The 242,148-nt window shown below is 36.7% G+C and overlaps 6 protein-coding genes, 1 long non-coding RNA gene and 1 pseudogene across 17 annotated transcripts; all 8 read left to right on the forward strand.

Moving 5' to 3' along the window:
• Positions 1–6,482: 6,482 nt before the first annotated feature.
• Positions 6,483–10,364, forward strand: LOC113110575 (uncharacterized). Its single transcript, XM_026274702.1, has 7 exons — positions 6,483–7,086; positions 8,056–8,355; positions 8,890–8,940; positions 9,064–9,111; positions 9,214–9,290; positions 9,863–9,920; positions 10,180–10,364. The coding sequence occupies exons 1-7, from the start codon at positions 7,032–7,034 to the stop codon at positions 10,362–10,364; spliced, it is 774 nt and encodes a 257-aa protein (XP_026130487.1). The 5' UTR covers positions 6,483–7,031.
• Positions 10,365–20,140: 9,776 nt separating this feature from the next.
• LOC113110914 (uncharacterized) lies at positions 20,141–24,942 on the forward strand. The gene is made up of 3 exons (XR_003293224.1): positions 20,141–20,217; positions 20,505–20,633; positions 24,786–24,942. It is a non-coding gene; the product is annotated as an uncharacterized LOC113110914 (long non-coding RNA).
• Positions 24,943–35,755: 10,813 nt separating this feature from the next.
• On the forward strand, positions 35,756–43,364 carry LOC113110576 (uncharacterized). The gene is made up of 7 exons (XM_026274703.1): positions 35,756–35,810; positions 39,430–39,726; positions 40,243–40,293; positions 40,384–40,431; positions 40,537–40,614; positions 42,979–43,030; positions 43,226–43,364. Exons 1-7 carry the CDS (start codon positions 35,756–35,758, stop codon positions 43,362–43,364), a joined length of 720 nt encoding a protein of 239 aa, XP_026130488.1.
• Positions 43,365–48,757: 5,393 nt separating this feature from the next.
• On the forward strand, positions 48,758–58,684 carry LOC113110913 (uncharacterized). Its single transcript, XM_026275195.1, has 7 exons — positions 48,758–48,913; positions 51,404–51,700; positions 52,217–52,267; positions 52,358–52,405; positions 52,511–52,588; positions 57,767–57,856; positions 57,944–58,684. The coding sequence occupies exons 2-7, from the start codon at positions 51,532–51,534 to the stop codon at positions 58,120–58,122; spliced, it is 615 nt and encodes a 204-aa protein (XP_026130980.1). The 5' UTR covers positions 48,758–48,913; positions 51,404–51,531; the 3' UTR covers positions 58,123–58,684.
• Positions 58,685–69,795: 11,111 nt separating this feature from the next.
• On the forward strand, positions 69,796–72,857 carry LOC113110577 (histone-lysine N-methyltransferase SETMAR-like; annotated as a pseudogene).
• A 10,981-nt stretch (positions 72,858–83,838) lies between these two features.
• On the forward strand, positions 83,839–209,498 carry LOC113110915 (inositol 1,4,5-trisphosphate receptor type 1-like). 11 transcript variants are annotated; one of them, XM_026275198.1, is made up of 62 exons: positions 83,839–84,031; positions 86,610–86,724; positions 90,409–90,479; positions 105,072–105,187; positions 105,675–105,761; positions 105,969–106,127; positions 107,791–107,889; positions 108,228–108,311; positions 108,416–108,562; positions 110,971–111,141; positions 111,955–111,999; positions 112,119–112,148; positions 114,919–115,073; positions 120,638–120,737; positions 121,498–121,658; positions 121,965–122,106; positions 128,358–128,516; positions 130,451–130,623; positions 130,759–130,878; positions 131,254–131,439; positions 131,586–131,837; positions 131,932–132,073; positions 132,164–132,317; positions 132,452–132,642; positions 133,875–134,007; positions 134,088–134,139; positions 134,216–134,381; positions 134,454–134,627; positions 135,008–135,073; positions 135,317–135,454; positions 136,416–136,541; positions 137,502–137,702; positions 137,778–138,029; positions 139,780–139,905; positions 140,231–140,359; positions 143,858–143,978; positions 144,137–144,321; positions 146,545–146,693; positions 147,341–147,452; positions 148,459–148,494; positions 156,130–156,165; positions 158,276–158,323; positions 160,495–160,624; positions 161,668–161,855; positions 175,810–175,993; positions 176,120–176,367; positions 177,505–177,705; positions 178,792–178,902; positions 178,994–179,089; positions 179,210–179,344; positions 180,374–180,481; positions 181,060–181,252; positions 183,504–183,626; positions 188,700–188,875; positions 189,926–190,090; positions 190,258–190,447; positions 191,380–191,466; positions 192,315–192,460; positions 193,450–193,615; positions 194,824–194,984; positions 204,016–204,177; positions 208,250–209,498. In XM_026275198.1, the coding sequence occupies exons 2-62, from the start codon at positions 86,633–86,635 to the stop codon at positions 208,334–208,336; spliced, it is 8,343 nt and encodes a 2,780-aa protein (XP_026130983.1). In that variant the 5' UTR covers positions 83,839–84,031; positions 86,610–86,632; the 3' UTR covers positions 208,337–209,498. The 11 variants fall into 11 exon arrangements, with proteins under 11 accessions (XP_026130983.1, XP_026130988.1, XP_026130989.1 ...); XM_026275203.1 differs by having other exon boundaries at positions 110,971–111,075; XM_026275204.1 differs by having other exon boundaries at positions 110,971–111,066.
• A 3,877-nt stretch (positions 209,499–213,375) lies between these two features.
• LOC113110917 (class E basic helix-loop-helix protein 40-like) lies at positions 213,376–217,012 on the forward strand. The gene is made up of 5 exons (XM_026275207.1): positions 213,376–213,711; positions 213,820–213,883; positions 214,076–214,183; positions 214,573–214,696; positions 214,925–217,012. The coding sequence occupies exons 1-5, from the start codon at positions 213,635–213,637 to the stop codon at positions 215,761–215,763; spliced, it is 1,212 nt and encodes a 403-aa protein (XP_026130992.1). The 5' UTR covers positions 213,376–213,634; the 3' UTR covers positions 215,764–217,012.
• Positions 217,013–219,924: 2,912 nt separating this feature from the next.
• LOC113110918 (ADP-ribosylation factor-like protein 8B) lies at positions 219,925–227,343 on the forward strand. Its single transcript, XM_026275208.1, has 7 exons — positions 219,925–220,189; positions 221,136–221,216; positions 221,364–221,437; positions 222,253–222,346; positions 222,831–222,898; positions 223,014–223,084; positions 224,551–227,343. The coding sequence occupies exons 1-7, from the start codon at positions 220,067–220,069 to the stop codon at positions 224,598–224,600; spliced, it is 561 nt and encodes a 186-aa protein (XP_026130993.1). The 5' UTR covers positions 219,925–220,066; the 3' UTR covers positions 224,601–227,343.
• Positions 227,344–242,148: the final 14,805 nt, after the last annotated feature.

The raw sequence follows: 242,148 nt of genomic DNA on the forward strand, positions 1-242,148 counted from the left end.
AGGAATTGTGGGTGGGGGTAGTGCATGAACAGTTCTCTCTCCACCTTCAATACCACGACTTAGGTGCCCTTGAGCAAGGCATCGAACCCCCAACTGCTCCACGGGTGCCACAGCATAAATAGCTGCCCACTGCTCCGGGTGTGTGCTCACAATGTGTGTGTGTGTTCACTGCTCTGTGTGTGTGCATTTCGGATGGGTTAAATGCAGAGCACAAATTCTGAGTATGGGTCACCATACTTGGCTGAATGTCACTTTCACTTCACTTTCACTTTCACTAATCTGAATATTTGTAAGAACTAAAACCTTAAACTTTTTCATCATTTTTTGTGATCATTTCATGCAGAATATTAATGTTACATGAATTTAACAACAAAAATCTAATAACAATTTATCTAATTCAGTGACATGTTATTTCCCTTATTGCAATATAAACATGGATTAAATCATTATATATATATATTAAATCATTATCAATATAAACATGGATTAAATCATATAAACATGGATTAAATAATTATCAATATAAAGCGGAAGTCAACACCATTATGGCATAATAATTGTTTGTGCACTAGTAATAATCTCTTTGTTTTTAAAGCCTGGTCTGATTGTGGGATTCCCCGAAGGATATTTTCGATGATAACGGCCTCAAATCATTCCAGGACTTAAGTACAGATTTATCTTAACTGTTTTTTTTTTCTATCTTACTATATTTAAGACTCAGGTCAGCTCTAAAAGCCAATTGCGTTCCCTGTGACACTATTACTAGCACACCATCAGTGGAAGTGGCTGGACTCTAATACCCCTTTTAGTGGCATAGTTTCCAAGATCTATAACTCAGTTCATCTAATACAGTACCCTTAAATTCCAGCTAATTAAAAGTTATAATTTATAATTTACTCTTGGGAATGGGAAGGTTTAGCTAAACCTGATTGGGATGTAGTTTAGGCCAGATGTTTTATGCCACCTAAGAGCCTGGCACATTAGATGATACATGTATTAATAAGGCATATTTTACTCCTAGTGTATTGTGTATGAAGGTTAGATCCGATCCATTCTGTCATCTCTGTAGTAAATCTGCAGTAGGCTCTTATTTGCATGTTCTGGAAATGTTTTTTTTTTTTTTTTGGACTTATGTAAGTCCTGCTATTCAAATATTTTACACCTGGATATACCTCAAGACCCTCTGCTTTTTCTACTGTTAGATAACTCTCTCAAGTTGAACTCTCTTCAAAATAGGATTTCATTAGCAGTGAGCACTGCTGCCAAAAACACTATTTTAGAACCATCCAACCCTGCAACCTTCATTTGGTTATCCTACTTTAGATGCATTGTTTTGCTGGAAGGTACAACTACAAAGCTCAACGGCGCTAGTGACAAGACTATTCAGAACTGGGCTATAATTGCAAATATATTATTAGATAAGCTAAAATGTTGGCACTGTGTAGACCTGATTAATTGTTCCCCCTTTATATATGTGAACAATTATCATGGCATCTACAAACCCGATTCCAAAAAGTTGGGACACTGTACTGTACAAATTGTGAATAAAAAAGGAATGGAATAATTTACAAATCTCATAAACTTATATTTATTCACAATAGAATATAGATAACATATCAATTGTTGAAAGTGAGACATTTTGAAATGTAATGCCAAATATTGGCTCATTTTGGATTTCATGAGAGCTGCACATTCCAAAAAAGTTGGGACAGGTAGCAATAAGAGGCCGGAAAAGTTAAATGTACATATAAGGAACAGCTGGAGGACCAATTTGCAACTTTTTAGGTCAATTGGCAGCATGATTGGGTATAAAAGAGCCTCTCAGAGTGGCAGTGTCTCTCAGAAGTCAAGATGGGCAGACGATCACCAATTCAACCAATGCTGCATCGAAAAAAAAATTGTGGAGCAATATCAGAAAGGAGTTTCTCAGAAAAAAATTGCAAAGAGTTTGACATTATCATCATCTACAGTGCATAAAATTGTCCAAAGATTCAGAGAATCTGGAACAATCTCTGTGCGTAAGGGCCAAGGCCGGAAAACCATACTGGATGCACGTGATCTCAGGGCCCTTAGACGGCACTGCATCACATACAGGAATGCTACTGTAATGGAAATCACAACATGGGCTCAGGAATACTTCCAGAAAACATTGTCGGTGAACACAATGTGCCATTCGTCATTGCCAGCTAAAACTCTATATGTAAAAAAAGAAGCCATATCTAAACATGATCCAGGAGCGCAGACCGTTATAAAAAGAAGGGGGGATGCCACACAGTGGTAAACATGGCCTTGTCCCAACTTTTTTGAGATGTGTTGATGCCATGAAATTTAAAATCAACTTATTTTCCCCTTAAAATTATACATTTTCTCAGTTTGGTATGTCATCTATTCGGACAGGACTAGTTTTCCAAACTACGTTTGAGTTTCGATTCTTACCACCTGACGTCTGTGATTTTCATGTACCAATTCGGACGGGACTAGTATCTCCGTGTTTATTACAGAGGTGGGAGGGTCTGATTTGTGCATCTGGGCTTCACAGAGATCACGCGCTCTGTATGCGTGCATTTGATTCATTCAGAATGATTGCCTTAGTATTATTACACAATAAATACTAAATGGCTAGTATAACAAAACCATATTAATGTGTGGTTCCATTAGTTTAACTTGTTTTCCTTTTTTTTTTATTAAATGTAATTAAAACATTATGTAACTGAGTACATAAATGAACGTGAGTAATCTTACCTGATGCTGATATTACAATAGCCAGTATTAACAGTTTACGCGATCTTGCTCTTGATTTTATTATTATTTTTATTTTTTTTATTATTATTTATTTGCCGCTAAGCAAATATATCAAACATCCGCGCGGTAAGAGCATCTACGGTAATTCACGTTGGCCAAAACACTGAAAGGAAACGCGTTGTGAAATAAAATATCACCGGCAATCACAGACATTCGCATTCGGACGGGATTCGTTTTCTCAGAGGATCACTGAGTTTGCTGAAAAACGGTAGGTAATTTGCTCTGGAATTATCACAGAGGTTGTGTGATAAAAACACAGACGTGGCAGATTCGGACGGGATTAAAATCACCAAGTACGTCTGTGAAACGCAGATTTCTCTAACGACCCCCTGTAAAACTAGTCCCGTCCGAAAAGGGCTTATATGTCACAGTTTGGTATGTCATTTTTAGCCCTATTCGGACGGGACTAGTTTTACAGGGGGTCGTTAGAGAAATCTGCGTTTCACAGACGTACTTGGTGATTTTAATCCCGGTACATGAAAATCACAGACGTCAGGTGGTAAGAATCGAAACTCAAACGTAGTTTGGAAAACTAGTCCCGTCCGAATAGTGCTTTTTGTCACTTTATATGAAGCCTGTATTTATAATAGATTATGAGGGTATTTTTAAGGCATTATAATGATATATATAATAAAAAAACCTTATAATATGTTGTATCATCCCATAAAAATTCACAAGAACAGTTTTAATATATTATAATATTTACTTATTTGAGGTTATAGCTTTTAAGAGTATGATGATTTATAACACAATCAACAGTGTTATAACACTTTTCATAGTTATAATGTATTATAAGTCTCATGCCTTGACATTTTTCTGATGCTACTTAAATCGGTAAAAGTCCACTTATAAGTGGTAATAATAATATTAATAATTTTTTTTTTCTCTCAAACAGCCATTAGATTTGCTTTGCGCTATTTTAATTGTAATATCAGTTTATGTTGATGGTACCCTTTATACAGCTGTTGATAAGTAGCTCTGTAACTACATATCAACTAGCGGACATTAGAGTATTAGTATATCTGCTACTGTAAATATATTCTAAAACTTTATTTTGATGCTCAACCAACAGATAAACTGAATATAAGTGTCTTTGCAAGTATGTCTTACGTATTCCACCATATTAGATTCTACCATTCTAGAGAAAACTAATACTCTAATGAGAGTTAATTGACATGCAGTTGAAAAGTTGTTTATAGTCGATTGGTTAAGGGGACAATCAAAATAAAATGTAACCATATAAAACATTGTTTATATTTTTTGCATTAATGAATTAACATTAGCTGCACAGAAACACTCAATAACACTCAACATCTAACCACTCACAAGCTGAAGTAAGATACTGTGCAGATCTTAAACAATGTCAAGATATGATACACTCCATTATACTGTAAATGAAGTAGATGTAATATGGTGTTCATTGTGTGTTATAAATAATCATACTCTTAAACATGAAACTGGAAATACATAAGTATTATTATGATGTATTATAATTGTTGTTATGATTATTTGTGAGTTGATATAATATATTATAAGGTGTTTTATAATGCATTATGCATTCATTATAATGCCTTAAGAATACCCTTATAATTTATTATAAATACGGGCTTCATATAAATTGTTACCAAATATTGACATTTGAAACATCCACATCATTGCATTCTGTTTTTATTTACAATTTGTACAGTGTCCCAACTTTTTTGGAATCGGGTTTGTATTTGTATACATAATTCAGCAGAGTTTTGATTTAAATTCTTGTTATAGGAAATTAAATTCAAATAAAAATGTTAATAAAAAAAAAACATAAATTCACATATATTTTCATGTAATGTTTTGTAGTCATGTGCAACCACTTTACGTTAAATCATGAAAAACCAAAAGAAAAAAAATATTAAATCAAATAATTAAATCATTTTTGCTTTTGACAGGCTCATGGCTTTCAGTAGTGCTGGTTTTCACTGGTATTGGTTTATTTCTGTCTGGACTCATAGGATTCGTCTGTCTGTGCCGCTTTAGCAGTAAGTACAATGTACAAGTTTATTTGTGCATAAACTGAACTCCACGATACAGTAACATATGATAATAAAGTCTGTATCTCTGCAGGTTCTGCTGATGTTCTCACAGAGGTGAACTACGTCTCCTGCCAGATGGAAACAACATCTCTTTTAACTTGATCTGTGTGCTCCGCAAAACATGGATAACCTTTTTACTTTCTTCACTTATTGCCTCTGAAGAACAAAAATGTGTACAGAAAGATAATACAGCATAAATAAACTGAATTCATATTCTGATCAGCAGGTCAGACAGAATCTGTGAATTAAGATTTTGGGAGAAAATACATTTTATATGGGTGACATATGTTAAATGTAACTGAAAGCATCTTAGAGTCATCTGTGGAGTTCAGTGATGCTGAATCTCTTTTTAAGAAAATTTAAATCTAATTAATGTCGTTTTTAAAATACTTTTTAAATCATATTGAACGTTTCAAGCAACCAGATTGAAACACATACATAATAAACATGAATATGAATACTTATGCAATTCAATAATTATTAAAAGACATACACAATATTTTAATTAGAAACATGATAGTCAAATGTGTGGGTTACATAAATTAATATGGACTTAAGCAATGGAGTGATATTCTTTTATAAGACTTTTTGAGTTCATTTTGGTGCATCTAAATCTATAAAAGGTTTCTGTCCCATTCTCTGACATAAGGATGTTCTGTGGAGACCAGAGGTTAAAAGGTCCAAGGCTGGTTCACACGGCAGGATAGTTAGGCCGATTTTAGCCCCGATTCACCCCTTCCGACAATCTTAGGATGCTCCGATTATCGTAAAATAATCTGATCAAATATTCCTGCCGTGTGTGTTGTGTTAAGACCGCTCTCCTCTGCTCGGAAGAATGTCGGGACCGCTTCGATCTCAAATCGGGGATATCCAACATGTTGGATTTATTTGGCCCGATTTCTTCTCGTGTGTGGTGTCCCCCGAGGACAAACAATCACGCAGCATTGTGGCGTGTAGCCAATCAGAAAGCGAGGTGACGAGGCAGTGATAGTACCGGGAAACAAAATCAAAACAGCCGGCGTACATAATATAACAAATACAAATAAAGTCGATGGGCATAACTACATCCACAACCGCAGTCCACCAGAGTACATGGAAACGAATATATGAACGTTTATTTCAACGGTTATTAATCTGTGTAGTACGTAACAACATTTCTATAAGATAAAACAACAACTTTCCTCCATATCATGATGTAGCAAGTATAGTCCATGCTCGCGTTGTCTCCACCTCTTTGACCATCGCCTTTTCTTGTTTTTCTTATGTTTTTTTTCTGTTAAAAACAAAGCACAAACTATGGCCACTGCATCCTCTTCGTCCGCCATGATTGTTTACTCTGAAGTCACGTTTGATCTCGAGGGATTTTGCGAGATTTCCCGTCTGACCTGGGAATGCTCGGGAGTCAGTCAAATTGGTTCGTGTGTGATGTGTTGATATTGCCGTGTGGCTGCACACCACACACGGAACGACCAAAACTGTTAGACCCGTGATTTTTTATCGCCGTGTGTGGGGTCTCTCATATTTAGAAAATCGGCCGACAATTTTAAATCGTCCCGTGTGAACCAGGCCTTAGGAATTTCAGTCTGGTTCTTCGAGGTGGGGGGAAGTCAATCCAACGATCTTGTGATCATGATTTCATGGGTTTACATGTGATGGTCAGGCTGTGCATCTCTTTGACCATCAATCATTTTCCGAATTGCAATTGTCAATAATTGTTCTAATGGTGTTAATGTTGAAAGCTGTTTTGTGAAAGAGTTTGTTAGTGGACTTGCTTCAAACTGTGATGCCAGGAGTTGATTTACAATATCCTGTTTCCTTTCTGTGGAATTCATCTCATTTCAACCATGCTTCTGATCAAATCTTTAATTTGTCTGGTTCGGGTCTGATATGCTAGAAAGATCTAGTTTTTTTCAACTGTATATATTGCACAGGTGTTTTGGCACATTTATGTTACTTTTACAAAACTACCTTCCTTCTTTTAGTTTTTGCTCCAGATCTGTCATCTGTTAAAGTGATTATAGCTGTACATGTCTCACGATCTGTGTTTACCTTCATGATTGACCACACAATGCATTAATAGTTTGTGGTATGATATACCATTTCCTAATTCACTCTTTGTGAGAGTCTCATTCAGTCTCTTTTCTCACACTCGCTGTAATGGAGTTGTTCATCTTCATAGTTTTTCAGCTCCTGATGGAGGTTCAGTCTTACAGTAAGTGATGTCTATTGTTTAATTTTGGTTAAATACTGTATGTCCACATTTGTGTTCAGTATGTTTTAGTAATACTGCACACACTTGAACCTACAACTTCTCTGCTTTTTATAGGTGTATTAGTTTACATTAGCCATGTCATGAAAATTCATTCCCTTTACTGCAATAACCGGATTAAACATTTGAGCTCCTAGAAATAAGAAGCTTTTATTATATATTTTTTTATTATTATAGACAATGGATCATGTCACATATGTATTTATGTACGCACCAGGAGCACCTCGTGTATCTGCGCACATCCGATGAATAAAGCTTTTTTTGTCTCAAACTAAAATGTCCCATTCATTTACATGCATCATGATCCCCGTCTATGATTCTTGAGTCTCTGTTCATGGACATTGCTCCTGCTCTTGTTCAGTGTTCCTTTGTTATTTACCTGTGTTTGTTTTCTCGTTTTGCCAAAAAAAAAAAAAACACAATCATTTGGATCCACCTCACTTTGTCTGTGTCCCAGCATGACAGAATGAAACAAACAAGGGTAAATAACAAAGGAACACTGAGCAGGAGCAAGACCAGAAATCTAAGACAGGAACATCAACAACGAAACATGAGGGGAACAAGGTCACAAACAAGACAGAGCTACAAACTAATAGTCCATGAACAGAGATATAAGAAACACAGACAGGGATCATGAAAACATGGTGGGTAGGTTTTATAACCAAGTACAGTAGTTCTCAAGCAGATGTCTAGAGCCTCAAACACTGCACATTTTACATGTCTTCTGACACAATCATTTTATAAAATGTAGGATATGTAAGTAATGAAACATGATGTTTTACAAAGACTTCCTATATGCAAAAGGATCAAGGCAAAATTGATTTATCATGTAATGACGCCTTTAAAGTAATAAATAAATAAATAAATAAATAAATAAATATGAGAATGACTGATTGATCTGTTTTGTTGCAGAATTTCCTAGAGTAAAAGTATCTCCAGATGTCATAAGAGAGTCCAGCTCAGTGAAGATCAGCTGTGAGACAGATCCACGTGTTTCAGTGATTGAATGTCACTTCTTCATAAACAGAGAAGAGAAGAAAATGAAAAGCAGTTCATCATGTGAGCTGGATCTCACTGGTGCAGAAGTGTTCAGATGGGCAGCTGTAAAATCACCTGAATCACTCAACATTATCTGTTTCTATACAATGATAGCTGGTCCCAGCTCATTCACATCATCTCCTGAATCTGATCCTGTCATAGTGACGGTTCGAGGTGAGATATTTCACTGCTGTTCTTCTGTATTAGAAACTTTTATTCCAGTGTTTTTACTGATCATGGATTATTTTACATTATACAGATTCACTTCTAAAACTCATTATTAGTTAGTGATGATGATGTTACACCTGCAGGGCACTTCTGGATAGATTGGATAATATTTGTAAAGACCCTTTTAATAGACTGTAATAGTACATATTACTACTTATGGTTACACATTACTACTCTAAGGTACTAATATGCATATAATATACTTTAGGAGTGAAGACGGGACAAAGTTGCGCCTTTAAGATACTGTCCCAGTGACACGCCGTTGTACCCTTAAAGCCATCTCACTAAATTCATCAAATCAATTGTTAATAATAATGTTTGTGTTGTTGTGTACCCTCCAAAACCACACATTACTAAAGGACAGCAAATATTTGTATTATTATTATTTGAGGATCTGTATCTCCAGCAAGCAAGTTTTGCTTTAAAGTTTGATAATAATGTAAAATGACTCTCTATAATGCTGATAAATTGTCTCTGCAGTTTCAACATTAACCACCACTGAACAAACTACTACAACAGCCATGAAAACCTGTGAGTGATTGAGTTTATAAATCAGCTATTCAAAATGAGAATCATTCTCTCCAGCTCATGATTTGTTGAGCATTTACTATATATATGGTACATCATCACACATTTCACAATGTCTTTCAACAGTTTTAAGTGTAATGCCCACTTCTGAAACCACAACATACAGTAAAACTAGTAAGTTGCTAATAATAGCTTTTTCTGGTTATTTTAGATTAAAGCTGATAAATAATTTTCTTCTTAAAACTGATTGCCCTTGCAATGTTATTTTTATATTAGCAGATCTCCAAACCAAGATAAGCCTGCCAACCAGTACAGGAAAGGAAATGAGTAAGTTCATCCTCTCTTTCTTGATGGTAAAAGTTGCCTGTTGCCTCAGAAAATAGTGAAGGCCAGAAAGCACTACATGATTTTTGCCCAGATTTACAGTCTGGATACATTGATGCTAGTTGGCTAAAGCCAGAGCACATTTGTTTCGACAGATTTCATAGGAAATCAATGGTCACTTAATTTTTTTAGTTTCAGTCTGAGGATATCAAATATGTATCCCAGTTCAGAGGCTGCGTCCTTCGAAGGACACTGAATTTAAAATCATTGCGTTGTTAAATGTGACCCTGGAGCACAAAACCAGTCTTAAATCACTAGGGTATATTTTTAGCAATAGCCAAAAAAACATTTTATATGAAATTATTGATTTTTCTTTTAATGCCAAAAATAAATATGAAATTAAGTAAAGATCATGTTCCTTGAACATATTTTGTTAATGTCCTACTGCAAATATTTAAAACTTAATTTTTGATTAGTAATATGCATGGTTCCTCGAAGGGAACGAGACGCTGCGTCCGAAAACTCTATGGGAAAGCCCTTCAGCGTGACCAGCTCTGAATAATATGTGTAATCAGTCTCATTAATGGGTGTGATGTCACAGGCGGGTGATGTAGTGACCAAGAAGCAAATAGCGTTCAGGCTGTATGTTTTCCCTGCCCGTGAGAGAAAAATATATTGGGGTAGGGACACACGCAGTGTGTTGTCTGCTTGAGAGCGAAGCACGCAGAATCAGCTCTCGAGGGAGTTGATGGCCAACGATGTGACCGTTTGTTAGATGGGTCTGTTTGCGATTCATGACATTGGACTGAGCCCTTTGGTTCTCTCTGACTCATCCGGCTCCACTGGGGCTGGATGCCATGGTGCAAACTTGGCAGAGGCTTTGTCTGTACTCTTTTTCCACGATCACTTTGCTCCCAGGAATTCTGCTGAAAGTGCACCGGGACGGGGTCTATCTTCTCTTAGTAGCCCTGTTCTGGTCGGGCCGAGTATGTTTCTCGGATCTGATTTCTCCCCTCGACGGTGCTCCATGGGAGATTCCCATCAGGAGGCATCTCCTCTCACAGGAGAGTTTAAATATAGCTGGGAATTATTTTCAAAGATAATTGGTACATCAGAATCTGTAAGTAAGCAGTTCCTGAATAAAAGCAGTTAACACTGGTAATTCAACAAAGACAAGTCTTATGATTATGCTGCTTAACAGAAGAATGTCAGAAAATAGTGAAGGCCAGAAAGCACTACATGAACCAGATTTACAGTTACTGGAGTTGGTGTCACAAGGATGAAGCTGCCAATCCTTGACTCGCCATCTCTATGATGCTGATAAATTGTCTCTGCAGTTTCAACATTAACCACCACTGAACAAACAACTACAACAGCCATGAAAACCTGTGAGTGATTGAGTTTATAAATCAGTTATTCTTACTTTATTCTGAATGTCCTCAAAATGAGAATCATTCTCTTTCATGATTTGTCGAGCATTTACTATCTATATGGTTCATCATCACACATTTCACAATGTCTTTTCATCAGCGTTAACTTTAATGTCCACTTCTGAAACCACAACATACAGTAAAACTGGTAAGTTGCTAATAATAGCTTTTTCTGGATTAATTTATATCAAAATGATAAATAATCTCCTTATTAAAACTGATTGCCCTTGCAATGTTATTTTTATATTAGCAGATCTCCAAACCAAGACAAACCTGCCAACCAGTACAGGAAAGGAAAAAATAAAAGTTCAGCCACTCTTTCTTGATGGTAAAAGACAAAGTCACTGTGTAGAATTAATATGTTTGATACAAAAGTACATTACATGACTTTAGCCCAGATTTACAGTCTGGATACATTGATTCTAGTTGGCTAAAGTCAGAGCACATTTGTTTTGACAGATTTAATAGGAAATCATATAGCGATGATGGTCACTTTATTTTTTGTTTCAGTCTGAGGATATTAAACATTTTTGATATTTCTGAGCTGATTTTAGAGCACAAAAGTTGTGTCCCAATTCAGAGGCTTTGTCCTTGAAGAAAAAAGTAATTAACACGTATTTGACCAGATTGCTTTTATAGTGTAAACTCTCATGTAGTCGAATGCAAACCACCACTAAAGACCACCTTCTCTCTTCAAACTGATCTGAGTCTTAAACTTTAGAGGATGTATTAATGAAGCATGAAAGCAGATGGGATTTTAACTTTGCAAACTGAATTTATACAGTACGTCTCGTCTGAAGGTGAAAAAATTACAAAAGCACAATGTTCTCTTATCAGTCCTGATTCAAACACAAACTAACACTGAATAAATTATTTGATCATTACACACAATAAAATTTTAAAAAAATTATCAGGTGGACTGATGTATCTACAGTGTCAATATTAAACATGATAATACACATAAACGTATCAAAGTGTTTGTTTTGTTTTGACACAGATATATTGCTGATAGTGCTGGTTTCTATTGGTGTTACTGTAATTTTGTCTGGACTCATCTGTCTGTGCCGGTTTGCATGTAAGTATTTTTATGTTAGTTTATTTGTAACACACAACAGAAATGTTGGAAGTCGTGGCCTAATGGTTAGAGTCGGACTTGAAATCTAAAGGTAGGAATTGTGGGTGGGGGGAGTGCATGTACAGTGCTCTCTCCACCTTCAATACCACGACTTAGGTGCCCTTGAGCAAGGCATCGAACCCCCAACTGCTCCCCGGGCGCCGCAACATAAATGGCTGCCCACTGCTCAGGGTGTGTGTTCACAGTGTGTGTGTGTGCACTTTGGATGGGTTAAATGCAGAGCACGAATTCTGAGCATGGGTCACCATACTTGGCTGAATGTCACGTCACTTAAAATGTGACCAAAGTGACACACAGCAATATAATGCAGTTCAATGATTTCTAGGTAAAAAAAGAAGAAAACCAGATGCGCCCATTCAAGAAACTGGAATAGTGAGTATTCCTGCATTTAAAATCTATAAAATCATGAATTAACAAATATATTTCCAATATATCGTAGCGAATAATAATGGCTGAAAGGAGCTTGACCTTTGTTACTGGTTGTTATTTAGAGTTGTTCTGGACCTCCAGAGACATATTCTCTTATCACTTCTGTACCAGAAACATCTCAGCCCATATCTGCAGGTAACAGAACAAGATTCTCAGACAATTATCTCAGATCATTTAAAAACATAGTAGCTCACCAGTAACAGATACTTATAGTTAGGAACATTGTTCAGAGACCACAGCTTCTCACAGCCATTTCTACAGCAGATCAGTATTATTAACCACATCTTATCTTAAAGGAACAGTTCATACCAAAATTTAAAATCATTTACCATAGACGTCTCATAAAAGTACTGCAGACTACTTAAATTTTATATTCCAAGTCTTCAGTCATTCAAATCATATGAAAATATGTTGCCTTTATCGTGTAGATTGCTGCAGTGTTGATGTATTTTTGCAGGCCAATCCAGGAGTCAGCTTTTTTTTTATTATGAAGCCTATAATCCCCAGAAGTTTAAAGCTATAATCATTTAAACTATAAACTATATATAATATATAAGCTATAAACAAGATATACCATGATTGGATGAATTCAAAGTCACCACTTAGCTTCTGACAGCTCTTTTAGTTTTTTATTTAAAAACATTTTCCCTTTTAAAATGAGTTAATAAAATAAGGCAGTTAAAGATAATGTTTGAGTAGATGAGTTTGTTCAGTGTTTTTTTTCTCAACCATCTTTTTCGAATACCCAGAGTCACATCAGGACAGCACAGCAGATCCCACAAAACACATTACTTCTGTAAATGTTCTTTACCAGAACTATTTTATGACAAATATTTATTTGTCTTATCATGATGAGGATTTGAATCTCTCTCTTTCTTTTCACTTAAGAATTTTATTTATATATTTATATTTATATATATGTATAGGACTACTATAAAAACCACTGTGGTTGCGCAAATCGAAACTTCCTCACTAGCACAAAAGCTACAAGCCCACATTTAGATTCTAAAAAACCTAGCTGCCCAAACACTATTTCCTATGGAGGAAGTGTTGCACAGAATGAGTCTGAGAAGAGATGATTCTGCTGTGCAATGTGTCAAAGTTTAAAATATATGTGATAAAGTAAATGACAGAGACCTTGTTCATCCAGGCCAACACATATTTATTAAATTGATATGACTGGTTTAAAGGGCTCTGCATTGCATTACAGATGTTTTGATCAACAAACAACAGAAACAGGGAAATCCAGAAGAAAAGAAGGTATGTTTGTGTGAACACTTTCACACACCAAACACACATAAAAACATATCTGTTCATCTTAAATAACACATTTACTTACTTTCTTTTATTCTGTCTTTCTTCCCTCATAAGAATGTTTATCACCTGTACAGCACGATCCCTGAAAACCAGTTCACTCAAATGCAGACGATCAATCCGACAGTTTGCTGAAGATGTCTTGTTTCATTATGTACATGCAATTAAGTATCTTTACTTGCAGACAAACAGATTTTAATTTTCATCATTTATGTAATCTTTATTGAGAGGATCCTCTATGGCAAGGCCCACTGGACTAATACTTATTATTTTTTATTTTTTATTTTTTTTGCATAAACACAATTTCAGTATGTATATTCATGTGTGCTGAATGTTTTATAGAAATTTCATGCTCCCTTGCAAAAGGCTTTTTTTTTTTTTTTTTTTTGGTATTTTCAAAATACAAAAATACAGTAGTTTATTTTGATACATGGTGTGGCTGGTGTATTTTGTAGTTTATTTTTACACTTAATATTAAGGTATTTGGTATTTTATATTAAAATACACTCTGATGTATCTTTGCCCAACCCTGTGTACAGAAACATAGCATAGTATAGAAAATTAATTTTATATTAGTAAAATGTATTACATGTAGCTAAAGTGCCTTCAGATTACACAAAATATTAGATAAATATGCAAGTTATCAAACAAATTATCATAATGTCCAACTCATTTAATCTGTATTATTTTCTTTGTCAAACTACAGTCCACTTAATGAACAGTGACTGATCAATACTGCACAAATATATGATTTGCTGATATGATTTTTGCACGCAGTCCTTGTATCTTAGAAATTGACCAGTGACTGCAGAGCTGCTAATTATTTGCATATTAATAAACAATCAAGGGAATTTTGATTTCTCATGTCATGACCACTTTAACATCGTTTTCGAAAACAATGAATTATGATGCATCATAAATACATATTTATGGGCAAAATGGTAAAAGGGCATTCCATTAAGTCCCAGGGTGATTTCACTTGTGATTATATTTAATTTAAATATATATTTTTTTCTTTTTATTTGCTAATCAAAACTATCCTAATCGTTTCCCTCGGGGAGATCGTTGTAATCTGCAAACTTCAAAGCAACCTGCTGCAAATGTGTAAAAGTTGCTTCCTTTATGATAGATTTAAAAAGTAGATTTAGAAGTATTTGTTACCAAATAATGTGCATTCTCTTACACACACACCCACACCAAAAACAATATTTTTCACTGGTAATTTCTGGCAACCACAGCAGCAGGTTTGTTGTTTTTTTTTTTTTTTTACCATAAATTTAACAGGATATTTTTTTTTTTTTTTTTACGGTGAAGTGTCATTTGCATTGAAAAAGCAATTGTAAGTCGCTTTGGATAAAAGCGTCTGCTAAATGAATAAATGTAAAAAAATTTAACGTAAGAAGCTACATTTATGATACAAATGTTGTCAAATTTTATGACAATGTATGCTATTCTCACAAACAGCTCTGTGAAATTTTCCTATTTTGTCATGCATCTTTAGACTCCAAATTAAAAGCTGAATCAGTCTGAAAGGCAGGCAAATAATAATGACAAAAGACATTTATGATCAGCATTGTCTGCGCTTCACACAGTACAGCTTAAGACTAAAGTTGAGGTTTCTGAATCTTGAAGAACAGCTACATGGACTGTGTTTAGCTGTGACGGCTCATGGCAGCCATTGATATCCAGCACTGTTCCACATGTAAGAAGATAACACTCAGCACATTCTAACACAGTCTTTGACAGTAATAAATATCATCTATCTTCAGTAATCCAGACATCACAAAGATGATTTTGTCTCTGTGAACTCATGTTTGGCGGAAGCAAGGCTCTCTGATTTGAGTGTATATTAAGCCTAATGGATCAAGGCAGGGGTCAGAGGTCACCTGCTGATCAGGAACGACAACACTGGGAATAAAATGGATACCAGTGGAAAAAGCATTTGCTGAGCCTCATTCCACAGCGTTCTCATGTTAAAAAGATATATAAATAGGGTTAACAAGAGCATAGAGCAAAACTGGTTCACATAAACATTTTGAGTGTACTTTCTTTCAGCTGTGATGGGATGAGCATTTTACAGACAGAATGAACGGGGTACTTTAAAATAAATCACTGTATAATAACGGAGTACATGAATGGCAGTTTCAAAATACTGGAAAACTTTACAGTAGTTTAAAGTCTGGTAAGTTTTAATAATACAACATCATGCATTATGTACCTCTGGATGGAAAGGATGACAGGACTTTGGCCGTCTGTGATCCTTTTGAAACTTCAGTCTGCCACACTTCAGAGACTCATTATGTGCTCAGAGGTCAAGGCTAAGAATTATACACATACTCATGCTATAACTTCACATCCTACAATGGGCTCCATGGTAACCGATGGGGCGGAGCTACAGTCACATTTATTCTCAACAACCACCATAAACAGGTTACTGCTGGGAATCTGCTGAATTACAAAGGTCCTGAGTGAAAAAATAAAGATGTGTGATTCTTGTTTACAAAACCTATAGAAGTGGTCGTCACTCACCACACATTTTGAGTGAACTATCCCTTCAAATATCTTTATCTAATCTATACATTTTAAAATCTGCAGTTAAAACAGAATTTAAATATCTTATTATTACTAATATATATATATAAATGGAACAATTATTATTGTCTACGTGACATTTAGCAACATAGCACTTGTCAGAAATAAAGATGTAAGAGACAGAGAAGCATATATAGATCATGCTATGTTTGCTCTCTCAGATGCACACATGCATTAAGAGCCAAATAACCACATGGGTTAAAACAGCTTCCCTCAGAAGAGTGTCAGTTAAATGCGACATGGGTTTGGCTTTAATATAGTTTTCTTTTGATTATTTTCAATTAGAAGTGTGAGAATGGTCGTATGTCTGAATCAGAATCAGAAAGAGCTTTATTGGCAAGTATGCTTGTGCATACAAGGAATTTGTTTTAGTGACATAAGCTTCCATTACACAGAGAGAACAACACACAGACAAAAAATATATATTTGCAAATAAATAAGTGGATAAACAATTGTGCTAAAGATGATAATGGAATAGGATTGAGTAAGATGCTAGGATGGAGGGGTAACAAATAAATATAAGGATATTGCACATTTTTATTGCCTAAGTGGGCAAGATCTGAAGCGCCGGCCAAATGGCAAAAGTTCAAAGAGGGGTGAACTTGGATCTGAGGGATCCAGAGTGATCTTCTGAGCCCTTTTTCCTTACTCTGGATGTATACAGTTCTTGACGGGGTGAGCAGGGGAGCACCAATAATCCTTTCAGCAGTCTGAACAGTTCTCTGTAGTCTTCTGATGTCCCAAAGCAGGCCAGCTGGGGCTAGAGGAGTGGTTATGAACAAAGGCGGGGTTTCTCAGTGTCTGGAGAGCGTCAGCCACTGATCATTTCAGAAAGCTTACAGCTATAACACCATCATAAAAATTTGAGCTCAAAACTCACTTTCAGTCAGCAGCGTGTGTTTAAAATAACTTGATCCGATTATAATCACCATAAAAGGCAGAAATATTTACGCAAAAGACTGTGCACGCGAGGCATTTACATTACCACAGTAAACATGGTAAATATGACCACTTGAAGAAATCAGACGTCAGCTTCTTATTCTCTATCACAATCATGTATTTATTTAGTAAATTATATTATCTGTCATAAGTATTGTCTTGAGAGTTTAGCGCCACATAGCCTATAATAAAAATATAATAATGTTTTTTGTTCGGGAGCTTTTATAAAAATAGAGAAATTATCATTCATTCTAAATGTGACGTATAGGCGACTGTGGCTACTGTTATGGGTATGGGTATGTTTCTTTTTTGGTATTTGGTTTTGTTTTCCTTGTGTTGCAGGCGGCCGCAGAGATACAGGACACCTGACTCCCATTAGGAGGTGGAGATAAATATCGTGGTTTCATGCAATGAGGGGGGCACGGAGAGTTGACATCATCTCCGGTTGGCCTCGGGTTGCCTCGCTTTGGGATCGATCGTTGTCTGCCTTTTGTATTGTGAAAACCCCTAGATTTTGTAATAAATATTAATTATATCAATTCAGTGGTGTGGCTGTCCCATCTTTGTTGCGGTTACGAGCTGGCCGTAACAGATTGGAGGCTCGTCCGAGATACGAGTTTGGTAATTATAAGCACCTGTTGGTATTTTCAGCAGTTCAGCTGTTTGCAGGAGAGTGTGCGGACAGATCGGTGTGTAAGTTGGTTAGTCACTGCTTCAGGCACGTGGGGGGGGGGGGCGTTGGGTGCTTGAGCATCTGCCCCTTTGCCCCTTTGCCCCTTGGTGCCCAAAGTGCCCTTTTGTCAAAGCAAAATGTTCTCACATTTTTGACTTTTTTTTGTCATAACGTACCCTTTTTTGAATGCCTGCCCATGCCCAATCTAAATTGTAGTAAAATTTCTGAATAATAATTTAGCCGTCAATAAGATGACCCACATGATGACCTTTCACCTGACGACGACTGGGAAGATTCGTCACGCCGCGCACGCATTTTTTAATTGCTAGAGGATGTTTTCAACACCGCGGAAGCTGGTAAGTGGTGTTTCATTCTCAGCGAAGTGATTTTTATTTTTATTTACTTATTATTTTACAAGAACGACGTGATGTGAGAACATGCAGATATGTTGCAGTGTGTAGCTTTAGTGTAGAAGTAACGTTAGCGTGCTGTGTGAGGGAGAATCGTTTCACAGGCATCGAGGGCAGAGGCGTCATGCCCATTCAAAGAGTTCTGGGCAAAGTGGATTTTAAATGCAGCTTCCAAATTCAATGCTAAATTCAAATCTGTGTTCGCTGGCTGGCGCTGAGCCAGAGACAGACGAGTTTGTATAATGCTTCATGATAACCAATCAGAAACGATTCTGTTGCGCTTATAAATGCAATGGCCAATCAGAGACGTGCAGAAGAGTCGTCACTGAAACGCGGTGTTTTGTTCACTTGCTCGCTGACTGAATTATTTAGCAAATTCTCTCATCAGAAACAACAAAGGTGCAGATGTGCATAATGTATTGTAAAGTGCTTCAGTGATTTTAATGGGAGTTTTTGAGAGTGCCTGAACTCTGGCTAGACTGAATGAAAATGTTCTTTGATAATGTAAATTTTCTTTACTCTCTGTAAAATGAAAGTGTTAAAATAAGTAACTTACAATATTGTTATTAAAATTTACATTAAATGCAAATTCAGTCATATTGAAAATATTTTATGGCACTTAAGTAAAAAGTCGCGGTATTATGTGTAGTTAATAGATTACACTACTTTTCCATATATTGATCAAATAACAATAAAGGTGCAAAACGTGTTTACTTTCACGTTTGAGAATCGAGATATTTCCTGATATATTAAGCATGTTTAGAATTGTTTTGAATTAAAGGAAAAATAAATAAAACATAATCCTATATCAGTTATACAGTGCTTTCGTAGCATGACTTATACCCCCAATGTGCCCCCTCAAAAATCATGAATGCCTAACGCCCCTGATCGAGGGGTCTGGTCTTTTTATGTTATTTGACTAAAAAATAGTGTGCCTTACAAATAATTATCACAACACTGGTTAGGCTGATTCAGATTTTCTCATTGTCTGATTTATCATTATGAAAATAAAAACAATTCAGAAAGGAATTAAAATATAATTATGTTTTAAATGTGACACAAATATATATTTTTTCTACAATAGCAACAGTGTTTACGACAGCAAGACCACTTTAGCCTGTAAACTCAATAATATCTCTCTGGAAATAAATTTACAAATATCAATGTCAATATAACATTGACCTGCCATCAAAGTGCAGTGTCAAGGAGATGAATAACACATGTAGCCTGTCATTTGTTAACATTGCAAAGGTGTTCAATTTTAGACAACAAGAACTACTACAGTAATAATAATATTAATCACTATATTCCAGTGTATCAGTTGTTTCATGTTTTGTATCAACATTTAAGATGAACTTATTGATTAGGTGCAAGAGTAGTAGTGATGGTTAAAATAATAGATTAATGATTAATGCTGAAATAGTAAATTGAGCCTTGTTCCTAGATGGACAGAGAGTGGAAAGTAATAGATCAGATGAGGAGATGGAAATGGAGAGGAATAAAAGAGGAAAATGTAAGTGACAGAAAGAGAGCAGGGAACACCAAGCCAGAGGACAGAGGTTGGTGAGAAAGAGGAAAATGTAGAGGCACAAGTGTTTTCTATAGGTTTTACTATAACAGCTGTTCTTAATTATTCTGTGGAACAGAGAAGAAAAAGGCATTAGGTTGGGACAATTTAAGACATTTCAGTTTCTAATCCCAGAGCTATTATTAGGTGGAAAGAATTATTATTTTTTTTTTTTACTTTTAAACCTAAAATTGTCTCTTCTAATCTGTTTCTGTTTCAAAAGTACATCACAGCATTTGCTGCCGTATCAATACATAATCATCCATATTGACACGTGAATCAACAAGGAATGCATCACAATATATTGCTGTATTGATATTTTGAACCGCGCTATTTAAACCTTGTTCCATGTGCCCCTTTTATTCTTTGAGCACCTGCCCCTCCAAAGGTCTCTGCACGGCCCTGCTGCTCTTTGTTGATTGTTCATCGTAATTGTTTGCCACCCATTTACATGAGAGGAAGGTGAGGTAGGTAGAGGGGAAAGACATTAAATGTGAGAAGTTTGAAAACCGCTGTCGTTTAAAATTTATGTTCTAGAGGTTGATTGTGCTTTTTAAGATGACATTATTAGATGAGTTTTTTGAGCATCCCACTGAGGAGAACTTTTATAAGCTTTCTAAGAAGCAGTTATTGGAAGTAGCAGAAAAGTATGAAATCAGCCTTCCCACTAAAGAAAAGAGTTTAAAAGAGGGAGTGTTATTTGTTGTTAAAACTGCCCTTATTGATTTGGGCATTCTTGTTGTATCTGAATCAGGAGTGACCGGAGATCAAGGAGAAGAGAATGTTCCTGTATGTACACGTTCATCTCTGTCGTTTGAAGAACAGAAGGCATTGTTGCTCTTGGAAATGGAGAAGAATAGAATAAGTCAAGAAGTTGAGCTGCGTAAGTTGGATATTGAATCTCAAAGGTTTGCTCTGATTAGAGAAGGTAAGTTGGGATATCATTCAGGGAATTTGCAGGCCTCAATAGTTAGTCCAGCTCCAAAAGGTTTTGATGCTTCTCGTTCTCTTAACCTCATGCCGAAATTTGATGAGGATGACTTGGATACTTTCTTTACTCTTTTTGAACGTTTGGCTGATCTAATGGGATTGGAAGATTGTGAGCGAACGCTACTTTTACAGTGTGTGTTTCGTGGTAAAGCTCAAAAAGCCTACTCGACACTTAGTGTTCGTGACAGTCAAGTTTATAGTAGGGTCAAAGACGTGGTGCTGAAGGCATATGAGTTAGTTCCGGAAGCTTACAGGCAACTGTTTCGGACTTTACGAAAAGGTATGCAGCAGTCTTTCACAGAGTTTGCAAGAGAGTTAAGGATTCAGTTTGATCGTTGGTGCTCTGTTTCACAGGCAGAACATTTTGATTCACTCTATGAATTGTTATTGTTGGAACATTTTAAAAACACTTTACCTGAAAATGTGGCTATTTTCATAACAGAGCGTAGTACTCAGAATGTAGAGGCAGCAGCTGCCCTTGCTGATGAATATGTGTTGACTCATAGAGATGTTAAAAAAAATCATTGGGGTCGGTTAAATGGCCCTGTGGAAAGTGCTCCTATGGAGACTCATTCTTTTTTGCCTGTTAATGTGAAACTTGAGACAAAGCAGAGAAGTTTGGTTGATAGAAGTGATCAGTGTGCTTATTGTTTGAATAAGGGACACTGGAAAAAAGATTGCCCAGCTCTTACAGCAAAAGTGAACCGTTCTAAATCTGACCCAAAATCTGCTCTTGTTGTGTCTTCAGTTATTGAATTGGCTGTTCCTGATGTTGATGTAGCCTGTATTCGAGAAAGTTTGGTGTCAGGTAATGAATAAAAGTTGAGCTATGCTCCTTTCATTACTGACTGCTTTGTGTCTCTGGTTGGAAGTGATGAAAAAGTTCCCGTTAAAATTCTTAGAGACACTTGAGCTTCTGAGACTTTTATTTTAGAGTCTATTTTGTCTTTTTCTGAGAGTTCCAGTACTGGAAATGAGGTGTTAATAAAAGGAATTGGGTTACAAGTTCTGCCTGTTCCATTGCACTCAATTGTACTTGAGTCAGACTTGGTCAATGGTCAGGTTATGGTAGGCGTGAGACCTTCTCTGCCATTGGAGGGCATCTCAGTTATTCTGGGTAATAATTTGGCTGGGGGGCGTGTCTGGAGGGATGTACCACCTCCTCCTATTGTAACAGATTCTCCTTCCTTACCAGCACAAGCTGATGTTGATCAAAAGTTTTCTGAAGTGTTTGTGGCTTGTGCGGTTACGCGGGCAATGAGTAAGAAGGTGTCTGAAAATCAGGATTTAGAGTTCAAATCTGATGGCGAAAAGAGAATGATTCCTGGTTTTTCGTATCTTTTACCTTCTGTTTCTCAGCAGGATTTGGTGGTGGCGCAACAGGAGGATGCCACCTTGAAGGAAATGTTTTCTGCCACATTGTCTGCTGAAGAGGTAGCGAGTGAAGCAAGTGTTTTTTTCATTGAGGATGAGGTCCTGCTAAGGAAATGGCTATCTTGTAGTGAAGTACCCTTGGGTGAGGCCTGTATTCAGGTGGTTGTGCCAATATCTCTTCAAGACACCGTTTTACGTACTGCACATGGCGATGCTGCAGGTCATTTTGGAGTTGACAAAACTTATAATCATCTGTTGCGCTACTTTTATTGGCCTCGTATGAAAAGAGATGTGCGGAAGTATATTAAAACTTGTGAAACCTGTCATCTTACAGGGAAGCCGAACCAGGGTCTAAAACCAGCACCGCTGTATCCAATACCAGCAATTGAACCACCATTTCAGCATTTGATTGTTGATTGTGTGGGTCCATTACCCCCTTCTAAATCAGGTAATGCTTATTTGCTTACAGTCATGTGCCAGAGTACTAGATAGCCTGCTGCCTATCCTCTTCGCTCAATCACTACTCGTTCAATTGTTAAGGCATTGACACAGTTTATTTCTGGGTTTGGGATTCCTAGGGTTGTTAAAAGCGACCAAGGATCAAATTTTACTTCTCATATGTTCCAGGAAGTTTTGCGGCAGCTTGGTGTGAAGTGCAATCATTCTAGTGCTTACCATCCACAGAGCCAGGGGGCTCTGGAACGCTTCCACCAGACGTTGAAGTCTTTGCTTCGGGCCTATTGTGTGGAATTGAAGTGCGATTGGGTGGATGGTTTGCCCTGGTTGTTGTTGGCAGCTCGGCAGGTGGTTCAGGATAGTATAGGTTTTAGTCCAAATGCGTTGGTCTTTGGTCATAAAGTGCGTGGACCATTGGCTGTTCTTCATGACGGACTGAAAAAAGGGCCTGACCCACCTCAGAGTTTGTTATAATATGTTGACGGCTTTAGACGACGTTTACTCTTAGCTGGTCAAATGGCAAAAGACAACTTGTTTAACAAACAAAAGAAGATGAAGCGGTTGTTTGATGGACATACAGAGACTCGTGTGTTTTTGTCCAGGGGATCAGGTGTTGGCTTTGTTGCCTCTTCCTTCTCCTTTCTGTGCCAAGTTCTCAGGTCCATATACCGTTGTACGTCAAGTTAGTGACCAAAATTACTGCCATGTTAACTTGTTGAAATCCTTTTATTCCCGTTCATTGGTGTCCGAGAAGGCTCATGTAGCGGTTGCTGTAGCTTCGTCTGTGGAAGTGGCTGAGGATGTTAAAATACCTGAGGATTGTATGCTGCAGCACCAGCTTAACAATTCTGAGACTCTTAATAACTTGGAGGGTTTTGTGCAGCATTTGTCCCTACACCAGAGAGCGGAGTTGTTGTCTTTGATTTCCGAGTTTCCCAAATTGTTTTCAGATTCACCTTCACGCACTCATTTGAGCACGATATAGATGTTGGTGATGCAAAACCAATACGCCAGCGTTTTTATCGTGTCTCTTTGGATAAGCAACGGCATCTTGAGTCTGAAATTAGGTATATGGTTGAAAATAACATCACCAAACCTTCATATTCAAGCTGGGCATCACCTTGTTTAATGGTGGAGAATGTACTGGCAGATGCTTTATCTGGAAAATCTGAGATTTCATTGCAGCTAATTCAGATGTTTTGTTTCTTTCTGTCTCCTCTCATTTTGTCCATGGCTTTTCCTAGGCGCCGGGAGTTGCTGGTTCAATTTGTAGTGGGGGATCAGATTAAAGGACCACTGGGTTTGCTGTGGATTATAATTTTGGGTTTAGTGGTTATGTTTAGACCTTTTGTAACTTAATGAATACCTAATTTTCACGTTTTAGAGGTCCTCTTGTAAGGATCCTCTCTCTTAACGGGAGACACTGCAGGCAAAAACAGTGTTTTTTCATGCACCTGTCAATATTTAGATTTTTGGTTTTTTGGCTTTTCATAAAGTGTTTTTTCAGGCTTATGGAAAGAAAACATCCAAAAGACAATGTTAAGCGTTTCTTTTATAGCACTATATCTATTTGTGTCAATAGATTTCAATTACAATACATATTTTTAAAGGCCGTTTTCTCAAAATGAGTTTTTTCTCTAACTCTGAGCCATATATCTCCACTTCAGTAGCACTTACACACACTTAACTTTACATTTGTATTCCTCTCTATATTCTGAAGGTTTTTACAGAGGGATTTTTTTCATATATAATTTTCTTGATTATATACAACATTTTATTCCCCCCAAAATTGTGAAAATATATTGTTTTCTAGCTGCTCCAAGTATTTTCTGAATTATGGAGTGACAAAAAGAGATACCCAGAATTCCTTCTGTAAAAACATTTGACTCTAATATGTCAAAAAAATTAAACAAGAATTTTGAAACTGACTTCATCCTGTTTTCAGATTTTTGTACTAGGAAATTTATACAAATTAACGCATATTTCATTAAATAATGCCTAATTTGCACATTTAAAAATAACATTTTAGAAAACTTGTAATACAAAAAATGTTTGCAATTATCAATGTAATCAATCAACTTGGTAAGTAAGGTTATAACTATTAGTTAATTTGTTTCCCCTATTCACCTGCAGTGTCTTGCCTTAAGGGGGGAGGTGTTATGGGTATGGGTGTGTTTCTTTTTTGGTATTTGGTTTTCTTTTCCTTGTGTTGCAGGCGGCCGCAGAGATACAGGACACCTGACTCCCATTAGGAGGTGGAGATAAATATTGTGGTTTCATGCAATGAGGGGGGCACGGAGAGTTGACATCATCTCCGGTTGGCCTCGGGTTGCCTCGCTTTGGGATCGATCGTTGTCTGCCTTTTGTATTGTGAAAACTCCTAGATTTTGTAATAAATATTAATTATATCAATTCAGTGGTGTGGTTGTCCCATCTTTGTTGCGGTTACGAGCTGGCCGTAACACTACAAATAACATGACAAGTTCTGTCAAGAGCCATTTCACAGTGGTGAAGGGCTGAAAGGAAGAGCAGAGCGAGTCAGTGAAAGAAAATCCCGAGGCACTGAAGTCAAACACTACAGCACTGATGACAGCGTACTCGCATCCAGTATAGAGCGTGCGCTGTCACTGCTATCTGCGTACTCTTTACAGAGGGCCTGATAGTCATACAAATTAATCCTAGCAGAAACAGATTCAGTAATAAACACAACCCGGGTTAATGTCTTATTGTTCTGTTGTGATCTTCTTAAATCATTACAAACTTCAAGTAAGACAAATAATATAATAATACAAGTAAAATAATAATATGCATTTTATAGCTTTTTACACCAAAGCCATAAATAAAAGACACAGAACTTAAAATGAGAAACGCTATATAGCATATGTCATATATCATAAAAAAGTGCAGACTGAGTAAGCCTGTCATTTCCTAGAAATATCCATTGTATAATGAGCATGTGGTGAATACAAGCTCCATCACTGAAAATATGGCCAAAGGGAGAGAAAGAGAGACACATTTACCTCATTATCACAGCTGATGGTACATTTCCCATCCAGAGCATTGCACTGTGTGAACACATGCAGAGGGAAAACATGAAACAAATGTGTACATTGTGTGACGCTTGGTAAATGAGACAGGAGGCAAAAGCGAGTAAACAGAGTTTATTGTACAAGATATGATGATGGAAGGTTGGAGAGTGACGCAGGAACATCGATGGCAGCACAGACTGGTGAGTAGATGGGTTGAGTGCGCTGATGACGATGACAGTGGTGGTAAATCCAAGTGCGGTGAATATAATCCGTGGGTGAAGGCAAAGGTCCAACAGAAACCAGACAAATCAAGGCAGGAACACACGAACAAGACATCAGCCTCGGATCTACAAACAACGATCTGACAAACAGGAGACGAAAGACAGGGCGTTAAATGGGCTGTTGGAATGAGTTGCACCTGCCGCTGATCAGACGATCAGCAGCAACACCCACATGAAACAATCAACATGACGTAACATGAATACAGCTGGAGATGGTGCATTCATGAACCGTGACAGTACCCCTCCTCCTAAGGACGCCTCCTGGCGTCCCCAGAATCTCTTACCTGTCGATTGTAATCATCGATAAGGGTGTGATCCAGGATGTCCCTAGCAGGTACCCAACTTCTCTCCTCCGGACCGTAACCTTCCCAGTCCACCAAGTACTGAAATCCGCATCCCCTCCGTCTAGAGTCCAGAATGCGATTGACCGAATAGGTGGTCTCCCCATCTACGAGTCGCGGCGGGGGAGGAACATTGGAGAGTGAAGTAGGCGGATTAATGGGAGAGTGAAATACGGGCTTGATTTTGGATACGTGAAAGGCGGGAGTTTAAGGCGGACTGCCACCGGACTAATGATCTTGGTGACAGTAAACGGGCCAATAAATTTGGGAGCCAATTTATTAGATACGGAACGGAGAGGAATATTCCTGGTAGAAAGCCACACTTTTTGACCCACAACGTATACGGGAGGCCTAGACCGGTGCCGATCGGCTTTGGCCTTGGTGCGTGCCCCCACTTGGAGTAGAGACTCGCAGGCTCTAGTCCAAGTGCGGTGACACCTCTGGATGAAGGCGTGAACGGAGGGGACCGCAACTTCGGATTCCATACTGGGAAAAATAGGTGGCTGGTAACCTACACTACACTCAAAAGGAGATAGGCCCGTAGCTGATACTGGTAAGGTATTGTGGGCGTACTCCACCATAGATAATTGTTGGCTCCAGGAGGAAGGATTCTTGGAGACCAAACATCGCAAAACCCTTTCTAAATCTTGGTTGGCTCTCTCGGTTTGACCATTGCTCTGGGGGTGAAACCCTGAGGACAGACTTACAGTCGACTTACAGTTTACAGAATTCTCGCCAAAATTTTGACACAAATTGGGGTCCCTTGTCGGAAACCACGTCTATCGGGAGGCCATGTAAATGAAAGACGTGGTCTACGATGGTCAACGCTGTCTCCTTGGCTGAGGGTAATTTGGGCAAGGGAATAAAGTGGGCTGCCTTTGAGAACCGGTCCACCAAGTTTAAAACTACCGTGTTGCCCTGGGAGGGCGGGAGGGCAGTAATAAAATCTAGTGCGATGTGGGACCAGGGTCTCGAAGGGACCGGCAGCGGTTGGAGTAACCCATCAGGGGGCCGATTGGAAGCCTTACCAGTGGCACAAACTGAGCAAGCCAAAACAAAACTGTGAATGTCGCGAGCCATAAGTGGCCACCAGAATCGTTGCTTGACTAAAAATCTAGTAACCCCTGGATGGCAAGCTACATTAGAGCAATGTCCCCACTGGATAACGTTGCACCTTAATCTCTCCGGCACAAATAAGCGGTTCGGTGGGCACCCGGGCGGAGGCGTTCTGACCTTCGATTCAATCTCCCATGTGAGAGTGGAGACCACTAATGTCTCAGGAAAAAATACACTCGGGAGTAGACGGGCGTTCGGAATGGTCAAAAATACATGATAAAGAATCGGGTTTGATATTTTTGGAACCCGGGCAGTACGAAATAGTAAAGTCAAAACGTCGGAAAAAAAAGTGCCCATCGAGCCTGTCTGGAGTTCAACATTTTGGCGGTGCTAATGTACACTAAATTCTTGTGGTCAGTCCATACTATAAAAGGAACCCCCGATCCTTCTAACCAGTGTCGCCATTCCTCCAATGCCATCTTAACTGCCAACAATTCTCGGTTACCAATATCGTAATTTCATTCTGCAGGAGATAAATGATATGAAAAATACGCCCAAGGGTGGACCTTGTCGTATAAGGGAGAATGTTGAGGTAACACCGCTCCTACCCCCACCTCTGACGCATCAACCTCCACCACGAACTGACGTGTAGGGTGAGGGGAAATCAGAATAGGGGCTGAAATGAAACGGCTCTTCAGTTTGGCAAACACAGCCTCAGCTGTGTCTGACCACCTGAACGCAGTCTTGGCGGAGGTCAAGGCGGTCAGAGGCGCGGCTAGTTGGCTGAAGTTGCGAATGAAACGCCGGTAGAAGTTAGCGAACCCCAGAAACCTCTGTAGGGCCTTACGGGAATCTGGGCTTGGCCATTCTAACACAGCCTTAACTTTCTCGGGATCCATGCGTATTCCCTCAGTCGACACGATATACCCCAAAAATGGAATTGATGAAACTCGCATTTCTCCGCCTTGACAAAAAGCCCATTCTCTAGCAACCTCTGAAGCACTCGTCGGACGTGCTGCACATGTTCCTGGAGAGAGGAAGAAAAAATCAATATGTCGTCCAGGTAGACATAAATGAACTGATCAATCATATCTCGCAGCACGTTGTTGACGAGTGCCTGGAAGACCGCTGGGGAGTTGGATAGGCCGAAGGGCATAACCAAATATTCAAAGAGCCCTCTGGGGGTGTTAAAAGCGGTCTTCCATTCATCCCCCTCCCTGATCCGAACCAAATGATACGCATTGCGTAAGTCCAGTTTTGTGAAAATTGATGCTCCCTGCAACCTCTCGAAGGCTGAAGACATCAACGGTAAAGGATAAGTATTCTTAACCGTTATGTTGTTCAGTCCCCGGTAATCATTGCAAGGTCGCAGTGATCCTTCCTTCTTTCCCACAAAAAAGAACCCCGCCCCCACAGGAGAGGAGGAAGGGCGGATGAATTTAGAAGCTAGAGAATCAGAAATATATTTCTCCATAGCCTCCCTCTCTGGAACAGAAAGTGAATAAAGTTTGCCCTTAGGCGGAGACTTACCTGACAGTAATTCTATGGCACAGTCATGGAATTAGAGGATCAGTCTATTTTGGGGTTATGGAGGAGGAGCCAAGGGTGTCCGAGGACAATGGGTGCCAGGGGAGAGTCAAGGATGTGAAAGGAGATGGTCTCGGAGTGATTGCCAGATGTGATGAGTGTAATGTCTGCAGTGATATATGAGATGGTAGGGAGATGCTGTCCAGAGAGGGCGTGAACCGTGTTGTGGTGCGGAAGACGTCTGAGGGGAATGTGGAGCTTGTGTGCCAATGTGCTGTCCATGAAATTACCCTCTGCCCCTGAGTCCAGTAGTGCTTGACAGTGGTGTGTCTGTGCTGCCCACCTCAGTCTTACCGGGAGGAGCGTAGAGGATGATGATGATGGTGATGAGGTCTTCTCGGCGGAGATCCCAACCGATAGTGCCCTTTTACCGTGCAGGTGTGAGCTTGATGTCCGGCTCCTCCGCAGTAGAGGCACAGGCCAAGGGACCTGCGCCTCTCCTTCTCCTCCCGGGAAAGCCGAGCTCGCCCTACCTGCATGGTTTCGTGATCGTAGACGGGGCTGACCGCGTCCCCGCCGCTGAATCGCACGTCTGCCGTTCCCCTGGATGGGGTGCTGAGTAGACCCCTCCTCTCCATCCATGTGAGACGTTCATCGACCCGTAACGCCAGCTCAATAAGTCCATTGAGAGAGGGGGGAAGATCCAGGGTGTAGATCTCCCTCTGGACGCGGTCAGCATGCCCATGCAGGAACATGTCCCACTGCGCCTCCTCGTTCCAATTGCACTCCACCGCTAGGGTCCGGAACTCGATCGAAAACTCTGAGACGGATCTCTCGTGCTGGCGTAACTCTGCCAGCCTCCTGGCCGCCTCCCGTCCTGTGACGGCCCGATCAAAGACCCGCCTCATCTCGGCGGAGAGTGCCTGAAACGAGGCGCAGCATGGGTGACGATCAGCGGCAACACCCACAAGAAACAATCAACATGACGTAACATGAATACAGCTGGAGACAGTGCATTCATGAACCGTGACACATTGATGCCATTTCTATACTGATCCTTGCTTATAAAGAGTTAGATTAGTTTCAAACAATATCTATGAGATATATATAGCATGGTCTCTTACACATTTGTCCTCATATACACATCAAACAGAGCAGTTATGCAGCATAAAATACTACACAATTCAACACATCAGTCGTGAATGATCTGGTTTGATAAATACATATATTTATATTTCCATGAGCATATATATTTCTGTTCTTACCTGTCGACTGGCCGTCCAAAATTTTCTCGGAAAGAATTCCATCTTCATTTGAATTCCCACAGCTTAAAAACACATTTAATAAAATTATCTTTCATTCATTTTACTTTCAAATGAGAAGACAAGTACCTGCCACTATAGGAGACTTCCTGTCATCGAGTAGTTGGATAGCAGTGCTCGCTAAAACCACACTCTTATTATCACCCCCTTTAATTACATATCACAAATGAACACGAATGCCCTCTTAGAGTACTTACAACAACATCATAAATGAACCTAAGAACTGAAATATTCAAAACCTTCTAAAACTGCTGGTTTACGATACAAAAATGGCTTACAGTTGCAGATCTGCTCTAAGGGGAAAAACAATGCTAAATACAAATTATCAAATGTAACTAAGCATATAATTGTGCATAATTAGTAAACTAAAAAAAACAGACCATTTATAAAGAGATGCAAAAATAGTTTGCATATCTATTATTGTTGACGTCAAAGGTTGCATGTCAAATAAAAATCTACTAAATAAAAATTTATCTGTCAGATGGTACAAAGTGCTTAAATTAGACAGATGACCTCCTTATAATTTGAAAAATCATGAATAAAACTACAGAATATAACGGAAAATACAACCCAGACTAAATAGAATTATTATTTTCCCTTAGAAAAAAAAATTCTTCTTAGGACATTTTTTTTTATGTTCATACAATAAAATACAATTCTTGTTCATACATTAAAATAAAATGTGTTGGATGTCTGCAAAGCCATTGCTCTAAATAGCATTTCATAACCACCAGGGGGCGAAATTTATATATATATATATATATATATATATATATATATATATATATATATATATATATATATATATATATATATATATATATATATATATAAGCATAAACCTATTGTAGTAATGTTGATAATTATTAATATGAACAATCTAAAAACCCCAAGCAGTACACTTCAATGCATGGTAATTGCTAGGGGCTAAAAATAATATATATAATTTAATGTTTATACATATGCATACAGTATATATTTACTATTAATAATAATAAAAAAGAAAATATTATATATATTATTTAGATATTGTATAATTGTTTAATTCGATTTTATTCCCAATATATTTAGGATTTAATCAAAATTGTATGTAATTTTAATTCATTAGTTAAAAAAAAAAAAGTAAATTAAATGAGAAATTCATTAAAAGTGAATTTTAATGTGCATTAACAGTTTTTTCTACATGACATCATTGTTAAATGTTGAAGTATTTTGCATGACATGGGTGTGTGTTTATCATACCTGAACTGCACATACAACAACATTGGCTTATGACTGGTTTTGTGCTCCAGGGTCACATATGTCACAGTTCACTTAATTTTGGTATCCTCACTTGTATAAATGAACTATAGTGTCCAGCACCTATTAGTAAACATATCTAAAAAATAATTTCTGGTATCTGAATAATTTTGTGTTTGTCTGTATTTTAAGACTATTTTTTTTTTAGAACTACTTAGCGATAAGAACGTTTTGGGGAACCGGGCCCAGATCAATTTAGTGTTTTTAGGCATTTTGTATTTGTTCCAAAATAATAACTCAAGGCAGAAACAATTTATACAATATATTTTATTGTGAATTTATGTTCAGCTGATGTTTTTAATAATTAACTATGTTTTAATTATTTTGGATCATCATCAGTCATCAACGCTTGGTCTCATACTCATTAAATTCAAATTTAACCAAGCTGATTATTAACTAAAAACTCCAACAGATCAAGTTTTAAGCCCATTTAAGTCTTATTTTAATGTTATAACATGGTTATATCTAAATGTGTGAGTTGTTTACATTAGTCGACTTTTCACAGTAACACTATATTGTTCATTCGGCCTGATTTGCCAAAGCAAAACGCCCACGGGGATTTATCGCATGAACCAATCACAGCCGAGCATAAGTCATATCCAATTATATCGCAATGGTGATCTCACGACCTCTCACATAACCCTCTGTTTTAAGCATAGACAGTATATCTAGTAGTATTCGCATTATCTTATTTCTGTAGTATCGACCAAAATATCTTCTTTTGTGTTCCTCAGAAGAAAGGATGTCATACAAGTTTGCAATCACTTGAGGATGAGGAAACGATGCGCCAGAATCCATTAGAAGTAGGCCTATATTTTTTTTCTTTGGCATCCTAGCTCAAAATCATTGCTTTAGTGTCAAGTGCATTTCTGTCTGTCAAAAATGCATTTGCTCTGAATTTCAGTAATGTCTTTCATTGTTTGTTTCCGATGAAATGAATTTATTTATTCATTTATTTACTCCAATTGAATGACTATAACCCAGCAGAACATTAATGTGGGGATTTGTGCTGGATAAGTCCAGGGCCGAATGTGAACCCCATTCCAGCCCTGCCTACATGCTGAAAAATCCCCTTGCAGGAAGTACGATTACCTTTCTTAAATAATACAATCAGTGAATAAAAGCATAAATTAAAACATCAAATTAAGATGAACATAAAAAAAAAAAAAAAAAAAAAAACTGAAAAACTGAAATTCAGATGTATCTCCAAAGCACTTTTCACAATGAATATAATTCCAGAGAAACATGTTGAAATTATAAAGAGCTGTAACAATGCATCGACAGATGGGCTGGAGCCACCTGTAAGTCACGCTGTAGACTAGTTGAAAAATAATCTGTTGATCAAATTTAGAGTGCACTGTATTGATATTACTAAATTACTATCTAAATTACTAGTAAACCAATTTTATTTTTATTTAATTATTTTTTTTTTTTTTTGTGGTGGTGGTGGTGGGACAAGGGGGTTGGGGGCGACTGTGGAATAGTAAACCACCATGCTAAATCCATTTGACACCCATCAAGATGGTATTGTGTGTCTTAGCTCTGGGACAGTCGCAGCTGAAGAAATCATGAGGGATTTGCTCTCAGCGCTCGAAAAAGGAGAAAATGCTGTCAAAGAGTTTATGGACCAAAGACTGTTATCACAATCAGTTGATATATTTGCTCCCATCAAAACACAAAAACTAAAAACCTTCAGTGACCAAGCAAAGACAAAAATGAAATCTGCAGCAGGCAAGGAAGTGATTCTGTGTACCGACAAGAAGCTATTCTCCAGACTACTCATCATAGGTCAAAGTAGAAAGATAGACCTGCGGGAAATTTCTCTCCTACTCCTTGGGAATGGTGTCATATCCTTTAGCCAGTGCTGATGGTTCGCTTGCTAAAACAAACAAATCAGCTCTTTTGGATTTATTGGAAACCAAAGGTGGAGAATGTTTAGTTGACAAAGTTCCGGCAGATGGAGCTATTCTCTTCGATGGCATGGCAGTCATTCAAGCCATTTGGTCCGTACCAAGTACCTTTGGAGAGCTTGCTGAGACCATACTGCAGTACATAGTGAAGCTTGCTCTGAAGCACAACTGTTCTCGGTTAGACTTTGTGATTGATCAGTATCCAGAAATAAGTATTCAAAATCTAGAACGGTCACGTAGAGCTGGTGGTGGAACACAACTGGTGAAAATTTATGGCCAGGATCAGAAGACACCAACACAATGGAAAAAGTTTCTATCAGATGGAACAAACAAAGAGGCACTGGCAGAATTCCTCTATGTTGTGTGGCAAGATGCTGACCTTACCACTGTGGGCAAGGACTTAAGCTTGTACATAGCACATGGAGACCTGTGTCACAGCGTGACCGTAATACAGGGTTTACAGACTCTCAGTTCTGTTGAAGATCTGACATTTGATCATGAGGAATGTGAGACCAGGTTGTTTTTACATGCACAACATTCTGCACATGAACATCAAACTGTAGTCATAAAGAGCCCTGATACTGATGTGGCAGTAATTGATTTAAGTCTGCAGCCAGATTTACCATGTAGGTTGTATTTTTTCACGGGGGTTGGCAACAAAACAAGGATCATTGTTTTAGCTAAGGTGTCATCAGCTCTTGGTACCACTGTGTTTCTGGCACTTATTGGGATTCATACCTTCTCAGGTTGTGACTCTACAAGTGCTTTTTATGGCAAAGGCAAAAGAAAGGCATTTTCTATTGCTTGTGAGAAAGAGGAATACCTGAATGCTTTTAGAAATCTGGGTAGTAGTTTAAGCTGGATCAGTCTACCTTTGCAAATATGTGTGCCACCTGTATGCCACCGAAAATGTGAAAGATGCAAGATACAAAGCATTCTGCATGGCATCGTCTGCTTTGCCAGAACGCCCTGCACCAACACTGCAAAAGGGCAAACTACCAAGCAGCCATAATGAGACATTCTCTGAAAGGTATAATGTGTGCCCCTTTACCTGTTGGCAAAGGATGGCACCTCGAGGATGGGGAGTTAACAGTGATCTGGATGACTAAAAATCCTGCCCCTGAAAGTGTGTTGCAGGTAGTCCACTGCAAGCAAGGCAAATGTGAGTCTGGAAGATGTTCCTGTATGTCTGCAAGACTGTCTTGTACTGATTTTTGTCGGTGCCAAAACTGTGCAAATGTTTCCCAGGAAACAGAAGAAAGAGCTACATGGGATGATGGCTCTGATGATAGTGATAGGGATGATACTGATGAGTAAAAATGTGCTGTGCATTATTTTAAGCTGATTTTAAGCTGCAATGAATCTGTTGTAGAATTGTTCATTTTTGGCATTATTCATAATTAAGGGGGGTGTGGTCGCATTTTGAATAATTTTAGCCAGCCTGGGCCAAAGTGTACTGGTTCTTTATGTTTGTTTGTTTACACAGTACCTACTGAACATTTTGAGGTATAATACATCACAGCTTTGCTAAATTCACAATGTTTATGTTTCATTTTGCTTGGTGCCTATCCGTGAATTTGAAGCTTATTTTGTAAAAATTTGTCGTATTTTATGGTCTACATTCACACTTAAGAATATAATGCACAAATATCTTTTCCAAATGTAAAGGTACATGCATTATGGTCAGTTTAAGATATATTTTGTGTTGCTAAAATGATTATAAATAAAGTTATAAGCAAAACCAGCAGCATAAGATTTTCGTTTTTTTTTTTTTTTTTTTTTTTACAATTATACACATTTATGGATCGTGACAAAAAACTGCAGGATATTTTGCGGAGAACTTTTAACATAAAGTCCAATATGGTGTTGTCTATGCAAAAATGCATTTAAAAAGTAGTGCCCAGGTGTGGGAACGAAAATCACTTTCTGGCCACTTTTTTCTCGTTTACCTTATGGCCTATTAGGACTACACCACTGATGTACATATACAAGAGTTCTAGCAAATTTGCAGCATATACAATTTCATAAAATTAGTGCCTTGTTTGATTTGATGTAATTTCACATTCAATTGTCTAATTAAAGAGCAACTGATGAACAAATGTGTATCTAATGAAGAGACTATGAAGAGAATAATGTATTCCAATTTTTTTTATTTTGTTATGATCTTGTGTTTTTCAAGTGTATTAATGGTACAGGTGTTTTTGGCATAATTAAATGTTACTTTTACAAAACTACTTTCCTTCTTTTAGTCTTTTCTCCAGATCTGTCACCTGTTATAGTGAAAACAGCTATGGTCTCACGATCTGTGTTCACCTTCATAACTGATTGTACAATGCATTAATAGTTTGTGGTCTTATGACCATTTCCTAATTCACTCTTTGTGAGAGTCTCATTCAGTCTCTTTTCTCACACTCGCTGTTATGGAGTTGTTCATCTTCATAGTTTTTCAGCTCCTGATGGAGGTTCAGTCTTACAGTAAGTGATGTCTATTGTTTAATTTTGATTAAATACTTTATTTCCAAACTCAGCATTTGTGTTCCGTATGTTTTAGTAATACTGCACACACTGGATCCTAAAACTTCTCTGCTTATTATAGGTGTATTAGTTTACATTAGGCATGTCATGAAAATTCATTCCCTGACTGCAATCACCTGATTAAACATTTGAGTTCCTAGAAATAAGAAGCTTATATTAATTGGACTTGGTTTTATAAACATCCTTGGAATATCCACTGTAATATTCATCTACATCTGCACATGTTCATATGAAAGTAATTACGGGTGATACTTGAATGAGAAATTGAGAAAAAAGCAGTTTTTAATTGTTGAGATACTGGATTTTTACAATTATTGTATTGTTCCTCGAGGCTCACTTATAATGTTAATAATGTTTATTAGAAAACTTATTAGAAAAATCACTTCAACACACACAAATGTGATAAGAGCTATCTAAATGACAGAAACCAGGAAAAATGTACTTTTAATTTATACGTGTAAGTAGATTTTTTTTTTGGCTCAAACCAAAATGTCCCATTCATTTACATGCATCATGATCCCTGTCTATGATTCTTGAGTCTATGTTCATGGACATTGCTCCTGCTCTTGCTCAGTGTCCCTTTGTTATTTACCTGTGTTTTTTTTTTTTTTTTTTTTTTTTTCATTTCATCAATAAACTATGTGCATTTGGATCCACCTCACTTTGTCTGTGTATCAGCATGACAGAATGAAACAAACAAGGGTAAATAACAAAGGAACACTGAGCAGGAGCAAGACCAGAAATCTAAGACAGGAACATCAACAACGAAACATGAGGGGAACAATGTCACAAACAAGACAGAGCTATAAACTAAGAGTCCATGAACAGAGACATAAGAAACACAGACAGGGATCATGAAAACATGGTGAGGGCAGGGTTTATAATCTATACTAGTAGTACTCAAGCAGATGTCTAGAGCCTCAAACTATGCACATTTTACATGTCTTCTGACACAATCATTTTATAAAACGTAGGACATGTATGCAATAAAACATTATGTTTTACAAAGACTTTGTATATGTAAACAGATCAAGGCAAATTTGATTTCACACACTGTAAAACCTGGTAAGTTAAGAATACTCAAAACATTTGTGGTAAAATTATTGTCTAAAAATATTTGAGCAAATAAACTATTTTTTAAGTTAATAAAGCTTAACATTTGTATGACGAGGGGCGGGGCTGAGAGCCATAGGAGCCAAGCCAAGCCTCTCTTCCATGATCGCACCAAACTCATCACGATGATAATCATACAACTTACTTCCATTAACAGTATATTCATTCAGATCTTCATAGCTCCGTGCTATTAGCAACAGCACACTGGTATGTACTAATGTAGTTCTCAAAAAGACATTTAAATACTCAAATATCATGCAGTATATAAAGCCTTTAAGTTTTGCGTTCCATCCTCCTAACCTCAGGCTCTACTCTTCACCATAACAGTAACACTGCAACACCAACATAACAGAAACATGTAAATCCTAACGTGACACAACATTAAAGGGTAACACTTTAGAATACTGTTTCTTACCTACTGGATAACTAATAATTAATTATTGAAGATCTAACCGGTGATTATTCATAACGACTTAACTCACTACTATTAACTAGTAAGGAAGATGTGTTAACTGATCAGTATGTAATATAACGTTATGATTGTGTTAAGTAACAGTTAGCTAATCAATAACTAATGAATTCTGTCATACCTACTGAAGAACTACTATTAATTATCTACTAGTTAAGGTTCAAGAAAAATAACTATGAAGTAACTACTAATGAACAGTTATACGCAGATAATCCCTATAATAATCAGGCTGTGTCCCACAAGTACTTGAGTAAAAGTACAGATACCCCAATAAAATATTACTCCAGTAAAATTATAAGTAGGCCTGTTCATTTTCAAAATAACTTGAGTAAAAGGACAAGTATAAAGTACTACTACAGTAGCAACTTTCTAAAGTTTGCTTCTAAATGTTTAAGTTTTGTTTATAAAATGTTTGTTAAATTAGTTTAAATGTGGGCAGTATGCATGTTAAAATTGAATAAAATATGAATTATCTGAATTCTTTATTAATTACTTCACTATAATTTTTTTTTAATAAGGGTTCACTATAATTTCACTTTAGAATAGGCCTAATGTTTCAGGTTCCAAATAAAATAACTATTTATTAATTACTAAAGGGTTCCCTATGTTTTCACTTTAGAATACTGTTTCAGGTTCTAAGTAATTCTTGAGGAATTCTCTAATAATTATTTATTAATTACAAATGGGTTCCAAATATTTTCACTTTAGAATAGGCTTAATGTTTCAGGTTCGAAATAAGTCATGCAAAATTATTTGATAATTCTTTATAAATTACTAATTGGTTACCTGTATTTTTACTTTTCCTCGGGCTTTGCCGTACATAAATAAATTTAATTAATGGTAATGTGTTATATGCTGATGAGGCACACATACAGTACTGTATATAAAATATAAAAACTAAGGTAAGTTATCGCAAGGCACTGGAGTCATGGTGGGGTTCCTACTGAAAGCTGATTTCTTACAAAACACACTAACAAAACAATTCACTACACAGGCAAATCCTCTGTAAAAATGTATTGCATTTATTAATATTGCATTTTCATACTACTACTACTGCTAATAAATTTTATATGAAAGGGTCACAATTCAATGCAATTTTTTATTGTTTATTTGGATCCCCATTAGCCACTACCAAAGTGGACATGGATCTCTCGATACTGAAATGTTTCTTATAAAACATATCAGAGACCCTTGTCCTTCACCAGTAGCCAACCTAAAATTTTGTGCATTCTCATAATATTAACCTTTCTCTTACAATTCAGAATTAGTCTTGCAGCTCTATTCTGGACTACCGTAACTGTAATTTTTCTACATTTTTACTTGATGCACTTGACCATACCACTGGGCAGCAGTATACTGAAACAGTATTCTAAAGTGAAAACATTTGGAAATTGCGTATAACTGTTCATTAGTAGTTACTTCATAGTTATTTTTCTTGAACCATAACTAGTAGATAATTAATATATAAGATATTTCTCTAACTGTTGCTTAACACAATCATAAAATTGTATTACATACTGATTAATTAACATATCTTCCTTAGTAGTTAACAGTAGTGAGTTAAGTGTTAATGAAAAATTACCTGTTAGTTCTTCAATAATTCCTTATTAGTTATAGTGTGTCAGAAACAGTATTCTAAAGTGTTACCAAGTACTAACTTATGTCTCTCTATGTTAATCCTGTGTAAAATCACACAAAATAACACTTAATTTCTACATTTATTTTCCTTTTTGGCTGATGCAAAGCATGTTTGGAACTAGAAAACACAATCATTTTTAAGTTCACCTTATTACAACAGCATTTTGAGTTTACAGAACTTCAGTCCAGTGAACTTACATAATTATTTGAGTGAAATTAACTTACATTTTTTAATACATTTTCACTGTTCAGTTTTACAGTGCATGTCATGATGCCTTTAAAGTAATAAATAAATAAAAAATAAATATGAGAATGACTGATTGATCTGTTTTGTTGCAGAATTTCCTAGAGTAAAAGTATCTCCAGATGTCATAAGAGAGTCCAGCTCAGTGAAGATCAGCTGTGAGACAGATCCACGTGTTTCAGTGATTGAATGTCACTTCTTCATAAACAGAGAAGAGAAGAAAATGAAAAGCAGTTCATCATGTGAGCTGGATCTCACTGGTGCTGAAGTGTTCAGATGGGCATCTGTAAAATCACCTGAATCACTCAACATTATCTGCTACACAACATTACATGCGCTAGGCTCAATCATATCATCTCCTGAATCTGATCCTGTCACAGTGACGGTTCGAGGTGAGATATTTCACTGCTTTTCTTCTGTATTAGAAACTTTTATTCCAGTGTTTTTACTGATCACGTATCATTTAACGTTATACAGATTCACTTCTAAAACTCATTATTAGTTAGTGATGATGATGTTACACATGTAGGGCACTTCTATATCTATTGGATAATAATTGTAAAGATCCTTTCAAAAGACTGTAAAAGTACATATTACTACCTTAAGGTTAAACAATATGCATTTAATATACTTTAGGAGTGAAGAAGGAACAAAGGTGTCCTTTTAAGAGACTTTCCCAGTGACACGCCGTTGTACCCTTAAAGCCACATCACTAAATTCATCAAATCAATTGTTAATAATAATGTTTGTATTGTTGTGTACCCTCCAAAACCACACATTACTAAAGGACCGATAATATTTGTATTATTATTATTTGAGGATCTGTATCTCCAACAAGCTAGCTTTGCTTTAAAGTTTGATAATAATGTAAAATGACTCTGTATAATGCTGATAAATTGTCTCCACAGTTTCAACATCAACAACCACTGAACAAACAACTACAACAGCCATGGAAACCTGTGAGTGATTGAGTTTATAAATAAGCTATTTTTAATCCATTTTTTTCTATACTGTATATCGCCATGCATTTCACAATGTCTTTTCATCAGCATTAACTGTGATGTCCACTTCTGAAGCCACAACATACAGTAAAACTGGTAAATTGCTAATCTGTTATAGCTTTTCTGGTTAGTCTACATTAAATTTGAGAAATCATTTATTTTTAAAAACTGATTGGCCTTGCAATGTTATTTTTATATTAGCAGATCTCCAAACCAAGATAAACCTGCCCACCATTACAGGAAAGGAAAACAGAAAAGTTCATTCACTCTCTCTCAATGGTAAAAGTCACTGTATATAATTAATATGTTGGATTCAAAAAGTTCAAATATAGAATTATTATCAAAGTTTATAGTGGTAGATCCTGAACAATTCTAAAGCTTGTTAATTCACTCACAACACAAAATTGCAATTCTGCAATTTGTAAAAATTAAACCTTAAACTTTTTCATCCTTTTTTGTGATAATTTCATGCGGCAAAAAAATCTACTAACTATTTATCTAATTCAGTGGCATGTTATTTCCCTTATTGCAATATAGACATGGATTAAATCATGCTATTTCTAGATTTATCTGAAGAAAAAAAAACTGAATTTGACTTACAACCCCAGTCACTGAAAAGTTGAGATGTTTTGTAAAATGCAATAAGATTTGTTAATTCTCTTTAACTTTTATTTAGTTGACAAAAGTAAAAAAAGAAAAAAAAAAAAAGATTTGCAAATTTTCACTGACCAGCGTAAATTTATTTTGTAAATATTAACATATTTTTATTTTGATGGCTACAACACTAAAAATAAAATAAAAGTAAAAAGATTACAACATCTAGATGTTAAACTGTTTTGAATCAGCTCACAGTAAGCAGGTGAATTGTTAATAGATGAGCGCATCATATTTGGGTATTAAAGGAGCATCTCAGACTTTGCAAGAAAAGCTGTAGCAAGGCTCATCACTTTGTGCCAAATTTCATAAGCGAGTGTCAAACAAATAAAAATCACATCTCGCAATGCAAAAATTGCAAAGAATTTAGGTCTTCCAGAAGCTCCCATATGTAGTCATGTTAAAAGATTCAGGGAATATAGAGGAGTCTCAGTCTGTCCAGGGCAAAGCCTTTGCATGACCTTTGAGCCCTCAGATGACATTGAATCCATCATGGTGTGGTGTTAAATATAGCCAGATGTGCTCAGGAGTACTTCTGAAAACTGCTGTCACTTAACACAGTCTGCCACTGCATTAATTCTATGCAGTGAAGCTGCCAGGTTCTCCGAGCCAGAGCTCATCTCAGATAGCCAAAAAGACAGTAGAAATGTGTTTCTGAGAAAAAATATCTTAAGTTCTTAGTCCTGATGACCAAATGGACCAAGCAGACTTTCATCAGCGACATAATCAAAAGCAAACATCTGTCATGGTATGGGGCTGCACTGGAGCAAAAGTCATGGGTGACTGCCATGTGTGCGAAGATACCATTGACATTTATTTAAATTGTAAATATACTGCCATCAAGACGATGTCTTTCATGGGAAGTCCATGATTATTAGATCAAGACAATGCTAGATCCCCTTCTGCATGTGCTACAACAGCATGGTTTTGTAGACTCAGAGTGAATGTGCTAGATCAGTCCAGATCTGTCTCCTATTGAAAATGTATGACCACTCATGAAGAGGAGAATCAGAAAACGACAGTCACACACTGCTGACCATCTGAAGTCTTGTATCAAATGAGACTGGACAATTTTTTTCTCTCTCAAAACCTTAACAATTAGTATCCTCAATTCCCAAACAATGAAACCTTGTAATTTAGAGAAAAGTTGATGTGACAGTGTTAAACGTGCTTCTGTCCCAACTTTTTTAGAGTGTGTTGCAGCCATCAAAATAAAAACATTTCTATATTTACTTTGTACTTTATATCAATTAAGTGGAAGATAATGAACAGATAACATTTTTGATTTTAAGGCATTTCACAAAACCTTTTCCTGAATAGTGGTTGTAAGACGATGCATCTTAAGAAACTTGATGGGGGGGGGGGGGGGGGGGTTGTCTGTTCCCAATGTTAAATGATATAATCCAGCTAAAATAAATAAAACTGCTGAAAACCTGGGTCAATCCTGATTCTTCAGTTCCATGGTGAGATTTAGAATCAAATATTCATCCCGTTTGCTTACAAGATCTCCCCTTTTCAGAGGTTTCTAAATATTTTAAGAAAAATTATTATTATAATATACCAATTATTGAATACTCCCTTGATGTATGGAAAAAGGTTGAGCAAATGGGATGCCCCTTTTTACACCAAGACAACAATCTCTTTGTTTTTAGAGCTTGGTCTGATTGTGGCATTCCCTGAAGGATATTTTTTTATGTTAAGGGCCTCAAATCATTTCAAGACTTAAAATCGCTGGAGAGAGGTAAGTATTGAGCTCATTAGTCTTTAGAGTAAGCATGCAGGTAAGACCTTTTTGTAAACAAGACCGAACGCTGGCTGGGTGCATGTGTGAAGTATATATGTGAACTGGTGATTGCAGGTGGATGAGGAGCAGGTGGGAGTGATTAATACTCAGGTGAGGGAATGCACTGTGATTGGTTGGTGATGGAACCTGGCGTGTCTGTTACACTAAAGCAGTACTCCATATTTTCTTATATACTTATATTCCAGCTATTTATTCTTGGGAATGGGAAGGTTTAGCTAAACCTGATTGGGATGTAGTGTGAGCCGTGTCCTGGGCACCTATCAGCGTCGCCCTGGCAACGAGGGAGATTCACCTGCACGCAATCACAGCGGGCTGATCGGTCCCAGCTGAAGCGGATGAGGAGAGGACTATAAATGCTGTGGCTGAAGGTGACACAGGCAAGAGAGGATCTTCAGATGACTGAAACTAACGTTGTGTCTCTTGTCCCTCTAGACAGCTGCGGATCGACAAGCCCGCCACCCGAGCACCGGACACCAAGTTCCCTTGCACTCAGCCGGCCGACAAACAGGATCACGTGGCACCGAGGACGAGCACCGGACACTCCAGGATTCAGCACTACACCATTCAATAAATACACCCTCCGGGGCTTCACTTTTCACTAAACCCTGTCGTGTGATTCCTCAGCCCGTGACACTGGTGGAGAATGCGGGCAACTTACTGAAGAATTACCGACTCACCAAGTTGTTCCCCCCCCCGCTTCTTCGTCAGGTGCTTGAGAAGCTCCTCCATAGCTGGGGAGGGAGTAACCGCCTGACGAAGAAGCGGGGGGCGGGGGGGGGTGGACAACTTGGTGAGTTGGAAGTAAGCCTTCGACAGCAGCAGATCGTCGAGCACATGGCCGCTCGCCAAGGAGAAACGGAGCGTGAAGTCGCCGCTCTGCCGGACCCGCGCACTCAAGCCACCCAGCTCCTGCCGAAGATGACCGTCCACGACGACATAGAGCATTACCTGGGCATGTTTGAATCCATCGCCGCACGAGAGGACTGGCACCGTGAGGAATGGGCGCGGATACTGGCACCATTCCTGACCGGGGAACCCCAACAGGCCTACTTTTCTATGCCAGCCCACCAAAAGGAAACCTATGATGAACTACGGAAGGAAATTCTGGCGCGTGTGGGTTTGTCCCCCATCGCCGCGGCCCAATTGTTCCGAGCTTGGGAGTATAATAGTCGGTTGCCAGCCCGCACCCAAGCTGCCGAACTCAACCGCCTCGCCCATCACTGGTTGCTCGCCGGGAGCCACAGCGCCGCCCAAGTGGCCGAACGTGTTGTCGTGGACCGGTATTTGTGCGCCCTGCCACGGCCCCTTCGGCAGGCGGCCGGGATGAGGAATCCACGCACCGTGGGACAGCTCGTCGAGGCTGTGGAGCTGGCGGAGATGACGATGCGACGAGAGGCTGGGGAGCGAGCACCGCCATTTCCCCGTAGGGTGTACCAGGAACGACGCACGCCAGAGGGCACCCAGCGCACAGTCAGCAGGTCGGCGGTTCCCGGGTGTAGTCAGGGACCTGCCCGTGCCCGTGCTGTTGGGAAGAGACTGGACAGGCTTCGACCAACTGCTCACCCAAGTCACCCGGCCTGCCAGCCCTGCCGGGAACCGCCAGAAGAGGAAGAACCACAGCCGGGGTCCCCGACAGCGCCCTGTCCTCCTCGCTTCGGACAGCGCCCGAGATGGTGAGTCCCCCCCCCCCCAAAGTGCTAACCTTTTCTATGATGTGTTCCAGCAGGTACGGGGTGGGGGAAGTTTTATGAAGGAGCAGCTCGGGGATGACCGGCTGAAGCACTGCTGGAAGCAGGTGAGAGTGGTTGAGGGAAAAGAGGTCCAACCACCACCACACCCAACCCCACACTTTGTGGTTCAGAACGGCCTGCTGTACTGTGTCGCACAGCGGAGAGGGGAGGAGGTCAAGCTATTGGTAGTCCCACGCACGAAGACGCAGACGATCATCGAGCTAGCCCATTCCCATCCTATGGCGGGCCACCTGGGGGCGCAAAACACCACTCACCGAGTCCGGGACCGGTTCCATTGGCCCGGCATGGAGGCGGAGATCAAGCGGTTTTGTCAGGCGTGTCCGGACTGTCAACGGACGTCCCCCCAAGCTCCTCCCCCAGCTCCGCTAATCCCGCTGCCCATCATTGAGGTGCCCTTTGAGCGGATAGGAATGGACCTCGTAGGGCCGCTGCCGAAGTCCGCCCGGGGACACGAACACATCCTCGTCATCGTGGATTATGCGACCCGGTACCCCGAAGCCATTCCACTGCGCAAAGCCACGTCCAAGGCCATCGCCCAGGAGCTCTTCCTGCTGTGCAGCCGGGTCGGCGTACCCCGGGAGATACTGACCGACCAGGGCACCCCCTTCATGTCCCGGACGATGGCTGACCTCTGCCACCTCCTAAAGGTCAAGCAGCTTCGGACCACCGTCTACCACCCACAGACCGATGGGCTGGTCGAGAGGTTCAACAAAACCCTGAAGCAGATGCTCCGCCGCGTGGCTGCGGACGACCGACGGGATTGGGATCAAATGCTGCCGTACGTCCTCTTCGGCATCCGGGAAGTCCCCCAGGCCTCCACTGGATTCACACCATTCGAGCTCCTGTTTGGGCGGCAGCCCCGTGGCCTGCTCGATGTCGCCCGAGAGGCCTGCCCATCGAACCACGATCGAGCACGTGAGGGAGATGAGGGAAAGGATCGACCGCGTCATGCCCCGCGTCCGGGAGCACCTGGCGGCCGCCCAAGAAGCTCAATGTCGACGATACGACCGGGCGGCCCAACCACGGGAATTCCAGCCAGGGGATTACGTTCTAGTCCTCGTCCCCACAGCGGCATGTAAATTCCTCGCCAAGTGGCAAGGCCCATACATCGTCGCGGAGAAGGCGGGGCCCGTGACTTACAGAGTACGCCAGCCGGGGCGTCGGAAGGAAAGCCAACTGTACCACATCAATCTCCTGAAGCGCTGGGAGGGGACGGGGACTCAGCTTGCGGCCCTAGCCGCCTCCTCACCCGTGGTTGTTGACGTCAGCCCCCACCTGTCGGCCGCCCAGAAGACAGAGCTTCAACATTTGGTCGGTCAGTTCTCCGATGTGTTCTCCCCACGGCCCGGGCGGACCAACCTACTGCAGCATGATGTCCGCACACCACAAGGGACCGTTGTGCGGCAGCGGCTCTATCGAATTCCGGAGGCCCGGCGACACGCGGTTGAAGAGGGGGTGCAAGAGATGCTGAAGCTAGGGGTCATCGAGCCCTCCCGCAGTCCCTGGTCCAGTCCCATAGTCATGGTCCCAAAACCGGACGGCACCCTCCGGTTCTGTAACGACTTCCGCCGCCTAAACGAGGTCTCCGAGTTCAACGGATACCCGATGCCCCGTGTGGATGAGCTGCTGGAGCGGCTGGGGAGAGCCCGGTTCATATCCACGCTCGATCTCACCAAGGGCTATTGGCAGGTACCGTTAACAGAGACCGCCAAACCAAAGACCGCCTTCTCCACCCCTACTGGCCACTGGCAGTACCGGGTTCTCCCCTTCGGGCTGCACGGGGCTCCGGCTACCTTCCAGAGGATGATGGACATTGTGCTGAGACCCCATCAAGCCTACGCCGCGGCCTACATAGACGATGTGGTAATCCACTCAGAGACCTGGGAGGACCATCTGGAGCGGCTCCGGAGGGTGCTTCTTGAGCTGCGGCGGGCAGGGCTCACCGCCAACCCCAAGAAATGCCACCTCGCCCTACCTGAAGCACAGTACCTCGGTTTCCAGGTGGGCCGGGGCCTAATCCGTCCGCAACAGGGAAAAGTGACAGCCATTCTCTCGGCCCCGAGGCCCTCCACCAAGAAACAGGTACGTGCCTTCTTGGGGTTGGCTGGGTATTATCGATGTTTTATACCCAACTTCTCCTCCCTAGCGACGGCCCTGACAGACCTCACTAAGAAGGGACAGCCGGAGAAGGTAAAGTGGGGACCCCCGGAAGAGGAGGCATTCAGAAGGATAAAGGCGGCGCTCACGTCTGAGCCACTGTTGCGCGCTCCCGACTTTAACTGTCCCTTCTTATTGCAGACGGACGCATCCGACACCGGGTTGGGAGCCGTCCTGTCCCAGGTGCAAGACGGTGAGGAGCACACGGTGGTCTACATCAGCCGAAAGCTGTCCACCACCGAGCAACGATACGCGGCAGTGGAGAAGGAGGCGCTGGCCGTCAAGTGGGCAGTCCTGGAGCTGAAATATTACCTACTGGGACGGAAATTCACCCTCTTCACCGATCATGCCCCGTTGCAGTGGATGGCCCGGGCTAAGGACACCAATGCCCGGGTAACGCGGTGGTTCCTAGCGCTCCAGGACTTCCACTTTGACGTGCGACATCGAGCTGGAACCGCCAACGCCAATGCGGATGGACTCTCCCGCCTGTGGACAGCTTTCGCAGGTCTGTCAGGTACTCTTCCTCCACCAGCCCCCGCCTCCCCCCTCGCCCGAGGAACCAGAGCGACGCTTAGGGGGGGGGCAGTGTGAGCCGTGTCCTGGGCACCTATCAGCGTCGCCCTGGCAACGAGGGAGATTCACCTGCACGCAATCACAGCGGGCTGATCGGTCCCAGCTGAAGCGGATGAGGAGAGGACTATAAACGCTGAGGTGACACAGGCAAGAGAGGATCTTCAGATGACTGAAACTAACGTTGTGTCTCTTGTCCCTCTAGACAGCTGCGGATCGACCAGCCCGCCACCCGAGCACCGGACACCAAGTTCCCTTGCACTCAGCCGGCCGGCAAACAGGATCACGTGGCACCGAGGACGAGCACCGGACACTCCAGGATTCAGCACTACACCATTCAATAAATACACCCTCCGGGGCTTCACTTTTCACTAAACCCTGTCGTGTGATTCTTCAGCCCGTGACAGTAGTTTATGTCAGATGTTTCACGGCATTTAAGAGCCTGGCATATTAGATGATGTAACGGATATGCAGATCATCAATTCATGTGTTTAATTCAGATTTTCCAAATGAAACTCTTTTTGCACCAAGTGCCTGGCCTGGCGCCAGCCTGGCTGGACTTAAATTATTTACGATGCCCATGCGAGCTTCAAAGAAGAAATGAAAACCCCCAACCACATTCCAACATACACAAAAGGAAAACTTTCGTAAAGTTCCTTACTTTTAGAGCCACGTTTCTGCAACCCCCATCTTTGCAGGTTGTAAAACTTTACGACCACCCTGGACACTGGAGAGGAGAGAAGCCAAATCTTCTCCCCCAATGCATTCTATGGAATGAATTCGTTACCTGTTAGTTTTTATGTTTTATAAATGTATTACGTATTCCTTTTTGGTACATTTAGATGTTTCCCAACATCTGCAGTGTTATCATGTGTTAAGCAAATCTTTAAATATGTGTAATTCTACATTTGAATGTAACTTCATGTTTTGATCATATATATATTATGCTTAGTATCTTTGTGATCGTCATGCTCTGACAGACCCATTTATCTAGAGCAAAGTAATGAAAAATGTATGTAATCTGAATTACAAACTTGCTAGAATAATCCCTGGAATTTGGACAAGCCCTAGATCTCCAGAGGGGTTGTCTCCACAGAGACAAAGGAACTTTTCCCTCCGCTTCAGATCACGGACTTTCATTGGCTGTTTACGCGAAAAAGGGGCGTGAACCATTTCAAGCCATAAGAACGACCGAACAAGATCCGCCCTCTCTCTTCTTCCTCTTCTTCTCGTTCTTGGTTCTCGGACATGCTGCTCTCCTGTACGACCCTCCGCGCGGCCTCGCGCCGCGCTCATAGCGCAAGCCCCCCCCCCCCCCCTCAGCACAGGGGCTGAGAGAAAAAGCCATTTTAATGGCTCCTTTAGAAGCTTTCGTTTTCGTTCTTTTCTTTTCTTTTCTTTACTTTACTAAGTTTATTCAACTATTCGCCTCTCCACGCAAGGAAGACGAATTCTGGAACATTGTTTGTTGAACCTTTCAAATACCGCGCGAGGACAGAACAAAGGACCACGTGCTCCACGCTCACGCCAAGATCAAGCGCAGCGTGCACGCGCGTCACATAGCCTCCGGCACACGCCCGCGGTTTCAAAAGCAGAGCGCCCCGATGTCCAGCTCACGCCAGGCACATTGGACACTTTGCAAGTATCAGTTTCTCTATGGAGATTTAAATGCTGCTTTAAATTGTTGCTATGATCTGATTTGTTGTTGGCTTCCAAAAGTTACTGACTATGATTTTCATACCTGAGCTCCTTATGTGATCTCATTCTATTTTCTCTCTCTCTCTCTCTCTCTCTCTCTCTCTCTCTCTCTCTCTTTTATTTGGATTCCGTTATGTATTGTATAAAGCTTACTGTTTGTATTGTCGTACGCATATTTACTCTGTGTGATTCGTAGTTTGATGTATTACTAGTTTAATTATTAAAAACCCATATACTGACGATTGGCTTGGACTCCACCCCACTCACATTACGAGTCACTGAGATGTCTGATCTTTAGCTACAAGCTTTAAATTTAGAAACTAAATTTATCATAAGGATAGGATAATGTTTCATGGCCAGAGAATATTTTTCCTTGAATTATAAGGCGTGATAACTTTATTGAAAATTGATAGGTCAACAGTGGTCTGCTGGACAAACCGCTGTTTGATTGGCAGTAATTTACAGTAAGAGCTATCACAACAATTGATATGAAGAATGGAATATTGACATATTAATGAGTAAATTACAATGCCCTGTAATTATTTATTGATATAGGCAAATTGAGCTATTTTTCATAATCAATCAAATTTAATGTAACTGTCATCTGAGATCTAAATTAATCATATTCCTGATTAATTATTCAAATTCCCTATATATCATTTGAGTTAATTATTCTGTAAAACTCATTGTTGCTACAATGATATATGTATTAATAGGGCATATTTTACTCCTAGTGTATTGTGTATGAAGGTTAGATCCGATAAATTCTGGCATCTGTGTATTAAATCTGCAGTAGGCTCTTATTTGCACGTTCTGAAATTTTTGTTGTTTTCTCTTTGGACTTTTGTAAGTCCTGCTATTTCATAGATTTTGCTCCTGGATATACCTCAAGACCCTCTACTTTTTTTTTTCAGCTCATCTCAGAAAGTCAAAAAGACAGTGGAAATGCGTTTCTGAGAAAAATTATCTTAACTAACTACTTTTTCTACTGTTAGATGACTCTGCTCTCAAGTTGAACTCTCATCAAAATAGGATTTTATTAAACACTATTTTAGAACCATCCACCCCTGCAGCCTGCATGCTACTTTAGATGTATTGTTTTCCTGGAAGGTACAACTACAAAGATCAACGGCGCAAGTGACAAGACTATTCAGAGCTGGACGATAATTGCAGAGATATTATTAGATAAGCTATTATTGATTTTTCGCTCTTTATATATGTGAACAATTTTCATGGTATCTATTTGTATATATAGTTAAGAGTTGTTTTGAAGTTCTTGATATAGGAAATTAAATTCAAATAAAAATGTTGATAAAAAAAACAAATTTACATATAACTTGTGGAATCATGTTGAACCGATTTACATTAAATGATGAAAAAAAATTAAAAAAAAATTATTTCATAACAATAAAAACCAATACAATAAAACATACAAACCCAAAATTAATTCAAAACATCAAAATAAGCAATATTAAAAATAAGCAATTTACTGTGTACTGTACCATTAAATATTTCTTTAAATGCTTGGCATTCGCTTTTGAAGTGAAGCAAAAATATCCCTTTAAAGCATTCCTGGTGTTAAAATTATGACTAGAATTACTATACAAAAGTTTAGAGTACAATACACATGGATCTCTAGATACTGAAATGTGTCTTATAAAACATATCAGAGACCCTGTCCTTCACCAGTAGCCAACCTAAAATTTTGTGCATTCTCATAATATTAACCTTTCTCTTACAATTCAGAATTAGTCTTGCAGCTCTATTCTGGACTACCGTAACTGTAATTTTTCTACATTTTTACTTGATGCACTTGACCATACCACTGGGCAGCAGTATACTGAAAAATTGCGTATAACTGTTCATTAGTAGTTACTTCATAGTTATTTTTCTTGAACCATAACTAGTAGATAATTAAGATATAAGATAGTTATCTAACTGTTGCTTAACACAATCATAAAATTGTATTACATACTGATTAATTAACATATCTTCCTCAGTAGTTAACAGTAGTGAGTTAAGTGTTAATGAAAAATTACCTGTTAGTTCTTCAATAATTCCTTATTAGTTATAGTGTGTAAGAAACCGTATTCTAAAGTGTTACCAAGTACTAACTTATGTCTCTCTATGTTAATCCTGTGTAAAATCACACAAAATAACACTTAATTTCTACATTTATTTTCCTTTTTGGCTGATGCAAAGCATGTTTGGAACTAGAAAACACAATCATTTTTAAGTTCACCTTATTACAACAGCATTTTGAGTTTACAGAACTTCAGTCCAGTGAACTTACATAATTATTTGAGTGAAATTAACTTACATTTTTTAATACATTTTCACTGTTCAGTTTTACAGTGCATGTCATGATGCCTTTAAAGTAATAAATAAATAAAAAATAAATATGAGAATGACTGATTGATCTGTTTTGTTGCAGGATTTCCTAGAGTAAAAGTATCTCCAGATGTCATAAGAGAGTCCAGCTCAGTGAAGATCAGCTGTGAGACAGAACCACGTGTTTCAGTGATTGAATGTCACTTCTTCATAAACAGAGAAGAGAAGAAAATGAAAAGCAGTTCATCATGTGAGCTGGATCTCACTGGTGCTGAAGTGTTCAGATGGGCATCTGTAAAATCACCTGAATCACTCAACATTATCTGCTACACAACATTACATGCGCTAGGCTCAATCATATCATCTCCTGAATCTGATCCTGTCACAGTGACGGTTCGAGGTGAGATATTTCACTGCTTTTCTTCTGTATTAGAAACTTTTATTCCAGTGTTTTTACTGATCACGTATCATTTAACGTTATACAGATTCACTTCTAAAACTCATTATTAGTTAGTGATGATGATGTTACACATGTAGGGCACTTCTATATCTATTGGATAATAATTGTAAAGACCCTTTCAAAAGACTGTAAAAGTACATATTACTACCTTAAGGTTAAACAATATGCATTTAATATACTTTAGGAGTGAAGAAGGAACATAGGTGTCCTTTTAAGAGACTTTCCCAGTGACACGCCGTTGTACCCTTAAAGCCACATCACTAAATTCATCAAATCAATTGTTAATAATAATGTTTGTATTGTTGTGTACCCTCCAAAACCACACATTACTAAAGGACCGATAATATTTGTATTATTATTATTTGAGGATCTGTATCTCCAACAAGCTAGCTTTGCTTTAAAGTTTGATAATAATGTAAAATGACTCTGTATAATGCTGATAAATTGTCTCCACAGTTTCAACATCAACAACCACTGAACAAACAACTACAACAGCCATGGAAACCTGTGAGTGATTGAGTTTATAAATAAGCTATTTTTAATCCATTTTTTTCTATACTGTATATCGCCATGCATTTCACAATGTCTTTTCATCAGCATTAACTGTGATGTCCACTTCTGAAGCCACAACATACAGTAAAACTGGTAAATTGCTAATCTGTTATAGCTTTTCTGGTTAGTCTACATTAAATTTGAGAAATCATTTATTTTTAAAAACTGATTGCCCTTGCAATGTTATTTTTATATTAGCAGATCTCCAAACCAAGATAAACCTGCCAACCATTACAGGAAAGGAAAACAGAAAAGTTCATTCACTCTCTCTCAATGGTAAAAGTCACTGTATATAATTAATATGTTGGATTCAAAAAGTTCAAATATAGAATTATTATCAAAGTTTATAGTGGTAGATCCTGAACAATTCTAAAGCTTGTTAATTCACTCACAACACAAAATTGCAATTCTGCAATTTGTAAAAACTTAAACCTTAAACTTTTTCATCCTTTTTTGTGATCATTTCATGCGGCAAAAAAATCTACTAACTATTTATCTAATTCAGTGGCATGTTATTTCCCTTATTGCAATATAGACATGGATTAAATCATGCTATTTGATGACATTGAAACCATCATGCTGTGGTGTTAAATATAGCCAGATGTGCTCAGGAGTACTTCTGAAAACTGCTGTCACTTAACACAGTCTGCCACTGCATTAATTCTATGCAGTGAAGCTGCCAGGTTCTCCGAGCCAGAGCTCATCTCAGATAGTCAAAAAGACAGTAGAAATGTGTTTCTGAGAAAAAAATATCTTAAGTTCTTAGTCCCGATGACCAAAGGGACCAAGCAGACTTTCATCAGCGACATAATCAAAAGCAAACATCTGTCATGGTATGGGGCTGCACTGGAGCAAAAGTCATGGGTGACTGCCATGTGTGCGAAGATACCATTGACATTTATTTAAATTGTAAATATACTGCCATCAAGACGATGTCTTTCATGGGAAGTCCATGATTATTAGATCAAGACAATGCTAGATCCCCTTCTGCATGTGCTACAACAGCATGGTTTTGTATGACCACTCATGAAGAGGAGAATCAGAAAACGACAGTCACACACTGCTGACCATGTCATGATTCTGCCCTCGTGTCCTTGATTTTTCCTAGTCTTGAGGCAGGATCATGACAGACCCATATTTTGTGTACAAGCACATGGCCTTGTCTTTGGGCCATGTGCTTGTGTTGTCTCGTTCCCTTGCCCCGCCCCCCTTGTTAACCTAGTCGTGTCGTGATTGCTATCTGTGCCACCTGTCGTGTCTTAATTGTTCCCCTATTTAGATCTCCTAGTGTGCTCTGTCTTGGGTCGGTTCATTGTGATTGTTCCTCACCTGTGATTATACCCTGGTAACCCCTTTGAGATATTGTGTCCTGTATAACCGTGAGTGTTTATTTGTAGTTAGTGTTCTCTAGTTTTGAGTCTTTGTTTATCTTGCCTAATCAGTCCTGTTTAGTTATTTTTGTATCTGCCCTAGTCCTTGTTTTCCCCCTCGTGGGTTTTTGTTTTCCCTTTTTGTATTAATAAATCCTGTGTGTAACCCGATTCCTGTCTGCACCTGAGTTCCTCCCTTACCAATCCCTGACAGAAAAATAACTAAACAGGACTGATTAGGCAAGATAAACAAAGACTCAAAACTAGAGAACACTAACTACAAATAAACACTCACGGTTATACAGGACACAATATCTCAAAGGGGTTACCAGGGTATAATCACAGGTGAGGAACAATCACAAATCACAATGAACCGACCCAAGACAGAGCACACTAGGAGATCTAAATAGGGGAACAATTAAGACACGACAGGTGGCACAGATGGCAATCACGACACGACTTAACAAGGGGGGCGGGGCAAGGGAACGAGACAACACAAGCACATGGCCCAAAGACAAGGCCATGTGCTTGTACACAAAACATGGGTCTGTCATGATCCTGCCTCAAGACTAGGGAAAAACCAAGGACACGAGGGCAGAATCATGACAGACCATCTGAAGTCTTGTATCAAACTAGTATGGACAATTTTTTGTTTTTCGGGGGGGGTGAAATGATATAATCCAGCTTTCCAAAGAAAACTGCTGAAAACCTGGGTCAGTCCTGATTCTTCAGTTCCATGGTGAGATTTAGAATCAAATATTCATCCCGTTTGCTTACAAGATCTCCCCTTTTCAGAGGTTTCTAAATATTTTAAGAAAAATTATTATTATAATATACCAATTATTGAATACTCCCTTGATGTATGGAAAAAGGTTGAGCAAATGGGATGCCCCTTTTTACACCAAGACAACAATTTCTTTGTTTTTAGAGCTTGGTCTGATTGTGGCATTCCCTGAAGGATATTTTTTTATGTTAAGGGCCTCAAATCATTTCAAGACTTAAAATCGCTGGAGAGAGGTAAGTATTGAGCTCATTAGTCTTTAGAGTAAGCATGCAGGTAAGACCTTTTTGTAAACAAGACCGAACGCTGGCTGGGTGCATGTGTGAAGTATATATGTGAACTGGTGATTGCAGGTGGATGAGGAGCAGGTGGGAGTGATTATTACTCAGTGAGGGAGTGCACTGTGATTGGTTGGTGATGGAACCTGGCGTGTCTGTTACACTAAAGCAGTACTCCATATTTTCTTATATACTTATATTCCAGCTATTTATTCTTGGGAATGGGAAGGTTTAGCTAAACCTGATTGGGATGTAGTTTATGTCAGATGTTTCAATGCATCTAAGAGCCTGGCATATTAGATGATATATGTATTAATAGGGCATATTTTACTCCTAGTGTATTGTGTATGAAGGTTAGATCCGATAAATTCTGGCATCTGTGTATTAAATCTGCAGTAGGCTCTTATTTGCACGTTCTGAAATTTTTGTTGTTTTCTCTTTGGACTTTTGTAAGTCCTGCTATTTCATAGATTTTGCTCCTGGATATACCTCAAGACCCTCTACTCAGTGTTGAGTACTCGAGACTCGGACTCGGTCTTGGACTCGGTCTCGAGACCGTATTTTAATGGTCTCGGTCTTGTCATGGACTCGTGTGCATTTTGACTCGGTATTGACTCGGACTCGAACATATTAGGAATCGGACTCATGCCCGAGTCCACTCGAGTCCCAATCAAAATATTTCATGATTATTACTGTATGTTAATGTTTATTTAAATTGATGTATGATTGACACATCCAATGACTGGTGATTTTCTTTTGACGTGAGACGTTAGGCCAGCAACACACTGGATGCGTGGCGCAAGCGCCTCAGCTGCGTGGCGTGTCTGTTTTTAATTCGGCTCCCATGTTAACAGGTTAGATCTTGCAGACTGCCTGCGTGAGACGCGCGGAAAACCCGTGCATGCTAGAAATAGAACCGACGCCTATTTTTCACGCGACACGCGTGCATGTTGGAAGCGTTTCCAGGCAAAATATACTAGGAAAATATGTTTATGTCATTTTGTACACAAATACATATTAATTCATGACATTTTGATATTTGAAAGTCTATAGGTTGACATAAATTCAGATATAAATGTAATTTTCAAAATAAATTAATAATGATCGATTTTCAAATATTGCACCTGTCAAACATACTCTATTTTGCCGTCAATACTGTTGATGGTGTCTTATCAGTAGGTGTGTAAAAAAAAAAAAATTGATATTGTTGTCATGAAGACAAGAGCCTGGTTTTTTGGCGGCCTCCCTCTATGTCACCTACAGCCGCAGCGTGCAGGCACGCTTCTGGTGTGTAAAGACACAGAAAACGCGAAGCAGCCACCACGTTTCTGGCACGCAGCAGAGACGCCACGCAGCCAGTGTGTCACCGGCCTTAAATTACCCTCCTGCCATCCGCCTGTAGTGATCCCGCTTTCCAGAAAGCCACATTGCTACATTATTTCTCTCAACTGTGTTATTTTTACAAAGTAGGACAAAATGGTCACAGAAAAAAAACAAATAATAATTAAATTATATTATGAATACAGACACAGACTGTCTCAACACTAAACATCTCCCCCTCAAAAACAATGTCTGACAGAATGCATTGAACTTATATGGCATTTGATCCAGCTTTCTTCCCCTGGCACATACACACTTTTGGATTAAATTTTCCTGGACAGTCACTCGGCTCTTGTGTGTATGCCCTCCGTAACTAAAAAAAAATAGTGTGTATTTTACCCTGCATTAAAACGCACCATCCAGGGAAATTAGCATTAGATTATCCGTTGCTGTTACAGAAAGTGATAAAATGGTAACTGTTGTCAGTCCCCGCTTCCTCTGCGCCAGTAGAGAGTGTTTTTAGTCGGGGTGGATTGATCATGAGACCACATCGTGCTTGGTTGGGTAGCTGGATGGTCTCCTCACTTATTTTTTTGAAAAGTAATTATGCCCATCTCTAATCTTCACAACATCTAAAGTGCACATAATCCAATACATTGTAAGGATATTAGCAGTCATTAGTTAAGCTTCAATGTTAAAAGTTATGTAAAAGCTGTTACAGTTGAACATTTACAGGTATAGTGGTACAGTAATGTTACTTGTACTAGAAGTGTTATGTAGAATTACAATATAGAGTCGTACAGTAATATTATGTGTACTAGAAAGGTTATATGGATGTATATAGTGGTACAACGATGTTATGTGAAAATGAGCACTTAATATTGACAAGTAACACTTCATAATACTAATAAAATAACCTTTACACCACATACTATGTGGCCCTTTTAACCTTTATTGTTTCCACCAAACATTTTACATACTCTTGAAGATTTCTTTAGGTCTTGTCTCAGACCCAATCTCTCTGGTCTCGGTCTTGACTTGGACTCAACCCTTTCTGAACTCGGTCTTGACTCGGACTCGACCCTCTCTGGACTCGATCTGGACTCGGACTCGAATGAGCTGGTCTCGACTACAACACTGCCTCTACTTTTTTTTTTTCAGTGATGCTGCCAGGTTCTCAGAGCCAGAGCTCATTTCAGAAAGTCAAAAAGACAGTGCAAATGTGTTTCTGAGAAAAATTATCTTAAGTAACTACTTTTTCTACTGTTAGATGACTCTGCTCTCAAGTTGAACTCTCATCAAAATAGGATTTTATTAAACACTATTTTAGAACCATCCACCCCTGCAGCCTGCATGCTACTTTAGATGTATTGTTTTCCTCGAAGGTACAACTACAAAGATCAACGGCGCAAGGGACAAGACTATTCAGAGCTGGACGATAATTGCAGAGATATTATTAGATACGCTATTATTGATTTTTCGCTCTTTATATATGTGAACAATTTTCATGGTATCTATTTGTATATATAGTTAAGAGTTGTTTTGAAGTTCTTGATATAGGAAATTAAATTCAAATAAAAATGTTGATTAAAAAAAACAAATTTACATATAACTTGTGGAATCATGTGGAACCGATTTACATTAAATGATGAAAAAAAATACAAAAAATATTATTTCAATCATTAAATCATTTTACTTTTGACAGGCTCATGGTTTCCAGTAGTGCTGGTTTTCACTGGTATTGGTTTATTTCTGCCTGGACTCATAGGATTCATCTGTCTGTGCCGCTTTACCAGTAAGCATACAATGTCCAGGTTTAACATACAGTATACTGAACTCCATGATATAGTAACATATGATAATAAAGTCTGTATCTCTGCAGGTTCTGCTGATGTTCTCACAGAGGTGAACTACGTCTCCTGCCAGATGGAAACAACATCTCTTTTAACTTCCTCTGTGTGCTCCTCAAAAATGTTAAATGTAAATGAAAGCAACTGTGAGTCATCTGTGGAGTTCAGTAATGCTGAATCAGTAATATTAAGAAATTTTACATCTAATTAATGCAGTTTTTAAAATACCTTTTAAATCAAATATGGGAATATAGACTGTACATGTAAACAAAGTTTCAGAAAGTTGAAAAATTTTACAAAATTAGCATAGTGACTTCTTTATGTTGTACTATTTTCTCTGTCAGTTGTCTGATCAATGAGCAACTAAACTGCTTAAATTTTGTAAGCATGTTTTATGCATTATTGAGCAAACATGTAAACAATAAAGTCACTAAAGTGAATAATGACACAGTCTTAATTTGATACTATGATCTAGTCTTTTTCAACTGTATATATTGCATATCTGTCATCTGTAAGAGTGTAGCTGTACATATGGTCTCACGATCTGTGTTCACCTTCATGAGGTGACCACACAATGCAGTTTGTGGTCTGATGTACCATTTCCTAATTCACTCTTTGTGAGACTCTCATTCAGTCTCTTTTCTCACACTCGCTGTTATGGAGTTGTTCATCTTCATAGTTTTTCAGCTCCTGATGGAGGTTCAGTCTTACAGTAAGTGATGTCTATTGTTTAATTTTGATTAAATACTGTATGTCCACATTTGTCTAACATATTTCAGCATTTGTGTTCAGTATGTTTTAGTAATACTGCACACACTTGAACCTACAACTTCTCTGCTTATTATAGGTGTATTAGTTTACATTAGCCATGTCATGAAAATTCATTCCCTGACTGCAATAACCTGATTAAACATTTGAGGTCCCAGAAATAAGAAGCTTTTATCATATATATATATATATATATATATATATATATATATATATATATATATATATATATATATATAATTTTTTTTTTTATTATTATTATTATAGACACTGGATTTTTACAATTATTTTATTGTTCCTCGAGGCTCACTTTTAATGTTAATAATGTTTTGTGGGTGCTGTTTTTATACCATCAAATAACTAAAACCAAACTTCTTATAAAAATCACTTGAACATACACAAATGTTAAAAGAACCTAAATGACAGAAACTTTTATTTTTTAAGAAAATTTTACTTTTAATTTACTTTACTTTTAATTTGTACATGTAAGTACATTTTCATACACTGTAATGTTCAGTCTTACTATTTAATATATATATTTTTTCTGTTCTCATGTCAGATTTGTATATATGTACCAGGAGCACCATGTGTATTTGCGCACATCTGACAAATAAAACTAATTCTGATTCAGAATTGTATTTTTTTTTTTTTTTTACCTCAAACTAAAATTCATTTACATGCATCATGATCCCCATCTATGATTCTTGAGTCTCTGTTCATGGACATTGCTCCTGTTCTTGCTCAGTGTTCCTTTGTTATTTACCTGTGTTTTTTTTGTTTTTTTTTTCATTTCATCAATAAACTATGTGCATTTGGATCCACCTCACTTTGTCTGTGTATCAGCATGACAGAATGAAGCAAACAAGGGTAAATAACAAAGGAACACTGAGCAGGAGCAAGACCAGAAATCTAAGACAGGAACATCAACAACGAAACATGAGGGGAACAAGGTCACAAACAAGACAGAGCTACAAACTAAGAGTCCATGAACAGAGACATAAGAAACACAGACAGGGATCATGACAACATGGTGAGGGCAGGGTTTATAATCTATACTAGTTCAGACAGGACCACTTTGACAAGTTACTTGAGTTTATTGAACACAATTTAACTTTGGCGGTATGGTTCCTCATGGGGGTCCTTGCTCCCAGAATAACTGAACATACAAGAGCTTAAAAAGTAACTCCCCCGGAACCATCAGCTTGGAAACACATGACAATTAAGACACTTAATAATGTCTTTAAAAGCAAACAGTGGTAATCGTGTAGACGTAGCAGTGGGATGTCTATCCTGTAGCTTGGTTATGAGGATGAGTGTCTCTTAGCAGTGAAGTCAGTGCCAACTGGGACTTGAAAGCCTTAGTGATCTGAAACAAAGAGACGACAACCAGAAGGTGCACGGTAATATGTTTATGCTTATAAAGGGAGGGAGGGAGGTTTGCGAGCCATTTGAGCATACTTCCCGAGCAGTGGTGCCACATATATATGTCCCGTGTCTAATTGGAGAATGGTAGTGCTAGGAGCTACTAGACAGCTGACCGCATCAGCTGGTCACAGTCTATGCCTCCGTGGCCTGACTGAACTAACGCTGCCCTAGATTAGTTCTCAAACTGATGTCTGCCTCAAACACTGCGCTTTTTTGCATGTCTTTTGACACAATAAAATGTAGGACATGTAAGTAATGAAACATGATGTTTTACAAAGACTTTACAGAGGCAAATTTGATTTCTCATGTCATCACGCCTTTAAAATAATAAATAAATATGAGAATAACTGAGAATATATATGAGAATGACTGATTGATCTGTTTTGTTGCAGGATTTCCTAGAGTAAAAGTATCTCCAGATGTCATAAGAGAGTCCAGCTCAGTGAAGATCAGCTGTGAGACAGATCCACGTGTTTCAGTGACTGAATGTCACTTCTTCATAAACAGAGAAGAGAAGAAAATGAAAAGCAGTTCATCATGTGAGCTGGATCTCACTGGTGCTGAAGTGTTCAGATGGGCAGCTGTAAAATCACCTGAATCACTCAACATTATCTGCTACTACACAACATTACATGCGCTAGGCTCAATCATATCATCTCCTGAATCTGATCCTGTCATAGTGACGGTTCGAGGTGAGATATTTCACTGCTTTTCTTCTGTATTAGAAACTTTCATTCCAGTGTTTTTGATGATCATGGATTATTTTACATTACACATTACTACTTTAAGGTGATAATAATCATATAATATACTTTAGGAGTGGAGAAGTACAAATGTGTCCTTTTAAGAGACTGTCCCAGTGACACGCTGTTGTTCCCTTAAAGCCACATCACTAAATTCATCAAATCAATTGTTGATAATAATGTTTGTGTTGTTGTTTTCCCTCTAAAACAAAACCACACATTACTAACAAGCAAGGTTTGCTTTAAATTTTGATAATAATGTAAAATGACTCTCTATAATGCTGATAAATTGTCTCTCTTCAGATTCAACATCAACCACCACTGAACAAACAACTACAACAGCCATAAAAACCTGTGAGTGATTGAGTTTATAAATCAGCTATTCAAAATGAGAATCATTCTCTCCAGCTCATGATTTGTCGAGCATTTACTATATATATGGTACATCATCACACATTTCACAATGTCTTATAATATCCACCTCTGAAACTACAACACACAATAAAACTAGTAAGTTGCTTATAATAGTTTTTTTTCTGGTTATTTTAGATCATTTTTTTCATTAAAACTGATTGCACTTTTTGGGGAACAATGTTATTTTTATATTAGCAGATCTCCAAACCAAGATAAACCTGCCAACCAGTACAGGAAAGGAAAAAAGAAAAGTCCATCCACTCTTTCTTGATGGTAAAAGTCACTGTCTAGAATTAATATGCTGGATTCAAAAGTTTAAATATAGCTGGGAAAGTTAATTGGTTAACTTCTGTGAGTAAGTAGCAGTTCCTGAATAAAAGCAGTAAACACAGATAATTCAACAACAGTCTCATGATTATGCTGCTTAACAGTAGAATGTCAGAAAATAGTGAAAGCACTACATGATTTTTGCCCAGATTTACAGTCTGGATACATTGATGCTAGTTGGCTAAAGCCAGAGCAAATTTGTTTTGACAGATTTCATGGGAAATCACTTAATTTTTTGTTTCAGTCTGCGGATATCAGACATGCTTGATATTTTTTATCTGATTTTAGAGCACATAAGCTGTGTCCCAATTCAGAGGCTGTGTCCTTCGAAGAAAACAGAATTTAAAGTCATGTCTTCAAAGGATGTGAAGTTCGGGCTGAGCATTTATAAATGGAACTGTCTAGTCTACAAAGTAAATACAGTTCTGGTAAAACGTATTTGAGCAGATTGCTTTTATAGTGTAAACTCTCATGTAGTCGAATACTAGCCACCACCAAAGACCACCTTCTCTCTTCAAACTGATCTGAGTCTTAAACTTTAGAGGACGTCTTATTGAATCATGAAAGCAGATGGGATTTTAACTTTGCAAACTGAATTTATACAGTACGTCTCGTCTGAAGATGAAAAAATGTCAAAAGCACAATGTTCTCTTATCAGTCCTGATTCAAACACAAACTAACACTGAATAAATTATTTGATCATTACACACAAGAAAAATAAAACAAAATCACTTCAATTATCAGGTGGACTGATGTATCTACAGTGTCAATATTAAACATGTTTGTTTTGTTTTGACAGATATATTGCTGATAGTGCTCGTCTCTATTGGTGTTACTGTAATTTTGTCTGGACTCATGGGACTCATCTGCCTGTGCCGGTTTGCATGTAAATATTTTAATGTCAGTTTATTTATAACGCACAACAGAAATGTGATCAAAGTGATACACAGCAGTATAATGCAGTTCAATGATTTCTAGGTAAAAAAAGAAGAAAACCAGATGCGCCCATTCAAGAAACTGGAATAGTGAGTATCCATATATTTAAAATCTTAAAATTCATGAATTAACAAATATATTCATATCAAATATATTAAAATATATTATATCATAGCAAGTAATAATGGCTGAAAGGAGCTTGACCTTTGTTACTGGTTGTTATTTAGAGTTGTTCTGGACCTCCAGAGACACATTCTCTGATCACTTCTGTACCAGAAACATCTCAGCCCATATCTGCAGGTAAGAGAACATAATTCTCAGGAAATTATCTCAGATCAATTAAAAACATAGTAGCTCACCAGTAACAGATACTTATAGTTAGGAACATTGTTCAGAGACCACAGCTTCTCACAGCCATTTCTTCAGCAGATCAGTATTATTAACCACATCTTTAACAAATTTAACATTTGTCCTCTTGTTTTGTATAGTTTTTATTGACTCTGTTTGATCCTCTTCATCATGCTGTTCTTTCAAAGGCCTCGAACACCCAGAGTCACATCAGGACAGCACAGCAGATCCCACAAAACACATTAAATATGTAAATGTTCTTTACCAGCCCTCGGGTAAGGAAATATTTCTTTGTCATATCATGATGAGGATTTGAATCTCTCTCTTTCTTTCACTTAAGAGTTTTTTTTATATATACTACTATAAAAACTACTGTGGTTGCGCAAATCGAAACTTCTTCACTAGCACAAAAGCTACAAGCCCACATTTAGGTTCTAAAAAACCAAACATTTGCTCTGGAGGAAGTGGTGCAAATATTAAATTAATCACAACAATGTTGCACAGAATGAGTCTGAGAAGAGATGATTCTGCTGTGCAATGTGTCAAAGTTTAAAATATATGTGATAAAGTAAATGACAGAGACCTTGTTCATCCAGGTCAACACATATTTATTAAATTGATATGACTGGTTAAAAGGCCTCTGCATTGCATTACAGATGTTTTGATCAACAAACAACAGAAACAGGGAAATCCAGAAGAAAATGAAGTATGTATGTGTGAACCATGGGCGTAGATTTGGGGGGGGGGGGGGGGGGGGACGCTAGATACTAGTCCCTATCAATATTTTGAGATGACAAATTTGTCCCCACCAATATTTAGCAAGCTCCTTTGAACTGCTATTTGTATCTTTGCACTGCTATTTGGATCAATTCTAACGGCCACGACGACAGTACAAGAAACGCTGTAATTTGACTGGCACCGGGGTATCTGACAGGCTACACGCGCGGACCGGGACTACTTTTGTGCTTGCACTAGCAGCGAGCGGATGTTGACGACTGCCGACGGTAAGTTACCAGGTCTCTGTGCCACATACAAAGGCCAGTAAAAAAAAATAAAAAAATTCAGTTTTGTTCTAATGTGGAAAATAGTATTAACTGGTGATAGTCTGTGTTACCCAGGATGATAGAATGCTACGTTAGCAAGTAACTGAATGTCAATAAGCCTGTACCTTAACTTGGAATCTTACAGTCAACATAAACGTGAGTGTACTGGAGGGTAAATAGTGTTTATAATAGAAAAAGGTTATTATATTTATTTATTTAGATTTGTTTCCTTGTGGCAGAGTATTTTTTGTTAGTGTAAATACTAATGTACATAATAATTTATGTTAATAAAACGTTTGGTTGTTCAGCATTACACCGGCTCAGGTTTTTATTTTTATTTTTTGAGAGTGCATTTTTGAGATTATACAGTTATACTAGCTCTTTAGGGACAGTATACAGGATGGTATATCAGGGTCAGGATACAATATAATGAGATGAAGTAGATTCACTTCTGTATTGTGATATTCTGGGGGGGGGGGGGGTGTGGGGGGGGGGGGGGTTCATGTTTCCCGGGGTGTCCCCACCAAAGCTGAGACCAAACCTACGCCCATGGTGTGAACACTTTCACACACCAAACACACATAAACACATATCTGTTCCTCTTAAATAACACATTTACTTACTTTCTTTTATTCTGTCTTTCTTCCCTCATAAGAGTGTTTATCACCTGTACAGCACGATCCCTGAAAACCAGTTCACTCAAATGCAGACGGTCAATCCTACAGTTTGGTGAAGATGTCTTGTTTCATTATGTACATGCAATGAAGTATCTTTACTTGCAGACAAACAGATCTTCTGTGGGAAGCCCCACTGGTCTAATACTGCCTTGTAAGAAAAACTTAATATAGAGTAAAGGCTGAACGAAAAAATTAATGATCCTTTAGTTTATTTTTTTGTTTGTTTTTTGCATAAACACAATTTCAATATGTTTATTCATGTTTGCTGAGTGTTTTATAGAAATGTCATGTTTTGGGGGGGGGGGGTATTTTCAAAATACAAAAATACAGTAGTTTATTTTGATACATGGTGTGGCTGGTGTATTTTTTAGTTTATTTTTTACACACTCTATATTATGGTATTTGGTATTTGGTATTGTATATTAAAATACATTCTGATGTATCTTTGCCCAACCCTGTGTACAGAAACAAAACATATTCACATTATAGAAAATGAAGAAATTTTACATTAGTAAAATGTATTACATGTAGCTAAAAGTGCCTTCAGATTACCCAAAATATCAGATAAATATGCAAGTTATCAAACACATTGTCATAATGTCCAACTCATTGAATCTGTATTATTTTCTTTGTCAAACCACTTAATGAACAGTGACTGATCAATACTGCACAAGTATATGATTAGAGCTGCTAATGAAAATGAAGATTAAAAGTAGATTTGTGCCTTACTGTCATTCTGTTGTTACTCTTTCCATATTCTATCTTTATATGGCAGAGATAGCATGTGTAATATGCTAATATGCCATTTCAAATTCAACCTGTGAGTACAAAAGATGTTACATCTGCCCTATGACACAGTGCACATGGCTATATGTACACTTTCTTCTACATTAACTAACTGCACCATTTATTAAAAGATTTCCCATGGTCTAATGAACTAATTCTCTCATTGTGTGAGTTTTGTGTTTTCTCTTTTCTCACACTCGCTGTAATGAAGTTGTTCATCTTTATTGATTTTCAGCTGGAGGTTCAGTCCCACAATAGTGATAAATGCTGTTTAATATTTCTTGAAATACTGTATGTCCACGTTGTAGTGAAAAAAAATATCACTGTAAAATATACATCGCTGCAGATACCGAGCCAGTGTTTACAAAGTGAACATGCAAATAAGATCAAATGTCCTTTAAAAAAAAAAAAGTAAAACAGCAATGTAGGAAGATTTTAAAGAGAAAATTAGATTTAAGTTTTTAGACGATCTAACTGTAATGAACTAAAAAAAAAAAAAAACCCAGCTAGACAAGATGAGAATTTGATGTTAAAAAGTATATAAATTGCAAAAATGTTTTAGAAAATAACAATCGTTTTGCCAGATATGACCTGTATTCCTTGGCTGGGATCATTTAGAGCCCTATGAAGATGCATTTAAACTGCATTTTGGAAGTTCAAACATGGGGGCACCATAGAAGTCCATTATATGAAGAAAAATCCTAAAATGTTTTGCTCAAAAAACAAAATTTCACATTGTGTAAATTTTCTGTAAATTTTTGTTCTGCAAGTGAATTACTCCTTTAAGTGAACATCTAGCTACAGGTTCAAATGCTCCTAAGAAGCATATAATCTTCAAATGCCCCAAACAAACGTGAACCATTCACTTGTTTCTGACGTTGAGGTGCTTCTTCTGAAATGAAGATATTTTTGATGAAATTTAAGAGATTTCTGACACTGCATAGACAGCAACACAACTACCACGTTCAAGGCCCAAGAAAGGTAGTGAGGACATCTTTAAAATATTGCAGAGGAAGATGCGCACTGTACATAAAAGTCTTCCTAAACATGTTTGAAGATTTCGACAGAGAAGATGACTTGCAGATGTTTTGTCCATCCTTACTTATTTAAACAAGAATATACAGATGATAAAATAAGAGAACTGGATGTTTTACGATGAAACACCGGTCCCTGCGTCAGTGCACCATACACATGGGCTGTGCTATTCTCTTGAACACCCCAATAGATGTGCATCTTTAACAGCGTTTGGAATCAGGAATCAATATTAAATATTAAATATTATTAATATTAATTATCAATATTAAAAGAGCCATTTTAGCAAAGACTATAGAATACCCAAGACGTGTCACTCGTATAGTTTTGAATAGGGAAAAATGAAATGCTTAATATGGCAACTCTATCGGAATAAGCCCCGCCTTCTGAATAAAAGAGCTAATCGCTAATCTGTAAAGTCAGCGAATCACTGCAACTGCCGTAGAAGCGTCCTGGTTGCTAAAAAAACACTGTCTGGTCTAGCCTGACAAATAAGCTTTTTTAATGTGATTTTTTTACATTTTCAAGTTTATTTGTATAGCGCTTTTCAAAATACAAATAATTACAAAGCAACTCTACAGAAAATTACGTTTCTACAATATTTAGTAGATTTGCCCAAAAAGAAACAAATTTAATTGGTAATTTCAAATATGAAATTGAATTGTAAGCTTGGTGAAGAATTTGATGTTTCTCCATTTAAAGAGATAGGGGGTGCCTATACAAAAACATCAAGTTACACGCCAAGAGATATTAGAGATCTTAAACCAAAGATTATAAATAGCATACTCAGTGAATTGAATGTTCAAAAAATGATGATGAAAATATGTTTTTTATTTTATTTTACATAACTTGGCTTTCCTTTGATGTAAAGGGATTAGGCAATTAGGTAATTTTCCAAGTACTTTTTTTAAGCAGGCAAAACTTAAAAAGTTTGGGAAGAATCCACATCACATCTTTTGATGACAATGTATGCTATTCTCAGAAACAGCTCTGTGAAATATTCCTATTTTGTCACGTCATGCATCTTTAGACTCCAAATTAAAAGCTGAATCAGTCTGAAAGGCAGGCAAATAATACTGACAAAAGACATTTCTGCTCAGCATTGTCTGCGCTTCACACAGTACAGATTAAAACTAAAGTTGAGGTTTCTGAACCTTGAAGAACAGCTACATGGACTGTGTTTAGCTGTGACGGCTCATGGCAGCCATTGATATCCAGCACTGGTCCACATGTAAGAAGATAACACTCAGCTCATTCTAACACAGTCTTTGATAGTAATATATATCATCTATCTGCAGTAATCCAGACATCACAAAGATGATTTTGTCTCTGTGAACTCATGTTTGGCAGAAGCAAGGCTCTCTGATTTGAGTGTATATTAAGCCTAATGGACCAAGGCAGGGGTCAGAGGTACACAGGAAGGACAACACTGGGAATAAAATGGCTACCAGTGGAAAATTCAAAGCATTTGCTGAGCCGCATTCCATAGCGTTCTCCTGTTAAAAAGATATACATGTATAAACAGGGTTAGCAAGAGCATAGAGCAAAACTGGTTCACATAAACATTTTGAGTGTACTTTCTTTCAGCTGTGATAGGATGAGCATTTTACAGACAGAATGAACAGGGTACTTTAAAATAGTGAAAAATATGAATAATTGGCATAAGACTTAATACAAGACTGGAACTAACAAATCTATAACTAATATAGTAACTTATGTTTCAAATGTAATAAATGAAGGTAGTATAAATTTATTCTAGTATAAATTATTTGAAATCATATATTACCAAGACACTTCAAATGCATTTTCATGCTAGTATGGCAACTCACAAGTACATTGATTCAATTCGATTCAATTCAAGTTTATTTGTATAGCGCTTTTTACAAGACGAATCGTTACAAAGCAACTTTACAGAAAATAATGTTTCTACAATATTTAGTAGTAGCTTATGGTGGTGACTGTCAGTTTATGCACGTTTGACAGGATTTTTAGAAAAAATTAATACAAGACGTAGTCAGCTAGACGATGAACATTATTAATATTATTAATTAATAGTTATTATATGATGCAGTCACACATGAATAAAAATGCACATTTGATCAGATGCAACTACACTCACATATTAAGAGATACATTATTCAAATGCTTGGCGAAAGAGATGCGTTTTTAATCTAGATTTAAACAGAGAGAGTGTGTCTGAACCCCGAACATTATCAGGAAGGCTATTCCAGAGTTTGGGAGCCAATTGTGAAAAAGCTTTACCTCCTTTAGTGGACTTTGCTATCCTAGGAACTACCAAAAGTCCAGCGTTTTGTGACCTTAGGGTGTGTGATGGGTTGTAGCGTGGTAGAAGGCTAGTTAGGTACGCAGGAGCTAAACCATTTAGGGCCTTATAGGTAAGTAATGATTATTTGTAACTGATACGGAACTTAATAGGTAGCCAGTGCAGAGACTGTAAAATTGGGGTAATATGATCATATTTTCTTTACCTGGTAAGGACTCTAGCTGCTGCATTTTGGACTACCACCTAGAAGTGCATTACAATAGTCCAGTCTAGAGGTCATAAATGCATGAACTAGCTTTTCTGCATCAGAAACAGATAACATGTTTCGTAGCTTGGCAATGTTTCTAAGATGGAAGAATGCAGTTTTTGTAACATTGGAAATATGATTTTCAAAAGACAAATTGCTGTCTAATATGACACCCAGATTTCTGACTGTAGAGGAAGTAACAGTACATCCGTCTAGTTGCAAATTGTAATCTACAAGATTCTGTGTAGTCTTTTTTGTTCCAATAATTAATATCTCCGTCTTATCCGAATGGAGAAAATTATTTGTCATCCAATCTTTTACATTTTTAACACACTCTGTTAGCTTAGATAATTGGGAAGTTTCATCTGGTCTCATTGAGATATATAGCTGAGTATCATCAGCATAACAGTGGAAGCTAATTCCGTATTTTCTAATAATATTACCAAGGGGCAACATGTATCCATTGTTATCATTTTAAAGTAATTTTTGTTTTAAAACGCAAATTATCATCAATTTCTACTTCTTTCTGCTGTGTCTTATAAACAAGCATGCAGTGGCATCGGACTGGGGGTAAAACCAGTACTGATTACCAGGGCCACAAAGGAAGGGAGGGCCCTTGAAAAGTCTAGAATATATATTTTTAGGGGGAGGGGGGGGGCGTGGGGCATTAGGACTGCCTATGCATAGGGCCCGGGATCTTGTGCAGCGCCCCTGCAAGCATGCACGCATATAGACACAAACATGTTCTCACCGTATACAGCCACCACAGTCAATGTTCCCTGTGGTCTCTTTGATGGTGCGCTCAGAGACGAAAGCTGGGTATTCAGTGTCACACGGCACCATTTTTATCTCACATGACAAGTTCTGTCAAGAGCCATTTCACAGTGGTGAGCAGAGCGAGTCAGTGAAAGAGAATCCGGAGGCACTGAAGTCAAACACTACAGCACTGATGACAGCGTACTCACATCCAGCAGAGAGCGTGCACTGTCACTGCTACCTGCGTACTCTTTACAGAGGGCCTGATAGTCATACAAATTAATCCTAGCAGAAACAAAAGCAGAAACAGATTCACTAATAAACACAACCCGGGTTGATGTCTTATTTAACCCCAGGGAAATGCCACTTTGAACCCTGGGTCAAGAATTGTTTCATACCTTTTAAAATTTTATTTAGCACGGCTTTCAAGACAGGAAATGTTCAGTGCAATTCAGTGCAAAACTTCAGTATTCCAAAACCATATTTAATATTAATATTTTTATTAAAACATATCCAGTCAGTTTTGGTAACATCATAAATATGCAAAATAGAGCATATACATTGGATTTACAGATGTGTATTTACATTTATGCATTTAGCAGACGCTTTTATCTATCAAGATAGAGCCCCAAATTTTTCACTGCTGGTTTCACACAGAATAACAAATGGCCAAGATTTAAGCCAGGGGAGCTAGCAAATTCTGATTATTCAAAAACTATAATCTTTGTTTTTTGCTTTCATTAAGGTTAAGATCAGCTAGACATGCCAGCAGAGCATCCAAACCCTTGTTATTAAATTCCATGTGCAGATAGATTTGGGTATCATCTGCGTAAAAATGGAAGAAGACACCATGTTTCCTAAAAACTGACGCCAGGGGAAGCACATACAAAGAGAACAAAATTGTAGCGAGAATAGAGCCTTGAATGACACAACACATTAAGAGGAGCTACATCTGAAGTAAATTAACCAAACAGAGAACTTTCTCTTGATAAATAGGGCTTAAACCATTTGAGAGCATTACCCTGAATGTCCACCCAGTGCTCCAAATGAGAAATCAAAACAAAGTGGTCAATTGTATCAAATGCTGCCTTCAGATCTAACAGCACTAATACAGCAGATCTGGCACCATCATGAGTCAGTCAAATATATTGCCATTTTCATCATTTAGCGGGTTAACAGTGTTAACAGTGTACCCACAGCCCCACTAGATGGCAGCACTTTCATATACAGTCAAACCAAAACTTTATCAGATACCTTTAAAATTTCATCTTAGTTTATCATAGTTTAGAATATGGTAATACAATATGACAATAACTCAATGTAAAACTGTGTTTAAACAAATTCATCTTGATGATATAAGATAACTTTGATTGAAAGGTATGTAATGAATTAGGGTTGTAAAGCTGTCAGTTGTTAAATATGTTCAAAATTAGATAATACCAATGTAGGTCAACCAATTGGGAAGCAATGCTTAATTCTGTTCAGTCTGTGGTGTAAAAAGGTAGCATTAGCAATTAAAGAAAAACACCTCAGCAAAACAATGGTCAGGTCAAAGTGAATAAATTTTGGTAGCAAGTTTTTTATCAGTTTATTGGTATTCCACTGTATGAAGAATTTTTGGTATAATATGTGACCATAGACCACAAAACCAGTCATTAGTAAGTAACACAGGTATATTTGTAGCAATAGTCAACAATTGAGTGGATGGGTCAAAATTATAGATTTTTCTGTTATGCCAAAGATCATTAGGATATCAAGTCATTTTTTTGTAAATTTCCTACTGTAAATATATAAAAACGTATTTTTTTATAAGTGATATGCATTGCTAAGAACTTCATTTGGACAACTTTAAATGCGACTGATTTTTTTTTTTTGTTTGTTTTTCTCAAACCGAATCTACACCGGACAGTTGATATGTCGCGCCGCGCCACGCCTGAAGTCATTTGAAAATTATGTCAATATGTCATAAATAGAATGCGGAAGCACTTTACTGATGGGGATTTGTCTTGTTGCGTGTAGACAGCGTCACTGATTGTAATGAGTTCTATAGTTATTTTGTCACACTGCTTACTTCCGATGTAGATGCAGTGTCAGATGGCAGATTTTCTGACAGTTGTATCTCGGCCAAATATTGTCCTGACAAAACACGCATCAATGGAAAACTTATATTCAGCTTTCAGATGATGTATAAAATTTATTTAAAAATAAATTAATAAATACATTCACCCTTATTACTGGTTTTGTGGTACAGGGTCACATATGTCACAGTTCACTTTTAGTTTGTTATCCTCACTTGCATAAATGAACTATAGTGTCCAGCACCTATTAGTAAAAATATATGTCTGGTATTTGAATTTTTTTTTTTTATTCCAATTTAAGCCTTAATTAAAATAACTCCTTTAGTATGTGCCAGATAATGCACAAGAACCAGGCACCTTAAATCTAGTGCGGTGACCCTCCCGGGCTGCTCATGTCATGCCCAGTCCTGCCTGCTCAACAGCTGCCCCTGCCTAAAGTTCGCCAGACGTTTGACAGCATGGGACGTCTGAACTAACTGCGAGAGGATGGTGGCTACAGCTGGCCTGTATTCGAGTGCAATGCCTAATGTGCCTGCAGTGAGTCCTGCCAGAACCGTGTGGTTCAAAATGGGGTGGAGGTTCATCAGGGTGTTTTCAGCACCAAGGACAGGGGTTTGGGGATGGAGGCTCTGGAGCACCTTCCTTGTGCCCGATTGGTATAAGAGTATGCCGGGAATGTAATCAGGTCTTACGAGGCCCATCAACACCAGCTCTCCCAGACTTCCATAGATATAAACTACATCATTGCTGTGCAGGAGCACAGCTGAGGGGACAGGGTCACCCAGACTTTTGTGGACCCCATGACCATAAGCAATGTGGGGAGGTTCATCAACCACTCCTGCCAGCCCAACCTGCTCATGCTGCCTGACCGAGTGCACTCACTGCATGTACGAAGAACTGACCATTGACTATGAAGGTGGACAAAATGGGAACACAAACACACTGAAAAGGGATAAAGCACTAACCGGGACACAAACAGGGCCTGATGCTGATCAGATACAACTGAGAAAAGCCTGTCAATGTGGGGCTTCAAACTGCACAGAATTTTTTTTTTTTCATTAGATATGTAAATTTTACACTGAATAAAGTAATTAATGTGTCCTAATGAGTTGTGATTACAAATGTTTTAGATTAATGTTATGATTAGTAATATGCATTGCTAAGAGTTCAGTTGGACAACTTCAAGGTATTTTGTTTTTTTGCACCCTCAGACTCCAGATTTTTAAATAGTTGTATCTCGGCCAAATATTGTTCATTCCTAATAAACCATACATCATGGAAAGCTTATATATTCATATAACCTATATTCGTAAAGGCTGTAAAAACTGCTGTTCATTGTAAGTGTTTTTAATGTTATCTAAAAAAAAAAATAAAAAATAAAAAAACACAAATTGAAATAATGCTGAAATGTAATAAAATACGAGATGAAAAAAATAATAAAATGTTTTAATGAAACAATTGCAACTTATCGAAATAGATCAAATTAAGTTCTAAAATGACTAAAACTGATATCAAAAATAAATTAAATAACAATTAAAAAATATGAATAACAATCAAAACAAAACTACCACTTAAAAAAAAAAAAAGAAACTAAAAAAAAATGAATAAGCCTAACGAACTAATTATATAACTAATAAACTAATTATGTAAAGTATTAATAAATAATAGTTTGATACTAAAATAACACTGTTCATGATAATGCATTGACTATACATAGGTTTTTCTTCATGTGAAGGTATTTTTACTGTTTCTCAGGTTTATCTTGTGATTGATTGGTTGATTGGTTGATTGATTGATTGATTGATTGGTTTTGATGAAGAAAGCAAAATAAAAAAAAATCTAAAAATCTATTCTTTTCACATGTTCAAACATGGTTCACATAGTAATATTTGAGAATCCATTGTAGGGTTGACAATAAAATGATGAACCTTATTTATGATCAGACTGAATTCTGTGCTTTGCACCTCAAAACTAAAGTCAGATTGCTGCAGTGTTAACAAAGTGTAGGTTATTATAAAGTGTTAAACAAACTATTGGTTCTTCCAAAACGTGCAACAACGGCAGCATCTTGTCTTTTGAGTGTAAATGTCTCCTTTAAGAGCAGTCTGGGTTTCTCACTTTATCCTAGTGGGTAATGAGCAATTAAAAAGGGCCCATGGGTGTTTTAATATAGTAACGACTTTTAGTCTCCTGTCACACACGGGTGGGAGTGACCCATTTCACTCTGACGCCACCCTGAAATCTGCCCCCTCGCCTCTAAATCTGCCCCATTTCAACTCCAGCCCCACTTTCATCTCCATCGCAATATTAATATCCACATCTGGGTTAATTAGCACCGAGACCAGAAACCAGAGCAAAGCACAAGGCATGCTGGGTAGGAGCAGATTTTTCTTTTATCAGTGGCACTTTGAACTTCAGGTTTGGTTACATGCATTGGACTGAACTTCCTGTTGGAAATCTCAGTCAATAGACATTTTTGAGTGCTTTTTTTTTCTTCATTAATATGTTGTTATTTATCATACTGAATAATTGTGTTGATATTATAAATTGATGTATTTAAATATCGTATTTTAGAGGCAGGGACCTAAAAATAAAATGTATTTCTAATTTATTATACAACATGTTTAGGATTTTATACACTGGGACACACACACACACACACACACACACACACACACACATTTATAACATTTAGTATTTAAGTCCCTGTTTCTGGTGTATGCTGATCTAAATGTGCAAACTGTTTTCTCAAGGATTTAAGCCATTTTCAAGATTATAGGGACTGAAATATTAAGCTCATATTGCTCAGCTACTTTTCTGAAAATGTTGAAGTGCACATGCCCATGGTGCTTCTGCTGGTTGTGTTGTGTTGTGATTGTTTTTCCTTGCACTTGGATGGGCTGAGAATGTGAGGATTGTGGCAAACTCTCCGAATCCTGTTTTTGTCTCATGAGTCACTAGGTTTGGTGAGTGAGCACATTCCCGGGTCTCTATGGTAACGGGATGTGTGATATCGACTGGACGGCGCGTGTAGGCTGGAGTGTTTAGCAACGATTGCTGAAGAGTGAAATCAGTAATTCTCTGCTCAGTTAGCAAGTGTAAGCTCTGCCTCTTGAGCCTCTTGAACACTTAGGGTTTGACTAACAAAGAAAGACATGTCAAGGTCTTACTAGTGTCTTTTCATGGTGAGGTCACATTTTCTCCTCAGATAGAGAGAAATTGAGTGATACTGATGGCAACCTCTGCACCGTCGAGAGGGACACTACCTCTGACACTGTGTCCTGTGCTTGTCTCTCCTGTTTTTCAGAAGACAGTTGAGTTATTAATATCTTTATATTAATAAAAAAGAAAGAAATAAACTAAAAAAGAAAAGTTTATTCAACTTTATTCATATTTATTATTATTTGTTCATTAATATTTTGTTTTATGTTTACATTTTTTATATTTTAATAATTTCAAAACTATTATTATTATTTTATTACATAACATTTTAACATATGCAGATTTATAATTTATAAATAAAGATTCAGATTTGAAATAATTTATTAACATTAATAATCATTAGTTGTTATTTTTTATTAATCCATTAACGTGACACAGTACACCTAAAATGCAATAATTAGTATAAAATAATTATATAATAATTTATAAAAATATTTATCATTATTAAAGTTTATTTTATTTTATATTTAAATAAGAAATGTACTAAGAAAATAACAAAAAACAATATTTTTAATATTGTCATTAATATTTGCTTAATATTATCTTGTATTATATACATGTATTATTATTATTACCATATTAAAATAGTGTTCATTTTAAAGAGTGGGTGATTTTAAATAGTTATTTTAAATATTTTAATATCCTCAACAACAATCATTATTTGTCATTTCAGTCATAATAATAAATGAGCAATACTTATCATTTGTAAAATGCAATATTTTTTGTATAGAAATAATATATTAAATAAAATATATAAAATGTACATAAAATAATATATGTTAAGTTTGATCATTAAAAAAATGCTTACATATGCGTACATTTATAAAATGTGGTATGGAATGGGTAAAAAAGAAAAGAAAACAGGTAGTAAACTTGTGATCCCAGATGCATTTGTATTTGTTGACTGGCCTTTTTTTCTCTAGCTTGAGATTCTGAACAAGTGTGTTCTTCAAGACACTGGCTTAATGTCCACGCTGCTGGAGTTCAGTGCAGCCGAGTTTAAAACCATGTTGCCTTATATATTTATATAGAACATTATCAGGAGAATTTCACTGCAACATGAAAAAAAAATAATTCCAGTGGCCCAGATAATGATTTTTATGCCGTGAGTATGAGCTATATACAGTACATATTATAGACACCATAGATATGACCTGCTAGAAATTCCTTAAAGTCATCCCTTCATTGTACACAATTTAATTATTGCATGCATTATGTTCTTGTAATGGGTTTGATATCCAGAGGTAAGATCATGAACTCAATCCAATCATCAAGTGCCCATATTTTTGTGTTAAAAGTAACCTCTCTTCTAATCTCTCTTCTATCTAATCTCTTCTGTCTTTGCTTGTCCTCCGCTGTTTAACATTCTCTAATTCTTCCTTTGCAGAAACACACTGAGCCTAGTTTCCTCTCATCAGTCATGCGTGTCCTCCACGCTGCCATTAGTGACAGTCAAATTACACAGTGCTTAATAGTGAGTTAATGAAGCTTTGGAAGCTCAAACCTGCTAATCGGCTCTTATTCTTCCAGCACAGACCACTGGAGCTCCTGTCATCTGGAATTGAGAAAGAATTTGACGTTAAACTCAGCTGTTTGTATTGTGCAACATCTCACAGCGAGATCACAGGCCTGATTTGATGAGGGGAAATTGAGTGAATATATTAACAGTGATGCCTTTTTAATTTCAAAAGCCTTCCACTGGATCTCTCTGAAGAGTCTGTCTGCGCTGCATCCTAAGATATCATATCTCAGATGAGTACAAATGATTCATTTCCATAGTTACCTCATCTAGAGCGTGCAGATTTTAGATGATGATAAGGTGATGCACATCTCTCGAAGCATGTGTTTATGCTTCTTTTAACATGTGAACTGATAAACTGTGGAATATGCATGATTCTTAACTAAATAATGGCTTAATAATGACAATTCTGACTCGCAGAGCAATAAGCTACAAGACCCAGTTAGAGTAATGCTGAAGCTCGCTTAATAAGAGCATTTCCTCTGGGAAGACCAGAGCCATTATCACAGTATAATTGTCTTTTATTTTTAGTGAGGAAGAACTTTGTCCTGTAGGGTGGAACAGGACACATAACTCTGGTTCATTTGCATCTTTCATGTCATTATATGTTGTGATACAGCAGTGGGTGGAGGCTGTCTCAAATTATTATCAGTTTAGAGGTGGTTCACATCACATCACAGAACACAAAATAGAGATTTTTGGTTTCAGATGTAACCATGTCACAATCAGCATGTTGTTACACTTATGGGGTTTAATAAGATTTTTAATATGTATATATATATATACTTATGCTCACCCAGGATGCATTTATTTAATCACAAATACAGAAACAAATGCAGTAATGTTATGAAATATTATTACAATTTAAAATAACATTTCTATTTGAATGTACCCTACGGAAGTTCTAAGCGGCCACGCATTATAATTTTTTTCCTTTTTGTTTTCTCGTTATAACGACTTAATTTTCTCGTTATCTCGACATAACGAAAGTCGTTTTATCATTATAACGACTTAATTTTCTCGTTATCTCGACATAACGAAAGTCGTTTTCTCGTTATAATGACTTATTTTTCTTGTTATCTCGACATAACGAAAGTCGTTTTCTCGTTATAATGACTTATTTTTCTCGTTATCTCGACATAACGAAAGTTTTTTTTCTCGTTATAACGACATGACAGTTTTACTGTTGCTTTAGTAACAAACTCAACTTTGACAGGCATCTGATGGACAACCATGCAGCGCTCTTACTGTAGCCTATATTTCAGCAAATTTTGCTTCGCCAAGGTAATAACGTCTACACAATATATAAATAAAGGCTGATGAATCACTGTTGGTTTTTCCAGAGACAGTACAACAAACGTTTTATTTTTGTAATTAACATGTTTAAATGGCAACACCACGCCATTAGAGCTGCTTGGATTAAACTCACTTTTAATTTTCCCCTTTATTTTAAATAAAATTATATATAATTTGTAATTTGTAGTAGTCATTATATGATGTGGCAAATATGTGTATTACAAGCTTCCGTTTGAAAAGAGCGTCCATGTGTACGTGTAGTGTATGTGTGTGTGTGTGTGTAGAAAAAAACGATTACAACATTATAGAACAAAACTGAATTAAATTAATCTATGAATTTTACATATACATCACATTTCTCATCAATATGGTTAACAATAAAGATTAGTAATAAGGAAAAGAAGCACATCAGCCTACGTCGTTAAATCCTGTCCTACTGTAGATAAACAGAACATCTCCGCTTATTAACTACCTAATCATGTGCACAAATAAAGATATAGGTGCAAACAGAATACAGTGACGTCAACCTTGGTTTTGATAAGCAGTTATTTTATGACACAGAACGCGTTGGTGAAACTCATGCATTTAGCAGGAACTTAATACACAAAATAACCATATTGATATCAAGCATTTAACAATTATGAATTAATTAAATGTCAGTAATGAGCAAGACTGCACAAATTATAGTGATCACGAGGAAGGAAGTGGATAGTATACAACACCCCATCAGTTATGTTCAGGTCTACATTGCCACCTGCTGGCGCAGTTTTGTAACTTCTTAGAGAAAATTAAGTCGTTATAACGAGAAAATGAACTTCGTTATGTCGAGATAACGAGAAAATTAAGTCGTTATAACGAGAAAACGAACTTCGTTATGTCGAGATAACGAGAAAATGAAGTCGTTATAACGAGAAAACAAAAAGGAAAAAAATTATAATGCATGGCCTTTTAGAACTTCCGTAATATACCCCTTTCAGAATCTGCAAAAAAAAAATATTTTTTTTTTCCTTTAGTACTTCCCTTCAGGGGCTACAGAAGTTTCCCAGAAGACAAATAAAAGAAATTCAAAAAGTTTTCGCCATCATTACTCTAGTCTTCAGTGTTGCATGATCTTTTTGACATCATTCTAATATGCTGGTTTGACGCTCAAGAAGCGTTTCTTTTTATTATTAAAGCTGTAGTCGGTAACTTTTGACGCTCTAGCACAGGGATCCTCAAATCTGGACCTCGAGATCCACTTTCCTGCAGAGTTTAGCGCTAACCCTAATCAAACACATTTTACAAAAGTTACCTACTGCAGCTTTAATGTTGAAAATAGTTTTTCATTATGACTTTATTTAACTTTTTAGTTTTTTAAGTTTATAAAGATATTTACTGTCCTTGCTGAATAAATCATGAAGACGAAAACTGTAAGACCTTTTTTCATATTTAGAACACAAATAAAGATAATTTTGCTGAAATCCAAAATATTTCGGACGCTCCATAGACAGTAATGCAACTACCAAGTTCAAGGCCGAGAAGGACAGTAAGGACATAATTAAAATAGTCCATGTGAAATTAATAATAATAATAATAATAATGCATTTTATTTCATGGCGCCTTTCAGGACACCCAAGGTCACCTTACAAGCAATATACAGGTCACTGCATGAGAAAAAACATACATCAAACATACAGCAGTACATATAAAGTGCATTTAAGTCTCAATAAAACATGTTATAAAAAAGCTTGTATAAAAATATAAAAGTCAACAAACACTCGCTATTGCGAACATATAGAGAAGAGAGTTCCATAGGCGGGGGGCAACATAACTAAAAGATCTGGCACCCATAGAAGTAAGTCGAATCCGAGGTACCACAAGAGAAATTGAAGATGAAGATCTAAGTGCACGTGAGGAGTGTAAACCTGGAGAAGTTGAGTAAGGTATTGTGGTGCAAGATTATGAAGTGCCTTATAAGTGAGTAGCAATATTTTGAATTCAACTCTATATTTTACTGGAAGCCAGTGAGGTTGCTGGAGAACTGGAGAAATGTGATCAGTATAAGGTGTTCTAGAGAGAACATGAGCTGCAGAATTCTGAACCAATTGAAGCTTATGCAGCAATTTGGAGGGAATACCTGTGAGAAGAGCATTGCAGTAGTCTATACGTGAGGTGACTAATGCGTGAACGAGACTGCAGCATTATTATTTGAAAGAAAGGGACGGAGACGATTTATATTGTGCAAATGGAAGTATGCAATCCGTGTGATATTATTAATTTGAACCACTGCAGAGGATCCGATGGTGAAAAAGTGATGAATTATTCCAAACCTCCAAAGTCAATTTGGATGGCTAGTGGGTAAGTAAATATTCAGCAATTTTTTATTTTTATTTTGGGGCAAACTATTAATTTAAACACATCATTTATAATTTATCCAATTCTATTTGTGGTCCAAACACTAACAACTGTTCTATAATGACATTTGTCCCATCTTACAGTTGTCTGCAGTGTTTTTCCACAGAAGATTATTGTTTTTCCGTGGGTTAACTGTTGCATCCATCAGTAGATCAAAGGGATGGCTGTATGGCCATTTTTGGTTGGAGCAGCTGTAGCTGCAGATATTTCCATCTCAAAGGCTTACTCGATGTTCTCTTCCACTCCACACAAATGCACACAGGTGGAGAATAAGGTAAGAGCCCAGTTTAAGACGCACACCTTTGTTTGATAATAGTCACCCGAGTCCACCCACACTCATGGCCCCTCTTACTCATCCTGCTGTTCAGAATACAGCACACGATGAATGACAAGCATAAAGAGCCTCTATTGTGTCTGTGTTGGGCATAGACATCATTCTCAGGGTGTGAGCGCACATTAGGTTGCTAGGTGATCTACCTTTATGTGAGTGATAGCTGTGCTGGGGAAGCAGGAATGCAAATTTTTGGGATGTTGCTCTGAAAAAGAGTGTAACTGGCCATAGCTTTTAGAAATCAGACCTTAAATTACCAATTCAAAGGTTTGGGGTTGGTAAGATTTAAAAAAAATAATTATTTTGTGCACCAAGGCTGCATTTATTTCAACAAAAGTACGGTAAAAGCAGTAATTTTGTGAAATATTATTGTAAATTAAAATGTCTATTTTCTTTTTAATATATTTTAAAATGAAATGTATTCCTGTGATTTCAAAGTTGAATTTTCAGCAGGAATTACTCACGTGATCCTTCAGAAATCATTTTAATATGCTGATAATACATTGAATATATATAAAAATATTACATACACTGCCGTTCAAAAGTCTAGGATCAGATTTTTATATATAAAAAAAGACTTCTTCGTTGCCTTTTTCTCTATCACATTTTAGAAATCAAAAGAAATTATAAATCAACTGAAAACTTAAATACTCAAAATTATTTACATTTTAAAGAATATTAAAATAGGAAACCAATACTAAAAACTGCAATAATATTTACAATATTAATGTTTTTCCGCCTGTATTTTTGAACAAATAAAATGCAGCCCTTGATGAGCATAAGAGATTTCTTTAAAAACATAAAAAATCTTACTGATCACGAACTTTTGAATGGCAGTGTATATGAAAGTAAATAAATAAATAAATTATATATGTGTGTGTGTGTGTATATATATATATATATATATATATATATATATATATATATATATATATATATATATATATATATATATATATTAGGGGTGTAACGATACGCGTATTCGTATTGAACCGTTTGGTACGACGCTTTCGGTTCGGTACGCGGTACGCATTATGTATACCGAACGGTTCGTTGGAGTAATTAATTATATTTGAAAAAAAAAAAAAAAGAGAGAGAAAGAAATATAATGATATGCGTTCAACAAGGTAGCCCAATAACCCAAACAACGTAACAGGCAACGCCCCTGACACTCCCGAAGAAGAAAAAAACACCATCTTATATGTTTATGTTAGGCTACTCAGCAGGCGCTCGCTCACTCAGTACACGCTGAAGGCTCGTTGCAAAATAGCCAATGCGTTTAACAGACTAGAAATGAGAAGATCCTCCAATAACCAACAGGTCTGGTGTTTGGGTGCACTTTGGATTCCCTTTAAGCTATAATGGTGATGGCAAGAGAGTGGTGGATAAAAAAACAACGGTATGTCGCATCTGCAACATGACAGGGTACACCAGCGGGATTACAAAAAAAAACAAAAAAAAAAACAGCGGGAATATCTGGGATATATGCGTCAGTACTATCTGGGAAAAGACGAAAAAAAGGAGAAACATGCACGCAGCAAACTATCCCTGCAGCATTTAGACACTATAGCTTACAGGGAATCCAACCCAAACACCAGACCTGTTGGTTATTTTAGGATCTTATATTTCTGGTCTGTTAAATGCATTAGACATTTTGCAACGAGCCTTCAGCGCGTGCTGAGTGAGCGAGCGCCTTAGGGGCCGTTCACATATCGTGCCTAAAAACGCATGGAAAACGCTAAGCGCGTCTTTCTCCTGAGGCGTCTGTCTTTGCTAAGCAACAATGACGTGCTCTCTCCATGAGACGCGGAAATTTCAGCGAAGGATAAATGGATTTGCAGCTCTAAAAATCGCTTGCAGTAGCTCTGCTACTGAATTTATTTCAAAATTGCAATCCATATACAACTATGATCAGCTGTTCCTTCATCTTGGCTGAGCTCTCAACGTTGTTACGGGAAAGGATGAAGCTGATTGGTTGGTTCTTGTCACATGACCCGCGGTGCGCTTGCGGCATTCTGAAAAGTTGAGATGTTTTTACATTTTGCTGTATCTAAAACGTATCGAACCGAACCGAACCGAACCGTGACATCAGTGTATCGTATCGAACCGAACCGTGAATTTTGTGAACCGTTACACCCCTAATATATATATATATATATATATACACACATCACTTATAATTTATCCAATTCTATTTTTATCCAATTCTATATATATACATATATATACAAATAGTCCTCAGCATTGTCTGACCAATACTGATACCTATAACAGCCCAATTGCTTTAATGCACACTTGACCCATCAGTATTAATACACCCCATTAAAAAATCATCCAATTCAATTAAAACCCACTGCATTGATCCTTTCACTTAGCAACCTGTTCCGAAATGCATTCGCATGTGAGTTTGGCGTATTTCATAAACAGCCCAGAGCACATTTAAAGCCTCTATCAAGGGAACACCGTTAAAAGCCAGTGCCAAAGCACATCAGAAATGTGTTCCAGTTCAACTGATGAACATGAAAAATGTTTTTACTAGGCCAAATGCAAAAAAAGAAAAAAAGTAGATCACCAACTTGATTTGTGGGTCAGATTTTAAAAAGTCAAAACCAGACTTGAAGGAACAGAAGTAGAACCATATGGAAGTAGTCCATCACGTCAATAGTAAACCTGTTTAGCTGGATTTTTAAGGGTTACTATCAGATCTACATCAGTAAGTATCATTTTTCTGAAACACCATTTAAAAACCAGGTGCATTTTTTTTTTCTGGACTTTCTAAATTCAATGAGACCAAAGCATGAAATTACATATAATATTGAATACAAAGCAAATGCAATAATTAAGAATGGTACACTTCTATTAACATTATTAAATAAAGTACACTCTTCACTTGACCCCAAGAAACATGACGTCATGACCTCATAAGCTCCTCCCCCATTCACTGTCAATCTATAGAAAAAGAAATAACATGTGCCTGCCTTTTTTGACATAAAGTAGAGATAATCTATGACTGTAAGAGTAATTAAACACTTGATGTGCAAGATTTTCACCAAATCATCTATCTATCTATCTATCTATCTATCTATCTATCTATCTATCTATCTATCTATCTATCTATCTATCTATCTATCTATCTATCTATCTATCTATCTGTCTATCTGTCTATCTGTCTGTCTATCTGTCTGTCTATCTGTCTGTCTCTCTGTCTGTCTGTCTGTCTGTCTGTCTGTCTGTTTAGAGCTTCAGAACTTCATTACCCATCATCTCTCATTCCTGATGCGCGTTCAGTCAGGGGGCGGAGCTTCAGGGCTCATGTGGAGGTGGTGAGAAAGCGGACAAGTGTGGACAGAATCCAACTGGCAACTAGACGCCGCGATTTTCAATTGGGGACTTTCGCATATCATGGAATTATCCGAGAAATTCCGGCCGGAGCAGTTGTGCCGCTGACCGCACCGCCAGTGTTTTATTCCCGACACGGTCTTCTTCTGAAGAAGGTAAAGTTGGACTGAACTCTTGCTGTGACTGTACTGCGAGAAGAGACATAAGCGTCAGGCACTGGATGTATGACTGATGCATCCATCAGTGAGAGCAGAACGGAAGTTTGACAGCGTGTTACAGTGTACACAGTGTATCAATAAAGGCGTTCGATGCGTGGTTTGAGGTTGTCGCGGTAATATTGCAACATTTGTTTTGTAATGTTTCCATATGTAACAGTGTCAAGTGCTGCTGGAGGAGGCAGGTGCACCGCACAGAGCATACAGTCATTATTCTGCCGTCTAGTTTAGAGTATCAGTGTTCAAAGTGTGTTTCTAGATTGGAGTTTATGCAATAAAGCGGTTGATGTGGTAAAACAAAATAAATAAATAAATAAATAAATAATAACAATGCGCTGCTCAGTCCGAGGCTGGTGAATTCTGATTGGCTGTTTATTATCACCTGTCGAATTAATCTTTTAGGTTTGATCTCAGCGTCATGGTTGATGTCTCTGTATATGTATAGCTGTATATGTTTGTTTAGAAACTATACTTTGATAAATTCGGCCTCCACACATTTAAAACCCCACACGGTAAAAGCAAGCGATTCAGTGTACAGCCCACATACATGTGTCATTCCAGCTAAACGTTCGCTATTCACTTTTTAATGTGGAGCTTGTGTAACGTTTTAAAAGGTTTTCAAGATTCCCAAAATACAGTTGACAGGAATGTCAATATAACAATATGACAATATAAACTGACTTATAGTGAATATAGGCTTATACACTTTTAGGTGTTTGTTAGTTTGGAAAATATGGAGAATTGTTTTGGGTTTTTCAGTTCATTTAGGCAGTTGTTGTTATAGTGGGCCTGTGATGCATTATTATTGTTCCTGTAGAGATGTCATTGCAGACCATCAACTTTATTTCAGTCACTATGTAAGGGATACTGTAAATTTAGGCAGTCATTATCAAAAATACACTCCAACAGGGTTTTTATATCTTATTTTATATTATCAAGTAAATAAACAAATGGATATTAAATATTGATCAGAGTATTATTTTATTCCTTAGAGAAGCAGAACTGATTATAAACAGTAATTGTACAGTCATTTTGACGACTTAATGTAATGAATGACCAGGCAGAATTCCAGAAAGATGTGCAATAGAAATAAAGTAAATATCTGCATTATTGACTTATATTTATATTTGAATAATATTTGGATTTCAAAGAGAGCATGAGGGCATGATGTGGTTTATCAATAGAGATTTCACAGGTAGAGCATCTTTACTGATCAAATAATAATTAGATTTAGTCTTTATAATCAGACAATGGAATCAAAGTTAAAAAACATTTTCAATAGTGCATAAACTGTCAGTTAAGATACAGGCAGGTATTATTTCAGCACCGTCAACACTCTATTTGTTTGTATCACATTGATATATATTAAGCATGTGTGCAACCTGTTTCTTATTGGTGTTCTCTGGTATTGTCTGTCATTGATTGAACTGTAAGCTTCATCTCCAGCCGACTGTAGCATTGATTCGATCACAGAAGAGCTGTTCAGTGGATTAGCTGCAAATGAATACATATGAAAGTGCAAAAGTGCATATTGCTCATTATTAGTGCATTTGTTCTTTAAATATATTTTTTATAATTTAATGCACGTGTATCTTTACTGTTACTATTTCTAAGTTATATTACACTTTTATTATCTTTATTTGATAAATACCTTTTTTTGTATAAAAATTGTAATGTACTAAAATATATATTCTTTAATTATATGAATGTAAAAATATTAAATATAAATTATAATCATAAATAAGCATAAAAAGCATTTCTGCCAGAAAAAAAACACAAACAATTGTGTTTCTCCCTGTCATTTTCAATCAATTCTATTGGATGCTTGGTTATAGATGATGCTTTATATAGCATAGCTTAGTATTTTAATCAGTGCATCATTAAAATGTATAATATTTTATTTAGCAATGAATGAATCACTATGCAATGCATGCAACAATAACAATACATAGCAAACCACATTTTAAAGTTGCAATTCACAAAACATATGTTCAAGAAACAAAAAAGGTTGTGGTAACAGTACAGGTCATATAGGACCTTTGTCATTTGACCTGAAATCTCATGCTGGCCCTGGACCCTCCTTGTTGATACCCTCTACAGGTTAGATGTCACGTCTACTTGTCCTTGATCAATACTGTGATTTTACAGCTATTTTAGTTTAACCAAGGTGTTGCAGCCCTTTAGAAAGGCATAAATGATACATTTAAAAAAATCTACAAAATGAGTATATAGCTAAGTGTCTTTTTAGCATGTAGCACAGCTGTATTTTCTAGAGCATTTCTCATTATCCACCCATACAGCAGAAGGACCTTGAATTCCTGTCAAGAACTAGGCCAATCTCAAAATGGCAAAGTCTCATTTTCTCGAATCCATCCCCATGGTCCTCCCGCTATTATTGTCTCGCTATCTCCACATCTGATGGTAACCTACATATAATGTCTAAATAAGATGAATAAAGGACACATAGGTTTTATTCTGATTTTATTGCTCCTTAATCTATGTGTTATCTTGTTTGCAGGCACACAGCAAAAGTGGAGCAAAATGTCAGACAAAATGTCCAGTTTCCTCCACATCGGGGACATCTGCTCCTTGTATGCGGAGGGATCCACCAATGGATTTATTAGCACTTTAGGGTAAGATAACCATCCACATGTCATCACCCGGTGTGTGGACATCAGTTTTGTACATAAGAGGAACTTGATGAAAATGCAGGAGCACAAGAGGAAGAAGAAAAGGAGTGTACAACGCTCAGAAATGAGAAGTAACTGAGAAATGTTTTGTGCAGTATGTATTACAGTGTGGATTTCTGATGCGTGTTCAGTGGGATATGATGACATTTATCGGTTACTAGAGCATTGCAAGGTGGTTACTCTCTAGTCCAAGTCAAAAGTCTCTGTTCTGGTTCTTAAAAATCAGAAGCGTTTTCTCCTTCTTAACAGCTGAGATGATGGACAATCCAGTCATGCTATTTTAATTAAATGATAGATAGATAGATAGATAGATAGATAGATAGATAGATAAATGCACATTAGAAAATAGATTATACAAAAATGTATGATCAGCTTGAACAAGAGTGAAATTTGTATGGGGAAAGTTTTAGGTTTTACGCGAAACTCCCAATAACAGAGGTTTTTAATGAAATTATTAAGTTTCGCTCTCAAAATGCAAAAAACTTTTGGTAAATGTGACTGCAGCTTTATGTATTCAAATTTTATGTTTACTTTGAAAGTTAAAGGATTAGTTCAATTCCAGAATAAAGAATTCCTGATATTTTATTCACATCATTAAAGATGTTCATGTCTATCTTTCTTCAGTCGAAAATAAATGAAGGTTTTTGAGGATTTTTCTCCATATAGTAGACTTGGCGAAGTTGGAGATGTGCACGCCCTGTGTTGACCAATTGAAAGCCGCTTGTCAAAGTTTGCAGACCAAAAAAGTCCATATATCAGTAGTTTGGTGATGTACTGTACAATATGAAGCACAGCTCACACAGAAGTCCCTTTCACACCATGCAGTTTTCTAATGGTCAACAAAGTGAGTGCACATAACAAACTTCTCCATCTGCATGGAGAACTTTTTTCGTCCTTGCTCAAAACACAGTTTATACAGACTACTATTAAAATGATGTGATTTTACCTGCTAAACTTTGGTAAATGTAATGCCATTTTAATATTTCTATACAGCATTATATCTCCCCCAATGGAAAAATGATTTGTATGCAACCCAACAGTTACATAGATTTGAGATAGTAATATTAATAAGGGACAAAATGTTGTTTAGAATGACAGTAGGTGTGGTCTGCTCCGTCGACATTTCTGTATTCTGATTCTGCACTTGAAGGAAAGAGAGCCAAGTCTCAACGCTGCCCTCCTCACGTCCTTCCCCTGGAAATGAGATTGTTCTGTCTTCGCTTAATCATACCCTGCCACCTCCTGGCAATCAGCCCCCTTTGCCAGTCTGTGTGATGTGAACCCACACACACACACACACGGCTACCCCACGTCACCCATCCATGGCAACAAAAGCAAGCGATTGGCTTTGAAGAACAGAACGTTGACAGATCTCATTTGTCAAGATGCTGTTGTTCAGTTGTTGTGCATTCTTGCAATCACTTTCTCTGCCCTGCTACTGTGTGCACATCCTCATGAGCCACAGATATATTTAGCTGCACTGGTGTATGTAGTGCTTGTAGTGCTTGTCTCAGTGCCACAGAGCGACCTTAGCACGGATGGGATAATGAGCCACCTGGCCTACAGCTGGGCACAGGGAACCAGAAAGGACACAACACCAGTGTGATGAGAACTGGCAGTCCTGCTGCAAATGCACTAAAGACCAAAGCCACTTGCACATTATCCACTGGAATTTGTAAAATTCGCTTGCCAAGTTACATTTGTGGTGAATATATGAAAACTGGATACAAATTACATTCAGACTGGTTCATTTGTATAACTGTGCTTAAAACCCTACTGAGTTGCCTACATAGACAGCATTTGTAGGCCAGTTGTAAACAGACAAATAATTTGAGTAGGTTAAAGTTGGACGTTCAGACACACCTGTGGTAAACAATAAATACAGTGTAACTTCCTGCACATGCGCTGTCGATCACGTCTGAGCGCGGACAGTTTCTATCGGGATTTCTAACGGCAGCTGCAGTGACACGCTGAGTTTACCGATTAGCGATGGGCTCTTTCAATCAGAAGGCGTGGCTTCCTGTGATTGAGCGGCCATATTTAGTGTTGCATTTTTCCCCATTCAAAACTATACAAATGACATTTCTTGGGTATTCTATAGTCTACGTCATGATGACTAGAAATGCAGTGCACTGTAGGCTGGATTTTTACTCTGAAGTCTTACCCTTTAAAAAAATACTACATTTTACTACAACAGATTAAATTGTGTATAATTGAATGCTTTTTTTTTTTATGCCCAGGAAAACTGTTAAAGTTTATTTTGTACACTCTTATGTATGTATGATTCCCAAAAATTGGAGTTCAGGCTTGCAGCTTGGTAGGTTTTGAAATGCAGCCAATCATTTACAGTACAAGGGCATGACCAGACGCTTAGAATTGCTGTCAGAGATTTATCAGATTTTAACTTTAAAATATTGAGATGGATGTTACTACAGACAGTTATTACTCCATATGACTACTGATAAATTAATGACAGTCTTGCTTGACATTTTTGGACATTCATCCACTCACATATGTGGCCCAAAGATATCTGGTTCCTTATTTTCATGTTCCCTTCTCCGTTCAAACCCAAACAAGAGTTGTATTGCTTTCTGACAATATTATATCCCTATTCTCTGTCATTTTATTTTTTTACTTGAGACTTGAGAGAACATTATTGAATGGCAGCAAGAAAATACCTTGAACTTATATGTCAGCTGTGGATTTGTTCGTATAGCCATAACTGTCTCACTTTGGTTATAGAATGTGTCTGTCACAGTTTTTCAGAACCATACAGAAGTGTGTTTAACTGCTTTATGAAATAAGTGTTAGACTGCCCTTGACTCACTCTGGATTTTAGAGATATAGAGCAAGTATAATGAAATGCAAATTCTGGTGCCATGACATTATCACTGAATGATTTGATCAGTATAAATTGACATTTGCGCATAATGAGCGGACAAGATAAAACCGTGGCTCATACATTCAAGCAGATAAACCTTTCAGGAAACACAAAGGCCTCTTGATTTGCTTATCGCTTCTCTTTCTGTACGCTAATACTGTAAGACTTCACATGTATGAAAAACCTAATTCAAGGATAAAAATAAAATAAAATAAATAATAATAATAATAATATTCCTGACTCATTTACCTTGAGCAAAGAATGTGCATTTAATTATTTGAGTATTTTTTGAGCAGGTGTCTGCTCACAAATTAATTCTAAAGTAGGATTAAAATGTGCATGGTAATTTCTTTTTTTAATTCATTATTTTATTTAAATGTATTTATTTCACCAGATAATATTCAGAATATTTATTTATTATTTAAAGGCCCTTAAGATTTTGTCCTGTTTCCAGTTAAGAAAAGTTGTAAATTATAAATGTGTGTATGGTTTAAAATTTAATTTGTTCAATGTGTGAATGCATGCAATAGATGACCTCTACAAAAATTTCATTTTCAGTTGCATATAATATTGTATCTGTTTTTATCATGCTGGCAGCTACGAAATGCATTATAGTACTTTGAACTCTGAAGTTTCTTTTCTTCACAATCGGTGCAGAAAAAGTGAAAAATAGCTGTATAAAAATAGAAGTACTCAGTATGCTGCCTCCAGAGAAGTTCTGTGACTCATGTCTCTCATGTTTGCAGGCTGGTGGACGACCGATGCGTGGTGCAACCAGAATCTGGGGACCTAAACAACCCTCCTAAGAAATTTCGAGGTAAGGCTACATTTATGTCTCTCTGGAGGTGTTATCCGGAAATGTTTTCGAGATTTCCGTTGAAGATGTGCTAAACTTACCCTTATTGCCATAAGGATTTTTTGTGTGGTATTTTCCTGTTGTATGACTATAGAGAGATATCTGTTTTTTCACTTTTCTTTTCTTAACACTATCGGGTTAGGTTTTAGTGTAGGTGCTACAATCACTGGACATTTTGTGATATGTACAACATCCAACACAATAAAAAACTTCAAGATTCGTATTCATCTGTTTCAGTTAAATCTGATTGTGCTTTTAGTGCAACTCCATAGACATTTCATTTTGAAAGTGTCACAACATGCAACATAATATGATTTTACAGAAATGTCACCACTGGCATGTTTTTTCAATAAGCATGGGTTGTGTTTTATCTTTGAAACTAAGCAAGGTAGTTGTCAAATCGGAGGCCGCATGGGAATCCCAGGTGCTATAAGCATACATTGCCTGTGTAACACTTTTAAATGGCGCTATATAAAGGTGCTGTTGTATATTTGGGTTTTCACTCGAATGGAAGATGTCTCGCCTAATTTTGCCAAATAGAAAATCCAAAGATAGTGTAGCTGATGCAATAAAATGAGATGCATTTGCCTGTTGGGAGAAAGCTCATGAAGTTTACTTCCAGGTATAATACACCTGTGTGTAATTTTTTGGTGAAATTGAATACCTTGATTAGCTGGGTCAGATGTGGTTGATGGATCTGGAGCTAAAATTGATCGTTAGGTGCAAGACTGAGCTGTGACTTTACCCTTTACCCTTTGTATAGTGGAAAGAAGACGGATTCTCTCCTTAAAGGTAGAACCTGTCAGATGTTGATTAACCTTGTCCTTTGAGCTGCTGTGTGGAAACTGAGCTTTAGGCACGCTGAGAGGAATCGCACGCTCTGGGTCCCTTTTGCTCGTATTTTGTGACAGGCTGTCATGTTGTAGCATGACATGTTGTCTGACTCTTTTTGGTGTGTATATTTAGCACATTATCTTCTCACCTAAGGTCTCAGTCAAGATGCAAAAGCTAGAGATGCTCAGATCAGGATTTTAGAGCTGATTACTGATTTCTGAAGTCCATATTATAGGCCTGCATCTTTTGTCTTTAAAATGTGATGTTGTTGTGAGTGTTGCTGAGAGAGCCTGTCATAATAATATTAAATTATATATATATATATATATATATATATATATATATATATATATATATATAGCAATTATAACATATAATCAATATCAACAATATCATATACAATATCATATCATATAATCACCACAGATGTCTCATAATATATGATTCAGAGGCCTTCGGCTACAGCGGATGCTTGTTGTATTTAAAAGGGAAAGTCTGAAGAAACTATAGAATTGTAGCTTGTTTTCTCTTAACGATTGCAGAGTCCCAAAATGCCCTTTTCCTGAAGTCTGCAGTTTCTGAAGTATGAAATCGTATTAGCTAAAACACAAGCATGCAAATAGGATTTGAAACGTGTGTCAACTGTCATTGCCAGCTGTTTGAGGCTTTGCCTGTGAAATCCTTTGCCTGTAAGGCTGTGTAATCGCTGCTCAGTTCTGGCGGTTTAATATCTGCAGTATTTGCCCATTCTGAGGGATTTGTTTCTGTGACGTTGTTGATGTTTTAACACGCTTCACACTGCTGTATTAACATTTAAGTCCAACTGAGATGCTTGAAGGCGCGTACTGTAGAAACTTTTTTTTTTATTTGCAATCCTTGCATTTTTGAGGGCCATTTATATTCCTCATGATTGCAATAGCCTAAACCTGGCATTTGGCTTCAAGTCGGTGATTCTTTCTGTCCAAGTCTGTCTCACTAGTAGCCATGATGTCCTCCTCCTCAGAGAACTGAGGCTTTTTCATATTTGTCTTTTGAGGAATTGGAGAGAGTGATCAAATATTCTGTACTTCAGTGTTATTTTTTTCCCTCCTGAAGTCCATTCTGAACATTAGTCATTGCTTCTTGTATAAAATTTTTTGTTTTTGCTCCGTGCCTAAAAACTACTTCATCCAAGAACGAAAATGTATCATTTACTTCCCTTCATGTTGTATGTTCTAGCTGTTCTTTTTCTATGAAAGTGAATAGGGTTATTAAGCTTGCAGAATGACAAAAAAAAAAAAAAAAAAAAAGCAACATAACGATTCATGATTGTGGTCCATATGATGGTCAATTTATGTAGCCTGTTGTTTTAAAATATGTTTTCATTAAGGCTGCTTTTTTTTCATCACAAATACAGTAAACATTTTTAAATATCATTACAATTTAAAAATAACATTCCTGTGATGCAAAACTGAATTGAAAATCGACCTTCTTCTATCTTTACCCCTCCTGTTCAGAGCTGGTAGCACACCATGTGTCAACGTATGATGGCGAGTGTGACAGCCAACTGGTGGTTATTTATATAGCTGGTGCTTTGTTTTTGTCTATTCATTAACTATGGCACATAACCAAATGTTTTTGCTGAAGACTTAGTGTTATTTTGATTTATAGAAGCAGCTCTGTGTTACTCCAAGCAGCGGATCAGTCACTCTGACTCTCTGGCTGGTCATGAGGATAAGTGAATGTGGCTGATGGATGGGTCTTTGTCAGCTTGTTTGGTATGGCTGTGTGTGTTGGCATTTGTTCTGGAGTTCATTGTGTGATCTTAGCATATCCATGTGTTAAACCCAGATGGATGGGAAGCAGAATTGTCCATTACTGTGGCTTCAGCGTGACTGACTTTGATGGACAGGTGTTGTGTGACTGATGGATAAAGCTAAGAGTCAGACACCTTTGGTAGCTGCATAATTGGTTGCATGTGCATTTTATCCTCCATAATGTAATGGAAGAGTCGAGAATATGTAGCTTTTAATGTTTAATGTACCTTTGATTGAATGGTTTTTTGTGGAACCAAAAATGGTTCTTCTATGGCATTGCTGTGAAGAATCTTTTTAAGCACCATTTTTAAGAATGTAGGTTTTTAAGGTCAAAGTTTTCTTGTTATATTGAATGCTCCTTTTATTTTATTTTTTTATTTTTTATTTTATTTGTTTTGAGATTTTATGAGGTTTTATAAGGTTTGTTTAACATTTTAGAATATTTGGAATTATTATTTTTTTTAGCAGGAGAATTGACTGCTAGATATGACCAAGAAAGCGTAAGTCTGTAAGTCAGTAAGTCTGTAAGTCTGACTTTATCCGGAAATTTTTTGTTGCCACACTGAGAATTTCCTTAACCAGTTTCTTTACTGTTCTTCATTGATGACACTGTGGTAGCTAACCATTAATGTTTCTTCATACACTAATAAAAAGAGGGCCTTCTCCTTTAACTGTACTCCACCCAGCTACTGTTTCAGGCTTTTGTCATCTATCAGCTAGACATCTCTCGTCTGCCCTCTTCTGCTACTTGACACCCTGAGTTAATCCGAAAGGACTTCAGACTGCAAAATTAAATGGCAATGGCAAAAATGTTTTTATGAAGATCATTTGATATTTATATAGTCTTAGTTATAGTTTATTAACCTTATTATCATCTCATCTTCTTCACGTCTTAACGAAAACGAAATTTGAAATTTATATAATCCCGTAATATATATTTTAATCTTATACATCTTATAAATGTTTTACAAATATTTAATCTTATATATATATATATATATATATATATATATATATATATATATATATATATATATATATATATATATATATACATATACATATACATATACATACACACACACACACACACACACATACACACACACACACACACACACACACACACACACACACACACACACACACACACACGAGATTAAATAAAATTAAATATTTATAAAATATTTATGTACTGTGTTTGTGCATATGTACAGTCATGGCCAAAAGTTTTGAGAATTACATAAATATTAGTTTTCAAAAAGTTTGCTGCTAAACTGCTTTTAGATCTTTGTTTCAGTTGTTTCTGTGATGTACTGAAATATAATTACAAGCACATACGTTTCAAAGGCTTTTATTGACAATGACATGATATTTATGCAAAGAGTCAGTATTTGCAGTGTTGGCCCATCTTTTTCAGGACCTCTGCAATTCAACTGGGCATGCTCTCAATCAACTTCTGGGCCAAATACTGACTGATAGCAACCCATTCTTTCATAATCACTTCTTGGAGTTTGTCAGAATTTGTGGGTTTTTGTTTGTCCACCTGCCTCTTGAGGATTGACCACAAGTTCTCAATGGGATTAAGATCTGGGGGGTTTCCAGGCCATGGACCCAAAATTTCAACATTCTGGTCCCCGAGCCACTTAGTTATCACTTTTGCCTCATGGCACGGTGCTCCATCGTGCTGGAAAATGCATTGTTCTTCACCAAACTGTTGTTGGATTGTTGGAAGAAGTTGCTGTTGGAGGGTGTTTTGGTACCATTCTTTACTCATGGCTGTGTTTTTGGGCAGAATTGTGAGTGAGCCCACTGCCTTGGATGAGAAGCAACCCTACACATGAATGGTGTCAGGATGCTTTACTGTTGGCATGACACAGGACTGATAGTAGCGCTCACCTTTTCTTCTCCGGACAAGCCTTCTTCCAGATGCCCCAAACCATCGGAAAGGGGCTTCATCTGAGAATATGACTTTGCCCCAGTCCTCAGCAGTCCATTCACTATACTTTCTGCAGAAGATCAATCTGTCCCTGATGTTTTTTTTTTGGAGAGAAATGGCTTCTTTGCTGCCCTTCTTGACACTTTTAATCACTGTTTTTGCATCTCTTACTGTAGTAAACATGGGAGGGGAAATTAAAGATTCAATGAATTAAGAATTGCATCTCTTATCGACAATTAATTAATCTTATCGATCATTGATTAATTGTTGTCATCCCTAATCATTCTACAGCACACATTGTATCAGCAGCAGTTCCGGCGCCTTCGTCATATACTGTAGAACGCCACATGAATTCACAGCAGTGTTAACTCAGCAGTAAAGTTACTCTCTCATTATTTGCATGTGCTTTTAAAGGTGTCATTTTATTTTTTTTTTTTTGCACGCTTAAACCTGTCAAACGGCACCTGGTTATTGAAGTTATATGTTGCGCTAATATGGTAAAAACACACAATGTTTATGTGTAGACTCAAGTTGGTTATCTCTAAAATGAAAGTAAACAGTTGAGAGAAAAACATATAAGTGCCCATATATTGGATGTGTGCAGGTCTTAAAGGGACAGTAGGCAATTTAAACATGCAGCCTACTGTCATTACACCCTACAATTTTATTCTGTCATTATTTAGTCACTGTCATGTTGTCCCAAACCTGTATTAATTTCTTTCTTGTGATGAACACAAAAGAAGATATTTTGAAGAATGTGTGTAACCAAACCAAAAAATACTATAAAAGTCACTGTGGACCAGCAACTGTTTGGTTTTCCTCAAAATATAATTTATGTTCAGAAGAAAAAAAGAAAAAACTCATTCAGGTTTAAAACCACTTTTGAAGTGAGTAAATGGTGGTATAAAAATGAAACACTATGAAAAAAATTGACAGACAGCTGACATAATTTTTATTTTTGGGTGAACTATTTAATGTTAATAAAACAAAACACAAAGAGAAAAATCACTCACTGCCCTTGACTGAAGAAATTTAATACAGTTGCTTTAGTAATTCATTTATATAGTGTTTTATTTTTATATTTGTATATTCAATTTCTTGAAAATACTCCTGCTAAATACATCTACCTGAAAATAAAGCACTGTTTGTTTTATTTGTATATTACGTGTAGTTGTAATGTGTATCTTTGTCATTTTTTTTTCAATCTAAGAAAAAAGTTTTTTATCTTCGCCCTCTTTGGCCTAAATATCTGCCATTCTTTTTTTTTTTTGTTACCTTGAAAGGCTTTGTCTTCATAATAGGGAAATTAGTTTGCCTGTAATGCTCAGATAGATTGCAAAATAGCAAAACTAACATGACAAAGAATTGTGATTAAAATCATGAATTGTGATATTTCTAAAGAAAAAAAAATGTTGATATGATATTTTTTCCGTATCTCCCACCCCTACTTCCTACTAATTTTTCACTATTGTAACCTTCAGAAATTTAAGTTGTAGTCTTTTTTGTGCTGCAATAATTGCTTTTCTCTAATTTTGATCACAGTGTGTTTTCTACAAAATAAAGGGTTTTTGTTGAAGTGCCTCTGTTATTTTGTAAAACACTGTTCTACTAGCATGGTTTAGCCAAAACTGATTTTTTTAAATATTATATCAAGGTTTAATAAATAGTTCTCTAATTTCTATATACACTGTATATAATAAAATAAATAAATATAATTCTAAAAGTCACAATCCAGCACATCAACACTGAACCTTTCAGGATATGAGCCAAGCCAAGGCTGGAGAGGCTAAACATTCCACTGATGGAAATTACACTTAATTGGATGAATCTAAGCAAATACAAAGTGCCTTGATGAGCTTGTGATATAGCAAGGTCATGTTTGCTCTGATCATGACTAGTGCTCTTCTGTTCTGTCAGCTGTGGACGCAGCAGATGGCTGTCACATTATAACTGAGACCATATGCAAATGTTAGGAAAAGTACTCATTTAATATCTAGCTTTGAATAACACTAGCTGCACCGAACACAGTCAGATATGCACACAAGTTTTCACTGTAACTATCTGCGGGTGTTACAGTTATGAGCTTGTGGTGAAGCATTGAATATAATTTTCATTGAACTAAAGTGAACTGAAAGTGCAGCTGGTGGCTAAAGGTTCACAAACGCTGTTCACAGGGAAGCACTGTTTCCTTCTTTTCAGTAGTGTAACTGTAGCTCAGCTTTTTTCACAGTGTAGTGCATGGAGTAGTGTAGTGCTACCAAACTACATGATTCTTTAGGTTCATTTGAAAAACTGATTACAATTATTATTAGAATATTTAGTCATATCATATACATTTCTTTTTTTATATGTAATAATTTTAAGTCAGTATCTTCAGTAGTGGCAGGGCTTTGCTCATTGTACTTCTGTTTGCCACCACTAAATCTTTTGATCCCTCATGGTATTAATAGCCTGCTTAAGCTGTTTTAAAGGCCTGGTTTCCAGAGAGCCTTACAATGTCATTCAAAGGTTTGCGCTTCTTTCTGATCCTGGGTCACAGCCACAAACATTGTCCCAGGGACTGTGATGAGCAGCATACTGTCAAGAAGCACCCATTCAGTTTATATTCTGTGAATTAAGCAATAGTCTCAATAAACTGATCACTTTGGTATATGTATGTTTAATATATTTTGTGTGAATGGGCCTTCAGGATACACGGATAACTATTAAAAATAACTATGTTAGCATTCACATGTACACACTATGGGTCTCATTTATTAAACATTCGTAAATATACGAGTAAATATGTGAGTGATTTACGCGTAAAGAGAACTTCCCGAAAACTCTTCTCCTGATTCACAAATACTTCGTAAACGTCAGATGTGATAGTGAAATGTGTGTGTGTGTGTTAATGAATTCCAATCAGTCGTAAATGGGACACGCGTGCACGCTCATTCTCAATTACCATAAATACCGCCCATTAAATCCAAATGACGACTATATATGGGCATCATATAATGACACCAAACGAAGGATTTCAACATGTCTTCTCAAAAGCGAGTGAAAAATAAAAATTTCTCAGCTGCAGAAATTGGAGTTTTATTATCAAAGTTCATTCAAAATGCCACGTTTTATTTTCAAGCTAGTGGCGTATCAGGTCCTAAAAGAAAGGAAGCTTATTATTACAGATGCTGTTAATTGAGTTCCATCTGTTAATCGAACAGTCCCAGAAGTGAAAAGAAAAGCCGTATTTAATTACTATATATAATATATTTTTCAAAATGCTGTGTAAATATGTACCCGATTAAGGTGAATTAAAATGCAGCCGTATTAATGAGCAAAACGTTCAGACGTTAAACGCACTATTTACACGTGGCTGGGAGCAGGTGCAGATTTATTTCGTACTAACTAACATTTGGAAAATACGAACATTTTAATGAATCCGAAAATTTACGCCTGAGCCACTTTACACACGATTTACACAAAAAAAAATTCTGCTCGTGTTTCATGAATGAGACCCTATATTTTAAGTGTGCACTGCTGTTACCGTCTGCTTTAAATGCTCAAGTCAGATGCATTCTGATTGACTGTCAAAGTTTTTATCTTTATAATGAGATTCTAGATATGTTTTTTCTCTGTTATTATCAGAACAGTTGTGGAGTGGACGTTCTTTTAGAATTAGAAAAATTATTAAAACTTTGTAGTTATCATTCTTAGTGTTAACAGACCTTAATGGATAGTTCACCCAAAAATGAAAGTTCTGTCATTAATTACTCACTGTCATGCTGTTTCAAACCTGTATGACCTTCGTTCATCTTTCATCTTCAGAACACAAATTTAGATATCAGTAGTGATGTTAGTGGTTAAAATGTAATTTTATGAAGCTACGAGAATACTTTTTTTGTGCGCAAAGAAAACAGAAAAGCACTGTATTCAACAATTCTTCTCTTCTGTGTCATTCTTTGATGCGCGTTCATGACCGTAACATGACCCATGCGTTATTTTTGTTTTCTTTGTAAACTATTTTTTTCTTATTATATTTTTACTCGCCAAACACTCTGATTGATAGTTTCAGAGTTTCACTCTCCATTAGTGATATGTGATATTTTTCAGTTCAGCTGAATGGATGTGCAGCACACTTGTGTTTGTGTATTTGCTGTATTATAAGCGCTAGTGTGAAGGCATCTAGACTTCGCCGTCACTTTGTCTCACAGACACACAGGGAGAGAGACAGCGAGAGAGAAAGAGAGAGAGAATTGATGCACCACATGTAAATTATGTTCTTTGTTGTATTTTCCTGTCAAAATAATGGTGTTCCTTTGAAATTCTTCAGCTTTTAAGAACTGTCTGATTTTCCGGTAGTGGGCGGGGCTAATACACAAAAGACAATCTCATTGGCTGGCGCTCATCTATTATCATCCCTGTATGGATTTCAGCAAATCAGTTTGAGCGAATGCACACAACTGAATTAATATTCATGAATCCAGCAGCTCATTAATCCTTAGTGCGTTTTATATTGTTTTTATTAGTAGAAGTCATATATAATGCTTGACAGACTGATGTAAAGAGTGTACTTTCAGTTATTTAAAAAACTGTGCCATTTTACGAACAATGCCAGCAAATCGACACTAATGCCAGCAAAAAACACTGATATTGTTTTTTAAAGATTTATTATAATTATTATTATTAATTTCTTTTTTAAAAAAAAGCTTTTTTTTTTTTTTTTTTTTTTTTTTGCTTAAAATGCAATACACAACATAGTGAGTTGATCCACATATGACAGCTCAATTCTAATCTTACGTACAGGCACTGGACTAAAAATACACTCATCAGTCATTGCTCCCAAAATTAATTCAATGGGTCATCGTGTTAATGCTATAAATTAATTACAGCAATAAAAAAATAATTTCATCATGAACAAGAACATAAAATACTTCACATTAGACCACCGAAATTCCAAAATGACATTTCCCTTACATTCAACTTCCAAAAGTGCATTCATCTTTGCCATGTTACATTCATTTAGTTGACTAGTGCTATGTGCTGTATTAACAAAAATATGAATGGCATTAATAAAAACACATTAACACTGACAAGCTATTTAATATCGCATTCATAATCGAATACAATTCACCTAAAGAAATCTGATATAGCGTAGCTTTTCAGTGTTCTGTGCTTGGTGTATTACAGTTTTTCTCAGTCACTTTGGTACATTTCTCAGATCAGAATTGAAATTCTCAAAACTACCTGTTCAATTCTCACATCATCGTGTCACTTGTGCACATCAAAAAAGCAGTTTCTCATTTCTTTGAACAAGTTGCAAATGTTTTGGTACATCTATGCAAATGATAATAGTCTTACCCTTCAAAACATCTAGTCGTTAGTTCATCGTATAAGTCATTAAATGCAAAATGGTTAATCTAGTCGTCATAAACTGCCAAGCACACTTTTACACATTATTATCAGACTTTTTGTCAATTTGGCATGAATTGTGCAAGTGAATATTTATTAATGAAGAAAATGTAGATGATAAACCAATGATAAACCATTTCTCTGAAATAGCTCAAAGGTTCATCTCATGAATCTTCAGTTGGAAAGTTTATACTGTATAGACAGAAGACAACACAAGAGTTACACATTCTGACAATTGACTTATTTTCATCTTTGTGCCCATATTTATTTTTCCTTCTCTATATCACAATGACATTGTAAAGGTTTTTTTTTTTTTGGCCAGACCACTAGTATAAGTGTAACTGGGAATTCAATCCAGTCTCTTTCAGTCAATATCCCACATACAGTAATGTGTAAATGTGTACTTTTGAAATGATTATAAGGCATACATAAACATATGGCATATTGAACAGTAACTGTCATCCAAAATGTTGCCATAGTTTACATCAGAACATCCCTCCAGAGTAAACTGTTATATTGACAACATGACTAAGCGATTTGACTGTCTTATCCGTACACAATGACACAAGGACTTGTCATTCTGATGGCACTGACATGTTCATTGACACGGATATTTACTTTTGAGAGATGAACTAAGGATTTTGAGTAAGAGATTGGCTTTTGCAGGTAATCCATGATGTTTTGCTATTTATACAAATTGTTTTGAGAAATGCACTTACTGTTTTGCAAATTGTGAGTTTGATTTGAGAAATGTACCAAAGCGACTGAGAAAAACTGTAAAAGCGTCTGAATAATTTCCATCTGAAAGCACGTGATGAGAGATTTACGATACTAGTAATCACAGAACCGGCTTTACTGACGAGATGCGCTTTATGCGATTTATCGTGCAGTCCTTGTTTGTTGATCAAAAAGTACAAAGTAGATGTGGAATGCTGGATGTATTCAGGGCACTGCCATTACTGTCTAGAATGTGTTGAATGGTGTGCTGTGATTGGTTGTTACTGTTTACAGTGTGTGAAATGATGCTATGTGATTGGTTGAGAGACTGGTGTTTTTTCACAGTTTGGAAAAAAAGGGAGAAAACATGACCTAATAACTCTGCGAATATTGCAATTTGCGTAAAAATAAAAATGGACTATTCAGTACCGATCAGATTCAACACTGATTTTGGCGGAAAGTAATTTCGGAACCTCTCTTCAAATATATATACACACACATATAGTTTACAACATATACACCTCCATAAATATACACGCCTCATAATGTGTATCTATACAAAAACACATACAGACATCTCTACATATACATAATCATTAAATTTTTTTTTAAAATAATTATTACCAATACCAATAAATACTCAATTATGGAAAACTAAAAAAAACTATATTTTATCAAATTAACCAGGACAAGAAGGTCACCTTCCAAATATTCAAAGAAGGACTTCCAAATCTATATGAATCTCTTTGGTTTATCTAATATTTTCCATATGTACAGTAACACATAACTGAACTCTTAAACCACATTTCAAATTTAGTTGTAAACTTTTTGTTTCACATCATCAAAATTGACTTTTTTGTTATGGTCATTCCTAAAGAGATTTCTTTTAAAATTGTGCATTTCTTCTTTAAATTTGTGTCAATAACTGTTTGACAGCCTGTAGTGTTTGTGTTGGTATGGTGTGACTGTCTCTCTGTGGTTTAGCATGCTAACTGCCTTTCATCCCTGAGTTTGACCAAGTGTTGCCCCTCAGTACCATCAGCCTATCTATCATTCCTTTCAGTCCTCTTTCCACTGCCATCCTCTGTCCCACTTTCCCCTCACAATCTCCTCTCCTCTCCTCCTTCCGCGTTTCTTCTTCGGTTTCCTCCTCCACCCCTAGTTCCCTGGCTGCTAATCCCTGAGTGCTAGCGTTAGTGTTGGCCGCGTTTCCCAGTACGCTCTGCTGACATAGTGCTATTTTTACCTGTCACACTTAATCATGTCCTCTTGCGTGTCTTCCCTCTCTTCCTGTTCCTCTTTCCTTCCTTCTACTCACTGTACCTGGCTCTCAGTGCAGTCCTGTCCTATCAGGATAAGAGTGTAACTGGTTCTCAAGGACAATAACCTGCAGGTTAACATTATGATAGTATCTGATCCTCAAAGTTTATATGTGTAATGAGGTGCGTTCCCAAAGCAAGGGATGTTTGTAGTTCACTTCACCTGACACATTTTAAAAAATAAATATTAAATACAGATATATTTATTCATTTGTAATAATAATTATTTTATATGTATTGTGGCATTGCAAACACTGTATTGTATTAGATTGTGAAAACATTCATAGCTTGCTGGCTTAGTCTTGCTGTAGCTTACAAATATACCACGGTAACCACACCTTCTGCCAGAATACCATAGTTACAACGGCTTTTGTTACTACTGTGATGTAATGTGAGAAAGTGTGTTCTGGGTAGTTTCTAAGTTTTTTTTCTAAATGGTTTTGGCTTGATGCTTCATTAATTCAGTCATTAAATAATCTAAAGTGATGATTTGAGAGATCTTTCATGACTGTAGCACAAACAGTGACATGTTCAGTGAAATGACTAAAAATTCTGATTCAGTTTTTCAAAGAAAGTGTTTAAATGTAAATATTTAGTAAAAAAATTTTGTTTGATATTTTAATGTTAAAGGGATAGTTCACCTAAAAATGAAAATGTGATGTTTATCTGCTTACCTCCAGGGCATCCAAGATGTAGGTGACTTTGTTTCTTCAGTAGAACACAAACTGAATTTTAACTGAAACCGTCTGTCACTTTATAATGTAAGTGGATGGAAATCATGGCTAAATCATATAATAAAACAACAACAACAACAAAAACATACACAAACAAAACCAAATTAATCCCTGAAGCTCGTAGAAATACATTGATGTGTAAAGACACAAAATAATCGGTCTGTGCAAGAAACTGAACAGTATTTGTATAGTTGTTGTTTTTTGTACCTCTGATTCATGCAATGTGCAAACTCTCCTGAGCATGTTCTCAAGCAGCAGGTGCGTGAGGTGTCTTCTTCTAGCTTTACAGTTGATGAAGAGTTATAAGTGCATTACCGCCACCTATCTCTCAAATGGACCATTGACACTCTGTCTACAATCTCTGTTAGTGTCAATGGTTCATTTGAGAGATAGGTGGCGGTAATGCTCTGATAAGTATCCATCAGCTGTAAAGCAAGAACAAGAAGAAGCCTCCTCACGCGCCTGCTGATGGGGAACGTGCTCAGGAGGACACGCTCAGGACAGTTTGCACATTGCGTGAATCAGAGGTAAAATAAACGATATAAATACTGTTCAGTTTCTTGTACAGACCAATCGTTTTGTGTCTCTACACATCAGTGTGCACATCGTCACGAGCCGCAGGGTTTAATTTGGTTTTGTTTGTGAATATTTTTTCTTTATTTTTTTTATGTTTTACCTGTGATTCCCATCCATTTACATTATAAGCCTGAAAAACTGCAACAATTTCTGTTAAAAATCTCAGTTTGTGTTCAACTGAAGAAACAAAGTCAACTACATCTTGGATGCCCTGGGGGTAAGCAGATAAACATCATGTTTTCATTTTTGGGTGAACTATCCCTTTAATGAATAAAAATGGTTAAAACAATCTTACCATTTAGTTCATTTAACCTGGGACAGATTCATCTGAATTAAATTGTATTGTACAAATTAGATTTATCTTACAATTTTAACATATTTTAGTTTTTTCAATACATATTTAGAATTTTGAACAGTTTGAAATGATTAATTATTTATTGGGACTTGGCTGAAAAATATAGATTTATTATTATTATTATTATTATTATTATTATTATTATTATTATTATTATTATTATTATTATTATTGTTTATGAATTAACTATTTAAATAAATGTAAAAATCTATGTGTTTTACTGGACAGATTCACATGGCTCACTTTGTAATGTTAACCTGGCAAAGTGACCCGGTCATTAACTAATAAGTCAAACTTGAATCCTCTTGTGTTCTTCTTTGAAAACTAAATGAATCGTTTTAGTCAGTTGAGCCTGCAGTCACAGATGCCCTCATGATTTTAGAATATGAAAGAGTACTGGGAATTAAATGGGTCACAATGTCTCTGAGATTAACCTGCTTATAGTCTTTTTAAAAATGGCTAAATATGCCTCTGTGATCAGTATCTGATGGATGTGTGTTAGGTTTTGTTTGGTGTTTGGAAGGTCAGTTAGTCCAATGAAGCAGTTTCCAGGGCGAACATCTAGAAGAGGATTAATAATATAATAAAATAATACATTTTCATCAGATAATTTTTAAGAAAAAAAAAGAAAACACAAATAAAACAAATACATATTTTAAAATAAAATAGTTAGTGATCATGATAAATGATTTATAGTAATGCATTAAAAGAGCACATTTATGGTTTGGTGTTGATGAAGTGATACTTGAGCTTTTCTGATGGGACTGTGGGTGTACATACCTACAATTGAAGAAAAAAAACAACACCTCTTATTCATATATGCACAGTGTAAAGGCTCCGACAGGAACTTCTCTTAAGGTGTTTTTTGTGCATTTTCTGTTTTTCCTTTCAGACTGTCTGTTCAAGTTGTGTCCGATGAACAGGTACTCAGCCCAGAAACAGTTCTGGAAAGCAGCAAAACCTGGTGGAAACAGCACCACAGACACTGTACTACTCAACAAATTACATGTGAGTTCAACACGTAACATTTCAGGCTTCTGTCTCCTCTATGGAAGCTTGTTTCTGCCATGAGATGAAGAATAAAGTAATAATTTGTGACTTTTTGTCAAGCAATTTTTTTTCTAGCAATTCTGAATTTGTATCTCAAAATTATGTTTTCTTTCTTGCATAATCTCAGAATTATGAGATATAAATTTGCAGTTTTTTTACCCTGGTGGAAACAAGTTTCCATAACCCTTATTATGCTGCATGAATAAGATGGTATAGAATGTTTAGTTAAATTTGTATTTAAGTATAATTTGGTATTAAATGACAGTAAACGTGGTTCAAGTTCATTACATACTGTATATATCAAATAATTGTTGTCTAGACTTTTCTTTCTTGTAAATTATTTATATACACTTTTTGTAAGCATATATATCAAATAATTGTTGTCTAGACTTTTCTTTATTTATTTGTAAGCATTTTGATCTGCATTTTCACCTCTGTTTTTCAGCACGCTGCTGATCTAGAGAAGAAACAGAATGAATCAGAAAACCGGAAGCTGCTGGGAACGGTGATACAGTATGGAAATGTTATTCAGGTAGGTCAGCCAGGGATCTCATTGTGCCATTGAGGTCTTGGCAGAACAGAAATCCATTTTACAGTGTTATTTTAGTGTCTTGTATTATAGCTTGCATTTATAATTGTTTGACAAAATGTATTATAATATATAAGACTGTGCCATGTGACCCTGAGCATATTCATGTGTGTAGCTAAAGGGGTTGTAAAGGACTTTTTTTTTTCGCAGCTGTTGCATTTAAAAAGCAATAAATACCTTACTGTGAATAAACGGCTGCCTGCTTTGCTGGAGAAGAACGCCATGCGTGTGACGCTGGACTCTGCTGGAAACGAAGGCTCCTGGTTTTACATCCAGCCCTTTTACAAACTCCGCTCTATAGGAGACAGTGTGAGTGAAATCGTCCAGTTTAAACAGATTTGATTTGAAGTTGCACTCTCCTTCCAAACATAATGCCATATTTACCATTATATTGTGATTACAATTATAGTTGGCAAGTTTGCAAAGCCTTGTCTGTTTGTCTATATTAATGCTTTCTTACTTAGATTTGACTCAAACCTAGCATACTTGTAAAATATGTAGATAAAAGGGTCAGTGAATCTTTTAAAATATTATTGAAAGGCTCTTTCAGGCCAGCAAAGCTGCATTTATTTGAATAAAAATAGGGTAAAAAACTGTAATTTAGTGAGATAGTGTTACAATTTAAAATAACTGTTCTATTTTAATTAGTGCTTTCAAATGATTAATCTCGTCCAAAATAAAAGGTTATCTTTACATTATATATTTATTTGTACTATGTATATTTATGTATATATAAATACACACACATACAGTATATATTATTAGTACATACAAACACTTATTTTGGATAGGATTAATCACTCGACAGCACTAATTTTAATATATTTTAAAATGTAATTTGTTCCTGTGATTAAAAGCTATACATCAGTCTGCAGTGTCACATAATATATATATGTGTGTGGGTGTGAGTGTGTGTGTGTGTTTACATGTGTACGTGTGTGCGTGCGTGTGCGTGTGTATATATCAAATAAGTTTGTAAAGTTTATATATTGTGATAGTAGGCAGTTTCTGCGAGCAGCAATGAAAAATGCTGTCTTACTAACTGGGCCAAATTATATAAACTCTGTACCCTACATTTGTTTTCAAGCTGACTCAGGTGCTTTAAATGGCTAAATAAATCGAATTTGGATGACAGGTGTACTCTGTGATGCACCAGGGGCTCTAAATGGCCTGAGCTGTAGATACAAATTTTACGCATCTGGAAAACAGAACCAGACATTTGGTCGATTAGATGTTGATGTGTGGGGTCCATGGGGTCTCATCCGCTGCTGATCTCTGGGGTGAAGAGTTTTTGTAACACCGTTACATGATGTCAAAGCTCACAGCATTGAATTCCCCTGCTAATGTCATTAAGAACGGCCTTTGTGAGAGAGCGTCGCAGTCACTGAGCCTTCGTCGCGGAAAGCCACGCCAATTCTTTGAAACGGAGCTGAACCTGGTCTTGTGTGATATAAATAATTGCAAAACTAAGGCACTAGAAGAGATCAATTTAAATTTGTTTTCCTTTAGCTGTACAATTTAAAAGCAGTTAGTGACACATAAACATAGATATCTGTAATTATATATATATATATATATATATATATATATATATATATATATATATATATATATATATATATACATTACATATATATACAACTAAACAACACTGATCATCACGTTTAAGCAAGTTTCCACAAATAATGATCAATAAATGTGTAGAGGCTTCATCTTTTCAAAATATGTGATCATAGGTTGCCACGTTTCATAATTTTTGAACAGATCCCTTCATTAAATATTTAATTTTCTCTAATTGCTTGCTTATTTATTTATTTTTCTGGCTATACTTCTGATAATTTTAACCATGGAAGTAAAAGATGTTGACATGAAAATGGTGAGGCCTGCCATTCTTGGTTTTGCTTGTGCACCAACCCCAAACAAATTCTTTACAAAATATGTTTTTATTGACTTTTTTAATTTTATTTTTTAGGTTGTGATTGGAGATAAAGTGGTTTTGAATCCCGTAAATGCCGGACAGCCTCTACATGCCAGCACCCATCAGCTAGTGGACAATCCTGGCTGCAATGAGGTTAAACTGCTTTTTCTTTCAGTTTTGCATTACACCATGTACTGTGAATGTATGTAAATAACACTATTAATACACTTCTACTCTTAACATTTAAGTGCTTTAAATGGAAACGTACTGTCCGTAAATTAACTTTTGCTGCATAAAACTGGACCCAGTGTTAGTGTGAAGGCTATTATGCAATGGTAACACTAATTTAAGAGCCACGTCTTCTGCCAGAATGTCTCTGGATTGTGAATCATTGTTTTAAGTAAGTGCTAATGCTCAAAAAAACAAAACAAAAAACAACATATTTTATCTTATGACACACCTCCTCCCTTTTTCCTCTCCATTCTCCTCAGGTGAACTCTGTAAACTGCAACACTAGCTGGAAGATTGTTTTATTTATGAAATGGAGTGACAACAAGGAAGTCATTCTTAAAGGGGTAGGTGCTTCACACACATGGAATATGGTCTGAGTTCCTGGAGTTATTGTTGTTGATTGTTCTAGAATGTGATGTTGCTAATTCCTTCTTTTTTGGATGCTAAGGGTGATGTGGTTCGGATGTTTCATGCCGAGCAGGAGAAGTTTCTCACTTGCGATGAACACAGGAAGAAAATACATGTGTTCCTGCGAACCACCGGCCGCCAGTCCGCCACCTCTGCCACCAGCAGCAAAGCACTGTGGGAAGTGGAGGTGAGTCCATTAAGATCATCTTTTCACTTTTTAAATGAACACAACTTTTATGAATTTGGCCTAAATACAGTTACCAGATGTAAAAAGCTAACATGAAGGCATAAACTACACCACGGTCACATGACTTAAAGGGGTCATATGGTGCAATTTTCAAATTTTCCTTTCTCATTGGAGTGTGACAACCTGTTGGTGCATAGATAAGATCCCTAAAGTTGCAAAGACTTAAGTCTCAAAACCAAAGAGATATTCTTTATATAAGTTAAGACTTGTCCACGCCCTACTAAAACGCCTGATTTAAACACGCCCCCAAATGTCTACATTCTCCTGGTTAAATAAAGGATAAATAAAATAAATAAATAAATAAATAAATAAATACAGGTCAGTATAATCAGTAATTATGTCCCCACTGGATGCAACAAATGCCTAATTTGAAATGAGTCATTGGTTTTGTCTTGTTGCGTCGGGACACAGCATCACAGTACAATTACAACGCACTGGATAGCTGACCAGTCAGAGCACATCTCGCTTTTCAGAACGATGAGCTTTGTAAAAATCAACGCATTTTAGAAAGCCAGGGCATAGAGGAGCATATGTGTGTGCGTGTGTGTGTGTGTGTGTGTGTGTGTGTGTGAGAGAGAGAGAGAGAGAGAGAGAGACAGAGACAGAGAGAGAAGGTCACACAGTGGAGTCAGCTGTCTTAACTGTACGTGGCTTGTGTACTGCAAACACATATGAGCTTCATCGTGTGTCTTTCACACCACTCTGTTCCCCTTTCAGGTTTAACTGATGGTAAAACTAAGGACATTATTAACTGTCTTTGTTTATTTTGATAGAGGAAGCTTTCGACTATGGAAAGGGGCATTACATTTCTAACGAGTACTTGCAGTGTTCATCCAATCACAATGCACTGGGTCAGTTGGCCAATCAGAGCCGACTGCGCTTGTCAGAAGGAGGGACTTTGTAGAAAACTATGTTTGAGAGAGGCGGGGCATAGAGGAGCTACAATAATGTACAGTATTTGAAAAATAATGTTTTTTGAACATTAAAGCATGTCAACATATTCTGTTACACCAAATACACAAAATAATGATCTTTAAAAATGCATCATATGACCCCTTTAAAATCTACAAGGAAAGTTTGTGAGGCTGTCAAAGTAGACTGGTGAGTAGAGTTTTTCTCTTCAGCATTATGATATTCAATCAGTCCCATCAGTTTTCATGATTCAGTGATCGTGAAAGTGCAAAATCAACAAAATGATGTGTTTTTTTGCAAACCATCATAATTTGCCATTTAACTGCAAAATAATCACAAGAAAGCAGAAATCCATTTGGAACTGTGCGTTAGGTCTTAAAGTGACAGCAGCCTAATAACCCTGCTGCTGTCTGTGTATGTGACAAATGCAAATGTGCAGAGGAAAGAGGAAAAATTACAATTTGAATTACAAAATGAGAATTGGTAAAGAAAAATGTCAGAGGATTTCCATATAAGACAAGAGGAGACTGGTTGTCCTATGCTAAACAAAAGCAAGTTGGTTTCTTTTGCTCCTGTAAACAAAGCCTGGTTCTCGCAAGACTAGTATATTATCACTGGATCTTATGTTACGCCTATGTCCTACATCATCCACTGGAACGTCACTCTCTTACGAACGCACAAACCAGTTAAGCTGGAAGCTATAGATTATGGTTCATAACGTTTTAAAAATGGATATTAATTATACACAAACACATGGTTTTAATTCAGAATGTTGTTATTCAACTACCCACCCCAGAGCAATGTGAAGCACTTTATTGGACTTCTATTGGATTATAGAATATCAAAAGCCATTCACAGCCATTATAAAACCTGGAAGAACCAAGACGTTTTTTTTTTTATATTGTATTCGTTTGAAATAAGAAAGTCATATACTGTACACCTAGGATGGCTTGAGGGTGAGTAAATCATATTCCTTTAATAATGACCAGTGTATTTTTATTTCATAAACTAAAGACTGTGCAGTGTTTTATTTTATTAATTTGATTATTCCGTATCTGTAATAGAAAAAGTCCTAGAAACAATCACCTTAAAATGAGTCATTTTGATCATAATGAAGCCCTGGTAGGACTGTTTAATGTCCCCGGCAGCCTCTGTAGTCCCATTTAGCTGCTTGTTAGCGACTGCTATTTTCAAGATTCATAAAAGCTTAAAGTCATGAGTGGGGTGTAACTGGTGTATTTTGTTGTTGATGAGTAATATGTGCAAATATCTTGGCTTAGCATTGGCTCTGGGACTACGAAAGTAGAAGTTCAAATAAACTTGTTTGAGGGTTTTAGGACTAATTCACGAATCAGTCTTATTGTAATTTTGTGTGAAGGGTCCCTTTAAGTACAGTATATGCTCATTGTGACATTCCTCCCAATCTCTTATTTCAGGTGGTTCAGCATGACCCGTGTCGTGGTGGCGCTGGTTACTGGAATAGTCTTTTCAGGTTTAAGCACTTGGCCACAGGACACTACCTGGCAGCAGAGGTGAGTGAGGTGTGTTCTACTAGCTCGGGATCCTCCCTCAGCTGTTCCCAGATCAGCACTAACCTCTCTCACTGGGTAGGGAACCTTACTAACTTCCTCTAGATTTTCTCTGGCTTTAAAACTGCAGTCTGTAAGATTTTCAGCATCCCTCTGGATGTTTCCATCAGACCTCCAACCTGACTCGAGCTCATTTTTGTCTAGCTAGAAGCCAAATTGATTAAATCTTACATAGTGCAGCTTTAATCACGTCTATGGTGCTGTTCTTTGAACATGGCTAGCTTGGATAGCAAGATATGTTTAAGGATATTTTAGATAGATTTAATACATTTTCTATTTCACTTTTAGTTTTTATTTATTTCCAGTTATAATGTTAGCTTGTTAATGCTATAGTTTTCTTTTAGTGTTACTTTTCTTTTAACTTTTTCATTTGTTATTTCGACAGCTTAATTTTGATTAACAGAATCGTCTTAATTTTTTTAGTTAACGATTATATATATATATATATATATATATATATATATATATATATATATATATATATATATATATATATATATATATATATTAGTTATAGTTATATATGTATACAATTATGTACACCAGTTATTTACAGTGGGACAAGGAATTTAAATTACAGTAAAAGGGGTTAAATTTGAAATCATGTGCATGAGCTTTAAATAAAGGAAAATCTCGAGTTTATGTCAAATCTTGAAACATATCTCTCTAACCAAGTAGAACATGTTCAAAGAGCAGGACCCTGTCGTTCTTTTTTTGGTTTTATTAGGTTGTGCCTAATCAATTAATTTCCTGTTCAGTTGCCTGTCAAATAGAATGATCTGACTTCTTTTAGCATTTTGAGGACATGTTGGGTGATTTATCTGTTCACAGGTTAATCCTGACTATGAGGAAGAGTCACAGGATTCACGTTCATCTGTAAGTGCTTTCATTTCTGTTAAATAGTTGTCATTCTTGTGTACTGTACTGTGTCTTGTATACTGTACTGTGTAGATATACAGTATGCGTACAGGCATATTTTTTGTCTCTGGTTTCAGGTGGCAGATTTTTCACCCTTTAACTTCCAGGTACTGTCAGACCTACTATCATTCAAAGCTTATCTTCATCTTCATGGTCAAAGATCAAAATCAAAGCACCGCCCCTTTAGAAATGTTATATTTGCATAGCTCTACGTATTCTACACAGAATATATATATTCTATATATATTATTTTTATTTTTAGTCATTTTTAAGTAAGTGTGTTTTTCTGTCCTTTTAAATATTTCTAAACAGCTGTAATTAATATTATTATTATTTGTTTTAAGTTATTAATACAACTTTATTTCAGTTACTTGCCAATGCCTCCTTTCCAATTTATTATTTTTTTATATATAATATTTATATTTCATTTTAGCTTAGTTTTAGCTTTTCAATTTAGTTAACAATATCAAAACTGTTTAGAATGAATGTAATGGGGGAAACAAGTTGTTTCATAAAGTGTAGCTACGAGACAAGAAATGTAACTGTAAAAACCCTACTAACCTCGTCTGTGCAAAACTACATGAAATATTAAAACTGTAAGTAAACCCTGTAACTTTTAAATCAAACATGCATGGATACAGGTAGGAGACTGTTTGCAGAAAGAAAAATACTGCAAACATTGATGCTTTTATGACTAAAACTACATGTTGATTTGCCTATAACTTTAGTTTTTTATATTCTTGCAGCTCAAATAATACACATTTTAAGGAACAAATAATGCAAGTGTTTTTACAAAAATACAACCTTCACATTTCTGTATTTAAACCCTTAAAATGCATTACATATTTTTTTGGTAAATTATTTTATGCCATAAATGCTGTTGAAATTTACCTGACTAGAACCACAGAATATTTTAAGAAATATTTAGTTTAATTTCACTCACAAGTTAAACACTATTTAAACTTAAAAAAAAAATAATAACCACAAGGTGGCACTCTACCTGTGAGGAAGGTCGTTTGAGCAGTGCAGCTCATCGCCTGTAGGTGGCGGTATAACACCATCATTTATTTAAAGCAGCTGTTCCGCCTGTTGCCAGGGCCAGATTAACACTTTGTTGTACCCTGGGCAACAATATTCAAGGGCCCCATCATCACGACCCCAGGATCACCATAATATGGTCATATACAGAATGTATTACTGTAATAAACAGTAAATATACTCAATACTTCAAATTCTAACTGTCATCAGGTGTATTTTGATTTACAAATATTTAAATGCTCATAGAACTACAAATGCACTACTATGTCCCCTATCAAAGACATTCACTCACATATGATGCTATGAAAACAAAACTCATCAGCATCTGTATAATCTGGTAAAATTGACCCACTACATTGAGAGGGAGGGAAATATCCTCCATTTTCACAAAAATGAATAAATAAGCAACCACTTTCAAACCATTGTTTATTAAACAACATTTATTCCCAATAGAAATGTTTTGAATTGATAGAGCTATAACAGAAGACCACAGACAACACATCAAGAAACAATTTGGTTCTCAGCTCATTTTAAGCAGAAATCACACTGACAGGGTGACCCTGTTTCCCCAGAATTCAACAAGGCAATCAAGTTATTAGTCCAACAATCAATTTGAAATCTGCCAGTTATCCCTCCACAACAATTTACAGCATTTTAATGAAGCTGGCACCTCAAGGAAAAAATCAATAAATAAAATGCAGTATCACGATTATCTGCTTATAAACATTTTTATCCTAAGCTCATTTTAACTTGTTTTAAAATGGAACAATAACCTATCACAGCGCAATTAACCAGTTAAACATTTTTGCTACATTAACATTTAAAAATCTGTCAATTTCTCTGAAGACAAGACAGAAATAAATGCTACATAATCTGGCAAAACACACATTTTTAGTCCTAAATAATGACGAAGTGCATGTTTGAATTTGAAATGCTCTTCGCTCTCGGGGCTGTAAACATAAACTGGCGGTGTAGAAAAGTCCTGGCTACCTGAGTTGTCCTCGTCGTTGACGGAAGCTGACTTAACAGATCTGTTGGCAACATTAACAGGAGTGAAGAAATTACCTATTTTAGGTATATACTTTAAATTTTCTATGTTTCTGATGTCCTTTCCTTTTTTAATTTACGCCTCGCACTCCCACTTGGCTTCTCCATGACGTAACCCACTCCGGCGTAACATTTGACCCACCTCATGCGGACTGACCAATGAGTAGAGGGTCTTAACTTGAAGCCCTCTCTTCATTGGTCAGTCCGCATGAGACTGACTCTCAACCGCTCTCAACTCACGTTCAAAGTCATAGGCAGCGCAGTGTCTCTCTGTGCAGCGCAAAAGCCCATGTTGACAGTTCGTTTAATATAAAGCAGGAGATTACAAGATACAGTATTTTGCTCGTGCCCTTGCTGCCCTGGGCCCTTTAGAGGTCTTGGGCCCCTGGGCAATTGCCCAGTTGCCCGTATGGTTAATCCGGCCCTGCCTGTTGCTAATGTGCATGTCTCAATTTAATCATTATGTTTGTTGATAACAGACTCTTAGGTCAGGTTTATAATATCTAAGAGAAATTTTCTCCGAAATGAACCAAGAAGCAGTTAACTTTATTGTTGACTAAAAACCGCTAAACCTGTTTTGCTAGAACCCTCATAAACCGCACCATGAGACTGATCGAGAGATTCTTTATTTGTGATGTTCTCAAAAGCTTTGTGGAATTGCATGTCACATGCAAACTTGTAAACATGTCATGAATTGATTGTTTCTGCAGATAAGACTTGTTTTATCTGAGTCACGTAATCAATAGTGGGGTGTTGTGTCTCCATGGTTATGTGGTCCTCTCTGTCCTCTAGCTGGACTCGGAGCATGAAGCTCTGCGAGCACGTCTGCGAACACCCAACGAGAAGGTCATGTACACCCTCGTGTCCGTCCCTGATGGCAATGACATCTCCTCCATATTTGAGCTGGATCCCACCACCCTCAGAGGAGGAGACTCCCTCGTCCCCAGGTACACACCGGACCATAACCATCTCAAAAACCAGTGCAGGATTAAATGTTACAGTTCAAAACTGCATCCTGTACAAACTCACCTGAACAGTGTGAATCTGCTTTCTAGAAGGCCACATGATGAATTCATTTTGCAGGAGCTCTGCTCACAAGTGATATTTAAATTACTAATATAGAAGTCTGAATGTGCTTGTGTTTGTTATTATATATAGGATATATATATATATATATATATATATATATATATATATATATATATATATGTGTATATATATATATATATATATATATATATATATATATATATATATATATATATATATATATATGTATGTATATGTGTGTGTGTATGTATGTATGTATGTGTGTGTGTGTATGTATGTATGTATATATCTTCACTTCTTCACTTCTTATCATCAAATGTGAAGGGGATTTAGGAATATACTTTTTGTTTTTCTGTCTAAATTGTTTACCTTTTTATATACACAAAAATGTATGTACTGTATACTGTATAAATACTTTTTTTATTTTTATAAATATGAGCTTTTTAAATATACAAAGTTTGATTTGTATTCAGCTCCAAAAGTATGTCTGTTACATTGTAAAAATATAATATAGTACTTTGTATTCTACAGTAAAATTTCTATTTATCCAATCTTTTAACCATATTTGATCATGTTTATAGATAAGCAACAAACCATCCAACAGATTAATTATAATTGGCTTGGATAAAATGTTACAGCGTTAAGTATTTACTATATTATTTAACATGGCAAATAAGCATGTTTCATATCTAACTACTCATTACCATTAGGCAACATAGTGTTGTCAACATAGAGTTATTAATAATGTAAAATATATTGTCATATTTTGACTCACTAACTGATTGATTCAAATAAAATAAAAATAAAATAAAATAGATACATTTAAATACATTTTTAAATAAACAAAGAAAGAAATACATTTTAATAAAAATGTTTGATTAATGAAAGATTAATTAAAATAATAATAAAAAAAAAAAAAGTATTTTTAGGAGGAAGTTTGACCTGTAGTGTAAATATTTCTGCTTTTTACAACATGAAATGACCCAATAGAAATGTATGTGATGAACTGGTGTGGATTGTATAATGTACACTGTGTTGGCAGCTCAGGGTTAATCAGACTTTGAGTTGCAGTGGTAGGTTCACTGCTGTCAGCTTGAGCTCCGAGTAATGTGAGATTCCTGTTTATGATACGAGATTTATGCCTCAATCTCTGATTCCATCTCTTTCTGTTGCCTGAAAAAGTTGTGAAGAGTGAAATATGATTTTGTCCCTGTCTATGGATAGCCCAACCCATCCAAAACCCACAGAGGGGTTGATTGTTACAGTAAGTTGTATTCAGGCATGTGGGATATTTGAAGTTAGTAGTAAACGACCCTTAATGAACCTAACGAGAAAACAGTGTATCTGATTTATACGGCTATGGATATGAGTGACAGGAAAGAAGTCGTTCTGCACTCATGCATTTTCCTGGTATTTCTGGAAGTCGCCTGAGGTCGGGTGACTCGTTTTGTTTGTTTTTAACTGTAAGCTCTGTCGTCTCAATCGGTCATGCGTGACAGAACACAAGAAGGATGGCAGATTTGGAAAGATGTTCACATGCGGTCACATGTCTGCTCTCCTACCCGTCGGACTCTTTGTCCACACACCACAAAACCCAAGCGCTTCCAGGGTGGAGTGCACATGTCACATTGTGTGTGTGTGTGTGTGTGTGTGTGTGCTTGCCTCATCCAGATACCTGCAAATTCTTACTTTTCTTTCTGAAAATAGGCAGGAAAGTCCCGACAGGGTGTGGAGGCAGGAAATCAGGGTGACCGTGCACTTTGCCAGCGTGATATCTTTCCATGTTGTCAAGACATGTTGTTAAAACAGAAGCCACCCCCAGATTCCCTTATTTTTATAAGCAGTCACTTGGAAAGTGGTTTTATGAAGTCATCTTCCATGCTGCTCAGAATCAGAAGATAGTAGGGGAAATTCAGGTTTGCTATTAAATGGGTGAATCAGATGAAGATGTCCAGATTATGTTTATGACTAATGTACATAGAATTTACATGTATTATAAACAAATGTTTATACAAGGCATATTAAATCCCAGTAAAGTGTCTATATATATATATATATATATATATATATATATATATATATATATATATATATATATATATATATATATATATATATATATATATATATATATATATATATATATATATATATATATATATATATTTATATATATATATATATATATATATATATTTATATATATATATATATATTTATATATATATATATTTCCTGTGATGCTTGATTAGTTCATGAGTTTCCATCTGTGTTGATTAATCATCTTATTAGTCCGTCGTTTAGTATTTATAGACCCCTTTTCCTCAGTTTCTTTGTCCTGTGTCTGTGTTCGTGCAAAGAGGTTGTTTTCTCCTACTTTTCCATGAGGATTTATTAAAGAATCTGTTTGTTTGACTATCTGTCTCCTTCGTACTCCTTCAAGCTCCTTTCCCCCCGCAACCCCTGACAAAACACAGTAGTTGAACCTTTTGATATATTTATATATTGTTTTTGGCACTGTGGTCATGGGTGCTAAAATAAGCTTTTAAATAACATTTTCAAAATGTGACTCATTTCTTGCGATTTTTGTGGTGATACAGGCTGAGCGAATAGAAATTATTAACAGCATATGCAGAGTTTCTATTTGGGGTGTAACGTGTTTGCAGCGTTGAGCAAAGCAGTGCTGAAACTTGCATGCACATGAATTATAACACATGAATTGTAGACATTATGAAAGATCCATTATGCATATGTTTATTGTGCTATAATAGAGATTTGTGAGATGTCTTTAGAGATTATAAATGAAGCACTCTTTACTGATATTCTGCCAAACCATGTACGCAGCAGTTGCTTGCTTTAGTTAAAAATAACAGTGTTCTGTGAATGGGGATGTTTTAATAACAAATACTTATCGGGAGCATGTATGCTAGGATTTCATACATTTCATGGAGAAAAAAGTTGTGCAACTAATTACTAATTACTTTTGAAACAAAGTAATCAGAACAGTAACGTGATTTCTTTTAAAAGGAGTAATCAGTAATTTGATTAAATCTTCAGAGTAACATGAGCAACACTGGTCTTGAATCAATAACCGCTTCTTTGTATGTTGAGCCTATGGGACTCGAACACATCTATAGGCTCTATCAAGCCCCTCAATCACATGCTTTGAATGGGTTTCATGCGACACTAAGCCGCAGACAGTCATATGTGTAACAAGCTGAACTGTGGCCTTATCTTGTGTGTGAGAGAGATCATCTTTCAAGTTTGATCCTGGTAAAAGGATTTTCAAAGTCATGGCTTTAATGTGACCTGAAAACCCCCCAGTCTCACAAACCAGCGCCCTTTCACAGCACCAGAGGGCTGTAGATGTGACTAATTAGTCTAAGGGGGCAGACACACACACACACACACACACACACACACACACACACACACACACACACAAAGGTAAGCCTGTTAGTCACATAGGCGAGTACACAACTGTGCCAGGAATACAGACGTGTCTGATGTTCACTTGTGGTCCGTCTAAAGCCTGGTTACGTGTGTGACAGAGTATGTTTTTGTATGACATTTTTGGCCCAATTTTGCTTACTTGTGTGTGTGTGTGTGTGTGTGTGTGTGTGTGTGTGTGATTAAATTAGATTCTCATGAAATGACAGTGACACAGAGCTGGGTGACAGATGGCAAAAATCATATTTTCAGTTTTATATGTCAATCGAATGTGTATTTGATGCATGCCATTTTAATGTCAAGTCTAACTGAAAAAAGAAATACTCAGTCTGATATGAATTTGACTCAGTTGAACTTTAAAGTGTAAAAATCTCTGGAATAAAAAAAAGTAAGTCAGTAGGATATTTATGATCACCTAGGCTGCATTTATTTATACAAAAATGCCATACAAGCTTTAATATTGTAATATTATTCCAATTTAAAATGGCTGCTTTTTGTTTTAATATATGTTACAATGCAATTTATTCCTGTAATGTAAAGCTGAATTCTCAGCATCATTCCTCTAGTATTCAGTGTCATATGATCCTTCAGCTGATTTGGTGCTCAATAAAAAAATTGGGCTGCTTAATATTTTTTGGGGAAAAGGTGATGCATTTTTATGATTCTTTGATTACTTGAATGTTTAAAAGAACAGTGTTTATTTAAAAAAAAATGTTTTTGCCACTTTTGATCAATCCCTTGATGATTACATAATTCCATTAAAAAAAATAATAATAATCTTATTGACCCAAAGTTGACCTAGAGTTGGGGTGAAATTCTCTCGTACACACACACATAGACAATATACAGAAGAGTATGCCAAATTATGTTCTAGGTGGATTATTTCTTTACTTCAGTAATGTTCTTTGTACCATTATTAATATTTTTCCTTCCTCTCCATTACAATTATTCATGCAATTTGACACCAACCTCCACTGCATAATATCTTTCTCATTGTCTCTCTCTTTCCCCTTTTTTAATGTTTCTGATGATGCAGCTCAGTTTAGAAGTATTGCTTGTTTAGACCAGTACCACATTTATAAAACAGATTGGATTACAGTGTGGACGTCGCCTTAGTGTGCAAGACTAATGTGAACAGGTGCATTGTGCTTGCGGCAATTTAGTTAAATGAGCATGAATTATCTGACCCGACAGGTATTGAACTTCCTTGTAGGGGTGTGTTTAAGCACCACACAAACTAAGAACAATAGTGGCTTTGAAAGGTCTGTGTGTGTGTGTGTGTCTGTGTCTGTGTGCGTGTGTGTGTCTGTGTTTGTGTGTGTAACTGCTCTGTAGCTCCCCGCAGGCACTGTTGAAGTCAGTGGCATGAACTGAAGTTCATGTTTGGATTCCACAAAACGACTACAACAGCTTAAGTCTGCGAATGCATGAGTCTTAAAGCTAATTACTTAAACTTCTGATCACAGACGTTTTAGCATTAGACAGTCATATCCTCTTAAACGATGGATTCAGCACCACATGAGTTTACAGGGGTCACAATGACCTGAAGGCTTCCCACCTCACAATATTTGCCCTGAACCTAGTGACTTTTAAAATTGTTCACATGACTCCTTCATACAAAAGTACTTTGTCCCCTAAGGGAACATTTGCCCCCTAAATGTGACCCTAGACGACCCTCGCCACAGCAGGAATGTAAACTCTTGATGCTCATAAGATTAAAGGTTAAGGAAGGTTATCAATTACCTGTCCAGTTACCTTTATTCATCTATAAATATTTACTATAAAGAATGTACAAATGATTAAATAAATAAATAAATATGTACATTCAAGCATTTATTATTAATATTAAAAAAGTAGTTATTGTTCCAAAATGCTCATGGGTGCCATGTCAGCATCAATGTGTCAGCAATTTATAAACAAAAGAGCTTTATTTATTTATTTATTAAGCAAATCATATATTTTGGTACCTTTGACATTCGTGTTCTATCGAGTCTTTTTGTTTCGTCCTCAGGAGCTCGTATGTGAGGCTGAGGCACTTGTGCACCAATACATGGGTCCACAGCACCAACAACCCCATAGACAAAGAGGAGGAGAAGCCTGTTATGTTACGGGTGGGTGTTAAGTCATTCATAAAAAAAAAAAAAAAAAAACTGATATCAAATGGTTTATCAGTTAGCTATTTCATCTCATTTGTTGTCTGAATTTTTAGCAGCTGTTGAAATAATAATAACAATAATACTAATAATTATTATAGTTTTTTTAGTTGTATTAATTTTAATTATTCTATTATATTAATAATGAATCTTCAAATGGTTTATCTAATATAATTTAATAATTAAAATAAAAAAACTAAAAATCTATAATAATAATAATAATAATAATTATTATTATTATTATTATTTCAACAGCTGAAAAAAATTCAGACATATAATATAATAATTAAAATTACTAAAACAAAAAATCTCTTATAATTATTAGTATTATTGTTATTATTATTATTATTATTATTTCAACAGCTTCAAAAAAATTCAGACAACAAATGAGATGAAATAGCTAAGTGATAAACCATATATATATATATATATATATATATATATATATATATATATATATATATATATATATATATATATATATATATATATATATATTTATATATATATATATTTTTTTTTTACACATTCTGTAATTAATGTAATTAACTTGACTTTATTTTAATTTGCCATGGTGAAATATTTTGTATGAAATGTAAAAGCTATAGAATAGAATGTATTATCATAGACATTATTTTCGATATAATATCATTCTTATCATCATGTTATCTTCATATTATTATTATTATACTAAATTGCAATTGGTTTTCTCTTTCAGATTGGCACATCACATATCAAAGAAGATAAAGAGGCCTTTGCCATTGTGCCAGTCCCTCCTGCGGAGGTGAGGGACCTAGACTTTGCCAACGATGCCAGTAAAGTGTTGGCATCCATTGCTGGCAAGCTAGAGAAAGGCACAATCACCCAGAATGAAAGAAGGTATGATCCCTGAGAGTATCTGGAATAGGAATGTGCTTGAGTCCTTAAGCGACCCCTGACTAAATGTTTTTGCTGCATCCTCATTTAACACTTCACGTTGTTTTACTGTATCAATTGATTAAAGTGTACAAACTCTATGTGGGAACTATTCCCAGAGGAGTTTCAACTGGAATTTCAGATGCATTGCTTTGATGAATGTGCAACATTTTCCACCACTTCTGATGGAAAATTAAGTATTATGCCCTTGATTAGGGACTGTTAGGAGCTTAAACTGACTTGACCTTCTTTACTTTGCACATTCTGTAGGTTTGTCACTAAGCTTCTCGAGGACCTTGTGTTTTTCGTGGTGGACATTCCCAACAATGGCCAGGATGTTTTGGAGATCATGGTCAATAAACCCAGCCGTGAACGGCAAAAACTCATGAGAGAGCAGAATATCTTAAAACAGGTAGGATGTTCTTCAATACCTCACACTTCACCTCTTGTAGTGCCTAAAAGACATGCCCTTCACCTTAAAATTAGCATTTTCAGGTGTAAAATAGGGATGTGCGCTACAACCAATCATCTTGTCTAAAAGCCTCAGAAAACATTGTGTGGATATGCAATCCATTTGAAATGATAAATCAAAGAGTCAAATAATTCTTGATATCTTATTATCCAAATTGTTCTTATTTTCCATCAAACGGTTCAAATTTACACACAGAAGCCAACAAAAGCAGCAGAAGAGCTAAATGAAAATGCAAATTCAATCTTTGACAGCAGATGGCGCTTTTGGACAAGCAGAAATACAGTGAATACCATGGTTACCCTTGTAAACGCTGCACTAATAAACACTATTTATTAATGTTGAGATAACATGAAAAAATGACAAAGAAAATCAGTTCCCTTTCATTCATAATGTATCCTGCTTTAAACCTTTATTGTAAGTAAGAGGCACAAAGAAAATGCAAAAATCTGAGGTGAAATTAATTAGTTTGTGGCTTCAGATATCCATTTTTCATAATAATGTATTATTTTTTTTAAACAACGTTAAAATGACTAAATTTCCACTAGTCAGCTAATATTTCCAATTTTGACTAGACTCACACATCCCTGGTTTAGAATAACATTTAAAAGATTAAATGAGGATTTATTTTTTTATTTGTAGCCATCTTGATATAATACTACGGAGCCCCTAGAGAGACCTTTGCAAAAATAAAATAAATTACACAGACTTTCGCGTTTTCACAAGAAACTTTTGCGTGTGACGAGAAACTATTGCACATCAAATGCACATCAAAGGGACATCAACGGCACATTAAAGGTCCTTTTAGGGGCTTCGTAATATAAACATCAGGGCTCATAAAAAAGTCTTTCATTATGTAACTGCAAACTGAAAACTACTAACTTTTTGGTCAGGATGGTTGGTTCCAGAGACCATATTTGGATGGTATACAGTTTTAAAAATTATTGTTCCAGAAAGATTTTTTTACGCAATGATGCCATAGCACAACAATTTTTGGATGTCCAAAGAACCTTTCAGTGAACAGTTATTAAGTTGGCTTGAGAGAGCCAACTTACTGATATTGTATTTAAACTTCTTATTATTATTCTTCTGAGACTAAAACTTTTGACTGCTACTCCTCCTAGAGCTTTAACTCTACAAACTCCAAACTCAGCCCAGCTCTTCAGACTGATCTGAAGTTAGTTGCTATATCTTTTTAGACTGATCGGACTTAGACTTTTCATAAAACTGAAGATTAAAAATCATAAAAACTCCCATAGACTTACATTGAAAAGCCTCTGCTCAACTGAACATTCCGTCAAACTCCAACTGTCAAAAATTCAAATCTAAACACACTGAAGCCCATTAAACTCATAGTCTATGTACTATGTACATATTGTACAGTATTGTTCAAAATAATAGCAGTACAATGTGACTAACCAGGATAATCAAGGTTTTTCGTATATTTTTTATTGTTACGTGGCAAACAAGTTACCAGTAGGTTCAGTAGATTCTCAGAAAACAAATGAGACCCAGCATTCATGATATGCACGCTCTTAAGGCTGTGCAATTGGGCAATTAGTTGAATTAGTTGAAAGGGGTGTGTTCAAAAAAATAGCAGTGTGGCATTCAGTCACTGAGGTCATCAATTTTGTGAAGAAACAGGTGTGAATCAGGTGGCCCCTATTTAAGGATGAAGCCAACACTTGTTGAACATGCATTTGAAAGCTGAGGAAAATGGGTCGTTCAAGACATTGTTCAGAAGAACAGCGTACTTTGATTAAAAAGTTGATTAGAGAGGGGAAAACCTATAAAGAGGTGCAAAAAATGATAGGCTGTTCAGCTAAAATGATCTCCAATGCCTTAAAATGGAGAGCAAAACCAGAGAGACGTGGAAGAAAACGGAAGACAACCATCAAAATGGATAGAAGAATAACCAGAATGGCAAAGGCTCAGCCAATGATCACCTACAGGATGATCAAAGACAGTCTGGAGTTACCTGTAAGTACTGTGACAGTTAGAAGACGTCTGTGTGAAGCTAATCTATTTTCAAGAATCCCCCGCAAAGTCCCTCTGTTAAAAAAAAAGGCATGTGCAGAAGAAGTTACAATTTGCCAAAGAACACATCAACTGGCCTAAAGAGAAATCGAGGAACATTTTGTGGACTGATGAGAGTAAAATTGTTCTTTTTGGGTCCAAGGGCCACAGGCAGTTTGTGAGACGACCCCCAAACTCTGAATTCAAGCCACAGTACACAGTGAAGACAGTGAAGCATGGAGGTGCAAGCATCATGATATGGGCATGTTTCTCCTACTATGGTGTTGGGCCTATTTATCGCATACCAGGGATCATGGATCAGTTTGCATATGTTAAAATACTTGAAGAGGTCATGTTGCCCTATGCTGAAGAGGACATGCCCTTGAAATTATTGTTTCAACAAGACAATGACCCAAAACACACTAGTAAACGGGCAAAGTCTTGGTTCCAAACCAACAAAATTAATGTTATGGAGTGGCCAGCCCAATCTCCAGACCTTAATCCAATTGAGAACTTGTGGGGTGATATCAAAAATGCTGTTTCTGAAGCAAAACCAAGAAATGTGAATGAATTGTGGAATGTTGTTAAAGAATCATGGAGTGGAATAACAGCTGAGAGGTGCCACAAGTTGGTTGACTCCATGCCACACAGATGTCAAGCAGTTTTAAAAAAGCTGTGGTCATACAACTAAATATTAGTTTAGTGATTCACAGGATTGCTAAATCACAGAAAAAAAAAATGTTTGTACAAAATATTTTTGAGTTTGTACAGTCAAAGGTAGACACTGCTATTTTTTTGAACACACCCCTTTCAACTAATTGCCCAATTGCACAGCCTTAAGAGCGTGCATATCATGAATGCTGGGTCTTGTTTGTTTTCTGACAATCTACTGAACCTACTGGTAACTTGTTTGCCACGTAGCAATAAAAAATATACTAAAAACCTTGATTATTCTGGTTAGTCACATTGTACTGCTATTATTTTGAACAATACTGTATGTACTATTACTAACCCATTCAAACTCATCTATCATATCATATATATTCATCTATCTATCTATCTATCTATCTATCTATCTATCTATCTATCTATCTATCTATCTATCTATCTATCTATCTATCTATCTATCTATCTATCTATCTATCTATCTATCTATCTATCTACAATCAAACTATCTATCTATCTATCTATCTAACTGTTTCTATCTATCTATAATCAAACTCATCTATCTATCTATAATCAAACTCATCTATCTATCTATCTATCTATCTATCTATCTATCTATCTATCTATCTATCTATCTATCTATCTATCTATCTATCTATCTATCTATCTATCTATAATCAAACTCATCTATCTATAATCAAACTCATCTATCTATCTATCTATATTCAAACTCATCTATCTATTTATATTAAAACTAATCTATCTATCTATCTATCTATCTATCTATCTATCTATCTATCTATCTATCTATCTATCTATCTATCTATCTATCTATCTATCTATCTATCTATCTATCAAACTTCTCTATCTATATTAAAACTAATCTATCTATCTATCTATCTATCTATCTATCTATCTATCTATCTATCTATCTATCTATCTATCTATCTATCTATCTATCTATCTATCTATCTATCATCAAACTCATCTATCTATCTATCTATCTATCTATCTATCTATCTATCTATCTATCTATCTATCTATCTATCTATCTATCTATCTATCTATCTATCTATCTATCTATCTATCTATCTATCTATCAAACTCATCTATCTATCTATCTATCTATCTATCTATCTATCTATCTATCTATCTATCTATCTATCTATCTATCTATCTATCTATCTATCTATCTATCTATATTCAAACTCATCTATCTATCTATCTATCTATCTATCTATCTATCTATCTATCTATCTATCTATCTATCTATCTATCTATCTATCTATCTATCTATCTATCTATCTATCTATATTCAAACTCATCTATCTATCTATATTCAAACTCATCTATCTATCTATCTATCTATCTATCTATCTATCTATCTATCTATCTATCTATCTATCTATCTATCTATCTATCTATCTATCTATCTATCTATCTATCTATCTATCTATTCAAACTTATCTATCTATCTATCCTAACAACATGCTAGTCATGCTAAAAATCATGCTAGCAACATGCTAGTCGCATGCTAATCATGCTAAAATCATGCTAGCAACATGCTAATCATGCTAAAATCATGCTAGCAACATGCTAGTCATGCTAAAAATCATGCTAGCAACATGCTAGTCGCATGCTAATCATGCTAAAATCATGCTAGCAACATGCTAATCATGCTAAAATCATGCTAACAACATGCTAGTCGCCTGCTAATCATGCTAAAATCATGCTAGCAACATGCTAATCATGCTAAAATCATGCTAGCAACATGCTAATCATGCTAAAATCATGCTAGCAACATGCTAGTCATGCTAAAAATCATGCTAGCAACATGCTAGTCGCATGCTAATCATGCTAAAATCATGCTAGCAACATGCTAATCATGCTAAAATCATGCTAACAACATGCTAGTCGCCTGCTAATCATGCTAAAATCATGCTAGCAACATGCTAATCATGCTAAAATCATGCTAGCAACATGCTAATCATGCTAAAATCATGCTAGCAACATGCTTATCATGCTAAAATCATGCTAGCAATATGCTAGTCGCATGCTAATCATGCTAAAATCATGCTAGCAACATGCTAGTCGCATGCTAATCATGCTAAAATCATGCTAGCAACATGCTAATCATGCTAAAATCATGCTAGCAACATGCTAATCATGCTAAAATCATGCTAGCAACATGTTAGTCGCATGCTAATCATGCTAAAATCATGCTAGCAACATGCTAATCATGCTAAAATCATGCTAGCAAAATGCTAGTCGCCTGCTAATCATGCTAAAATCATGCTAGCAACATGCTAATCATGCTAAAATCATGCTAGCAACATGCTAGTCGCATGCTAATCATGCTAAAATCATGCTAGCAACATGCTAATCATGCTAAAATCATGCTAGCAACATGCTAATCATGCTAAAATCATGCTAGCAACATGCTAATCATGCTAAAATCATGCTAGCAACATGCTTATCATGCTAAATCATGCTAAAATCATGCTAGCAACATGCTAATCATGCTAAAATCATGCTAGCAACATGCTAATCATGCTAAAATCATGCTAGCAACATGCTAGTCGCATGCTAATCATGCTAAAATCATGCTAGCAACATGCTAATCATGCTAAAATAATGCTAGCAACATGCTAGTCGCATGCTAATCATGTTAAAATCATGTTAGCAACATGCTAGTCGCATGCTAGAAACATGCTAGTCATGTTAACATCATGCTAGCGACATGCTAGTAACTTGCTAATCATGCTAGCGACATGCTAGTAACTTGCTAATCATGCTAACGACATGGCTAGTCATTTGCTAATTATGCTAGCGACATGCTAGATACCTTGCTAATCATGCTAAGTACATGCTTGTCACATGATAGTCACTTGCTTGTAATGCTAACAATATGTTAATCACTGTCATTTTTATACTTCTTAAACTTAAATCTTTTTAAACTTTTTAAACTTTTCACATTTTCAAACTATCTATCTACCTATATATCTATCTAACTATCTATCTATCTTCTGACTGTCTATCTATCTATCTATCTATCTATCTATCTATCTATCTATCTATCTATCTATCTATCTATCTATCTATCTATCTCTCTATCTATCTATATATCTATCTAGCTATCTATCTATCTTCTGACTGTGTCTATCTATCTATTTATCTATCTGTCTATCTGTCTATCTATCTATATATCTCAGACTGAAAACCATCAAACTTAAAACTTTTTAAACTTAAACTTTTCAATCTTTTCAAACTTTTCAAACTTTTCAAACTTTTTCAGACTTTCTGGTCAGGCTTTCTCAAGCCAACTTAAAGTTTGTCTTGACGAACTTTTTTATCTAGTTTAAAGAGTTATTATCTGAATAACATTTTAGAGATAGAGACCCTTTTTGTGAAGTGGAAAACCTCTATACTTTATCAATCAAGCAAATAAGGAGCCTTTATGTGTTAGAGTATAGACGCATCATTCCAGTTTTCATTCTTCCTCTATCAAATAGATCTTTAAGCTGCTTCAGGCCCCATTCACAGACAGTGGTGATGGTCCCATGTTGCGTCTGGAGGAGCTGAGTGACCAGAGACATGCGCCCTTCAGGCACATCTGCAGACTGTGCTACCGTGTGCTGCGACATTCACAGCATGACTACAGGAAGAACCAGGTGGGTCTGCAGGAGCACCAACAGACATGAGAGCGTTTCTGGTTCAACCTTCAGCCTCACAGCCCTCATACAGTGATTCATATGAAATTTAAAGGGACACTAAGTAGGAATTACTCCCATCTAGTGGTGAAATTGTATTTTGCATTCAAACTAATTTTGCTCTCCAGCGCCTCGCTTTTTCAAATGCGTGTTTCATCTACGGTAGGCGATATGTACCAAAAAGCTTTGACGGGATGTCTTCTAATAGCACTTCATCGAGTTTTCCTTCAGGTGAACAGGTGTGTTATTTCAAACAAACTGCAACATGACCATAAACAAACTAATGTTACAGTATGAATTACTGACTGTGGAAAACATGAAATATTGTAATTAGTAGTTATGTCTTCTTTATTCGTTATATTTTCTGAATAATGTGCATTGTTAGATATAAAAAAATATTGTAATATAGATTGTAACACTGACTTACCTGTCGAGAAGAAAACTGGCCACTTCAGCGTCTCTTTTGAAATCTTTATCCAGCATTAGCTCTTTCCACCTAGAAAAAGCTTCCCCGACATTAACTCTTGTTTTCTGTAATCTACGGTCACATTTCCTTTTACGTTCTATTTTTGACTGTTTTGGCGACGATGTTTTCTTCTCCTGTGGCGCGGCATATGTATGGTCTATAATAAGAATGCAATCCAGACTTTTAAACTTGCCGGTGCAGTTTCAAGCACCTCTCACTGCTCTGCACCTGCGTTTCTGGCTCTGACCGAAAACGCGTTGTGGAAACGCGTTGGCTTAGTACTTTTTGTCCCTCTCTGCTATTATAGTTTTGCAAGATGGCGGAACTACATGGAAGCCTCCGTCGACCTACCCGTCCCATGTATATAAAGATAATAAATTCTTCATTTACGAGGATTAGTTTAAACATTGGCATAGGTATTTGTACACCATTGAGGGCATTTTTTCTCATAAAATCATATTGTGGACCCAAAATGCAGGACCCAAAGTCCCATTTGTTCATTCTCTAAAGCCATGCTGATATGATTCAATTCCACTTGCCTTCATTTTGATTCTCTCTGAAATATTCATAAACTTCATGATGTTATCAGAGTCTGAAGGCATGAGTGTTATTTCCTGTGGTTTCCAACATTACACGTTTAATGAATACTTTTTAAAGTCTTAAACCATTCTAAAAAGTTATATATAATGCCATCTAACCTCAAACTTTGAACTTTCAAAATTCAGTATCATATCTGTAGATGTTGATATATGAATCAGGGTAATTAATTAAATATATTTAATGCATTTGATTGTATTTAACAGGGTCTATTAATTTATTCTGTGTTTGACAAAGGAAGTGGTCATGTTTATACACACACACACACAAACACATACACACAAGTCCTTATTAGAGCAAATACTTCTCATTAAATGCAGATAGAAATTCTTTATACTGTAGATACTCACTTTACTGTATGAATCAAACCATATGGGATGTTTAACAAAAGTTATTTGTATTATTCATAAGGCAAAATTTATTTAGAATCGAAGCTCAAGTGTCATACTATTCATAAACAATGTCATCCATAGAAATAAAACATCTTCAGAGGATATGAGCTGAAAATATAGCCATATATATATATATATATATATATAGTGCTTGTTTTATTGAATCATTTACAAAGTTTTATTTATTTGTTTATTTATTTACTTACAATAATTACGGATTGGATAGAAATGAATTGGGATTTAAATATTTTAATTAGTTACCAGCAATGTTTTTTCCATACCAGTGATATAAAATATTTTAAATATTTTGAGTTTGATTTTAAGTTTTATGTTTGCATTTTATTTCTAGTGATTTTATGTTTTTGCCTTTTTTTTTAAATATACAGACATACTTAATATATGAATAATATTCACTTAGTCTCTTTGTGCCCTGTGTCCAGGAATACATCGCCAAGCAGTTCCGCTTCATGCAGAAACAGATCGGCTATGACGTGTTGGCCGAAGATACAATAACGGCCCTCCTCCACAACAACCGCAAACTCTTGGAGAAGCACATCACAGCGGCAGAAATTGACACGTTTGTTAGCCTTGTGAGGAAAAACCGCGAACCAAGGTGGGAGAGAGTGTACCGCAAAGACAAAAGAGATTTTCTGTCCAAAATTTGAAAGCAATGCTTAAACTTGTTTGCCAATGTAAGTGCCAAGAAAGAAAGAAGTCTGACAAGTTTCCATCTGCTGTTTATGTTTAGGTTTCTGGACTACCTGTCCGATCTGTGTGTGTCAATGAACAAGTCCATCCCAGTGACTCAGGAGCTGATCTGTAACGCGGTGCTGAATCCTGCCAATGCTGACATCCTTATAGAGACCAAGTGAGACAAGTCTGAAAACCTTGAACAAAACAAAAGAGATTAAAGAGAATGTGACTCACATTATGTTAAACATAGGTTCATTTGCATTTAAGATTACTTTCGGAATGTTTCATTTGTTTTTAAGGTATTTTAGTATTAACAACCATTCAATCATAAGTAACTTTAAGTCAAAGATGGGTATTATCTGTTTCTTTCTATAAGGCTAAAATCATCTAATAGGTTTCATGGGATACTTTTTTGTTTTTCAAAGAAAACATGATGAAAATCAACACTGCCACATTGTAGATGTACAAAATGTTTGCCATCCTAGGTTATAATAATGAGTCGTTTGTTGGCAGTTCCATTTAAATTCTGTATCTTTCTTTCTCGATCCAGGCTGGTGCTGTCTCGGTTTGAGGTGGAGTCTGGAGAGGGTCCAGTGGAGTCGGAGGAGGATGAGGAGGAGGTGTGGTTGTTTTGGAAGAACAGTAGTAAGGAGATCAAGAGTAAGAGTATCAGAGAGCTGGCACAGGATGCTAAAGAAGGCCAGAAAGATGACCAGGATGTCATTAGCTACTACAGGTCAGCCAACAGGAAATAAACCAAGGCTCAAAGTTTATATATATATATAAACAAATGCTTTCAAGTTCAAAATGGTAAAAATCTAAACAAATCAAAACATCAGTTCTCTCTCAGTAACATCCACTCCTGGTTAATTTCTTTGTTAGATACCAGCTGAACCTGTTTGCACGGATGTGTTTGGATCGCCAGTACTTGGCCATTGAGAAGATATCAGGCCAGTTAGATGTAGACCTGATCCTGCGCTGCATGTCGGATGAAGACCTACCCTACGACCTCCGTGCCTCGTTCTGCCGGCTGATGCTTCACATGCATGTAGACCGTGACCCGCAGGAACAAGTGATGCCTGTGAAGTACGCCAGGCTGTGGTCTGAGATCCCATCCCAAATCGCCATCGATGAGTACGTTGAAGCGTTTTTTTTTAAACAGCTTTCCATTATTAGTGTTCTGTAGTTGTCTCAACCAAGTGCACTTAATGCTGTATTTTGGTTTTAGTTATGATAATGATGGAACCAGTAGAGATGAGATAAAGGAGCGCTTTGCACTCACTATGGACTTTGTGGAGAACTACCTCAGAGATGTGGTTTGTCAGAATATTCCTTTCTCTGATAAGGAGAAAAACAAACTGACTTTTGAGGTAAGTCGCCCACCCAGCATGTGCAAGAGTGACGAGCTTGGGTTGTTACTGGATGTGACTAACTCTTGTGTTGCTTTTTGTGCTTTTAAGGTTGTGAACTTAGCAAGAAACCTTATTTACTTTGGCTTTTACAACTTCAGTGACTTGTTGCGTTTGACTAAGATCTTGTTGGCCATTTTGGACTGTGTTCATGTCAGCACCATCTATCCCGTCAACAAAATGGAAAAAGGAGACGAGTCCAGAAGTAAAGAATCTTTTTCTCACATTAGTCAACAGTTTCAGTCAACCTCAACAGCCTTGTTGGTCCTGTAAATTATATTCTAACAGTAAATTAACAATTTATAATTTTGAACTATTTCTTGGTTATGTTTCTCACAGGTAGCAACGTAATGAGATCCATCCATGGTGTTGGGGAACTGATGACCCAAGTGGTCCTAAGAGGAGGCGGACTCTTACCCACAACCCCCACAACCCCCCCTGATGGGGATGTGGTGAAGACCCAGACAGAACCAGAGAAGGAAGACATCCTGGTGATGGACACCAAACTGAAGATCATAGAAATCTTACAGGTGATTAAAAACCCATAATTTAATAAGAACACATAAGTTGGAAAAAATATTTTTTTAATTGTGTTTAATTTTAGATGACCTATATGAGGAACCTTAAAGGGGGGGTGAAATGCTATTTCATGCATACTGAGTTTTTTACACTGTTAAAGAGTTGGATTCCCATGCTAAACATGGACAAAGTTTCAAAAATTAATTTGTACGTTTGAAGGAGTATTTTTCCGGTTTGTCACAAGTTTCGTAAAGTTTTTTTCGAGTATGGCTCTGTGTGACGTTAGATGGAGCGGAATTTCCTTATATGGGTCTTAAGGGCACTTCTCCCGGAAGAGCGCGCGCTCCCGTATAGCAGAGCAATGAGAGGCTGAGCACTGACTCACCGATCAGAGCGAGAGCGTCGCGAAATGTCACAGAAGTGTGTTTTTGGTTGCCAGGGCAAGACAACCCTGCACAGATTACCAAAAAAAAAAAAAAACAGCATTAAGGGACCAGTGTATGGAGTTTATTTTTTACAGAGCATCAACGGAGTTGTGCAAGTGTTTTTGTTTGTTCCCTGCATTTCGAAGATGCTTGTTTTACAAACAAGGCCCAGTTTGATGCCGGATTTGCACATCGTTTATTTCTTAGGGATGATGCAATCCCAACGAAAAAGGGTCACGATCGTGTGTTGGAACCGCATGCGGTGAGTAAAACTGCTTCAAATATCTCTGTGTTGTTAACTTAGCTATCGGCGCGTAACCACATCAAGTAAACAACATGCGATGTTGTCATCAAACTGCACTTTCCACATGTACAGCTTAAAAAAAAAAAAAAAAAAAAGACGACATAAAGTGGAACTTAGTCATTTTCCAAAACCGCTAAGCAAATATATACAGTTTCAGTACATACTCTGTGTCACAGCTTCCAGCTCTCAACGCAAAAGCTTACTCGCGCTCGTGATTCTTTAGCTCCGCCCACACGTCACGCCTCCAGCCGGTCGTGTTTTTCCGGGAAAAATCGGTACAGATTATCTTTCTCTTATGAATATAATACAACTAAAGACTTTTTGGAGTTATGAAGGATGCAGTACTACTCTATAGGTACTCAAGATTAACAGGATATTGAGTGAAAACGAGCATTTCACCCCCCCCCCCCTTTAATTTCAACCAAACACTCAGTTAGCTTCATAAATGTTGAATGCAGGTAAAAATAGAGTTCAAATCTGGTACAAAACTGAACCTTTTGTTTTTGTTGGTCAGTTTATACTGAATGTACGACTGGACTACAGGATCTCCTGCTTGCTCTGCATCTTCAAACGCGAGTTTGACGAGAGCAACACGCAGACGGATGCAGTGCCAGCTGCGAATGCAGACGGGCCCAACTCTATCCCAGGTATACAGTATATCCCGATCACTATCTATCCCCCACAAGTTACTCTACAGATTCTGTGAGTTTTTCTTTGTGTTTTACAGCTCTGGACTTTGAGAACATTGAAGAACAAGCAGAAGGAATTTTTGGTGGAAGGTAAGGATTCGTTTATTGAATAAGGAGCTGCTTTGTAAGATTGTAAGCGAGTAACTATAGTTTTTTCTGAACTTAGTGAGGAGAACACACCTCTCGATCTCGATGACCATGGTGGGAGAACATTTTTGAGGGTTCTGCTGCACCTCACTATGCACGATTACCCACCGCTTGTGTCTGGAGCCCTACATTTGCTCTTCAGACACTTCAGCCAGAGACAAGAAGTGCTCATGGCTTTCAAACAGGTATGTATGTTTAATGTCTAATGTGGATGTTTAATTTGTTTGTATTTTAATTCTTCATGTATTTCCCTATAGGTTCAGCTTCTAGTGACCAGTCAGGATGTTGAGAACTACAAGCAGATCAAATCAGACCTTGACCAGTTGCGATCTAACGTGGAAAAATCGGAGCTGTGGGTGTACAAGCGTCAGGGTGATGAAGGCATGGATGCAGCAGACGGACCCTCAGCCGAGTCTGACCACAAAAAGAAGGTGGCAGGATTTATAATTTAAGCCAGAGACCCCCAAGGACATATTTATGAGTGTTGGCTGGCCTACAATATTACGTATCATATTAATGCACTGCCATTCTTTATGATGCTTACAATGCATCATTGCGTTTGTTGTATAATTTAGAAGATTTTTTTAACAAAAAGCTCTGTTGGCCCAATATATCAAAGTAAAAAAAAGCTGTAAGTGGTCATTTGTGCCTTTTTCTTGTAATTGAAACCATATAGCTCACTTTTTCTATTATTTCACAGTTACCTTTTTTTTCTGGGGCAGTCTTTTGTACATGATAGCCATTATTATTTGAATTCAATACAAAATTAACAGTTGCTTTATGTAGCCTTTTTCTGCTCTTTATGTTTAAGGACTCTGGTTCGGGCAAAAAAAAGACAGATGGAAATAGCTGTGACAATTACAGAGATGTGAAGGAGGTAAAGTGTCATTCACACATGAACATTCAGCATTAGAAGGTAGGGTCTTGTGTATATAGTAGTTAATGCATCTAAGCACTATAAAAGAAGTTAATTATGTAGCCACTTTAACTAAAGAAGTGTACATCTGGAGGAGAAATAGCACGAGCACCACATGTAACAGCGATCTGCTTTAATAAATAGTGTTCATTTACTTCATTTACTCCTCTTTAGCTCATCATCTGTCTTTCTTTTTATCTCTAGATCCTGCTGCGTCTCAGCAACCTTTGTGTACATGAAGGACCATCGGGGAAGAAGTGTAAGAAACAGCAGCAGAGGTTGTTGAGGAACATGGGAGCTCATTCAGTGGTGCTTGAGCTGCTGCAGATCCCTTATGAGAAGGTGCAGTATATGAATGAGCAGTAGTTTAGAGGTCTTCTCGACCCCAGTCGCTTCTTACCCAAACGAGAGGGCATTTTCCTGATGGATCTCATGTCTGTTAGATGGATTACTGTGTACAAGGTTACAGATGTCCATTTGGAAAAAGCACATTCATTTTAAATTACCCAAGACCAAGGTCACTAATACCAAACTTTTGTACATGAACCTGCTTTGGGTTTTGGGGTCCAAGTGGACCCATGAAGACCTTTAGTCTAGTGTACTCGAGTTTAATAAGTGTGGTATTAGCAGAATGATTTTTATGATGTGTGGTTCTTTTAAAGCTTCTCGAATGTTCATTCTTCAGCTGATGCGGAAGATTCGATTCTTTTTAGTGAATCAAAAACATACAGCACGCCCAGTGTAGTCTGATTCCTGAATGAATCACTCCTAAGATCCGGTTCATTTTAGTGAATCTTCTTGAATAATCTTGAATGAAACCTGTATGCTTCTTGAATGAACAACTCTTCATAATTTTGTAAATCAAAACATGCAATGTGACTTATTTATTTAAATAATAATAATAATAAAAAAATAAAAATAAAAAACATGCAGCTTTTCCAGTGTAGTCCAGTACTTAAATAAAAGACTTCTATTAGCCAGTTATTTTTTCGGTAATCCAATAAACATGCAACATGACCGTAGTCTATTTCTTGAGTATATAATTGTTGTGATCTCGATGGCTCGTATGATCTAATTCTTCTTAGTGAATCAAAAACACGCAACACATCCATTTTTGAATGAATGATTCCTATGAATTAGTTTTTTCAATGAATAAAAACACTAAAGAATCATTCAGAGCAGTTTCACAAGTTATTACTAATCTTAAAAATGATTTACCATTTTGTTAAAATATTAACAGGCGTAAATGTTCTCTAACTTCAAAGAAAAGTGTGTTAATGCTTAGTGATGCACTTTTTGACAGGGCGAGGACGTCCAAATGCAAGAGATTATGAAACTGGCTCACGAGTTTCTTCAGAACTTCTGTGCAGGCAACCAGCAGAACCAGGCTCTGCTCCACAAACACATCAACCTGTTCCTCAACCCTGGGGTGAGTTCTCCATCTCACACACACACACACGCACACACACACACACACACACACACAGACACACACACAAGGGAAAGACAAGTGTTGGGTCGGGGTGCAGTGAGACAGACTGAGGTTTTCAGTTTCCAAATTGCTACATCTTAAACAAATCCATAAACATCATGGTGATGATGATTCATAGTTCATCACCATGACATCATGACGAGACTAATTGTGGTCTAAATTTTGTTGGATTTTAATGTAACCATCTATTTGGGTAGTGTTAGTCATCCTATAATAGTTTTTTGAATACACATATTTATTTATATAATATTTATATCAAAATATGATTTCTGAATTTTTTAATTTAAAATGCACATATTTGATAATACCAAAAAAAGTTTTAAGTTAGGGGCAAAAATAACATATCCATGATGAACATAGATATAAAAAGAAGCTTATTGGTGTAATAATATTAATACAATTTATGATTATTATAATAACAACAGTAATACAATTTTTAGGATAATAATTTTTATATTTTGATAATAATAATTGTATTAATCTATAACTATTGCTCTTGCATCTTTTCACAAACAGTCCGCTATGCATCACTTTTGCAGGACAGAGTCCCGTTAGAATATCTGTAGTGCTCTTATTCATGGAGGATCATTGTTAGATCACATTCTGGATTTTGTTTGTTTTAATGGTTGTGCTTTGTTAATGACAAGCAATCATTTATGTAAAATGTTTCAGCATCACACACACAACTTTTTGCTCAATTTGAATGAATGTCTAGTTTAAATCGACTCTTTTCTGGGTTGCTAGTACTATCAGGACATCACCTCAAAGTGTTGGTTTGTAAACAGTGATTTCATCTACATATATCTGATCTTAAAAAACAAACAAACATTTATTTAATTTCTTTCGCTTTTTCACAGAACAGACGGAACATATCTGATCTTTTTTTGTCGTGTGTAGATCCTGGAGGCCATCACCATGCAGCACATCTTCATGAACAACTTCCAGCTGTGCAGCGAGATGAACGAGCGCGTCGTGCAGCACTTCGTCCACTGCATCGAGAGCCACGGCCGACACGTGCAGTACCTGAAGTTCCTGCAGACCATCGTCAAGGCCGAGAACAAATTTATCAAAAAATGCCAGGATATTGTAATGGCTGAGGTGGGTGGCTGATGTGCTGATGTTGCTTTTGGTTTTGGTAGTTATGTCTAACACGAATCAATATTGTTCCTGCAGTTGGTGAACTCTGGAGAGGATGTGCTGGTCTTTTATAATGACCGGGCCTCCTTCCAGACTCTGGTCCAGATGATGCGTTCAGAGCGAGACCGGATGGATGAAAACAGCCCCCTCATGTACCACATCCACCTGGTGGAGCTGCTGGCCGTCTGCACGGAGGGCAAAAACGTCTACACCGAGATCAAGTGCAACTCCTTGCTGCCGTTGGACGATATCGTCCGTGTGGTTACACACAAAGACTGCATCCCTGAGGTCAGTGACCTAGAGGTTCATGCTGACTTTTTGTTTTTTGAGGTATTGTCTGTTTTCCCTCCCCTAAACAGCACACAACAACAAAACAGCCTGTGATTGGGCATTTTATATTGGTCAGATGGTCTGTTCCTGTCTAAGTGTGTGAATTTTGGCTAGATTAAGCTGCAGTGAGTAACAGACAAGTCCAAAGTCTTGATACATGAGACTAGATTGGCTCTGGCCGAATGTTTAAACTCCCATTGTCTAACACAAGAATGAAAATCTAAATTCTAATATTTATTCTCTAGTTATGATAAAGCTTCTTCTTTTCAAAATGAAGTACCACAAAGTGGGACATATATTTAATAAGGTTGCAATTCCCTACGCTGCAAAAACCTTGTTCTTCAGTAAAAGTTGCTGAGGGGAAATATTTAAAAGGTTATTATAATTGTTTTTATTATGTTTTAAGTTTTAATTCAATTAGATGATTTTGTTTCACATTATTTTAAGGTGTCCTTGTTTCAGTGTAATTATATTTTTAAGTACTTAGTAGTATTAATGTACTACATGTACTTACTTTTAGATTTTTTTTTAATTTCTTAATAAATCCTGAGTGATGAAATGTATAGGGGAAAATATTATTTTATTTAACTGAAAAACACAAAATGCTAAAAAAATATAGGTGCATTTTGAAATCAGATTGTACTTTATGAAATTAAATGTCTATTTTAATACATTTTATGCATGTATAAACAACATGTAAACACTGCAAAAGGTTTTATCACAAACTCAATTGACAGGCAAGTAATTGCACAAAATTATATAGTATACATAAAAATAAATAATAAACAACACAAATAATATCCTTTTAAAGTAGCAGTCAATTAAGTTTATTATTCTGTATACTGGTTTCCACTTCCACAAGTTTTTTCCCATTTATTTTTTCTCATCTCCTTTTTAAACCAAATTCTGTGTTTTAGCATATCTAACTATTTGAATGCATGACACAACTTAACTTATTCATTTTATTTTTTCTTAAAGTAGCCTTATCATTTTTTCCTCTCAGAAACTGTGTTTTTCTTGTTCTCAAGTGAAGGCATAAAACATTAATTTAATCATTTATCATTTAATAATGGAAAATTAAGCTTTTTTATACTTTTTTTTTTTTTTTGGCAAAGAAAGAGGATTTACTATTAAAATTAAAACATGGAAGAAATGTTGTTTGATTATTCCTTTAAAATAATGTTTGTTTCAGTGTAGTATTAGTAGTAGCAAAGACTATAGAATACATATAGAATATGTCTTAAAGAGGCTTTGGTAGTAGTAGTAGGCTGTGTACATTCTATTGTCGTTATTTCAAACCGGAATTTTATTTTGACGGTTGCCGTGAATACCTTTACAATTCTGTGTATGAGATATGACGCTAGTTTTACTGAAATCAAACGGTCAAATACTCATGAAGTGACTCAGAGCAGCGCTTCAGTGTATCTGCTCAATTCATTAACAGAGATAGGCAGAACATGCATGATTCATATTTAAATAGACTTTTGCAGCTTTATATTTACAGATACTATTCCATATCGTGTAATGATATATATGTCATTATATATATATATATATGTGTGTGTGTGTGTGTGTGTGTGTGTGTGTGTGTGTGTGTGTGTTTTTGTTTTTGAACCACTGGCCTAATTGCTGTCATCTCCCTAAATAAGAAATGGATTACAGATATCTTTGTTGTGAATATTAATGTGTATACTGTGTCCTTTCTTAGGTCAAAATTGCGTATATCAACTTCCTGAACCATTGTTATGTGGACACAGAGGTCGAAATGAAGGAGATCTACACCAGCAACCACATGTGGAAGCTCTTTGAGAACTTTCTGGTCGACATATGCAGGGTAATGGAAGCCCGTTTTGGGGATTTTTCTCAACCCCAATGAATCGTTTAGGTGTAAAGTACCAAAAAGTACCAATTTGTTGCTTGCTAGCGTGCAACTAACATTGTCTATTTGCTGATTGCATGTGGTTGAGTAGGAGTGATTCATTATTTGTGGGACGATATGGGTTTTTAATTATATGACGTCTGAACGTCTGCATTTGATCCAAGTGTTTTTTTGGGACAGCAAAGGGGTGATTCAGTGTATGATCTGACTGTGCTTACTGAAGCAGATGACTCAAGGCCACAATAATCCTGTCTATTCTTTATGCTTGCTTTGCATTCAGGTCTGCAACAATACAAGCGACCGCAAACATGCTGACACGACGTTAGAAAGCTACGTTACAGAAACCGTGATGAGTATTGTGACGACATTTTTCAGCTCCCCTTTCTCCGACCAAAGCACTAGTTTACAGGTAAGGACCCCGATACTGAAATATTCTTGATATATTTGCACAAGTTAAGTATGTGTTGCTTTCAGCTGTCAGTTTCAGTTCAATTTTGGTTCACCACCTTCTTCAGTTTCTACAGCGGTTTGATTTCTTTAAAGGAAATACATGGTTATCTTTAAACGTGGGAAAATAAACCCTCTAGATAATATCTTAACCATTTTTTTTTTTTACCTCTTCCTCGCTTAGGTGGCACATCACATGTACGTAAGTATCTAGTAAAGCCCCTCCCCCTTCTCTAGCTCTAACCTGCTGGTGTCCTTTGTGAGACCCGTAGGATCTGTGAAAGTTCAGGCCGTTTTATCACACTCGGGGGTTTAAAAGAATCAGTCTGACCACTGTGACGGACAGAGCTTTTCCATACAGAGCTTTCCAAGAGCTCTCCTCTCTCATCAGCATGATCAGACTCTCCACTTCTCCATTTCGCAATGAGAGAAACCAGGGCGGCTCTTGCTCCACGCAGTGTGTGTATATTCATAGAGCATTGGTGGCTGACAGTATAGCTTTTCTAGGAAAAGCTGGTATTTATAAGTGACATGACATTCAGCCTAGTATGGTGACCCATACTCAGAAATCGTTCTCTGCATTTAACCCATCCAAAGGGCACACACACAGAGAAGTGAACACACACCCGGAGCAATGGGCAGCCATTTTTATGCTGTGGCACCGGGGAGGGCACCTAAGTCGTGGTATTGCCGGCCCGAGATTCGAACCCACAACCCTAGGGTTAGGAGTCAAACTCTCTAACCACTAGGCCACGACTCCCCACTTTCTATTTCACTATTGACCGTTTTTCCATGTAGCCTGTCTTAATTTGCTGTCGGGAGATAAAAGAAATCACATGAATGGTACTAGATCTGTACCGTGCCATTATTTTCACTTATAGGCGACATGATGCCTACTTCATTAGTTAGGTTTTAAAGAGCTCATAACTTTAAAAGTAGACTTCACCGTTTGTTTTTACAGATATTTTATGTCATTTTCTCCATTATTCTCAAATTTTCAGTGATAAAATTCTACTATTATGTGATGAAAGACCATTCATTTGACAGTATATAACATTTATTTTGACATTACAACACACGGTTCGGCACGAGGACCGTCGCTCAAGTTATATCTGACAGCATCTGTAATATGGTTTGTTATAAATAACACATAAAACAAACAAATACGAGCAGTCATTTATTCCGTCATCGTGCACACAGCTGGGACCTGAACAGATCACGTTGATATCTAAACTGAACTCATGTAAGGCTTCCTGCTGCAAGGTTATACATTTAAGAACCAGAAGAGGCGAGCTTGCACGAGAAGATTTGTGCGTGCCCTCATCTGACCATAGAGCTCAGAACATGCGCAAATATTAAGCTCTCTCTAGAGTATTGTGTTTGAATGGACATTGGTAAGTATCAAAACTAGAAAAAGCCGGCTGAACATACTGTATCAGTCGCCGGATCAGTGCATCCTCTTAAAGTGACAGCACTTTCTTAATATGATCATACAGCAAAAACAAGGAAATCACTTACTGTGACTGCTGGATTGAATAGCGTTTCTAACTTTAATAAAGATTACTCTTTAATTTATACAGTAACATATTCAGTGCTATTTTACTTTTGATTACTTTAATCAATTTCTGTATCTAAAAAATAAAATTAATTGACCTACCTAAAAAAAAAAAAACCCACTGAAAATCACTATTTATTTATTTTTTGTTTATCTTTAGTCTATTGTAATTGTATTGTATTCTTATTGCCTTCATTTTTTATTTGACAGTATAGTTTTTGAAAGTTTAAGTTGAACCATTTCACCCCTACTATCTGTCTATCTATATAATAATAATAATAATAATAATAATAATAATAATAATATTAATAATATCACACATTATATATATATATTATGACCTATTATATCTATATATTATTATGCATTATATCAATGTCATTATTATAATTATATATTATAAATGCTTATATATTTACACTACCATTTTTATGTTTTTGAAAGAATTCACTTATGCACACTGAGGTTATAATTGTAACGTTAGGTAAAATTCTTCTGAAATGCTGCTGAAACTTCAGAATTTTCTGCTTCAGTCTTCATTATCGACCCTAAACCCCCTTCATTCTTTCCTAGAAGTGTTGCTTCATCACAGCTTCCTTCTCTGATCTCTCACATATCTCTTTTGTTGTGACAGGCCTCCATTTTAGGCAAAATAACTGAGGTACCTCTTTGTAATGACTTCACAGTGGTTGCACATGGAATGTGGTGAAGTAGTTTGGGTTAGACTCTTCGCTAGTAATCCTGTTTGAGTGGGAAACTAGATCACACTTTTTTCTTTCTTTTTTTCTTCTTCTCACAATTAAGCCCTTGAGCGCATTAGAGTAGTCGTCCAGAGAGCGTTTGAACAAGTCTTGCAGTCGTAGTGTGGTAAACATGCCATCCTTCCTCTTCCATGTGAGTGTTGTTGCGTTCTCACCCATTGTGTTGGTGGTAAGATGTGGTGTTAGTTTCTGTCACTGGAGGTGTCAATACATCATCATTTGTTTACTTTTTAACCTATATACGTGTAAGAAAATGAGAGAAATGTCCACAAACTTGGGTGTATGAATTATTTTTGAAGAAACTATCTTTAATGCGATGTGTCAGGTTCAGTGGAAGCTCGTCTCGATTGATAGCATCTTCCGCTGTGGAATACCACAGAAACCAGTCCCTTAGTTTGTGCAATCAACCAAAAATGGCATGTGTAGTAATTCTGTTAGCTTTACTAAAATGTTTGGGGCCAGCAAGATTTCTTTTTACCTTTTTGGAAAGAAGCCTCTTATGAGAACCAAGGCTGCGTTTATTTAATTAAAAATTGTAATATTGTGGATTTTATTACCATTTTCTGTTTGAATATATTTCGAATTTTCTTTCTTTTATCGACAAAGCTGGATTTTCAGTATCATTACTTCAGTCCTCAGTGTCACATGATCCAACAGAAATCATTCTAATATGCTGATTTCTATATATATTTATTTGATTCTTTGATTAATAGGAAGTTCAAAAGGTCAGCATTTATTTAAAATATAAATATATTGTATCATCAAACATCTCTTTACTTTTGATCATCCTTGCTTAATAAAAGCTTTTTTTTTTTAATGTAGGAATTATGTTGGGAACATATAACAGAAGTGCTTTAACAAACATACTTTATGAGCTGCTTTAAAACTCTCTGGAATGCCTTGACCCACAAACTTTTGAGTCTTATGCTGTCGATAGAATTTAACTTCTATTCAACCCTTCTATTGAAGATGCACAGATGTTTCATCCACTTGAAAGTCTTTTGAAAGTGTCCATCCCCTCAGCTTTTCTATTATTAATGTTTAGTCATTTGTTTTCCCTCCTTGTGTCTCTCTGTGTCTAATATAATCTCTCTCCATCTGTCTCTCTGTCCTCTCTCGTTGTTTCTGCTTTCTTGTTCTCCAGACCCGGCAGCCTGTGTTTGTGCAGCTCCTGCAGGGGGTTTTCAGAGTCTACCACTGTAACTGGCTCGTTCCTGCCCAGAAAGCCTCAGTGGAGAGCTGTATTAAGGTTTTGTCTGATGTGGGTAAGTATTAGACCGTAAAAATTCAAACTTGACCTAAATGAACCTTATGCAGCTCATGCAACTGTCCATTAAATAAAACCTGTGGCGTAAAGAGATGATTTCACAATTCGCTATATTAATTGTAATCATACTTTCAATTGTCTTTGTTTTTTTTTTAGCCAAGAGCAGAGCGATCGCCATCCCTGTGGATTTGGACAGCCAGGTGAACAACCTTTTTGTGAAGTCCAACAATGTGGTACAGAAAACCATCCTCAGTTGGAGGATGTCCGCTCGCAACGCATCCAGAAGAGACTCAACGCTCACCACTTCCAAAGATTACAGGAACATCATTGAGAGGCTGCAGGTGAGAGCACGCAGCCAATGACGCAACTTTTTTTGTATGAAATGCTTTCATCAAGACACACTTAAAAATAGCATTATTGTTGAAAATCTTTGTTTGGTCATACGGTCGGTCATGCATATAAAAACCTCATCTACGTATATAGTGCCAGACGCATTGCAAAATTTGAAGATGTGGGGAAACAGGAAATTCATTCCAGGAATTCACGTGCATTGTTATAGGGAAGTTGAGTCAGGGTGAGATGTAGGTCCTGGGAAATTAAGTCTGATGGAATGTTCTGATAATGAATGTCTTTTGGCACTAATTGAAGATTCCAACACACACAGACACATTCTATACAGATACATTTTATGAAACTGGATCCTTGTCCACTTTGATAAGATGTTTTTTCCTGTAAAACTGTAGATGTTCTATCAAGATTAAAAATGCATTAATAATGATTTGCATTCATTGCACCTCGAGCTAAATGAATACATTTTAACTTTATGTTTGTATCAAATACAGCCTTCAGAAAGGCTGCGATGTTGATGGTAACAACAAATAATTATACAGCAAGAAGTTGGAAGACTTGGATTGAGGAAAGTTCAAAAGCAACATCCACATGATGACAGGATTTTTTTTTTTTTTAAGTATTAAAGTTGTTTTTTAAATGCAGAGCATGTTTGGTTAAATGACCCATATGACGCCATTAAAAACGGATACAGCAGCTTCTACTGATATGTCCCCTGTGGTATCAAGAAGCCCCTGCTCTTTTGTTTAACAGAGGAACAGCAGTTATTTTCTTTGAAAAGTGCAATGGTGAAATACTGAAAAAAAGACGTCTGGTTAATAGAAGCTGGTGTTGTGAACATGCATTTCCTCTCGATTGCTGCTTTCATACTCCACTTAGAAGATGGTGAAGGGGGATAGAGGTCAGTTGAGGGGTGTCATCTAGCTTGGGGGAGGGGAAGGGTGAGTTAGCGACTTGCGGTAAACCATGTCTTCATCACGTCTGTCTCCACCCCCGCGCAGCTGTGGAGTGAGTTGGCGAGTGTTCAGACACGTTTGCACAGCTCACGTCTGTGCTGTGAGCCTTAGGGCTGCTGGATTCAGCCCTCGCGACGAAATCAAATCGTGCCCTTGGTGCTGAGAATATTTGTGGCCTGGGTCCAAAAATGGCTTTTTACCACACCGGCCAATGAGACCGATGAATGAAATTCATTGCCAATGAAAATATACAGGATGGTTTTATATACATATATGATGCAAGTGACATGATCACCTGTTTGTTACACTTATAAAAGGGAAAAGCATTCAATATTTAATAATATAAACAATATAAAATATATTAACAAAATAAATATGTAACTTAATGTTGTTAATATTATTGTATTCAATAAAATATGTACAGTAGTGTCTGAAAGATTAATTAAATGAAAAAAAATGGATGTATTATATTGACAAAAAATGACAGTAAAGGCATTTACAAGGAAAAAAAAACCTAAATAAAATAAACAAATAGCTACTGTTTTTTTATTGCATTTTATTTTATTAATCTATGGAAGTCAATGGCATCCATCAACTGTTTGATTACCAGCAATCTTCAAAATATCTTCTAACTCCTACAGGTTTGGAATGACGCAACGGTGAGTAAATGATGACAGAATTATCATTTTTAGGGGAACTACCCCTTTCAGTAAAGATTGTGTTCCATGAAGATATTTTGTACATTTCCTATGGTAAATATGTAAAAACTTAAATTTTTTATTAGTAATATGCATTGCTAGGGACTTCATCTGGACAACTGATTTTCTCAGTATTTAGATTTTTTTGGCCCCCTCAGATTCCAGATTTCCAAATAGTTGTATCTCGGCTAAATATTATTTCATCCTAACAAACCATACATCAATGGAACGCTTATTTATTCAGCTTTAATATGTAAAAAAATTGACCCTCATGACTGTGGTCCAGGGTCACATATATAAAATAAGCCAGTGTTTATCTCTTTGTGAAGTATGATATGTGCCACACAAATAGTTTGTGAGGTTTTGCTTTCTAAAATAACGTAATCAACCACATTTATGCACTCGTCAGTGTCAGGTTTCAGTCCCATTTGGTGCTTGACGAGTGTCTCTTCTACATCCTGTGGTCAAACGTGTTATATTGTCACTGTGCACAGCTTTAGCTGCACATGATCAAACTAATTGAATTGTTGTCTTTGTTTGTGGCCTAATGTGTGTTTGTCAGGACATCGTGTCTGCTCTGGAGGATCGTCTTCGGCCGCTGGTTCAAGCTGAGCTCTCGGTGTTGGTAGATGTACTGCATCGCCCAGAGCTGCTCTTCCCCGAAAACACAGATGCTCGACGGAAATGCGAGAGCGGAGGCTTCATCTCTAAGTTAGTTTCCTTTTCCTATAAACCTTAGACCATAAAACTTCCTGAACTGAGAGGACAAAACTGTCATAACAGTCTTCCTCTTTTTGTTATGAACCAATAGCATCTGTGAATACGTTTCATTGGGTGACCTAAAACACATATAGGATCAAAACCTATGAAGCATATGAAAAATAAATCACTGAGCCACATTATGCAGTGTTGCAGTAGTGCTTACTGTCCTTCACCTGTCCTCAGTGTGTTTCCTTGTGTTGTGAGAGACTCCTCTCCGTCTGCCAGAGCTACACAAGAGGTTGTGTGTGTTTGGTGAGGCCTTCTGTGTCTGTTTGCATGTGGGAGTAATGCTGAGATGCAGGATTAGCTGATTCAGGAATGGAGTTTCATTACAATGTACTGTCAGTGGGAGCACAATGAAAGTCTATTAACAGCTCAGATTGTGGTTTCAATCTGGTTTCTTTTCTTTCTTTTTTCAGTTTAAGTCAGAGTTTTTTTTAGTTCACAGAATATTTATAAGGACAGCCTCACTGCATTAATGTGGGGTCATTATTTATATATATATATATATATATATATATATATATATATATATATATATCTGCAAAAGATTGTATTAACAAACTTGTGAGACGTACTGTGTTTTTCTCTTTCAGATTAATAAAACACACTAAACAGCTTTTAGAGGAGAACGAGGAGCGTTTGTGTATAAAGGTTTTGCAGACGCTTCGAGAAATGATGACGAAGGACCGTGGCTATGGGGAAAAGGTAACATACATGCTGTAGTTGCATAAAACAAATGAAAAATATCCTTCCACGTACACAAACCTGTCATCTACAGCACTATTACGCATCTTGATGAGATTACAGGCATCCTTTGGTGTGTGTTACTCTATATTTGTCCATATTACCCTTAAAAATAGCAAAACAGGCCTCACAGTACACACTTCACTCCGTCTTTCCACATAACCGCCCAAAACCAAGTTCAGAGGACTGTGTTAAACATCCGACATGCTGTTTTTATTAGCGTATGTACTTTTATATGCATAACTGCGCACAAACACACACACACGTGCAACTGTTCATGACTCGTGTCCTTATAAAACATGCTGATTTTCCTAATCTGGTTTTGCATCCTAAATTTAATTTTTTACCAGCTCTAAATGAATGAACACCCTATTAACATCACTAACATATCTGAATGCCTAAGATTTTATTATAATTCTGGCTATATCCAATTTCTGATTTAAAGATTCCATGAAAACAAAATGATAGTTTAAGGTTTTAATTATTTGTCTTGTTAGATTTGAGACCATCCATGTGCTAGTGTATTTATATTGTTTTATTTGATTTGATTTGATTCTTTATTTAATCTCATTTTATTTTTGATTGTTTTATTTCATGTGTTTATATACATTTTTTATATTTATTAATTTTTTTAAATTAAATTTTTATTAAATTAAATTAAATTAAATTAAATTAAATTAAATTAAATTAAATTAAATTAAATTAAATTAAATTAAATTAAATTAAATTTTATTTTATTTTGAAAACTGCACTCATGAATTCATGGGGTCTTTAACTAAGACTGACAAGATTTGGTCACACCTTTTTGTAGTTGGCAACTAATGCTTTTAGAGCTAATGCTGATAAATAACAATCACAATAATCTTGTGTTATGTCACTAACGACCGTTGTTTGGCATTTATTTTATTTGAGCGTTCTCTGACCTTCCTTCACAATACTAACTTTGCTGTATGCTCTTCTCTTCCAGCTAATTGCCTTTGATGATGAGCTGGATGTGGCTGAGGTTGTTTTTTTTTTATTTTTGGTTTTATTATTTGCAATGTTAAGTTGGGCTTCCCGCTCTCGCACCAATGCAGTCGTCCTACTTAGTGCTTGTTCTTGTTCAACGTGACTTCACCACAAACTGGCCGTTTTTGTTGTCTGTCTGTGTGTGTTGAGGTTGCGTGCAGTTAACCTCAGCTGATAGTTTCAGTGTGTGTTTGTATGCATGTGTTTTTTACCGCTGGCCTTATTTTAGATGGCGTGTGCTGGTGAAAATGCGTGTAAGTGTATCAGCCCACCACACTTCGTTCGCACTTCCTCTCTGTAGCGTTAATTCAAGTTTACGTTCCTGTTACGTTCATTGCTGAGAAACAACAACAGAGGAGGTTTAACAGGGACGTCACAACATATCACTGGCTGTGTGTTTAAGCTCTGAAGAAGAAGGAATTACAGAGTTTCTTTTTACGATAATAACACAGTATTAAGCAAGCCAAAAACACATTTCGCTGATGATCTAGCAAAACTCTATAAGGCCAAACCCAGTTCAGGTAAATTGTGAAATTGTGGCTCATTCAGCTGCATTTGCAAGGAACTGAAAACTGAAAACTGTTTTCAGGCTTAGTTTGTGATTTCTTGATCTGACAAACCAAAAAACGGCAACTTCAACAGTTTATTAACAATATAAATCTTTTGTGTGTGTGTGATTTGAAGTTGTAATGTGAGATAAGTGAATACATACGTAGTTGAATAAAGTGTAAATTAATTTATAATTCGATTTGTCTTTCCGGAAGTGCTTGCGTTAAAAAAAAAAAAAGTCTGGTTCTGAATAAATAAAAAGCTTTGCTGCCAGTTTTCCGTTGACTGTTCACATAAATAAAGGCGTAAATAATAAACAGCATGGCACCCACACACCATATTGTAAAAAGCTCTGATGGATCTCTGACGCAGATAAATGCGTAAACGCTTAGAAGTTTTGGAAAAAGCAGGATCAGTTAGAAATTAAGTTGGAATACCACTAATTCGATTTCTGAATCGATTCCCGTCATCTGTAATTCTTTCTAATGAACACAGATGCTGTAAACAAGTCTTAATAGCATTTTGCTTCACTTATTGATCCCAATCCATATTGGTTTGCAAATCATAATTCATAGTGCAAATGTAATCTGAATTGGATTTTTAGTAGTAAATATTCTAACAATATATTAGTCAGTGGGAAGTTTTAAAAAAAAAAGTCTGCCGTTTATTTTAAATATGTAGTGTAGGTCTGTCATGCAAGTGCTATAATAATGAGTAAACCTGATCTTTTTGGTTGCTTTCCATTGACTCCTTTCTATGTGAGAGGTGGCAATTCATCTGTAAACTGGAAGTTTAAAGTGAGCGCCTGTGCGTGTTTGAGTTGAAGTCAGAAAGGCGGGTGGGAGTTGTCATTTATAGTCACTGCTCTCCTATCACTTCCAGGGATGAAATGGGACCTGGTCTCCCAATAACAGGAGGACATGTGTGAATGTTCTTGAAGATACATGCAGCTGTGCCGCATGGCAAGCAAAATGGCATTATTATTTGTGTACATGTGTGTCTGTTTGAGTGTCATCATGACTTGTTTTTGTATAGGAGAAGTGTAAAAGGTCACTAAAGGGTGTGTTCATCAGTGTTTTTTTTGGGTGTTTTGGTGTTAAATTAAGGTCAGCAGAAACCATATCGCACAAGTTTAAGTAATACACTCCTTCTGAGGAAAAAAACAGTACGTCAAATGGTCGGCTTGAGCCATTTAAAAATGCAATGTGTGCTTTTTTCCTATACATTCTTTCTAGTGAAAGATAAGGCTGAATTGCTGAAGGGGGCATTTCGATAAATGAGGTGACGTGAGTAAATTGCTTTCTAGGCGAAAAAGCTGGGTTTGATGCAGGTTATTGACAGCATTTGTCTTTTTTACCACACACACACACACACACACGTTTACTTATGATTTTTATACTGTACAGACCGTATATTCTATCGCCGTACACCAACCTTACAGAAAACTTTCTGCATTATTACAAAAAAAAACCAAAAAACGTTGTTTACTTATTTCTATAACAGTTTTACAAATGAGGATGTCTTTTGGAGATTTTGTCAGGTTTAGCTCACTTTGGGTATAAATTTGTCCCCAAAATATGGTTAAGTAGGTACACAAACACACACACACACACACACACACATATATGTATGTGTATATATACCATTTAAAATGTTTGGGGTCAGTAAGCAAGGACACAGTAATCAAATGTGACCGTAGATACATTACAGTTTTTTTTTTTATTCGCTTTGGTACTATTTTCACAAATAAGGTGTACATTTTCAAAACTCTCAGTACAAAAATCCAAACTGATCACACTTGTGACACAGCTAGTCATTCTTTCAAAACCTGATCTTATGCTTTCATTCAGTTGCAAATGTTTTCATTCCATATAATCATTGTTTCAAACACAAGATTATTGTAATATGTAATGAGAACATTTGGTTTAATCACCGAAACACAACAGTATAATCTTCTTTCAGTTTAGTACTTTTAACATTCAGTTCATCCAATGGCAAACGATGCAAGATACTGGTTTCAAATCAGCCTTAGAAGTGCTGAAATGAATATGCTACAGTACTATAAAATACAGATTACACAGTTTTCACATTAGCCAATACACTTATATACCAATATATTTAATACATTACCCAACATTTACATAATCTATAATTTCCAAAATATCCATCCTATGTGTAATCAAGTGAAGGATCAATGAAGACATCCTCTACAATAATTTGGGCGAATTAGTTTTTATTTTTCAGATATAATTGTAACATAGGGATATTTTCTATAATGAAATTTAACTAAATGAGAAGAAAACATAACATTTAGTGCACACATTACAATAATTTGGATCAAGCCTGTCTTGAGCATTTGGCCATAGATTCTCATTCACATCACAATGAATGTTATCATTGTTCAAGCACCTTGGAAAAAACCTTTTGGCGTGGCGAATCAAGACTTGCCATTGGTCTACACTAATGTCATCACATGCATCATCCATGGCCTGAAGGAGGGTATCACGCTCAAGGGGTTGGCGATCAGACCTTCCACCCCCATGCTGAAAACAATTCCTCAGGGTTGAGGAAGGTAGAGTATGGAGGAAGGTAGAGGATCATGAATCGGGGATGTGCTTAAAACCATGCTTGAACTACCTCTGCGTGGTGAAACCTGACATTGTCCCATACAGTTACATAGGTGACCCATTTATACCATGACAGGCAGGCTCAATTTCATTGAGGAACTCAATAAGATGTCCAGCATTATAGGAGCCAAGTAATGGCCTACGTCCTACAACACCATCTTCAGAGATAGCTGCGTACATAGAGATGTTTCCACCACGTTGTCCAGGCACTTGGACATAATTTATATGTTCGTACAAACACGCATTTTTATTTCTGTAGTTCTCAAAATCCATATACTGTATATTCCTGACAAACCAATTTAAAATCTATAGGTTTACCCAACGGTTCAGTGATTAACCATTAAGATCAGTTGGATTAAATAATAGACAAATGTATTAAACTGAACGAGAAGAGATGAAAATCAAAAGTTTGATAGTGAGAGATTTATGAAAGGTGGTTACTGTGAATGAAACATTTATTAAGATGAAACACTTATTTTGTGTAGTGAAAAGGATACTTTGTGGTTTTGTGCATTGTACTAACATAATCGAAAATATGCTGAAATGTTTGAAAAAAGTGCACTTTTGATGATCTGATGTGATATTAGTACTATGAGTTGTGAAAATGTACACTTTGCTTGTGAAAATAGTACCAAAGCGAATAAATAAAACCGTAATAATGTTATGAAATATTTTCATTTGAAATAAATTGTGTTCTTATGAACTTTCTATTCATCAGGGAATCCTGAAAACAACAGTACAGTACAGTTTCCTCCAAAATAGTAAGCAGTAAAGCTGATTTAAACATTGATATTAATAAGAAATGTTTCTTGAGCAGCAAATCAGCATATTAGAATGATCTCTGAAAGATCATATGACACCTGAGGCTATGTTCACACTTGTTGGCTTTTTTTAAGCTGTCAGCATCTGTTTTACATTATAATACTATGGAGAAAATTGTGTTTTCAAAAAAGTCCTGAGCGCTTTATAAAACACCACGACCAGCATTATTTTTTACGTCAAGTGCCTTTTTGACAACTGACCAATGACAATCAAGTGGTGAGTTGTTTTCATAAAAAATAAAAAATAAAATAAAATAAAAACCGGAGAAGGTAGCTTTGAGGTCAGATCGTACTAGTTTCGGAGCACAAGGAGTTGCATGATGAGTACAAAAGTATATCTAGTCTAAAAAAATATGCCGCGAACCGTGCATCATCCAACCAGAGCTAGTGGAATAAATTGTTGGAAAAACCCTAGTTTCCTTCCCTGTATAACTTTGCGCTTTCCACAAACGTCGTCATGAACTGACGATACCCTCCCCTTCTAAAGCCGACATCTCTGCAGCACACAGCGATAAGCCACCTTTGCAGCTGTTGTTTTAGCAACAGAAGACTATTTGAAAGCAAAACGCTGCCAGCATTTTATTTTACTACATGTTTTTTTTTTTCAAAGAAAACGCCAAGTGTGAACACGCCCCAAGACTGGAGTTATGATGCTTAAATTTCAGCTTTGCATCACAGGAATAAATTGCATTCAATTTACAGATCCCAAATTTTTGAATGGTTGCATATATACAGTATATTAATACAGTACAGTATATTAAAGTTATATGATGCAATGGCCCTATACACGCACACACACTCACACACATATACTGTATATATATGATGGATGTTTTGCATGATCACAGTTTTTTGATGATGATTGTGAGGTCATGTCCTAAGAGCGCATCATGAGTCTGAGCCCTCATACACACTTACACACGTGTTCACATCACATGTTTTCACTGGCCATCCCTGCTCATCACATACGACACCTCTCCCTCTGTGTCTCTCTCTTCATCTTTATATAAGAGAATGTGTCTGTGTGTGTGTGTGATGTAAGAGGGATGAAGAAGATAATATGGATTTAGGTTGACAATACGGCCGTGCTGCTGAGCAGAGAAGCTTATGTAATGTGGATGGAGAGAGCGGTGTGTGTGCACGTGATGAGGTGTGTTTGTCTCCTTCATCTGGGCTGTGCAAGACCCTCTCTCAACCATGAGTAGTCTTCTTTCTTTCTTACTTTCTTGTTTTTAATATTTCTGCCTGTCTCTGTCCCACATTTTCAATGACTTTCTATCATTCTGTTTTCATGTTGTTTTATTTGGTAACACTTTAATACAGGGACCAATTCTCACTATTTACTAGTTGCTTATTAGCATGAATATTAATAGCATATTGCCTGTTTATCAGTACTTATTAAGCATATTTTACATCCCTAATCCTACGCAATACCTAAACTCAACAAATACCTTACTGACTATTAAAAAGCAGCAAACTAGGCGCTTACTGAATCAAAGGACGTAGCTAATGGTTTGTTTATAGCAAGAATGGGACCTTTAAATAAATAAAGTGTAATTTTTACATTTTTTTTTATTTATAAGACTTTCTGTCTGCCTCTGTTATAGTCTTACTCTCCGTTCTGCTTTTTTCTGTCTGTCATAATCTTTCTTTCTGTCTTTCTCTCTCACTTTATTTTCTGTCTGTCTGCCTGTTTCTCTTTCTCATTGTTTATGTATATTTTTCATTGTCTTTATCTTTTGCTCTGTCCCTCTCTTTCTCTGTCTCTCTCTCTCTCTCTCTCTCTCTCTCTCTCTCTGTCAGTAGATTGAGTCAGTTGCAGTAGTCAGTGTGTGTCAGTTGGGGTCTGTTGTCCTCATGTGTCCTCTGTTATCTCTGGCTCCTCCTCTGCACGTCTGGTGTCGTCCATCAGGGGGAGCTGTGGACACATCCCCGTTGTCCCAGTTTCCTCGCCTTTGTGCAGCACGATTCCTGGACACCCGCCAGCTCGCAAGCAGAGGTTACATAAGACCTGCCCTTCTTTTTTTTTCCCTCGTTTTTTTCCTGGAATCAAGGCTCTTTACTGATGTGTGACCTTCTGCAATAATTGGCAATAAAAGTGCGACGGGCTGTTTACTAAAAGACACTGGCAGTGAAGAAGACCCTCCGGTGGGCATACAACGTCCTAAACCTTTTTGTGAACGCAACAGCTCAGTTTCCGTCTTGTGAGGCTGAAATGCGTAAATGAGGTCACCAAGTGTGTTTCCTTCAGTCTTTAGGCCAGAGCTGTAAGACAGAGACACATTATGTTATTGAGCTTATCAGGTTAAGAAGTGTGTTTGCAAACCCAACTGTGCTTTTTTCGACAATGACAGTGACTGAAATCGACCCTTGAAGCTTCTCGCCATTGACATGCACTGCAAAGAATAAAGCCGTGATATCAGTGCATGCTCGAGGTGTTTCGTCCCAACACCCGACAAACTTGTGACACACAAACTTGTGACTTGCACTGGAAGTAAAAAGTAGCCAAGAGCTGTTTGAGAAGTCAGTGTTAAATCGAATTCGGATGAATGGATGCGCTTTATCGATTTCTTGTGGGGAAATTCACAAGAAAGTGTTTTTATAGCATGTGATGAAAGCATGCATTTATGGTGGCTAGAGAGGGACATTTCGTATTCACACCTTGTGTTTTGCAGCAGCATTATTTTCCAGCTGAAAAATGATGTCGCAGAAAGGGAGATTCCTTACTGGTTGCAGTATTACTCAGACAAACATGCGCGTGCGTCACGGCTGTTGCTAATTTAGAACCCCCCTTTTCTTTGTGCTAGAATGGTTCCAGACAACATGCTCAAATTTTCCTCTTTGCATCCTTTTGAATCAAACAAATGTTAATGATTTCAAATGGCACTGAGTGTTTATGTTATCTGAATTATTATTATTTATTTATTTTTGGTTGATAGTACTATACTCACACTAGTCGTCGTTTTCATTGTCTCTGACGTGTCAAACAAGGAACTGTTTTCATGCCGTGCATGTCGCCTGCTTTGCTCGTTCCTTTTTGTTCTTGCACGACTTTAACTTTTGATTTTATGTGTCTTTTCTTGTCTTACTAATGCACCAATAATTGTGGAAATACTTATCCGCTCACATCCAGATGGATTCAATGTTGTGACAGGACCAAACACGTTGTACATACCTTTTTGAAAACCAACCACACACACACACACAAAGTTTTTATCCCACACCCAACTTGGTAACAATTAATAGTAATGTTTTTTTTTTCTGCCAAGTCATGACTTGAGAATGCATTACATTACTCCTTGAGATTCGCCATTGAAGCCTTTTATCAATTATAATATGTTTGTGTGCACATTTTTGCCTGTTTTCCCACTGCAATGATCCTTTTTGATGAGAACCCGACATGTAGGCTGTCGTGAGGTCAATCATTCTTACGCTGGCATAGATGAATGTGCAGCCTCCCCAATCTGCAGACGCTTAAGTGTAGGAAAGTCCATTCTTTCAGGCTGGTTATTTCTGATGGGTCTGATGCACGCTGCATTAATGAGTTTCTAGTTTGTCAAGGGCATTAACACGTTCTAGCAATGCCAGAGACTAATCTGCATTAACTAACTCATGACTTTTTATCTCCATTAGCTTGCACCCCCACCAGAACCAGAGGTCCCAGCAGAGGTGTGTCCAACACATATTCACCCTCCCTGCCAACCTTGGGCTGGAAAGTGGGAATATGGGTTGTTGCAGTCAGTAGTTGATCGTCTCATACCATGTCCTTGCCTCATTTCATTGCAATAGCCTCTTTATCTCCGCTTTGAGTCATCTCTGCCCATGCAAATGGGAAAACAAAGCCCCACGCTGGCACGCACCACACTTAGATCTTTTCTCTTAGATCTGTTTTCCCCCTCAGTGTGGAAATATATCTAAAAGCTGACCTCTTTTTGGTCTTGCTGATTATTGATTGGGATCTGGGTGTCAAAACCCATTCATTTTCTCCATTGAGACGTTACCTGATAACAAATGACCTTTCAAAAGAAGCATACCATGTGCTTCTGTAGAAGCTTTTTTCGTTCTAGATTTCAACAGTTTTAATTTTAAACTGTGTTTACTAACCAAATTATAGATTAACTTCTGAAGAAGGATGTTCCAATTAAAGTTGCTTTATTATGGCAACAAAACACATGCTCAAAGAATTCAACACATTCACCTTCCACTCCCATGAAACACTTTTGTTTTTGAATGTTTTGCTGTAATTATTGGTATGTTGAATTTAATCATTATAATTATTATAATTATTGTTAGCATTATTATGTTCTTGTTTATGTTATATAACATAAGGTCTAATCATGAATGACTTTAAGTCGATAGTTTTACATTTTATTGTCATGCATGTCATTGACTGTGCTTCATGGGATGTGTGGTTAAAGGTAGAGTTCAACCGAAAAGTAAGATTTTGTCATCATTTACTGTTGTTCCAAACATAATTGAGTTTCTTTCTTATGCTGAACACAAAGGAAGATATTTTGAAGAATTTAACTTTGTTGGTCCCCATTGACTTACATAGTAGGGAAATAAATTCAATTTAAGTCAGTGGGGACCATCACATTTTTGATTACCAGTATTCTTCAATTTATCCTCTTTTATGTTCAACATAACAAAGAAACTCAGAAAGTTATGGAGCGATATGAAGGTGAATAAATTAAACTGTTTGGATGGACTATCACTTTAATTCCTTTATAATTTTCTTTATAATCTTCCTTTATTTTCTCTGATTTTCTTAAATAGTTTGATCCAAATCAAAGTTAACTAACCAAATTTCAGGATGAAGTAAAAGTTGCTGTTGCAACAAGAACAACGATTTTGGTTCGATTTTGGACTTTTCTCTGACCTTCCAAAGTCTCTGAAGTGTTTCATTCATTCTGCAAACTAGTTGAATTGCTTTATGAGTTCAAATCCTTTCTTCAATGTAATTATTTATTTATGGAGTTTTTGAAATGCCTGTGGAGAAACTGAATGAGGAAGAAACCTTCTGAAACCAAGGCTGCAGAAAAGTAGCCTGTGGCTGTTGTACATTTTGCATGTACTGTATATCCGTGTGTATGACAGACAGGAAGAAAAAAGGAAGAAAAGCAAACCTACTGCTTTTCCAAGGCATCTGAGGGCATGGGCCGCAGTGTGTGTCAATATTACACAGGATCCATTACATAATCTGGATAAAAGTTTTCTCTCTCCTCTCTCTCTCATTCCTCTCACTCATGGCTTACGTTTCTAGTTTTGGCGCCCTGTGCGGTGCTTATGTAATTAACATGGTTTCATTCCCGCTCTTGCCGCTGTAGAAACACAACTACGGTCCAACGTAAAACAGACGGCCGGTAGAATAGGTTAGCAGAGTTTGATGCTGCCAAACAACAGAGTGTGTATTCGTTAAAGGGCAGGGGAGTCAAAAACAAATTATGAAATGTATTATGTATTAGTTTTCCTTTTTTACCCCCTTTCCTGCTTCCTTTTAGGGATTATTTTAGGGCTTTATGGATAAACTGAAGCTCATGCTCCTCTGCTCTGCTCTGCTTGATGTCCCTCAGCGTCTGTCTGCTCACAAACACACACATGTTCTCACACACACACACACCAAGCCTCTAATTTAACTGCATGATGTAATCTGCCCCACTTTTTTTGTGCATGCCTAAATAGTGACTAATGTTCTCAGTCTTGACCGCTTTCTTTTTTTTTTTTAAGCTTCTCATTTTTCTTCCCTCCTTTTTGCTTTCTGCTAACTCACGTCACTCAGGAGTTTGATCCGAACCAGCCCCAGAAGCAACTGGAGGATCAGAGAAGGGTAGGTAAAGAAACGGGGCACGGGACGCACCCCCTGGTCAGCGTTTGATTTGCCCGTTCACAAACTCGCCCTGTTCACGCCCTCCTGTCTGATCTAAAGGGGTGGAGGTTTCACCGGATGATTATTTGCTCTTTATGTTTATAGAAGGCGACTGATCCGTTTATAAGTGATTAACATCTTGATGTTGTGTGAGTGTGGTTCCACGGCCTCGGGTTCGAGGGTGTTTCAGTTGGGTTTGTTTTTAACTGTGTAATCACTGAATTAGGATCAGTTTTAATTGGTGCGGTGTCTTGTATCGGAGGCCTCTGGTATTATGGGGTCAGATGCGACTAAGAAAATGGATCTAGCGTTATCAGATTCTGTCTTCCTTTCTGACCTGTTTCTGACTGAACTAATCAAATGTAATAGGACGAGGTAGGACTTGGTCTTGAGAAGGAGCTGAGTATCATCCAACTAAGGAAATTAATTCAGTAACACTTTCCTTGAAGCCTGTTTATGTAACACGCTATTGAGAATTTCAGTATAATATATTACATAATACACCTTTAGACAGTTATAACATACTTCATAACATATACATAGTTACACCTTTGCTAAGTGAGCACTCAAAGTTTATTATGAGTTATGCTCTTTAAAGGTGTAGCAGGTATCATTATGATGTATTATAAACCATTCCAATGTATATAAAGCAAATTGGCATTTTAAATACACTATCTTTCAAAAGTTTGGTTAAGATTTGTCTGCACACTAAAAACTGTAATATTGTGAATTATAACAATTTAAAATAACTGTTTTGTTTCTTTTATGCTGTATTCGTGTTCAAGAAACATTGAAAAAAAATGTTTCTACTATTTTGTTTTTTTTTATGGGAAAATATTTATTAGGACTCAGTAGAAAGTTCTAAAGAAATGCCTTTATTTAGAGGCTTGTTTTAATTTATTTCTATTTCATTAAAATATAAATACTTTATGTATTTACTCTCACTTTTGATCAATTTAATCCATTCTACCTGAATTAAACTATTAATATTAACTATTAAATCAAATTTTACTGACCACAAACCCAAATGATATACAGGCTTCAAGTTAAAGGGGTCATGACATGGATTTTTTCATTTGAATATGTTCCCTGGGGTTTGCTTATAACGTTAATCAAGTTTTTGCGCGCGCACACACACACACACACAACAAAAAACCTCATTCCCTCATTATAACCCTCATTCTGAACTTGTTTTTAAGGGGCGTATCCTTTAAGGCTTCTCATTAATCAATCACTGTTAAGATAGGCTAACTTCATTGTATAGGAAGCTGTATTAATGCCTCCTCCTATTGCATGCGAGTGTTTTAACAACATAATCAAAATAAAGCGCTAATTTTCAGACAAAAATTCTGAAATCATTTACTCATGGTTTGTGAAGCAGCTTCAGTCAGATCTAGTACTGCTTCATCTTTCAACAAACGTTTCTTTGTGAGCGCTCCGTGACACTGTGCCTCGTTTACAAAACAAAATGCTCCGACCAATCCTCTGACACGATCTGGGGTGCCAGTAAAAATAAATGATCCACTTGTTACTAACCCTGGGATCCTTCTGAAATCTGTACAAAGATGCGAAAAAGCTTTTTAAACGTTCTTTCACTCCATTTGTCCTGACGACAGACTCAAGGATCTGTATACTGTATTCAATGAAGACAAGATAGAGGCAGTGATTGTAATTTCTGTTTGCTTTTGACGTGACACTCGTATTCAGCGTGATCAAGAACGCCAGTGGGCGGGGCCTATGGTGAGAAGAAGACTATTCGTCAATGTCTCGCCCTGGAGGCAGTATTTATGTAAATGACTGCGCCAGATGATGGAGCTTGATTAAATAAATGTTTTGTTTATAACAAGGAGGGTGTTGTAAGCTACGAAACTTGCAGGATCTTTAATGGAACAAAGACCTCTTTTATGCCAAAAACATCAAAGCAGATTTGATTTCTCATGTTATGACCCCTTTAAATGTTGGAAAACTCTTTGATTCTTGTTGACCACCTGTGGAAGGATACATATGTGTGTTTTTCCATAAAAAAAAATAAAAAAAAACGATTGTATGTCACGGTGGCACACTGATGTTCGGTATTGATGATGTTTGTTATAATGCCCCTCCTGTGACTCCGCCCTCTTCCCTGTTGTCAGAGTGAAGCTTTGAGGCAAGTCCTGGTGAACCGTTACTATGGCAACTTCAAGCCGGGAGGCAGGCGAGACAGTTTGAACAATTTCAGCAACGGGCCGCTTGCCCCCAGCGGGCAGACCAAGACTCCGACAGGTTTGTGCAGCTCCTTAAGTTTCTTTATAATAGATGTGATGCGAGCTGACCTTTTCAAACATAGACACCAACTTCAGTTTGTAATACCCCGCTGCTATAGCTGACTCCCTTCCCAAACACTTTCTTCTCTATGCTATGTGTTCTATATGTTCAGAGCCTTCGCTTGTTGCCAGGCGACAAGAATGTGGCACTCGGACTTCCTCACGACACACCTGCTTAAGAAAGTCTAGCGAGTGTGTTAAAGCAGATATCTGACTGGAAGCTGACTGCAGATGATAGGAAAACTAGGTTTTGGTCAAATTTTGATCCAAACTTACCAAAAAGGTCATTTGTTTGGTCATTTATTGACTACCAGTCCTTAGATTTCATGTAAACCTGGTGCAGCATCTCATCAAAAAGGCCTGTTCAAGTTCTTAACACTGAATACAGTGGAGATTTGGTCATAATTTGGTTTGATTTTATGAGATTTTTGTTGTGCCATTAAAATGAACTGAAAAAGGCCAGCAGTTATATAAGAAATGGACTTGTATTTGGACAATATTTTTATAATTGTTATTGATTATTTAGTTCTGTAATTACTGAAATATTAAGTGAACTAATATCAAAACATTGTCATATGATGTGTCATGTAAATGCGTTGAATTGATTACGCCAATATTCTAGTAAGATGCTCACAATGCTGAATTTATTTGATCTAAAATACAGTAAAAACATATATATTCGTTATTATTAAATAAATGTTTAATTTAAATGTTAAATATTACATGTTCAAATGTTAAAATGCATGTTTTTTTTAAATCACTGTTTAAAAATGATTTTTCATATTACAAAGTAATTTGATAGCAAAGCTAATTTTTGGACATCAATTATAATAAACATTTAAGTTGTTACAATCAATGTCGAAAACAGTTGTGCTACTTGATATGTCTGTGGAACCGCAATATGTTGTTTTTGCAGGATTTTTTTGATGAAGAATACTGAACAATAATGAACTGTGGTGTGGATATATATATATAATATATATTTAATAAATGTATTCCCAGGAGGTGGTGGAGGTTCAGTGGGCAGTCGAGGGGAGATTAGCCTGGCAGAAGTGCAGTGTCATCTGGACAGAGAAGGTGCGTCTGATCTGGTCATTGACCTCATCATGAACGCCACGAGTGACCGAATCTTCCAGGAAAGCATCCTGCTGGCCATCGCTCTGCTGGAGGGAGGGAATCCTGTCATACAGGTGAGATCAGCTGTCACTTCTCACTTTCATTTTTGTGTTTTTGAGGGGTTGTTTTTATGACTTACATGAGATCAGCCTCTGTTCTGCTTTAAACCTCTCATGTCATGTGCAAACCTGCAGGGAATTCAGATACTGTAGTAAACAATGAGTGTGTGTGGCACAGTGTGTCAGCTGATCCAGGGCAGATGGGGTCAAATCAACAGTATACGTGCCAGAGCTAATTACCACATGAGCTAAAGCATATCCAGACCATTTATCTGAATTGCTGTTTTGATGCAAGGTGGGGTTTTTGCATATCTCATCTGTGTGTAGGAAAGCCGTGTCCGTTCCTTTAAAATGCAGGGCACCTCCTCTGGTGCAAAACAGGAAGAGGGAAGGAGAGCATGCATTGCATTGAGATAAGAAAACACTAATATGTCTGCTGCAGGCGCGACAGATAGTTTGGGTCACTGATGAGTCAGAGGGTAAATAAAAAAAAAAACACAACAAAAAAAAACACACAGAAATTGCAGAAAGAGAAGACCTAAAGGAATGCATGGAGTGTAAGACTGTTTTCAAGAATAGCAGCTTTCTACTTTATGAATATATTTATGTTAGGTTAAACTTATTAAAAATAGGCACTATTAGAAAGTACAGTATTGTACTATAGTATCACTTGACCTCATTATGTTTGTCACATGACTTCATGAAGCTACAAGTTTTATGAAGGGGTGTCTTTTCAACTACATCTTGGCAACAAAAATGGATATTTAAAATTTTTTATATGTTTATTTATTTAGTTTTGTCTCGTGTAAAACCGTATTCATATTTGGCAGTTTAGTTTAGTTTCGTATCGTATAGTTTTGTTTTGATTGGGGAAAATATATTTGGCAGTTTGATCAAATAATTACTAATAATAACAAATCACAATTCTGAAAACAAAATAATAAATTACAAACTCAAATCTAAAAACACAAAATAAAAAATCAGAAAAAACACAACAACAATTCCGAAAACATTATAACAAGTCAGAAAACAACAACGACAGATCCAAATTAGATTTGCATTTGCATTTGTAATTTGTTGTTTTGTTTTTGGAATTGTGATTGTTTTGCACTTCTCGGCCACCATAAATAATAATTTGGAACCAGAAAATATTTGACTTGTTTTATTTTTCAAATCAATTCAAGTCAGTTTTTTATTATTATTATTATTATTTTTTTTTTTTTTGCAATATTTTTATCATTAAAAAAATATATTTAATATAATATATAATAATATATAATATATAATATATAATAATCTAAGTTCACAATGAACACATTCCATTTGCAGAGTAATTTTATGTCATTGAGATATTAGGACAAATGTGCTTTTTATCAGACTCTTATTATTTAATTTAATTATTTAATTGCGAATTTTTTTGTTGTATTAGTAGTAGTTTGATGGTAATATGTTATTCAGTGACACTAAGGCAAAGCGAGTGCTCAGACCGTCAACTGTGGAGGAGTCCAGTTCAGAGCGAGGCCACACGTCACTGTCTGCCGTCGCACAGCCAGGGTTCTGCAGGTGCAGTGCGGTTGCTATGGCAACCTGGGAATTGGCTAGCCTCGATGCGAGGTTGCACGCGGATGTGGAGGGTGTTGCGTGGCGGCGGAGGCAGTCAATGTCACAGAAGGGATGGTTGCTCTGATTGTAGAGCAATTAGATTTCCTGCCCTGACAGGGCTGGTTTCTGTGCTCATGCATGTGTTTTGCGTGGGTGCTTTTGTAAATAGGCGCATTGCATAATCAGCTCGTTATTAGCATAGGCATTCTACTTGATGATACTCTGGCTTCCCAAAAGGCACACGCTCACATTAATGCATTACATAAGCCAAGCCCCTGGTGAATAATGTAGAAAACACTCTTGACAGTTCTGCATCCGTGCATTTGTGATTGAGAGACACAATTAGAGAGGAAAGTGACTAAGAGGGACAGATACAGAGAGAGAGTGTCCATAATGAAATGAAATGCCAGTTGTTTTCTCATTATCATGACGGTGTGGCACCTTTGTTTACCTTACAAAGGCTTATACATCGCATTTCTTATAAATTTTACAAAACTTGTCAAGAACAATGTCATTCCACCATAAAATCTGATGAAAACGAGTCAAATAATAATTCAGCAAGAACTTGAAACCTATATTAAGGAATATTTTTTTTTTTTTTTTTTTTTTTACAATTACTCAAATTCAACTTGTTCTAATTTAGTTTTTTTCTAATCTTTTTTTTCCAAACCTGTGTGAGTTTCTTAAAAAAAGGTTTAAAACCAGTAAATAGTTAAGTGAAGCAGAATTTTCGACCGCATCACATTTAACACTGCAGTTTTACAAGTTCACCTTTTTTTTTAATCACTGTCCATATAGGCAACATTGGATGGATGTCTAAAATATAAAAGTAAGGAGAAGTCTAAAAAATGTGGGAGATTCGGTCCGCGTCTGAACTATGACGTGAAAATTGGCCCGAAACCCGGCTCGATGGGCGTAAAAAAGTCAGGGCCTGTTGAACTCAGGCTGAAATGCAGGGCTCTACTGTCTGTTGTTGAACCACAGGAAGACTTTTTTTCCCTCTAACAGCGTGTCGCGCAGGTGCGACCTATGATTTTTTTTTTGTTGTTGTACCAGGTTGCACGTGCGACCGAATTTGTCACACTCTAGAGCCCTGATCTATCTATCTATCTATCAGTATAAAGATATAACAACAAATAAAGCCATAATCACTGTTGTTTTTACACGACAATGATCAGAATGATATTTTTCACATCATGATAATAAGAACTGAGGATGGAAATGTGCATAGATTCAATTGAAATAATTTTACAATGCATAAAAATGTATAATGGTTTTTAAATAGTCTCTTTCTTCTCTCTTTAATTCCCGATAGTGTGTTACAAACCTGTTGTGCTTGTCAGCATCAACCTCAATGCGTTGGGTTAGATTGGTTAAGCATTCTTGCAGCGCTAAAAGGGTTTTGTGGATAACCTGCATGACACATTTGCAGCCCGTTTGCAGAGTCATTTGGTTGTCTTTTGAAGGATGTGAAGAAACCACATGAAAGAAGGATAGAACTAGGGGGTAGTCTGCACTTTAAACGTGTGTGTCTGTGTGGGGTAACATTCTCTAGTGTTAACAGGGGAATTACTGCGTTTACTCATTGTAAAGCAGCTTCTTTTAAGAAGATTTATTCTGCTGTCCTCTGCTACAGCTTTCTCAGTAAATGCTCTGGGTTTGCAAGTTGCTAAACTCCAGATTCACTCCATTCTACAACATATTTACACCCCAAATCAAATTAAATAGATAAGAAGCCTATCACAGTACAGTTTATATATATGGCGACACTTAAGTATGTGGAACGATTTTCATTACAATTCCCACAATTCTGTGGCCATTTTTAAGTCTAAATTAAAAACCTATCTATTCTGTAAGGCTTTTAATTATGGTTGAAGCACTCTTTTTATTCTTGTTGTATATATTTTCTATATTGCTGCATGTTGTGATGTTTTTCTATTCAATTGTTTTTGGTTTTTCTTATTCTTTGTGCTATTGATGTTTTAAGCTATTCTGTTGTAAAGCTATTGGTCAACTCTGGTTATATAGTGCTATATAAATAAAATTGCCATCGCCATTATTAACTAGTTGCTTATTTGGATGTATATTATTAACATATTGGCTGTCTATTAGTACTTATAAAGCACATATTCTGCATAAGCATATTCTACATCCCTAATCCTACCCAATACCTAAATTTTACAATTACCTTACTTACTGTTAATAAATATTATATTATATTATATTATATTATATTATATTATATTATATTATATTATATTATATTATATTATATTATATTATATTATATTAGTATTATTTTGTAGTATTTAAATCATAATATCAAATATTAATTAATTATTGCAAATAATAATATCATATAATATTTAAATTGGTCATTCATTTCTACGTCATTCAAAATATTTTGTTGTATTACATTTGAATAATTCAAATGTAAAAGTTAAAAATGATATTACAGTGAAGTGGGTTATGCATTAAATGAAAATGCATACAAAATTCTAATGAATGTAATTAAAATAATGAAAATAATGTCACAGAACACAATTGGTTCCTCAAATATGGGGAATTTTATTTTTACTTCTACTTTTTATTTTGAGGTCAAATGTGACCCAGGCATGTTTTCAGAAGATTTCAGATATGAAAGTATGTTGAATTCAAACGCATTTTGGTAAGAATATGAATTTGGAGGTCCTTGGAGGTTTGCTAGATCATATCTCAAGGGTGTTTAAAGGTTATTTGAGTCAGTAAGTGCATCATTGTCAGCACGACATTGATAAAAAGAACCATGTGATTGGATGACTGTACCGAGTGACCCGGTATAGATCGAGAAGTGAAACGGGCCAAACAGCGAACCCTGGGTTTGTGGATTTGGTTTGATGTATTACGCACATTGAATGAAAATCAAAAAAGTGCAGGCAGATCAAAAAGTAATACTAAGCAAGGATGCTCTTGTTGATGTAATTTCTTTGCTCACTGTAACGTGAGTATATTTTGTCACAGGTTTTTCAATCCTTATTTATAGATGGTCACGCAGGTTGGTATTTGCCGCAAAACTATTCCAATGAACTATTCCCATGAAAAAAAGAAAGATATTAACTTTAAAGCTCCTCATTAGAGCCATACAATTGGTCTTTTGTGGCGCCAAGTGAATCTGAAACATATCAGGGGATGAATCGCATTACTTGGCCTTGCATAATATGGCCTGGTTCAAAAACAGAGAGGCATTTGTTTGATCGCTGCACAACAACACAAGCCAATTGCCCTCCACAATTAGTTTGTTTACAGAGGCATTCTGGGGTGTCGTCAGGATAACACATGCTGTTACCAGGGAAGGGGAAAAAGAGGGATGAAAAAGCTGAGGAGAGAGAGGCAATGGACTGAATAATAGGGAAGCAGATAGATTATGCAAAAGTTGAGTGCAGAGCGAGCAAAGCAGGCAGAGAGGACGGGGAAGTGTCTTGGTGAACACAAAGAGAAGTGGGACAGGGCAAACCACATGCTGTCTAGCCTCCCCAACTTCCAGATCTGTGTGGAGATGCGTTTCTGTGTGTCTGCACACTTGCTCATGGCTTTACCGCGTACCTAATATGGACCTGCTATAACAATACAGTAAGAACAAGGGACTTTCCCAAACAGGATTATTGTGCAAGGCTTCTTTTGCATGGATATGGCACTAAATTTAGTCGCTGTGCCCAAACTGACCTGTGCAACAAGGTTTGTCTCGCTCCATTAAGGCCTTGCTGTTTGTTTCAGCTGTTGAAATAAAGGCAAAGTTTTGACAAGAGGACGTGACTCAAGTGCAAATCATTTTTCCACTCATTTGTTATTGTGATATGTTATTAGATGTTGAGATGAATGAGTTGAGAGGCTGTTAAAAATATATTTCAGTTTGTTTTTGTTCAGTATGATTTATAGATTGAACATACATGCATGATTTTTACATGAATGTGCACTACTGGTCAAACGTTTGAGGTCATTAATATAATTTATTTTTTTAAAGAAATCTATACTTCTATTCAGAAAGTATGCATTAAATTGATCAAACGTGACAGTAAAGACATTGACATTGTTAACGGAAATTCCTTATTTATTCCTGAAAAATATACTGTATTTCCACAAAAATGCTGAAAATTCAGCTTTGCCATCACACAAATAAATTCAATTAAATTAAAAAGTTATTTTAAATTGCAATTATATTTTACAATGTAACTGTATTTTTGTATCAAATAAATGCAGTCCTTGTGAGTATAAGACCTATTATTCAGTCCATTGCCGAGCATCCTTGCTTAGACACTTTTTTTTTCAAAAATAATAAGTACATACATTTAAATAAATACATTGTGCCGGTAATGTAACAATAAACCAAAATACAAAAACTTTGTTAGACATGTTTGTTTACCTTTACTGTGGTCCATAAGATTAATCCAAAGTTGTTGTTTTTTTTTTGTTGTTGTTGTTTTTTTTATTATTTCTTTTAATAAAAAAAAATAAATATAAATATATATATATATATATATATATATATATATATATATATATATATATATATATATATATATATATATATATATATATATATATATATATATATATATATATATATATAATATATATATATATATATATATATATATATATATATATATATATATATATATATATATATATATATATATATATATATATATGAAAACCCGGAGGCTTGAGACTGTCCTATTTTGTTTTGTTTTATTTTATTTTATTCCTTTTTTTTGCTGTAAATTGTATTTTGGTACACTGTTGTTATATAGATACATTTTTATTTGATTAAAAAAAATATATATTTTATGAAACTATCAATTATGCCATCTGATCAGTCAAAACAATGCTGTCGTATTGCAGATATTATGATATGCATCATTAGTGTCATGATTATGACCTTGAGCATCTTAGAATCACTGTAGATAGCTTTGCACGAGCAAACAATTAAATTTATTACATTTTTACATTAAATTAACATTTTACATGTCATTTAATTTTCAGTTTTTTCTTTAAAAGATTTATTGAATCTAGTTTCATTTTAAAATGATACAATTTGCAATTGTCACGACTGGGCCTTAAGTCTGTGTTTATTATTGCTTTTCCTGAACCACCCACCAAAGTCACAGGGTGCTATTGAAAAATGATGAGGTCACAGGATACATAAGATCCCACAATGAACTGAATAGACATAATAATGAAGGGTGGAAATTACCATCCTAAATCAGAATCCATTGGCGCTCGGCTCAAATACGGGCCTATATTCTGTAAAACCTCCAGGCCAGACAGAAGTCGGAAAGGCAGACGGGACTTCATCTGTGGTGAGTAATGCTCAAGTAGGAGTGGGAGGGAATGAGAGACAGTGAGAGTACCGTGCTAAAGCAGAGTGTGTGAGAACAGCCGAGTTCTGGATGACCCCTGACGGAAGCATCGCCCACTTGCTCTACAGCAAGTGGGCAGCAAGCCTGAGATGCTTGAGCAGCTATTCACACACACACACACACACACACCTCCCGTTCTGTGACGTCAGTGTATGTGTTCCTCTGTGACTGAACTATGTAAAATACCCACATCAAACATTCTAGAAGATCAAATATATACTCACAGAGCCAAAGTCCATTTATAAATAAACGCTCATAATCAACCTGTTTTTAAGCAACATGTCAAAGGTTTCGCAAGAGAGTGGACAGTAAACAAATACAGGCCACCATAAATTATTTTTATTTTACGTCATAGTTTTGGTGAGTTTTTGGTGAATTAAATTGGTCAGATTACATTTTTGAGTGCTAAAACACAATGGCGTTAATAACTTGAAATGATTGTATTATGTAAGAAGAAAATGCTGAGACAGTTGAGATCAGATCTGAGATCTTTATATATATTAATCTTTATTATATTAATCTTTAATATAATATAATATAATATAATATAATATAATATAATATAATATAATATAATATAATATAATATAATATAATATAATATAAATATTGGAAAGCATGGGGCTGATAGCCGATATAAAACCGATTATCTTTTTTTTTTTTTTTTTTTTTTAATATTTAAGACATTTTAATTCATTTGACAATATCAGCCTTGGCGATATATCGGTCAACCACTGAACGTAATGTAATGTAATATAATAAAATAATATACAATATAGTATCATATTCAAAAAAATTATTTAAATAATTGTGTGTGTGTGTGTTTAAAAAAAAAATAAACATGCATATTTTAATATATTTAAACATTGGCGGACTAAAATATATACGTTTAGGTTGAAGTACTAACATTTCTAAAACGAATGCTGAAATAAAGATAAATGAAAATATTTAAATCCAAAATAAATTAAATAAAATGCAATTAAAATAAACCAGAAAATAAAATTCAAATATGTTATTAATAAATACTGTAACAGTATCTAAATAAGAATATACTCACCCTCATTTATTTTATTTTTATTGTTTTTTAATGTTTATTTATTTAGTTAGTTAGTTTTGGTGTTGGTGGTGGTGGGTTTTTTCTTTCATTGTATGGGGCAAAAAAAACTTTCTTCAAAATATCATCTTTAAGAATTTTCGTATTTTGGTGAACTGTCCCTTAAAGCATCCTTTTTTTTTACTTTATAGCATATACTGCATCTTAGTCTGTTTTAAAAAGAGAAAGTGACACATTCATTTGAATGCAGGAAATGAGGGGTGTTATTTCCATCTGGTCCGCACACACGTGTACACACACACACACACACACACACATGTACACGTACACACGTATGGCTCAGCGATTTCCTGAGAAAAGTATAAATAGAAATACATTCTCTGCACCAGGGAGGGGAAAAAAGGGTCTCTCTCCATCCTTGAGCCTTAAAAATTGGCCCAGAGAATGTGACCCAGAGGTCAGGGCTTTTGTTTTGCTTCTGTTATTGGATGATATTTTTTATTGCAGTTGTCATCATCTGGTTAGCTTCTGACTCATGGCCCCATTTGAACCTCATCATTGGTGTTTTAAATAGGGATGCATCAATCCGGTTGAACCAGTTCACCAAATCAGACTGGATAGTTTGAAACATTTCACGTGTCCAGTAAGCATTAATCCAACAATTACTTAAGTTATTCACTTTTTAACGTGGCATCCCTCTGAGTCTAAATAAACCAATACTTTTCTATGTGGACTTGGAGGGCTACGCAGTTGTCTAACACACAAAAGAGTGATGGTCAGGTCAACACAGAGAAGTATAGAAATTCTACACTGAATTTAAAAAATCAGATTGTATCAGTATTGGAAGATTTTTGGTATCGGATCGGTTCTGAAAAATGGTTTCATTGCATCCCTGGTTTTAAAGAGACTAGGTGCAGAAGAAAGACAATATCACTCTTTTGAACTCAAAATCTCGGCTCTTACTTTAATTAGGGCTGTTATGTAATATAAAAAAAATGGCGTCAGGTGTAGCGGGACACAAACTCAAACTGGAGAACTCCTCCTGAGGTTTCAGGTTGCAGCTTGCACCTGTCGCCTGCCACATAAGTGCACGCACCTCAGTTAAACATTAGCTTATGACCTTCATAACAAACACCCAGTGTGTGTGTGTGTGTGTGTGTGAGGAGGAAGTGCTCGTGTGCGTTTGTTAATTCCATGTCCTATAAATATTTACACTCTTTTTCAGACTTTGTCACGGTCGCAGTCGTCCTTGGAGATGTTCTGTGCTCTTGAAGCTAGCCATGTGCATAACTCTGTTTTTGCTCACGGCCCTCCTGGTTACCGTAAACTCTAAACAGCCTCACAAGACATGAGCAGACGCACACGAGTGTAATGAAGCACGACAGGTGTGAGTGCTATTACTCAACAGGCATGTGAGAGTGCGTCTAAAGCTGACCTCGGCTTTATTTACATCCAGCTTTTTTTAAACCCTTTAAGCCTAGTATTTAAAATAATAGTCAGGGTGAAAAAAAAAAAAAAAAACATTGTCTTTCCATCAGTTCTGATCAAGTTGATAATTTAGAAGCCTTAGAAATTTGCATATCAAATATGATACAGTAGGCTGTATAGGGTTAACCCCCCTTGCGTCTTATTATTATGGTCTGTCTCATGCGGCGCCTTAGCTCTCTAATGGATTTAGTAAGTGCACTTGAAATCCTTAAGTTGATGCTTGTATACGCGTGTCGTATTGCAGACTTTCCTTCAGCTGCCGTTGAAGTGTGAAGGACATCTCCTCGCATCCCCAGCCGCCGCCGCCGCCGCCGTGCGAGCCGTTCCCGTGGTTACGAGGCCGGGCGGGCACGACGACACTGATTGAGCGTGCGCTTATAAATAGATCTTACATAACATCCTCTTGTTGATGCCAAGAGCTCGGATAAACGAGAAGGGGACGGAGGGAGGGAGGGAGGATTGGGAGGCAGTTGCTGGTTGACCTTTTGCTTTATGCGTTGATGCTGCTATTAGGGAGCTGCTCATGTTCACCTGCCCATGCAGAGTCTACTTCCTGTCGGGTTCTGGCTGGTCACCTTGCCTGGATAGACTGGTTGCTGTATAATAAGCTGACAGACTTGTGGTCAAGATATGATGGGTTCAAGGCATAAGAAAGGCTTTGATGATAATAGCAGGCAATTTGGCATTGGCATGAACATTTATTTATTCCGGTGATTCAACGCTGAATTTTCAGCGTCATTACTCCAGTCTTCAGTGTCACATGATCCCATTCTAATTTGCTGCTCAAGAAACATTTCTTATTGTTAGATGTTGATAAATGACTTATTTGCAGTTGAAATCTTTCGTAACGTTCTGAATGACTAAGTTTGTGTAGGGGTTTGTCATCAAAGTCATCAGCTCATGATACAGCCACTTGTTCATTTCTCATATGCAATATGTTTATTTCTCACATGCAGTATGTTTATTTCTCACATGCATTATGAAGACCCATGTGCATTTATCATCGGCAGAAGTCAAGTCATGTGTGTCTGATTGTATGCAGCTTGTACAACACTGGAAACTCTTGCATTGATTCCAGCTGTACAAGCACACGATTCACGGCACTCCACATTACTATGGATAACAATGAGTACTCAAATACTTCATATACTTCATTTACTTCATATAATATATTTTATTTATAACTCTGAACTGGTTTTCAAAACTGTCCTGGACCCCAGCACTGTCTCCCTCATCTAACAGACCCAATTTAACTTGTCGGTTCATTAATAGAGACTTTAAGACCTGAAGTGGGTCAGAAAAAGTAAAGAGAGCTGAGAGAAAATATGTTGAGTGCCAGATCTGCGTCATTTGACTCTAGAATACTTTGGTATACAGAGGAGTTCATAGTCAACTAAATGACTGTTAAGTGCCCAGATCCTGTGGCTATAAAAACAGCCCAAAATCCTATTCATATTTATTATTTGTAACATCATTTAATTTATTTCTTACTTATTTATTTGATATGATTTATTTCAGGTTTATTATAAAATATTTGTATGTTATTATTAGTTATACATGTATTTGTGTTCATACATGTATATGTTTATAAATTATAAATAATATGATTCATTATACATTTATTTGTTTTTTTTAATATTTTATATATTTTTTTATATTAAAATTCTTATGTATTCAGAAACAGCAATATTTGATTAGTCTGTTTTAACACTTTCATATTTAATTATGTAGTTATTTTATTGGTTTATTTATTCATTCACTTTTCTTAAATGTCTATTTTCTACACTTTTTGTGTTAATTATGTTTAATTGTAAATCATTTAAATATATATATATATATATATTTATTTATATCATAATTAAGTATACACATTAGTTTTTATACATTTATTTTTATTTAATTATACATACATAAATTATTTTTTTTTTCTATATTAGTAATTAACGTTCAGCTGTAATGGCTAATAACAAGGACTTTGCAATGTAAGCATTTTAATGAACATTCATAGTTAATTATTGTTCTTATAAACCAGCAACACTCAATGTTGTACAGTATGTTAGAGGGGTCAATGCTTCGTCTTTTTATCCACTAAAGGGTTCCTTGGCCTGAAAAACTTTGACAATTCCTGTCTAAAACACCTGGAAAACACTTTCCATGCTTATGTTTCCCAGCCGTTCCACTGTTTTGCCGTTTCCCTGGATGTGCGTCATGTGGTAGTCAGGTGTTGACATGTTTACTGCGGCGTTGCATCTGATGTGGCCATCTTGTTTATAAGAGCAGTCATGAGACTTGCACATTTGAATGCCGTAATGCTATAAACTCCACTTCTCTTCTGCTCCGGGGTCTTACATAACCTGTTGATTTGCTTCGCATTGTAATCTCTCGGAACGATTGGATGCGTGTCAGGACTGCCTTCAATTAACTTGAGTGAAGAGCATTTAACAGAGAGGTCATTCACAGAAAGACCTTCATTTTTTTATACATTGTCCGATGACGTCCTGAGGTTTACGGGATGCGCTGGAGCAGATGAATCATTTTTTTAAGTACGTCTCCTTTATGCATGTGTGTGTGTGCCGCTGTGGGTGTGTTGCATTTCTCATTCGCTCGCTGTTGTCTGAAAGAGGCCTGATGACTGAGTTCACTGTTAACCTGGAAAGAAGGCTGGTTATGTAACAAGCTTTCAAAACTGCCCCAGAATTCGGCTGATAACTTGCACTCCTCGCCCTCCCTCCTTGTGTCGCGCATCACACACTCGCTCCGTGCCTGTTTGGCTCCAGAAAAGTAGGGCAGGATTTTCCTCTGCGCTCTTCTCCCCTCCTTTCTTTTCCCTGTCGTCCTGTGCGAGCGTGCATGAGCAGCCTCTCACTGCCACTCAGCTGATTACAGACTTATGTAAGGAAGAAGAAAAAAAAAAGAGAGAGAGAGAGAGAAAGTAGGACAGGATATACCAGAGAAAAACACTACATAACCAGTGGGACATTTTTATTCATAGAAGGAACTGAAAGTTTTCCTTTAGGATTTAGATTGGGTTGGTGTGTTCCTGAAACACAGTTTGATTTAGCAAGACCTCATTTTTGAACTCAGATGAAAATCAAACCATTTTGAAGGGGTTTTCTTTGGAAAGCAAGCACTCTGTGTGAATTGTGTGCTTGTTTGTGTGAATGTGTCGACTGTGCCCGTCTTGTAGCGCTTGGGACGGTGTTGACAGATGGTGTAAAATCAGGTGAGCTGAGGGAGGCACTCCAGGTTATTTCTGTGGTAATTGCTGTGAGTTTGTGTGTGTGTGTGTCGGGTTATGTAACCGCAGTGGTGTGAGTCTGGCTGGCAGTAAACAGGGTGGAGGGGAGGGAGGGACGTGAGAACTCTGCTGAGGGGCATGGCTGCGCTGCACGGCTGACTTAACTCCTTGTGCGCTGGGACTGGAGGGGCACATGCACATCTAAAGGTTTAATTGGAGTCTAATTTTCCTGGATTATTTGAGATACGAGACTATATAGACATATACATGAGAAATGTCAAATATATTAAATATACAAATGTAAATGATCAAACATAATTATATATCAATTTAGTTTTGTATTTAAATATACAACTTAAACATAAAAATAATACAATTATTTAGAATGTTTTATTATATATTTTTTTGTGTTTATGTCTGTGTATATTTTTGTGTATATGTGTGTATGAGATTTGTATGTAAAGTTTAATGTTATATTTATGAACAATAAATCTTAATTGATACAATCCTGTGTGCATAAATTTATGAATAATTTAATTAATAATTAGTCATATTTATCATTATTCTGTAAACAATAAGTATATTAAAACTATATACACATAGTAGACAAATTATTTATGTGCATATAATTATTATTATTTTTTTATTCATTTTCTTTTTCTTGATTATAATTTCAATTTTCATAAAATATATATTTAGAGTGTGCTTAGGTGTGCGTGTGTGTGTATTAAATATATTATTATTTTAATGAAATATTTAGACACAGAAAAATATATTTAAGAGTATGTTTACAAGTGTGTATTCTTTTGATATATTATTTTTATGGAATACACGTGTGTGTGTGTGTGTGTGTGTGTATATATATATATATATATATATATATATATATATATATATATATATATATATATGTATATGTGTGTGTATATACATATTATATGTATATATATATGTATGTATAATGTATGTATATTGTATATGAAATATATATATAAAATAAAAAGAACATAAAACATAAAGAAACAAATTCTCAGTCAAATTCTAAATTCTTTTATATTAATATTTTATTCAGTACTGAAAAGAATAGTATTGTGTTTCCTTGTAATTTTATGATTTTTTATTCATTTGCAGTCTGCTAACTCTATATTTGATCTTTTTTTTTTCTCACTGTTCTCCCTATCCCTCCAGCGGTCATTTTTCTGCCGTCTGACAGGCGACAGTAAGTCAGAGAAGTTCTTCAAAGTGTTTTACGAGCGGATGAAGCTGGCCCAGCAAGAGATCAAGGCAACTGTGACGGTGAACACCAGCGATCTGGGCAGCAAGCGCAAAGACGAGGACGCCAACGACAAGGACAACCAAACACACAAGAAAGGTCAGGGCTCAGCATGTCTGACCGTAAACTACACGCACCACAACATGTGATCAGAACGTGTACAGTTATACCTTGGAGCCCAGACAGGCAAAAGCATAAACAAATACAATCCTCCCCGTTTTTTAGTCAAGGAGGTTGCTGTAGTGACCGAGGAAGTGCGAGAGCAGCTTCTTGAAGCTTCTACGGCAACAAAGAAGGCCTTCACTGCATACCGAAGGGAGGCGGACACCGACGAGCATCAGAATGTGGCAGAGGGGCAGAGCAACACAGGCGAGAAGAACCAGGATGACGAGATGAGCGTCATCATAACCATCATGCAGCCAATCCTGCGCCTCCTGCAGCTGCTTTGTGAAAACCACAACCGTGAACTGCAGGTTAGCCACTGTACAAGAGAATATTTTGTGAAGATGAGCATTGGTATTGCTAAGTTTCCCAAATGTTGCGACCTTAACATGTAGCTTGTCTAGCTGCACTTTCTCTAAGGAGCTGTATGTGTGAGTGGTGTCAAAATAGATCATATTCATTCAACCCAACATGAAATTTTATTTGTTAGCCATTTTTAGTTCCTTAATGGTGCGTAATTCTCAGCGAAATGGGATATTTGGGCAAAAAATTTAGGAAAGCATTTCATCTATCGAAAACTGATTAAAAGGGTCATATGATGCGATAACATTTTTTCCTTTCTCTTTGGAGTGTAACAAGCTCTTGGTGCATAAAGAAGATCTGTAAAGTTGCAATGACTAAAGTCTCAAATCCAAAGAGATCCAAGAAACTGCCACACCCCCCTAAAATGGCTCATTCTAACACACCCCCACATGTCTACATCACGATGTAAAAAAAAAAAAAAAAAGGAATGTTACATTTCCGACGAGTGCTTGCGGTGTTCGGACAATCACAATGCAATGGGTCAGTTGGCCAATCAGAGCAGACTGTGCTTGTCAACAGGGGTGACTTTGTAGAAAACGTCAGAGTTTTTGTAGCTTTTGAAGATGTTTCTTGCTAATAAATAATCATAATTAGTTAATCGTCCAGTATTATTTTTTCGGAATTATTTCTATTACGTCACCCTCCAGCAATACAATACAAATATATATAAAAACATATTTTTTGCAAAAATCCAATTTGGATATTTTATATTAATAGTTAAATGTAAGTAAAACTGGTTATTTTTCTTTCGAAGAAGAGTTTAATGCTAGTTTTACAATTAGCTTATCATTGCTTTATAATTATTCCCTTGCTTACCTAATATTTATATTTGTAACTGTTTACATAACACCATCCTGTGGATGGTTACATCATAAACATGTTTTATAATTTTACTTCTTGGATCTGATATTCTCAAAGTCCTTGAAGACAAAAAAAAAAAAAAAAAAGAATATAATCTGAAATCCTTTTTGTTCCAAAGACTTATGGTTATATATTGATTCTGTCCGTGCTTCCTCTAGCTCTAATATTCCTTATAAAAACAAAAGCATGCTCCTCATATCCTGTTTTTCTCACTTGTTCCCTAGAACTTCCTTCGCTGTCAGAACAACAAAAACAACTACAACCTGGTGTGTGAGACGCTGCAGTTTCTGGATTGTATATGTGGCAGCACTACAGGAGGTCTGGGGCTGCTGGGGCTTTATATTAACGAGAAAAACGTCGCTCTCATAAACCAGACTGTGGAGAGCCTGACAGAGTACTGCCAGGGGCCTTGCCATGAAAACCAGGTGGAGCTAACACATCCACACACTCTTCCTCATCCATACTTTAAAGGAATAGATCACCCAAAATGAACTTCTGTTGTCATTTACTCTCATTTACCTTCACTGTCAAAGCATCTCTGTTAAAGAAATAATCATTCAGGTGGGCTTGAGTGATCCATTGATTCTTTTGGGAATTGGATCTAATATGTGAATCTCTTCTTGTCTCTTAAACCCAAAACACCAAGGAGAGTAAATGATGCCAGAATTGTGATTTTGGGGTGAGCAATCGCTCTAAGATTATGCAGCTTTATAACCACTATTATTTCCTCAAAAATAATGATGGCAAATCTTTCTTAATGTTTCGGGCTAGGCATTATGAAATTGTTCTTGCTTCATAGGACCTTCATAATTGGGCTGATTATCATCATTGTCCTACTTTTCTAAGAGGAAATGTTGTGTAATTGTATGACGGCAATGTGCTTTTGTCCCGTAATGATTCAATGATTAGTCTTTTATTGAAGCACTCTCTTTCAGGGTCATGATCATATCATTGATGGTTGATTTTTCTATTAAACATTTAGGAATGCGTTTTTTTTTTTTCTGGGGCAGCTTTTGTTTAGATCATTTAGCCTTTTAATGCTCAATTCTGTAACTTTTTCTGTAGACGTGCCTACTATACAATCCAAAGGTTTGTCTTTAAAAAAAAAAGACTACTAAAATATGCATTAAATTGTAAATACTAAGTAAATAAGTATTAAGTAAATACTTATTGCAAATAATAAATATTTCTTTTGAACTTCCTGTTAATAAAAGAATCCTGAAACAAATGTACAACGTTTTCCACTAAAATATAAGTGGCACAGCTGTTTTCATTGTTTATAGTAATAAGAAATGTTTCTTGAGCGGCAAATCGGCATATTAGAATGCTTTCTGAAGGATCATGTGACACTGTAATGATGCTCGAAATTCAGCATTGCATCACAAAACGGGTATTTTAAATAGATATCACATTTCACAATATTTTGATTAAATAAAAGTAAAAAAAAAAATAACTCCCCAACACAAAACTTTTAATGGTAGTGTACATTTAATATCTTTTCCCTTGTTCAGAACTGCATTGCCACGCATGAATGTAATGGCATTGACATCATCATCGCTCTCATCCTCAATGACATCAACCCTCTGGGAAAGAAGAGGATGGACTTGGTCCTGGAGCTCAAGGTGTGAGAACACTTCCACAGCATTATGGGATGTGTACTGTAGTTTTCAATCCAGTCCAAAATAATTGACTTGAATTGTCTTTTTGTTATAGAATAACGCCTCAAAACTGCTGCTTGCCATCATGGAAAGCCGCCACGACAGTGAGAATGCAGAGAGAATCCTGTATAACATGAGGCCTAAAGAACTGGTGAATGGCACTTTGCATTTTGCACAAACACATCTTTCTCCTGTTCCTGTGGACAGATTTTCTGATTTGCATACGGTGGCAAATCTACTGTCATTATTGAAATGTTTGGTTGGTGTACAGGTGGAGGTGATCAAAAAGGCCTACATGCAGGGAGAGATTGAAGTAGAACACAACGATGATGATGAGAACGGCGAGGAAGAGCACGCCGCTTCTCCACGAAACGTGGGCCACAACATCTACATCCTGGCCCATCAGGTGACGCACACAAATATGCACTCACACACACTTTGACTGCGTTCACTCTGTCAGATGTCTGGATTATGTCACTGTTTTCCCATCCCCGGTGTGCTTCAGTATAGATTTTCTGCCTATTCACGTAATTATCTGGGTCAATGTCGGAGGATCAGTTGTGTAACCACATTAGGAATGGTGCAGCTTTTCCACTGGCTCTTCAAATGACAATGTTTGGCATCAGTGGTTTATGAATGAAAAAAAACAGAGGACAAAAAGTACATTAGACAGGGCCCTTTGATTCAGTTTTACCCAAATAATACAGAATTGTGCTTTTGCAGGTTGAGGCTCAAAAGGTCAGTCCATAATTGCAGCTACAAGTTATCCATTTCTGTGGTGGACAGAGTTTATTTGTTCACTGCTGGGCTTTGACCCTTGGTTATAGTCGTAATTGGGCCATTGTGAGAATATTGTATGTGGCTATTTCATGGCCATTTGGCTGTTGGAGAAGGAGATCAAAATTAGGTAAATAATATCATGGACAATATAGTGACTAAACTAAACTATAGCTATCCAATGAAGAATGCACTAATGCTAGCAACTGAAGTTCGAAAGCCTCAGACTTTTGTGTTGTTGTTGTGACATAGTGTTATTTACCATCATCTAAAGGCTTTAGATTGGTAAAATGTTTCATGATACAGTATTTGCCTGGGGATTGGGTGGCATGATTGCTATGGTACATTATGGGATTAAGGATGAAACCATTTGTGAACAATACAGAACATTTGACATCACATTTGACATCATATTCTGAAACATTCATAGATTAAGTATGTCATTAATTAACAGTAACCTGCCTATTGGACAGTTATGAACTCAGGATTGTACTCTTCAGTTCGAACCAGTTCGTTTCTCAGACAGGCGTTGGCCTTTCGCTGACGGTAAAGCGTGTTATGAGCTAAACAACAAGGCCAGACGGATCATTGCAACATATATACACTGTCACAATGAAAACAAACACAGTATCATTCCTTTTTCCACATACACCCACAGCTCGCCAGACACAACAAGGAACTCCAGGCCATGCTGAAGCCAGGAGGGACGTACGGGGAGGGAGATGAAGCTTTGGAGTACTACGCCAAACACACAGCCCAAATCGAGGTCAGTGGTGTTACCCTGTGTTGGCCGTTACGGATCCACCATCCATAGACTTGAGTACACAAGCATCACTATTACGACAGACATGAAGTGATCTTTTCCAAGCGATCAGGTTTGCAGTTTCCACCTAGCAAAAACAAAAAAGAGCAAAAGAAAAACCAGACTTGTGTTTTAAGACGCATGTAGTGACCAGAATAATTTACTCACCCTCATGTCATTCACAACCCGCAATAGTCCATATGGCAAGTGGTGAACACGAAGGTATTACAGGTTTGGATCGACATGAGGGTGAATAATTAAAGACAGAATTTTCATTTTTGGGTGAACTATCGCTTAAAATAAGTAGTTTTGTCTCCTGTTCAATTTTGTCACATAAATTCATGACGTTGATCAAAAAGAAAGCTGCTTGGTTTTAAATTATTTTTTAAAGCAATTCCATCACTATTGACACTGGTAAGTGGACCTTTCTTTACCTTTCAAAAACTTACACCTTTAGAAGACAAAACCAAAACAGCAACTATGTAAGTCATAATTCTAGTGTCCACCAAATGTAGCCGAATGTGCATTTATTTCTCTTACAGATCATCCGCCTGGATCGCACAATGGAGCAGATTGTTTTTCCCGTCCCCAACATATGCGAGTTCCTAACCCAGGAGTCCAAGCTCCGCGTCTATTACACCACAGAGCGCGATGAGCAGGGCAGCAAGATCAATGACTTCTTCTTACGCTCTGAAGACCTCTTCAATGAGATGAACTGGCAGAAGAAGCTGCGAGGTACTCAAGAGGCCACTGGTAACGCAAACTCCGTGCCTTGTGCGTGCGCACTCCCTTCCTCTATAAACTAGTAAGCTACTTTACACACCCTCTCCACTCCCAGAGCATCCAGGGACCCATCAGGGCACTATTCATGTAGAATAATGGTCTTTTGGTGCTGGGATGCCTGCCTCACCCTGACCCCCTGAAGCCTGGGCAGAGGGGAGGGGGTGTAAATGTTAACTTATGTAAGAATAAACCTATAATTAAAAATTATGTTAAGTTTTCATAAGATTTTGTTTTAATTTGTGCTTGAGGGTTTGGGAAACAAGGAAGAAAGATGGGTCAGGGAGAAGTATGAATGAATCCCAAACAAACACACATGGCAGCTTACATCACAAAAGCTGATTATGGAAATAAGCTGAGCGAGGGATCAAACAAACAGATGATGGTAAAAAATTAATTATTTAACCCATTTTCCACCAACCTGGTGCTGGTGACCAAACTGGAACCATTTCCAACTAGCTCTGCACCAAACTTTAAAACCTGCTGGTTTTAAAACAAGTCAGTATGGGTCAATGGCCACACTGAACAGCAATGTCAAAGTATTAGAATATAAAAATACAAAAAAAAAAAAAAAAAGGATATTGGAGGAACCAAAATTTTCTTACATTACCCAGGACCCGCGCACTTTTGATTGTCGCATTAAAAGATCTCATGATCAAATTTCGATAAATCTGCTTCTGTGGAAAACAATTTGGAAAAGTCAGGCAAGGATGGTAGAAAATGGGTTATCTGGAAAAGGATAAGAGTTCTCAGACAGGAAGAGTGTGAGGTGAACCACAATAACAAGATAAAACCTCTAAGATAAGAATCAGAACGGTGTCAGAAAGCAATTCGACAGACGGAGAGGCTTGCGACAACTATTTTTTTGTATTGGACATTTGGCCACAGTTCTTGTTTGTATCTTTGAGTCTTTTGGTCATGAGTTAAAAAGGAGGGTGTGAATAAAAAGGAGGGTGTGAATTCCGTTAGTAATAAACTTCTATGAATGCCATGTGAAGGTTTTTATCTGGCTGAATCAAAGTAGAAGCAACGTTCCATTGCCGCAACCCTAAGTCATGAGTGTGGTGGCCTGTGTGTGAAAGTCCCCTCCTCCAGTTCCTCTTTTCAGACAAAAACCCCCTGTCAAAATAGCCATAGCTTAGAAACTAAATCCTCCAATTAGACTCCTCAGAGAGTCATGGGTCAAAACAAAGGTGGCGGTTGAGGTTTAGTGAGCTCTCGTATATGGTTTGGCTGCACTAAGAACCTCTTTGAACTCTTTGGTCTTATTTCTACGGTTTTAGACTTCAATTTTAGAAAATTGCATGTCTCTAAAACTGCACAACTGACAAACAGCCTCTATCTTCATTCAATACATGCTTTATTGGGAATAACATTGTTTAACTTAACTAAAGAAAAACAGTTTTTGAAGGAATACTAGATTTAACAAAGTTAGTGAATTGGATATTCTCCTGATTGGATGTAATTGGAAATGCACATGGTCAGCTGGATCACATTTGATCTTGAGATCATTCAGAAATAATTGGTCATTGAGGTCGCCATGGAAACTAACACACAACTGTACTCATGTTTAGTAGAAGGCAGTAGAATGACGGAATGTGATTAATTGCCTAAAAATCAACTTGGAAGAAGTAAAAGATAAGCAGTAATGCCTGGAACTTGAGTGACATCATCTGTTATTTCATCCCAGAAAGCCTTGTTGTATTACGTGAAATTAGTTTCTTTCTTCAAACCACAGTGCTTACTTTGTTTTGTATTGGGCAGTTATAAGTGGAGGAATGTGCAATTTCTGACCTACTACCAAAACCAAACAGAATTACAAACAATGACTTTCCAAACTGATTTCAAACGATGCCATCTTCTGTTGTTCAGACTACCAGGCGATCCTGCTCTAAAATTCACGCAGTTGGATTAAACCAATGTTGTTGTGTTAGTACTCAAACAGATTGCTTCCCCTAGTGGCACAGAACTTACACACTTGGCCAAAGTTGGTGCTTGTTTGAATAACAGCAAATGGTTTCAAATGAAATCTGTCAGTTTGTGCCAGAACCATGTACGTGGAGCTCTGACATAGTGTGCATCAGGGGCATAGTATTGGACCCTTTTAGTTTTGTGATAGCAACACTCAGAAAAGGTACAAATTTTGCTGTGTTGATGTTCCTTAACATTTGGAACTTAATTTTTTGACTTGCTTCCTCCTCTCCAGCTCAGCCCATCCTGTACTGGTGTTCCCGTAATATGTCCTTCTGGAGCAGCATCTCCTTTAATCTCGCCGTCCTAATGAACCTTTTGGTAGCATTCTTTTATCCACTGGAAGGAGTCCGTGGAGGTGAGTGTTTTTTTTTTTTTTTTTTTTTTTTTTTTTTACATATGAGATATAGAGAAATTTCTGAAGTCGTGTAATATAATTTTATTGTTTTATACATTTTACTGTAATAAAGGATTATTTCTAATCTCTGTTCCAAACAAGCTGGGATACTAGGGATTTTTGGCAGTGCTCTGTAATTGTAAGAATACCAACCATAACTCTAAACTTTGCATACATTGCTAGACAACAGATTGCTGTTTTTATGGAAGTAATTGAGCGCATTCAGTAACAGATGCTGGAACTTGACACTTCACTGACCTACTTTCAGCACACACAGCCCCTGAAAGACATAATTTGGCCTACATAACAGAGGTCCAACAAAAACGCTACTGGCCTTTCTTCTGTCGTAACACATCTTATATAATTCATTCATTCTGTATGATTTAACCCCCCCCCCCCCAACCTCAGTAGCATACAGTTTTACATATATCCATCAATTAATAAATGTAGGGGTGCATGATAAATATATCATGCACCCCTATAATTAATGCGCATCTCGTCAGTAAAGCCGGTTCTCTAATCAGCAGTAAATTCCATCAGGTGCGTGATTTCACATAGAGCAGCTTTTACTACACAGAGCCGTTGTTAAAGCTGCGGTAGGGAACTTTGGACGCTCTAGCGGTTAATAAACAGAACTCCTTGCGTCTTGCGGAAGAACATCGTAGCCGGAACTACTTCTCTCTGTTTATGTCTATGAAGAATCACAAAGGTACTGGGTTACTCTATTTAAAATAGTCCGAATATAAACACTTATTATAGGTGCACCCTAGTTATTCAGGACAAGCCAAAAACACGGTTTGGAAAATGGATTCATGGTGTACTTGCTTATTATATACATTTTTATACATTTTGAACACAAACAAAGTTACGGACCGCAGCTCTGATTGGTTATTTTTTACCGGAAGCGATGGAGTTTCTGCAAATGGCAATAGGACCACTGGGAGGAGCCAGAGGAGCTTGATTTTTTTTCACAGATTATCTGTCTCATATTCTACTGTCAGGACATAATGACAGGTTTAATAAATATGTAAAAAATATTTTTTTACAAAAGTTCGCTACAGCACCTTTAACTGACAAGCTGTTCAAATCCTTGTTCAAAATCCAAGTCGCGCGTCAGTTAACACCAGCTCTATGTAGTAACAGCTGCTCTATTTGAAATCATGCAAATGATGGAATTTACCAAAGATTAGACGATATTACCATATTTTCCGGACTTTAAGTCGCACCTAGGTATTAGTCGCATCAGTCCAAAAATACGTCATGACGCACTGGATTATAAGTCGCAATTATTTAGAAACAAGAACGAGCACTGAGCAGCATAGAGCACCCTCTCGCGGCTGTAGATGGTAATGTTTTCTCTTGGTTCACGTAAAATACATTTTTTGAAATAAGTCGCACCTGACTATAAGTCGCTGGACCAGCTAAACTATGAAAAAAAGTGTGACTCAGAGTCCGGAAAATACGGTATCAATGAACACTGAATAGGCTTTAATGACGAGATGCACATTAATTATTGTCCAATTTTTTTTGTGCACCCCTGAATAAATGTATTAATTGTATAAAATTATATATTCAAATATTAATTACATATTTGAATATTTATTGTCAAGAATGATTAAATGCATGATTAAAAATATGAGTAAACAAAAACTAAAATACTGATACATATTTACCTTCTTCAGGCACCTTGGAAAGCATTTCTGATCCGCAAGCGTGCATGTCCTTTATGGTGTCGTTGCGATCAGCATAACTTTTGTGCATAACCTCATTATTGATCTTGCCCTGTTATCTGAGATCACTCGTGTAACATGTCACCTGACTCCGGTGCTAACATGCACAATATTTCCCTAATCTCATAAGCTGTTTAGACTGTGAGTCTATCTCCTCCCTGCTCTTTCTGATCAGAAGCGTGTTTGTATACATGTCAAAGGAATATGACACCTGTTTATGTCAGAGCTAAGATTTGACCCTGAAAACAGAGACCCAGATAAAGTCAGTGGTCTTACATCACAGCTTTAGTACCTGCTGCTTGTGTTCAAGTTTTTGATCGATATCATCCTAATGTAAGCGATGTTGTACTGTAAGTACATACAAGGAATATTTCTTAGGCCTTTCTGTGTTTATTTCGCTCTTTTTTGTTGTTGTGTTAAGCCTATGATTGTCCTGTCATTGTGACTGGCATAAGTGCCACCTTGTGACTGGCATAAACCCTGCATTGTTCAGGCTGGGGTCAGGCTCCAAGGGCTCTTTTGTTTTGGGCCTTTCCCTTTCTCAAAGCGCACATGAGTGTTTGGGCCTTTAATTGAAATCTCTAAAACAAAAGGCTCCTTTGGACACATTCAATGAGAGCTTTGGTACATATTCAATATAGGTCATGATTTGAAATTCAAACCAATAAAAGCTGATAAAGGACATGTTAAAGGTGGATTTGAAATATTTTCTTGCAATAAACATGGCTGTAAAACAATCGGTAAACTGAAAAAAATATTTATAATCGGCTGTTTGATATTTAACAAAGAATTATATAAGTAGTTCAGTAGTTCATTTTCCTTCTCTACCACACTTGCTGTTTGATTGTCTAATGTTTTTCCAAAGTTTTAAAGTTGCATATGCCACTGGCATGGACAACTGTACTTAAGTCAAGGCCATGAGTTTATAAAAAGAGAAACTTTTTTTCTCCACATTCATAAGGCCAGCTCACCTGTTATTCATTTATTTATTTGGTTATTTAATATTTATTTTTTATTATAAATGTTATTTATTCATATTTTTAATTATTTAAAAAAAAAAAAACATTATATTATTATGAATGTAATTTAAATGTATACAATCTAAGTCATCACAAATTTAAAACGATCTCTTAACGGCCCACAACCCTTCTTCATTGTATTAGTTCTTATTGGTTGTTTCACGCTTAGTTTTTTGCTTTCGTTGTGTGCACTTCAAAATCGTTTGTGTTCCGACACATTTTTTAAGCACATTTAAGAACAATCAGCACCTCTAAAGCCGATTAAAAAATGCCTTCTGCAGAGTTCAGTAGTTCCCTCTACAGTATTTGTAAAGGTCAAGCAAGAGGGCCTAAAGAATTCTAGAATGTGTGTAAGAGCAGCGCAGAGGCATGTTTCTTCCCTCCTGCCCAGTCTGGCAGAATGTAGCCATTCAAACACAATGAAGGCTCCAGAAGTAGGTCAGTGTGTGTAACCTCAATGCACAGGGACGCATAGCATAAATGTTACAGCTGTGGGGAGATCTAGGGCTTTAAAGTAAAATTATAGCCACTTCCTTGTCAGTTGTAGATAAGGTACATGCACGTTGCAATTATATTTCTATGGTGCCTAAGAAACAGATGTTACTTTGAGGTATGAGTGAATGGACATTACAGTCTTTCATGCATAGTTTCATTCTTCCTGACTTGAATTTCAGTTACAATTGTGGCTAAACTTATGAGACTACTGGCTGTTTGTTTATGTGTGTATGTTTGTTTATTTATTATTATTTGTAATTTCTACACTTTATATTAGTATTTTATATCAGTGATAAATATTTTCATGTTATTTAATTCAGTATTTTTATTTACAACCATCTCTTTACAAATAAAAAAATGTCAGTGTACCAAATCTGTGAGCTATGTCCAGTTTTTGTCTGATTGACAGTGGTGTTCAAGTGGACATGATCAGAGCCTGATGATCAAGTTCGCCAGCATATATTGATAAAAGATTCCAAAATAATCTTGTGCTTCACTGGAAGAAAATCTGAGTGACATGATCAGTGTCTCACAGACATAAGAATCAGAAATATTTAACTTGTTTCTTTGTGTTACTAAAACTTTATTTCCGGCTTGAAATTAGATTTAGAATCCGAGAGTTTCAGTGTGCAGTCTGTTTGTGTGTGTGTGTGTAAGTTTGTGGAAATGAATGGAACAGAGGCTTTGACGTCCTCGATTCTGAAAATTTCCTGGCCGCCCACCAGCCCTGTTGGTCCAAACCCCAGCTCGGCTCAGCCGTGAGACCGTCCTAGCTCGTTACCAGACGCGACGCTCATACATCTTTCAGCTGTGATATTTTTAGCACGCCGTGTTATGTAACAAGCACCTGTTCATGTGGTCTACTCGCTGGCGGGAGAGTGAGCGAGCGAGCTGGAACCATTGGCTCTGTGAAGATCCTGCAAATCCGACTGGCCTCATTTTTCTTCTCTGTGTACACACACACACACACACACACACACACCCGCTTAGCAATCCCATTAATATAAGACCTTGCTGTACTGTACATTTCATTGATGAATAACAATGCCAGGGTGGCTTATTACAAAGCTTCATCAAACCTTAACATATTCAAATGCGTTATGTAACTTTTTTTCTATTTTTTCCCTTGAGAGCTAGAATGTGCCTGAACATGTTCAACAAGTGAAACTGCAAGTACTTTAGGGAATCCCATTTAGATCTGCTGTACAGAAACACAGTTTCAGATAATGCTGTGCAGTCATGGGTAATGATCATGAATAAAATCTTAGCTTAGCATCTGCACTTCTGTTATTCGTCAATTTTACTAGTTTGTTCAGCTAAAAATGAAATTCTCTTTGTTCCAAACCCATATGGCCTAATTTCTTCCGTGAAGCACAAAATAAGAAGGTTTGAAGAAGCTGAAAGATAACAAGTCTTCTGAAGCCAAACTAGTTTGTAATGTTAATTATAAAATAGTTTATAAGTCCTCATTCACTTCTTTTGTATTCCACAGAAGAAAGAATAATGATGACAAGTGATGACAGAATTATCATTTTCATATGTCCATAATCATGCAGCTCTAGATGGCTTGTACATGTTGAAACAACCTAAAAATGACACAACTTGCAGAAACACACTGTGGATTTTTAATCAGAATCTAAGTTGTGTCCCTGAGAGAGTTGAACATGAGGCCTGTAGCATCGCTGACGCTGTAACCGTGACAGATGGCATGATAACATGTCACTTCTGCGGTATTTTTATCCCGGAGCATGATTGATGGAACTAAAACGTGTTTACCTCTTTTTCCTCAGGCACCCTGGAGCCACACCTCTCTGCACTGCTTTGGGTGGCGATGTTGGTTTCACTGGCCATAGTTATAGTTCTACCCCAGCCTCATGGGATTCGGGCGCTCATCGCTTCCACAATATTACGCCTCATATTTTCAGTCGGCCTGGAGCCCACACTGTTTCTTCTCGGGGCCTTCAATGTGAGTGAATGACAGTCTTCTGCCAAAACTCGTCTGGCCAGCATTGTTGTCAAAGGGCAGCTCGTGTGTTTTGCACTGAGGTGTGTCGTGCGTCACTGGGGGATTTCACACGGCTTTCACAGGCCGATGTTAAAATGGACTTGGCTCACACAACAACGCCACTTTCCCCTAATAGTGTGCACACTTAGTATGCATCCAAACCTAATATCAGTTCCAAATCATCTTAAAGTGTTCATGCTGCTCTTTTCTCACATGCATGCATTCAAAACATCTCTTAAATGTAGCAGGAAATACTGTGGTTTCGGAACAATATGAGGTTGAATCAATAATACCAAAGCTTTAGTTGGGCAAACTAATCTTTTTGTACATGCAAGGTGCCCAACACTAAAACAAGTATTTTACTTGGATATGCTTACAAAGACTGCATTTATTTGACCGAATATAGATTACATTTCAAAATATTATTGCAGTTTAAAAGAAACATTTTCTATTCGAATACATTTTTTATATCACATTTATTCCTGTGATGCAAAGCTGCATTTTCATAACAATTACAGAAGTCTTCAATGTCACAGAAATACATCAATTTCTTAAAGATTCTTTGATGAATCACTATTGATCGATTTAATGCATCCTTGCTGGCCAAATGTTTAAGTTTAAATATTAATCTAAACATGGTAGTGTAATTATTTCCTACAAAAAAAAAAAAAAAAAAAAAAAAAAAAAAAAAAGCATGAGCTACTAACAGTTTTTTGTTCTCGAACAGAGTTAATAGTTGAATCTTGTTTGCAATCTTCAGCTGAATGCTTTGATAATTTAGTGGTTTTATGATTAAATATGATTTCAAAATGGAAATGTTTCAGAATGCAGAAACTGAAAACTGATGCCAGTACTTGAGCCCCTAATTTGTGGTTCTGCTGCAATTGTTGGTGTATCCATAATGATACACTACAGATAAATGTTCTTATTGCTAAAGGTTACCTCAACTCATTATAAATGAGCAAAAAAACAGTCCAATAAAATCTCTTAATGCTATGGTTGTGTTTTCAGGTGTGCAATAAAGTGATTTTTCTAATGAGTTTTGTGGGAAATCGCGGTACATTCACAAGAGGATACAAGGCCATGATCATGGATGTGGAGTTCCTGTATCATCTGCTTTACCTCATTATATGCAGCCTTGGAGTCTTTGTTCATGTCTTCTTCTACAGCTTGCTTGTGAGTAATACACACATACACTTTCACTCACTCCACCAGACATTCCCATCTTTCACACAGGGACGTCTCTTCTAACTCTGACCTCTCACCTCTCACACTTTCACTGTCATGTATACTGTATACACGTGCACACACACACATACTCTCATCTTACTCTCTCTCTCCAGCTCTTTGACTTGATCTACCGAGAAGAGACGCTGTTAAACGTCATCAAGAGCGTGACCAGGAATGGCCGCTCGATCGTTTTGACCGCCGTGCTGGCTCTCATCCTGGTCTACCTCTTCTCCATTGTTGGATACATAATCTTCAAGGATGACTTCATTCTGACCGTGGACAGGATATCCAATAAAACTCTTGGTGAGAAAAGCAGATGGATTTCTATCCGATGTTGCTCAAAGTCTGAAAATTACACTTCGAAAACACGTGGCAGTCCACATTGTACATAAGAAATCTCTTGTTGTTTCATGCAACAGGTCAGGTTTCAAACAAGTAGCTGGCTGTTTCGCAAGAAAGAAAGATATAAGAAATTATGTTATGATCATACAAAATTAATCTTATTTTTATAACCAGTATTTTTTTTTTTTTTTTTTTTTTTGCATTCTGACACTTTTTATGACAGTTGTCATTTCACTCTTGAATCCCATTAGTGTTATGCCAAAAAAATATAATTCTCCATATTTAAATTTGATAAAAATGTTTGAATACTACCATTTATAGAGTTTGGGGTATTTCTTTTTTAAATAAATTAATTATTTTAGCCCGCGGGGATACATAAAATAGAGCAAAAGTGACAGTAAATGAGATAATGTTTCAAAAAGAATCAAAGAATCATTAAATTCAAAGAATCCTGAAAAAAAAAAATCTATAGCAGTTTCCAAAAAAAATATTAAGCAGCACAACTGTTTTCAGCATTGAAAATAATAATAATTGTTTCTTGAGCAAATCAGCAATGATTTCTGAAGGATCATGTGACATTATAGACTGGAGAAATGATGCTGAAAATTCAGCTTTGAATCATATATTCAGAAGTTTTATTTCTAAAATAATTATTTTAAATGTATTTTAAAGTGTTATAATATAACACTTTTACTTCATTTTTGATCAAATAAATGCAACTTTGGTGAGCATAAGATACTTTCATGAACATTAGCAAAATTCTACTTACCCCAAACCTAAAATGATATTGAATCATATATTATAATATATAATAACTATATTTAAAAAAATTAAATATTGATTTAAAAGTAACACTTCATAGCTCCTAATCTGCAGTTTTCCCCTGTGTTCAGAGCACTCTGCCAGTAAGATGGGAGAGTTCCTGGCAGGCGCGGTGTGTCGGAAAGAGGAGAACTGTTCCACAGAGACCATGACAGATGGTATGGACCCCATCACTCACAACTCTCTCCTTCACACACACACTTCTAGTTAAATCTGAGTGGTATGGCCTGGTCATGAGACGAGGAGAGGAGAGAATCCCTGGTAGGTTATGTGGGTGATGTTTGGGGTCGGAGGTTAATGACAGTCAGGCACTAAATGTTCAGCGGGTTCACGCTGGTTTGGGGTTAAAGTGCAGACCAGTCTAATTCGGATTTGCAGGCAGGTCTTTGAGAATGTGCATATTTAAGATGTAAGGCCAGACTAATTTGATCGCTGGAGCTGATCAGCCGGTCTGAACCCTCTGAACCTGCGGCGCGTGGCATGTCTGCCCCTGTGAATGTGTCTTACCTTGTTTAGCACACCAGTTAACATTGAAAGACTTCGCTTAAGCCAGTTTGAGACTAGCATTGTTCTTTCTCATAAAACAGGGTTACTTAGGGTTAACAAGAACAAGATTATGGCAAAGCTTACATTTCAAGAGTCTGTTGTGATTCTTCAGAATGTAAGAATTTTTTTTTTTTTTTTTAATATTTATTTTTAGAAACACCTTCGCAATCGTAGCTAGCACTGCTGACGTTTTCTTTAGAACATATACAAATTTAGTTGTATAAATAGTCTTGTATTTGTTTGCAAATTATCTTTGACGTTTGTGAATGAGATTTTTTTTTTTTTTTTGTGTTATGGTCTGATAACTTTGGATCTTATTTTAGGAAAGCGTTTCACCTCAAATGCTATTTCTGCTTTGAGATTTGCATGTATGCAACCTTTTAGTCTGAGCGCTTTCTATAGAACATTCCGCAGTAGTCCATTATTTGTGATTTGCGTATTGACGTGTTGTTTCCTGCAGCTGTAGGAGTACAGTCAACCGCTGTTGTGATTGAGGATAAGGAGAGGACGTGCGACTCGCTGCTCATGTGTATCGTCACTGTCTTGAGCCACGGTCTAAGAAGCGGTGGCGGGGTTGGAGATGTTTTGCGGAAACCTTCTAAAGAGGTACCACACAAGGGCCTCAATATGAAATTGAGTCTTTTATTCGGCCTGTGGAAGATGGGTGTTCAGAAAACCTGTTTGGAAACAATTGCTATTTCTCCAATTCCACTGGAAAAAAATACTGTCAAATGATTAATCGTGATTAATCGCATCCAAAATAAATGTTTTTGTTCACATAATATATATGTGTGTGTGTTGTGCTGTGTATATTTATTATGTATATATATATAAAAAAACACATGCATGTATATATTTAAGAAAAATGGTGTTTTTATATTAATATATATTTATATATAATATAAAATATAAGAATATAAATGTATATACATGTAAATATTTCCAAATATATGTATACTGTATGTGTGCGTATAATAAATAAAGACAGTACACGTACATATAATATGTAAACAAAAACTTTTTTTTGGGATGGGATTAATCTAGATTAATCGTTTGACAGCACACAAAAAGAAATTGAAAAACAAAAATGTTACTTGAAATAAATTAATTTCTAAAAAAATACAATAAAATATAAAAAATAAATATTTCTCATTTTCATTAAAGTTTAATGTCAAAAACAGCAAATTTGCTAAAATTTCAAAATTAAAATGGAAAATATTAAAATAAATGCTAATTCAAACTGGTATCTCACTGATACTAAAATAACACTGTTGAATAATTACAACTTGTCCTTACAATAATTGTCCTCACAAATGCTTTTATGATCACTTATTGGTGCATTTTGAATAATCAGTCAAACACTTTTATTTTTACTTATAGTTGGGTAAATTGGGACTTTAAAATTGTAGTTCTCAAACAGTTGGTTTGGTTGCACAGAGATAAGTGTGACTGGGCAGATTTAGGTAGAAAACTGGGTTTATTGAGTCTTTACTCAGAAAGCTTGAGGACCTATGGTCTGTTATTGGATGTTGATTGTGAGATTGAATTTGAAACAGCACTGATATTATGATCTACTGCATCTCTTTTCTCCATAGGAGCCTCTTTTTGCAGCCCGTGTGATCTACGACCTCCTCTTCTTCTTTATGGTAATCATCATCGTCCTCAACCTCATTTTTGGAGTCATCATTGACACCTTTGCTGACCTCAGAAGTGAAAAACAGAAGAAAGAGGAGGTTCTGAAAACGACTTGCTTCATTTGTGGTGAGTGTCTACTGTACATGCCCTCAACGGAATTCCAGTGGCTTTCCATTCCAGTCAAAACACAAAAGACAATGCAAACGAAGAGATCTTGCTCCACATCTCCTGACATACAGCTGCAATTCTTGTTTATTAAAATAAAACCTTTTATTATGGCTAATTAGAATCTGCAACCTCATACTCAAACTGACAACGTTAGCATCAGACAGAACAAATCAAGCTTAATGCTTCATTTGCAGATCAAAAAAATAGCTCAGTTGATGTTTCTTGTCTCTGGACACTATTGTTTATATTTCAGTTTTGGCTTTGAAATGTACTTTAAGCAATACATCACATAAATCAAATATCCTTCAAGTGTCTTCAAGTTATCTTCAGTGAGTCACAAGCTTATTCATTTCATGTACCTATGTCCCATATATTTCACAGGCCCACAAAACTGTTTTGCTCCAGCATAAACATTAGGACGCCCCCTCTTCACCAGAAGTCTTAGTCATAACTCACTGAGGAGGTGGTGGAGTGTCTTCCTGTTGACCATGTTAGTGTGAGATCAGCTATAAATGATCATCAGTCTCACAGTGCACACACTTACTTGTATATAAAGACTGTTTTAGACTCATGTCTTTTCATATGCATTGATATTGAAACTGAAGTTTGTTGGGATTCAGTTGATGATTTCACAATCCTTTTGAAAGCTCAGTGCGAAACAGAATGTAATCTGAGATGAACAGTACAAACGTGCAATTGGAGAGTAGATGACGTGTTGTAGTCAAGTGACAATTTCCCAATGTGTTCACTTGCCAATTATGCATCAAAATTAGGCTATTTGTTTGTGACTATCACAAGATTCATAACTCCATTTCCTCGTAACATGCACCATTCATGGTTGTATACAAACAGTTTCCCTGTGGTTAGACTTCCTCTTTCGAGATAGTACAGTTTTCTTTGAAACATAACCATTTTTATGAGAAAGAAGTCTGGTTACGCATCATGTCAAAGTCTTAAAAGGTTGTTTTCCCTCTTACTGAGTAAACTGCATAGATCTAAATAAGCTTCTGACCTGATCCTTTTTTTTGGACAACTGACCATTGGGCTGCTTTGTCACTTTAAGATTACACTCAATCTTCTTAACTGGCCTTAACCCATAAAAACAAGGCCCATTTACAACAACTGATTCAAACTCATTTGGTTGTAACTGTGTTTCTGCTCTACAGGTTTGGAGAGGGACAAGTTCGACAACAAAACCGTGACATTTGAGGAGCACATTAAGGTGGAGCACAACATGTGGCATTATCTCTTCTTCATCGTGCTGGTGAAAGTGAAAGACTCCACAGAGTTCACAGGGCCAGAGAGCTATGTGGCCGAAATGATCCGGGTAATGTACTTGATAGGGTTGCTAAGATAAAATGATCATATTTTCAGCCACAACTTTTGTTTTTATCTTGGGTGGATGTGGTATCTCAAAAGAATTTCATTTGAAAATTGTTTGTACCATTTCTAAGAAAAGTTGAAATGGGACGCGCAACAAAGTACTAGGCATAAATCACACAGTGGAATGTGTAGCATCCATAGCTAACCCTTCATTCAGTTTAAAGAAATAGTCTAGGTTCATTACTAGTTAAACTCATTTGAAAGCATTTGTGGAATAGTTCTGATTACAGCAATTAATTACGACTTGTTCTTCCTTTTGTTGATAAAAAAGGCAACAAGATTACTGTTACAATTAAAGTGAATCCATAATAATAATAAAAATAAATAAAAATTTAAAACATGAACGATATGTTCACCATTTTTGACCATTTTGTTGCCATGACAATGTAATACCTAAATATCAAAATGACAATTTTTTGAAAGAGATGAATACTTGTATTCAGCAAGGAAGCATTAAATTGACAGTAAATACTTTATTTTACTGAACTTTGTATTCAGCAATAATAATAAAAATTAAAAAAATAGTGTCGTTTCCAAAATAAAAAATAATACTAATAATGCTGAAAATCCTACTTTGCATCACAGGAATAAATTACACTTTAAAATCTATTAAAATTAGAAAATTTGACTGTATTTTGATCACATAAATGCTTTGGGTGAGCATAAGGAACTTCTTACAAAAACACTTAAAAAAAATCCAAACTTTTGAACAGTAGAGTAAGTGCTTTTGTAAAATTCACATTTTTGGTTTTAAATCCTTAGAAAAAGAACTCCATTTACTACCATTGTAAGTGCCTCATTGTAAATTAAAACTAAACGGTTGTCGTCTTTCAAGAAGCCGAGGTCAAGCTGAGGTAATTTAAGCCTTAGGGTCACATGATGAGAGGGAACCAGCCAATAGCATGGCGCAGTTTTGGATCAGTGGATGTGTTTATTTACTGCTGAGGATTATTTGTGAACTCACAGTTGAAAACGATGTGATTGCTTGACACTGAGTATCAACTTATACACACAGAGAGAGAACCAAAGAGTTCAGCTCAAACAGCATACCAATAAGGTGTTTGTGTGTGGGTTTCTTTCCCCTCTACAAAGCATGGCTTCAGAGATGCTGTTAGATATCAGATTTCCAATGAATGATGTATTTATGAAGACTAAATGATGCCATGATGGGGCGTGACTTCTCCTCAGAAACATGTTTAGATCTTATGTTTATTTGAGCCCACAAACCCTGGGGCAGAACTGAACCGACCTGACCCTAGAAGTGTAGCTTGCTGTGGGGAATGTGGCCTACTTTAAGCTTTACCTCTGGGAAAGTGAAGTATTTAAGATATTTTCCACCAGATTCCTCGCAGTAAATCCCCTTAAATGACCGCAAACCTTCTACTTTGACTCATACAATCATAACTTTGTGACCTTCAGTCTCTCAGGGACACCAGAGCTTCTGTTTGCCTTCAGACTGGAGTCTTAACAACTCTTGAAAATGTCTTGGAATGTGTTAATCCTTGAGAAAAGCTGTGACAGCGCACACGGCTCATTTCAGTTGGTTGACCAGAGAAGCAGGAGTTCCCCTCATGATTGCTATATGTGTATGCCTTTGTATTTGTGTGTTTCTTTGAAAAATTATCCCTTACTTAAAACACTGTGGGCTTTTTCATCAGAAAAACTCTTTTAACAACTGTAGCAAATCACTGGGTGAATGCAAGTCTGTTGCTAAACAGGATATTAAAAGAAAAATGAGGGCACTTATGTTGTTCATTTAAACATCCTGTTTTATCTCTATTGCCATTTTATCATCATATGCTTTGCTTAATGCAATGGCGTGGAACTTTAATAGCGTTTTATGTAACTTTTGAGTAATTTTAGGGAAAGAGAAGTACTCAGGAAAGCCCCTTCTGCACAAGTGGTAGTTCTCTTGACGCAGATGGTGCAGCGGTGGGTTTCTGACACAGTTTCTGATCCGGGTGGTGTCTTTTGGCCCAGTTCCCAACTTCTGTGGTGGATTTCGAGGGTTCACTTTGCGGTCTTGGGAGGAATCACCTGATTTGGGATTAGTTGCTCTTAAAGGTCTCCTAAAAATAAGAATGCTTTGACTTGACAACAAAGGGTAGAGCAATTTGTGATGCATCAGTATTTAATGCATGGTCTCTCTCTATGGTTTCTGAGAAGAGCATCAAGCTGTGGTTGTTAAAGTCATTATTTGACTATAGAAACTGCACATGAAGTCACTTTTTAACATTTTATTTAGTAAAGAGAAGTCAGGAAGTTATAGGGAGAATGTGGAATGAGTCTAACAACCTGGAAACAAGTTAACATTTTTGAACTTCTGTTTCTACCATCCCAAAGTCAGTGTTTTTTTTTTTTCAATGGGTTTTAAAAAAGGTCTGAGATAAAAAAACGAACAAAAAAAACTATCAGATTATTTTGCACATTTTATTCTATGACATATAATACATCATTAATACCCTATTTGTGATTCTTTCTTTTTTTTTTTTTAAAGCTTTTTAGATGTTGGGAAATAATTGGTTTACAGAGATTGTCATAGTAATTAAACGTCATCACAATGAACAGAAACATTCGTCCACCCACCCACCAGTCCCTTATACAATCTTATTGTGTTTTTGCTTGCGCTCTTGCAAACTTTTCAAACTTAAACTTTCTACAGTGCAGATTTTTAAAGAAGTATTAAATATATAGTAATGGTGTCAAATGATTAATCGCGATTAATCGTATCCAAAATAAACGTTATATATATAATAAATTATGGATATAAATATGTGTAAATACTTTCTAAATATATATATATACATAATAAACAAAACACAGAACACACACATATACTATGCAAATAAAAACTTTTATTTTGTATACGATTAATCTCAATTAATCGTTTAACAGGACTAAAAATGGTTAAAAGTAGTAGCTTAGTGGTGGTGACACTGAGGTCATGAGGCCTATGGTTCATTTGTAGTCAGCATTTTACTTCTGCCGATTGTATTTAAGCTTGAAATTCTTTAGCATGATCAACAGGATATGTGATAATCATAAACATTTGAGGGCCGCAGAGCTTATTTTCTGCAGCAATCCAACAGAAAATGGGAAAATCCTAATTGTTGAGGAACCAGAGTGATTCTAATTGTTGATTTGGTCTACAAAATGTTCTAATACACTTTGTCTTAAATTGCTGCTCTTAAAACAAATATATTCACCTTAATCGCTTCAAGACCTATCAAGACCAAAGAGGAAAGAACTTTACTGTTTGATCGTCTACTTTCATTCAGGTAATTGAGGTTAGATCAAGCGCTGTGTCTGTAGGTAGAACCCCTACATGAACCTGCCCTTTTCCTTGCAGCTTTTTCCCCCCCGTGAATATTATTCACAGCGTTTGTGATGACGTCTGTTGTAATTGTCGCACTTTGAAGCAGTGCGTGAACGCTTGGGTCCCGTTTAGGACCGATGCTGTTGTTTCTGCACAGACCACAGAGCATCCTGTCTAAGTGTGTGGGCTCTTGCGGTATTAGTAATGAAATTCACACTTCCCTCATTTCCATTGAAGCAGCAGATACAGTTGAAATTGATGTGGCTAGAGCGCTCACACATTTACTGGCAATGCTGTCAAGTGTAAACAAAGCTTAGGAAATAGAGGTTTGAGAGGGGGCTGGTTCGGACGCACGAACGTGCACAAACACACCCAAATAAGCGTCAAACCAAAGCAGCACTGCAAAAATAAAATTAAAAAAAGGAAAAGATGCTTGCATTACATTTTTTCCTTTTCCCGTCATAAGCGAATGAGCGCTGTTATAGTTTCTTTTTATTAGAGAGACAATTCTTTGAAAAAAATAAAATTCTATGATCATTTGCTCTACTCACTCTCATGTCAATTCAAACCTGTATCATTCCTTTCTTCTTTGGAACATAAAAGAGGAAACATCAAGATTCAGTTACGTCAATAGTAACAACATTTTTTCGTTTTTAACACTCTTCATAATATCTCTGTGATTATATATGATGACAATATGTTCATCTTATATGAACTAACCCTTTGTTTTCAGCTTTTTTCTTTTTACGTAGAAATAGTAGTAGTTCTCTTTTCTGTTGAAGTAAAACCAGAGGAAGTAGGTATTTAGTGTAGGTTGTAAAGCAGACATGTCACTTTATCCTCTTGATTTTTACATGTGTTGGTTATTTGGAGAAATGGGATAATTAAAAATAGTTTTAGGATTTGCTAAATGTCCGGTTTGTCTGGTACTATAAACTATGGTTTTACAAAAATAGCTATGAAAATTTCCCTTTTTTGTTTGTTCTTAATTCATATGATTATTAGAAGCAGTGATTTTCCATTTAAAGTTCAGACTTCATGAAACATTTTGAGTCTAATATATAATTTATAATAAAATAAAAACACAGTATTCTGGATTTGTTAGTTATTTAGAGAACTAGAAGTGTTTCCTAAATTTTAATACATATGTGTAATAATTTTATTGGGTATTTGTCTATTTAGAACTCATAGCAAAATTATAAGAATATTTTATAAATGCATTATTCATACTGTTATTTATTTTTTGTGTTTTCTCTAGGAGCTCTAGGCTTCTTTGGTTAAAATCTGAGTTTGTTAGGCATCGGTCTATGTAATTTACCCGCTGTGTGGTATTCTGAACAGGGTTGGTGACGTTGGCTATACCATTTGACAGATTTCAAAAGCAGACTCAGTCAGGATGAAACAGGTCTGATTAGAGTTAATGGTTTGTGCCTGTGTGATGACGATGACGAAACCGGCTGACAGCTGGGCTCCATGCACAGACGACATTGTTTGTGGGCGGGAGGTAAACACAAACCTCAACATCTGTGGCAGCAGGAAGTGAGTGCGCACGCACTCCTCTCTTGTTCTCAGAATGAGTGAGAGCATTACCTGTGATTTTCCCCTGCGTCTGTCTGAAGTGTGTGCGCGCGGCCCATCTGAGATTTCAGAGACAAGGGGACTTCTCTGCACCTGCAGCCTGAAGACCTCTGTCTCTCTCTCTTTCTGTCACACACACATGCCTATAAGCGAGTAACTGACATAATTACATATGCATGAACCGTTCTTCCCCATCATTTAAAGATAATGTGCATATAAATGTATAAGGGAAAGTTTATTTTTAGATGCTATGACTTTTCAACATTTCCTATGGAAGCTGTGTTCTGCCTCTGTGGCTATTTCTTTAAAGTTGTAATTTTATATCTTAGTGTAATTTAATTTTTATTTTAAAATGTGTCCCGATTTCTTCTAGTGGCTCCGCTTCTTAAAAATAAAATGCATTTGCATTGCATTGTGGTCATTTTATAGCTAAGCCAACAATGTTATTTTTTAAGGTGGGACTATCTGTTTCATTGACCAGTAGCAGAGAAGGGGAGTGGTCAGGACACCTGTTTGAAAACAGTCATTATTTTGCATGAATGCAGAAATTACGTTTTCATGTCAGAAAATAGTGTTTTCTTTCAACAACAAAACTGCCTCATTTTTGTTTTTTAGTTAAAGTTATTTTCTTTTATTCTATTTTGACAACACAATTATTTACACATTTTCATAAAAAAAGCTTATATATAGCCAAAAAGTTTGCTTTAACTTTGCTATGTCTTTATAATCAGAACAATAAACAACTGATGTATATATATTTTAATATCCATGTTTTGTTTTGCATTACATTGTTTGGCGTTTTCCTTTTTTAAAAAAGTCCTGCAGTTTGTTAAAATATCTTAAGTATCCCATCAAGTCTTTTCAGGAATATCAGAACACAAAACCTTCATGCATAGTAGTTATAAATAGAAAGAATTCTGTTTAAAATAGCTATATATGTTATGTAGCATGTTACAGCACAGCTGTCATGATAACTTTCAGAGAGACTCACTGACTTCCTTATAGGATATGATGAAAATATGCAAATATTTTCACAGCATTCACAAAGCTCTGTAGTCAGGACGTGTCTGTCTGCAAGCCAAGTTTGTGTATGTGTGTGTGTGTGTATTCTTTGACGTGGCTATCACTTTTTCCCTGCTTCTGTTAGATTCCCTCTCGTCCTTATTAGGATCTGCGTCTGACCTTCTCTCACCAGTCAGACAAAAGTCAGACATTCTGCAATCGTGTTTGGCTCAGGCTGGATCTCGAAGACTCCCACTGCTGTCTCTGATCGCTTGTTGCACTATAAACTATTCAGAGATATTGCAACAAAAGAGCATGGCTGTTTCATTAACAACTTTTTGTACTAGACCAGAAAATCACTGAAAAGTAAAATGTAAATTATACTTTTTTTGACTGTGTAAAATACTGCAAAGTGTTGCCAAATCTGCCGGTTTCTTTTCATAATCCTCCATCTGAGAGGATTATGATGCTCAAAAGTAAATCAAAATTTCCTGAAAAGTCCAAAATAGATCCAAACTTGGTTTCATCTTGCGGCCAGATACAGTTTTTAGTGTTCTGCTTGATTGAATTAGTGTGTATAATGTCAAATATCTCATTGAGGAACGATGGTAAATTCCCCCTTGTTAAATAATTGTATGCTAGTTAGGGAGAAACATAGTGCTCAATGTTTGGTAGCGCCGATCTGAGGGTGAGGATGTCCACATGCTCATGTGACTTTGTGACATGCGACTCCATTTCCATTGCTGTAATTATATTACACATATGGAATTTTGGCTGACGTAACGAAAGATATTCTTATGAACAGAGAGACAATGAGGGAATGGGAGGTGGAGGAGGACATTACTTCAAGCACACCATTAGTTAATGTCTGATTTCTAAAATGGTTTGTGCAATGTGCATGGTGGGAAATCTAGTGGAGGAAGTTTAGAAATTGTTTTGGAAGGGAAAAAATAAGAAACTGTGAGTAATTAATGAATAAATCATACAGCAGACACTGAAAAATGCACCGTTTGACAGGTCAGCAATTCATGTGAATTGACCCAAATTAGTCAGATTTGACAAAATATCAAAGGGATGTGTACATTATCTGAAAGCCGAATAAATAAGCTTAAATAAGCTTGTTATGATAGGACAATATTTGGCTGAGATGCAACTATTTGAAAATCTGGAATTTGTGGTGGCAAAAAAGTATTTAAAGTTGTCCAAATGAAGTTCTTAGCCATGCATTTATCAGAAATTACATTTTGATATATTTATGGTGGGAAAACCTAATATAGTTGATATATTTACGATGTGTCAAATTCACACAAGTGTCTTAGCATTATAAATAAAGAATAAAAACTTTAATACTGTGAAATATTATTGTGGCTTAAAGTAACTGTTTTCTATATGTATTTATGTTATGCAAAACATTACTCCAGTCTTCATTGTCAAATGATGCTTCAGAAATTATTCGTATATGCTGATTTGATGCTTTTTGAATTCCATTCAAAAAGTAAACTTGTATATTCATTCATTACAACACAGACTGATATATTTCAAATGTTTGTTTATTTTAATTTTGATGATTATAACTAATCCTAAATTCAGTATCTCAGAAAATTTGAATATTATGAAAAGGTTCAATATTGAAGACTCCTGGTGCCACACTCTAATCAGCTAATTAACTCAAAACACCTGCAAAGGCCTTTAAATGGTCTCTCAGTCTAGTCATGTAGGCTACACAATCATGGGGAAGACTGCTGACTTGACAGTTGTCCAAAAGACTTGACAGTTGTCCAAAAGACGACCATTGACACCTTGCACAAGGAGGGCAAGACACAAAAGGTCATTGCAAAAGAGGCTGGCTGTTCACAGAGCACATTAATAGAGAGGCAAAGGGAAGGAAAGATGTGGTAGAAAAAAACTGTACAAGCAATCGGGATAATCACACCCTGGAGAGGATTGTGAAACAAAACCCATTCAAAAATGTGTGGGAGATTCACAAAGAGTGGACTGCAGCTGGAGTCAGTGCTTCAAGAACCACTACACACAGATGTGTGCAAGACATGGGTTTCAGCTGTCGCATTCCTTGTGTCAAGCCACTCTTGAAGAACAGACAGCGTCAGATGCACCTCCTGAGCTAAAGGCAAATAGGACTGGACTTCTGCTAAGTGGTCCAAAGTTATGTTCTCTGATGAAGGTACATTTTGCATTTCCTTTGGAAATCAGGGTCCCAGAGTCTGGAGGAACAGAGGAGAGGCACACAATCCACGTTTCTTGAGGTCCAGTGTAAAGTTTCCACAGTCAGTGATGGTTTCGGGTGCCATGTCATCTCCTGGTGTTGATCCACTGTGTTTTCTGAGGTCCAAGGTCAACACAGCCATCTACCAAGAACTTTTAGAGCACTTCATGCTTCCTGCTGCTGACCAACTTTATGGAGATGCAGATTTCATTTTCCAACAGGACTTGGCACCTGCACACTGTGCCAAAGCTACCAGTACCTGGTTTAAGGACCATGGTATCCCTGTTCTTAATTGGCAAGCAAACTCGCCTGACCTTAATCCCAGAGAAAATCTATGGGGTATTGTGAGAGGAAGATGCGATATGCCAGACCCAAGAATGAGGAAGAGCTGAAGGCCACTATCAGAGCAACCTTGGCTCTCATAACACCTGAGCAGTGCCACAGACTGATCAACTCCATACCACGCCGCATTGCTGCAGTAATTCAGCCAAAAGGAGCCCCAACTAAGTATTGAGTGCTGTACATGCTCATACTTTTTTTTTCAGTTGGCCAAGATTTCTAAAAATCCTTTCTTTGTATGGGTCATAAGTAATATTCTAATTTTCTGAGATACTGAATTTGGGATTTTCCTTAGTTGTCAGTTAAAGTCATCAAAATTAAAAGAAATAAACATTTGAAATATATCAGTCAGTGTGTAATGAATGAATATAATATACACGTTTCTCTTTTTGAATGAAATTAGTGAAATAAATCAACTTTTTGATGATATTCTAATTATATGACCAGCACGTGTATACTATTTATATGCTAATAGGAATGTGTTACCAAGAACACTAATGTGTACTATTCCAACAGGAACACAACTTGGATTGGTTTCCACGCATGCGGGCCATGTCGCTGGTTAGTAGCGATGCCGAGGGCGAACAGAACGAGATCAGGAATCTTCAGGAGAAACTTGAATCCACCATGAAGCTTGTCTCGAATCTGTCAGGCCAACTGACTGAACTGAAAGAGCAAGTGAGTGCTGATGCTTTTGGCCTGGTGTCAGAACATTATGTCTGTAATGCTGACATGTTAGGCCAGTTTTTCACGCCCCAATGAGGATGAGTCGTAGTCTTGACCCATTAAGCTGTTTAAACAGACTGCACAGACTAGAATTGGAGTTGGGTGTGATTGAAACTAGGCCTTCAAGGTCAGTCAGTACGAGTCCACAACCTCTACAAGGTTCAATTAGACCAAAGGTCAATGAGTCATTTCTGTCTCTTTCTCTTTCTGCCTTCGGCTCGTGGTATTTAAAACTATCTTTCACCTGCGTCATGAGGCCAAGTGTTGTTTCACTTTTATTCAGCCGCATTGTCGTCCAGATGAAGTTCTGCGAACTCAAGCTTGTTTGTTTCCACAGATAAACAATGTAGCACACGCAGATGAATATGATAAACTGGGTCATTGACTTAGACGCTCATATTTTGATTTGGTGGAAATATGCGTAATGGGGTTTGCTGTCATGTTGTTGATTTCTTGTAAATAGTGTCGAATAAACACCAACTTGAGGTGTGCAGCCACATAAAATGGGAAGTGTCTACAGGGAAGTTGATTTTTGTAATCCAGACATGGGGGAAAGGGTCACTGTTTGGCTAAAAGAAAGAAGACAAAGCAAGTTAAAACCAACAAACTTTCACTATTATCCTGCGTCAGTGTGGTGGTTACACGTGTCAGTACCAGATTTGCTTTTCCCTTTCTTACTTTAAACTTGGAAGAGAGACTGATAAGAATTCTTTACACAAATATTTGAAAATGAATTATTTTTGTTTTCCGACTGGTTAATATTTGATGCTAATCTTAGGCTGTGTTTTCAGTCTGTGATCTTGTTAAAATATTATTATAGGTTTGTTTGTCTTTTTCTGCTTTCATGCACTCTGTCCAAGATTTCACACGGGAAAAGTGCAAATAAGACAAAATTAGAAATCAAGTAACTGCAATAAACAAAATGAAAAGATTACAAAAAGAAGCACCAGAAGCACCATTTATATGAGAATTGTTTAAAAATGATTAAGACCCAAATACATCAAATCCAAAGCAAATCTCCACTATAATAGTCTTTGAAAATGTATATACACGTGTTTAAAAAAAATGAATAAATGTATGCATTCCAAAACCTTTGAATCTACTCACATATACTTAAATCTATCTATCAATACAAACTTAGTTTTAATGGTCAATTTTCAAGATTATTCATCCCATGATCTATTTTACTTAAAGCACTAGTGTAAACACTTTCTTCCATTTCAGATCATCATTCCATTTTCATCGAATCATTTCAGATTTCTTTAACGAATGGGTGTTTTGGGGTAAGCTTAAATCTAGGCAGGATCTGGCACTGTATTTTAGCTCTAAAGCATTTTGTCTCAGATGTTTATTATTATTTCACTTGGATTACAGATTACGTGAAAAACTGCAGTTGACGGATCCTTATATGAAGGAGCGAGCAGTGCCACTTACTTTTAAATGGCTGTGTGGTTGTTTAGTAGTATGAGGTACTTCCTGTGGACATCAGCTTTAATATACACATGTGTGAGCTTTTTTTTGGCTCGCTTCTGCAGCTGTTGAGTCAGAGTAGGGGATTTCGGTACAGACGGTCTGTATTTCTGTGGAACTGTGTACGTGAGAATGAGTGTGTGTTAGTTTATGTTGTAGCTCAATTACACAACACTGCATGACATTGCTCCAATTGCTCCATTTTATTTCCCCCGAAGCTTTTTATAAGGCAGCACACACACACACACACACACATCTACAATAACATGTTATGAGGTCATAACCAAGGCAACATGAATGGACACACACAATGCATCACTGCATGATCTGTGGGAGAGACAAACAGGAGATGAGCAAGATTTAAAATGAACAAAACTTCAGATATATGTGTGTTTTTTGTATGTGTATATATACACATACACTCACTCTGAAAAAAAAAAACTGTTATAAAATATGTACATGTGAAAGTAATCGTGAGCTCAGTGTTATACTGCAAACCTTTTTTTGGCAATCCAATGTAATTTCATTCCCCAGTCACGTTGTCTTTGTTAAATAAACATTACTTACACTATCAGAAAAAAATACAAAAAATAATAAATATTCTGTTTATTAAATCCAAGTATGAATCTCATCAAGTTAGTGTTTTTAAGCATTTTATATTCTTTCCAAAATAATAACTCAAGGCAATAGCAATTTAAACAATATATATTATTTAACTTATTTTCATCAATTCTTTTTAATAGTTAACTGTTACATTTCTCAGATCATAAGTCATCAAAGCTCGGTAAATATTGGTCATAGATGCGGAGATTTGCCAAGATGATTACTCACTAAAAACTCCCACAGATCATGCTTACATACCATTTTAACTCTTATTTTAAAGTAACAGAGTGTTTCTATCTAAGTTTGTGAGATGTTTACATAATTTATTTTAATAAGTCTGCCTATTAACGCCATTATTTTGTTAATTCGGACTGATTCGTGCACACAGAATGCGCGAGACCACAAGTCAACCAATCACAGCTGATCATAACCAGTCATATCCAATCATATTGCGTTGCAGCTATTGCCTCCTCTCAGGTGACTTTCCCCCATTCATTCTTAATTACCACCATGCTTTAGGGGGTCTGTTAAAACTCAATGGGCTCAGGGGAGGCGAGAGAGATGCAGACTCGCATGGTAACTTTACCTGCTGGTGTCGCTGTTGAACAAAGTTGTTTTAGAAAAACAAGTGATTTACACACTTTTTAAAGGGGGGGTGAAATGCTATTTCATGCATACTGAGTTTTTTACACTGTTAAAGAGTTGGATTCCCATGCTAAACATGGACAAAGTTTCAAAAACTAAGTTGTATGTTTGAAGAAGTATTTTTGTTCCCAAAATACTCCTTCCGGTTTGTCACAAGTTTTGGAAAGTTTTTTTCGAGTATGGCTCTGTGTGACGTTAGATGGAGCGGAATTTCCTTATATGGGTCCTAGGGCACGTCTGCCGGAAGAGCGCGCGCTCCTGTATAGCAGAGCACTGAGAGCACAACAGACTTCATTGATCAGAGCGAGAGCGTCACGAAAAGTCACAAAAGAAGTGTGTTTTTGGTTGCCAGGGCAAGACAACCCTGCACAGATTACCAAAAAAAAAAAAACAGCATTAAGGGACCAGTGGATGGAGTTCATTTTTACAGAGCAGTTGTGCAAGTGTTTTTGTTTGTTCCCTGCATTTCGAAGATGCTTGTTTTACAAACAAGGCCCAGTTTGACGCCGGATTTGCACATCGTTTATTTCTTAAGGATGATGCAATCCCAAGGAAAAAGGGTCACGATCGTGTGTTGGAACCGCAGGCGGGGAGTAAAACTGCTTCAAATATCTCTGCCTCCTTGTTAGTGCGTCCCCTCCCATGCCAGAGACCTGGGTTCGAGCCCCACTCGGAGCGAGTCGTTGCTGCTGCTCTCGTTCAGTTTCAGCCTCGGGATCTGATTCTGGATCATAAATAAACGGCTGAATCTGACTAAAAGCCATGGTTTGTTTTGGATGATGGTTTTTCCCTCACGGTAATGTCACAGATTCCACATCCTCTCAACGCAAAAGCCTATTCGCGCTCGTGATTCTTTAGCTCCGCCCACACGTCACGCCTCCAGCCGGTCGTGTTTTTCCGGGAAAAATCGGTTTAGACTATCTTTCTCTTATGAATATAATAAAACTAAAGACTTTTTGGAGTTATGAAGGATGCAGTACTACTCTATATGTACTCAAGATTAACTGGATATTGAGTTAAAACGATCATTTCACCCCCCCCCCCCCCCCTTTAATGTTTTTTTTGTAATAATGGTGTTGTTTTATTTTTGTAAAAAAAAAAAATCCCTTCATTCAATATTTTGAGGAGACACTGCCTCCTCTACCTAGTATAATTATATAAGAATATATAATTGTAAATATCACACATAATTTAATTTTTTTTTAATCACAAAACGGATATACGATATGCATGCATGGTGTGTGAGAGAGGCAAATAGGAGATGATAAATAATAATATTAACTTCTTCTTGTGTTTGTTTTGACAGATGACAGAGCAGAGGAAACAGAAACAGAGGATTGGGCTTTTGGGACACCCCCAACACATGAACGTGAACCCACAGCAGCCCGCCTGAACCCCCGGTACCCCGGCCAAGTGTCCTCTAACAGCTGTCTCCTGCAGCCATCGATTGCATCAGCCTTTTCGTGTGCGTGTGTATGAGCGTGTGCGTGTCAAGATATCACAGACACATCATCACCACAGCCTGCTGTGTACACCCAAAATAAATGGCTGTAGGCCACCAGGAAAGTATAGAAGACTTTCGCCCCATTCCTCACATCCATCTGAGTGCCAAATGTTTCTTTGTGTTAAAGAGGAAGTGAATTTGCATCACTTGCCTTCCACAGAGTGACAATGAGCTACACTAGATACTGCACCACTTACAAACATGTGCTGCAGCCTGTAGATGCTGCTTGGACACACATCCTTTTGTCAGTGTTTGATGTCTTATTTTTGTATTTTGTGCAATATTAATACTTTAATATGCAACATCTGTATATAATGTCTTAAAGGGACGGTGCAGTATTTTTTTTCTTTTGTTCTTTTGCTTTGATTATAATGAAATACTTTAGAGACCAAGTGTTGTAGGAATACTGTTTGCAAAGTGATGTTTGACATCAGATATGATATGTAGACATGGGGAAAAAAAACGCATTTTCCGTATTTAAGTTAATTTATTTATGTCAACATAAGGAGATTATGCTCGTGCTGCCAATTTAGAGTTCTTTAATTCTCATGAATAGTATCAGGTTGTTTGGTATTTAGGAGCTCCTTATTATGGTTTATGGTTTTTGTTTGTGCTGTCAGATTTATGACCTTAGAAGTCATATACAGTGTAATAATAGATGAACTGTTTAAGCAGTTAAGATATTTTTTTTTTGGTCTTAAAATTAATGCACTAAAATAATTGAACTCATATCTTTCTTGTTATTATAGAGCCATGTTTACTGTGCTACAGCTAAGAAGGTGAAGTGTGGGATGAATATTTGCTGACAAAACCGTCTTTGTCAAGTTTTCATCTGTAGTCAGTCGCATTTTCTATAGTTTCATCTTTTAGCTGAGCAAAACAAGTCAGTTTCTTAAAACTACCATTTTTTTCTTCCTTTCATTTTTCTTGTAATACATGTTTATATGTCTGCAGGTCTTTGCTTTTATATAGAGAGAGATGGTTTCAGAGCATCCTAATAATTAACAGTACTGTATAATGAGAAATAAGCCTACTAATAATTTAATAGGTAAATATATATATATATATATATATATATATATATATATATATATATATATATATATATATATACATACATACATACATACATACACACACACACACACACACACACACACACACACACACACACACATATATATATATATATATATATATATATATATATATATAAAATTCTATGAGACTGTAAATTACTTTAGTGATATTTAATAAAATATTTACTTCTTGTTCAAAGGACCAGAACTGAAATATAGTTTTTGTATGTCTCTTTTTGTGGTTTAAGTGGATATCTTTTGGCAGTGAAAAAGGGGACATCAGCATGAAATATCCATAAATCTGCTTCTTGTTTTACATTATATATTTTATTTGGTTCATTAGCTGATATCCTGCATAATAGTAAGTACCCACACACATTGTGTTAATTTTGGCGGTACGAAAACATATATGTTTATATTTATAGATTGATCACTGCATCATTTCACAGCTTTCTCATGACTTGACATTGTATCATTGATGCAAAGGAAGTTGAGCTTATTAAGAATTCAAGCTTAATGAGAGCCGGCAACCCATGCTTCTCTAAGGAAATGCACTTTCTTTGACCTTTCATGTCAATCTGCAAAAAAGGTTAAAAAGTTGCTTTCCACGCACTGGCGAAGCCTGTATTTATGTGCTTGTGAGTCGGAGTCAGAGCAGCTTTGTATAGCAACAGAGGTCAGACTGGAGAGTCCCAAATTGATTTCAAGGTAACACACTGTGGTATAACTTAACTGTTGTCTGTAAAAAAGAGCAAAAGTGTGACTGAAGTGTCAGACGCACCTTAAATGCTTAATTATTGATACTTGGCAACGTCGTCAGAAGATTCGCTCTAAAATCCCCCTGTGTAAAGTACAACATCAGACTGAAACCTTCCACGAGTTGAATGACATTTATGAAATAAAATGAACCGGTGCAAAGGCAGAAGGAAAATATGACTGGGAACCATTGGTTTAGTGAGAAATAGGACATTTTTGAAGTTTTAAAATGTCCAGGATGGGTCTGTGAGTGCCACTTTCTCTCTGTACTTTAAGTAAGCTTATTATAAAGTCAATATTAGAGCTGTTTCAACAGTCAGCCTCAGGACATTGCACACGCTTCTCATTTAACCAGGAAGGTATGAGCATGATAATCTATTAGTCATTTTTACACTCAAAGAGAGTGAGAGTACTTTGCGAGTGGTACTGTATGTTCGTAACATTTTGTTCAAATGTTCTAACCAGGCTCATTTATAAAAAACAATTAAAGGGATAATTAGACCCAAATTCTGGGTATGATTATTGCTCTGTGTCAGACTGACCCTAATTGGATACAACTGAATGAATAAAATACAATTCACTAATCACATTTTGGAGAGAAAAAAAATAAAAAAACTTTAAACTTCCAAGAAGCTTCAATACATCTCACACATTAAAAAAAAAAAAAAAAAAAAAAAATTGTATGAACATATGATTTTTTTTTAAAGCTGCATTTAACAACCTTTTAACTTTGTTTTTCACAAAATGCAAAACTTATACAAAGTATTTTGCATATATTTTTCACATTTTAAATTCACAAGTGCATTTCTTTACAAAAAGTCAATTAAATGTGCTTTTCGTGGAGAAAAAAAAAGAAAAAAAAAATATATATATATATAATATTATATATATATATAATTCTTGCCTTATTGATCCTTAATATGAGGGTTAATTAGAAAGAGCATGAACTTTATATATACTATTTGCTAAAAAAAAATTTAATATTGCTGCTATTTTAACTTGAATGTATATAAAATGCAAATGACGAACATTTATGTAAAGTGTTCCTGAAATGCATTATCCCTTGATGACGTCTTTGCAGCATTCCTTTTCTTAAAGCAATAATAACACACCTAAACTGAATATTAGGTTAACATATTTGCAGTCAAATGAGGGGACTTTCCTTAAACGAAGAAAACAGCCCTGGAAAAAACACACACAACACAGTGTGAAACTCAATTGGCATTGGGACAGCAGGCTGTTTAAGACTAAACCAACCAAACTGTTCCGTTATCACATGACCTATTAAAATTCTTGTTCCACTTATGTAATAAAAGGGACTAATATATTGTCCAACTGTGAAATTATCCATTTAAAACACGTTGCATTTGTAGTTTATTGCATTAGCCTTTCAGGGTTTTTTCTTGTTGTCAGTTCCAAGTACTATCTGCATATTAAGCACAGGTTTATATTTCTCAGTATTCACACTAAAGTGTGAACCTGTAAAAACCTAGATTACACCCAATGCCTCAAGGACACATCACAAATCTGCTTTTGTCTTTCCTTTCCATGTGCAACCAAAATAGGCAATGCATTCTGTTTATTAAGTGACTGAAGGAAGTGTCTCATGAACTCCGCCTGTGCTGAAGGATGCTTTGTCATCCTTTTGCTGTACTTGGAGAGAAAAACTCCCACTTCTTTCCACCAGTTCTATTAGAATGTAAATTTTTAACTATATTTTATGAGCAGACCTCAAAACCAAGGGTCACATTTTCCTTGCGTCCATTATTCAGTTTGTTCAATTTTTGGCTATTTTTATAAATAAATCAAATTATACATTCCAATGAATGAACGAATTAATTACTTAATTAATGAATTTATTCAATAAAATAAGTTATTTTGGTGAGAGAAAACATGAACCAAAATCACTAATTTTGTGCCGATTATATGTGCATTTTATGCATCACACTGGTTTTCTTGTTGATAAGGTTATTCATTTTAGCAGTATGTTATATTGTAACATGGACCTAGCAAAGTAAATGCTACCTAATTCTTTATACGTGGCGTGAAAAGCGCGTGAAAGCACCGCAGCCGCCATTGGCACGTTTCATCTTACCGCGCTCGGAACTAAAATAACCGGGTGATGTCAGTCCCGGTGATTCAGCCGGTCCTCCGCCTCCGCCCTCTCCCTGCGCCGCCATGAGGAGTTCAACGTGACCGCCGCCGAGTACAACCGGCCACAACAAACCGAGCCGCAGCACGAGAGAGCCATAAGCGGCTGCACGTGCAGCACCAAGTGCTCCCGGTGTGAAGTAACGGCGCGCATCTGTTACTATTGTGTAACCATAACAACGGCGCCGTGCTCGCTAGTGTGCCAGTATCATGTCAGGGGAAATTTGTTAATGAAACTTGCATTTGTCCTTCGATGGAGCAACAGGTGCTCTGGACATCACTCATCCGACATCAGTTTCTATCCACTGCACGCACGCACGCACTGACCCGCGCTCGCGTGTTTGTAAAGCAACACAATCCTTTATGCAAACACAGCTCACGTTTGTTTGGTGAAATTTGCTAGATTTGAGAGTAGGTCGAAAACAAAAATATTTTAAAGTATGTGTTTAATTTTAAGTATTAATTTATACACCCTTATAATCATACGTGCATTTATTTATATTTTACACACACGCTTCTTTCAAATGTGATGTTCTGACATAATAACGATGGCAAATAAGTCGGAAGTACCATCATAATTACGACGGTAAATACATATTTTGATGCTGTTTTTGATGGTAGGGTAGTCTAGATAAAATACTCTGAACGTTCTGCCTATATCTACATCATAACATAATTTCAAGTCAGTCATAACACACGTTCCTTAGACGAGCTGTTATTGTGCGCTGAGAGAGAGAGAGAGAGAGAGAGAGAGAGAGAGAGAGAGAGAGAGAGAGAGAGAGAGAGCAGCAGCATGGTGGGACACGGGACAGGGGAAGGCGGGCGGTCTACTCTAAATGGGTTGAGCTCTCAAAGCGCCGTCACACACGTGAGGCTCATGTGACTGGTGCTCGAGACGTGTCTGCAGTCACAGGGTTTATTTAACACGTACTTCAGATCCACCCACATACACTCATTTAACCAGCACCGGAGCAGACAAATGCCTCCTGCACCTCCACCTCACAACATCACTTCTGCGTCCTAGTTTTGAGACAGCGTATCTGGAACCAAAACTACTTTTTTCGAGGAAAATACATGTGGACTTTTATGAGAGAATAAAGGATCTGCTTTTTTATTTTTATATATACGCATATATATATATTTTTTATTTTCATTAAATCTACCCTATTCTTACATCAGTAAGACGTATTAATAGGGTAAAATGGAAAGGATTACCAGTGCTCAGCCTCCTCCATGCATGGCCAAACACGGCTCTATGGATATCTCTGACATGCAAGGGTAAGTCAGTCTCAAGTTGTTGCGTATTTATGTCTCTGAAAGCTTTCCGGGGAGCTAAATATCTTATTGTCTGTTTTATTTAATTATTTATTTTATTGTATTTTATAGAATGGACTTTCCCATGTATGTGTATAAATCCCGGCGGGGAATGAAGCGCAGCGAGGACAGCAAGGTACGAAATGCGCAATTACGCACAAACATGATCGCGCACACTTTTACTTGCAACGTTTGTTGGATATAAGTTTATTTTGGTGTTTTAAACAATATTTATAATGCACACTTCACATTTCTGTAGTTTTGCTTTGTTATTGATGTTTTTTCTCCGCATGGAAATTAATATAAAATTTGTATAACTAACCCCCAGGATACATACAAATTGCCTCACCGATTGATCGAGAAGAAAAGGAGAGACAGAATAAACGAGTGCATCGCCCAGTTGAAGGATTTGCTGCCCGAACACCTTAAACTCACTGTAAGTAATATGGGAGTGGATCGGCTCACCTCACTTTGTTGTAGTCTAAAGCGCCATCTGCTTGTTGATTATGAATAAATCATTTTTGTCCTGCTTTTGGATTAGTCACCTACTGTAATGTGCTTGATATACATTTTTAATATATTATTAACTTTCACTTGCACTCCATCTTGTGAATCTGGCTTTAGTTAATTATTCACATGTCAACAAAGCATGTTATATTGTCATGTGGAATATCAAAATATTACTTGCACGCACACGCGCATGCACTGGTGAGCGCAGAGGAGTGTCTCTGTTCCTTTCCCGCGCAGGTTTGTCCTCTCTGAGCCGCTGCGGAGAGTGTTACATAAGAAAGATCAACATGCTTATCTGAGCTCTTCCTGTTTTAGACTCTGGGACACTTGGAGAAGGCTGTTGTGTTGGAGCTCACACTCAAGCATGTGAAAGCCCTTAACAACCTGCTGGAGCAGCAGCAACAGAAGATCATTTCCTTGCAGAATGGAATCCAAATCGGTGAGTTTTCGATCATGCAAAAGGAGCGGCACACTAAAAGTGTGACTGTGTCGCAGGAAGTGGCCCTGCTGAACTTTTCACCTCCCCTCCCCATTCATTTGTTTTTGGGTGCATTACAAAATAAAGAAATTGAGACACGCTTGCGCAACGCAGTGAATGATCTGGCTTAGAGGACTGTTGTGAAGGAAAAAGTTGACATGGTTTCTAAACTTTATGGTTTTATTGCAGGTGAACAGGGCAATGGGCATTCAGAAAACAGCGAGGAGATGTTCCGTTCCGGGTTCCACTTGTGTGCCAAGGAGGTTCTTCAGTTCCTGGCCAATCAGGAGACCGTGCATGACCTGACACCAACTCACATAATCAACCACCTTCAAAAAGTGGCATCTGAGTTCATTCAAAGCCCGACAAGTCCTCATCTAGACGAGCCCACTCCCAAAGCTCCAGAAATCAGGGAGAAACCAGCAAGCCCACAGCCGAAAGTGGCAGAGGGTCACGCCAAAAACTGCGTGCCCGTCATTCAGAGGACTTATCCCCACAGCAGTGAGCAAAGTGGGAGCGATACGGATACCGACAGTGGCTACGGGGGTGAGCTTGAGAAGCGTGAACTGAAAGCCCAACGGTCAGTCTACTACAGCAAAGATGCCGGAGATCTCAAGCACGGTGGCAACATTAAAGAGGAGCTGGATGAGCCGCAGACCAAGCGGCAGAGGTCTGACTCTTCAGAAGATGAATCTCTGTCGGGGACAGATATAGTGGGTAGCCACAGCCCCTACATGAGCTTCTCTCCACACCAGCCCCTTTGCATGCCCTTCTACCTCTTTCCGCATGGAGCAGCTGCAGCATACTTGCCCATGCTGGAGAAGTGTTGGTATCCCGGAGCCATGCCCATGTTGTACCAAGGCCTCGGCAGCTCCCCGGAGGGTATCTCCCCCGAGAAACTCCCCTCATCCCTGGTCATGTCCTCAAGAGTGGGCTCCCCCATCACCACTATGACCCCCATGGACTCTCCTGCACTCCTGCAGGCCCTGAAACAAGTTCCCCCATTAAACCTGGAAACCAAAGACTGAGGACTCACTCTAGGGTCCACAATAACCCGCTCTCTGAATGTCTTGGTCTTGAGAGTGGACTTCCCTGCTGAATAAGCTCCCAAAGAGGGTTCGGTTGAAGAGGCTGCAAAAGCAAAGTTCAAAGACGCACCCTCAAGTACGGCAAACAGCTGTTCTGATTCCTCTCAGACGTACGCCGGCCTCCCTCCAAATGCAGAGACACATATAGACTCTCACACAACTTATCAACTCCCTCCACAACCAGCAGAAAACACCCAGAGATGGAACGGTCCACGTGGACAGACGGGTAAAGGAGGCCTCGTGCACAGCACTGTGAAGAAGTGAGCTCTGTCCTTGGAGAAGAAGGACCTGGGGTTGGTAAACGGCTGCTCTTTGCACTTACGCCGAATGTTTAAGTTGAGAACAATACAAAACAATAACCCAGAATGTGACGTGCAGATGGTCCCCCAATGACAAAGCCTTTTCCCTTTGCACAAGCACCTTTTCATTTGTTGAATGTAAACGAAAAATAATTTTTGTAATAAAACATCACCCCTGTAGATGCTGCTTTTTTTGGACATTTCTCTGTGCCGTGGTGCTTGCTCAGGAAGCTCCACTCTCTTATGCTTCTGTGACCGCTTTAACTGATAAGAACCGTCCATTTAGACTAGAATGCTACCAAAAAAACATCTTTGCTTTGGATTGGCCCGAGTCTCAAGGGCCTGAGTTTCCCTGCATAAACAAGGAGAAGGGACACTCGTGTAAATACAGTAGTGATGTAATCACAGCTCCACTGTAGCTTTTGAGTTTGTCATCCATTCGTGCACGTAAGTGAAGTTGTTGTGAGGTAACTGCTTGTGTAATTATTTTGTTTATACTATTTGTACATCTGTATTTTTGATACGTGACCCACACATTCGTTCACAAGTTTTAGAGCTGTGTGCCATGAGATTGTGTACATAGCTTTGGACCTAGACTCGATCTGCATCATGTTCTGTGTTCACTTCTGGTCAAATTAGGACATATCTTGGTTCATGCTGTTGCCTTTACCTGTTTAACGGTAAACATGATGGCTGATATCTACAATTTTAATCCTGGATTCTACATAGAAGCAAAAGAAAGTGAATGTAATGTTAAAACCAATATATTAGTTTTGTACAGGAAGAGGTACTTACTTTTTATTTTGGGACCTAAGAGAAGGTTGATTGATGTATATATTTTGTCTAAAAAAAGTATTGTTGACATACATTAAAGAAAAAGTATTAATAAAGTTGTTGTTGTTTTTTTCCTGTGGAAATCATGCCTGTCTGAGTCTGTGTTTGAGAGCTTGAACTTGTTTAGCTGTAAGAGAGAGAGAGAAAAACTCGCTGTTTTTCCCATCACAGTTCGTCCTTATGTAACACTTACATAACCCATAAACTTGCTGTCTATGCAAATGCTTTAGACAAACACTACGATAAGAGTAGGGTTACAAATATTCCAGCCTCACACCTCCTAACTAAAGTCCGTGCATTTTTGATAAGGTTTTGTGGCGCACTTATTCTCCAAAAAGACTTCGGACCCAAAGCAGAGAACATAATTGATTTTTTTTTTTTAAGTCTTTGTAACTGCGTTACATTTCTTGGAAGATGAATAACGTCCTCTTCTAATGCTCGCTAGCTGTTGAATTAGGTTAAGACGCCCCGCGTGCCTGTGTGTGTGTGTGTGTGTGCTCGATCCTGTCACATGTAGAGCCACACGGTAGGCCGCGCGCACTGCACCGAAGCACGGGGAGCCACATGCCACGCCTCCAGCGCAGTCTGCACGATACAATAATATGCTACAATTGCGAGACAGCAGTATTATCTGTCTGTAAATGATTAATATCTATAAATTAATTAATTTAATTTGTATTAATCTAGTTAATATAACTGAGACACACACACACACACACACAAACACACACACACACACACACATATATATATATATATATATATATATATATATATATATATATATATATATATATATATTTTTTTTTTTTTTAATTATTATTCTTTTTTTGCTATTTAGTAGCATATCCTTATCATTTGTCTATTTTTGTTTCAAAATTAGCTATTAACTACGTATGGTACCAGAGCAGGGTGATAACATTTAAATAGAAAGGTTTATGTGTCTTACTGATGCATGACTGAATGAATGAATGAAATGAAATAAAGTGACCATATTGTTGGCTGTTAGATTTAAAGTTAACATTGGGCTATGCTTAGTGTATAAAAACAAACAAACAAAAACAATTGTAATGACAAAAGAATAACATTTGCGCTACATATACTATGCGTTTGATATATTATTGAGGAAATACAGTACTTTTGATAAATAAATAAAAAAACAATATGTAAGTTTGCATGATAGACTGATGCAGCAGCAAGGAAAGGTTCTCATCTTTTTATTCTAAAGCTTTTAGCGCTCTCGCGTGGACTATCCAAAAACTGCAACGAATGTTAAATGTTTTCTTACTAACCGCAAAATGTTTATTGTACAAAAAAAAAAGACGCTACAGTGTGTGTGTGTGTATTTACTCACATTTTCTATATTTGACTATATTTTGCTCTACAATTACTATATTTTGCTATATTTACAACAATCTACTTATTGTTTAACTTAATATTTGAATGCTCAAATGTTTTTAATGTTCATTTAATTCTTACTGTAATTTTAAGTAATATTATAATTTTGTTTGTATGAAACGAATGAAACCGCAGACAGAAGGCAAAAGGGCCAACAAGAGCTAAGCATCTCTCGGGGAACTCCTTCAAGACTGTTGGAAGACCATTTGAGGTGACTACCTCTTGAAGCTCATCAAGAGAATGCCAAGAGTGTGCAAAGCAGTAATCAAAGCAAAAGGTGGCTACTTTGAAGAACCTACAATATGACATATTTCATATGTTTCACTTTTTTGTTATGTATATAATTCCATATATAATTCCACATGTGTTAATTCATAGTTTTGATGCCTTCAGTGTGAATCTACAATTTTCATGAAAATAAAGAAAACTCTTTGAATGAGAAGGTGTGTCCAGTATATGTATATGTATATATGTATGTATATATATATATATATATGATTAGGATTTTTATAAAGATCAAAGTCTGTTATCTAAGTTATTAGTATAATACATTACATTACACATTTTAGGTAACAATCGTACGATCTTGTATCATATTGACACAAAAATTCAAAAAGTATAGGAACATACACTGTAGCCTATATTCCATTCATTGTGATTAACAACTTGAAGCGCATTAAACTTTACAGTAAATAAAGGTTTCCCAAACTGCGGTTTGTGTGAACCGCAGGGGGTTTGTGAGTTTAAGCAAAAGCTAACAATTAATTAAATCATAAAGGTATAACCTAAATAAAGTCATTCAAAAAAAAAAAAAAAATATTTACAATAAATATATATTTGTTTACCTGCTTGTCACGTGGCCTCTTAACTGTCACCTGTCCCTTCAGAGGACATGCCTACATTTACTTCACTAAAACAAATAAATCCTTATCTAATCATGAAAAATATATATCGTTTTCGTTGCTTTTTATTATCACATCTTAGAAATCATCATAAATTATATATCGACCGAAGGCTTAAAACAAGGAGACTTTTTAGTATATTTTAGAAAGGAACATTTAAAAGATGAAAAAGAGGAAATTAGGGATAATCAATGAACTATGACAAAAGTATTGCTATTGTGTGAATAATATGTAATCATGTAATCAATAAAAAGTAACTGTAGTCTGATTACAGATATTTTAAAATGTAATTTAATCTAAATACATAATCCAGATCACATGTAATCAGTTACCCGGATCTCTCTCTCTCTCTCTCTCTCTCTCTCTCTCTCTCTGTGTGTGTGTGTGTGATAGATAGATAGATAGATAGATAGATAGATAGATAGATAGATAGATAGATAGATAGATAGATAGATAGATAGATAGATAGATATGATGCAATGCATTTATTTGTTTGCTCGTTTTTATAAATAAACAAAAATATGTTTGCAGATGTTGGAGAATGAAGTTTTTAGTCAAACATTCCAACTCAACTTTACCTTATTTATTTGATTGTATCTATGTATGTAACGTTATCTGTCTGTAGCACAGCAGCGTGTCGTCTATGGTCGTAACTTTTATTAGTAACGATTATTCACGGCGCGGCGCGGTAATTGTGCGTCATTTGTTGTCACCTGACCTTTGTCTCAGCCGCTTCCTCTTTCTCCTCGAGTCCTCCAGCAGGAACAGATCTACCCCATCATCAGAGTTTGGTCATCCAGCAGCGCAGAGATGTTGGCCCTCATCCACCGGCTCCTGGACTGGTTCAGGTCGCTCTTCTGGAAAGAGGAGATGGAGCTAACGCTGGTGGGACTGCAGTACTCTGGAAAAACCACTTTTGTCAACGTGATTGCTGTAAGTCTGCTTTCATTCCTCTCAGTTTGAACACTTGTCATGTCATTGCCTGCCGGGGTGGAGAACAGATGCTTCTCATACCTGTTTATGTGAGCAGTGTGCTCTTATGAGTCATGGCGTGATGTTTCCCATGGATTGCTTGACGTTTTAACTTATATATGAAATATGTATTGCTATTATCTCAAGGTTGGAGGACTTTAATGACTTTTAGGGAGGATGAGATGCCACTGGTGTGGTTTAGTTTGTAAGTCGAATGTAATCAGTTTAATAAAACCTATATAATGTAATAGAATATATGAATGTACAGTAATATAATATGATGATCATCAAACACAAAATTTGATAATGATTATGTCAGTGCCAGATGTGTTTTTTGATTGCCTTCATAGATCGTTTTCAGCAATAAAAACATAACAATGTGACTCAGAGCAGATGTTATTTATGAGAGTAAAGTAATTTTTTGTTTTTGTTTTTGTTTTTTGGACAAGTCAGTGCTGGTTCATTGCGGTTTTGCATTTTTAGTTACCTAAGGTTTCTCAGTTGTATGCTTGGTACTATAATGGAATCGTGGAATCCACAAAGTAACCTTTAAATAAACCCCAGTGTGACCCATAGTACAGCAGCTTTGATCTGTTATTAGGCAAAGTTCCCAGGTACAAGTGACCGTCCCAATGGGGGTTCTTGAACCGTGAGAGTTGCCCTTTCACCTCTCATAGATGCTTCTGCAATGCAACACGAAGAATTTACAAACCCAGTACATCTGGCTTTGAAACTTAATGCAAAAGATCGAATTCTTGATCGAATGCTTTGAAGATTTTCAAATGCAGATCAACATGCAGTTACATAGTTGAAATTCTTAGGTGTTTTGTAATATAGCCATGAAATTAGCTAAGCTCTTGTATTTTTTTCATCAACGTAAGGGTTTTGCATGATTCTTTTCTGCTAGTCTGGTCATTTCAATGAAGACATGATCCCTACAGTCGGCTTCAACATGAGGAAAGTCACCAAAGGCAACGTAACAATAAAAGTAAGTCTCATCTACACACATCATACTTCTGCCTCAAGCATGGTTTTCTTGGATCCAGATAATATAGACTCTTTAATGCAAATTATACGCATCACAAGTTCAATGTTTCATTGCCAGTGCCTTCTATCATGTCCTGCTTTTGCATAGATTTGGGATATAGGTGGGCAGCCACGGTTCAGGAGCATGTGGGAGCGATACTGCCGGGGCGTCAATGCCATCGTGTGAGTACAGCATCCATAGAGACCTTATTTTATTGAGTCTGGAATACTTGATTCTGATCAGTCAGTGCCCTTGAGCGGTTAGATGTTTTTGCATAATGACCAATAAAATGCATCTAGAAGCTAGATAAGAGAGAGAGTAAGTTGTAATTCATGTATTCCTGTGATGCAAAGTTGAATTTTCAGCATCATCACTCCAGTCTTCATTGTCACATGATCTGATCATCAATGTTGAAAAATGTTCTTGCTATTTAATATTTTTTGGAAACTGTGATGCATTTCTTAGTGATTCTTTGAATTAAAAAAAAAAAAATAAATAAATAAAAGCTTTTTTTAAATAAATAAATGAATAAATGCTTTTACTGTCACTTTTGATTAATTCAACCCATCCTTGAAGAATAAAATGATGAAATTCTTGTTTGTTTAAAAAAAAAAAAAAAAATCTTACTCCAAACTTTTAAATGATAGTGTATAATAAATAAATAAATAGACATGGTTTCAGACAGTGTCCATTTTGTTGCTTATTATTTTTCTTAGCTCAAGATATAAACTATTATACAAGAAAACAGAATAGTTGAATCAGATCAGTATTTCTGGTCCATTTACTTTTACATTTACTTTACTTTTGATAAGTAGCTGTGTAATAAATGAACGATTGTACAATCAACTAATCAACAAAATAAACCCCTACACGTTGAGATTCTGATCACCCTTTCAGGGTTTATTTTGCGACTGGCTGACTGTAAATCATCCCTAACCAGAAGTTTTAGTTTTGACATGATCAACGCCTGCATTAAGGACTCTGTTGGTGTTTTCAGGTATATGGTTGACTCTGCTGATCGCGAAAAGGTCGAAGCCTCGAGGAACGAGCTGCACAACTTGTTAGACAAACCACAGCTGCAAGGCATTCCTGTAAGGACAATTCACTACTGTGGTTGATTATTTCCCCTTGTGCTGTTAATACAGGACTGTTCTATTTATTAATACCTTGTGCTGTTTTATTACTGCTGCATTTTCCAAAACAATAGAAAACCAAGCCTAGCCATCACACCACACCTTTTCCAGATCCTTCCCCACTGCTGTGTTGTATTCACCGAGCATGACTAAGCATCTCTGTCGTCAGCTCCTGTGGTCCGAGATGTCCTCACTGGGGGCATTATAGCGCTTATCTTCAGCAGAGAAATCAGCACAGAGGAAACAGATCGCTCATTGATTTTCAGTCTGTTGGGAGTGATGGACGTCTACTATTTGCCAAAGTGAACAATTTAAAAAGACAGCTTTAACACAATCTAATGTAGAACCAGCACCCAATAACATAAATCTTGGAAGCAAAAGTGTGAAACAGGCCGTTTAAACAAAAAGAGGTTCAAGACAACTCATTCTTTATCTTTCACAGGTACTGGTCCTTGGCAACAAAAGAGACCTCCCCAGTGCACTAGATGAGAAGCAAATAATCGAAAAGATGTAAGACTGTTTCTTTTCTTTACAGTCGGGGGACCACACCCAAATCTTGAGTTCATGTGAGGCTACTCTCAAAAATGGCATATTATTTTTGTCATTTTGTTGCCTTTTCCCGCAGGAACCTATCTGCCATTCAAGACAGAGAGATCTGCTGCTACTCCATTTCATGCAAAGAGAAAGACAATATAGGTGAGAGTGTATGCATTTTATAAACAACCAAATATAAAACTGTGAAGTTTGGTCAGTAAAAACATCCTAGCAATTGCATAGTATAGACCCTTGAATTGTGGCGGTAAACACTAAATCTAGTGATGATGTTATTGACGTTGAAAGCCTTTTTTATTGGGTATCATCTTCATTACTTGAAAAGTTAATGCTAGGATTTCTTGAAAAAGTATGAGAACATTATGTGCATCCATAACTGCAAAAAGAAGAAGGCCTGTTGGAGTTAAGTGGCTAATACTGAATCAAATGACTCATGAATCACCTCACTGTGACTCATTCACGGTACAGCGTTTGAGTGTCGGTTGTGATTTCATCTCGATTTCCTCTAATCTGAGAAGCTGTCCATTTGCCTTTGTTACACTACATTACTCACAGTTTTTTTTATTAGCTTTACAAGCATCAAATTAACAGAGAAAAGCCTAATGCTATAATGTGAAGCAGCTGTTCCCAAACAATGACAAATACTTCAAGCTAACATGCGCAAGAAACTAATTGTAATAGCGTAAAAAGTTTTTTGTGAGACATTTACTTGTTTATCTGTCACTAAAGACAGTTTTAGTTTATATTACAACCATCACTTAGCAGTCATTCATGTGTTAGGTCATAGAAGTTTGCTTCTGTCATCAAATAACTGCATATAAGAAAGTGAATTAGCATTAGGACTGTCACTAACTTCAAATAAAGTATCAAAAGCAAGTATCACATGGTTTTATTGAACAAATCCAGTTTAAATTCGTAATATAATCATAATTTATGAACATTGTGTATTATATCAATGCCTGCAGAGGGCGCCAACTTCCTGACAATTGTTTTTACACTTCAGCCAACAGCGCGAGCTAATCCTCGTGAAACATAGGCTCATTGTGTTTATACTTTACCATACAAATATTCAAACTCAAACTTTCTAAAGTCTACTTTTTAAATGAAGATTGAAAAAGTTCTTGTAAGCTTAAAGGTGGTGACATTGACTGGTGTAGTTTGTTTATAGCCTGATTAACTTTTTTACTTCTGGCATGATTGTATTTGGGCTAAATGTGGAAGAATCACACTTTTGTAGGTCACAGAGCCTATTTTATGCAATAATCCAAAGGTCAGTGGAAAAATCCTATTAACTTTCTATTCAGGGAACCAGTGTAATGACTTCTGGGTTGGCCTTCAAAATAATGTCATCCATGCAGCACTCTGTTGATCCAATTTGATGAAATTTGAGCAAACATTGCATAAAACCAGCAATAATTGTTCTTATTTGTATTTACAAGCTGCAGTGTGTGACATCTGCAATATTATATCATGTTTTTTTTTCATGAAATATTTTGTACTACTTAATTGCTGTCAAACAGCCCATTGTTTTGAAAGCGCCACAAAGGTGAGAAATCAAAATATGTGTACTTTTAAATTTGGATATTATAAAAACATAATTCCTTCCTCAGATATCACACTGCAGTGGCTGATCCAGCATTCAAAATCTCGGAGGAGTTGAAAGCAGACCCCGTCCTGCCCTCGTTCCAGCTCCCAGCTCAGCCCAGCGCTCTTCAAACCGGCCGGCCCTTTCCTGTGAGCAGTGACTGTCCCTCTCAGCCGCATCTGTCTGTCCATTCACTCTCTATTACACAGTGAACTGTCCGTAAAGCATCTTCACCGGTGGGCCTCAGACTCCTCTCAGCTCATGGTTGCTATCAGTTGAATGGATTTTTTTATTTTTTATTGAAGCTAAACCACTTATGGTTAACCTTGACATGGTTTAAATCAGTTTCAGAGTTTGCATTCTTATCCTGTGAAATAAGTTTGTGGTATTGTTTGGGGTTTTCTTTTGTTCTGCTTGGTTTATTGTTTTTGTATTATTTTTGCGGTATTTTTACCACAAAGAGTGTTTAGAATGAACATTTGAGTAGCTAGTATTGTACATTTAGGGCTTCAGTGCTTTTAAATGTACACTACTTTATAAAAGTTTTAGGACAGAAAGAATTTTTGATTACTTTTATTATTGTGCAAGGATGCATTAAATCGATCAAAAGTGACAGTAAAGTTAAATAGATGCTCTTTAATTGAACTTTGTTCTTCAAAGAAGGTGTCAGTTTCTAGATAAATATTAAGCAACTTTAATAAAAATAAGAAATGTTTCTTGAGCAGTAAATCAGAATATTAAAATGATTTCTCATGTGACACTCAAGACTGGAGTAATGATGTTGAAAATTCAGCTTTGCCATCACAGAATTAAATATATTTTAAAACATATTCAAATAGAAAAGTTATTTTAAATCATAATAACCTCTAACAATATCACTCTATTTTTTATCAAATGTATACGGTTTTGGTGATCATAAGAGACTCTTTCCAAAAACCTCAAGAAATCTTTCTGACGCCAAACTTTTGAATGCTAGTGTACATGCAGCTGACGTTTTTCCTTTACTCCATGTTAACTCTAAGCCCCACCTCCCAAAACTATTTGTGAAATAATCATATTTTATATTTGCTTTATAGCCGGCTGACCAGTTGGATGAATAGACGTTTACCAATATCTGCCTTTCAGCAAATCTGGACATTCAGCTAGCTGATGGTTATAATTAATATTCATGATTCAAGATGATTTTATAGTGCCTCTCCTCATGATTTAGATCATCTTAATGGCTCTGTTTAAATCTTTTCCTATTTGACTCTCATTACAATAACATAGCCCAATTTATTAGTATTCAGGACCCACAGCTCATGGGCATGCTTCACACACTGAAGCCCTGAGCATGAAACATCTCAATTCTGAAAACTGTCCTCTAATGGGATCCTGTGTTTGTCAGAGCAGACTTCTGATAGACATCTTGGCATTTACATTAATTAGTGAGCCTAAAAGTTAAGTGCCTTTTGCAGATACTAACATTTTTAAAGCCCAAAATGGGTATATTGTGCTTTCTTTCCGACCAAGTCCCAAAATGCTGCACAGTTCTTCTTCCTGTCTTCTAAAGATGAGTTTTACATCTAAAACAACATTGCAGACATCTGCTCTTTATGACGTATTATTACTGACTCCCCATTAGCTGCGTGAGTCAGTAGTTTCCCGCTCATTGCTTGAAGACTGAGATGAATAGATTTACTGCTCTAGTTTTCAGATTGTTCTCGCGTCTCTAATCTACCTCAGTGGTGTCATGAGCTACAGCAAGCGTTCAGAGAGTTGTGCACCGTGATGAGAGAGAGCTTAAACTCGAATAATTCAATCCAAGATATGCTTATGTTTTTTTTTTACGAAGCAACCTTAAAGATTTCTTCATATTTGTGTTGATCTTTATGCACTGTAATTGGTGATTCTGCCGAGAAATCTAAGATATATCCCTGAGAACAAAGGCTTTTGATTGTATATGTGTGTAAAAATGTGCAAAAGTATATGAGAAAATTACAGTTTTTGAGAAGCATTGGTTGTTCTGCCATAAAAAGGCCTGATAGGTGCATCAATTACAGACTAAGCATTAAATACAAATGTTGTTCATACAAATACTAGTTGAGAGAGAGACACACACACACAAAACATTTCCAAATAAGCTGTTTTTTCTTTTTTTTTTTCTTTTTTGGGTGGGGTGGGGGGTCTTTTACAAAAGTTATTGGCATTTATGATCTACATAAAATTGTATGTAATTTATCAAGATTGAATGTTGTTTAACTTGTTTATAAAGGGCTTTAATATATGATACATGCATTTTTTTAAATTTTCTTTAGCTTTTACCCCCCTCTGTTTTCAAACCATCTATGTCAAATGGGTGCCCACAAGTCCCAGACTGTTATTAATTTTTACCGGACATATTAATGGCCTTGTTATAATATTGTAATTTGTGATTATCTTGACATTGCTGAGACATTACTGCAGCCTAGTAATACAAGAATGGAGGTCACATCTTCACCGTTCACATTTCTCTCTTCCTCTGTGCATTTCTTCATTCATTCATTCACTCAGACATGATGTGTGTTGTTGGTTCTGCTCATCTAAAAGAAGCAGGTCTGTGGCCAAAGCTTGTTTCCTTGTGTGATTATCTCTGTGCCGCCTTCAAACACTATACAGAATGGTGTCTCCTCTCCTTCATGTGACTATCCACACATGAAAAATCAATGGATCTGTTGCATACTTTGTATATAAGCAAATGTAAAGCTTTTTTATTTGTTTTGCAGAGTGCTCTTATTTGTGTCTCTTGCATTATATAGTTTTGTGATCGCTCAATAAATTGTTTTTTAGGGTGACTCAAGTCTTAGCATGGTCATGTTTACGATTACATTTGACAATTAAAGGTTGAGAGCGAGTTGTTGGCTTTTGAAATTCTAAAGTGATGTAATCGGATCTTTTTCCAGACAAAATGTCATGCAAAAAATGCATGCTCATTCTTTACTCATTTCACTTTTCCCTCACATTTTTACAATTGTTAAGTCACTAAAACTTATCACAAATGGAAGTATGGCAATTGAGTAATTAAAAGAAGTAAACATCAATACCTGTCATGCGCATAATGTACATATTACAACAAAACTAATTTCAACCGTATACATATTTTTAAGTTGGTATAATTCTTTAGGGGCTTAATTCAATGTTTGCAACATACATTGGTTAAAATTCTACAAAGGTCCTCTAAAATAATACAATTTTTAACTTGTCAAAAATAGCTGTGTTCACAGCCACAGTTTCATCGTCTCTTTAAATGATAATGAGCTCACATTTGTGTTTAATCCCTTGGTAATATTAGTTTTTTGTGTTGATTGTTCAAGGTTTAATAATAATAATAATAATAACAAAAATTATACAGGTTTGGACCTAGCCAATAAGGGACTGGCTGGGTTTTTTTTTTTTTTTTTTTTTTTGAGCTTTTCTGAACTGGTAGACATGACAGAAACCTAACTAAATGTAAATAAATAACTAAATTGAAAAATTCATCCCATGTCCCCTTTATGATCCTAAGAAAAAAAAACATTCTGTCAAATGTATTAAAACCTTACACTGCTAGTGTAGCTGTAAAGTGGGCTGTAATGCAAAGACTGGTCATATTTATTGATTACAATAATGAATCAATATTATGCATATTAATTAATTGATTTAATATTGGCTAGAACAAACCATAACATTTACCCCCATTTGCATAACATAAACAAAAATACCCTTGTAAGCCTACTGTTATCAGCAGTTTATTTTTTGGTCGCCCGTGGGTTTTTGCAGTGTGTCAAGAGACCACATGGTGGCAACAGAGAGCCACAGAGCCGCATTTATGTTTGAGTTCGTTTTAAACTAGTTGCGTGCCAGTTTTTAAACTGTTCAAAGCTTAAAAGCATAGTGAAGTATCTGATAAAATAGGTTTTATATCAGTGAGCTAACTGTTTTGATACCTGCAGCACCTTTTTGTGTAAAGACTCCACTCTATTCCACTTACTACACTCTGGTGAGTAGGCTACACTTATGAGAATGGTACGCCACAAAAAAACAACACTAACAGAAAAAAATTACTTTAGAAGCTCTGTTAAATTTGTCTATATCCTAGCTAATCTGTCTGGATATATACACACAGAACTGAAATACGGTACTGAAGATATGTTCCATGGTTTTCTGTAGGCCTATCAGGACATAATAAAACATTATCTTGTCCTTGGCAGGTTTTAAAATTTGGAAAGTAAAACCTCAAATGAACAACCACACATGACAAAGGACACCCTTACTGTTAGTAGCAGTCAGGAATGGCTAATCAAAGGCATATGATTAACTGATCATCAGCAAATGTGAGCACCTCTATAAAAGCAGAAGTTTTAGCAGTTTGCTGGTCTGGAGCCTTCGGGTGAGTGTTAACACGATGCCAAGGAGGTAAGACGCAGCAATGATCTTAGAGAAGCAATTGTCGCTGCCATCAATCTGGGAAAAGTACAATTGCAGTTTCCAAACAATGTGAAGTCCATCATTCTACAGTGAAGAAAATTAATTCACTAGTGACAGACACTCAAAACAGACACCAATCCTCCCAGGAGTGGGGAAATCCACTCCAAGATCAGACCGTGAAACGCTCAGAGAAATGGCAAACAACCCAAGAACTTCACCGCAGACTCTACAGGCCTCAGTTAACATGTTAAATGACAAAGTTCATGATGTATGGCATGTTTGGAAGGCTTGCCAGAAGAAAGCTTCTATCTAAAACAGCATGGCAGCACGGATTAGGTTTGCAAAGTTGCATCTGAACAAACCATAAGATTTCTAGAACAATGTTTTGAAAAACCACATTTCAGAAGTCACACGTTAGCGGAAGGCTGAGGATTTTGGGCTATTTTTTATAGCCACAGGATCTGGGCACCTCACAGTCATGAACTATTAATTATATTAGAGTCAAATATATATACAGTCATGTGAAAAAAATTAAGACACCCTATGTCAATTGTCATTTGTGACAAAGTTATGACACCCTATGGTTCAATTGCTTATAGATTTACTTTTAGCACAAATTACTTGAAGTAATCATTTTCTGTATGACATTATCAGTCTCTTACATCGTTCTGGAAAAATCCCACTCTTCTTTATAACGTCGCTCCAGTTTATTGAGGTTTGTGGGGCATTTGTTTATGCACAGCTCCCACCACCGCATTTCAGCCAGGATGAGGTCTGGGCTGTATAAGGACATAATAAAAAATGATCTGGTCTTTGGCAGATCTTAAAATTAAATCTAAGGATTTGATACAATATTCTATGGCATCTAACAGTAGTTTCATCCCAGCAAAACTTTGACCCCTTTCTCTGGACCGATCCCAAACACTGTTTGGACAGCCATCGGCGTGAGCAATGAGCTGTGCTTGTAATGTTCACGTGTCGCATTGACATTTGTAGCTCAAATCAAAATTACAGCTGGTCTTATTTAAAAGCGCCTCACTGTCTCATGCCAGACTTTAGTGTAGGAATATAAAACAACGGGCTTTCACATGGCCCCAGCCAAATCAATTCCTGCGTTTCATTCAACACAATAAAACATTTGAAGGAACGTTTGAATTTCATGCATTAAGTCTGATAAATCGAGAAGGGCTTTTGAAGGGTTGTTTTTGGTCCGGAGGCATTAGCGTCTTTCTCAAGTACGTGGCTGCTGCGCTGTGGCCTCCTGACACCAAACAAGATATTTTATCCATTCATTATGTCAAAACGTATTCATGTCTAATACAAACACCTACTTTGGACCAGGTTCTACATCACAACCCACTGAGGTTCTTTAAAATGAAGTACTAGATTTGGACAATGTTGAATGTTTTGTTGAAGAAACGTCTTGGGAGACTTACACAATAATTTTGGAGAGCAAATTATGGCTGATATAGGGCTCCTTTATGTTGATATGACAACATTTTGATGTTTTTGACCTTTGCTATGAATAGCAGAGGAGAGAGACGGGGTAAATGTTCTTTACCTTAAACAGGTAAAGCAGACTTACTTTAAAGACAAGCATGTTTCTGCACACATCTGGACTTCTACCAAACCCAGGAGAGCAGCAAGGAACATTAAAATAAAAACCCACACTAATTAATCCCATTTAGTTGAGTACTAATGAACAGCTGGTGGGATTTCTGTTGTGGTGGTGAGGTAGTAAAGCTGCGGATGAGTCCAGGTGTTTGTTGATGAGGTGTGTGTGTGTGTGGGGGGGGGGGGGATGATTATAGGCTCAGGCTTTTATGAGTTTATACAGGGTCATGTGTTTGGCCTTTAGTCAGAAACAGATACACATAGGTAGTTATTAACCAGAGGTTGTTATCGGCTCATAGTGATGTCATTGACAACTGTCTTTTTTTTAGCATTAATGTTTGAATTGCATGATTTTGAATTGAATTAGTTCATGCTAGATTTGCTGCAGATGTCTGTTTATTCAGTCACTATTGAAATACTCTTACTACATCTGCAATATATATTATGGACAATGTGTAGAGTATGCTAATTCTATTAATGACAATATATCACACTACATTTATCACACCACAGTGCAATTCACTCTTTTTTTAATGTGTTCTAATACAGTCTACCTAATTTGTTAATATCATTTATATCAAGTTATATTCTAGTATACTGTTTTTTGTTGTTGTTGTTGCACTTTAGTTTTAATATTTTACTTTTATTCTAATAATATTCAACTTTTATTATTTTTTATTAGTTCTAGTTGTATCATTATTTACTATTAGTAGTATTCAAATATTATTAATTTGATAGTATTTTAGTTGTAATGTATTTCATAGAATTCTTGTTGTAATAGATTTTAAGTTATTCTTGTATTTATTGATTTATTTGTAATCTTAGTTCTGTTGTTTTGATAGATTTTAAATTTTATGATAGTATTCTGTTTTTTTTTTGTATTCGTTTTTTTTTGTAGTCTAGTTTTAATATCCTTTAAATTTTATTCTGTCCTTTTTTTTATGATTTCCAAACATTTGACTGGATTTAAGGAAATCTTTTTTTTTTCAATAACAATGCTGAATTAATTATACTATATAATTATGTATAATAAAAAAAAGAAAAAAAACATATTTGTTCAAAATTGGTATTTAGTTACCTAAATAATGCAATTTAGTACCTAGTGTACCGTCCCAGTGATAGTTTTTGTACCTTTGTAGATGAGTTTACAGTGTAATAAGGTCATGTGAAAGCTGTATACTGCACACTATGCAATGTTTGTATTGTATTCTAAACATAGCCATTGTGATCTTCTGCCAAACTGCATCTTGGACATACCAAAAACACTGATCGATTAGTTTTAATATTGGCAGATATTAATCTCTGATTGGCTTTGCAGTCAACCTTACAACCGTTAACATATTAGTAATTATTTTAGTAGGAAGTTCTGACTCACAGCAAGTAGCACGTATACTCACTTAATCACACACACACTTAAACATTTAAGTGGAGTTTATCAGCACTAGAGCAGAACTCTGCAGGAAGACTGACAGCTCTCTGACAAGAAGCTGACGGTGATAGGAATAAATGGGAGAGGTGCTCTCACGCCCCAGGCTTGTCACTGTGCCTGTGGCCTGTGATAATAAGACAGCACTGCCCTCTCAGGGTGTCAGATTATAGAGCATTTCCCCTGGAAGGGGACTGTGGAGAGAGAACGTGGCCTGTGCAATTAAGAGCATCAGTGCTGCAGGTCTTTTCAAAAGTGTTATCTGAGAGTTTGGTAAAATTTAAGTGCAGGAGCACATGAGTTACACAGAAAGCCTTATCTTGGGACCAGAATATCACAGGAGTCTTAACACACACTTATTTTCCTAGACAAGAACCACTTACATTTAAAACATTTTTAAAACCTCTATTTATTGAGTTATTTATTCATTTATTAGTTTCAAATGGGTGTTGTTTTGGGTCTTCATTTACTGAATTAAATGGGCTGCAGTTTGTAGTGGTGCCACATTAAAGTTTGTGCATTTATTCTGAGTGTCATTTTATCTTTGCATGCTCTTCCCATCTCTTTGAGAAAAATTGTTTCACTTTAACCTCCACACAATGTAATGAGCGAATGAATCACACCTTTTTATTCGGCGCTGTGATTTCTCACTCTTTGCTTGAGCGGCGTGGCAGAGATGAAAGCTCTCACCTCTGCTGCCAGAACTTGAAGTGCTCAGAGTCCCTGCAAATTGTCTCTCATCCTCTCCTTTATCTGCTCAGGGAGAAAAGCCCCCATATCTCTCGTCAGCTGTTAACACGGACACGATGTTCCTCTTCAGAGCACTCCAAATGGAGCTGTGATTAGTTCATCTGACAGGAGCTGAGAGAGAGTCCTGTGACGCTCTCTCTGATGCTTCACTGACATTCAAAGATGTGGCATGTTTTGACCTGTTATACAATTATTTATATTCCATAACTTTTATTTCTTTCTGAAAGAAATTTATCACAATTTATTATTAATTATAATGAGCTAATTCAACATACTTCTTGGACATATTCTAATTTAATTGCATGCACATTTAAGGACTATAATGTGGAACTAGTTCAACATAAACAACATAATCCCTTACAGCAAATCTTACTGCACATACAGCAAAAGACCAGCAGAGGCAACATCTCCCAGTTTGATTCATGCTTTACATAATAATAATAATTTAAAAAATATATATTTTTGATGAAATCCGAAAGTTTTCTGATCCTCCATAGACAGCAACACCATTAACACGTTCAAGGCTCAGAAAGTTAAGAAGCCCATGTGACATCAGTGGTTCAAGAAATGTTGTTTTCTTTGCGCACAAAAAGTATTCTCATAGCTTCAAAAATGATGGTTGAACCACTGATGTCACATGGACTGTTTTAATGATGTCCTTACTACCTTTGCAATGAACCGCAAACTTTGTATTAAGAACATTAAGGCAGGGACATTGTGTACATTTCCATGTAAATTACAAATTAAAGAGCCAATTTTTTATAGGGAAATTTCTAGTGCTGGACAACGATAAATATTTTGAATCACGATTAATCAGATGATTGTCTGCGATTAATCGCAATTTTGTTATGCACAAAACTAATTATGCATTCAAAAGTAGTGTATTGTGCTCTTTTTTTTCTTTTAAAAGTACTGCTATATGAACAAAAGTGCAATAACATTGGTTTACAAACGCTTTAAACAAATAAGGTGCTTTTTTACATCAGTATTCCTTTTGCATAGTATCAGTTAAAATAGTTATTACAGATCTTAACTTATAACATTAATGCAATTAAATTAAATATTAAGCAAGGTATTTGTCACTGCCAGGACATTTCGTTTTTATAGAAAATATTTGATCAGCGATAAAATAATTATCGGCATTAATCAATTAATGCGTTAACACGATAATAACGCGTTAACTTACCCAGCCCTAGAAATGACATAAGTAAGGAGTTGGGGGTTCATAGGGAAATGGATGGTGTCACGTCAGTGGTCAGGTCAAGAATGCTGCTGGTATAAAAATAACATTTTTCCTATTTATTGTGCTAATGTAATATAATTTTACAATCTCTGGCCTGACTGAACCTGTGGTCTGAACCTGGAACATTTGGGCCTTCAGACCAGCTGTTTAAGCACCAAGACATGGACAATCCAGGACTGTCCCACCTGAGATCAGGGAACACCTCATTAGAAGCCTAACTGACCAAATCTTCTCCTTGCTTCTTCAAAAAAAGAAACATAAATTGCTGCATTCTAACAATATTGTTTTAGGATTAAAGGCTTTGATTTTCATCCTTGACGGGCATCAGTAAATAATTTGTTAGGTCTTGAGCAAAGGGTTGATTTGGGACTTGATAGAGTGTCAGTGTTCATCTTGCTGCTGTGAATGCCATCATGAAACATCTGTTTTGAAGCAAAAGCAATGGGAAAATTTGCTTCTAGCTGAGGCCCAACTCACAACATGGTGTGAATGTGAGAACTAATTAATTTTTGGAATCTAAATTCAGATTTTCATTCAGATTGTGCAGCTTTTCTTATAGATTTAAGACTTACTAGCAAGTCATGAGTATGAAATATCTTGAAGGTCTTTAGATATGTGGAGTCAGTGTGGTTGTGTGATGTAGATATTTACTGAACCTTTCAACATTTCTTACCTTTGAATGTGACCGTGTTCACCAAGCATTTAATTTTTTGTTCCAATTTTTGTAGGAAAGCTCCTGAGTCTTTCACATACAACAAACCCATTTGGGTTTTGAATTGATAACTTTATCAATGTCGTTTAGTGACCTGTAGTCTTTTCCGCTCATTCTATAGCTTGTGCGTTCATGCCTTTCTATCGCTGCTTCACTCTTTCTATCTGCTCAACACTTTTCATTAAAAGTCACAGGTTTGGCTCTGGGGGCACTGATCAAATGGGAAAAGGAAATACATTTTCATTCCTTCCAGATATTTCAAAAGTACTTTATATATATTTACATATAGATTGAGTATTTATCAGGAAAGCAGTGGTGAGGGCAGATTCTCTCGTTGCTCATTTTCTAAGGCCTTGTTGGATTTATGTCTTTTTTATGCGCTGAAGATGTATGGTGAGCAGTTGTAATTATTTGAACAGGATGTCTACATTATTTAAAATCGTAACAAAGTATAAGGTTATGGGAGTTTGAACTTGTATGTCACCTCTTCAAGTAAGTGAATCAGAAAGACGGGGAAACCAACATGTAGCATGTATTTGTTAGCTTTTTGTCTGTTTTGAGTTTGTCAATGACAAAATCAGTTATCCATTTAGCATAAAAGCAGGACCATTTCTTTTCAGTTTAGACCTTCAATCCTGCATAGTCAGTTGACTCAACGATCAGTGAAGTCTCTCCTGCACTCTCTTCTCTCTAAACTGATACTGGGTCATAGGGAGGGGTTTTAGACACCATATTTGTGAATAGATGACCCCCATGTTTGCTGAGTTTTTGAAAATAAGTACAATAGAAACAGCCTGTGGTTCTGCTCTGGAATTCTTGAGTCTTTGTTTTGGTGATTTATCAGTTGTTGGAAGCATCCAAAGAATTTGAAGTTCTTTATGTCATGTTGCGTTCGCTACAAAATGACAATAGCTGCATTTTTTTGGTGAAATAGACAAGTCATTTTCATTTCCATTGTGTCATTTCAACCAGTGTTTTTTTATAAAAAAAATTTTTTAATAACAATTAAACACTCCCTACAATTTATCTGCTGTCAGTTTTCAAAACTACAGTTAAAAAAACAAAACAAAAAAAGACTATAATTAATAAAAAAATTGCATGAACTAAAGTAGGTACAATAAGTAATAGAGTGATGATGGATCTAATTTTAATTACTTTTATTTGTATTTTTTGCTAATTTCAATAAAGTTAGTTTATTTTTAAATTCATGTATTTATTTACATTTTCTTCAATAAACATAGTGCTTATTTCTTTTTGGGTAAAATATGTTTTTTTTGATTGATGATGATGATGTTTATTTAAAACCTGCATTCTAATTTTCTCACAAATCAACATAACAGACGACATAACAGACAAATTATACAAATGCATGTTTTTTTTTTATTGTTTTGCCTCAAGGTTAAATAAGATACTTTAGAGTTTCAGAGGACTGCATCATATACCATGGTATATTTGTGGAAGAGAAAAAAAAAAAAAACTTTATCAATTGCAACTTAGCTCATTTTCCAAAATAATCAACTAAAATCATAGTTTCTAGTTAATTAATACTTGAAAACTAATGATCTGTATTAAAGTGTGTTCTGTATGACATTTTCTAGGCATTCTGCCATAATTATCAACACTGAAACACAACTTGTTTGTTTAGTGCTTTTTAAACAATCCAATGGTGATCAAGCGCTTGTTCGGCTGTTTTTACAGTTGGCAAACCTTCCCCCAAAAGTGCTGCGCTCTGTTGATCAAACATTACCCAGCACAGCTTTTCTGCTTTTTCAGAAAACATCTCTGCGTTGTTTGGCCTCTGCTGCTTTTCTGCAGTCGTGTGGCATAAAAGCGCTTTTTGCGAATTGAAACAGGTTAATTATCTGGATTGGTAACAGATGCAGCAGTCACTGCAGCTTCCCTGGTTCTCGGGACCACAGTGGAGAAAGAAAATATACATTTGCCCTGCATTGCAGCCACCTGACTGCTGTTCAGCATTTACTGTTCAACATGACACACTGTTTAGACAGAGAAGAGAATAAGAGGGAGCGAAAGCTACGTGTCAAATGCATATAGATATTTTCGTTGTTATTATTTCGAGTTAATAATGCATGATTCACTTTTTGTTCTTGTGTCAATATTCCTGGTTTCCATGTCAAATTCTGAGAGTGTTTAATGGGCTTCTCATTAGTTTCAGCAGATGAATAGTGCAGGTTTCCACCCAGCCAGTCCTCTCTGACAGAAGTTGAGCTTTTTCCAAATTACACCTTTATGCTGTCATTTCTGTCAAAGATTGCTGGATGAAAGATTGCCTTGTTGACTATATAATTAGCAAAGACTTTGACCATAAATGGAAAATAAAACTCATTTATGAAGGAAAGCATAGCACTTAAAGCTGCAGCAAGTGTTTGTGTCTTGTTAAAAATAGTTCAGGAGTCATTTAAATGTTTCCCTGAAGCTTTCCGTAAGATACAGCTTTGATATTTATGATATTAGATTGTGATGATTGATGCATCCAGGGAAACGTGGCTGTAATCATCCCAATGTAATACTGGGCGTGTAAAGGCAGTGAAAGTGAGATTCATGTTTGTGGTCGGCATATCTATTCTACAGAAACTGCAACACAGGATCAAAGCAATTCTATTAAGGGGTCATGAACTGCCTTTTTAAAAAACAAAATATTTTGTACCTTTCTCTTCTGTCTACTTTTAATGTTATCAAGTTTTTACATTGAAAAAAACTCATAATTTAGAGCAAATTAATTGTCTATTTCCTGTCTTGTTTGTCATCTGAATATTTTGAATATTGGCCGGACGGATTGTAGACCCTGAAGTAAACATCCACTGCAATGATTGAATGTTTGTAAATGAATCCGCAGTAAAACAAATTGAACAAAGGACCAAGTTCTTACTGATGGGGTCTGGAACTTTATTAAACTTCATTAAGTTCATCCACTCTTTCCTAATGTTTGGATCAGAAGGAAGGCAATGCAAAGACTGTGTTCTTCCACAGCATGGCACTGTACAGTGTCCTGTTGTCTTCGGAGAAATTATATAGTTTGATTTCTGTGCAGACTTGTGTTGGCCTCTCTCCTTATTTACCCACTATGTGCGTGAATTGGTGGGCAGGGCTTAACAGGAAGTGATGTAGAAGCAGTCATTGATCCTTCTGCAAAGGCGGTGCTTTTCCACACTATTAGCCTACATCACAAAGTGGCATGTTCCACAAGCTGTCATTTTTGCAGACTGGTTTCCCACTGAAGCTAAGCAGAGCTGAGCTTGGTCAGTACCTGGATAGGAGACCTCCTGGGAAAACTAGGTTGCTGCTGGAAGAGGTGCTAGTGAGGTCAGCAGGGGGTGCTCACTCTGTGCTCTGTGTGGGTCCTAGTGCCCCAGTGTAGTGATCGAGACGCTATACTGTCAACGAGCACCGTCCTTCGGATGAGACGTTAAACCGAGGTCCTGACTCTCTGTGGTCAGTAAAAATCAGTTTGGCATCCTGGCCAAATTCACCCATTGGCCTCTGACCATCATGGCCTCCTAACAATCCCTGTATCTGCTGATTGGCTTCATCACTGTGTGTGGTGGGGGTTTTGGCGCAATATGGCTACCGTCGCATCTTCCAGGTGGATGCTGCACACTGGTGGTGGATGAGGAGATACCCCCTCACAATGTAAAGCACTTTGAGTGCTTAGAAAAGCACTATATAAATGTAAGGAATTTTTAGACTAACAAATAAGTTTTGATTTCTGAAACTTACAGGATGTTTGTATATGCTTTTGTTCTATGCTATTTTGATTTGTTACAAATTTGCATGAATTTGTACACCCTCACACTGATGTCAGCACCTGAGTGGTTAGTTTAGGGTTGGAGCTTTATACATTTTTCTTATTTCTTGATTTCATCTGATGACTTTAGTGGTTCCTGTGGCTGTATGGACACAATAAACATTCAAAAATGTAGATTAGCGTTTGATCAATATGGGTTTTTAAATGCCATTTAGTTGCCTCAAATCTTGAATATTTGATTATATCAAATATCTTCATACAGGAGGTCAAAGTTTGCATTGCCATCACCAATACAATGCCCTTAGGTGAAACTTTTAGTGCCATGGTCTTTTATTTTTTGACTTTGTTTCTTTATTTCTTTTTTATTGATCATGTACTTGAAAAAAAGGAGAGGAAATGATTTATCACTCATTTAAGCACAACTACTAAAAGTCCTTGGATTAAAGAATCAGCATGACATTTGACAGAATACAATTGTGATAGTTACACTTATAATGCAGCCAAGATGTGAATTTTTTTTTTTTTTTTTTTTTTTATATTTATATTTAGGTTTGAGGTTTTTTTTGGATGGTGGCAATAAATAAATAAATGAACTAGCTTTCAAGTTTGTGTAAAAATATTTCACTCTTTTTGTGTTATAATCTGACTTCTCTAAAGGAATAAAAATAGCTTGTCGCTTTTTTAAAAAATATTCAAAGAATGCTAACACAGGCATTGACAAAGATGCAAATGAAAATTCCTGCATCAGGTTGTGCAAACCGAAAAATGTGCAATGTTAGGCCAGACCTGAGACCTCTGCTCACCCTTGTAGGTGTCACTGTGGAATGTTACGTCCTCGGTGGCCCAGATATTCCTCCTCTCCTTCATTGTCTCTCTTCATCCTTGTCCTTCACTCTTAAGACCTCCTTTTCCCCCCATTGTTCGTGTCCTGTCCCCCCTCTTCACCCTCTCATGCCCCCTGTTGACCCCTCACCCCGGTCCCTCTGTCTCCACACTAACTGGTTCTTCGGTAGCTGCATTCTTGAAGTGGCCATGCATTTAGACAAGTCTCTCAGCCCTGATGGATGGCCTGTCGTAGTAATCTGGACAGGATAGGATAAAAACTATTCTGGTTTTTCATGCAGCGTCCCATCTTCTGGTTTTATCCCAGATGGACTCATTGAGCTGTCATTTGTCTGAGTTCCCAGCACATAGACCTTGGCCTTTTCAGGTTTTGTAGTTTTTCACATGACAATGTGCATTTCAGGTTATACATAAGTGGAAAATACTTAGATGTCCTCAGAGTTTTAGAACCAGAATATATTGAATCAATGAATATTTGGATTAGCTGATTGAATTTGATGTATTGTTGATATGTTGGACACAATGTATGTGTAGTTTACATCCAGAATTACATCTGTCAGAAGGTATGTAATTTGTGGATCCAATGCAAATAAATTCTGCAGTAGATCCGATAAAATAGTACAAATCTTATCAAACAGTACAGTTCAGTGTTGATTTCATATGGCAATATTTATATAACACCATAGAAACCACTCTTATGCAGATGATACTGTGTGTTTGTATCATGTATCTTTTGTTTTGCTTGACTGACATTTTGTATAATGGGAAGGATTAATAAACATGCTCTCTTATCTGATGTTTTAGAGCCGTCGATGGGAAGCTGCCTGAGGGGATACTCTTGTTAGTTATAGACATTCCTTTCTCTTTGTTTCCCTTGAAACACTGCTAATAAATTTGATATAATTATTCTCAACCACACCTTAAGTGACAGTTAATTTATTGAACTTCCTTTAAGGTGAGGGGAAAGTGTTTCTGTTTTCCAAAACATACTTTGTGGAGGGTTGCATCCGGATCAGGCAAGAAAAAAATTGCATGTGTTATTTGCAGTTGCCATGGAATATGCTTTGTCCTGATATGAATCAATTCTGAAAGAGGAATGCAGTTTCCTTTAGACTCTGACAAACATTTGGTAACACCCTGCATTCTGACCAAGTCGTTTCAGCATTGAACCCTTTGTTATTACTTAGCTTTTCAGATCAGAATTTGTAGTGGCTTTAATAGCGGTTAAAATTTGAAAGAGGTGCTGTTTTATTTTTCTGAAGTGTATATAAAGGTATATTGACAACATGTGGTTACATGTAGTCTGGATTCCAAAAATAATGCTTGATTTTTGTTCCAAAAATAATGCTTGTAATTGTAATATTAAATTTTATAATAGTCAAATTACAGTTACTTTTTAATGAATTATGTAATTACATATTATTCACACAATGACAGTAAATTATTCATAATTTATTGATTCACCCCAATTCTGATTCTGCGTTTTAAAGTGTTCACCTGTGTCCTGTTGCATTAATTCTTCAGATATTAAAAGCAGGGAATGTGTCGTATCAGTTATATCCATTGCTTCTGCATTCTAAGTCTTGCATTCAGTGATGACACACAAAGCAGGATGAAGACAAGGAAGCCGACTCTTAAAGAAAAGCAAGTAATTTGGATGCTTAAATAAAAGAGGAAGTCAATTAGAACTAAAGGAAAAACAAAGGGCATTGAAAAATAAAGAGTTTGGAAACTACCAGCGACATCAGCAACCAACGGATGAAAAAAACAACAGTAGTTGATGACAGACAAATCATAAAAGCTGTGAAAATGAACCCTAAAATACATGTCTGTAAAATCACTTACTAACCTCCAGAAAGCTGGGGTGATGCTCTGTCAATCTACAGTCCGCAGGAGAATTTGACACAGGATAACAGAAGCTACACAGCAAGATGCAAACTGCTGATCAGCACCAAAAATAGAAAGGCAAGATTCTTCACAAATTTGAGCCAGTAGAGTTTTGGAACTGAGTTGATGGAACGGTCAAGATTAACCTTTATCTAAGTGCTTGGAAAGCAAAAGTGTGGAGACAAAAGGGAAATACAAATGATCCTATGCACACAAAGTTATCTGTAAAGCTTGGTGGAGGTGGTGTCATGGCATGGGTATGGCTGTCTCTAGAATAGTGGTCGACCGATATATCGTCAAGGCCAATATATCGGCCGATATTTGCATTCTTCAAAGTCCAATAAGTTTTTCTGTTTGGCCGATGTGTTCGAGGCTTTTATTTTGACAGCGCTGAGAGTGCTCACACTCTCTCTCTTGTTTGTCATCGTCGTTAATAGTTCTGTCTAATACGGATAGAAGTCTATTTAATAATCAGATTTTAAACAAATGAATTAATGTATACAATCAGTGTTCGAATTATTTCTATTATTAGTAATAGAAAAGCATACATTATAATACTTTCTCGCTTGCCATCAGCATTAAGCAATATGCATTTATATCATTTAAACAAATCTTTGAATGATTAATGAACATTTAATTTCACAAACTTTGCAAACTTAGTCGAGTCAGTTGTGAGATCTTGTGAAGTGTGTATATCCAGCATGATCACGTGTTCTCTGCATGATGGTCAGTCCGTGTGAATTGAATGCTTCAAACTATAAACTCGTCATTTCAAATTATGCTGCACTTGATGCATTCGCCCACAGTCATATTCATGTCATTTTTACTGTGTGCTGTATGTAAAAGGAGTGTTACCCTCGTTTAATTTGAAAAATATGATTCACAATGCACACAAACTTCACAGAATACTGACTGCCCTGTTGGTTACAGTGTTTACTTATTTATATTATACTTTTA

This window comes from Carassius auratus, chromosome 11 (assembly GCF_003368295.1).
Source record: "Carassius auratus strain Wakin chromosome 11, ASM336829v1, whole genome shotgun sequence".
Taxonomy (NCBI): Eukaryota; Metazoa; Chordata; class Actinopteri; order Cypriniformes; family Cyprinidae; genus Carassius; species Carassius auratus.

Bases quoted from the DNA above. Each gene is read 5' to 3' on its own strand.
- LOC113110915 (XM_026275196.1), top strand. From the start codon at position 86,633: ATGTCAGACAAAATGTCCAGTTTCCTCCACATCGGGGACATCTGCTCC. The intron at 147,453-148,458 runs GTAACATACATG...CTTCTCTTCCAG, and splicing joins ACCGTGGCTATGGGGAAAAG to CTAATTGCCTTTGATGATGA. The intron at 183,627-188,699 runs GTGAGTGTTTTT...CTTTTTCCTCAG, and splicing joins ACTGGAAGGAGTCCGTGGAG to GCACCCTGGAGCCACACCTC.
- LOC113110917 (XM_026275207.1), top strand. From the start codon at position 213,635: ATGGAAAGGATTACCAGTGCTCAGCCTCCTCCATGCATGGCCAAACAC. The intron at 214,184-214,572 runs GTAAGTAATATG...TTCCTGTTTTAG, and splicing joins CCGAACACCTTAAACTCACT to ACTCTGGGACACTTGGAGAA. The intron at 214,697-214,924 runs GTGAGTTTTCGA...GTTTTATTGCAG, and splicing joins GCAGAATGGAATCCAAATCG to GTGAACAGGGCAATGGGCAT.
- LOC113110913 (XM_026275195.1), top strand. From the start codon at position 51,532: ATGAAAAGCAGTTCATCATGTGAGCTGGATCTCACTGGTGCTGAAGTG. The intron at 51,701-52,216 runs GTGAGATATTTC...TTGTCTCCACAG, and splicing joins TGTCACAGTGACGGTTCGAG to TTTCAACATCAACAACCACT. The intron at 52,268-52,357 runs GTGAGTGATTGA...TCTTTTCATCAG, and splicing joins TACAACAGCCATGGAAACCT to CATTAACTGTGATGTCCACT.
- LOC113110575 (XM_026274702.1), top strand. From the start codon at position 7,032: ATGGAGTTGTTCATCTTCATAGTTTTTCAGCTCCTGATGGAGGTTCAG. The intron at 8,941-9,063 runs GTGAGTGATTGA...GTCTTTCAACAG, and splicing joins TACAACAGCCATGAAAACCT to TTTTAAGTGTAATGCCCACT. The intron at 9,291-9,862 runs GTAAAAGTTGCC...GTGATGTCACAG, and splicing joins TCATCCTCTCTTTCTTGATG to GCGGGTGATGTAGTGACCAA.
- LOC113110918 (XM_026275208.1), top strand. From the start codon at position 220,067: ATGTTGGCCCTCATCCACCGGCTCCTGGACTGGTTCAGGTCGCTCTTC. The intron at 221,438-222,252 runs GTGAGTACAGCA...TGGTGTTTTCAG, and splicing joins CGGGGCGTCAATGCCATCGT to GTATATGGTTGACTCTGCTG. The intron at 223,085-224,550 runs GTGAGAGTGTAT...TTCCTTCCTCAG, and splicing joins CAAAGAGAAAGACAATATAG to ATATCACACTGCAGTGGCTG.
- LOC113110576 (XM_026274703.1), top strand. From the start codon at position 35,756: ATGGAGTTGTTCATCTTCATAGTTTTTCAGCTCCTGATGGAGGTTCAG. The intron at 35,811-39,429 runs GTAAGTGATGTC...GTTTTGTTGCAG, and splicing joins GATGGAGGTTCAGTCTTACA to AATTTCCTAGAGTAAAAGTA. The intron at 43,031-43,225 runs GTGAGCCGTGTC...TTGTCCCTCTAG, and splicing joins AAACCTGATTGGGATGTAGT to ACAGCTGCGGATCGACAAGC.